Genomic DNA, 288,358 nt, shown 5'->3' on the forward strand with positions numbered 1-288,358 from the left:
CTATTGACGATGAAGCAAAATCTCTTGCTAAGCCTATTCAAAATCTATTGCTGTCAGAAGTGTTCTGGGTAAAGTGGATGGGTTTATCAAGTTATTAAAACCAATAGCCATAGCCATTGCAGCAGTTGAAGGAGATAAATTAAGTCTCTCCATTGTTGCCAAAACATTTTCAGATTTAGAAAAGTCTTTTCAGGACAATATCCTTTGCAGTCCAATTCTAAAAAGCGAGGAAAATGCTATGATGGAAATAATTGCCAAAAGAAGAAATTTCACATTCGAAACATTCATCTTGTTGCAAATTTAGTGGATCCACGTTATAAAGGATGTCATATCTCTGGAGATGAAATGGTGAGTATTTTCAGAATTTAATCCTCATTTAAATTAATTGAAAAAAAAGGAAATTATATTTAAAATGAATTAAGATGCCTTATTTAAAACATCTTCTTTAGATTGATGCCATTGAAACGCTACATAAATTAGGAAAAATGGATTCTTCTATTAAAGAATGTGATGACAAAATTTTGGGTGAGATAGCTGATTATAGATCAAACGAAGGACTTTTTGCAAAACCTTTTATATGGGCTTCAGTAAAACATTCATCTCCTGTAAGTTGGTGGAAGGGAATATGTTGCTCTTGTGCTCCAATACTATCAAATATTGCAAGTAAAATTTTATTACTTCCACCAACAAGTGCTGCAGTCGAAAGATCATTTAGTAGACAATCTTGGATCCACAATCAAAAACGGAATAGATTAACAAATGACAGAGCTTCAAAATTAGTATTTATATCACATAATTTACAACTCAAAAATCTAAAATGTAATGCAGAATCATCAACAAGTCAAAGCCAAGAATTTTTTCTGGACAATGGTACTTCACAGAGTTTAGAGTCAGAGGTATCAAGTGACTCTGAAGAATACGGATTTGACTTTACAATAGAAGACCTTAATGAACAAGAAAGCCAGAATACAGAGTCTTTTGTTAATTAAAAATAAATTTTTCAAGTGATGTACTATATGTTTATCATATATCATGTTACTATTATATATTGTATTACATTTATAATAAAAATAGAAATTAAATAAAAGTAAATAATTTTTTTTAATCTAAAAAAACAAAAAAAACTATAAAAAACAAAAAAAACACAATTAAAAAAAAACGGTTTTTTTTGCAACTCTAAGCATAAATGATATCCTTTTCAAGCTCTAATGCCCCCTCCAAGTAATTAGATAGTGTTGGTTTCTTATCAAGACAGGAATAAATGGAAGTATTGTCAGCAAACAATGCCACCTTATAGGTGACAGTTTCAGGGAAATCGTTAGTGTAAATTAAAAAAAGTATAGGGCCAAAGATAGAACTTTGAGGCATCCCTGAAGTTACAGGAAATGAAGTGTGCTGCCCATCGAGGACAACTTTTATACTACGGTTGGTAAAAAAGGACTTAATAGTCTTAAAGATGTTTTTCTTTACAAGAAAAAACAAAAAAGAAAAAAAGGATCAAAAAAAGCCACACCAAAGTTTTCAAACATTTCACTTTTTTAAGAATTAGTAAAATAGAATAAACTTAGGTACTTTTAAAATTAATAGTAATCGTTTGTTTTATTATTAATATTTTAATATTTTGCATCATTAATATTAAAAGAGTCAAGACAAGTGTTTCATATTAAAAGTAAAGAAAATATAATATAAATAAAAGTATAAAGAAGTATTTCAGTAAAAAAAAATTATAAAGTATAAAAAAAGTATAAAGAAAAAATTTCAAACTAAAGAAGTATTCAAGTGCTTCAATAAAAAATATGACTTTTTTATACAAGAAAGATAAACACACATATAAAATATACACTTTAAAAATTTTCATAACATTTAAAATGTTATGTGCAACTTTTAAGCACCATTAACCACCACCAGATAATAAAATAAACCTTTGCAAACATTTTATAAATTCTTTCATAAATTTTAAATTCATAAAAGTTGCAAAACCAGTAAAAAAAAAAACATTTATAAAATAAACAAACAATAAAGTTAATTTTTTTTTAGTTACTAACGCAACCTAAAAAGATCTAATGGTCTTGTTACAGAGCATTTGCCACAAATATGACCAAATCAGGTATCAAACCTTGAATCTCTTGAGTTTAAAGCTTTAGAATCAGGACTGACAAGAGCCACTGCTGCTCAAAAAATAGCTTAAAAATCTTTTACAACAAGTGCATAGCAAATAAAAACATTAAAAAAAAAAATCAGATAAAGCTTGGGTAGCTGAATACCTATGTATATTTACATTTTTAGTGAAACATGCATACTACATTTTATAAAATAAAAAACTAAAGTTAAAATCACAAAATACCTTGCAATATATTCTTCCACCTCTGGTATTGTTGTATCATCAGGATTTAATGCACGATGTTGGATGCACTGTTATTAAAAGCAAACAAAAAAAAATAATTTATATATTATATATAAAATAATTTACCATTAAGGTTTTTAAAATTAACCACTTTTTTAAAAATAAAATCATTACTTGAAACTGTCTTTGCATATAAGGATTTACCAAATCTTTTGGATTAAATAGTTCTCTAAAAAAAACCTGTTTTTAGTTAACTCAGTACAAAAAAAAAATTACCAAACAGCAACAATTATAAAACAACTCTTGCTTTTGTGAACTTTGATATATATTAATGATTAACTTTTATTTTCATAATCTTTAAATTTAGTGCTTTCATGGTTTCATTGTAAACTGTTTTGCATAAATAAAACAAATTAAAATTACATAAAATAACAAATTAAAAACTAAAATAAAATCTCTAAAAATAATATTCTAGTTGAATAACATGAAAACATTTTTAATATGCTTTGACAAATACCACATATTTTTGATTTTTCTTCATGAGATGTGTTTAACATTGGACAACTATTCCATGAATGAGCTTTTCTTTTATATTTATATTCATTTTCTTTGTTATTATTATTGCTATGTGTTTCAATTAAGTTTTAAATTATGAACTTTAATAATGATTATGTCAATAATCATTTAATATCTTTGTGGTTAAAGGGTAAAAAGAGGTAAACTTTCAATGTAGTCAAGAAGATCAACTTTAAAAAGTAATAAAAAAAATAAAATGACTATATAAAACTAAAGCGAAGTATGAAAAAACTACAATTTATTAAATAATAAATTTTGATGAAAACAAAAAATAAATGTATAAGTGTAATACACTTTGCGATATACAGATTTAGTCCCAGATTCTCCCCCAGATTTTTTAATAATTTTTTTAGAAACCAATATATTTAACACAGCACAATGTTCAAAAACATAAGTAGATTAGGCTGTTTAAAAGTGCCATGGAATTTAATAAAATGTTGTTGTGCAAATTTTAAATTTTATCAAAAAGTTATTAGGATAATTGAAAAATGGCTTGCAGATGCGATTATTTTAAGGTTTTATGCATAATTGTTGTGATTATTTTGTTTTCTTATATTTAGGGTTATATTTTATATTTATATATTTAATCGATTAATTATGATGAAGCATAAAAGTAATAAAGTAGTAAAACATGGGAAAAAAATTATGGAAACAAACTAAAAATTTAAAATACAATTTTTATCCCGGTCTGGTGCAGGTGAGTGTCTAAGAAAAAGCTGTTTTCCAGTTTAATAACTGTCCAGAACACAGTTTTCCTTCTTTTATTATTCTATTCTATTATTATCTTCTATTATTCTATTCAATTATTATATACATTTTAAAACTTCAGTTTTTATTAATATTCCTTATTAATATTCTTTGTTCCTTAAAATTATTTTGGGAATAAAGCAGCTATATCAATCTCAGGGTCTAGCAGACAGAGTTGATATCTTTAAGCATTATAAAGAAAAAAGCAAATTAAAATACAGATAAAATCAATAAATGAACAAAAAGTTTTTTACGTATCATTCTTTATTAGAGTCATTGAATCTATAAATGAATCCATTGCTGCAATTGCTTCTTCTACAATTAAATGAATTAAAAGTAAAACTATATGTAAGTATAAAATAGATATTATTAGAAAAAAAATTGAAATCAATTATGTACCTGATGGTTCTTTAACATTTTTAAATGAAGCAAACTGATATTGTCTGATATCTTCTTTAAATGGTAAAGCAATAAACAAAAGACTCTAAATAAATAATAATAATAAATCAACATATAGTCATTGTACATACATATATCTATAAGTATGATATGAATATGACATAAACAACTTTATTTATACAACATATAAGGTTTGCCTTATACATCAACATAAGTAAACACTACTTAATAACTGTGTGTGTGTGTGTGGGGAGGGGTTAGGGGTAGGAGGGGGGGGGGGTGGAGAGGATGAATGTGAGTGTGTGTGGGTACATGTGTGTGCATTAAACTTTAAGAATAGAGAATCAAAAAATAAAATCAATAAAATCTGTATCATTACTAAATGTTGCATAACTACAAAAAAAGTCAACAAAAAAAACTAATTTAATTGTTAGTAACTATTAGAACAAAATAAACTGAATAACACTGATGATAATGATAATAAGTTAAAAATGACTGAATAATAATAATGACTGAATAATGGAACTTTTCATTAGTCATTTATTCCAGTGATTTTTCTGTTCTTTACAAAAATGTTAAAATATGATAAGATAAAAAAAAAATTGAACAAAGAGAATAGTATCTTAAAGTGATCAGATTTAATGGTTACCAGGCTAATATTATTCATTATACTTGAAAATATATATATTTTTGATGAAAAATCAAAAACTAAAAAACATACTTCATAAGAGCTCTTTATATTAGGAGTTAAAAATCCAATTTTGGGATCATTGTTGCTCCTTGATACATAGCGAACAATTGCCACCATATTTTTTTCATCTAATGCGCGGCACAGAGCAGAGAAAGCTACAGCTGCATACTTTGCAAATTCAAAATGTTAAAAAAATAAAATGTTTAAAATATAAAACATAAATGAAGCAAATTATTACAATTTAATATAATAATAGTTATAATAATATTAACTATAATTCTAACTAATGATAAATTATAAATTTTATACATTCAAATCAAGTAATTAATAAATCAAATATAGTTAATTAAGTTATTATTTATATATTTGATACTTGTTTTTCTTTTTTCTGCCATTTTTTTAATGTGAAAAAAAAACTTAAATATAGATTGATTGAATTAAAAATAAAAACAAGATACACTGAACAAATGCAACTACTGCTGCATTAAAATCATTAAGAAAATTTTAACATCTATTAAATTTTAAAAATGAAAATCAATAAAATCTTGAACATTTTTTATTTTGTGATGATTTATTTCATGTGATGTGATTTAATTCATCAACATTTATTAATGTGATGTGATTTTATGTCATCTATGTATAACAATTTTTATTTATCTATGTATAACAATTTTTACTTATCTACATATAACGATTTTTACGCATATTAATTCAATTCATCTACGAATAATGATTTTATTCATCTATAATGAATTTTTAATTCATCAAATTTAACTTAAACTAAAAATGAAATTTTTTAATTCGAAAAATTCCATTTTTTCTGATTTTTAATGATTTTTATTCTAATTATTTTTATGATTAAATTACTAATTATAAAATTAGAATTAAAAATAAATACTTCATCATCTGGCTGGGCAACAAAAACATGACACCCATTTTGACTGAACATCCAGCGATCAATCTAAAAAAAAATGTCAAAATTTTCATAAACATTAAATACAATATAACTTTTTGAAAAATTAAAAACTGAAAAAATTATCCTAGGAGTAACAATTGTGTAATTGAGCAACAAATGCTAATTATTTGAAGCATTTAGAGTTAAGAGTTTAATCACTTTACCATATGTATTAAAACATATTTAATGTATACAACGTAAGAGCTAATAAAAATAACATTAAAAATATTGATAATTAGTAGTATTTGTAATAATAATACATATGTCTTACAGTGTATCTTTTAAATGCTTAAAGATTGGATAAGCAACCATCTATCATTTTGTCTAATTAAATGAATTAATTGGTCAAACCCTCAGATATTCAAATTTTTCAGATTTTTTATTAATTTTATTTAAATATTAGATTTGAGTTAATCATATTTAAATATTAGATTTGAGTTAATCATAGTAACAATCTCTCTGACTTTTTAGCAAAGTTTTTAGCAAAGGTGGAAAAAGCAACAAAATTTTGTACTCAAGTAAAAGTACTGCTACTTAAGTCAAAACACAAGCACAAGTTAACACAAGCACAAGTTAACACAAGCACAAGTTAACACAAACACAAGTTAACACAAGCACAAGTTAACACAAGCACAATTTAACACAAGCACAAATTAACACAAGCACAAGTTAACACAAACACAAGTTAACACAAGCACAAATTAACAGTCAAATATTTTACTTAAGTAAAAGTAAAATGGTATCAAAAATGTACTCAGAGTAAACGTTACTACATTACTTTTTGAACAGCCATTTTCAGGTAACAAATCTATCGAATAACAAAATATAAACAACATGATCTATTCCTTTCTGTATATCTTTATAATTAATATATTTAAGTAATATTTTTAAGTATGTGTTTACTAATACAAATAATACAATATTAAAATATGTCATTAGTTTATACTCATTTTATCAGTTAAACCATCTATTTTTCTTTGTTCTTGAAAAATTTGCAGGTACATAGAATTAGCAAATTTATAATTATATTTTACGAAGATATGAGAGCTAGGCATATATGTAAAAAATACTTTGAATAAATAAATTTTATCTTAATTACAAGAAGCACTGACTAAATACTAAAAGGAACATCTTCAAAATAAAGCCAATAATTGTGAAACTAGGATATATAACTAATTGAAGATAGCAAATTATTTATTTCGTTTTTTCACAGTACCTTGTATAAAATGTAAGCATAGTAAATCTTTGTTGTAAATTTCCTTTTAAAATTCTTTTAAAAACTTTCTTTTAAAATTCTAAAGGAAAGATTAAAATTCAAAATCTAAACGAGACAACTACTTTCTACCTCTGCTTTTTAGTCATAAAAATATATTTTATATATAAAAAAAATGAACCTTGTTTATCAATACATATACAGGATATACATTTAACTACTGCATATTTCAGCATAAAATACTGTTACTCTAATTAGTCCTGATATTTTTTTGTGTTCTGTTATTCTAATGTATCTTTTTATCTAGTGTATCCTGCTATTTTTCTGTTTGATGTTTTCTAAGGTACTGTTGCTGAACTTAATTATAATTTACGAAGAGCAACTTGCTACAACAATTTTCTGCAAATATTTTAAAACCTTCCTTTAATTTTTTTTTTTTTTTTACTATTCAATTAACTTATTTTCTCAAACCTATTGGCAAATTGTTGTACAGTTTGGCAACCATAAAACTAAAAGAATTTTTTTAGCAAAACCTTTACTTTTAATAGATTGATTTGAAAATTGCTATTTGTGGTATTAATTTCATAAGTTTTGAAATAGTTTATGCACTCTTACCAGTTTTTACAGGTTTTGTAACAAGCTGTATAGAAATCTTAAAACACGATGTTACTTTATAGAAAAGATTAAGAATAGGTGAACATAACATTTTAAAATTATTATTAACTTACCATTTTGAAATATAGAACTATAAACAGAAAAGAGTATTTACCAACATAGTAAATTATTTATCAGCATGACATATTTTTTGTTATTTTTTAGAATTATAGATATATTATGTTATTTTGTCATTAATAATAAAAAATGTATAGTCCCAGTGTATTAAAATAAATTTGAAATAATTTGTACTGAAAAAATGAAATGATTTTAATGAGAGGTTTAAAGTGTATTGTATATTATTAGTTGGCAAAAAACATGGTCACCATTCCTACATGTTTTTTTTTTCTAAATTATTTAAACATTATTTTCGAATGCTCAATTACTTTCATTTCTGGATTATAAGATGTATCATTTCCAAAGTATTTCAAGATATTATATGAGTAACAAGTAATGTTTTCACACTAACAAAATGTTTTTACATGGTATTTGGTTTGGTTTACAGTGGTTATATTGTTTGTTTTTCCATTGACCAATTGAATGACTTCTTCATAAACATATCTTCATTTAATTAAAATTGCATAATTTAAAAACATTTATTATGTATTTGTTATTAATATAAGTCATGTTTTGCCTTAAACCATATAACATATTTTATGATATTATGTAAACAATAAAATCTGTTTTTTTTTTTTTTTTTTTTTTTTAGATTATTCACCTCCCCAAGGCCCGAGAGGGGCCACTACAGTCGAGGAGGCTACTCATTTTTTTTTTTTGTGTTTTTATTTTATTTTTTTAAGTTGTTATTCGTGGTGCAACCCTCTCTCAACTCTTAAACTCCGAAACACGAACCTTGCCGAGCAAGGCCGCTGCGCGGAGAAACTAAGTTTTATAATATATACTTTCAAAGTCTCATTTAACATATACTCTATTAATCATATATACATTATTTCGAGAGGTGAAACCAAGTACTAAACATCCTTTTTCTGAGTTGAGTTTCATTGCTTTAAGATTTTCAGCTGACATTGGAACAAGCATTTTTCCATAACGATATGCTATAAAAAAAAATTTTAATTTATGTTAATATTTAGTTTTATATAAATAAATTTTTTTTAATACAATTTATATAATAGTAAAAATGTAAAAAAAAGCAGAAAAAGATTTATTTGATCCATTTATGAAAACTGTAATCAAACTGTGATCCCTTATAATTTTTTGTTTAGGAAACTAAAAAGTTTTGAAATGCATGCTGGCCCCAGACACTATGCAGGAATCCTGCATGGGTTTAAAACCATTTATTTTAAAAAGGCCATTTTCTGATTTAAAGTTAGTCTTTGATTAATAGTATGTTAGTATTTTGCAAAACAAAATGAAGTTTTATAATGAAAAATTTAATAATATAAAAACGATTTTTTAAGTTTCAAAAAAAAAATTAACTGAAAAATTAAATTGTTATTTTCAAATAAAATATTCCCTCAATAAAGCTATTTAGCTTGAAATTGAAATATTGCTTGTGTCCCTGACCACTAAATTATTTAACTGCCATGTAACCATGGAATTCAAAGGATACCTTGAATTGTAATTATAAGTTTGTAATATTATGTCACAGCTTTTTTATCAAGTCAAAATATTTACAAAATGTTAAAAAAAGACTTTACTAAAAAAATTTCACAGTAAAATCTTTAAATAATTATACAATTTCAATAAAGTATTTATAATGATTATCTATATTGTTCAGCTATTTATCATTGTAAAATTATTTTATAATGTTAACACAAAACATTGTTTTAACAATTAATTTTTTTTGCATTCTTAAAAATTTTCCATTAATTTTTTTACTTTCTCCAAAACAGTTGAGCTTAAATTGACATTTTTTATCATCTTATAATAATAACAAAAAATGTTATTTTTATAACATTTTTTGTTATTATTATAAGAAACCAAGTAAATGGGTAAGTACAAGAAAATTTCTTATCTTTTTCTATATTTCTAAATTTAACACTTAAAGTTTTTAAAAGTTTCCTAAGTTTCAACTTCTTTATAACATACAAATTTCATTTGCAATCAAATGTGCGTACAAATTAAATACTTATTTTAACTGTTCTCCATTGTAGATATTTTTTGAAAATGTTGAAATGTTTTTTAACTTTGTGTTATGTTGAAATAATAGGAAGTGTTTCTTTTTAGATTACAGAAGCTCAAAAAAAAACATACATGTAAAGAGACTTTATCGAATACTTTTGGTTAAAAAATTAATACTTTTGGGTTTGAGGAATAATCAATTTTGAACCTTATGTATGATGATGAGGACTCAACTTAAAAATTACAGGTACCACGTCATTAAATCTTTTGAATTTTTTTTATGGCAGATAATAAGTCACTCAACATTTTTAAAGCTCCTGAAAACCAGAAGTCTGGAAAAAATAAAAATGTAAAACTGGAGTCCTTTTGGGACTCCACATCCCTGCTTTTTAGAAAAATCCTGCATAAGCCTTTTGTATCCAGCATTCCCAAATTGAATTACACATGGAAGCATCTCTATTGTTAATGAAATGATACCATTGTGCACAGTTCTCAGTTTCTGTAGTTTTTTGTTGAATATATTTTGCACATTATATTTTACTTTTCCAGATATTTCAAATCCTTTAGCATATATTCTTGAATTTAAATTGATCTTTTATGAGCATCTAAGTGGTTAGAGTAAGTAAGGTTATGAAAATTGTATTTTTCATAACTTTACTTAGTTGTAGTTGCTTTAATTGTATTTAAATTGTCTCGGTATTTTTGAATAGCGTTATTGAATTTTTCAAAGATTTTTTTTTTTGTGTACTCTAATTGTGGTAGTGCTTATATTCCTAAATTTTACTTTATAGATTTTCTACTATACTTAATATAACTTTTCTAGATTTTTCTTTATAGATTTTCTACTATACTTAACTTTTCTACTATACTAAACTTTTCTAAGCTCAAGCCATTAGCTTCAGATAATTTTTTGACTTGATCATGGATTTTAAAATCAGATGATAAAATTATTCTTTTACATTAGTTTTTTGGTGCATGTTAAGGTCATCCATGTAGTAATTAAGTTTTAGTAAATTAGAGTTCCCTAGAATATTACTATTTGCTTTTGTTGAGTAGTACTAGCAATTTTTTTTGTCCCTTCAGTAATCATTCTGTTTTCATTCTTTAATTCAATTGACTCACTGTTTTTTGAAATTGAAATCACTCTGGAGTCGTTTTACACTTTAATGGCTCCTCCTCTATTTTTATATCACATTATCTTTAGAATTATAGAAATTTGTTTTTAAGTGTAACTTTTATTAATATGTGTAACAATTAACTTTAATTGTTTTTAATATCAATAAATCAAATTATTTACCATGTGCAATATTATCTTTTTCTACTTGTGTTTGATCTTCATCAATCCTATGGTATGATCGCCTCATGTCAACTTCCATTGAGTGACAATTAAGTTCTGATTCAGCAACTGCTGAAAGTTTCTTCCAAGAAAATGGCTTCTCCTCTGATGTCTAAAACCAAAAGTAAACTTACATTTATATTATATTAAATAACAAATGCATATTATTTATCATAGGTTTACTATTAAGAAATATAATTAGTAAAATAAAAAATATCAATATATAAATATATTAGTCTTAAAATAGCAAATTCAACAATAGACCTAAAAAACTATATTAAAAAATACAATAATAAAAGGATATAATAAAAATTCTCAAACAAAAAAAGATGGTCTCAATTCTATACATTTTAAATGTATAGAATTGAGACCAAAAACTAATAAAACAAGAAGAAAAACTTTTAATGCATAAAATATAATAAACAGCCAGGGTTGAAATTTAATTGGGGGCAGGTTTGAGTTTGTGACTGGGGCTGCATAAACATTTATACATCCTAAAGTATATTTTTTTTATTCAAAATTCATGATATATTTTGTGTATATATATATATATATATATATATATATATATATATATATATATATAAATATATAAATATATATATATATTTATGCATATATAAACATCATTATGATCAACATAATCTTCATAGTCTTCATTACCATCATCATGAACATGATCATCATTATCATCATCATCAGGCTTTAGCCTTCCTCCATTATGCTGTTTCTCTAACATAAACCATCTCGAGCATTTTCTTTCGTTAACTAAAGCTCATTAATACATTATGTAATTCATTTCACGTTTTCTTACTTTTATCACTACCATAGTCCCTGAAGCTGCTATCTTTCTATATGCTGATACCTAAATCACTTTAATCTTATCTAACAAATGTTGTTCGATACAACATTTTTTTCTTGTCTTGTTAGAGTCACACTACACATCCATCTAATCATCTTTTTTTTTTAACAAATACTGCACCATATAAATACTAAAGTTTATATAAATATGTAAAGATATTGTATGCCAAATAAATAGCAAACATATGTTTATATCCATATTATGTATGCATAAATGCGTATCTTGGAAGCTTTTATTTCTTCTGGAATAAAAGTGTTGAAGCTTTTATTCCTTCTCTTTATTTTTAAGTCAAGTCTCATTCTACTCGACATTTTTTACCATCTTAAACAGTTGTTTTATTAAACCGTAATAATTATTTATTCTTTTTTATAAGAACATCTCTCTTAAGAACAAACGCCTTTTTACCATTGCAAGAAGTCAGTGTAAAAAGGTTCTGTTTGATGTTAAGCTCTGTTATTCTCAGTTTTATAAATCTTGTATCTTATCTCAGATAATAGGTTTTAGAAACTTTTGGAAAATCTTTAACAGTGTCATTAACTAAATTCATGGGTCTGATCTTTTTACTTCTACCTAGATTGGGCAGATTTATTTGAAAAGAACTTTTTCTCTAACTTGACTCTTGAATCTAATGGCCATTTTTTTTTGTCATACCAGTTAAACAGATTAACCCACTGTTAAACATCCAAATCACTCTAGCTTTCAATGCTAAAGTTAATTCTCAATTAAAAACTTCTACAGTTTGTGCTTCAGACAGGATTTCTATCATGGTCTTAAAAAAGTGTTCTCCAGAACTATCTTTAACATTGCTAAACTATTAAAAAGTGTTGAATAAGTGGTTCCAATAAATAATATAAAATATATAAATAATATAAATAATGTAAATAATATATAAAATAATAAATAAAATAAAAACTCTAGAAACTATCTATAAAACTAACTATAAAAACTCTCCAACTATCCTATGATTAGTCTTCACTCTATTAGTTTCTTTATATAATTTTTTACGATCATTAAATTATTTCTTTCTATTTAAGTTATTCTTGAAGGCTTAAACTCATCTTCATTTTGAGTAATTTTAAGGGTAATAAGGTCTTATCTTTGCTCCTATATTGTTTCTTATTTATAATAACAATCTTCATGAAAATTTAACACCAAAAATGGCCTTATTTGCTGTTGACTCAACTTTATACTCTTGTTTTGACAAAAGGTCTTCCATTTTTGATTGCTTAGAACAAGCACCCAATTTTTAATCTGATCTCTCTTCTGTAACAGTCTAAGACTTGCTGTGGCTTATGGATTTTAAGTCTGGCCTTAAAATTCACTTTTATTAGACAACAAAAGTCATTTATTTGTTGCAAAAAATTATTGCAATACTGTTGGCATTCCTATATTGACAAATAAAAATCCTCTTACTCTCAGACAAAGTCTTAAAAGCACATTGTAAATGTATTTAGACCTGCTTTATCTTCCAAGCTTGAGCCACTCACCCATTGTCATAAGGTTGCATTTCTTTCATTTTCTACAAATAATATCATGGTCAATGCTCCAATGAGCTATCATCTCTACTACAATAAACCAAAACTCATTCTTGTTTGGCTTCTTATTCAACAAGTTGCATCCTTTTACTGTATCTGTATCTGTATCTATTCCTTGCACATCAAAAAAACCTTATAACTTTTACCCATCTTCATGTTTTTTATCTTCACATTTTCCTTTTTTATACAAACTACAACTTTTAAAGCTTTCAACTGATTCTTATATTTTTAACCTTCTATTTTAAAGTAACTTTTTAACCTTCTATTTTAAAGTAACTAAATAGTGATTGCTTGCAGCCTTGCTGGAAGTAAATTAGTTTAAAAATATATAAATATATGCCATTATTTAATAAATAGTAAATAAAGTATTATAAATTTGTTTTTCCTTTTTTTTTCCCGGCTTTCAACCCCTGCTAAATCTTAATATTTTGCTGGGGCTGGGTCAGCATGAAGTCTAATTTTTAGCTGGGGTCAAGCTTGGGATGGGGACCTAGGCACTTACTAATAGAATAGAGACCAGAAACTTATGTAACAGGAAGAAAAATTTTAAATGGGAAATTATAAAAAAAAGAAACTTATAAAACAAGAAGGAAAAGAGTTGTGACTAAAATCAACACCAAATTCGCAAAGAAAAAAAATAAACTAACATATCAAAATTTTGTTGTTTTTTAAACAACAAATGTTTTTAACTTTTTAAACTATAATAAAACTTTTAATGTATTAATATAATTTTAAATATAGTAAATACAAACTAAAAAAATACAAAACATAAGTTGTATGTTTGCTATTTATATCAAACATATTTCTTTTATTACAAAAACTTTGTTTCTAATAAAGATCAAATTGATGCAACTACTAATGTAAATAATTACTATGTATGACAACTATGTGTGTGATGAATATGTGATATATGCATATGATGCTTTTTTTCACGTACTGTTGCCTTGTAGGATAGGCTTATTTAGGCAAAGCCTAAATCTCCCTTTAGGAGATGCCAATTCTGATTTAACACACCCCTGTCTTGGAGCTCTTGGTTGAATAAAGTCTAGAGATAATGTCTCGATAAAAATACTCTTCAGCAAAAGTTAAATGCATTCAGCTACTGTGCTGTAGAAGGCCTCCTAGGCAAAGAGGTAAACATTCGATCTGATGACCAGTTTCAAAACCCTTCTTCATCTATTAGGTTGGCGTAGATGTATTTGGAACACATTGTTTTCAGTTTAGGATGTTGAATGCTGGCACTTCTTGACTCATTCGGTTTTGCTTGTGCCTTTGTTTTTATGACTAGGCAACTCATTCTAATATCTCCTAATGATTGTATAGCTCTAAAATTCAGTTTTATGGTTCTGAGACTGGCAGGTAATCAGATTTTTTGAATGTTGTGGTAGCTCTCAGAGAGTCTGATTCCATCAACAGCTATTAAATATCAGAGTACTAACATTCCCATGTTGCGGACGAACCGTGCCCCTGTTCGTACTTTTGGTGTACATTGTCGAGGTAACATTTAGAGTCCTTTTTTACGGTTTAGGGTTTATTAATAGTAATGAGGCAATTGCTTGGACTATTAGATAGTGTACTGAGTACTAACTGTGCTTTGAGTCAAGTTCTTTAACCAATTTAAAAAATGACTTAAGTATAAAAAACTATAAAATACAAAAAACCATCGCCATCACCAAGTTCTTTATATCTATCAATCACTAATATTTGTGGTCTTCGAAGTAACTTTTCTTCTGATGAGTCTTATCTCTTGCAAAATTCGCCAGACCTACTTGCTCTTTGTGAGACTACTTTGAGTTCAGCTGTCTCATCTTGTGATCTTAGTGTTGATGGTTATCTTTTTTAAACTCGTAGAGACTCCTATAGTCACATGCTTGGCCAGGGCATTTACATTCATAAGAATTCACCCATTTGTTAAGAAACTAGGTTTGAATCCACAGAATATTCTTTTATGTGCTTTTGTTTAGCACTACTTCACTCTATCACCTTACTTTTTCCTATATATCGCTCTCTTTCATCTCAAGATTGCACTCTTTTCAATGTTGTTTATGATCAAATTGACCTAGCCTTTTCTCTTTATCCTTCAGTCAAGATTGTTACCTTCTCTATTCAACGTATGTCTTATTTCTGATCCTAATCAGTGCTTAGTTTCTCCACATTCACCCTTAGGTGCTTTTGATCATGGTTTGATCTCTTTAAAACTATTATCTCAATCTTCTTCATCATCAAAATCACCCTATTATCGTACCTCTTACATCTACTTTAGAGATGACTGGGACTCTTTCTGTGATTTTCTTAGCGATTGCCCTTAGGTAGAAATCTTTCATCTTCCTGCTTACAAATGTGTTTCTTATGTAACTTCTTGGATTCAGGCTGGTATGGAATCTTTTATTCCCTCTTGGCGATTCCATGTCAAGCCTCACTCTTCTCCATGGTTTTCCTCATTATGCTGTTACAGCTTCCAACTGTAACCATTACTTCCATATCTATCGCCAAAAAATTCTTTAGAAAACAGATGTCTGTTTATTATTGCTAGAAACCATTGTAAAAAGGTTTTGACTAACATCAAAGCTCACTATTCTTAGATCACAAAATCTCATATTTCATCTCTGAAATTATGCTCTTGAGACTTCTGGAGAGCCTTTAACAGTGTTTATATTACAGGCAAATCTGATATCCCTTCTCTCTTGCATGGTTCAGATTTTGTTACCTCACCTAAAAACAAAGCTGAATTGCTTGGTAAAAACTTTTCATCAATCTAATCCCATGATTCCACTATTTACGTCCTATCTAATATAGCTAAAAAATAGGTTGATCCATTGCTTGAAATTTGTATTATTTCAGCTTCTGTATCTAAAGTGATGTCCTGGTTAGACTCTTCTACAGCTTGTGGTCCGGACAACAAACCTTTTATAGTCTTGCAGAAGTGCTTTCCGGTGCTGTTGTCTATACTTTCAAAACTATTTAACAAGCGCTTATCAGAGTTTTGTTTTCCAGCCTGCTGGAAAGCGGCATCTGTCATCCCTATTTTCAAAAATTCTGGAGAGCAAACTGACTCCTCCATCCATATATCAAATACATTGCCATATATCAAATACATTGCAGAATTAACATCTGCTAAGGTTGTTTTTCTTACTCTGGATTCTATTCATTATCTCTATAAATCTCAAACCCATTCTTATATGAAATACTGCTTTTGGGAGTTTTTGGGAGTGAATCTTTGAATGATGTCCTTTCTCTTTTAGACAAGATGCAAAAATGTATTGTAAACATAGGTGTTCCTGCTCTAGCAGCCAACTTTCAACCATTATCATATCGACATAATGTTGCTTCTCTTTTTCTTTTCTATAAATACTATAATGGGTGCTGCTCTAAAGAGCTCGCGTATCTTGTGTCAACTATTAAAATTCATTCAAGAAGCTTCTGGTAAAATGTAATACATGTCCTGCTGACTCATAGAACTGGCTACTCTAGGCAAAAGGCAGGAAAATATAACTCCTAAGTTAAGCCTTAAAATACCCTTAACCTCTTAGTTGATGTCTCAATCAACTAAGAGTTCCATGTCAGATCTTAACTGCATCTGTCTACTGTCTTGTAAACAATCTCTAAAACTAAACTAATTTAAGTTTAAGCAAAAAGTTTCTGACGACCACACCCTATCCATCTAAAAAACTAGTGCAGATTTAAAACTTTCTAATGTCACATTCTTGGCCTGGTCATATACTTGTATATTAATTTACTTATTTGCAGGGTTGGCATTAAAAAACCCACCCAAAAAAACCCAGTTAAAAAAACCCAAAAAAAACCGGGTTTTTTTGGGTTTTTTTAAAATAATATTTTATTTAAAGGATTCTCTTTGCTTAGTTTTTTTCTGTGATTTATTTATTTCAGAAAACATTTAAACATAATTATGATTAATTAAAAGGTAACTGTTATTGAAAAGAGGATATGGATATGATCAGAATATAGTATTTAATAAGAATCAAAATTTTTAAAAGACATGATTTTTTTGAAATATTTCTGAAAAAATAGTTTTAGTATTTTTTACAATATACTTTCAGTGATCTCAGTGGCTTTCATCAACCATATCAAAATCAGGCCTGTGTTCTATCTTACAAATTGCTCAAGAAACTTTTATTCAAACAGTATTATTATTTGTGTAGCATTAAGTATATTTAACTTGCATATTTCGATGCAATGTGTATTTTTCAGAAAAAAATCTTTATAAGAATGCCATTCGGAAGTGGAAGGAAGAAAGGATGGGAGTGGAAGGAGGTCAGTGAGATAGAAGCGGACACAAATAGTGTTCAGTGTGAACATTGTTCAGAGAAGATTAGTGGATAAATTGAAAGAGTTCGTATTCATTTGGAGAAGTGTAAAGAGAGAAAGAAGGACACTGATGAACAAGAACTAAGACCTGGAAGCTCAATGAGCAATATTAGCCTCTTGTCAAATGAGTCAGATACTTCAATTTCCCAAGGATCTATTATGTCCAGCTCCACACCAGCAAAAAGGTTTAAAAGTAGTAACTTAAATAACTTTGTTAACTACAAAGTTATTTAAGTTAACAAAGTTTAACTTAAGAAATTTAAGAACATGAAATGATCAGAAAGATGCCATAGACAAGCAAGTTGCCCAGTTTTTTTTCAGCTCTAAAATGTCTTTTAATTCAGTGGAAAATTGTGAGTTTCAGAAACTTTGCTCTCTTCTTCGTCCTGGGTACGTCCCACCAAGCCGAAATAAACTGGGTGGAGATCTATTAAATGAAGTCTATGATGTGTCAGCTGGGATAAAGAACGAACTGGAAAACAAAGACACGTTGGTAATTTGTCAAGATGGATGGTCTAGTATTCAGAATGACCGAATAATTGCTCACTCATTTTATGATGGAAAAAAGAGTTATCTGTACAACATAGTTGACTCAGGATCAGAAAAAAAACCTGCAGAATTATGCTTCAAAATCATCAATGAAGCTATAGTTAGCATAAAAAATGATTATAATAAGTTTGTATTTGCTGTCTGCACAGACAATGAAGCTAAGATGAAGAAAATGAAAGAGCTGATCAAACAAGAGTATCCTGATATGTTAACATATGGCTGTAATGCACACTATATGAATTTGCTACAGAAAGACATTTGCAATTCTTTTTCAACAATTCTAAAACAGGTTATGGAAGTTCAGAAATATTTTAGAAATGTGCATATGTCCCATGGTTTGTTAAAGGAAAAAGGTGGATGTATGCCTCAGCTGCCAAATGAAACACGCTGGAACTCTCAAGTTGCCTGCATTGAGACATACCAGAAAAATTATAACTTCTACCTGGAGATCTATGGAGAGAAGATGGAAGATTTTGCAGCCAATATTGGAAGAATAATTGAGAATATAGCCATCAAACATGAGGCAAGTCATCTTCTTAGTCAAATGAAAAAATTGGGGATTGCCTTCGACAAGATGCAGAGTGATTCTTGTCATCTCTCTGACGCAGTTCATATCTGGTTGATAAAGGATGAAGAGCTATCCATATACTATGATGCAATAAAGAAAAGATTTTAAGATGCTGTACAACCCTTTCATATTTTGGCCTATATAACTGACCAGCGCTATGTAGATGATTACAAAAGCGTCATTGATAATGATAATGAAAACAGTGCAGAACAATGGTTAGAGGACAGGAACCCTGATTTCTTGGGTTTACTATACAAGTTTAACTTGAAGGACAGGGAGGTGTTCCCCAAGCAAATGTTCTCAGAATCACTAAAGGTTATCTCTCCATCAGAATGGTGGAACATCATGAAAGGAAAGGTTACTAGATCTCAAATCAGGGATAAAGAGGTTTCTGCCAATTTCTGCAGCTTTCTAGCTTCTCTACACTTCTGCTTTCTAGCTTCTCTACACTCCTGTCCTGCTAGCTCAGCAAATCATTTCACAATAGCTCAGCAGCTGACAGCAGTTCCTGTGATGATATCGAATCTGATCAATAAGTAGGTAAGTAGTAGGAAAAATCCTTTTTAACTTCAGTATAACCATCTAAATTCTGAAAAAAATTCTATTTCTATTATTTAAGTGTAATTTATATTTGTTTTAGTTTATTCTTGATGATCCCAGAGGAAGTGTTTAACTGGAAATCTGTCAAAAACATCTGAAAAGCTGACAAGAATTGAAAATTATTGTAATAATCAAACAAAGTAAAATTATGTAAGGAGAATTTTGTTTACAGTTCTTCAATTTATTAAATTTTCCTTGTAAAAGCTCTTTTCAATAAATAAATATAACTATTACCATGTGTTTTTAATTATTATTTTGAAAAAATTAAATGTTTAAAGATAGTTTGAATGCAAAATAGGTATTATGTCTTTCATTTTCTAAGCAAAAAAAGCTATTTTTAAAAAAACCTAAAAAACCCAATAAAACCCAAAAAAAAAACAGTGGGCTGGGTTTTTTTCAACCCTGCTTATTTGTTGTAAAATCATTTGAGATTTCATACATATATTGTATAGGAGATTTCAAATTTTTTTTTAAATAAGTATTTACATTACTGTATTTATTTATATTTTGTCAGTACTGTTGTGGAAGTTGAAGTGATAAGTTTTGGCTGTTAAATTTTTATCTTATTTGATTTTCATTAATAAATTTTTATATACAACAAAACAAGTTTAAAAAAAATTTTCACCTTAACAAAAGCATAGCAATTAATTTTTAATGATGCTCCTATTTCAATAGGTCCTCGAAATGCTGTAACTTGCTTTTTGCTTCGTTTTTCAAAGAAACTCACCATCGGAAGAACTTCACTGCAAATTAAAGTAAAAATAAATTTAAAAACCCTTTATATTATTTTATATAAATAAATAAATTCTTCATAAATTTTTTTTTGGAGATACTTTTCTAATATTGGCATACCTTATTGACATGCCTTCCCCATCTACAGATTCTAAAATATGACGAATGCATTTAATACCTTTAACCTGTAAAAATAAATTTGAATAAGTATTTTTTTTTTTTTGTTAATTCACCTCCCCTAGGCCCAGAAGGTCACTACTTAATTGTGGTAACCCTCCTCCCAGAGGAGGCTACTTAATTGTGGTAACCCTCTCTCAACTCTATAACACCAAAACACAAATCTTGACGAACGATTCCTCTGAATTTACAATCATATAATTACAATAATATATTATTAATAATAATAAAAATAATAAAAATAATATAATTACAATAATAATAAAAATAAGAAGAATAAGAATATCAAAAATATTATAATTAATAAAATCAAAATATAATTATTAAGAATGAATATAAATAATTGATTGAGGAAGGAGTCACTCATGCAGAATCCTGATCAAAGGAGTGATAAAATAATTATATTAATAATTTTAATTTAAAAAATAATAATAATAACAAAAATAACTTTATTCATTAATAGAGCAAAAGCAACAGCAAAAATAATATTATTTATAATAACTTTAATAATAATAGTAATAATAAAATATTAATAATAGTAATTTATAAAATATTAATAATAGTAACAGTAAAATAGTAATAACAAAAAGTTTATTACTTAAAGTTTGCAGTGTTTATTACATAAATTTAGTAATAGTAATAATAAGAACAACAATAATGAAAGTAATAAATATTAATGACAAAAACAATGACAAAGTAAAAAAATAAATATTAATGACAAAGTTTCTATAGAAATAGTAAGACAAAAAAAAAAAGAAACAAAAGAAAACTAAAGGAAGTTAATAATGATAAAAAATTAAAATAAATTTTTTTTTAGAATTAGTTTAAATTTATTTTGTTTTAAATAAAGAAATGAAGACAAATTATTTTGAAACTTTAACTTTTCAAACTCATTCATAATGCACACAAGACTTTCCATTTACCGATGCACAGATGTGTAATCAATTACTTACCATACCTCAAAGTTTTATAGGGAGGTACATTTAGTTTTCCATTATTGATGTTTCTAGTTAAATGTGAATGTATAAATCGAGTTTCAACTGTAATATTAATAAATTGTTATCAGCTGAGCTGATAACAATTTATTAATATTACAGTTGCCAATTTGTCCCCTTGACAACTTGACAACAGTAAATGAGATGAGATTAAAAATTTGCAAAATACAGATTTTTAAGGGTAGTTTTGTCAACATAATGGCAAATTATTGAAAGCATGCCATTAGCTCGATTAAGTTTTTTATGGAGTGCATCTATATGAAAATTCCATGAGAGGATCGAATCTATAAAAATACCAAGATATTTAACAACATGTGTTGGATATAAACGTCTATTATTAATTTTAATTTTAGTTATATGACTGTTGTATAGAATTTTTTAAAAATTTTTCTTGGAAATATTGGAAAAAACTGTAATAAAATTTTTAAAAAATTTTAGTTCAGTTTTTTCCAAGTTCTTCTTTCCAAGTTTCCTTTTATTGTTTTTGATTTATATTATGGTTAAATAACTCTGTCCGCTTCTCATCAGTTCATCTGTTTGCTGATGATACTCATATCTTGCATATTAAATAAATGCAAACTTAATTTTGAAAACATAAGTTTTCAAAATTAAGTTTGAAAACTTAAGTTTTCAAAATTAAGTTTGCATTTAGCCAATGAACTAAACCTTTCAGGTCTAAGTTTATATTCTTACACAAGGAATGATGAGACTTAATAATATGCAAGATATGAGTATCATCAGCAAACAGATGATCTGATGAGAAGCGGACAGAGTTATTTAGACCATTATTATAAATCAAAAACAATAAAAGGCCAAGAACAGAACTCTGGGGAACACCACAAACTATATGTTTGTTATTTGATTTGTAACCATTAATGCTAACAAACTGCTTTTGATTTGAAAGATCAGATTGAAACCAGTTACAAGCAACTCCTCGGATTCCGTAATGTTCAAGTTTATAAATTAAAACGGTATAATTAACGGTATCAAACGCTATAATAGAAATAAATTAAAATAATTAAAATAAGTTACAACAAAATCAAGTTAAATAAAAATAATATTTAATCAAATTTTTCTCTTTCTGTTTTAATAGATAACTTTTCTCTTTTTCTTTTTTTACTTTTTTTTTCTTTATGATTTTTATTGATTATTTGAATGGTTTAAATCTTTTTTGAATTCGAGATTCTTTTGTTAACTAGTAAATGTTTTTTTCTATATTTTTGGTTTCTTTATCGCAAGTTGTATTTAAATTGAGTATTAATTTAAAAGTACTTTTTTCTTTTCTTTTTTTTTTTTTTTTTTTTTTTTTTCTTTCTTCTAATTTATTTTCTATTTGTTCATCAAATTATTTCTTTACTTTATTCAGTTTAAATTAAATATCGTTTCTTTTTTCCGATTTATTTTTACTGATCCGTTAGAAAAACACATCTGCCATCCCTGAAAACGTTGCATTGAACCCCGTAATAATTATTTAAAATTGTTATAACTTTTTTTTATTTTTGTTATCATAACTATTTATATGTTTTAATATTGTTTTGTTATAAGTTAAAAAAGGTTACTTGTTGAGATCCTAGAGGTTTATTGTTTAGCATTGGGGTAGGACTCTGAACTTCACTATCATCATCATCATCTATCTCAGGACCGCTATAAAGTAAAAATAATAGTTGACGTTGTACAACAAAAAAACAATAGCAACAATAAATAATAATAAAAATAATATGAAAATATAAAACTGAAAAAAGTTTCGTTTTCATAAAAAAATAATTGATTGATTAGTTAATTAAACAGAATAAGATTTTAAATTTTAAGTTTATACATAAATTGCATAAATTTATTTATACATAAATTGTATAAATTTATTTATACATAAATTTCAATAAATATTCATGTTGTAAATTAAACAAAAAACAACAATGATGTATCATGCATGATACCATAAGTTATGCATAAGTATGAATAATATGCAAAAAATAAAAAAAGGTTACATATAATATTCCAAAGTAAAAAATATTAGTAAACATAACAAACATGAATACAATCATAACAGTATTAAAATTTTAAGCTTTAGACTTGAGTCATAAACATAAGTAAGTGGCGGTGGCAAGTGCTTTAAAAGCAAGCAATACTGAGTTAGATCTCCACCGGATAACTGGTGGAGATCTAAACAGGCTCAATCTGCTTCTCTGCATAGCAACATTATTTTTAAAGAACTATGTTAGAGTTTCAGAGAGGGTTTTAACAACTATTGAAAAAAAATAATAATTAGTCTCCTTAACTGTGGTGCCCACCTTAGCATAGAGTATTGAATACAGTACAAAAAAAAACTAATTTTATTTAATCAAATGTGAACAGTATATATTTGAGTTTCTCAATAGGTTCTCAAAAGCTTGAATTTCTAGATTTGGCTCTTCTCTGTAGGTTTGATAGGTCTTCTCTGTAGGTTTCTCAAAGGTTTGATAGCAAAAACATTTCCCGGTATCTTTTTATATGTAAACTGGTTAATTTGAACATTTTAGATCTATTTAACACACACCAACTCCCATAATTTTCTTTTCTTTATTTTTTTGTATTTATATTAGCAGTTTGTAAAACCTTTTTTTTTTTATATTTTATTACTAATTAATTTTTAAATCTTTAAATAAATAAAAAAAATAATAAAAAAAAAACTTTAAATAAATTCTTATAAATTGCACTAAAATTCCAACTGCACAATGGAGATGAAGCGAAGTCTCCTAAAGTTAAAGGAATTTTAGAAAGGTAATCTGTAAAGCAGATATATACATCATTTTTTGCTATTCTAAAATGACAGCATCACTCATTATTTGAAACTGTATGCCAATGGCAGTAAAATTATTGGCATAACTAAAAATGAGTCAGACAGCATCACTCTCCAAGCTGACATTGACAGAGCAGTGGGATGGTCACATAATTTGCTCATGCATTTTAACATTGAGAAATGCAAAGTAATGCATGTTGGCCGCACATATAACAAGCCAATGCACGAGTACTTAATGGCTAACGTCGGTGACACGCGTCATCCATTCGAAAAGACTGTTGTTGAACAAGACCTTGGTGTGATGGTGTCCAATGAGCTTAATGCCAGACCACAACTCATCTGCATCAATAGCGAATAGAATGCTAGGATGACTCAAAAAACTATGCTAATCAGGGAAGCAAAGTCCCAAAAAAGGACTCCAGATTTTAAAGTCATAAAAAGATTACTTCTTCTTAGCTTTTGGTATCCAGGAGCTCTAAAAATATAAAAAAGTTTATGGACTACTGATAGGAAAAAAAAAAAAGACTTTTAGGTAAGAGAAACATTTATTTTTTTAACCCGGAGTTCTTAGTTATAATGGCGGCAAGGACTCCAGGACACCAGGACTCCAGGCTTTATATAGTTCCAAGTCATTAAATAAATGACTTGAAACTATATTAAGTCCAGAGTCCTGGAAAAAACAATAAGTTCCAAATCATTAAATCTCGTGAACTTTTTTGTTATAGCAGATCATAAGTCAACAAACATGTTTAGAGCTTCTAGATGCTACAAACCTGAAAAAAATAGAGATATAAAGCTGGAGTCCTTTTGGGACTCCGCATCTATGATCCTAATTCTAAATAATTCTTTTCATATCTAATTTTTAAATTTTAATATAGTTGATGCAATTTCCTGGTTGCAAAATAACCTCTTTTTTTTTTTTGTTAATTTAACTCTGAGACGAGGAGGCTACTTAATTGTTGTTATAACCCTCTCTCAACTCTATAACTCCAAAACACGAAACTTAATGTAAAAGGCTACTGCGCGGAGAAACAAGTTTAGTGTGTTACTACCAGGGACATGGTGGGGATCAAACTCAAAACCTCTAGCTTATGAAGCGAGCGCTCTACCACTACACCACTACCGCGCGGTAGTGGTGTAGTGGTAGAGCACTTAGTTAACTAAATAATAACTATAGTAATTATGTATTTAACTAGCTGTCAAGACCCGTAAAACACAGGGGAGTTTATTTCACAACTACTTTTATTTTTATATCTATTTAGCTATTTATTTCTTAAATTTAATTTTTTTTTAATAAATGGTAAAAAATAATTCATTTAAACATTTCTCTTAGAGCAAAAAAAAAAAAATTTATTCACATGCTTAGAGCTCCCATTTATTTATTTCAAAATAAAGTCTTAATTGAATGAAAACAACTTCCTATTTTGAAAAAAGAATATCGTCTTTTAATGTCCTAATTACGCAGATTAACTTTATTGATTGTGTAAACACTTAACATATGTATCTCTAACATAGATGGCAATAGCATGACACAGCATTCAAAATTGAAGGGTTAGATTTTAAGACGAATATTTTAAAACTATTTAACAAACAAAAAACTTTTTAAAACGAAAATAAATGCTTTAGATTAAAATTAAGGAGATGTTGCCGCAATGCAAATTTTAAGTGAAAGTAAAACTGTAAAACTTGATACATGTTTTAACATTACATAGTTTGAAGTTTACAAAAGTCAAAATTAATTAAATTAAATAAACAAAATTAAAAAAAATAATTAAATTAAATAATTAAAGTCACAACTTGCAGCAATTTATCATTTTATCAATTTATTATCAATTTATGATTTTTTAATATATTTACTACAATTTAACCCTTTGATTGTGCAATAATATTAAAAGATGTTTAGAAAAATTCAACAACAAAAAAAAAAAACAATAAAAAACAATCAGTAAAACATATAAATAATATACCAAAAGAAAGAAAAAATTATGCACTATTCAATGGTATTATTTGAATATTACTAAAAGATATTTTATCGCTAAAAGTCATAGTTTTAAAGATCACTTTAAAAGCCACAATTAAAAAAAAACTTAGGGAAATTGAGGATCGGTCACGAAGAAATAACCTTAGAATTGATGGCATCAAAGAAAATGAAAATTGCATTTCAACAGAAAAGTCACAGTTGTGGCTTGTATGTGTAATAGTAACTTTAACCAAATTGCACTCACACAAAAATAAGGTTGATCTCACATGCTTTGATTGCAGATATTATCATTTCTAATTGATCATCAGCAAACTCTGAGCACATGTTAGAAAACAAAACGATCTTTTTTGTCATCTTTCGCCCTCTAAAATTTATAGAAAAAAAGAAACATATAGATAAACAATACAATAAAATAAAAAAATAACATAAAAAAACATAAAAACATAACATAAAGAAACATAAAGAAACATAAATAAACAAACAATAAATAAAGTTAAAGGATGTAAACAATAAATAAAGATAAAGGATAAATTTTAATATAAATATAATAATAACACTTCAATATAATATATAATAGTAATAATAACATTAAAGTGTATGATAATAATGTTAAAGAAATTTTATATCTTAAAAGATATAAAATTAGATTATATTTAGATATCTTAAAACAAAATTAGAATATAAAATAAGTAATAAATAATACTTCTATGATCACCTAATAAGGGTATAGTTCTAAAACTTAGTTTATTAATTCTGAGTCTGTCTGGTAGTAAGGTTTCCAGAAAACTTTGAAAGCTCTCACAAAAGCTGACTCCATTAACAGCTGTAAAATATTGTAGTATTAACAGTGCCATGTTGTACATGGAAGATATCTTTGTCAATGTTTTTGGTGTGCATCGTTAAGGCCATATAAGGAGCACTATGTTATAAACTTGTGTTGATTAACAAGAATAAGACAACTGCATACTTTATTACTTAATGTGTCATACATCATCGATAATTGAAAAAATTGAGTCAATTTCTCTTATTAAAATTTGAACAAAGTACCTGAAAATATTTATCTTAAAAAACTACCACCAAAATGTTTTAACCTATCTTTTATAAATATTTTTGGTCTTCGCAGTAATGCGAAGTAATGCAGTAATTTGTTTGTTGAACCTTACTAGCAAATTGTACCAGACCGACTTGCTCAGTCTCTCTTCTCCATTAAGTGGTTCAATCATGCTAGAATCACAAAAACTTTTATCTTATAATTCTTTTACATCAAATTCACACTATCATTGTACTTTTTACTACTTATGGCTGACTAAAGATCTTTTTGTAACTTTCTTCATGATGGTTCTTGGGTTGATGTCATTTGTCATTCTGTCGAAAATTCCATTATAATCCCAGATTCAAGTATTGTAGCAAGATAGACAATTTTCTTGATAATTTAGTTTAAATTTCTATTTTTACATTATAGGTACATTAATTTACAGTTATTAGCTTTCTCTACTTTTTTTTGAAAATGTAGGATAAATTTTTTTTTTTCGTAAATTTTTAACAAAAATTATTATTAATGTTATTCAAAAATTACTTAAAAATCTCACTTAAAACCTCACTTAACCGATAGTTTACTCTATCTTGTTTAGTTGCAATTTTAATTTAAATTTTTTTTTCATGTTTTTCATAAAAACAACTCTCTGGAGAACACCCTTGTGCCTGATTTTCTTACCTTTCTACGCAATAACGCAGAAAGAATTTGCAAAGAATCTTTCTAAATCTTCTTTCTGAATCACCTAATCATTTTTTTTTACATTTATTAGTAAAGTCTTCAAGTTTTTTATTAACAAACTTTTAATATCTTATCTAGAGTCAAATTATTTACTCTGTGACAATCAATCCTATTCTGATGCTCTTGTTAACAGTCATAACAAAAAGGTTTTATTGTACTTCAAATGGAGTAGATGAGGCAAGGGATGTTTCTCTTATCATAAAGAATAACTTTTGATAAAGTCATTGATAAAGTCTGACATGCTGGCCTTCCCCATTAGCTAGTTTCTTATGGTTTATTTGGAAAAACTTGTGAAATCGTTTAGTTATTTCTTTCTCACTGCAGTATTAAAAATGTTCTCCATGAGCAACACTCATCTTTATTTCCAGGAATTTCCAAGGTACCCCAAGGTTCCATGCTTGTTCCTGAGTTGTTCCTTACCTATATCAATGATCTTCCTAATAAACTTACCTTTCTAACTTTTTAATTGTCTCTTTTAACTACTGCTGCCACAACAATGAAGTCCAATCATGACAAAAATTTATCACCTTTTGATCGCTTAAATCAGGCAGCCAATTTTGAATGAGATTTCTTTTTCATGACATCTTAAGGGTTGCAGTGGCAGGTAAACATTAACCCAAACAACTCAGCTATTTACTGCTAATAAATATCGCATAATTGTTAACATTTTTATATTGGGTTATTAATAAATGGCTTATTGAAAATCACTTATTAAAAGCAGATTGAAAAACATGATGTCAATAACAGAATCTAAAATGAGCACCTTGATTGTGGAAAAATTATGTAGCCAGTATTTATTGCAAAACATTTATGGAATCATTTCAAATATAATTGAATTGAAATTAAAAAATTGAAATATCAAAAGACAAACCAACAACTTTTCTGCAAAAAAGTTTTGCAAAAAGTTTAATGCTGCAAATAATTTATGCAGACAAATATAAAAGTTATCAATTTATCCACGCTTTTTTTTTTTTTTTTTTTTATATATATCTTTGCTTCCAACAAGGCTGCAAGCAGCCACTAATTAAAGTTGGAAGTTACTGAAAGAGAAAAGATGAAGATTGTAGAGCAAGATAACGATTGACGGACAACTTAAAAGATTGCAAATTATATGAATCAGGAAAGCAAGATGAAGGAAGCGAATTCCAAAGAGCTGATGTTCGAGGAAAAAAACTAGACGAATAAGCGTTTTTAGAGCACTTAGGAACAGTCACAGAAAAAAGATGAAACTTAATTGAATGACGAGTAACACGAGAATGAATTATAGTAGATGGCACAAGAGACGCTAGCTCTTTAGAGCAGTGCCCATTATAGTATTTATAAAAAAGAGAAAGAGAAGCAACATTACGACGATGTGATAATGGTTAGAGGTTGGCTGCAAGAGCAGGTCCAACTATGTTTACAATGCGTTTTTGCACCTTGTCTAAAAGAGAAAGGACATCATTAGAAGAACCGCCCCAGATATGGCAACAATATTCCATACAAGGCCGGATTTGAGATTTATAGAGATAGAGAATAGAATCCGAAGTAAGAAAGTGTCGAGCTCGATAAAGAGATGCAACCTTAGCAGATGCTTATTTTGCAACTGATTTGATATATGGTTTCCAAGAAAAATTGGAAGTAAGAGTTAATCCTAGAAGATGAAGAGTAGGTGACTCATCGAGTACATCACTGTTCATAAATATAGCAAGATCTAAATTATTTCGATAACGATTGGCTGAAAAAAAATTTTCCACCATAACTGTTGAACATGTATTAGACATAACTGCTGGCATGATTTGACACCAAAGAAATGTCAAACAAACGATTTTTTATTTGACTGCATGACTTTTCTGACGAGCCATTCCAGTTTTAACAATGTTTCTGCTTCTTATAAATTTAGCTTTAAAAAGCTTTAATTAACATACAAATAATAACATATAAAGTTATGTATTAACATATACATAACATATACATAATACATAACATATAAAGTTATATATTAGTATTATCATCACTATTTTACAAGTAGTTGAAAAGGTTTTTAGAAAACTTCAGTCATAGTAAACTTAAGTACTTTAGTAAAGAAAAATTCTTTTTCCTTCAAAAAACTTTTTAATATTTAGTATTCCTTAAGAAAGCAGTCATAACTAATTTCTAACTACTTTTTTTAAAGTAAAATAAAATAGTTTTATCATGTAAGGTAGTTTTAACTACAACTTAATTATTTGATCGGCACCACACCACACAATTGTTTATCACTAACGCAAACTGTACAAAACATTTTTAATATTCTACTTTTTTACGCAAAATCTCTACATTTTTACGCAACTAGACCTTCAACTAGACCTGACGCAACTAGACCTTCAACTAGACCTGACGCAACTAGACCTTCAACTAGACCTGACGCAACTAGACATGACGCAACTAGACCTTCAACTAGACCTGACACAACTAGACCTGACACAACTAGACCTTCAACTAGACTTTACGCAACTAGACCTTCAACTAGACTTTAAGCAAACAGACCTTCAACTAGACCTGACGTCCAAAACTTTTTTTTATCAAAGTGCAAAGCTACTACAAGTGGTAACTAATGGTAACAAAGTAGCTACTTTGTACTTGAACTTTTAAATTAGTATGTATCTTAAGTAGACAAATTTTCGAATAACATACTTTAGTCTTGATGAATAACTTACCATGCTATAAAAAATAAAAAATTTATTTTTCTGACTTTTTGTTTTTTAACTTTAAATAGTACACTCATATTTTGTTTGAACAAGATCAGAAAAAGAAATTTTTGAAATTTATCATACCATTTCGCTTTTATAGATGTTTGTTGTTGAAAAAAAAAAATTTCACTTAAATTGCATCATAACTGTTTTTTAACTATAACTTTGAAATGCAACAAAATAAAAACTTTTCCATGAATTAAAAGAAAATAAATTTGCCCAAATCGATAAATGCATAAATAATAAATAAATAAATAATACAAATCGATAAATGCTATTTAATTCGTTAATCATTACTTTAATCGTTAATGTGTTAATTATTAAAAACATTTATTTCTTGGTGTTTTGCTTTAAGCTAAAAACATAATAGTACTTATTTTGAACTGGTAGGCCAAGTGTTAAACAAGTGTTCATGTGTTGTATGTTTCTGTGATAAATAAAACTGTACAAAAATTATTGACAAAATTCGAAATCTTCGAATCTAATCATAAACTTTTATAAAACATTTTAATAACAATAAAAACTCACAAACATTTTGTTCTCAAATGATCCACAGCTACAACCAGAGCATCAATGACTTTAAACAAATTAAGTTTAATTTTCTAAAAACATTTTTATGTACCTTACTAATTTTTTTTTTTAATAAAAAAATAAAATAGTTTACTCAATAGTTACTTATTTCTTTATTAACCTGCTTTATAGTTAATATTTAATTACAAAATTAATAATAATAACTTATTGTAATTATTTCATAATAATAGTTTTTAAGTTGCAAAAATTAATAAAACTATATATACATAAATTATATTGATATAATATATGTACTTACTATGTATACATAAATTATATTATTAATTTAACATAAATTATAAACAAAAACAAAATAAATAAAATAAAAAAATAAAAATTTTAAATTAAGTTAGAATAATAAGTAACTTAGAGAACTGATAAAGTTAGTTGTGGCAGTATTTTTTTAAAAAACTTTTGAAATGCTAAAAAAAATCTATAAATGGAAGAAATATAATAAAATAAAAAAAATCTTTGAAAAGATACAATCAGCATTTGTTGTACCTACAAAATAAAGTAAAATTTTGTTCAATAACAATGAATAAGAATTTCATCACTCATCAAAAACATCATTTTTTGAAACAATTAAATGTTTATAAAAAAGGTTTACCTGGTAGAATACGATTATTAATAAATTTGAGCAAATCAAGATCTATAACACGAAGCTCTTGTACTAATGTGATATGTTTATACTGGTTGTTGTGTCCATCATTCAGAGGATTAAATGTTCCTTAAAAATTTTATCAAAATAAAAACCACAATAAAGTTGAATCAGAATGAAAATTAAAAATACCAATTATGATAATCTATTTAATTATGAAAAAACAAACTTTGAATGTTTGGACAAAATTTAAAAAACAGAAAATTAAATCAGAGAATTCTAATTTCAACTTGAATACAAAAATTATTCAATACAAAAAGTCTGAGAAAAAAACAATTTTTAGTATCAGTAATTTCCTAAATTTCATGTAACGGGCATGATTCAGATTATATACAAACTTTCAGAAGCTTGTCAATTAATTCCTTACTTATTTGATTTTTGGGGGAAAAAGGGAGGGTGGGGGAAAGGGACAGGGAGTAATTTTGATGTATTTAAAAATCTCCCAGGATTTACAGAGCATCCTTGGAGTATCTTTTAATAAAGAATTTACCTTCTAAGTTTCTTAAAAGTATTAATTATGGGATTTGATAAATTAAAATCTTATGTATCAAAATTATTAGTGATCGACCGAAATTCTGTTTCGGTATTGGCTTTGGCCGAAATTTCAATTTGAACCGATACCTAAATTTTGGTTTTGGTAATTTTTATAAATTCGGTAAAAAGCAAAATTTCGGTTGAAAAAAATCCCGAAAACCCAAAAAATTGTAAGACTTTAAATTTTTATCTAATTTAAAAAAACAGTTATTTTTGAGAATTTTCACAAAGTATTTTAAAAATTTTCACAAAAGTTCTAAGAACTTGCACAAAATATCTCAAAAAAATTTTGTTTTGCAGAGAAAATCTGCCGTTTGTTTACTTTTGCTATTAACTTATATCGCCAACTTATGTGTTAAATCTCAACTTGTGATACTCATGTAATCAATTCTAACATAATATGGGTATAAAAAAACAACAAATGTAAAATTGCTTTTTTAAATAAATTTTCCTAAGAAAATTTATTTAAAAGAGCATTATTAATTAATTTTGGCTAGCCGAAATGTTGGTATTAGTTTCAGTAAAATATTTGCCAAAATGTCGGTTTTGGTTTCGGCACCGAACTAAAGTACCCAAAATTTTGGTTTATTCGGTTTCAGCATTTTTCTGTTTGGGTCGATCACTAAATACTATTATGGAATTTGATAAAGTAAAATCTGTATGTATAATCTGTACCATTTTCAAAAATCTTTTTTTTTTGTTTTTGTTTTTGTAGTGCTTACCTAAAAAGTGAATACTTAATAAAAAAAAGGTACAAAGCTATAAAAAAAAAGTCTGTCTTTAACCAAAATTGTTAAACCACATTTTTTCAACATTAATCTATAAATATTTTCTTAACACTGAACAATAGATATTTTCTAAACTTAAACCAAGATGTTTTCTCAACACTGGACCATAGATATTTTATCAGCACTTAACCGTAGATAATTTCTCAACACTGAACCGTAGATATTTTCTCAACACAGAACCGTAGATATTTTCTCAACACTGAACTGTAGATACTTTCTCAACTTTATTTACTAACAGCTGTTTAAAAGTCATGAATCAATTTTCATAATTTATCATAAATCATACCAAAGTGTAATGAATTAGATGCATATAAAATTTACAGGTGTTTATCATGCTAATACTTTCATTACTAACTATTTTAGTCTAACATTTTGGCATTTAGATAAGTAGTGGCATAATTTAGCTTATTTAATTTAATTTATTCTCTTAGAACAGAGGTCTGGTGTCAACTAAAAATTTTAATAATTTTATGATAACATTATAACAATATAATCTTATAAAATTATAATGTGAAATGGAAAAAATTTTACAAAATTTGCTTTTTCCAACTAATATTATTTCCTATTTCTAATTAATTTTACTTAAATAATGTAAACTTTTAATAAATGTATATATAATATACAAATGTTTCTTTTATCAATTTTTCTTTGATGCATTTATAACTATTGTTTCATGTATTTATAACTGATCAAAAATTAAAATTAAGAAAAAAATTAATCTAAATATTTATTATTAATTTTAAAAATTTTGGCAAAAAAAAATATAAAGCTTACCGTTGGTTCCAAAAAGTATGAGTGTGGCTTCATCTTTATTTTTCTTAGTATCAGCAAATATCTGTACAAAATTTTTTATATTATTAAAGTAAAAAAATAAGCAAAAAATAATAATACAAAAAAAAATTTAATCAAATTGTAAAAATTCATATTGAATTGATTGAAGCAAATGAAACAGACATTTAACTTAAGTAAAAGAAAGACTTAAATAAAGATTTTGAAATGACTTTCGATAAGAATGCATGGATTTATATTTCAATCTTAAAGTTGAAGTAAAAACATTGCATTAGAAACTTTGCATAAATTTATATTTCAATCTCAGAGTTGAAACAGAAACATTGCATTAGAAACATTGCATGGATTTATATTTTAATCTAAGAGTTGAAACAGAAAAATTGCATTAGAAAAATTTCATGGATTATATTTCAATCTAAGAGTTGAAATAAAAACATTGCATGGATTTATATTTAAACTTTATTATTAAAACTTTAGAAAAAAAAAGTTTTTTGACTCACTTTTTAAAATATTTTAAAAAGAAGATTAAAAAAATGAGAAAGTTCATAAATTATATAACATCTAACATAACATCTAACAGGGTATCTAATGAATTAGTGACATTTTCAAATGTGATTAAACATGTGATGTGAGCAAATCAAAAATATTTAGAACTCTTTTCTCATTTATTGGCTTTTATGCTGTGACATTTACATGTTTCATTTACAAATTACATTTTAGAAAAAAAAACCTTTAGGTAAAAAAACTTTTAGGCTCATTTAAATGCATTACATATATTACAATGTATTATAGATGTTATATCATAAGTATGTCAAAATAAGGAAACTAACACATTTATGACAAATTGAGAAAACAAACACATCTATGACAATTTCTAAAGATCAATGTCCTCCATCAATACTACCATTTACTACAAAACTAAAAAAATACAAATTTCTAAAGAAAAATACTTTATTTACTAGCATAGCCAGGTCAGTACAAGAAACTAGAGATGTGCCTTTAGTTTCAGCTTGGTTTTCTGTATTCCGGCAGTTTTTTTGGGTTAAAGTAGGGCACCTGGCACACCTAAATATACCATTTACCTAGAAAAACTGATAGAATAACCAAATACCTGTCAAATACCTGGAACATATATATTCTAGGTACCCAGGAAAGCACTAGAATAGAAAGATGACAAATACCCAGTTTTGACCAGATACCTGGCAGATTTTCCAGCGTACCCAGAATATAAAAGTGCCAGGCATCTGGCTTGGATTATTGCTAACTTTTCCCAGTACTCATAATATATAGATGTACTGGTGCACAGATAATCATGATTGAGCTGGGTACTTGGCACGAAACCATTTTTTTTTTAATTTTTTACCACTTTTGAATTGAACCATTTTGGATCTTCCAGATATTTTTGTATCTTCTTCATATTCCTAAAATTGCGCCATTTGGAAAATCATAATTGATATTCAGTTTTTAAAAGAGCTTTTTATTTTTGTTGTTAGGATGATGAATACGAAGACCAATTAATTAAAAGCAGGAAATGAATCTTTTTTCTAATGGAACATTTTCCGTTTCTTTGTAGGTAAATTCAGAAAGATTGTGTTTAAGACTACTTATAGTCTGGAAATCGGACATTGTCTGGCACTTATCGGGTAAAAACATCATATACCAGTCATTTTGTCTAACTCATATTTTGTGTGCATTTATTTTAAAATTATTTTAAAATGAATTCTAGTATTGAATATGAACTTCATTTTTTAAACTTTTTGTTCTACGAATTGGCATTGTAATAAAATTTGTATAAAAATTTTATAAAAACTCTTAAATTATTAAAAATTCATAAGAATAAGTTTTGAGAAGACTATCAGACTCTGACCATTCAAAATACTATAGCTACAACCTGCTTCCATTTTCTGGTAACATGTGGATTTCATGCTGGAAAAAATCTTGGTCTTTTAAAGCAATCCAGTGATTAACCCATTTTTTAGTATCATCATAAGAAGAAAATCACTGCTCAGCCAGGTCATGTGTCATTGACCAGAACAAATGGTAATCAGAGGGGGCAATGCCTGGTGAACATATCGGGTGGGATATGACTTCCCATTTGAGGCTCTCCGAATACAACATGGGATCATGCTCTGTCATGTTAAAGAATAACTTTGTCATGTCTTTTGGTGTATTGAGGCCTTTTATCCTTCAGTGCTTGGTTCAACTTGATCAAATATTGTCAGTAATGATCTGCTGTATCTGTCGCACTTGGTTTAAGCAGCTCATAATATATTACTTTAATATGGTCCCACCAGATACTGAGTATGAGCTTTATCGGTTTTGCTTTCTATGATGAAGGCTCGCGCTAATATTTTTCTGTGTTTAGGGCTGTTGTAACTTATCCACTTTTAATCACCATTGAAAATGAATGCTTTGTATTATTTTTTGAATTATGAATTTCATATTATGAAACTCCAAATACAAATTATGAAACTCCAAATACAAAACAGAAAATGAATTTGAATACACAGTTTACTTGATAAAATACAACTTTTGTTGAACTAATTCATTTTTTAAAAGATTTTGAAGCACCAATTTTTTTTTTAATTAAGCAGCCTGATTTTTTTCATTATTAATAAAACATTAAAACTAATATTAATAAATTAAGTTTATAATTTAGTATTTATTTAATATTTTGTTTAATTTTATAAATTTCAATGAATATTTTAGCTTTCAGAACACCTTAAAAAATAATTTTTTCAAAAATTTTTTTTAATGCTTATTGAAAAACAGTACTTTTTATTTTTATTTATAATTTTTTTATTTTTTTTTATTTTTATGTTATGTCATGTTACGTTATGTTAGTTTTCAGGCTAGAGTTTTTTTGCTATTTAATGTTGTTTATAAAATTAACTGTAGAAAAATCTTGAAAAAATTTAAATTTATAATAAAAATACATTTATAATAGTATGTTATACTTCTTTATTTACATTTTAAAAAACATAATGAAAAATATTTTTTTTTTCAAATTTTAATTTTTTTAATTTTTAAGTTTGGCTTTTTTCATTTTCTGTTTCTTCAAGATATTCTTTTTTTAGTTATTTTTAATTTTCTTTTCTTTTTTTGTTTTTTAGTTGTTTTTTTTTCAGCACCTTTTTGAAATGCTCAAGTTGTCAAAACATGCAATCAGTCTAGTTAAAAAAATTTAAGTTTAGACTGAATTCAGGGCCTATTTTCTGAATAAATACTTGCTCATTTTATAGGCTCATTTCATAACAAAACTTTTTTTTAAATACCTTTTGTGTTAGATTATTTTATTTTATAAATCAATGTTTAAACAAAGTGAAATATTTAAAACAAATTGTCAAACAATTGACTTAATTTTTCAGGACTAACTCGTCTGAATATTTAAATATTTAAGGTAACCTTTTGTAACCGATCTTTAAATTAAAAAAATATTTTTTAAGGCACACAACAATTTAAAAACTGAACCAAAATACATTCAAAAAACATCATCAGTCAACATCAACATCATCCTGGTTTCACAGTTAATGAAAGTTGAAAAAAATTTTAATAGAATAACCTTAATTATATTAAAATGTTAGAACCATATTTTATAATTAGACTTAAAATTTCATTAAATATATTTTGGCACTCAAAAGATACAGTCTTATGAAATTTAGAAACTTTTTATTTTTAAATGATTTTCGATTATAGAGAAAGGATCAAAAAATAAATATAAAGTTGCGGTTTTTAATTCAGTTTAAATGATTTTTATTTTATGTCAACCAACTGAAAAGAATAATTTAAAAACCTGAAGAAAAAATAAAATTAACATAGGCAGGCCTAGCAAGGCTTTTATTAAAATGTTAAGTCTATCAAAAACACTTTATTTAAAATCATTATCTTGATTTTATCAAAAATCAAGATTTTGTTTGAGGTCAAATTTGATCTAAGAAAAAGAAAAATATATAAAAAGAAAGATTAAACCATAATAAGAGTAACAAAAAAACATGGTTTAAAGATATCAAAACCATCCAGGAAAATATTTTGAAAATTTTCCCTTATGCTCTTTGTTTAAATTACTGTCTTTGATTGTTCATAGTCATTTTCTTTTATTTTTGATCCAGTTAGTCAACATTTGAAAAGAACATTTTATAATTGTTTTATTTTTCAATCAAAGATTTGAAACGCTCAATAATAGTATTCTCCTTCTCTCCTGATTCTAAAAAGTCTTAAAAAGTCAAAGTTACTTTTTAGAATCAGGAGGAGAGGAGACTCTAAAAAATCTGTGTTGAAAAAAAAACATTATTACCATCAACAGTATTCGATACATTATTATCAACAGCAATAGAATTTTAAGCCATTGAGTTTCACGAATGTAACAAATCCTAATAGTTGAAATTCACTTAACACTGAGAAAACTCTGGATCTACAATAAACTCAATAACAGCTAAATTAACTCAAGTCTCTAAGACTCCTCTTCCAACAAAAATACTTTGGGGGTGGGGGTTTTAAAAAGCACTTTTGTTGGCAGAGGAACAAGGTACTTAATCAGATCTTTTTGTTGGTGGAGAAGCAAGGTACTTAATCAGATCTTTAAATGATCTGATTAAGTACCTTGTTGGCATTTTATTTCTTATCACAATGTCATTTGAGTAAGCCATTAGACAATAAATCAGTAAAAGTTGATTTCAAAATGCATAAGACTGCAAATAAAAGATTTACAAATTGTTTATAAGTGTTATATTCTTAAGAGCTATGTATTATGAACTAAATAATTGATGTCAATCACATCATTGTAATAATACGGTTAAATGAAGTTATTCTAATGATATTTAATTGATGTGCTATAAAATCCATTTTGTAGATCTTGAATTTTGTTTTAAGTTTGACTTAATATTTGATAAAAGCCAAAAATACTTATTATAGACTAATTTATTACGGTTTCCAAACAATTTTATCAAATATTAAGTCATTATGGATGCTAAAATATTTTTAAAAGTACTATGTGACAAACCAAACAATGAAGAATGTATATACTGGAAAAAAAATGCTATCAATTTATCTAGATAAAGCTAATATTGACTAAGATTCCAAACTTTGAGTTTTATTTGTTCTATCAGGAGTGAAATTTTTCACAATAAACCGAGATAGTACATCATATGATGATGCAATCAAAATACTCAATAACAAATATCAAAAACAATCAACAGCTATTATGATGCGCCACAAACTTTGCTTTTTTAAGCAACATGAAGGAGAAACAAGTGAAAGCTTCATGAGCAGCCTGAAACAATTTGCAAGAAAGCTTCAAGCTACAGAAGACAATTTAGAGGCACTTTATAAAACAGCGCTAACAATGGAATTAGTCACCGAAGATGATCTTAGTTTGACAACAACCACGACAGATAATACCACGCAATCAACTTATGCTGCAAGTCATAGTGTTATGAAATCTTCTTGTTACTGGTGGGGTAATGATCAACATCCAAAATATAAATGCCAAGCACAAAATTCCACCTGTACATATTGTCAAAGAAGGGGCCACTGGGCAACTATCTGTCTCTTAAAGAAACAAAATAAAACCTACACTAAAGCAGCAGTTGTTAAAGAATATAAGGAAGAAAGGGATAACGCAATAATATTTACGGTCATAGCAGCAATCGACTCATCTGGTAGACTAATTAACATCACCATTAACAAAAATATAACACAAGCACTGATAGATACTGGTTCGATAAAATATTTATTACATCAGAACTTCTTCAACATTGGAAGCTTTTTTACAATGCTCAATCTACCTCGAAGGTATCATTGGCAGATAATCCAACATTAAAAGTTAAAGGAATCTTCCAAGGCTCATTGTTATTAGCTTGCGAAAAACTGAAAGTGCAATTCCTCGTTGTAGACATCTTGGTAGCACCCATAATTATCGGAATGGACGTGTTAACACAACATATCTCAATTAATATTAATTTTAAAGGAAACAAAGAGCCCTTAAAATTCTGTCTGGCAAAAAAATGCTTGAAGTGTACTACTTACGCATTAATACCTGGAATTGATATTGACAAAATTAAACCAGTCACTACAACATCATGAAAGGTTCCCAAAAATAACTCCTTCATAACAGACAAGATAAACCGTATATTAAAGCAAGATATAATTTAAGTGAGCCATAGTCCTTGGTGTTCACAATGTTTTGTAGTATCATCAGGAAACAAAAATCGTCTTGTGATCAATTATTTGAATACAATCAATCTACACACTCCACTCGATTCATACCCAACACCCCAAATCAACGATTTGATACTTAAGCTGCTCATAAAGTCTTAAGTACAATTAACCTCGAATCAGCTTATCATCAGAAAAATATGACCTGAAGATTACAAGCTAACTGCATTTGAAGCTAATGGCAGACTACACGAGTTCAAATGTTTACCTTTTGATTGCACAAATGCTGTACTAATTTTCCAGCAGGTTATGGATGAATTTATTTAGACTAATAAACTAGAAAACACATATGCTTATTTCGACAATATAAATATTGGTTGAAAAAATGCACAAGAGCACGATAAAAATCCCCCAACTTCAAAGTTCCCTTAACTATTGAAACAGATGCCTCTGACAAAGCACTGGGAGGAATTGTACTTTAACTAGGCAGACCCGAGGCCTTCTTCTCAAGAACATTAACAAATGCTGAAAGAAAACACGCAGTTGTTGAGAAAGAAGCAGCTGCGTTAGTAGAATGCTGTAGAAGATGGAAACACTTAATTAATTCAGTACCATATATCATTATAATTACAGACCAAAGATCCATTTTCCTTATTTTCAATATACTTATATCAAATCAGTTGCAAAATAAGCATCTGCTAAGGTTGCATCTCTTTATCGAGCTCGTCACTTTCTTACTACGGATTCTATTCTCTATCTCTATAAATCTCAAATCCGGCCTTGTATGGAATACTGTTGCCATATCTGGGGCAGATCCTCTAATGATGCCCTTTCTCTTTGAGACAAGGTGCAAAAACGCGTTGTAAACATAGTTGGACCTGCTCTTGCAGCCAACCTCCAACCATTATCACATCGTTGTAATGTTGCTTCTTTTTCTCTTTTCTACAAATACTATAATGGGCACTGCTCTAAAGAGCTAGCGTCTCTTGTGCTATCTACTAAAATTCATTCTCGTGTTACTTGTCATTCAATTAAGTGTCATCCTTTTCTGTGACTGTTCCTAAGTGCTCCAAAAACGCTTATTCGTCTAGTTTTTTTCAGCCTTGTTGGAAGCGAAGATGTTTAAAAAAAAAAAAAAAACAGATTTCAACAAAAATTAAAAACAAAAAACTAACTCGATGGCGTTTAGAATTAGAAGATATTAATTACACAATTTCACACAGACTAGGAAACCAAAATATCGTAGCCGATGTTCTTTCTCGATGTTGATCGATTCAAAATACCAATAAAACCTTTTACGATATTCATTCCCAACTATGTCATCCTGGAGTTAAAAAAATGAGACATTATTGCAAAACCTGAAATTTACCCTGCTCTACCGCTGAAATTAAACAACTAATGGGCCAATGTGCAATCTGTAACGATCTCAAATCGCGTTTCTACAAACCTCCAACAGGTCATCTTATTCAGGCAACGAGACCTTGGGAACGCTTATCTATGGACTTTGTCTGACCTTTACAATCCACCACAGCCAATAAATACAACCTCGTGGTAGTAGACAAATACTCACACTACCCATTTGCATTTCCTTGTAAGGATATAACAGCTGACACTATGGTACAATACCTTTTCAGTCTTTTTTCATTATTTGGTGCACCATCATCTATGCATACAGATCAAGGAACACAGTTTGAAAGTATAAAACTTAAAGTATTCCTAGAAAGAAACAGTGTCATCAAAACTCGAACTACTCTGTATCACCCACAAAACAACAGTCAACATGAACAAATGAATGGAACAATACTTAAAGCTATTAGTCTGGCCCTGAAAACATTGAGTCTGGGAAAAGCTAGGTGGGAGGTAGCATTGCAGATGGCTCTATCCTATATAAGAGGACTTCTGTGTACTGCTACTAATGAAACACCCTACCAGAGGATGATGAACTTTCAGCGTTTATCAATAATAGGTACGGTTCTACCAAACTTCCTAACAGAGCAGGATTCGACAATCTTATACAGATGTCAGATATGATTAAAAGAAGATCTACTTATCAGCAGAGTTCAACTATTAGAAACACTATCGCCCCACTTCGCACATGTCAAACTTCAAAATGGAAAAATTGATACCATTTCAACGAAAGATCTTGTCCCACTACAGATGTAAATCCATTAATAAAACCAGTCCAACCACAGTGCTAATGCTCAAACAATGACAAAATTGTCTTTAGTAACAACAGCCACAATTCTGGAAATAGAAAACAAGATAATTTAAATGACACCAACACACCTACAGCATTCGTTTGGGAATTCAATAAAGGAAAGCTTCTCTTATGACCAATCAACTACAACAATACCTAACCAACAATCTAAACAAAAGGCTACTACTCCTGACATACAACCTAATAAATCTTCAAGAACAGGACATACTATTAAAAGGTCAAAGTATCTCAACGACTACTTTCTTTCATAGAGTATTATCCGAGAGTAAGCCATTACACCTCATACTAAAACTTTCTTAAAACAGAGAATACTGTTATATTCTTAAGAACTATGTATTATAAACTAAATAATTGATGTCAATCACGTCACTATAATAATAGGGTTAAATGAACTTAAGTTATTCTAATTATATTTAATTGATGTGCTATAAAATCCGTTTTGTAGATCTTAAATTGTGTTTGACTTTATATTTGATAAAGCCAAAAATACTTAATATAGACTTATTTACTTCTGTTTCACAACAATAAATATTTATACCAACTTTGCCTGAATGACATCTGCATTAAGTGACTCTTGGGTGCATAGAGTGTCAACATTCCATTTCATCAAGTTCTGTACAGTGAAACGAAATCCCCTCAACAGCTTTGTTTGTAGCATACAAATTTTCAACATTAGTTCTTATAGCTAGGTATTCAAAGTCCTGCATGGAAGTGACCACAGATTTAGTTAGCTTTCCTCTTCTGTGGAGTGATGTGTTTGTTCCTTTGTAAACATTAAAAAGCCTATAAAATTTAGAGCCCATTCTCTTCTGTATATGCTAAATACAATTTTGTGGTTTTAAAATTCATATCTATCTACTACTTATTTAAAAGGGAAGGTCTAATTATCTCTAAAATAGTATTTTCTCTTCCAAATATTTTTTTTAAGTAATTAAATATCTTGACTGCCCCAGCAGACTGCATAGCACTTATAGAACAAACAGAGTTAATATTGCACTGGTGGTTTGCAAAACATTTTGCAAATATTCTGGAGATGTTTCTTTATTTTACTAAGGGACTAAATTAAATTAAATTTAATAGTAATTGCTTGCAGTCTTGTTGGGAGTGAATAAAAATTAAAAAAAGAAAAAAAACTGTTAGTAAAACTGAAGACACTGATCAGCAAGAAAAAATCATTTCATTCAAATCCCACCCTTATTTTTTGCAAGTCAACAATACTTATTATTTGTATCTCAAACAGTTTCCTCTATGTTGTACCTTCATCTTTACTAGTACTTTTGCAAGGTTTTAAGGTAAAAAAGCTCTTTTCTAAAGCTTTTTTATATCTAAATTTCAGAAATTTTCAAAAAAAGAAAGAAGGAATTTTCAATAGTTTTTTTTCTTATGGGACTACTTTCATGTTGGTTACCCTTAAATTTTTCTGTTATATTTAAAAAAATTGCATTATGGAAATCCATCCAAACCACACAAGAACCATAGACATTAACTTAAAAATTCTAATATCCGGGACATTTCATATCCAGTAAAATCTGCATTTAACAATGTAAAATAGTAAAACTAATAATAAAAACAACGAAGATTTTGAGCGTACTTTTCTTTGCACAATCTTGTTAGCAGCCAAAATACTTTTTTGAAGAAGTGATTGGTTTTCAGAATCAGGTATTGTCATATGAGGACTAACATCAATAATTATTGCTAATGCTTCTGCCTAAATCAAAAATAAATAAATGATAAATAGATGTCAAAACAAATAATAAACAAATAAATAAAGGAATTTCCTTAATTCCAAAAATAATGGCTCTCAAACAAGCCAAGAGAGAAAAAAAAAATGCTTGAAATAACTAAACATGCTTGAGATAACAAAACATGCTTGAGATAACAAAACATTTTATAAATAAAACTAATTAAAACTAATTAAAATTCATTGAAATTAAAATTCAATGCAATCCAACTTACCGGAAAAGCCATTATTATTGTTGCCTACTATTAATTAATTAATTGCCTAAAAATAATAATTGATACTTTTAATGTTAATGGCAAAAATAGAAAGCTTAAATATTTTATAATTTTTGTACACATTTATCTTGTAGTTCAATTAGTGGAATACCTTACTAATTAATTAAACAGTTTTTTTGGCTTCAAATTAGATTTAACAAGCTAGCTGTTTTATTTTATGAAAAATTGTATTAATAATTCAAATATTAATATTCAAAGTTCTAGTTTAGAGTATTAGAATAAATGTATATTTGATTAAACTATGTTTTGTGGGCAGAATTTTTTAACACACATTTGTGATTGGTACGAAAAAAAAAGCATAACTCACATATTTATGAATTAATGATTTTCAAAAATTTATTGTTCAAGTAAGAACTTCTCTTATAAGCACTCTGCAAGCCTCAAACTTATGCATATTTATACTAATATATACATTTATACTTATATATATATATATATATATATATATATATATATATATATATATATATATATATATATATATATAAATATATATATATATACTTATATATATATACTTATATATATATATATATATATATATATATATATATATATATATATATATATATATATATATATATATATATATATATATATATATATATACTTATATATATTTATAAGATGAGTTACCTACCTCAATGAGACCTAAATATTTAAAACTGTTGCGAACAGTTATAAATATATAGGTCACATACTGTGGATATAAATCCACAGTATCTGATGACAATGATGATATTTTAAAACAAACAAGTTTTATGGTTTATGCTAACATGCAACTATGTAAATTTGGTAAATGTAATTTATCGGTCAAATGTGGCTTGTTAAAAACTATTGCACCCATTTTTATGGCATGGCTCTTTTGCAACATAATAACACAGTGTTAAAGAAACTTTAATCATTTTTTGAATAAAATTCTTTTTTTTAAATATTACGCTACAATTATGTTCTTTGCACTTGGTTTACAGACACTTGGTTTACAAAAGTTGTGTAGAAAATAGTGTCGCTTGACACTATTTTCTACACAACTTTTGATTTAGAACTTTAAACTTAATGCACAACAAGGTAGTAGTTAAGAACTGCTCTAAAATGTTTTAAATAGCTTGGTTACTTGTGGTGCCTCTTTTTTGTTTTCTATGGATCTATGTGATCTGAAGTAAATTAATAATATACTAATGTCAAATAAAGATGTTTTACCAAAAAATATATTTTTTTTTTTTTTTTAGATTCTGGAAACATACAAAATATTTCAAGTACGTTCAAATACAATAATAAACTAGAATAATAAAAAATTATTTGATTAAATTGATTAATTTACAATAAAACTTGTCCAAATATTATTAAAATTAAAAATATGAATTTAAAATTTGGAAACATCTAATTTTTACTCTGATCTTCAGGGGCCCCAGGCCATAGCTATTAGTTAATCAAGCACTCAATATTACATAATATATTGATTATATATATATTGAGTATTTCATTTAGTACAGAAAAGCAAGAAAAGCTTTAATAAATATATTAAAGAGGTTCAAAGTTTACATGAATTTAGGTTTGAGCATTTGATTTTTATCAAAAGGTGAATAATGATAACAGTAAATTTTAAAAATAATAAGCAAAGATATCTTAAGCAATGAAAGTTATTCCTAATCTATTCAACTCAAACTAACAATGAATCGCTGAAAGGAGTGATAGAGGAACTCTGGAATAAATTCTGCTTATGTATTAAAAAACATAGCAACCTCACAGTAAAAGACTAAAACTTCATAATTGTGAATATTTTCTGACTTTAAACTCATCAATATTTTTGTTGCTAATTTCAGTATTCAAATTAATTGAATAAATACAACTTACCCTTTAAATGAACTGTTTATTAGTTAAAATACTTTTTGACTCATGGTAGAAGTGACAGTTGTTCCTCGTGCAACAGGAAACTTGTTCTAAAATCTGGTTATCTCAAAAGCTTTGGAGACTTAAATAACTGTTTCCTACCGGTATGCAAATTGTTCAGAGAAACATATGTTAAATTTCAAAGTTTTCTAATTTCACATGTTTGTAATATAATGAAAAGTTTGGTTATGCAAGGCATAATTTTGTGTCTTATTAATTTTCATTCAGATTATTGCAAAGTCATATAAAGGAAGAGGAACCTAAAGAGCTAGGAATAATCGTGGTACTTTTACCGGAACTTTATATTCTTGTGGGTTTTGTAAATCGCATTTGTAATTATATAACTCACTATGAAGGTAAAAAAATAGGTTAATAGCCTTGGTATTATAAGGAAAGGTTATTATGGAGGTGCCCATGATGATAACATTTCAAAAGTAGGAGGTATATATGATGATGTTTCAAGAGCAATGTAGACAATCTTAAATAAGCAATTTGGATAGAGCTGCACCCTTAACATTAAAGAGGTTTGACAGGTACATTTAGAGAACTACTAGATTCACAGTACCACAAATTGATCTAAGACTGTCCAATCTTAGCCTAAAGTATAATAGACGAATTGCTTTTCAACATGATCATATTAAGCTGACTTTACTGAATGATTTAGTGAACTTAAATAAAATTTTATAAACTATTAAAAAAGTGTATTTTCAGGCATTTTGTAGACTGTGATTTTTTGAATGGTCATACAAAGACAAATGCTTAATAAAAATTTGCTGTGATTAAGGCAGGAGAAAACAACCTGATTTGCGCCACCTGCCTCAAATCATTTGGCATATGAGGATGTAAGCAAAATATAATTAAAATCCTAATTTCTAGAATAAAATTTATTGATCTATTTCAAATTTCATATAAAATTAATAAATACTTTAGAGGATTGGTCATAAAAAATTGAAAACCTCATTTTTGGGGTAAGAAAGGGATTTTGGGGGGAAGAGGGGACTTAATATGGTCCTAACTTTTGAACTCCAATAATTTTTATTATTATTATTATTATTGTTGTTGTTATTATTTGAATTGAACAAAAAACACATGTTCTTAACACGTATGTCCATACACTAAATGCGTGCGTGTCTCTAAACAATCTCAAAATTAATTATCACAAAAACATGACAGTTGCGAAATTTAATATAAACAAATAAGTAAAGGATATTTTAGGAATAAACAGTATTTTTTTAAAATTAAAGACAAAGTTTTGCTTTTAAACATTGAAATGATTTTTGCGTAAGACTCGAAGGGCAATTCGGTATTTTTGACAATTTAAGAAACAATATGGACAAAATATGCACAAAGTGGACTTATTTAGTTAGTTTTATTAAAGTGTTAGTAACAACTGGACAAGGGTTTAATGCGGATATGCGGAAATTTTCAAAGGCTGTATTGCTTTGCCTTGAAAAAGTCACTTAAATGTGTTGTTTTTAAATTTGAGGGTAGTTACCCCTTAAGGTTAGGAAAATGTTATTCCGGACAATACACTCCGGAATAACGTTTTCCAAATCTTAAGGGGTAACTACCCACAAATTTAAAAACAACACATTTAACTAACTTTTTCAAACAGTAAATATTATCCTAACATTAGAAATTTAAAAAATATGTAAAACATTAGCCCGTTGCTATGGTAACCAATAAAAATAGCTAAGAATACCAAGAAAACTGGGTTTAGGCTGTAAAAAGAAAAAAGAAAAAATGAGTAAAGGAGTGATAATGTAACTTTGCAAAACTGTTCTAAATGTGTAAAAATGTGATATGAGTGAAGTCAATTGTTTATTAAGTTTTTTTTTAAAATTTAAAACAAATTAAGTAATAAAAAAAAGTTTAAAACAAAATACATAAAACACAATAACTCAAAATCTAAAGTTTTATTCGAAGTTCTACTCCACTCATATATGAGTGGAGTAGAACTTCGTAATATTTATAATATATATTATAAATATTAATAAAATAAACAATCCCTAAAAATTTCTTCATACTTTTTGAGATTTTTTTTTACGGCATGCTTGGAACGTAAAACAAAAAATAAATTCATAAAAAAAGTGATATTTTAAAAAGTAAACTAAGAAAAGTATGACTTTTGAAAAAAAAATTTAAAAGCTACAAGGTTCATAGCATTTCATGCGTTTTTTTTTTTTTTTTTTTTTTTTTTTGACTTATCGCACTTTGATAAGAGTTGAAATCAAAGTAACCTTTGTTTAACCTTAAGACTTTCACTCGTCTTAAATGATATCTTTATTAGCTTCTCGTTTATAAGCCTGTAACCTGCAAAAGTAAAGTGCTTTGGTTTCATTTTAAGTTTTTTATAAATTTAAATAACAGACTCATGTCTATAACAATATTTATGCCGTTTCGAATGTACGCACATTAGCTTTTTCATATTTTTGTTTATGTTGTTATATAAATAAGCTTTGATAAAATAAAAATAAATAACTTGATAAAATCGTATTTTAGAAACAATATAAACTGGCTACATACAGAGGTGACTCAACGAACAAAATGGGGGGGGGGGGGGTGAATCCTCAAAAATATACCGACCGGCTTCTGAAAATAAATTTAAAAAAAATGGTCCTCGAAACGAAAATTTAACCGACTGAATTGTGTCAAATATCCGACAAGCTGACTAAATTTTTGAAAAAATCGACTATAACTTGAAAATCACCTTTTTGGGGGTCCATCCTTCTCACCCCACCTCCCTCCCCCTCCGTAAAATCGCCTCTGTCTACATATAAAAAAAACAGAATATTAAACAGCAAATAGGATGTAAATCTTAATCTGTATTTGAAACAGAAATACTAAAAAAGCACAAAAAAGTGTATTCTCTCCGTTGTAATGCACGTTGCTATGAATATTTTTTAAACGTAGGTTTAAAACAACAAATATTAGAGAAAAATTTATCAAGAAACATGGGTTGTTTTTTTTTCCAGATTAAAAATCTGCATAAAATTTTGAGCTATATTAGCTAAATAATAACAATTTTTTGAAAAATTTAGAGGCCCTTTAACCATATTGCTGCTGCAACCCAAACCCTTAATCTATGTAGCAGCACTCCTTTGCATGTTCTCGAAAAATCAGTCAATGTATGCATTGAAGTCCCAATTCCCTAACGCTAATTCCACACTTTAATTCTGCAATTTACCAGCTAAAAATTTTCACATTTTAACAATCCCCCGACAACGTTGTTTGCGTACTTTACAATTACAACCACGCGAGTTGTTATTGTTGCAAACCACAAACAACATAAAACTTTAAGGACAAACCTGATTGAGAAAAATTTGAAAAACATGTTGCCAATTCATAACCAAACTGAAGAAAAATATATTAAAGTTGGTCCATAATTAGTGAAAATTGGTTTATAACTAGTGAAAGTTGATCTATATTAAATTAACAATTAATTAATAAATTAGTGAAAATTGGTCTATAATCAGTGAAGACTCTAACTAGTAAACAAAAATCCCGAGTAATAATCTTCTGTTGTGAAAACGTAAGAAGGTTTAAAGTTCCACGTGATATTTGATAAATATATCTTAAAGCCATTAAATTCAGAATTAACAAAGTCATAAGAAGATGTTTTTCATCGACTGTTGGAATTTGTTTATATATACATATACAGTCGTGTGACAATTTATTATGGCCACCTATGAGTTTTGATTATTTTGATGTTTAATCTTATTTTTTTCAGATGAAGAGTAAAAATTTTTTATTGAAAAGTAATCTTTTGTTCAAAATAAGGTTTTAACTCATAAAGTCAGTGCTTTTTTTTTGCTAGTGGCAACACAGTCACTTTTGACAGCCATTTTGTATGATGTGGTCGTAATTATAATCTTTTCGCTGTACACTTGTTGAGATTTATTACCAGAGTTTTGAATTCGTTTATTAGGTTATCTTTAAAATATTTATTCAAGTCAGTAAAAATATTGTTTCTTAAATATTTCTCTATATTTTAAAGTAAAAACAATTGTATTTGATTTGATATTTTCAAAGTTATGAGTACCAAAGCTAACTCTAAACTGTAGTACTGAAATGTGATATTTTATTTTAGTTATGGGGGAAAAAAGGACTTGTTACCACAAAAAACTGCTGAAATCAGGGCACTTTTAATAAATACTAATCTTTCTCAAAGAGAAATTGCCAAAAAATGTGGTATTTCGCGGGTTTTTGTATAAAATATACACACAAAAATGGCTAATATGGAGAACTTGACGCCAAAAAGGGTTGGCAAATGTCGAAAGAAGAGAATCCTAACATCATGCAGGTAAAGAATACTAAGATTATTCTAGAAAATAGACAGGCTACCAACATTGAAATAACTAAAAAGCTCGACCAACCTGGAGTTAAATGTCAAAGAGAACGGTTCAACGTAGCCTGCACGATCTCGGCTACGTTTCACGTTGTCCTGCTAAGAAGCCTAAACTGACACCAATAATAATGCAAAATGGGTTGGAGTAGCCAAGAAAGTACAGGAATTTAACAGAATAGTAAAATTAATTTAAATGATTTTAAATTATCCACTTTCTTACATCAAACTTTAAAAATTCACTTAACAATCCTTGTATAATATTTTAAGGTATGCTTTAGCGACGAGAGTACTTTCCTAGTATTAACAAAGAAGGCTCAATACGTAAAAAGATATAAAGGGGGGGGGGGGGAATACTTATTGGACTGCATCATTCAAACTGTTAATCACCCCATCTCTGTGATGATATGGTCAGTGATATGCGGAAGGGGTATGGGGAGGCTCTATATTGTCGAGGGAATAATGAATCAGTTACAATATAAAAAAGTCCGGGAACAAAGATTGTTGCCACAATTAGCAGAATAGTTTGATCTATGTGAAAAAAAAACCTTAATGCAGAACGGGGCACTATGTCACACAGCTAAATTAATTAAAAAATATCTATCAGAACAGAATATTCCCTTACTTGATTGACCAGGAAACTCTCCTAACCGAAATCCTTTAGAAAATGTTTAGGGGCTCCTAAAGAAGCAAATATCTAAAGAAAATATTAAAAATAAAGTGTGTTTAATAGAAAGAATTATTCATCGCTGGAACCATAAAAAAAATTTGAAGGAAATGACTGAAAAATGCATCAAAAGCATGCCAAAAAGGTTCTTGTAATTATAGAGGCAAAAAGGGCAATCACCAAATATTGACCTTGAATATATTAGTAGTACTTTTTAAATAATAAAATTTTTATACCAACTTGTTAAATGCTTTTTATTTGTCAATATAATACCCAATTTTTAAATAAAAATTGCTTTTGAGTACATAAATCGCAAAAAAAAAATTAAAATAATAGACTTTGAAACTTGAGAATGTAAAAAATTGTGGGTGGCCATAATAAATTGTCACACGACTGTATATGTATATATACAATGAAATATTATTTATATATATATACAGTAAAATATTATTTGAAAGTACAAGGCCTAGAATACTGTTTTCATGAATAGATTTTTGAATAAATTGATTCAAGTTGAGACTATTTACTAAATTAGAAAATACTTTTTGTTCAGTGATACGTAGTTTAGTCAAACTTTATTTTTTTAAAGTCACCAGACTTGCACAATTTACATATAACGAAGTTATAAGCTTAAAATAAGCAATATCGATAATTTAGATATCAATATTTGGTTGAGAAATTTGAACTTGTTTGCCTCTGCAGTAAATAAACGTTTCTTCTCTATATTTTAATGCAACCCTTATGATAGATTTAGTAATCTTTTGGACAAAAAATAAAGTTAAATATACTAAATGGTGTTAGACAAACGTAACTTTGGCTGGTTTTGCTAATTCAATATATGAATAAGACTCGCAATGCAAACAAATAGAAAATTAAATTAAACTTTCCTTCTATTTTCACACAATGTTCACACATTCAACAACTTTATGATTCATTAACAGGTCGTTACAGAATTTAGATAAGTACCATAAATTATTGTTTCCTTTTTTTTTAAATATGGTTGTGGTGCAAGCATTGATTTTTATTCCTTAGATATGTTACTGGTATCAGCAACATCTATATATATATATATATATATATATATATATATATATATATATATATATATATATATATACAATATATATTATATATATATATATATATATATATATATATATATATATATATATATATATATAATATATATATATATATATATATATATATATATATATATATATATATATATATATATATATATATATATATATATATATATATATATATATATATATATAGTAAATATATATTTTTGTTCTTTTTTTTTTTGAAATTAGGTGCTCCAAGAAGACCTTTTGGTCTTGTCACAGAGCACCGCGGAAGTGAATTTAACCAGGAAATTCACGCCTCCTTCCTTACCGTGACGCGAAATTATGTCCACCAGAGCTCGTTTTGAACCTGGATCTCCTGCTTTTAAAGCAAGTCCTCTAACCACTGCGTGACGGCCGCATATTTATATACATATATATGTATAGATAAATATATATGTATAGATAAATATATATGTATAGATAAATATATATGTATAGATAAATATATATATATATATGTATATATATATATTTATATATATATATGTATATAAAATTAATAAAAACACTTAAAAAAAAAAAAGGAAAATTTTGCAGTTTGTAATCTTTGTAAGCTGTACTCAAAATGGATTATTCTTTTAAAAATTGACTCGATAAGTTTTTAACTACTATTTCAACTCTCAAGTAGTAATTACAACATAAATCATGATCTACGTAAAGTAATCGTTTTTTGATTACCTCGATACTATATATATATATATATATATATATATATATATATATATATATATATATACAGTGGCGGCGTTAGGGTAGGGCCTGGTTGGGCGATGGCCCAGGGCGCCGAATATAAAGGGGCGAAACTAATTGGTTATTTTACCCTTTGCCTTTTTTTGAATGGGGTTAAATTGAGCTAGGGGCGCCGTAGAAATCTCGCCCAGGGCGCTGGTAGTGCTAAAACCGGCACTGTATATATATATATATATATATATATATATATATATATATATATATATATATATATATATATATATATACATATGTATATATATATATATATATATATATATATATATATATATATATATATATATATATATATATATATATATATATATAAAATTAAAAAAAACACTTAAAAAAAAAACAAAGGAAAATTTTGCAGTTTGTAATCTTTGTAAGCTGTATTCAAAATGAATTATTCTTTTAAAAATTGACTCGATAAGTTTTTAACAACTGTTTCAACTCTCAAGTAGTAATTACAAAAAAAATCATTATCTACGTAAAGTAATCGTTTTTTGATTACCTCGATACTATGTATCAATGCTTTAGACAATCTCTTCTACTTGGTTGAACCTTATCTTTTGCTTCCCTGTTTGCTACGTTCTTAAATAACATTTTTAGGCAAGGAACTTGTTATATCTCTTCAGGATTTTATTTGTTTTGTAGTTTTTTTGCTGGATTTAATAACAATGTGATATTTCTTGCTGTACTTCCGATATTTAAATTTCTAAATCTTTGCGGAGATTAATCTTTGTAGCATTCAGAGGCGATTCTAGAAATAAAATGAGAGGGTTGAATTTTTTTAACTTTTTCTAATAAAAATAATAAGGTCCTCAAAGCTAAGAATTTGCCCACTAAAATGTGTCAAGTGTCGACTATATTCCAGAAAAAATCAACTTAAACTTGAATGGTAACATTTTTTTTATTTTTGTCTTGATTTGTTTGGTCAAACTTTTTTGTTAAGAGTCAATTTATAAGATCAACCTATTCTACAATCTCAGTAAGTTCAGAACGTTTTTAAAACGTTTTATTTCAGCTCAGTTTACGGCGGAACATTTAATGAACTTACACAAAAGTTTTAAAACGTTTTTTTGTAAATTTTATTTGAAGTTATATATTTAAATAACTTTTAAACGTTTATTCAGCTTATATACACAGAGGCGTCCAAAGGGAGGGGCGTCCAAAGGGAGGGGTGTCTAGCTCCCCTACTAAGTTTACATATTGGACATTGGAGTTGGCAAAATTAGATCTATTGTTGGCAGTCGGCAAATGTCAGCTAACGACAACCTTTTTTTTTTTTAATTTAGTTGGCAAAAAAAATTGTTTGGCCTCAGTCAGCAAAAAATAGATACAGTATCCTCCACCTTTAAAATCTCTTCGGGACTGCCCTGTATATACATTTACACTCTTGAACAAGCCATGCAATATTTACTTATTTAATCTTAAGAATTATCAGCAAATTTGATTTTAAAAATAGATGTAGGGTTCCAAAATAGATGAGTTCCATGTTATTGTGAATTTACGTAATGTTTTTTTTTACAATATGGTTAAACTTTTTAAAATTTAAATATTATTAAGAAATTTACATATTATACATTATTATAAACATATTATGTCATTTTAATGATTAAGTTTACCAAAAAAATTTGTAAAGAAATTCGCTAAGAAACTAACTTTTTATTAAAATATTTTTATGTCAGAAACTTCTTTATAAAGAATTCTTCAGAGAATAAAATCTTCTCAAAGAAAGGCTTAGCTAGTCTTAATGATGTCACAGCAACTGACATGAACGGGTTTCAAACTTTTAATGCTATTTATGAGTAGTGGAAGGTGGAAATAAATCACTCTTTCAAAAGGATAAACGAGATCTGAAAAGAAATTATCTTACTAAACGTAGTGGAAGTTCTACTTTTATAATCACTTTATTTTCCTTTCAGATATAGATCCTAAATGAACTCACTTTAGCTGCAGACTAATAAAAAATGCAATTTTAACGAACCTGGTTGATTTCAGCAATCAACCAGTTTCTTAAGTTACTTATAGAATGTAAATATAAAAATCTAATACTTTAGCTCTAGCCCAATAAATAATATTTAAATATTTAGGTAAGTAAGAAAGCGTGAACTGGTTAAAAGCTCCTTTGCGGTGCTTAGACAATTTTTTCTTAAAAGATATAATTAAAATTAGTTGTCACTTGGAAAAGAACAATGAATACAAAATATGTTATAAGAAGTTTTGTTGATCCTGGAAACAATTTTTTGGCAACGGACGATCGTTGAAGGCTCTTCAGAATGGCAAAGAAAATCAAAATGCTGGCATTGTTGTGGGTACAATTAACTCTTAAGCTTCTACTTTATCAGGAGTTATCCATCAAAAAACTTTCTTCGTAATTTTTAAGCATTCAATAAAAAAAAAACTTCTTGATGACAGTTTTCTTAGATTCTTTGAAATCAGATAAAAGGCTCTTTTATCTGACTGAAAAGAATGTCTACTTAAAATAAATAGTTATGATTTGTTATACATACAGTGCTTATCTTCTAAAATCTACACAGAAAGTTATTTCAAATTTATAAGAACAGAAAGTTTGAAATCTATAATTTTTTATGTTTTTATTATCTAAGCCGTTATTTAGACGATTCATTCAATGTTTGAAAAATTGAGTAGGTGTTAAATGATAGTTGAAAGAACCACACGAGGCTTGCAAGCAGCAGGTTGCCGAACTCTTGTATTAAAGTTTAAATAGTATTATGTAGACCATGTACTTACATAAATCTTTTTTGTTTGCACATCAGACTAAAACTTTGTAAATTGCAAATTTTGGTTCTTCTGCCTTAATAGGTTGCCGACCCCGGTTTATACAAATTGTTAAATGCATTTTTTGTTATACTAAACTCTATTAGAAATAATTGGCTTTTACTGTCAAATTGAATTAGGTCTAAAGTTAAAGTGAGGAGGATTGGCAAATTAAAGTGTTGCATTAATTTGAAACATGTTCATAGTTTAAACGTGTTAGGTGTATACATTTTTCTGAAGACCCTTTAATCTTTATTTTTTTGTTCGGAGTAAGTTTTTGTAGTTATAAACTGGAAATATGTTCTTAAGCTAAAAGTTTAACTTTTTTCAATACCTTTTACTTTTATTCACTTTTTGTTCAGAGCTAGCATTTGTAATTTTAAATGGTTCTCTAAATAGTTCACTTTTAATCTCTTTTTTGTTTTAGTTTTAAATTAGTTTATTCAAAATATTGTTTTGTTTCATTTAATTTTTTTATGGAGGGGGAGGGGGTAATTGAATGTTGACATAATTTTTTAGGAAGGTCTCTGGAAATTTGGAAAGTTGTTGACAAGAGGGAGGGAGGGGAGGAGATAAAAATTGCCAGAAAATTGTTGACTTAATTAATGGACAGCCCCTTATATTGAATTAGTTAGAATACATGAAGTACAAAGAGAACTTGATAAAAACTTTTATTAAGTATTCTTGTACAGTTCCGATAGAAAAATGTATATCATAACTTTTAAATATTTACTTTACTAAATAAAGTAATTAATTGGAAATATCACATAGAATTCTTAATTGGAAATATTACATAGAATTCTTGTGTAATAAAGTTGGTAAAAGTATAGGAATATTGTATAAAGCAAGAAGTGCTTTAAATAATCGTAATTTAACTCTTTACTATGTAATATAGTTAAGTTAAATTACGTTTATTTAAAGAACAAAGAATATTAAAAACTATGTTTTTAATATTCTTTGTTTTGTTTTTTTGTTTTTTTTTGTTATTCACCTCCTCAAGGCCGAGAAGGCCACTACAGATGAGGAGGCTACTTAATAGTGGTTAAAACCCTCTCTCAACTCTATAACTCCGAAACACGAACCTTGACGAACAAGGCTGCTGTGCGGAGAAACAAGTTTTATGTAAAAATGTAAAATTAACTCCAACTCAGTTTCTTTCCATAATTTATATAACTTAAAAGATAAAAATAGATATAGAAGAAATGATATAAAAATAATATATTAAGAAATCGTAGCTTAACTCGTCAACCATTCTTTCAAACTAATTTTGGAAAATCAAGCATTTCATTTCGTGGAACTTCTCTTTAAAAACTTCTCATTTAAAAAAAAGCTTAAGGAAATCATTTTGTTTATTGATGATTTATTTTGTATTTTTAAACATTGAGTAATTTACTTTTTTATTTTTTATGCAGTGATGCAACTAAATATGTATATAAATGCACTTAAATTTTTCTTGTGCTTTATACACTTGATTATGTATGCATGCATTTGATTTTTATGAGATTTTTAAATTTACTTGCGGTTCTCGAAGAAGACTTGATGGTCTTCTACGAGTTTCCGCTTTCTTTCTAAATTTAATCAAATAGTTGTATATTTTTTGTTTATTTATAATTTCTAGTTGTGAAAGAGTTTTTTAATCTTAACGATTTAATTTATTTGTATAACGACTTTTATACTTTGTATAAACTTCAAGTTTCGAGTTCTTCATCAGGGGTTTATTTATTTATTTTTACGGTATCTTTACTTATAAATTTTCTCTTGTATAATGTATTTGTATCTTAAACATTGTAATAAAGAACAAAATAAATGAGGATCTTCTACGAGTGTCCGCTTTCTTTCTAAATTTAATCAAATAGTTTCTCTTGTATAATGTATTTGTATCTTGAACATTGTAACAAAGAACAAAATAAAAAACAAATTAAAAATTGGCTGTGACTGACAGTATAATCTAATATAGTGCATTTACCGCAAACCTAATTTTTGACAGCTTACTTCTTCCCAGGCCCTTGCATGCACAGGATTTTTTTATTATATAAATAAAGCTTATTTAATTGTTATTAGTTAATTGTCATTGTTTAATTGCTTTCAAAATTGCTTTAGAAAACAATGTACGCTAGAGCAGAATCGTACACTAGAGTAGAATTTTAAACTTTGAATCCAAAATAGCAGAAAAATTATAAAGAAATATGTCTGTTAAATTCCTACTGCTAAAATTGTCTCACAAAGTACCAACTACACTCCATATAAACGCAATTAATTTCATAAATTAGCCAAAATTTGGGACATAATATCTCTGGAATAAGTACGAATTTTCAAAAAAAACTTTACCAGTGGCCGACTTTCATTTTTTTTTACAAAATATCTAAAAATGAGGACAATATAATGATACCCCTTCAAGAAATAGCCCATTTTGCTTAGATTTTTTCAGAAAATAGCTCTAACAGTGTGTATGCCAATATTTTAAAGTGGATTTCCCTGATCCACTACCTGTTTTCCCTGATTTAAATTAAAATTAATTTAAATCAACTTTAAAAAAATTAGATTTGATTTCTTTTGAAAAAATCTTCTTTAATTGTAAAAATATAAAGAATAATACACTACATTTATAAACAATATTTATAATATCAAGAGATGTTCATAAAACTACTTACTTAAGTTACAATGACAGCTTACTTAAGTTGAGTAGGTTTGATGAAGAACCATTTTCCCTGATTTTTTCAAAATTTAACCCAATTTCTCTGATTTTTTTGTAGACATCTGATTTCCCTAACTGATCTGACAGGCACCCTGTTAAAAATCGTAAAGTAAGAAATAAATAAAACAGAATTTTCAGAATAATAGATTTTCTAAAACAGCTGTTTTAGAAAATCTAAGTTAAAAGTGTTGTGTCGGTTCAGCGGTTCAGTTAAGCAGTTTAAATAAATTTACAAATTTTTTTCCATTAAATAAATTTTCCTCACCTAGCCAATGCCTCTTGCAATACAAAAATTTTCCACAAAATCAATTTTTTTTACATTGTTATTTAACATATGCTTTTTTTTCCTCTCTCCTTAACAATTTCAGGAATGGTTTTGTCACTCAAATATTTCCCGAGATCATTTAAGATAATACTTTTACATCTTGATAACCCTGAAAAATAAACTCCATAAATTGTAGACTAAAAACTCAGTAAAATAATGACAAACGCAGTACAATGATAACATTATCACTACTTTAGTAAAATTTCACCGTTTTACTGCGAGAGTGATGTTTGAAAGGTTTGAAACATCCGAGCAGTAAAATCTTAGAAGTAGAAATTTAAAAAACGCTAAGTCACGGCCATCTTTATACTACCAGGCCGTGTAAACGAACAAGTTGTGCGATAAACTGGGGGCCAGTTGAGTATTTACTCTACTTGAAAATTTAGAGTGATAAAAACTTTTTTTCTAGACAATCTTTAAACTAACAGTATATTGTACAAGATAAAAACTTATTGATTGTTCTGCATGTGTTATTTATAGTTATAGTTATTACTAAATTTATAAAATGCCAAAGAAATGTTGTGTAATGAGTTGCAATGGCAAATATTATTAATAAAATGAATGAAAAGGTGTTTCGCTTACCAACTGAAAAAGAAGAACGTGCTCGATGGATTTCTATAATACCACGGGATAATATACCTGATAGTAACAATACTGTTGTATGTGAGCGTCATTTTCAATCCAATTATATAACAATAATTAAGACACCTCGTGACCCACCTTGGCTATTTTCTTGTGTGAAACTAAGTCTTGTTCCTACAAAACCCGGCCCATCTCGAACAAGTAAAACTTTGTCTGATGTGCACATAAAGTTCCAGTTGAACTCCATCTTTTCAATCAACAAGTTAAAGTAGTCAATTTTGAACATCGTAAAAATAAGGTTGAAACTGGCAGCCTTGACTTTTAGATCTACTCTGTTTGGTACCTTACCAACACTGCATTATGCATACAGTCTACATTATGCACTGCATTATGCATATAGTCTACTGATTTTGAAGAATATATATCAATAACTAGAGTTTTGATAAAAATTAAAAATGATTTTGAAAGATTTTTTTGTGGTATAAACAATAAAATCTAAATTTTATCAAAAAACGGAGTTACCATGTTTAAATCATATTTGCAACTTGAAGAATGTTTGATATACCTTAATACTTTATTAAAAAACAAAAAAGTTAAAGTATTTCAGGAACGCTATGATGCAATGAGTTCTGTTATCATTGAAAAAAAAAGTATAATTTTTAAATAAATATTTGTGGTTTTGAGTATTTTTTTTTTCTAGTTTGCTATATGACTGGGACAAGACTACCAGCTTCCAATATTTCACTTCTTCAAAAAATTACATCAAAAATTAATTCTTTTTTTGACGATTTTGAATACATCAGTGAGATTTTTTTAAAAGGCAAAATACAGTTATGAAAAAAAATGTATTTTTTCATTTTTGTTTTTTGTAAGAGAGTAAGTTTATAATAAATAAATATTATTAATAAATAAATTACGTAAAATCTTCTTTTGCATATTGCTCTGGGTCTTTATTAGAAAAGGCTGTAAACAAACCTGATTCATTAGCATCAACCGCTTTTAGTTTTTATGTTGGTTTTAATTTGGTGGTCCATATTAAAAAAAATTTATGTTGTATGTTGCCAATATTCGACCTTAATGTTGATTTTTTATTTAAGCAGGCATATCATTTGATTGATTGTATTTATAAATCTGATTGAGATTTAGTTGCTATCATTTGTGATAAAAATCGTATCAACTCATTTTACTCTAAGTTTACTTATAGAGAGTCATGGAGAACGGAAAGTAATATATTTTTCCTTTATGCCTTTGTCCATTTAACAAAGTCAGTGCGAAACAACTGGCTAACTGAGAAAACACAAACTCTAAAGTTTGAAGATAATGGTGAAATATAATCAGGTTTGTGGTTTGATTTAAAACATTTACACGAGACTGTAAAAGGAAGCTTTGTTAAACTTTCAAAACTTAACTATGTATCGAGGGCACCAAAACCCATTGAAAGACAAAAGTATCTTCTTGTCTCCGCATATTTTGTGATGAAACATTAGCTGTGCTGAAGACACGTTCTAACGTAGGTTATTCAGATTTTTATTTATTATTCTTTTATTTCTTAATAACGATCATTTTATATATATATTTTTTATTAATATATATTTATTTTTATTAATATATATTTATATATATATTTATATATATATATATATATATATATATATATATATATATATATATATATATATATATATATATATATATATAATGATCGTTTGAAATACAAGTATATAATATATTTGTATTTTTAAATATTGTAATAAAATACTTATTTAAAATGTAATAAAAAGAACAAAACAAAACAACAACAAAAAAAATTATTGAAATTATATACAAGTTTTGGAAGATTGTAAATGTTAAAGGACCATATGCAGACTTATGTTGTTGCGATGATGATAGAGCTGTTATTTCTCCAGAAAATGATAAAACTTTTTTGAACAAAATGACCGTTAGTAAGCAAATTTTAGAAAAAATCAGAATAATAAAAACCAAATTTTGCAAGTGGGTAAAAATAAAGATGAAGATGGAGAAAACGAAGCAGGTCATGATTGTGAAGAATGTAAATTTTTATTAGATAGCGATTCATCAAGTGTTTTTTATAAATAACCTGAACCGGAAGAAAAGCTGGATACAAATGTTAAAAAGCCCTAGGATACATTTCTTGGTATGTTACAAAAAACCGAAACAGGCGAAGGAACAAAACTTTATTATAAAAAATATATTCTGCAAATGACATTGCAGAATGTCATAATTCATTGACATTGCCTGTCAATGAACCATGTTTTGTTATGTCATGTTTCATCCACTTACTGTTTAAGTAAGTCGAAAGTCATTGTGTAATATATTTATGCCAATATCTGACTTTTATGGTAGACTTTGCCAATATCTGACTTGTATGGTTACTTTTATAGACGAAAAGTAATTTTACGTAATATTTTGTTTAATAACTATAGTATTTCATATAATCCACGATCATCAAGAGAACCGAAACAAAAACTTTTTAAGTTGTCAAAGTAAATAGAATTTCATATTTTTTCATATTTGTATTTGTACCTAATCTATTGTTTTTTGTTCGCATATTGTTTATTAAGCTCATTTTATTTTTTTTCATTTTTTTCTAAAATGTCCTGCTTGACTCATATTGTTCGTCAATGAATCTGTAAAACAATTGTAAAATATTAGTAAATATTGGTTAGGATGAGCTGCTTGAGTCTTCAACATTAAATTATACCAAGTTGATTTTTGTTTGACTTAAATCAATACGTAAAATTAACACAAAAAAATATTTTTATAATATAAAATTTAATATTTTATTAGAGTTTTAAGAAATTTAAAAAAAAATGTAAACAATCGCATCAAAAGATTAGACGGAGTGGTCAGGTTTTATTGAAGTAAGAAAAAACGTAAGAAGAAATATAGGAGAATAAATATACAAAGATGTGTTGAACAGATGTTTGGAACCAAATAAAAGCACTATGTTAAAATATTGAATATGATATAAAGTAGTATAGCAATAAGGAGTGCGCACGCAATAAAACGCTAAATTCATACATCCTAGAAACACATATGCTACATACAAATTAGGTAAAACCAAATTAACAAAGATATTTTAACTGCACGAATAACAGCTGATACATATTTGGTAAAACCTAGAAAATGCTTAGATATAAAAATGTGTATATGAAACATCGCTAAAAGCTTTGAAATTATTTTTAGTAATTTATTAAGTTTTAATACTTTATTTACATCATTCTTTTATTCTTTGCATCGTTGTGTTTTAATGTTTATCATTAGATGCTTTTTATTAAGAACATTGCTAGAAGCAAACAGATTCTCAGTGAGTTGATTTTAGACATTTTAAAAAACCTCAACCAAGTAAATAGTGTTATGTCGCTAAGTAAAATGTGTTGAGTCGCCATTAATTACATCTATAGAAAATTTTGTCGAAATAGAAAACATAAACGTGTTTTAACAAAGTCAGCATTTTGAATTGAAATTGATTATATTTACAAGTGATATCACGTCGAAATCGATAACTTTAACAAACCCCCACCAAATAAGGTTTTTGTATTTACAACACTAACATTTTTTTTCGGCATCACAGGTAGCACAAAATTTTCTCTTTTCAAAATTCTGTTAATAAGTTTATTTCGTTCTTCGGGAAATTTGTACTTTGTTGCACCTTGCAATACAAGAGGAATACTATCAACGTTACATAAATTAGGTAATAAAATGGGAATATATTTTGATAAATTCTTTCGAGCAAATATATCATTTAGAATCAATTTGCTAACAAACGATATTTCTTTGGATTTTTCTACAAAAAAAGAAAATAACAAAAAAGTATAGTATATTAATATAAAGGGTTTTTTTTTAAATCAAATTTTTATAAAAAATATTCATATAATTCGATTTTTCTATAATAATATTTATAATAACTTTTATCAACTAATATCAAATGTTTATGTTTTTTTTAAAAGTTAGTAACTCCAATAAAAGCAGTGTGTAGAATAGCATTTTGTTTTGATGAATTATGTATCTTTTAGACACTTACTCCTATAAAAATTTACTTTGTACAAGTATTTAAAAATTTTATTTAAATATTTCAATGAATATATATTATGTATGCTTACATTGATCTTTGCATGGTCTATTACATTTGTTTGCATAAAAGCAAATACATGAAATATGTCAAGCAACTTAGAACACTAACACAATGTAAAAAAAAAGTAAATTATGCACAAACAGGTTCATTAAAAAAAAAATGAAATAAAAACACATCAACATTAAAATTTTTTTGTAAAATCATGCTACACCCATAACCTTTTAAATCCTAAGATTTGAAAAAAAAACCTAGAAAAACTGTTAAATAAAAAAATATCTTTAAAATTTTTGCTTAGGATTTAAAAAAATATCAAATAAAAAACAGTTGAAAGAACTTACCAGAATTGGCCACCAGCTGAAGTATTGAATTTGGGTTCTCATCAGATTTAAAGCAAAATTTTAAACCCGGACTGCAAACTAATAAAACATAATTGGCTTGATTAAATTTTTGATCAATGTATGATGCTTTATTGATATCAACATCATCAGCTGTTGAAGCATTAATTTTATATTTTTCTTGAAGAATTTGTACAAACTTGAACACATTACTTGTATGGCTTTCGTTATCAGGATAATAAACAACATATATCACAGGAGCAAGATCATCAAACTTTGATTTATTTAAAGCCTTTCTTATTGAATCTAAAAAAAAGTCTAATTATACCGATTGTACAATTTGCAATAATAAGGAATAAGATAATATATTATTTTAGATGTTTGTTTTATAACAAAAAATTATTTTTCTGACATAAAAAATTATATGTAAATTATACCCACAAACATTGTTGAAAGAACTCTTTTTAAATGAAAATTTTTCAAAGCTTGATACAAGTTAAATTATAATTGAGCAAGAATCTACATGAACGAAATACGAATGATATTTTTAAAGCAGTCTATAGTTATAGAATTTATTGCGAGTTATAAACTTGGACTCATCAAAAAATTACTCCCATCGTAACTTAATGATTGCACTAACCATTGGGTTTTAGCAACACAGTAATACATTTAAAATTTAAAAACATACAGTGGTTTCACTAGTGTAACTAAATTATTAGTTACGCAAGGTAAAATATACAGTAATATCTAACCAATAAGTGTTTTTCTTTCAAAAATAAAATATTTATTACTATTTTTTAAACTATTTAAGAAAATGTTTATTAGTGTTTGATTTGACAAAGCTATAGCAGCAATTACTGTTTGCTTCCTTCTTGGCACATTGTGATCATTATGCCAGACATTATTTAATGTCTCCATAAGACTTTTTATGTTGGTTAAAATTTCCTGCACATTTTAACAATAATTCCACAAATAAACTGATTGACATGATTGAAATTTGATTTGCAGAAATTTTTTTAGTTTTACTTAAAGCTTCAAACCATCAAAAATAATAGGATTGAAAAGATTTGGTTCAACATTTTTAGCTAACTTTTACAAGTAGATTGAGCATAAATAGACAGTGTAAAAAACAAACTAAAAACCACATCTCTTTTCGATTGTTTACTCTATAAATCTATCAAGTCTCTTTATAAACCTGTTAAAAAAATGTTAAACTTGAAAACGTGTTTATTAAATTTTTTTTTTTAGTAATACTAATAGAAAAAGAAATCAAAAAATACAACTTTTATAAAGAAATATTCACATATAACAAATATTCACATATACAAATATTTAAAGTGATTTCCTGCTTAGACTCTTCTACAGCTTATGGCCCGAACAACATATCTGTTCCTGTCTTGCCGGACCGGAGCTATTATCTATACTTTCAAAACTATTCAACAAGTGCTTATCAGAGTCTTGTTTTCCGGCCTGCTGGAAAGCGGTATCTGTTATCCCTATTTTCAAAAATTCTGGAGAGCGATCTGATTCATCTAACTACCATTCCATTAGTCTTGTTCCTATCATAAGCAAGGTTTTTGAATCTTTAATTGACAAATACTTAATCTCTTATCTTGAATTAAATAACTTACTTTCTGATCATCAATATGGATTTCGATCTTCTTGTTCTACAGCTGATTTGCTAACAGTAATAACTAATTGTTTTTATTGTGCATTAAATAAAGGTGGAGAGGTTAAGGCCATCGCTCTTAACATTTCTAAAGCTTTTGATAAAGTCTGGCGTGCTGGTCTTCTCCATAAGCTTTCTTCTTACAAAGTATCTGATAACATCTTTAAGATTATTGAAGTATAAAAGTTGCCTTTGATGGACAGTACTCTTCTTCTTACTGTCTCTTCAGGTGTTCCTCAAAGTTCAACCCTTAGCCCTATACTCTTTTTAAATTACATTAACGATCTTCCAGATATTCTCACATCCAAGGTGGCATTGCTCGCTGATGATACTACCATTTATTCTTGTCATGATAAGAAGCCAAACCTCTCTGATTGCTTGGAGGAGGCATTTGAGCTTGAAAAGAATCTCACTTCTGCTACAGCAATGAGCTCACAGTGGCTGGTGAACTTTAATTCAGATAAAACTCAGTTTTTTTCAGCCAATCATTATCGCAATGATTTAGATCTTCCTATATCGCAATGATTTAGATCTTCCTATAATTTATAAACGGTAACGTACTTGATGAGTCATGTTCCTAAAGAGCTAGCGTCTCTTGTGCCACCAATTAAAACTCATTCTCGAGTTACTCGTCATTCAATTAAGTGTGATCATTTTTCTGTGACTGTTCCTAATGCTCCAAAAACTCTTATTCCTCTAGTTTTTTTCCTCAAACATCATTTCTTTGGAATTCGCTTTCTTCATCTTGCTTTCCTGATTAATATATTTTGCAATCTTTTAAGTCGTCTCTCAATCGTTATCTTGCTCTACAATCTTCATTTTTTCTCTACACTCCATTAAGCTTAACAAATTGATATGAATAGTTAATTAAAAAATGTAAACTAATTGTTTAAACTTTTTTCCAATTAAAGAGTTTTTTTACTAGCTGCTGTAAGCCATGTTTTTTTGCATTGTTATTAAGGCTTTGTACTAAACAAAGTCATATGAATTGTTTTATTTAAACAAATTCAATTAAATGGTTCTGAGGTTAGATGGTAGTAGGGTTTCATCAAACATGTGGTAGCTTTCTGAAAGGCTGATTCCAGCTGTAAAATCTCAGTTAGTGCTTTTAGAGTGCAATCAAACACACTTTATCATTGCACTACTTACTAGCATAAAGCTGACTAGGATAATCTTTGTGATTTTCTTTGAGAAGGTCTTCGGACTGATGCCTCTTGGCTGATAACTGTGCCTCCTATATAACTCCTAAGATCCAGGCAGTTATGTAAGCTTTTAACCCTTTTTGTTGGTTTTATATAAAACGTCATTCTACCCCATGGTTCCCATAGTTTTCATCTTCTTGCACAGATGTTATTTCTAACCATAATCATTTTATTTTTATTGAGAAAACAATTTTTTATTATAGCAATGAAAAAAGTGCTGTCTTACACCTAACTCCAATACTTTCAATTTACTAAATCTCATATTTTATCTCAAAAAATAGGTTCTAGAGACTTTTGGAAAATCTTCAACAGCATCATTAACAAATGGTAAGTCTAACATTCCATCTTTAATACATGGTTTGGTCATCTTACAACTAAGGCTTCCATTGCTAAAGTTATTTCATTCTTGAAAGCTTTTATTGCTTTTGGTCCAGACAACATTCATGTCATAGTCTTACAAAAGTGATCTCCAGAACTCTTTTCGATTCTATCTAAATTAATTCTAATAAATGCTTGACTGAATCTTACTTTCCTGGCTGCTGGAAAATGGCATCTGTGGTTCAAACTTTTAAAAAACTCTGGAGAACACTTAGACCCCTCTAACTACCATCCAATCTTTTATTGTTTAAATTATTAAAAAAAAAATTTTAATTAGTCTTCTTCTACTGTTAGCAAAATCTTTGAGTTATAAATTAACAAATTTCTAAAAGCTTATGTTGAGTCTAATAACTAAATAAATTCTCTAAAAATCAATACAAATATTAAAGCTCTCGTTCTACAGCTGACTTATTAACTATTATAACAGAAAGAATCTATTGCCCATTAGAAAGAGGTAGCAAGGCAAGGGCTATTGCTCTTGATATATCAAAGGCTTTTGATAAAGCCTGGCATGCTGATCTTCTACATAGTCTATAAGTCTATAAGCTACAAGTCTATAAGCTAGTCTATAAGATTTTGAAGCTTCTACAAGTAGTGTCTTCAGAATCAGGAGGTATAAGGTTCCATGAATGCTTGGAAAACTTATTGATTGTTTATTTACAATTAAAAAAAAATTGTAATTTAAGAAAAGCAACATTAAAAACAAGGACCAGATAATTGGTTGAAAATTAATTTACCTCAAATTAGTTAAAAATAAAAATCTATAAAATAGGTCAAAAAATAAAACCGTTGAAAACAAAAACGTCATAAATTGGTTGAAAGTAAAAGACTATAATCTTTTGAAAACAATTTAGGCCTCAGTAGGTTATCTGAAAGTTAGTTCCACTTGTTTGTAGATGTTCTTTTTGTAGAACAATTTAGTAGATTTTTTGTAGGTCTAACTATCTGACAAGGTAAAGTCAAACCCTTAGAACAGACAGCCAATTTTTCTCCTCTGTAACAGTTAAGAACTTGCTGTTTTAACTGTTTTTAAGCTTGCAATTTTAACTACAACAAAACACACATATTTACTGTAAACAATTATCACAATATTGGTGATATTACTAAATTGATGAAAAATACTCTTACTGAGTCCTTTACTTTACATCTTCTCATATTATAATTCACTACCAAACCCAAATGGAAACCATAAATACAATCCATTGGAAAGTTAGCATCTGCTAAGGTTGCATTTCTTTATCATGCTTGTCATTTTTTTACTACCAATAACAGCCTCTACCTCTACAAATTTTTATTGGTCCCTGTATGGAATATTGCTGCCATATTTGGTTCTTTTTATTTTTATTTTTTTTCAAATAAAATTATTTTTTCATGCTTATTTGCCTATGCCACAATCTTTTTACTTCATATTTCAATAAAAAAAGGTTCTTCAATCTTTAAATCGAAGAGTTAACCTTAAATAAACTTTAAAATTATTATACGAAAGATTTAAATTTTAAAGTAAATAAACAGTAAAAAACATAGATAAGTAAGTGTAAAAAACTAAGACAAATAAAAATTATAAATATAAGAAAAACTAAGCTAATATAATTTTTTTTTAAATATTCCTAGCTCCTTCATCAATAGTTTTAGCATCTCTAGTTTTCAATTTAAGCAATGCAAATTTCTTGCACCACATATGTGGAGCAAACTTGAACTTTGATTTTTAAATCAAAGTTTTCTAGGCTTATAGATCTTATTTTTTTCAATTTTTGTTATACTATATTTACATATTGCAAAAATAATTCAGAACAAAAATCCAAAAAATAAGATCGAGAGGCTTAGAAAACTTTGATTTAAAAATCCACATTCATTTTGACACACAAAAAACTTACCATCATGTGTACTGTTTGAAATTAAATTTTCAGAAAAAACAGACTGTGAACTTTCTAAACTCAACAATGTAGTGTTAGATGCAAACCGTTTTAATGATTCTTGATTTGCTGCAAGTCCAACATCTCTTTCTATATTATTCTCGTGTATTGCTAAAAAAGATTTCAAAAATTATTATCAACAATAAAAGTATTTTCTTCTAACATTTTAAATACTAACATTGTTAAAAATACTAACAATAACAAATAAGAGAACTATTAAAAAAAAAAAAGAAAAAAAGCTGACCTTTAACAGCATCATCTAAAACTTCCACTGCATCTAATCTTCCCATGCCATAAATTTCATTCCTTAAGACCTGCAATGTAGCATTTTGATTTTTTCGTACCCATGACTCTAGCATATATATAAAAGGGTACGATTTTTCTGTAATATAGTCAATCTCAGAAATAGTAAAACCTAATCGCCCAGCAAGTTCTGCAACATTTTTTCCCAGAGCATTTGGAGGTGACAAAAGTACATCTAATATTATATACAAGCAAATTATCTCAATGCACATACAAATTAAATAACATTTAATATTATATACAAACAAATAACCTAAACTCAAACATACGTTTGTACAAACATACATACAAAGTACATCTAATATGAGAAGTAAGTTTTTTTTCCAGGCTTTTATTGTTGATTTTGAGAAATCAACAAAAAAAAACTGGACTACTTATGGACTAAGCATGCAACAACAGGAATTGCTACTTTTGCTATCTATTATTAGAGGTGTGCAGGAACCAGTTTATGCAGAGTCTCCGATTCTGGGTACCTAGAAGAAAAAACCAGTTCCGAGTCTGGTGCCCAGCACCGATTCCAAATTAAAAAGATGGAATAAATGCTTGAGAAATCTCTTGCATTGAATTGTTTTTTCACAAAATAACGCTGATTAATTTGCAAGTTTCTTAATATTAAATAATAACCAATAGGTTGTTAATATTTATAATAAGGGGTCATCCATAAAGTACATATGCTTTTATTTAAACCTTTCTCCTCCCCCGCATTTTGATATACACTTTTTCAAGTACCCTTCACCTCCCTAAAAGTACCTTCGCTTTTAACCTACCAACTACCCAATATTTTATGATATTTTTTTTAATTTAGCATTTCCTTAATTTTATAATTTACCCTTGGCCCCATCTCATATACACCATTTGCAGACCCTTTCTCCCCTGTCCGAGTGTACGTACTTTATAGACGATCTCTAACTTGCCGTTTAATGTTGTTAATGCCAAAATCATCAAGAGAGCTTTAAAATTAAAAATAACTCTATCAACTTCAAAAAATACTGTTCCGACTAGCTAATTTTCATTTTATAACTGTGGTATTCTATATAACTTATATTTTTTTGTAATTTATTGCCAAATAATCACTTATATGCGTTAATTAATCAAAAGTTATGTTACGAAAAATAAAAGATTAAGAGAGACAGAATTAAAAAAAATAATAATAATAATAAGTTAAATTTTTCCACTGCAGTGTAAATAAAATGAATAAAATATTTTAAGTGAGACATGTCTTTATTGAGTAAATAGGGCTTTGTTGTTATTGACTCCATAACACTCTTAGACTTATATCAAAAAGTTTTTCGACACAATTCAAAGTACCACTTAAATATATAGTTACAGGATTTAAGGTAAATGTTTATAAAAAATTTCTTTCAAGATACCTGGTGCCGGGCACTGCAAAAAAATAGTCCATTCAGGTACCCAGGAAAATGGCTGAATTACCCCTGGATCCAAACCGAGTACCCAGCACATCACTATCTATTATTTGGACTGAGAATCTATTAATAGATCTAATATTTAAATAGATAATAGATTTCAGTATATAAAATTTGGAAATGGAATAAACTCAAAAACTTTATTTTTGTGACTCAGCACCTTTTGAAAATTCACTCCTAATATTATAAAAAAACAAAACAATTTTACCACAGTTCATATCTTAATTAGATGAACTTTATTTTTTAATTCTTCCAGGAACATTACTAGAATTTAAAAAATTTAACTAACCTTGAATTATAAAGTGATTTTTTCTTTGATGATTTCATAGGAAACGAGTTAGCATTGTTAAAATGATATTGATCAATACTAATAGTCTACTATATTCTCAGTGCTATAGCAAGTGCAAAAAACTGTAGTAAGGTGGAACTAGTTAAAAATTTTCTCAGACATGAAAAAAAGTCATACATGTTTGGCTTATTGCATTTCAATTTTTTTTTTTTCCATTGATGACATACTAATTATAATTAGTGTGTCATCAATGACAAAAAAAGTCTTGTATTTTCGTAAACAGGAAATGCCATTTTGAGCCTTTTTTTTAAACATAAATTTAAACAAAATTGTTAATTTTTTTTTATGTTAAAATTGTAGGTTATATATATAATTTGAAGAATAATTTATTTTTTGCATAAGCTATCTTTAGTTAAGCTTAAGGTTTCAAAATGTATAAATGGTGAGTTTTATCGCTGTTCAAAGTTGGAGTTATGACATTTTTTTTAAAATTGTAAGTATAATATATTGTTAAAAAAATAATTTAATGCCAAGTAAAATGTTGCTCAGAAGAAATAAGAATTCTAGAAATAGAAGGTTATTATGTAGTAATTTCTATGATTTATTGAATTTATGGAGAATTTGAATACACAATATTTGTTTTTCAGCAAAACAATTTAAATTCATATCTAGAAAAAAAGACATTGCACCAAAAATTAATACTAATACTCTTATGTAGTGTTTTGATGTATTTACTTTCAGACTCAAGAGTAATGATATAATCTACTTTTTTGACTTTTTACAGTTTTACAGAAGCAATAAAGATAATTAAAATGGATTTTAAAATTCACAATGTTTTTTATTAAAAACATCGTGAAATTTAATGATAAACAACAAGTTTAACATATCATGCAACTATGTGAGAAGACAAGTAGGGCTAAGGTATGTCAACAATTACATGGTACCTACAGTAAAACATCCACTTCCTACAATTTATATTGTAGAGGGTGGGTGTTTTCATATACTTTCATTTTATTTTGAATGGCAAAACCAATAATTTTCAATTATATATTGAAAATCTAAGAGAAAAGCTGCTCCTTAGTATGATATCTAACAACAATCAATAATCTAAAAACAGTAATCTTCCAACAGGACAATGCGTCCTGACACACCTTCAAGCTAATGCAGAGCTTTTTCAAGAAGAACAAGATTTGTGCACTTGACTAGTCAAAAAACAGTCCTGACCTCAATCTGAATGTAAACCTGGACAATCTCAAACAAAAATTCAGAAGTAAAGTGGCTCAGAATATATAGGTTTGCAACAACAAAAAAATTGAAGTTAGGGTAAAAGAGATATCACCAGACTGGTGTCTAAAACTAGTCCACAGTATGCCTATTTTAAAAATTGAGGTTATATATTGTCAAGCCTCTATTTTGAAAAACCATGGATATTATACAAAATATTATTTCGCCATATTTTTTGGATAATTTTTTTAATAACTGTGTTCTTGCGCTTCTTGGTTATATATATATATATATATATATATATATATATATATATATATATATATATATATATAGAGAGAGAGAGAGAGAGAGAGAGAGAGAGAGAGAGAGAGAGAGAGAGAGAGAGATAGAGAGAGAGAGTGAGAGAGAGGGAGGGAGAGGGATAGTTAAGTCTTTCATCTTTTGATAGTATTTTGCCTAACTCAAGGATCAAATTAAAGAAACAGCTCGTTGAATGTGCCAAAAGAAATTTCACTATTGGTTCAGTTAACAGAATATTAAGACTGCCCATATGATGGGTTGTTGTAGATAGCTGTATATGCACTTTTTATTTACTCTTTATTTAAGTTTTATCTATGGGTTTTATCCCTATTAATATGTATATGATGTTAGAACTAAATATATTAATAATAATAAAAATAATTTTAATTTTGTTTTTTTTTTTCACTTTTTTTTATATATCTTTTGGTTTTCTTGACCTTAATGCATTTATATTCTGCTGTTTATGTTATTTATATATAAATATATATATATATATATATATATATATATATATATATATATATATATATATATATATATATATACTTTATGTAATTAAATGAATAAAAAAAACTAAATAGCGGGACTTAAAGTTTCATGCCCGAAGGCAATCATCAGCTGTGAATACAAACAAAAAACGTCCATTTTTATTCATTAAATTACATAAAGTATAAATTGCTCTATTATTTGATAATATTGAGCACTGTCATACGAACACGAGTTTTTGTATTTTACACCGCAATACTAACCTCACTTATATATATATATATATATATATATATATATATATATATATATATATATATATATATATATATATATATATATATATATATATATATATATATATATATAAATATATATAGATATATATATATATATATGTATATATATATATATATATATATATATATATATATACATGTATGTATGTATATATATATATATATATACATATATATATATATGTATATATATATATATGTATATATATATATATATACATATATATATATATATATATATACCTATATATATATATATATATATATATATATATATATATATATATATATATATATACATGTATGTATGTATATATATATATATATATATATATACATATATATATATATGTATATATATATATATATGTATATATATATATATATATACATATATATATATATATATATATATATATACCTATATATATATATATATATATATATATATATATATATATATATATATATATATATATATATATATATATATATATATATATATATATATACATATAGATCTATAGTTTGTTGTCTTTGAGAAGAGCGTAAGGAAAAAAGTGATTCTTACGCCAACACATACGTCACTTTTAATTACTTTTGACTTTCGTCCAACATTTGCGTGTTGGACGAAAGTCAAAACCATTAATTTAATTACAAACAATCATTTTTTTAAAAAACCACAAGAACGCAAATTTAATTGACCAGAATGTTTTTAAAAGCATTCTGAATGTTTTTAACAATATAAACAATGCTTTTATTTTTATTTTTTTTAATAAAATGTTTTTATTTTTAATTTTTTTAATAAAATGTTTTTATTTTTATTTTTTTTACTGTAAATCATGCGCGGAGTGTTGCTACATCGACTATCTTATAGCCTGACTCGCAAGGGAGTGCTGCTACATCGACTGACAAATAGCCTGATTCGCAAGGGAGTGCTGCTACATCGACTGACAAATAGCCTGACTCGCAAGGGAGTGCTGCTACATCGACTGACAAATAGCCTGACCCGCAAGGGAGTGCTGCTACATCTACTATCTTGTAGCCTGACCCACAAGGGAGTGCTGCTACATCGACTGAGGATTTGGTTGGGGCAGGCAGTCTATCAATTAATTAAAAAAAATAATTCCGGTCTTGCATTTTAATTTTTACTTTTTGTCAACAAAATACGGAAAAAACTTTCAGACAACATCTAAGGGTTCTATATATATATACATGTATGTATGTATGTATATATATATATATATATATATATATATATATATATATATATATACATATATATATATATATATATATATATATATATATATATATATGTATGTATATATATATATATATATATATATATATATATATATATATATATATATATATATATATATATATATATATATATATATATACATATAGATCTATAGTCTGTTGTCTTTGGGAACAGCGTAAGGAAAAAAGTGATTCTTACACCAACACATACGTCACTTTTAATTACTTTTGACTTTCGTCCAACATTTGCGTGTTGGACGAAAGTCAAAACCATTAATTTAATTACAAACAATCATTTTTTTTAAAAACCACAAGAACGCAAATTTAATTGACCAGAATGTTTTTAAAAACATTCTGAATGTTTTTAACAATATAAACAATGCTTTTATTTTTATTTTTTTTAATAAAATGTTTTTATTTTTAATATTTTTAATAAAATGTTTTTATTTTTAATTTTTTTAACAAAATGTTTTTATTTTTAATTTTTTTAATAAAATGTTTTTATTTTTATTTTTTTTACTGTAAATCATGCGCGGAGTGTTGCTACATCGACTATCTTATAGCCTGACTCGCAAGGGAGTGCTGCTACATCGACAGACAAATAGCCTGACTCGCAAGGGAGTGCTGCTACATCGACTGACAAATAGCCTGACCCGCAAGGGAGTGCTGCTACATCTACTATCTTTTAGCCTGACCCGCAAGGGAGTGCTGCTACATCGACTGAGGGTTTGGTTGGGGCAGGCAGTCTATCAATTAATTAAAAAAAATAATTCCGGTCTTGCATTTTAATTTTTACTTTTTGTCAACAAAATATGGAAAAAACTTTCAGACAACATCTAAGGGTTCTATATATATAAATATATATATTTATATATATATATATATATATATATATATATATATATATATATATATATATATATATATACATATATATATATATATATATATATATATATATATGCATATATATATATATGCATATATATATATATGCATATATATATATGTATATATGTATATATATATAATATATATATGTATGTATGTATATATATATATATGCATATATATACATATGTATACATATATATACATATGTATACATATATATATATATATATATATATATATATATATATATATATATACATATATACACACACACATATATATATTTATTTAGCAACTTAATGCTAGTTTAGTAACTTTTACAAAATAAATGTTCGCTTAATAAATTGATTATTCTTTAATGTTTGAAGTAGTTTTTTTTAAATTTTTCAGAGTCCAGTTGAACAAAGCCGCAAGCTATTTCCTGGTATAGTTTTAAACCGCACACAAACAGTGAATTTTGCCCTGCTCTATTATATTAGCTACTTTTATGAAAATAACTAGCTTGTCTAGTATTATCTTGATGCATCTCACTATTTTTTAAATAGAACGGTTTAAATATATCATTTTCAGTTGATGTAACATTGTGAATGAAACAGAGTGATTTAAAAATTATTCTATTTTTTACACTAATCCAACCAAGCAATTTCAACATTTCTGTTTTAGGAGTTGACCAGTCACATTTTAATAATATTCTGATTGCTATGTTTTGTAGTTTTTCTAAGATATTTAAGTTATTAGTGTTTACATCAAGAATAATAGAAGCACAGTATTCATAGTGGGGAGAAATTATAGTTTGAAGGATAATCTTTTTGGTCCATTTAGTTCAATATTTGCTTAATCTACTAAGATATCCAGTATTCCTTGCAATTTTATTTGGATATATTTTATATATTCTGTAAAATTAAGTTGGTTAAGTTAACTACGCCATCCAATATAACTTTTATGTTATTGTTTTCTTTTTTTTGAATTTACAATAAGCATGGTCATGGACTTTTGAGTATTTAATTTGTTTGTGATTACTTTAAAAAGCATTTTTAAGTCTTGATTTAATTGAAAAACAGTTTTTTTGAATCATGCACCCTCAATACCAACCAATGTATCATCAGCAAACAAATTTACAAAAGAACGCTCAATTTTTGATGCAATATCATTCATGTAAATAATAAACAAGAGGTCCAAGTACATTACCCTGTGGAGCCCCTATATCACAAACCAGTTCACTAGATTCATCACTTTTTATTTTGACTACTTGAGTTTTCATTGAAAGATAGTCTTTAATCCAATTTAAAACTGTACCTTTAATTTTGTAACCTTGTAACTTTTCTATAAAAATCTTCCTATTAACGGTTTTGAATACCCTTTTAAGATCTAGCCTTACTGTAATAACAAATTTATTGTTATTCAAAAATGTTCTCCATTTAGAAAGCAGTAGTTGAATAGCTGATTCAGTTGATCTATTTTTTCTGAAACCAAATTGACTTTTATAAAAAATATTATTACTTTCAAAATAACTTGACAACTGCTTGTGAACAGCAATTTCTAATATTTTTTCATAAGTAGGAAGCATATTAATTGGTTTTAAATCTTGTGGTGACTTTGGCGATTTTAACTTTGGAATTGGAATTATTGTTGATTTTTTCCATTTAGAAGGGACTTTCCCAGTTTTTAACGATAAATTAATAATTTTTAATAATATACTTGAAAATGATGAGTATAATTCTTTGAAGATAATAACATTTAAGCCCTTGCACATTGAACTCTTGTTTTGTAATTGTTTCACTATATCATTTAAGTCTTGCTTAGTTAAAGGAATAAATTCAAAAAAATTACCATTTATTGATAAATATTACCACTTAGTGATAAATTTTCCATAGCATTATAATTCATATTGCTTTGAATTAACGTTTCAATATTTATGATACTTATATATATCTATATCTATATCTATATATATATATACACACACACACACACACACACACACACACACACACACACACACACACACACACACACACACACACACACACACACACACACACACACATAAACAACAGAATATGAATGCTTTAAGGTCAAGAAAATCAAAAGATACATTCAAAAAGTAAAAAAAAAACCCTCGTGGTCTCTGGTTTAGAAAATTAATTTTTTACATTTTTTTAAAGAAAGTTATTGTATAAAAATTTGAGAAAAAGATCCAGGTAAATTATCAATGATGCATGATGAGATTCAACTTAATGTGTTATAGCTTTATATATATTATTTATATACTTTATTTTGAAATGATTTTGGAGAAAAAACTGAAAATATTCTTATTTTTTAAATACTAATTTTATGCATTTTCAAAAGATGCATAAAAATTTTAAATCTGACTAATTTGAATTTTTCTGACTATTTACGCATTGCCAACTACACCTTTGTATATTCAAAACATTTAATTGCCAAATTTTGCAAAATTTGAACTTAAAATAATTAGGGCTTGCCTTCTTTATTTAAAAAAAAACTGTTCGATACAAACACACAAGCACTCACTGAGCTTTTTTAAGTAGTAATTGTCAACTTTAAGCAACGAACTGGCTGAATTAAACCCCATCCAAATTTGATATTAGAATTAGACAGCTACCATATTTTTCAAATACAAAAAGATTATTACTACCGACATTAACTAAACAACTGCTTTATCTGGCTTAGGGCGGATTTTCACAAGACGAAAATATTGATAAGCATGCGCAGATTAAACATTTCTGTAAAAGTTAATAGAAATGTTCTATCTGCGCATGCTTATCGACGAAAAAATTTGCTTCCCGCGAATATTTTCGTCTGGTGGAAATCCGCCTTTAAATATATCTTTGTGTAAAATTATAAAAGGGGTCTTTGTATAAAATTATAAAAGGGGTCTCTGGAAACATGGCCTGGAAGCAAAAGCTTTAGCCGTTAATCTCAGCATTAGTACCCAGCCTACTTTATGGTGAAGAAAATGTTTTTTCTTAGAAACTGCTCGGGTGATATGGACTTAACGAAATCAAAACGGCAACTGCAACGAGTAGGGTAATTACGCCAATTAACACACTTTTACAAGAAATGCCCGTTACAGAAAATTACTCAAGTATATGTTACATTTCTATATCAACTTTTAGAGAATTAAAAGCTCTGTCATTCTAAGTAAATTTTTTTGTGATTATAATAACACAAAAATCAATTAAATTAATTATAAAATCGTTAAAGTGAATTAAGAACCTCAACAAAAAATTATTGCTGAAAATATTATTTTTTTCGTTCATCTTGGTCAATTTCTTTAAGTTTAATACACGATCTAGCTTCTTTTTAGCAGAAATTTCTTTTTTTTTCTTTCAAAACTTCTTGTTTTTTAATTTTTCTCTTTTCACTAGCTACCTTTGCAGCCCTATCCTCAATCTTTGCATTATAAGCCTCCTCTGAGGTTAGAACAAAAAAATTTAAGTTAGAGTTTTTTTGTTTTATTTAATTTGTGGAGAATGATATGCAAGAACATCTGAATCTTTGTCTGATGGACAAATGATTGTCTGATGGAAGATCTGTTAATGTTTTGCAAAAAACTATTTTTTCATCATTTAAATCAAATGTTGGTTCAATTACTTCTACTTCTTCAAGCCTTGTTTCTGTCATATGTAATATATCAATATTTAGACCAATAATGTCTTGAAGAAAAAAATCAATAAACTGATTGTCTCATTTCTTCTACTGGTTTGGTTAAAGATAGTGAGTTGATTGTATATCTGTTCTCTGATAATTCAGGCAATAATGGAAGGTTGTTTACAATTGTCATGACACATACACTTTGAACTGGACCAGTATCTGAAATATGACTATCGAAAATATTTGGGATGTATGCCTCATTAGTAATAGCATCTGGATTAAACGGATAAATTCCACAAGGTCGAAATCCTGAGCGTATTATTGCATTAGTCAAAGCATATTTCCACGCTTTTGAAAATAAACCACAAAAGTTAGAATGCGACACTACTACACCTGGGTTCATCATTGAATGCAACACTACTACACCTGGGTTCATCATTGAATGGCAGACCTCAGAATAGGCAGTTTTCAGTGACCTAAAAATTGTTCTGTCTACCATAACTTCGCAATACTTTGTTGTGTCCAGCTCTTTTTAGACACACTCCGTGTTGCTCTACTAGGAGCATTTTCGGTATTAAAACCATAAAGGGTACGTACAGTTTTTCCTTTCCCTATTATATGAGGTGGTATGACTTGATTAGTTGCATTTATGCAACATATAACAGTAATTGTCTCTTTGTTGCCACTTGTTCGACTCTGAATGTATTTTGAGCCTTTTCTGGCAACAACATGTCCTGGTTTATGCTCTAGTTGCATCCCTGTTTTGTCCATGTTCCATATAAATTTTGGTTTGTCCAGTAAATTCTTGTTTTTTATTAGAACTTTTAAAGAAGTAAAATATTTTGAAACTTTAACTCTATCCAAACACATGTATTGTATAGAAGTTGTAGCTTCTGGACGACGAAGACTCACACAACCATGTCTCTTTTTAAGTAGCTGCTACAACTTTTCACCAGGTCGACCATTTTTAAAACTTATGTTATGTTTTTTAGCAACCTTAGCAGCATAAATGATAAATGTTTTTTTCCAAAACCAATTCCCATTTGGGCAGGATTGCCAGCATAATCAATTAGTTTTTTTTCAAGATCACCAAGCATTGGTTTTTTCCCTGGTTTTGCTCCTACTTTGGACTTTCTAGAGATCATTATTTGCAGAGTTGATCGTGGAACTTTATATGATACACTTGCTCTCCGTTGAGACATACTTGTTAAAACTGCATGTACTGCTAGTTTCATGTTATTCTCAGTCCACAGCATGCGTTTTTTTGTTATCCTTGTTGAAAAAGTTGGTTTCATGGTAACATTTGATTTATTTTCCAAAAGATTTTCACTTTTTTTTTTCATTTAATATTATAATCTTCTAAAAAATAAAAAAATATATGTTCATAGGGTACTTTTAGAAAAATCATATATTTTCATTAATGAAAAAATATCTTTATTAAATCAAAGTTATCGGAACATAATTAACTGTAATTATGATTAACTATAATTTTCTAAGTTCATTCAATTTCAAGTAGAATGAACTCTAATTAATTTAAAACTAGCTGAGATCAGACTCGTAAAAATATGGGTCATTGTAAGTTTATTCCAAACCATACTTTTCTATACTTTTTACTTATATATCCTAGCTTACTGGATCCGTAAAATACAAGTCTTTACCAAACCTACAATTTCTTTACATATCTATTCCACCAATTATTTATATACCTATTCTTTATTTACTTTAATATTTTTTAGTAAGACAATTTATTCTGAAAAAAACATTCAAGAGCAAAAAACTTAACATGTGCACCTTTTCCGCATACGTAGAGCTTATAAAAGACTTATAATTAAGTTTACTTTTCTGCTAAATGCTTTTCATTGATAGCTCAGTGGTTAAGGTGACACACAACTGAAAATAAGTTTTTTGAAAAAAATCAATTTTTTGATTTTTTGGTATTTTGATTCTATAATCATTCCTTCAACATATACAAAAACAATTATTCTTATAAAAAAAATATAACAAAAAAGTTGATTTAATAGCATTTTAGTAGTTGACAGTTAAAAATAAATTTCCTGACGCCTTAGCAACCATCCAACATTCGAGTTTTTATGAATTCAAAACAGTAAAATACACTTTACACTGCCCGAGAGTTGTGTAATATTGTAATTATATTGAACTTTATTAAATTAAAAATATAAAAATATATCGAAGATATTGAAAATAAGTAAATTACTGAAAATAATTTTTTTTTTTTTAATTTGAAACATCTTAGAGATTCTTTAATATGCAGAATTTCGAGTCCTTTGTTCTTTAGTGTTTGTTAATAGAAATACTTAAGAGAGATGCTTAGACAAATAATAACACATTTTGTAATTATTTTCTTGTTAAAGTAACTTCAGAGTGCACCTCAAAGTAAAACAAATTATAATACAAAAATTAAATTTTTTGTATTGTGTAAGGTTATTAAATTCTGCTTTTGGTTTTTCAGAATTGTATTAAAAATTATTCAAAGTTGCCAAGAATTTATACCACAAGGAAGTAAGGCTAGAATTAAACCCAAGATGGCTTTTATTTAAATTTAAAATGAACAGTTTTGAGTCAGATCTTAAAGATCTCTTAGATTTTCAAAAAAGATTTACTGACAGACCACCTTGACAAAGTTTCAAAAGAATATCTTTGAATCTGTCTTTCGTGAGCAGTACCGAGTCTCTGTTTCAGTTTTGGATAGCCTTGAAGAAATGCTCAAAGATGACACTGTTCATTGAGAAGTTCATGTAGTCCTGGACAGTTTGTTTTGTCAACGAGAGGAAGTTGCTCATTGGCCTGATCCTGTTGACAGCCTACCCAGTAAGATCTACCATGTAGCACAGATTCCAAGTAAGTGTGGTTGCATTGGCGGTGGTCACATACGAATCATCCTTCCATCAAAAGATGAAGATGCATTCTTTAATCGCCACCAGTTCAATTATTTAGAACTGGTGTTGATTAATGTTCTTTGTGACCCAGATTTGTTTATTTATTACGTTTACGCTAATGGTCCTGGACGATGGTATGATTCTAGGGTAGGTTTTAATTTTACTGAATTTGTAACAAATGAATTTGAGGTAATTCATCAATTATCTAAATAACAATATTTAAAAAAATAAATATCTATGTAAAAAATTATTGTGGCATATTAAGTCATATTAAGACTTTCTTATCTAAATCTGGTCTGTTAAAATGTCAAAAAATATTTTGTTTTAAAAAATGTTAAAACTTAAGAAACAAATGTATACTCTACAAATATATTATATAATCTGCACTGCCTATTCACCTCTAGAATATTTAGTACAATAATAACTAGCTAGTCTGAAAAATTTAGATTGCTTTTTCAAACATTTTAGGTGTTATGTGAATCAACACTTTGGGACGCTTTTAAAGTTCGAAGTTTGCAAATTTTTCCAGGAGCAGTTCTCTTAGGTGACCAAGGCTATACCTGTAATAATTGGCTCATTGCACCTTACAGTGACAATCAAACAGCTTTCAAGCGTCGGTTCAACAATGCACATCGAAAAACTAGAAATGTGATCGAGCGATGTTTAGGGATTTTGAAACACAGGTTTTACTCTACAATTTCCAATTTAATTTCGTAAGGCGGCAAAACTAATCCTATGTGCTTGTATGATTCACAACATGTGCATTAAAGTAGGAGATGAGGGAGAAAATCTTCCAGAAATACCTTCCACAGCCTTGTTCTTTCAAGTCAGAGATGACACTAAAGATGAAGTTCAAACAAGTGCACGCCGCGATCAAATTTTGCAGTTGTTCAGCTAATGTAAATTAAAAAAAAGTATTTCAATGAAACTAAAATAAATTATTATGTTTTTTCCTAGTTTATTATATTTTGCTTCGTTCAAATAAATATTTTATAGTTTGCTTGAATCGAATTCTAACGTTCTTATGTGCTCTCTCCATGTCAAGTTTTCGTCAAGTATCACTCCTAAAAACTTTAATGATGACTCTCTGATTATTTTAGAGTTACCAATATAAAGATCAGGAAGTTTTAATGGAATATTTTCTTTATTGTGAATTCTATGAAAAAAAGTATACTTAGTTTTATTTAAATTTAAGGACAATTTGTTTGCCTTAAACCATTCCGCTAGATTTAAAAATTCCTTGTTTACTATTTTAAATAAAGGATTGATATCTCCATTAAAATATAATAAATTTGTGTCATCTGCAAATAAAACTGAATTTAAAATGTTTGAAAACTTATGGAAGTCATTTACATAAATAAGGAATAACAGTGGACCCAGAATTAAGCCTTGGGGAACGCTGCAAGTTATAGTCAAGTAATCAGTTTTTCCTTCTTCGTGTACTGTGTATTGTTTTCTATTGCTTAGATAACTTTTGAGCCATTTTAAATATATGCTTTTAAATCCATAACTTTCAAGTTTTTTTTATAAGAATGCTATGGTCTACTGTATCAAAGGCTTTGCTAAGATCTATAAAAACTTCGAGGGTAAACTTTCGTCAAATGCTTTAAATATATCGTGAACAATATTAATAATGGCATGGTCAGTTGAATACCCTGGCTGAAATCCAAACTGTTTATTATATAGAATATTATTTATATTTAGAAAAGTTAAAATTCAGTTATACATAGTTCGCTCTAAGATTTTCGAGAAGCAAGGAAGAATTGAAATTGGTCTGTAATTTTCAGGATTAGAAATGTCTCCTGATTTGAAAACAGGTATGACCCTCGCAATTTTGCTAAGCAAAAGCTAATTTTTATTTGTTGCATATGTTTTATTTGTGCCATGTTTTATTATGAGATCCTCGCTTTGATCCTCGCTCGTGGAAAGCAAAGCTTGTTTAAGTTTAATATGATTAACTAGTGTTATAAATCTTGCTGTTACACGTTGCTAGATAAACTTGTTTTTCTGTAAAAAAAATTATATTAAGCATTATTAATTAGTTTTTCTAATTAGCATATTTTACGAGCGTCTAGAGAATTTTATAAATTTCTTTGGGTTTATTGTTCCCATGCATTCATAATCACCAAAAATCTTTGACAATGCAAGCTACAAGTAATACAAGCTTAGCAAACAATAACTCATAAGAATTTGAAGCTGACAAAGTTCCAACTTTTCTTTTCTTTGTTTTTAATGATGATTCTTTAAATGATAATGTCGGGCTGCCGAGTTTTTTATTTTTTTCTATCCTTCATTAATGTGGTATTAAAATCATTTTCAAGCCAAGCTGAGTTCTTCCTTATAAACTTTTTGCCAGTTAGTTTACTTTGAATCCATCTCTTACCATAATCAAAACAAATAAAAGAAATTTACTCTCAAACTTCTCGCCTTGAAACTCCAAATCTTGTTCTTTAATAAAGTTGTATGTAAGTATACTGTCTTCTTTTTAATATATTGACAGATTGTTGAATCGAATAAATTAGTGAAACTTATTTCTTGTGACACTCAATTAAGCCTTAATAAAAACAGCATTTCAACATCTAAAATTAGTAACCACAACCAAACCAACCAAAATAGATTATTAAATCCATTTAATTTGACAAGCGCTAAATTAATAAGAACAAAATTTAAATTAGGATATATATATATACATATATATATATATATATATATATATATATATATATATATATATATATATATATATATATATATATATATATATATATATATATATATATATATATATATATATATATATATATATTATTGTTCAGTAATACGTTTAGTATGAGTATGACAGCATTGTATGTTTTCCGCGTTTTTAAAATTTTGTGCAAATAAAAGTTTTTGAGCGCAATCACAGATTTTTTGTTTAAAATCATTTAGTCATTAAAATTCTGACTGGTTTTTAAACTTTTTTCCAGTCACTTACCCACTGTGGTTTGTTAAGCAGTTTGTGAATGTGATGAAAGAAGCTCTTGTTTGTGACTACGGGAACAATTAACATCAAAGTATACATAAAAGAATGCCTTAAGAAACGTCTTTTGCTGTTTTTAAGAACACGCATGGGTAACGCGTTTTTTTGGCCCAATTTAGCATCAAGTCACTACTCTGGGACCACTTTGAACTGGCTTAGTGAACATAAAGTAGATTTCGTTGAAAAATACTGCAATCCACAAAATTGTCCCAAACTGCGTCTTATCGAAAGATATTGGGCTCTTGTCAAAAGAAAACTAAGGTTCAATGTAAATAAAGGCATAAAATTAAAGACTTCAAAAATAAATGAATTAGAGCTACCAAGAAAGTCTAGCCGAAAAATGTCCGCGCTGATTTTTTCTGGTATATGTCTTAATTTTTGCTTACCTTTGATTGTAGCAATTAATGTTAGGTATTTTAAAAATCACAAAGTTACACTAATATTTTGTGACTACTTGACAAAAACTAGCTAAATTATCATTTGGGTGGGCACATAGGAATAAAGAGTAATACAAAGTTATGATAGAGGTTTAACAATTCTTATAAAATAAACTTCTTACAGAACGTTGAATATAGCTTGTCGAGATAACTGGTATATTCTAGCAAATTGATTATGCAGCAAAAGACTTTAGAACTGTTTTGACAGACATTTTAGTGATGGATTTAGGCTAGGGACTGGATTAAATGGCAAAACAATGTCAGAATTCGATGTATTTGATTTTTGCCCAATTGAGATATCCATAAATTAGAGAATTTGTTTAAAATTTAAGTGAAAGCATTACAAATTTTATTTTACACAGGTTGCAATTATCATCTACTACATAATATAAACATCAATCTAATTTTTATTTAGGATATTTCTATCAATAACAGTTTTAACTAATTAAAATAAAGTTTTTAATTTCTCTAATAAACTTATGTGAAAATTAATTTTCTAATGGCAATGCAAAACTAACCGAGTTTGGAATGTCTACAAAGTCATTTAAATAATGTCTTCATTTAGATTGGCATCTCTGGTGAGTTTATTTGTTTAAACCTTCTTTCTAACTCTAATGTCATCAACTTTGGCTGGGAGAATATGTGCTGATTCTTTTCCGATGATGTCCATCACAGTGCATTCATAGTTAGAAAGTTGGCTACCATCAGCAACAGATTTCTTAAGTTTCTTGAACTTATCCACGGTTGATCTCCTCAGGTTTTACCACTCAGTTGTCCGAACATGTTCAACAGTAACAGTAGAAGAAAGACCATGAGCTACAAGAAGTTTTCTAACTTCTTGCCATTTTTCTTTACGATCTTGATTGCTACAAGTCGGAGAGAGAGAACCAATCATTTTCTCTTTGTTTTGGAAAATGAAATTAGCCATGACAGTTTTCTGTTCTTTTGTTAGCATTTGCATAAAAATATTAGTTTTCTTATTAACTTTTTTGTTTTATTTTTATGTAATTATTGTATAGAAAACAATCTGCTTTTTATAGAATTGCAAGATTGATAAATTATGTTTTTGGTTTTTTAGAATCATTTTTAAAATTATTCAAAAAGGAAGAATTTATGCAACAAGGAAGTCAAACCATAATTAAAACCAAGATATATTTTAAAATTTAAAAGTAATAATTGTAATTAAAAATGACAATACAAAGCAAATTACTCAGTAGCTATCCTTTTTCTCAACGGGTCTGAGAGTAAGTATATCAGTAAGTATAAAATCAGAACAGCATACCATTCATTCCATCCACTAATTTTAATTATGTTCCGATAGCCCCTGACGCTGCCATTGTATTATTATTGTTTATCCTAAGATTTTTATCTTATTTATCTGTAGGGTAAATAAAACTATAGTTTTTAAATTATTTAAGAACTTAAAAATATAAATTTGTAGAAAAAACCAAAATATTTAAATGTTTTTATCATTAAATAAATCATGTAAATTTATTTGGAAAATTAATTATGAAAATAGGTCATTAATTTTTTAGAAGTTTCCTTTTTCAACTTATAAGTGTCATTAAAGCGGTATCTAGTTTTAAAGTTTCTTTTCAAAATTAAATTAGCGCGCAATTTCAAATTTTGCGAGATCTATTGCGAGATTTTACAAAAAAATGCCAATTACATAAAAACGTCATTGTTTTATAGGACGCGTTAAATTTTACATTGTACCTACACAATTTTTAGTGTAGTTACACTATTTCCCGCGTCATTACATTGTAAAGTTTACAATATTGTTAAAGTTTTATAGGGTATGGACCATGATTTTAATGTGTTATATGCAGACTCTTGTTAGTTTTCCGTTTTAAAAGTCATAAATGAGCGTTTTTTGTCTGTTAATTTAGTCTCTTATACTGTAACTACTCTCTCATTTTGTAACAAATCATTTTAAAAGTGATTTCAATTTAATTGGAATAAAATTATTTTTAAATGAATAAACAAAGAATTAAAAGTAATCAAAATTTATCAAGAAGAAAAAAAACGAAAATGGAATGGTGTTTTCGGAAATAAAAAATCTTCTTCTTCCTCCATCATCTTCTCATCGTCTTCCACAAATTAAGCAGCTAGTAGCTGTTCTAGTGAAAGGAAAATCAATCTCAACTATTCGAATAAATTTGATTCTGAAAAAGACAATTATTTTGTTTTTATTAACTTTTCAATTCTTAAAGAACTGATAGCATATAGCTAGCATATAGCTAGCATATAGCTAGCATATAGCTAGCATATAGCTAGCATGTAGCTAGCATATAGCTGCACATAGATAGCTGAAACTGCATGCAACAACTGCTTTCAGCCATTACTTTTAACTAAGGTGACAAACAATTTTTTGTTCAAAAAAAATACACTATGCAAGTATTTCATAGGTGAAAAAAAAAGAAGAAAAAACGATAAAAACTTTACATTCTTTTAAAAACATATTTTTCTTCGGAGTAGATTTTTTTTGCTAAATGAGGATGTTCGTCTTATAATGTAGCCACATCCAAACAACTTTCATTTTGCATATTAAATTTGACTGTTAAGACGGCATATAATGTTTTTACAGAAAGTTGCGACTTCTCACTGCTCCAATAATTATTCCCTAGTGAAAATACCCTTTCAACAACAGCATTAGTGCCTGGATTACATAAAGAAATTTCTATTAAAACTTTTAAATTTTCATGTGAGATAGGTTCTACTCTAAAATGTCGAAAGATTTCTACCCATCTTTTGTCAAGTTCTATTTTCTCATCGTTCCATTTCTTCAATTTTTCTTCATTTAAATATAAATTTACCCTTTGAATTTTTTCAAAGAGAAAATTGTCATTCATAACAATATCTTTTACTTCCTTCATTACAAATTCGACTGCTGAAGAAACTTTCCATTTAATTTTACTATTTAGAAAGGTCCATTTGAAACAATTCAATGCTCTAAAGTTCACTATCCATTCTTCGATATATTCATAGCAAATTCTATAAAAATGTTTAACTTCTTTTAAAAATTCATTTTTTATTCCGGGATTGGAATCTTCCAAAACGGTCAGTTTATGCCTTAGAATTAGTTGGAAAAACCCATCATTAAATCTTGATTTACATTGCAGTATGAAATAGTTTAATATAATGCAAACTTCTGCTGCTGAAATTTTATCTCTTTCAATTTGTAGAGTAACTTTATGAAACAACGACGCACAGTGGTTCTTTCCGGCGATCTATGGTTGCAAAAGTATTACACCACAATATAAGGGACTGAAAATTTTACATTCTCCGAAATGTTTTTTAGGACGCCCTGTATTTCCTGTCTTTTCACCTTCCTCTAAGCACTTAAAAGTTACAAAATCACTGTCCAACCAGTCTTTGTTGTGGTGTAAAAATTTGTCAACTGAGCGACTTCGTTGTTTTATTTTTTTGGCAAATTCGCCACACAAATGTTTTAATTATTTTTCAAAACTCACTTTAGGCCCTTCTTTATTATCAATACTATTAAAGTTAATTTTAAGTTTTCTTCAATAAATTTCATCAATGTATTAAAATTTCTTTCTTTCCGCCATACTTCGAAAATGTCTCGTTTTCTCATACGACACGCCATCGAAAAATTAAAAAAATGTAGAAAGAGCACCTATGAGCACACAAGAGTAACTTTTTCTGAGAGATAAATAAATAAAGTAACAATAAAAAAATAGTTTAGCAACAATCCTGAACAATCCCAAAAGTTCTACTCTATTAAAATCTTTACAAATTCTTATTTTAGTGCTAATCTATCATCATCTTTACAATCAAATAATTTTTTTATCAACAAAGATACAACTATTGTTTTATAATATTGTAAGTATATACCTGTTCGCACGACTTCCATTTCAAAAAAATATTAAAATAACAGTTTTAGGAACACTTAAATTCACTTTGAAAGGGCGCTGATAAATTGCCTGAAACTACTGAGCCTACGCTCAGTAAAGAAGTATAACTTTCGAGCTCAATTGTTCAGGTCGAAGTGAGAGTTGAGTTCTAAGAACGATTTATTTTGTTTACCTGGTTATCTAGGTATTCAATGAGTGTCATTACAACCGATTATTTGAAGATGAATTTTATACCTTTTGCAACCATAGATTATAAAAAAGGACCACCGTGCGACGCCTGTGAATAAAATAAAGCATAGGTTCTGACATATTGTTTTAAAAGAATTTCTTCACAATTGTAGGACATTTAGTAAGGCTTAAAAAATATGAACGTAGTGGATCATATAACTGCAAAACGCGTTCTAATGCTGGAGTTAAAGCAAGCCATCTGACTTTGGAGTAACCAAGTAGTTTTTTGTATTAAACACCAGCCTCTTCACAAAATCTTTCAAACTTGCTAACCGTACTGTAAACCGATTGAAATATAAATATATATTTGTAATAATTACTTTCATATCTATTGACATTGAACTTGATGCTGTATTGATGACATTTGATATAATGTGAGCATTACAACCAAAATAGACCATGCTTGCTTTAATTGCCATGCTTTTCTCTGTTCTTTTATAAATATATACACTCTTGTGGTTATTAAGGTGCAACCAGAAGTCCTTACAATTTTATTACGGAGCACTGCGGAAAAGCATTTAACTAGGAAGTTCACGCCTCCTTTCTAACCAATATTGCTTATAACACTAGAGCCGGCGTCGAACCTCGGACCATTTGGTTCTGAGCCAGAACTCTCAACACTGCGTCACGGCTTGATACCGATATAGTTTTTGTGACATGCATGAATCATATCAAAAACATGTTTCTTTGAAACTTTTGGAATGTAAGCATCAGAATACAGCATATGTTGTTTTACAAAAGCTTGCTCAAGGACGTAAAAAAAAGTGGGTTCCTTGTTACCAGTTGTTTGAGATCCAAGATGTCACTCTATTTAAAAGAGCCGTCGATTTTAAAGGCATTTGTTAACTGCTAACTATAGATCCAATTTTTCTGAATCTAGTGTCCAATATGCCGACTAGTAAATTTAGTCGGGGAGCTAGACACTTCCTTATGCCCCCCCCCCCCCAACTGCTCTGCTGCTAAACGTAACATTTAATAACATCCTTTTTGTTTTGCAATCTGAAAAAATCTTTAAACGATCTTAAAATTGGGCTCACCAAATATTTTCGAAAACTTTGAAAGTTTTTGCCGTGTTTTGTTGCTTACTGCTCAGTTCACAACCTGTAATAAAAAATAATTATTAATTAATAGTCATTTATTAGTGGTAAATAGCTAGTGGGTAATAAAGATACTCTAGAAAAACAGCTGCTAAAATAATTGTTAATCCCGTATATGCATGCGTTAACCCCGTATATGCATGCGTTAATCCCGTATATGCATGGGTTTAAGTCGAGAAATCTGTATCAAATTTCTAAGTCAAAATAGTCACAGGGCATTTCCAATTCATGAATGCGTGACTGCCGTGCGTGACCATTCATGAATTGAAATTGCATGAAAGATTGCTGTTACTCTATAATACATAGTGAAATCTTGCAACCTTTTTCAAATCTTTACTTATATATAAAATAGTATATATATAAAAAGTATACTGCTAAAACTTATATTTTCCGAGGAATTAAAGCTTACTAAATAAATAAACTTTAATTCCTCAGAAAATAAATCGATATGAAGTGTTTGTATCAAAATAGGCTGGTTCGTTGTTAAAGTATCTGTGTTCACTACAGAGTAATGAAAATAGCACAGATGACTTAAACAATCAAGTTGAAGCAAGCAGGAAAGCCGATGAAATGAAGGTCTCAGAAGAGTTTGAATTACAATAAGGAATGCGCGTTACACGCAAAAAATCTAAAGTGCATGAAATCGATAAATTCACAGGTCTATATGTTGATTATAGCAATCCGGCTACTTGGGTGGTTTTTGATAGTGAAATGTGACAACTTTTGATAAAACATGGTCCAAAACAAGTCAATCAGTTTAACTTTTCTTAAAACAGTATACAAAGAAAATTTTCAAAAAACCATTACAACCCCCGGCTTGTCAATGGAGATAAAGTTTGCAGACAATAGCTGCAGAATTCTGTAAGTAATGATTTTGTGTATTGCTTCTGCTGCAGGAGATGTTGGGATTTGAAGTAATAGAGCAAAGAGTTCTTGGTATGCAAAATTTTGCTTTTTGTGGAAGACACGAGAAACTAAACAATGCTCATAACGGAAACTTTATCTTAGCTTTTTTTGGCTCACTTATGGAGGAGCATCTTCAAAAAATTAATGACAATAAATTACAAGTATATTACTTAGGCAAAGACATGAACTGATTCATCTTTTATTCAATGCAATCAAACAAATAATTATAACATCTGCTTTTGATGCAAAGTACTTTTCAATAATTATAGATTGCACACTTGATGCTGGTTATGTTGAATAAATGACTATGATCATCCGCTTTGTGGATGTGATTTCAAATCCAGAAAATACAAAAATTTATTGCAGCAACAGCATCTATAGAAGAACATTTCTTTGATTTTGTAAACCTAAAGGAGACAGCTTGTGCTTGCATGGCTGAAACTGTTATAAGGCAGTTAGACGAGATGTCTTTGTCTATTGAAAACTTACGCGGTCAAGGATATGACAGTGGGAGAAATATTAAGGGAAAAGATAAGACTGTCCAACAAAGAATTTTAGATGTCATTCACCGAGGATTGTTTATTTCTTACTGTGCACATACATCGAATTTGATTGTAAATAATGATGTTAAATGTTGCTTAGAAACAACAATCTTCTGTGATCTGGTGCAACGTGTATCTGTATTCTTTTCAGCATTAACTCGACGCTGGGAAGTTTTAAATCGACATGTTTCTATTCTCACTGTTAAACTACTAATTGAAACAAGATGGGAAAGCCGTATTGATGCTTTAAAACCTCTCCCTTATCAACTTGGTGATCTTTATGATGCTCTGGTAGAGATGTGCAGACGACACAAATTTAAAAGGAGCATCTTATAATTCAACAAGTAGATGCTCGGTTTATTGCAAACACTATTTCTAGTTTTATGTTTGTCGTTTCTCTGGTTGTGTGGTTTTGTTGTATGAGATTAGTATGAATAGTAGGCAACTTCAGGGAAAAGAATTAGATATGCATAGCGAAATAAATCTTGAAAAAACAAAGAAATTTGTCGTATGCCGCAGAAATGAAATGGAATTTAAGAAAATACTGGTAGATGCATTTGAAATTGCAGTCAGTTTTCAAGACGAGTGACCTAGTGTACATTGCCATTAGACTTACTAAATTTTATACTAAAAAATAATGTAACATATTGTGTCCTCAACACTGTTATAGCTCTAAGAATCCTCTTGACACTTCTACTTTCTGTGGCTTGCAGTAAGCGAAGCTATAAACTCAAACAAAACTTTAAAAACTCAATAAACTTAAATTGATATAAACATTTTTGAGAAGGTCTATGCATAAAGCATGACTTGCTGGATTAGCTACACTGTTAAGTAAACGTGATATAACTAGAAACATTGAACTGACGGAACTCCTTTTAACATTTGCAAAAAAAAAAGCGCGGAAAGTGAAGTTTTGAATTAGTTTATAAATAAATTAATTCAGAGCTTTAACTTTATAATTAATATATTCAGGGCCGCCGTGAGGGGGGGTCTACTGGGTTGTTTTGTCCCGGGCGACAGGGGCGCACGAAGCCGAATATAAATAATTTTTTTTTTCATGTTTATTTAAAAAAAAGATGAAGTACTGGGAAGCAGCGTGGAAAATAAGAAATCAAAAGCAGCCGGTCAATTTGACCAGCTGAAACATATAATAGACGGTCAATTGCTTTTTTTGGCCGGTCAATTTTTTTTAGTTTAAATTTTCAACTTTGTAATGAAGTGCTTCATAATTGGACTTTTTAAATAAAAAAAGTAATTAATGCTTTAAAACTAAGAAATTAGCATTACTTTCAAAACATTAGTTTTAAATAAAGCGATTCTTTTTATATAGCAGAAACTCGCAAATAAAGTGAATACTAATGATTAATTTAACAACCCGCTGAATTAAATGTTTAAAATAACTTTAGTGCACGGAGATTTTCATTCAATTAAAAACGGAGATTTTTTACTTTATTAAAAAAAGAGATTAGATTAAATCCAAGTAGGTGATATTGATATAAAATATTAAAACCATTTTATTAAATTTATTTCTCTAATTTTTAAAATCTCTCAAATTTGAAACAATTTTGAAACACGTGATATCGATGTGATAGTCTGATAGACCCAATCAAGAAGAAATTCAAACAGTTCTTTGCTTATGAGCGGATGCTGTTTCAAAAAGAATTAAAACATGCCTGGTTTTAAAAAGAAAGATTCTGGTTGTCAAGTAAGAAAGAATGCCCCAGTGGGCACAGGACCTAAATAAGACGTCTTTTGAACGTTCAAAAGACCTCCAAAACGTTCAATGGACGTTTAAAAGACGTCTTTTTACGTCCTGTGCCCATCGGGGCTGCTTAAAGAACTGCGAATGAGGAAAAGAACAAACGCACTCTTCAAGACTCTGGTATTACAGTTACAAAAAAAGGAGAAGATGAAAGTCCTACTGCTTCAAACTCTTTCCTGCCAAGTCAATCGATTCAAGTAGTAAATAGTTTTCCCCGTGAAAGGATATTTTCCCCATTTGATTAATTCAATGTTATATAAATTTTTAACTTATTTTTATAGGTTGGAACTGAAAACGATGTCACTGACATTTCTGAAAGCTCGGGAGAGCCCCTATCAAAATTCGGAATGGTAGCTGTGAATGAAGAGAATATTTTGGTAAGTTCTACCTCTTTAAAAGAAATGATTTTTATAAACTTTTAAGCAAATAAAAAAAGATTTTTTTAAATTTATTCTCAGGTGTTGCCAACAGAAGAACCCATCGCTACCATTCCTTCCAATGATCCTGCTTTGTGGGCAGCACATCTTTCCAAAGTGGAAAGAGATTCTGTGCTTCTACAGGGGCTTCCTCGAAATCCTTCAGCTTTCCCGAAAGATTCTAATAAGAAGAAGGTTCCTGAATCAATTTTCTACGAAACTTCTCTCAACGGGGAGACCAGAAAGGTCTTCAGCCGCTCCTCGAATCAGTCTGCATTTTGCTGCGCATCTTCAACACCATCCCTGTTTCTGTTGCGGAAGGCGAGAGATCTTTTAGTAAGCTTGCTCTAGTTAAGACAGCTTTAAGGTCTACAATGAGCCAAGAACGACTCACGAATCTTCAGGTTGTTTCCATTGAGCATCTTGCCAAAAAGTTGTGCTACGGTGAAGTGATTTCCAAATTCGCCATGAGTAAAGCTCGAAAGATCAATTTCCTCTGAAGTTGAAACAACAATAGCTGTTGTATTCTAGACAAATTTTTGCTCTTAACATCCAATAGTGTTTAATGATTGTCTTTGGTCTGTTTCTACCATGTTCTAGTGTCGACTTTATCATTTTATGTATGAGAACCAAGTCAAAAGACCATTGCAATTATCTAGAAATAAACTGTTCAAATGTTCATTAATTAAAATTAAAAAATTCTTTATTCTTTTATCCTCTTTGATTTATTATCAAATGGCTTATTATATGTATTGAATTATGGATCATTAGATCAGCTTTCACTTTCAGTAGGGCGCTTGGGAAATTTTGACCCTGGGCGCCGCAAAGGCTCACGGCGGGCCTGAATATATTATAAAGTTACACAAATATACACTTATTTTTGATTATGCATGTATATATTCGTCTGAATGTAAATACATAGTGTAATATCAAAACTTTAGCATTCTTTAGTGAAACATAATGAAGAGGGGAGGGGACAGGTTCGCCTAGGGTGCCAAATACTCTATTAACTTCGGTTAATCATCCAGATTAACCGAAAGGAACCGCCGAAAGGAATAACCGAAAGGAACCACCACCAAGTTTTTTTTATGTTTATAAAAGAGGAACCAACTGTATTATCCATTACTTATTTTTATTATAAAGTTATAAAATGTTGATTTTTTATGCGTTTTAGTTGTAAATTTTTTTAATTTGTCGTAATCTCAGTTACAGATTTTTATAGTTGGTTTCTTACCGTTGAATGTCGTTCATATGGTGACCATAATGATTATGATCTAAAGTTCCGAATTGACTTAATTCCTTAAGTGAGTTCCGAGTAGAATATAATACTTACAAAGAAGCCCTAGAAGAATGTATAGAGGCCATATGGTCATCATTATTTTGAATATGTTTCCCCAAATCAATCATCCGCTCGTGTTAAGATTTTCTGTTAAAAAACTGTTTTAAACTCACGCTACTTTTCTAAAAGTTGTTTCAAAAATTTAGTCACGTGCGAGTTAATTTGGAAATAAAATCTAATTTCAAAATTAAATACTACATATTTAAGAATTATAATATATTTTATTTATTTTATATCATATCCTTTATATTATTATAAAGTATATAGTAGCATATATTATAAATAATTATGAACAAGTTTGATAGTTATATATATATGTAAAATAAATAACAACAAAATATAATTTTTGATGTTGTTTATTTTATGTTGCATATTATTACTACTTAAGTTTTTATAGTAATTTACACTTTTTTGTATAGTGCATATCGAGTTACATGATATGCTATTTCAGTGTAAATTATATAGTGACTATAATATCGTGTGAATTACTGCCAAAATCGTGCTAAAAAATCGTGCTAAGGATACATTGCAGTACGTTAGTAATGAACTTTTCTTATCCTTTTCTCAGTTTTGTACTTTAAAATAACCAGAATTTTAAAAATCTATGTCTTGGCTACCTTTCAAGAATAATAGTTTTTTTTACCATTTGATTTAAAAAATAAAGTTAAAGAACAAGGAAACTGTTGAAAGAAGTTTTGAAAAATTGTAGGTTGTACAAATCAGGAAAACAATGAGTTCCAAATGATTGAAGTGCACGGAAAAAAACTAGACAAATAAAAGTTTTTATGCAGGGACAGATACAGTAAAAGGATGAGACTTTGCTGAATGATGAGTCAAGTGAGAATGAGCTTTGTTTGATGGAATTAGAGATGATAGCTTCTTTGGGCGGCAACTATGATATTATTTGTAGGAAAAAAAAGAAGAGATGCAACTTAAATTAATTTTATGATTAATTGGAAACAAAAGTTTGCGTCATGGTCTATATAGTGTAGTACAAATGACCCTTTTGCAATATTTAGTTATTATATATCCTATTTACTTAAATATTTTAGATATAAATTACAAGTTATTAGATAATATAGAAGCTAAATTTTAATTTATGTTTATTTTAAATTTTTAGGTTTGAAATTTTGTAGATTTATTATTATCATCATTGTCATCAATATTGCTACCATTAGAGTCATACTATAACTTTGCTTATAATTTTATTACAAATTTATATTGTTTAGGAATCGTAGCATTTAATATAAAATTGAGAACATAGAAATTAACTAAGCAAAAAGTAATAGGTATAAATATGATTATTGAAGGTTTGGATGCATTAAAACTTTGGCTTTCTAAAAAGTTGGAACCAATGTGAGAGTAATTTTTATTTTTAATCATAACTAACTGAAGAAAGAATCATAATTTGTTAATATTTTGTATCAGAATTATCCCCACCCCCTCCCCTCACCCTCACCTCACTTTAGTATGGATCGGAACTATCCTATTAAAATTCTAACTAAATAATTTCCAAAAAAAAATCTCTAACTAAATGATTTCCAGCATGTTTGTACACTATTATTAAATTTTCACCCACACATTTATTCTTTTTTCAATAAATTAAATCCAAGACAAAACTGTAAATAGCTGGTGGCATCAAAAACTCTAATATATAAAAATATAAGTGAAAAAAAAAGTATATCTAAAGTTATTTTATTTATTAATTTTATTTATTTAGTAATCTAAAGTTATTTTATTTATTTTATTTTACTAATACAAAGTGTATTTTATATTAAAATAACTTTATTTGCAACCTAAAATAATGCTATTGTATTTTATAAAAAATTTGAATTGAAAATAATGTATTTTGTAAATATAAAATGTTTTAGAAACAACTTTAATAGTATATAAGTCAATTAAAATTTAATAAAATTGTTATAATAGTTGTAATAAATAGTTGTAATAAATTATAATGAAATGATAATAATTATGATAGCAATAGTTAGAAATTTATTGGTTTTATGAAACTTTAAGGAGATAACAGCATTTTATTTAATAAACTAGTTTTCTATTACATTATAGAAGTACATTTTACTAAATAATTACACAAAAAATCGATTAAAAAGTAGGTAATTGTTTTTCCCTAAATATCTATTTAGAGAAAAATTTCTAAATGTACTAAATTTCTGTTTGGCACTGATGATGTTAAGACAGCCCAGATAGTGATTAGTTGATAAATGAACATAAAAAATGGGTTCTATTTTCTTTTCCTATTTTTTATTACTGATACGCCACTAAACATATAAATAATATATTTCTAAAGATGTTTTAAGTAAAAAAATCAAAAAGGCACAGAAACAATTGTTATTTAATTTTTTTAATTCTAAGTACTTTTTTAGTTGTCAATCTTGTTTTATTATCATCTAAAAAGATTACTTGAAATGGTTCCAATGTTATACTATATCAAGTGTCAATTGAAGTGCAAATTATTGACACAGTTTTTCAAGAAGCAAAGATAACTTATATTTACTCAATTAGAAAAAATAAAGAAAGTTCATTAGTATAAGCTTTAATTACTCTATTAATTTGATTTAACTTGATTCTACTTGCTAATGTAACCAATGCCCTACCATCTTTTTTTGTGTGGAAAAAATGATGTCTTGACATGTATCATATTTTAAAAAATTAATATTTGGGTCAAATCATTATATTTCAACCAATTTGAAGAAAACTTTGTGGGTCACCATCTCTGATTTTCATGATTTTTACATATTGTTATGTGCATTATGTAGATAGGTTAAATTTGAAATTTCAGACCTCTAAGTACAACAGTTAAGAAATTATAGCCCCAGAACATGACACAGTGGCCCCCTCGATTTACAAATGGTCAAAACAGACTACTTTAGGGCTGTATAACTTTTTTCTCACTTTCAACAAGTGTTTTATTTTTTCTAGAACTATTTTCTGGATAGTTCTCTCTTTAAAAATGTGGTTTTTATTAACATGTGTTAAATTAGAAAAAAAATTATGACCTCCTCAACTTTGGAAAAAATCTTAAAATTGCTAAAATATCCCCAAATGAAACTAACTGTAGTATTATTTTATTCATCCACAATAGGGTAATAACTATTATCATTATTTGTCGTTACGAAACTGAAACCCTTTACATCAGAGGAACAATTGTAGGTAGATGACAGCAGCAACATCAATTTTTAAAAAAATTGAAAAAAGTTCCCCCACATTTTTATTTTTTTTGTGCACACATCGCACAGTTTGACTATCGGTTTCAATTTCACTCTGACTTTTTATATGATGTTCTATACTGCTTTTAAGCACATTCCAGTCAGCTGTTTCCATTTGTTTATAAACAAGACATTTACAGATGGTTGTTAGTTTAGTAGTTTGTTAATAGATGTTGTTTAATATCTTTGTTTTGATCCCAGCTATACCGTGTTAAGTGTGAACTCGTTTGAATATTTTTGTTTTCAGTGCAAGATTGTCAATAAAATATCTTTTATTGACAATCTTGCACTGCAACAGTGTAAAGTCAAGCAGCTATATTTGGATGAAGAATCTACCCTCCTTTTCTAAACAGAAAAGGGATCCAAGTATTCCATCTGTTGAAAAGCTAACCAATCTCACACGGATGCTGACAAACCGTCAAATTCTTTGAAACTTCACTTTTCTGTTCAACAGCGAAAAACAGCAACTGGATCGAATCAAAATTATGATTACGGATATAGAATTGCTCTGGAAGGAATTTCTAGACTTTCCACTATTATCCAGCGCACTCATCAGAAAGAAGCTCAATAGTTTGATTGATCTATATGACAAAAACAAAAAGAAACCGTCTGATAAATTCACTGCAACACTTTCTCAGTTATTTGATGTCACTAACGTTAATGGAGAATGGAAAAGCACGAAGGATAAAGAGCTCTACCAGAGGCAAGTTAAGAGTGGAGGAAAGATTGGTTATTCAGTGGTCAAACAAGCCCCTTTGGAATCAATCCACCCAAGAAAACGAATCTGACTATCAACAACTCAACCTCAAGCCAGCTGTTTTCAATCCCAACCCACACAAACACATGAAAGTGACTCAATATCTTCAGATTCTGAAACCTCTGATTCTTCACCCGAGTCGCCAACCTCTTCTTTTATGTCATCTTCTCCTGAATGCAAACTGAAATACCAAAGATCAAGCACTACAACAGCGGGTTTACTAGTACTGAAAAACAACATTTCTACACATAAAGCACATCACGTTCTTGCAACCATTGCTGAACATGGTCAGGATTTGCCGGTTCCAAGTCAGACAGGTGTCTGACTTGGAACCGGCAGTGTCAGAAAATGAAAACCAAAATTGTTCAAAAACTTCAAAGCAAAGATACCTATTGTCTCCAGTTTGATGGTAAAAGAATGCAAGGGGAAGAGTATCAAGTCGTTCTGCTGAAAAATTTGACAACCGAAATCATACTCAGTATTCTTAAATGTGAGAGTGGTTCTGCCGCGGCCATTCACAAGGAACTACATCAGCTAATTGATGAATACGATGCTTGGGAAAATATTTGCATAATAATCTGCGACACGACCGCAGTAAATACTGGTCGTTTACACGGGATGTATAGCTCATACAGGATGATGTCTTGAGCAAGGGCTTTCAGAAGCCACAATATATTGGCTGTCAGCACCATGTGCTCGACCTCCTTCTGAAGCATGTCATGGATTTTCTTATTCAAGAGCCAACGACCAAACCAGAACTCAACTATTCCTTCATTAACAAATTAACAGAAAACTATGTCTCTCTTCAGGCTGATTACCACCTCCCTGTGACAGATGATGTTAACACAGGTGAGAACCCTGGATGGCGAGATGATTTTAAGTTCTTATATGAACTATGTCAGGCATATCGTCATTACAAAACAACTTCACGTTGGCCTAGAATCAGCTGGAAAAAACTCTCAAATTTACACCAGGCAAGATGGAACTCTTGTGCGATATATATGCTATTATAGCATTATTTCTGATACTAGAGTGGCACAGTATCCTCGCTCCAGCATGCAACTTCATCTGCTACGAATGGGTAAATGCTTGGTTCCATTTGCAACACTACAATGAAGCGTCCTTCAATGAATTGTTTACCTCACTCATGAAGATAAAATGCAAGAAAGCAGTTAAGTGTTTGGAGACGCATTGGTCAGTCAAAGAGTCATCAATTGACATTCCCAGATCTAACCAAATTGCTGAACGTGCTGTAAAACTGATTGAGGAACTTAATGCGAAATCAATTTGAAAAATTGAATTTTTGAACCTGAAGTTCATAGCAAAAACTATTTTTTAAACATTTCTTGTACATTTTGGACAAATTGCTAGCTGTTCTGTATCTTATTTGTTAATAAAAGTTGCTTAGTTATTACTATTACTCTTTTGAATAAAGCAAAAAACACGTCATTTTTAAAAAAAAAAAAATTTTTTCACTTTTTCTTCCGAAGAGGAAAATTTTTTTTCACTTTTTCTTCCTCAATCAGAAGGGGGACTTTTTTAAAAAAAAATCAAAAATGCAATTTATATTCTTTAATTACTCATAAACTTTCCTCGATTGCAAGTGGTTTCATAAAAAAAAAATTGTTTGTTATCACACTAATCCACAAGTATTTACAGATAAGTTTTTTGATTAGCTACTATTGTCTGCAATAAATGGGCAAAATATAGGCACCTTATTGCAGTTTAAAACTCAAATATATCTAAAAGCAAAATGTCCACTTGCCTATGAAGTCCAATTTTCAGCCATTTTGAGGCGCTTGTAAATTTTCCTGACACTTTGTTTTAATCTAAGATTAACAGCATATAAGACCATTAGACCCAACTATCTGAAAATACAAACATTATAAACTTGTCAAATCCACACCAAAAATGCCAGCATTTTTAAATAACCCTATTTTTCAATTATCAACGGATGAATGTGTTACTAGAAACCATTGGCCCTCTAATCTGCGAACTGGCCTATGTGAAGGGTGCAACTAATTATAAGTCATTTCTTAATAAAAAGAAAGATATGGTTGGTTATCCTCTCCTTGATCTGGTCTATATAGTAGATAGGGGCACAAATAAAGGGGGCAGTAACTTTTTAGAGACCTTCATTATGGTTCAAATGAAGGTCTCTAAGTTAATTTAGATATTTAGAAACCTATTATCTAAATATCTAAATTACTTTCAAAATGAAACCATTATTTTTTTAAATTCTATTTTATATTGGGTAATCAGTGGTCTGGGCCCATCCTCCCCCCCCCCCCCACACACACACACACTCACTAAGGTGAGGGTGAGGAGGGGAGGAGATTTGGGGTGGCACTAATCAAAGGAGGGGGGCAACTAATTTTTTTGTTTCTTGATGAAACCTTTACCTTTTAAATAATAAAAAAATACCATATTCAATTTTAATTAGATAATTTAAAATGTGCCAAATTCATATTGAAGTTGATAAATTTGGCACATTAAACAAGATTTTTTTTTTTAGTTGCGATGCTGATCCTGCAGCCCTTGCAAAGTATGTAATTGCTCTAATTAAGAAAGACAAGGTTCAAGTTGAACTAAAAGCTCTTTGTGAAGATCAACTTGATGTTTTTTTGGGTGACAGTAAGTTAACATCATAAACATTTAAACTTATATAAACAAATTTAAAATTTGGTTTCTACGTTATCTATAATTTATTCAACATTATCATTATATTCATATTTCCTTCAATTCATTCATTCATTTAATTAATTCATTTATTTATCTTTTAGATACAAAGAAGTTTGTTGCTGACCTGTTTTCAAGTTTAGATACAAAATCATATTTACCTGTAAATCCTGATATTGTTACTAATGACAATCGTGTTGCTAACGAAAATAGTATTATTGTGAGTAGTTTGTTCTTTGTTTATTTATAAATGATGAATGCTTTATTTGTTTTCTCTATAATAATTTTTTTTTTTTTTTGCATTTTTTTTTCTTTTAACTGTATTGTTTTTAATCTACACACATAAAATAACTTTTAAGTTTTTACAAACTTAAAAGTTATTTTTACATTTCTTGTTGTAGGCTCACAAATTTGATTTTATAATTAGGGGCTTGGCGACATATATAAAGAATGTGTACAGTATAATCACTGATTTGTAAGAGATTGTAGCAGATCATTAATCATCCAACATGTTTAGAGTTTCTGGACACCAGAGACCATAAAAAAATTAAGTTATAAAGCCAGAGTCCATTTGGGACTCCGCATCCCTGATTATTAATTTGGATTTATTTCTGGTGTTCTTCTTACTCTGAGACTAGTATTTCCAACTTTAGTTACCTCACCCCCTACTCCTCCTATCTGTTTACAGCTTCACTTTTTTCTTCTGTATTTTTGCTGCAAAGTATGGATGTAAGATTGCTTCAGAATATGCATACCATACTGATTGCCTAATTGTTGGTAATTGTTGGCATATCTAAAACATTTTTACCTTGAGTTCTAAATGGTTTTAGTTGATACATAATTGCCAAGGTCCCTAAACCCCACTTGATTTTAATTTAAACAGCTATCAAAACAATTAGGTATATGAACACTAACAATAGTTTTCACAATTATTCCTAAATTCTTTAGGTTTTCACCAGTGGTTAAATTCCCAAATTCTGCAAAATTAAAGTCCTGTTATTAGCTATCTACTTTACCAGACTGATTGCTAATCTCATCTAAGCTAAGTCAGTGCTTAAACCCTTAATAATCTTCTGACCGAGATAAATCAAAGACTTAAATTTATCTTAACACATTATTCATTGTCATATTATTACAAACAAAAGTACAAAAATTATTCTCTGTATAATTCTTTTTGCTCATGTGTTTAAACATGGCAGCTTTAGATTTGATTTCAAATGCAAACAAATGATTTCAAATACAAACTTTGCTAAGATATTTTTTATAAATAAAGTACATTTACATTACCAGGGTTGAGGTCAAATATTTGATCAAATACAAATACATTAGTTCTAGATTCCAAATACAAAATCAAACACAAATACCTGCAATTGGCATTTTCTACAAATCTTGTACAAATATTTGTACTTTAGGTTAAGAAAAATTATAAAGATTCTTTCGAGACAAGACCAATAAAACGATAGATGGTATATAAAACAATATAACGATCTACTAAATAAAATTAAGTCTTCTAGCAAATATCCCTTAAAAAAAATTTTAATCAATTTTAATGTTAAAAATGAAAAAAAATAACAAATCTTTTGGTATTTTCCATAAAAACACAAGTTAACCTAGTTTGTAGAATTGCACAAGTTAACCTAGTTTATAGAATTGCACAAGTTAACCTAGTTTATAGAATTGCAAATACATCTCAAAAAGCCCATTTTTACCAAATACTAATACGTATTTGAACCCTACTCTCTAAATTACTGAAAAAAATGTAGCTTTTTTTTAGAAAAGATTCAAAAAGATCTTGTAAATATAGTTGGACTTGCTCTAGCTGTAATGAAATGCAACTTTATTAAAATGTGGGGAAGCTCTATATTATAATAAGGTTGTAATCTGATTGTTCACATAATCTTTTTTCTACAATTACTACTATGGTTGCTGCTTAGATGAGCTATCATCAGACCTTCACAGGAAGGCTTGCAATTGCTTACCATAATATGACCATGCAAATAATAACTTTGTTTTGAAGGTTTGACCACAGCTATTTACATTTTAGATCGCGCTGAATAATTATGATTTTGTATTATATTTATACATTAGAATTAAACGTTAGAAATAAATAGCACTAAAACTTATGTCTTTACTTATGATAAATTTGTAAAAAATTATTCAAATCAATACACTCAAAAAGATTAAAAAAATTCCATAGAAAAAAAACCACAAATGTTTTTGAAAGTTACGATTAAATAACTTAAATTTTTGCTAATGTTTTTTTTTATTATTAAAAAGCTTTTAAAATCACTGCTAATAATTTTTTATTTAAAGTATTGAATATTATATATAGATAATTTTTTTATTTATATATAATTTTTTATTATAAATGTTAATCTTAAAAAAAAACATTCAAAGTAAGAAGGAAAAAAAAGGAAAACAAGTAAGTGCATTAATAAAGACTTATATTTTCCTTATTTTTTTTTAAATGCATAAAGCTAGAAGCTTGCTATTTTTAAATTAGTAAAAAAAAAACAACAATAATATAAATTAAATTTGTGTATTTGTTAAACAATCATTGAAAGAAAGTTTTTACTTTAAAATGGTTTCCCATAATATTATAAAAAATTAGTGAAGAATAAAGATTCAAAGTTTTATTTTTTGTGTTTTATTTTAGTTGAGTTTTAATTTTATTTTTTGTGTTTTAGTTTTAATTAAGTTCTTTTTATTTTCCCTTTTTTTAAGATTTTTTTTAAAGTTTTTTTTTAGTTAAGTCTATATAAGTTTTTTTCATTGTCATAAGAAATAGATTAAGAAATGGTTTTTTTTACTGATTTTGTTTTTGGCCCATTTTTAAAATGTTTAAATTCTAAAAACATGTTAACAACATGGTCAAATTGTCAAAACAAAGTTAATGTTTGTGTGGTCATATAATAGCATAAGATCCACTGTAAACCACAGTGACCGCCAGGTTTGAAGTGTCCCCACACCCATTTTTTTTTGTTATTAAGAAATAAAACTGTAGTTAAATTAAGTAAGGGTATTGAGAACCTCCATAGAAATGGTTAAAATAAAAATTTTACACATTTTGACTTTTTATTAAAATGGGAGGGACGGTACATTGGTAATATTATTGAAGTTCATGTATTTCACATAATTTTAGGAAAAAATAAAATTTATCACATGCCTTAACCTAATTTTACTCTATGCTTGTGTATACTTATATTATAAATGCATTAAAAAGTGTTTGAACATATATGCTCCAACAGCTAACATAGCAAAAAAGTTGAGGTAAAAAACAATAACAAAATATAATAAATGGATTTAATGTGAACAAATATTTAGACTAAGTTAAAATTACATGATTAACAGATTCACCTGCTTGTTCTGAGTAAAGTCCTAGTCCATTATCAGTATTGGTACTTTTTAGAAATGGTACAATATGGTTAATTGCAATATAAACTTTCTGTGTTATATTTAAAGAAATATTTTCAAAATAATGATTAATATATTCCATTAAATTAGCATAAGCCGTCTTAAATTCCATAACAGCAGATTCCATATCACCAATAATTTTTTCTCCTAAGTTAGCTTGCTTTACTGCTTTAAACTTTCTTAAACATTCAATAACTGGAAATAAATAAAGTTTTCCTTAATCAGCAAAATCATGAGCAAGAACATCTAACTTATCTAAAAATGGGTTGGCATTATTGCCATCAAACCCAATGTCATGGTAATCTCTAAAAAATATATAGTTTGAGTTTAACCATTGTTCAAAGCCAGGCCATAGTTTTGATAAAAGCTTTCCAAAAGTTGTAACTATTCCAATTAATATATGCAACTCAGGTATTGGAGCTAAATTTTCTATAATTGTATCCGGATCTTCTTCAAGATATAAAACTCTTGGATTAATTACATTTTTATAATTAGCCATCTTTGATTTTGGTTTTCCAGCTTCTACGTATTTACTGTATTTATAATCAAGAGAACCAAGAGTTCGTTTTACTCCACAATCCAAAAGACTCTCTTCTTCACACCACAAACTACTATATTTTCCAGCTTGGCTTGTAATGCCAAACATTGAGTTTGCACACTTTAAATCGAATGCAACAGAATACTTAATATTTTAAAGATTAAGAGGATCAACTAACTTTCTAAGATTTCCATTGTGTTCAGATATTCCTTCTACAATAGCAATAATAAACAGCCCTTCACCTCCAGCATCATGAAGGTCAGGTTGGCTGCTTGTTTTATCATGCGGATTAAAAACATTCATTGTGACTCATTGTGACTAGAATCCACAGCCACCCTTATAATTGTAGAAAGAGGGTCAGTTTTTCTTTCAGTAATTATAACATGTATAAGTTCATCAATATTCTTTATATAAACCATTGATTTATTTACTATATCACCAGCTTCAAAAAATTCTTCTTAACATAAAAATAATCATTCATTTCAGCTTTTAAAGTTTCTAATTTTTTAAATATATTTTCTTCAATACTACTTTGAAACCCAAGATTCTTTTTATATATAGAACACAGTTTTTTGATTTTACACTGGGATAGTTCTAAACATTTACAAGCTCCATAATTGTTCCAAAAGGCACTTGATTTAAACTTGCACAATCACTTTTTTTGTCCCATCTACAATACTCATTACAATTGCTACTCATGGTTTCCCATGAGTAGCAATTGTAAATTTTTCACCTCTAAAAATATTTTCATTTTGCATTTTAGTATTTAGGATACTTGAAGCAACACAATCTGCACTTGCTGATCCCAATGCATATGCTGCATTAACTAAATTTTTTACAGCTTGAACATCCCCACAAAGGTGAATAATTCCTTGCGTAACAATTCCACAACATATTAAACACTTACATTTTTATCTTATATTTAACCCAGAAGTAATAATTTTGTTATCTTTTGATATTTCTAAAATATCTGAAGTTCTTCTGATAACTTGGCCGTTTATCTAAGCAAAAAAATATTTCTTAATTCAGAATAATTTACTTTTTATGGTTTAGAGCAAAATTGAATTTCAATGACCTTGTAAATTAAAAAAGACTACTTAAATCCATTATTCTTTTTATATAAAACTATGCAAATTAGTAATATAAATAGTATAACACATTTAGATAAAATAAGCCTAAATAACTTTTCTTTCAAATTTATGGTGGTTCATTAAGACACAGTAAATATATATAAATAAAATCTGATGTGGGAATATATTTAAAACCTGACGGTTACTGTGGATCGCACACTGTTATATGACTTTTTTTTGTCAGTATGAAAAAAATTTTTTCATAAGCCAGTGCAATAGTTACTATTTTTAATGGAATTAAAACTCCTTGTGCAACTATTTGATTTGCAGTAGAATGGACATACCGTCATTGTCATTTTACATCTTTTTTTTTTTCAAGTCATTTTTCCATGTTTCAAGAAAATTAAAAAAAACAAAAGAAAAATTTATTTCTCACATAACAAAATAAAACAAACTAAAAAAATTATTTTCTGAGTTACTTTTATGAGTTAGCTTTAAAAAAAAAAAAATTGTAAATCAAAAAAAAATTGTAAATCGTTTTATTTTTATTTTGTTTAATTCTTTTGTTATGTTTTTTCAGTCATTTGAATTTTTTTACTTTTTTTATTTTTCTTAAACATACACTAACAGTTTTTTATTGTATGTAACTTACATAAATAATTCATATTTGAAATATTTTAAATGTAATTAGAAAGAAAACTATTATATTCCTAATTGTGATAAATTGTGATAATTGTGGAAAATCTATAAATAATTAATTTCTTTATAGTTTTGCCTTATGTATACTATTTATTTTTTAACTTCCTGTGAAGGCCTGTATCATCTACCATATTCCTGTATCATCTACCATATTCCTGTATCATCTACCATATTCCTGTATCATCTACCATATTCCACCTACCAAAACACTATTTTACTTCATATGTCATTCAATGAAGTTGTTTTTGCTTTGGTAAAATTTTTATTTCGTAAATTTAGTAAAGTTGTTTTTACTTTTAGTTGTCCTTTTTTCTTGAACTTAATTCTAATGTATTTGATCAATTCAAAATTTTTTATTCTTTTATCTAGCCTTTTCCTTTGAGCATCAGTTCTTTGGAATTCGTTCCTGTCTTCATGTTTTTTTTATTTTTTTTTATTTTCTGTTATTAGATTTACTAACAAAAAAGTTTTCTACTTTTTGAAAAGTTTTGTATAATTTATTTAAATTTGTAAACAATTCTTTTTATTACATTTTATTAATCTAAAATCTTATTTTACCTAAGTTAAAGTTATTGTTTAACCATTTCGACATGAAGAGCCATGGTTATGGCTCGACATGAAGAGCCATGGTCATGACTCAACGTGAAGAGCCATGGTCATGGCTTTTTATTAAAGAGGGCTTATGGCTTAAAAAAGTAGTTTTTAAAACTGACTTTTATTGCTAAATTATCAGTTTTCATTGTTTATTAATGGTACTAAGCACATTTTTTTGTAAACTATAATCTTATTTTTAAAATAGTTATATTTTAATTTTAAAGATTTATTTAAAATATTTTATTTTTAAGTGAGTGACAATAAACAAAGATTTTTTTACTCAGTACAAAATATGATGATAGTTCATTTGCACATTAAATTTTATTTAAAAGTTTTTCATAAATTTGTTCAATAATAATTAGTACTTATTATTATTTTTATGAACTCTGGTTAAACTCTGGTTCAAATAGTAATGTTGAAGAGGTGTCAGATTTGTAGATCACTATTTTTGGAGATAACTAAAACCCTGGTGGTCTATTCTTTACAGCTTAATCTATATAAGCATACAATTACACCCAATTTTAATACTTTTTAAAAGTACTTTTGTCTACCTACTGTTTCTAAAGTAGATTCTACTTAATTTTGTAACAGATTAGGTACCTTGGTTTTAAAAGCAAATGTTATTTCCCTCTACCATTAAACCATGGGTAGTGTTGATTTGAGTGATGCACTTGATTTAACGCTATAACAAACTATTTGTATTTGGCTGAATGTAAAACAATAAAATGGACAACAAATATGGCCTTTTTTTGTTTGGCAGGGTTGTTCTTAACAGTTACTTGTTGTATAAACTTCTTAACAGCTACTGTTGTATAAACATGAATAATTGTATGTCAGTCATAGAAGGTTAGGCATGAAGATACCATCCAATCAAAGTATGTTCAAAATGAAGAACAGCAAGAAATGCGCCTATGGTATTAAATGTTATTGTTTTATTCTGCTACCTAAATATTAAACAAATGATTACTTGTATGGTCACAACCTTGTGGAAACAAAATGAATTGTGAAATGATACAACCTATCATTGTCGTAAAAGTTAACTAACACACTAACTAACACAAAGCTAACTAACGCACTTCCCACAAGTTGGTAATATCAGTCATGTGGTATCCAAAAGTTAGTAATATCAGTCATGTGGTGTCCATTTGTGTTCTTCTTGCTATTTAAATTAAGACATTTTTTAAGACATAAATTAAGTTTATACTAGTATAATTTAACTAAATAAACCATTAATAACCAAATAAAGATTTTTGATTTCTTAATTAATTTTTCTAACCAGCTATTATATTTAATCTAGTAGTTAATTGGTTGACTATTTAAAAGTATCTTAAAGAATTTTCAAAACAATGTTTACAAAATAAGTCTTACCAATAAGATGTATGATCAATGTATGATCATGTATGTATAAAATCAATGTATGGTCATTTGTACAATATTAAGTTTATCTTCTTTTTTAATTAGGTGAAGACAATTGTTAATAATGAACAGAAGGGAAGCAAAAGAAAGTCAATTGATGAAAATGATAAAAATGAGATAGAAAAAGTTCAAAAAACTGAAAACAAAAGTGATGTTGGTAAAACTGAGATGATAGTGAACAATAGTTCTAGAGAAATATTAGAAGTTAAACAAGTTTCTAATGATTCTAAATTCCCAAATGATTCTAAATTAGACCCAAATGAAGCAAATACTGATAAAAATAAAAAGACTTTTAAAGAATCTATTGTTCTTAAACCCAGAAATGGAACTGTAAATGAAAAAGATTTGTCCAAAGAAGTTTCGCTTGATAAATCATTAAAAAGTGCTTCTCCTGGTCAAGCAAGACGTAGACATTCTTCTCGTCATGGATTATCTCCTAATAGAATAAGTCGTCATTCAAAGAGTTCACGTAGAGACCGTTCAAGGCGAGAGCATGAAAATAAAAGTAGAGAGAGAAGGCCTAGGCGTAAAGAAAAAGATAAATGTAGAGACTATGAAGGTAAAGTTTATCAAAATAAATTTTAAAAATTTAAATAAAAATTATATTTGTAATTATATTTTATTCATAATTGTGTTTAGTAAATTTTATATATTTATTAGATTTAATGTGCAAAAAATCTGTAAAGATTTGATTTTTGGTCCTTTCTTTCTTAATGTTTTTTTTTGTGTATAAAATGCAAATTTAATTAATGATTTGATTTAATTTATTTAAAACATAAGCAAGTTTTTCTTTACACTTACATACAACGATATAAATATAATGTCGCACCATTTAATTTAGGTTTTAAAAGGCACAAGCTTGTAAAGCAAATTAGAAAAGGCTTGAAGCACAAAGCTAGCTCTAAAACAAGTTTCTTTAAAATTAACTTTTTATTTTTATGTACATATTTTTTTTAATGTACAAATATTGTAATTTATAACTTTAAGGAAAATAATAACAATTTTAAAATTAAAAAAAACAAGGATTTATAATAACTAATTATAAATATAATAAAATTATATATATATTAATTTATTTAAATTTAATTAAACTGTTATATATTATCTTATAGTTCAACATTCCGCTACATTCAAGCAGAAGTTGGGACGTAATTTATGTAATTTCTGCTAGAATGTTGGTTTTCAACTTCTATAAAGTCATTGGCTAGTTGATATAGATCTTATTCTTTAGATATCTCCACAGAAAATAGTCTGGAACTGTCAGATCTGGCGATATTAGCAGTCATTTCAAGACACGGTTTGACGCAATGATACAATTTAAAATTTTTTCTTGCAGCAAAGTTTGTTTTCTCAGGAGTGGTGTGGGTTGTAGTACCATCTTGTTGACCATATATCATTGTTGCAGTTGGTTTGCAATTGGGGAAAACAGAAGTCTTAAAGCATTGTTCTGTAGCAATCTCCATTGATGGTAATATTTTACCAGTATCATCTTTTAAAAAAAATGATCCATAAATCTTCTGTGATGTTATGCCGCACTAAACAGTTACAGGAATCAGGGTGTAATAAACTTTGTTGGATATTTTTAGGATCCTCCAAATTCTGCAGTTTTGCTTGTTTACAAATCCATTCAGTTGATCCAATCATCATTAAATGATCCAAAAATTGTTGTTCATCCTCTGCGAGATTTTCGAATGCTTTGCAGTACTCCAAACGCAATTATTGCTTTATTAAACAAATGTTCATACAGGATTAGCATTTCAGTAAAAACTGTTATTAACCTGTGTCCCGAAATCAAAAATTTTATAAAAAGAAAATTTATGTGTTATAATATAAATATGAAAATAAAAGTTTAAAAACTAACTTAAAGAGTAAACAAATTTTCTACTGTTGTTGAACTCATGTTATCATCGTTAATGATATTTATTTATTAATACCAATTTATTTATTATTAACATTGCCGCAGTGGGGCTGTTAATAACCAACTGAATTTTGTAAAAATTTTTGTAACCAACTGAATTTCGTAAGTGTTAAGATGCAGATTTTTTTTCAAAATCTGAACAATTAAGCTTTGCATTATGACCAGCTGTGTTTTCTTTCTGTTGATGCTTCAGGGTTATCTGCAGGGTTATCTTACTTTGCCTGACCAGCTCAACGTTTTTAGCTGATTGTTCATTAGGAGGTCTGCCTGAATGTAGCATCTTCAATGTTGGCATATCACTCAACAGGGCGCGGCAAATCTACAAATGTGCAAACGTTTGTTTTTAAATAAACAACAGAAAAATGTTACAATTGCTTTCGTCTATAGCGTGGTTTTTTTTAAAATATCTTTTTTTCTTTTAAGTGAAGTAATGTTTGTTTGCATATTAAAAACACTTTTAAAAGATTTGAAAAGAATTTTTAAGTTTTGATAAAATATATATAATCTAATAGAATATATAGATATATTATGTTTATTATAATTATCATGTTGTGCATTTAACAACATCAGTAACACGATATTTTTATTAACTTATTATTAAATAATTAGTATAGTATTATTTTTAAAAGTTTAAAAAAAAAAAAACTTTTATTTTATTTTTAGTTCCTTTTATTTTAATTTATTCAAGTTTTTTTTATTAGTAAATAAATTTAACGAGCTAAATTGAGAAAAGTTCACTATTTAGTATTAATGGATAACAGTTTATAATTATTAGGTCATATTAATTATCATTAATTTGCCCAAATAGTTCTTTGCATATTAACTATCATCAATTTTCTCGCACTATGCAAATGCATAAAAAATTGTTAAAAAAAAAAAGATGGTTAAATTCAATAATCTTTGAAATATGATATTTTTATTAACTTATTATTAAATAATTAGTATAGTATTATTTTTAAAAGTTTAAAAAAAAAAAAACTTTTATTTTATTTTTAGTTCCTTTTATTTTAATTTATTAAAATTTATTAATTTATTAAAATCTGATCACTTTCTAAATAAATTTCTAAGTAAATTTCTTGAATCAGAAAAATACTATAGGAGCACCCTGTTTATATATAGCATATATATAGTTTTCCCAACTCTTAAAATTTACAGTTTTATAAGTCTTCTTTAAATAATTCTTTTCTTTAAATATATAAGTATATATATACATATATACTTATATATTGATTTTGACAATTTTTTTCTTGATAAGCGTCTTAATATTTATTGGCGACATAAATCATGGTAAATCACAGTTTGTAATTTACCACGAGCATTACTAGGCAGGCATGCACAATTTTATTTGCATTTTTATTGCAAAACATTTTTTTTTAATTTATTTGAAATTCTATTTCAAATAAATTAAAAAAAAATGTTTTATTTAATAAATTATAAATAGAATGTTTCAAATAAAATCAATGCTTAGTATACATATAGAAAAAAATTTTAAACATATTTTACACAATAGTAACTATATTTACATAAAAATAATTATAATTATTTTGTTTTGTTAATGTTTTTTTAGTTTAAAATATGTTTCAATTTAAAACTCAGAAAATATTAATAATTATTTTAGAAAAAGGATTTTGTATGCTCGGCGAAGTTTGTCCATATGATCATGGACATGATCCTTTAGAGGTTGATGATACTAATTTGCCACAGATGCTTACTTTAGCTGGTCTACCTTCAATCCAACCTCATCAAAATTTTACACAACAGCCTCAACCTCCTCAACACCTTCAATTTCTTCCCAATATGTTACCTTCACACCCAATGCGTCCTCTACAGTCGGCAGTTCCTGGTGCTTTATCACTTAATACTGGGTTGACAACAGTTCATATACAAAAGCAAACACCGATTCCATCACCTATTGAAATTAACAGAAATCAAGTCCCTATATTTCGGCCTCGGAATTCACTTGCTTTCATAAAAAATAATTCTCCAGGTAAAAATCTTGTTAGTCTAAAACGCAATATAAATGAAGAAAAATAAACTAACATTATTTTAAAAAAGCTTTGAATTGATTATTCTAATATAATGCTATCATTAGCACTCCTCATATTATGAAACTATGTAATCTAAATTCCAACTTTTTTGAAATTAATAGCAATAATAATTATTGTTTTTATTGAAATTAATAGCAATAATAGTTTTGTTTTTATGGTGATGATGATGATTATTGTTATTATTGTGATTAGTTTTATTATGGTTGTTGTTATTATTGATTTAATTTATTATAATATTTTATTTTTATTCAAATTTTAGTTTTTATTTATCTTTCTTATCCATCATTACTTTATTTTTATTGGTATTTTTTGTAGTTTTGATGTCTGGATCAAAACAACACTTAGTTAATGCTGGTGAAGCCTATAATCCTGAAGCTCCTGCTATTGAAGCGACAGAATCTTGTATTATGAAAAGTGATGGTTCTTTTTCTTCTAAACTTGAAAGAGCTGAATCTGATAATAAAACACACAATGAACTTATTCAAATTGCTTTGGGTAATGTACCCTTAACACCTATTGTTGGTACACAACCAAGTAACATATTTCAACTAAATAGTCAATTGAATACAATGCAACCGCAAAATCAAACATTTCAAATGTATCAAAATGTTCCTGGTTCCGATATACTTCAGCAGACGTATCTTCCTATATCATTACCAAATCAACAACAGCATCAACAGCAGCAACAGGCCTTTCATATTCAAATGCAGCTACAACAACAGCAAGCAACAACAATACTTGCACATCAACAACAGCAGCAACAACAAGCTGCTGTTCAAATACCGTTAAGACAGCCATTTCATAACAAAACTGTGTTGGAAATTCGCAAAATTCCCTCAAATTTGAATAATATTGTTAAGATTAGTGAGCATTTTCAGAAATTTGGTGTCATTACAAAAATACAGGTTCATACATTTTTAAAATTAAAAAACAACAAATACAATTTTTTTCATTTTTCATCTATATATTTGTTTACTTTGTAATTACTTTTTTGTTTATTCAATATTATTTTCATAAAATTAATTTGTATATCATAATATGTAAATATAGGCTTTTGGTATTGTAGATGTTATTTATTGTTTTATTTATTATTTTCTTAGACTCCATTTGATAATGATCAACAAGCAGCCTTAGTAGAATTTGCAACATATCAGCAGGCAAATTCTGCTTACAATTCTCCTGAAGCTATACTTGGCAATCGGTTTATCAAAATGTTTTGGCATAATCCTAACAGACAACAAAAAAATAACAATCAACAAGCAGTAAGTTAATTAGTGTATTTTGTCAGAGATTTATAAAATTTGTTGTTCCGTTTAAAAAGCATCAAAAGCATATCACTGTATTATTTCCTCTTTTTTCAGCAAAATTTGACTACGTACTATATACTAATATGTATTTTTATTTAATTATTTATATATTAATAAACATTTTATTTGAGTGAAATTAATTATACTGTAAATTTGTTTATTTAGTTATACTGTATATTAATTTTATGCATGGAAAATGATTTTTTATATTTATCGACAATAAGTTATTTATAAATTTCATAAAAGTTAAGATTTTAATTTATGGATTTTTTTATTCAATAATTTTGTTTGTAATAAATTTGTTGTTATGTTTGTGTCATTTGATGAAAATATTTTTAAATGATTTTTTGAGAGAATTTATTTAAGTTAGTCACATGTTTTGTTTTAAAGATTTTGATAGGTATAGAGAGAAGTTGCTTAAGTTAGTCACATGTTTTGTTTTAAAGATTTTGATAGGTTATAACAATAAAATTATAAGTAAAGTTATTAAATTACTTTATAATTAAAAATTTAATTTGTCAAAATTCATAATCTTGACAGTAGATTTAAATGGCTGTCATTTTTGACTTAGTAAACATCTGCTGTTTCTCAGACTTCAGGTCAAACTAAAATTAAGAAAGATTAAACTTATTAATATTAATTAATAATTTATTAATATTAAGAAAGATTAAACTTATTAATATTATTATTATTTTTCAAAAAAAAAAAACAATTATTTTTATTCAAATTATTTTCTTTGTATGAGTTTTTATGTAATTTTTTTTAAGGTAAAAAATACAAGTAGCCAAGAAGTGGCGGTAGAACAAAAAACACAAAAACCAAAAAAAGTTGCATCTTCAAATGAATTAGTTTACAGAAATCCAAAAACAGATCCTAATTTTATAAACCAAGAGAAAAAAAAGGTAAGTAAAAAAAAGTAAAAAACTTTTTTAATTTTTTAAACATTTCGAGATTAATGAGTAAGAATTTTTCTGATTTGCTGTTAAGCATATAATTATATTTTTATAAATCAATTTATATGTTTTTAATATTATGATATACTAAAGGAATTAGAAAAGCTCAAAATGGATCTTGCCAAAAAAAAGCAATTTCATTATGAAGAGTTACTTGAAAAACAAAAGGTACGCATGTATTGATTTATTATGTGTGTGCGTGTGTATGTGTGTATATATATATATATATATATATATATATATATATATATATATATATATATATATATATATGTATATATATATATATATAAAATTAGTAACTTGTAATTTAGTAAATACAATGTAATTTTAAAAAATTTTATGAAACGGTTGGTATGCCTTTTTACTTGTGTTTATTAAAACTTAATGTGCGCTTTGTGCTCATTTTTGATGCAATACTTGAATGCACTTACAAGGAATTCCTTTTTTTTTTAAAGTGTAAAAGGAAAATAAATATAATTTAAATCTTAAAAATAAATATTTTGTCTTAAAAGTAAAGTCTTTCAAGCAAAATATTTGGCAAAAAATATTATTTGTGTGTGACCATGCTATACATTTTAATTGCATAATTAGTCTATTATTTAAAAATTAAGTAATCTTTTAAGTAGTGAGAAATCAAACAAAAATTTTTTTTGTTCAAGTAAATAATAGAAAAACAGTAAAAAAAATAGTATAGAAGTAAAAATATAAATATAAATAGAAGTAAAAACATATTTTAATCAATATAGTAAATTATAGAATTTTATAATTAAGTATATTTAAATTATTCTTAAGTATTTTTTAATCTTTAAATATATATTTAAATCATTCTTTTATTATAAATTAACATTTTTAAGGAATTTTTTGTTTACTTATTGGATACTCAATAATCCATTAATTATTTAAACCTTGTGTTATTGGATACCCAACATTTATACCCCGTGTTAATAATCCTTATTTACTTTTTGTTAAATCTAAAGTCAGACAGCACAAGTTTATGTTTATAGCTTTTGCAAAGTCTTACTTTAATCTAATATTGTTCTAATGATTCCCTCTTGTTAAGCTTAATGAAAAAAATTTTTTAATGTTTTAATTATTAACTTTATATTAAAACATGTTTTTCTTTGCTGATCCTTTTGATTAAAAATCTCAGCTTAATTTAACATATTTTTAAATTTTCTTTTTCAATTTTATCTGTATTTTTTCCATTTATAAATAATATGTCTTTTTTTCATAATTGTCATTCAAACATTGGTTTAAATTAAAAACTGTTTAAACAATGGTTTAAATTAAACTAAAAACATTTTGGTTGTTGTAATCCTTCAGTTAAGTGGCGTCAAATAAAAGTATTTATTTGCTTTTTTGTGTTTGTCACAAGTACGTCTGAGCTTGGGTTGATGCATCTCTAATAAGTATGTCTGATGTGACATACTCTTCCAAAGATTTAAAAAAAGCGTTTATTTGAGGCTCAAGGTCTGGGTTGAGGTTTAGGATTAACTATTAGGCTAGAATAACCTTACTCTTGTTTTAACCATATTTGGATCAACTGTTACCTTGAATTTGACCCTAATCATTGCCCCCATCACCCTAAACCTTGCCCTCACTTGATCTATTTTTTTATTTATGGAAGGGTGCGTTGTTTCAGAGGTAATTGCAACAAGCCCAAAAAAAGGAAACAAATAATTTTAATCTATGCCACTTGAAAACCTTCAAAAAGTTTAATAAATCAAGCACACAAGCTTGAAGAATTTCCTTTCAGAAACTCTTAAGAATTTCTTATATCTAAGATAAACTAATAGTTCTAATCATTTTTCAATTATGACATCATGTATGAGTTTAATAATTCAAAATAAATTCAACCTAATATTAACAACAGCAACAAAATTAAATCAAGAAAAAATTGTTAACCATTATTTAACTAAGTTAACAGTGTAATGTTGTAATATTAATAAGTTATTAGTTCAAAATGATTAAAAACAAAAGAATTTTGAACAAGTTTATTCTTCTAATGCAATGGTTTAACTTTTTGCTTTTTTCCGGTTGCTCTTTGGGGAGCTAAAATACTTTTAATGTTTCACTTGAGTCATCCGCTATGATTATTGGTTAGTTATTATTTAATTTTTTAAAATTTTTCACTCCACTACTTAATTTATTTTTGTCCAACCAATTACAATGAAACTTTTTAAAATCAACAGGTGAAAGCTATTTAATACATAAAAAATACTATTAAATAGTATTTTTTTTTATGTATTAAAATTTGCTGCAAACAAAATACAATCAATTAAAATAATTTTCTAAAACATTAAAAAAAAAAAGCTAGTCAATATTATATATGTATATATATATATATATATATATATATATATATATATATATATATATATATATATATATATATATATATATAATCAAAAATGTATTTTTTATAATCAAAAAAACAACACCATACTTCATTTAAGCATTATTTACACCATACTTAAGAATATACCTGATTGCCTTCAAAGTTAAAAGATTGATTGATATTACGATTTTGCAATGAAAAAGATTGCTCTCAAAGATATGATGAATTCCTATAATTACGCCTTTTGATAATGTATTTCAATTTTACGAGTACAAAAAAATTACACTTGGCAATTTTTTTTTATATATTTATATGAATTTCACATATTTGTAAAACCCTACTTATCCACACAACCAAAAAAATAAGTTTGACGAAATCAAAAGAATAACTCCATAGAGATAGTACTAGTGGTCTTAAGTGCTTTAGTTGTAAGTTATTACTGAACAGTACTCCATTTATAACTCAATACTGATACATGAGGTTTTTCAAATAAGAGATTCATATATATATATATATATATATATATATATATATATATATATATATGTATATATATATATATATATATATATATATGTATACATATATATATATATGTATACATATATATATATATATATATATATATATATATATATATATATATATATATATATATATATATATATATATATATATATATATATATGCATGTATGTGTGTAAAAAGTTTATATAAATTTATTTAAAAATACTTTATACTGCTATATAATGGTAGTTATTGACACTGTGCTAGTTTTGCATTCTTGTACTGTAAATATCCCAAAGAAAAATAATGAGTCTACTCTTTCAAATACTTTAGCTATGTCGGGGTAGCTGGGGGTATTTTACCCCATCCTATCTGATACATACCTGTTGATATTTGTTTAAAAATTATTTTCTTTTTATTTCATTTTTTACGTTTGAAACATACATATAACATATTCCTATAGGGAATTTTAAAAAAATTGCAAGATGGAAAGTCTCTCACAAAAGAACAAAGAGAACGGTTACTGAAGGTAAATTTTTAATTATTTTGAAACTGATGTATTCTATATTATAATCAACTAGTTGTATATGAGAGTGATAATTACAATTGATGTTACAATATTAAATAAAATAGTTGTTTTAGTTTTCTCAGTAAGAATTAGAGACTTTGAGTTTTAAGAGTATACTTGGTGACTTTGAGTTTTAAGAGTATACTTGGTGAGACAATTGCTTGTTGCAGGTTGTTTTAAAAGTAAAAAGTAATTTTTATAAAACTTAAAGTTTTGCAAGTTCTTAAAAATTTGTGATTTGCCTAATTGATTGTTTCCTAACTTATGCTCACCTTTTATCTAGCAATTTAAGGTTACATATAAATAACTTTATATCAAGCAATTTAAGTTTACATATCATCCACTGGTTTCTTGTAGTTTTTGTCCATGTAGCCAGGAAATCTATGTTTTTGTCCATGTTGCCATGTATACTTTAAAATCTATGACAAGTACCTCATAAAAACTAAAGACATTTAAATTTTTTTGTTAAATTTTAAAAGTCAAAGATTTAAAAAATATTTTGAAAACATTTTTGAAACTAATTTTAATTTTTAATTAAAGTATATTTAATTATGTTAAAATAGTTAGTATATATTATAATAATAGTTAATAAAATTAGTATATATTATAATAATAGTTAATATAATTTAAATCTTTAATTATAATATATATTTTATAATAAAACAGGTTTTATTGTAAAATAGGTAGGAAAATAGGTTTTAGCAGTTTCAGTTTTATGCATGTTTGTAAATTCTAGTACTGTATAAGTACAAGTTACTGAAGAATATTTACTGTAACAAAATACTGTAACATTTTATGGAAGCAACTGAAAAAATAATGGAAAAAATAACAAGAAAAAAGACAAGATGTTTGTCAAGGGTTGTTTTTTAGATCTATAGGGCTGAGAGAGCGTTGCGTAACAACAACAACAAAAATAATAAATGCACAAAAAAGTTGCTCCATCATGTACTGATTCAAGTAATTATTAACTTTGGTGGATTTACCAATATCTTCCACCCTTTTTTTTTTTAATTTTGTTTGAAAATTTACCATGTTCAAAAAATTGGCGAAAAAAATTTTTATTTTTTTTATTTTGTATAAATATTTTTTTATTAAAAAAAAAAATGAAAAAAAAATTAGTTTTTAATAATAGTCTATAGTATTTTTAATAATACAGTCTGTGATTTATTAAATTATAAGTTTTCATAACATTTTATTTTTACTAATTTTATTATTTTTTTAAAGTAAAATAAAGTTTAAGTAAAACTTATTTAAGTTTCATACTTTAATTTTATATTTGTCTTTGATATACCATTGCTTCAAAATAAAACTGAAAGAGATCTGCAAGTGGTGAGACAAGTTGTGTTTATATCTTAAATAAACTTTAGAAAATAAGTTTAGAGTTCATTAAAATAGTTAAAAAAAATTATTTTAACAAAAAACTTTTTTATTTGTTGATTTTTTCTTAAAAAAATTATGGTCTGCTTAATGATTTTATTTTAGAAGTCAAAAAAAAAAAGGTATTGTTAAATTATATTTTAAGTTTTAGGTTTTCAGTTAAGTAAAAAAAAATAGATCTGTCAAGAAAATCAAAATGAAACATTGTGAAAAGCGGAATTGAGTTTTTAGATAACACTACTGTTAACATAACTTTTATTCCGTATATATATAAGAAAAATTTAGATTGTAATTAAATTGTAACCCTAATATTGAAAAAAACTTTAACAGTGAAAATAGTCATCATTTTTTTTATAACAAAAAAAAACTATATATAGTATTGTAATCCTAATAGTAGACATAGCAACAAAAACAAGATGAAGGCACAGCTGAAACATTTTTTGTTAATATCTCAATAAATAATTTGTTTCGGTAAGTTTAAAGTCAAAAGTTTTTTTTTTCTAATGTAAACTTATAAAATAAAAATAACATGTTTTGCCACTCTTTTAAAGTCATTTTAGGCAAAAATAATTTTTTGAGGGTATACTGTCTAGGGGTTGTCCGTAAAGTGTCATGTTTGGTGAAAAAAGAGACAAAGATAATTAAGACAATATTGTGAAAAATGTTTGGAGGAGTGAGTCTCACAAATTTCCATTACTTTTTGTTTCACATAAACTAGTTCTTAAACTAGTATTCTGCAAAGATTAACAGAAAGTTTGGGCAACACAACAGAAAGTTTGGGCAACGCAACAGAAAGTTTGGGCACAAAATTTGTGATAAGTTATCTTGAGAGCATACTGCTCATAACATAACTTGAACAACTGGGCAATGCAAGTAGTAGCGTGGTTATTATTGTTCTGGAAAAAAATGCTGAAGTTATAAAGTGGATAAATAAAGATGAAGTTGGTGTTTTGGAAATTGTCATTTCAGATGATTTTAATTTTTAATACAATTTGATGAAAAATGTATTTTATCACTTTGATTAAGAAATGCAAAACCTTCATGTAGGCTCAAGCAAGACTTTTTTATAATAGAGGATTTTTCTTTTTATACAAAATAGTATACATTATGCTTCTCTTTTAAAGAATGATGTCTTTTAATGATTTAAAGTTTATTTCTAAATATATGCTAAGTAATGATTACTTGTTTCATCAATAGTATTGAATATTGTTGTTAATTATGGTATTTATGATTGCTTACAGTATGATTAGAATTTAATTTGTATTAGAGTTTAATAATAATTTGTTAAAAATTGCTTTTAAAAATTGTGTTAATTAAAACCCACAATTAAAAATGAATTAACTCTGCTTATAAAATACTTAGTTCATTATTTTTTTTTAGACTTTCAAACATTGTGATGTAACAGTACAAAGGTTAAAAAAAGAGATTTTAGATGATTCTCAAATGAAACAAAAAAGTTCAGTACAATATTCAAAAGATGTAAGTTTGGAATTTCTATATGATTATTTAAAATTTGCTTACAACAAATAATTCAAATTTTAATTTTGCAGCCAAACAAAGAGATTTTAGATCGTGAGATTGATATATATAATGGGCATTTGGGCGGTGATGAATTGGAAGAGGCAAAGCATGCACTAATATTACTCAAAAAACAGGTGTTTATAATTTAAATTATCACTCATTTTTTTACTTAAAAGTTTTAATCATAATTCAAGCTTTCCTGTTCTTGTCCAGAGACTGTATTTGGTCCTTCTTTATAGTTTTTATATTTTTTCTTTATATTTTCATATATATCTTAATCAGCTCTATCTTAATCAGATGCATGTGCTGTACAGTTTTTTCTAGCGTTAAATTTCTTGTTTAAAAAAAAAATTTTGTTTCTTTTTGATTCTATAAACTTTTTACTCTTGCTATTAATTCTCCTCCTGATTGTTTTTTTGTACTCCTCCTGATTGTTTTTTTTTCAACAAGAGCTCTTTATATATCTTTCCGACACTCAGTTCTTTCTTATAGTTATCTGATTGTCTAGTCTACTTGTGCCCATGCCAAAACAAACAACATATTTTTTATATTTGCTCATGCAAAGCATGATGGTCTTTTTACTCTAAATGATGTAATTGAAAATATAAATTTTCAATTTACACATAATTTTACACATAATTTATGATAAAAAATTTATTTAAAAAATACACATTTTGAATAAAATTTAACAAGACTGCTATCACCATTTTTATAGACTTCATTTATAAAAGACTTAAGAAGTAAATAATATGAATCTGCAAAACATGGCAGGAGAGAGTTCTAAAGTTCACTGATAAAAACTAGCTGAATAAAAGTTTTTTGAACAAATTATAAGATAAAACAAATTTTTAAGCTGCCAGAGTAGGTCCTGTGTAGGTAGGCTGCCAGAGTACTACAGAGTAGGTACTGCAGAGCTTTAACTATGATTGCAATGTTTTTTTGCACTTGTCAAATTATCCTTTATTAAAAGATGCACCCCAAACATAGTTAACTATTTTTATAGACTTTCTTTTTATTTTTGTATATATTTTATGGTAACCAATAATATTATCCTAGCTTTCTTTTTCAACTTTTTAAGAAAAGGCTGCATTTACAATAGTTGAGCATGTTGAGAATTACATTAACTAATTAAATATCTTCCTCTATGAGTCAGTCAGATTTAGTTCTTAGTATAAATAATACCATGCTGTAAGATCAATAAACTAATGAATTCTTTCTATATTGAGTACAAACTTAAAGAGCATAGAATATATTTATTTTAATTATTTTTTATTGAGAATATATTTGATTTAATTATTGATGCTTCAAGCTGTATTTACAAAAGTGCTATTGCTTAATCAGAACCAATCAATTTCTTATATATGTGCTGTTTACTTAAAGGAGTTGTGTCAACATGCAGTTCCTTTTTGACTCTATTAACTACAATGGCCACCAGTGTCTAACCTGTAGAATCTAAAATTAATTGTAATCTTGCTGAACATACAACTGGGATACACCAAATTTTCGAGCACAATCTGACCACTTTAAAATAAATGTATGATCTTCCCAAAAATCTCTGGATCTAGGAAACAAAAATGTATGCAGCACATCACACTAGTGGTTCATGGATATGACATTAATTTTTTTTAATGTCATTTCTATAGTCATGACAACATTGATATAAAACAAAATAAAAAAATTAAAAGTACAAAGAATTTTTTAACTTGTTGACCAGTGTAATACCAAAGGAGAAAAATACAACAAAACAAAATAAAATAATTTATCTAATGATTTAATTTTTTAATTAAGGTTTTTTGGAGTTTGAATTTCGGTTATATCTTTTGCTTATATCTTTCGAGCACTCTTTAATACTTCTGTTTCTTAATCATATTTTTTGTCCTAGATTTTTTGGTCTTTGGATAACTCTATTAACAATTTTAAAAATACATTAGTTTAAACCAAGTACCATGTATTTAATAAAAAAATACATTAGTTTAAACCGAGTAGCATGTATTTCAAACCGAATAGCATGTAAAAAAATTACACTAGTTTAAACCAAGCAGCATGTATTTAATAAAAAAAAATACATTAGTTAAACCAAGTAGCACACATTTAATGAAAAAAAAGAAGACAAAAATCTCTACCAAAGTTTATATTTTGTATTCATCTATACATTTCCTATTTAATATCTAGACTCAATTTTGCTTAAAACTTTAAACACATTACAAAGACTACATCATTTCATTTTTTGTTTTTTATTTTAATTACTTAATTTTTATTTACTCTTAATTTTTGTAACATTCAGATTGGATTTAACCCTAGAGGAAGAGGATTTCCTAAAACAAGAGGTCGTGGAGCAAGTCTGTGGCACCGTGGTCGAGGGCGTGGTGGATTTAAAAATAATATTCTAGATAATCGGCCAAAGCAACTTTTAGTTACTGGATTTGCTGCTGACGAAAAGGAATCTGTTATATCACATTTTGCCGTATGAAATGTTTTATTTTTAACTCTTAATGCTGAGTATGAATTATTGCAATTGATACCATATTGTTTATTGGTTTTATTGATGGTTGCTAAGTGCTGAAGTTTTATATTATTCAAGGTGGGGTTTATAGTGGTGTCTATAAATTCTTCAAGCTTAGCTTAATGCAACCTTGCTTCTTTAGTGCTTTTTACTTGTATTTAGATCGTCGCCGGTTTTTTTTTTTAGTCTCTATTAAAAAAAAATTTTATTCTAGGCTTTTTCTCAAATGGATCGTATTGAAGAAACAACTCCAGATAAACTGATTCTTACTTTTCCGACTCGTCAGTCTGCAGAAACAGCTGCTACTCGCGGGATGAAATTTAATGGTAAACAATTAATATTATCATGGTTTTATAGTCAACCTAAAACTTCAATTAGCAATGATATTGAATCTGAGCGACATTCGCTGAGTCATAGTTTATCAGAAAAAGACTTTGAAGATGATTTGGTATAGTTTTATTCTGTTTTAGAATGAAAATACATAGATTTGTTAATATGAAAATACATAGATTTATTTTATAAGTTATATATATTAATTATATACATTAATATTCATGTTTTTATATTTATACTTTAAGCGTTTTTTTATTATTTTTTTTTTTTTCTTCGCTTTTACAATAACGAAAAGTTATTTATTCATTTAACTATTTATTCAGTTATTCATATTCATGATCTCAATCAAATCCATTAAATTTTCTGTTACTACTATTTACCATAATTAAAAAATTGTCCCTTAACAGTTACCATTAAAAAAATATTTTGTGTTGTCAAGGTGGACATTTTCCAAAAACATTACGCATGGAAAGTCGTAAATGTTTTGTCTGTCATTTTCTTAATTATAAATTTGGCAATTTTAGTTAAAAAAGTGGCTAGATGTAATTCAACAGGAATCATAGCATTACCAGAATTTATTTTATTGCCAGAACATCGGTAGCAACTGCAACCAGCATGCAATTTTATTACTTGTAATTGGATGAATATCTGATTTTCCAATCACTATTATAATAGAACAAACTATGAAATTTTATTAGCTGCAGTTAACTCGTACGTAAAAGCAAAAAAATCTTTTTTAAGACACTGGTGTAATCAAGAAACTGTTATAAACACTGCAAGATCCAATATTTGCGCAAAACGTGCTTTAAAAACAGTGCAAAAAATTATGGTTTAATCAAAAACTGAAAAAACAATAAAAAAAAAGCTAATTTTTTGTAATAAAATTTAAAAGTTTTACTGGTATTAATTTTTTATCATCTAGATTTTATTAGAAATACATGACATAATATTGAAAAGGCCTAAAATCATTAAAAACTTTTTTAAAATGTTTTTAAAAAATGTTTTTTTTTAATTTAAGTTTTTTAACTTTTTTTAAATTATAATCAAGATATCGTGGCCATACAATGGCCACACAATGGCCTTGTATGGCCATTGTGTGGCACCATGGCCATACAAGATTTAAAAAAATATATCATTCTACTCTTGGACATATTAGGAGTTCCTAAAATTATCAAAAAAAAAATCTTCAAAAGTGTATCAGGTTGGGTCTCAAATGAAGCAAAATTATATGAAAATTTCAAAAATGATAACTATATTATATAAAAATAAATAAGTTAGATTTAACAGCATAAGAAATGAAGTTTGTTAACTAAAAAAGAAAAAAGTGCATTTTTATTAATTTGTTTGACAATTTTTTTTTTCAGTAAGTTTTTTATAATATAAAAATACATAGGTACATACATATAACTTTAATAGTAAAAGTCGATAGTAATAATAGTAACAATAATAATAAAACAAAAAGTTTTTGACGTAATAAATGTAAAGTATTTATAAAAAAACATTTTTTTTTAAATCTACTTTTATTTTTCCTTTATTACAAGATTGAAAGATTAAAAATTTCTTTAATTGTATTTTCTTAAACAATTTTACTGTAGCTCGAGTTAGATAAAGATGACGAAGAAATGCTTCTAGCAATCGATGATGACGATGATGATGAAGATGAAGACGAAGAAAGATCCTGGAAGAGATGATTTAAATTCAACTGATGCAATTCAATATTGTTTACATGTTTATCTGTTTTTTAACTTAAAAACGAGATATTTTGCTTTTGCAACAAATTTAACTATTACCCGATTTTAAAATCAATAACATAACGTTTACATTATTCGATTTTATAATTACATTATCTGATTTTAAAATCGATAACATTACGTATTTCCGTGTATTTTTTATTCATGAAACATGTAAATACATTTTTATTGTTTTTGTAAAAAACAACAGTGTCAAAAAAAATAATTATAAATACAATTAAAAAGAAAAATGTCACCTTATAATTATATTATAACTAATCATTATAAGCTTTATTATAACCAATTATTATATCAAAATTTTATCGAAATAAATGTATTAAAAAATAATGAAGGTTAAAACGATGAAAAAAAAGATAGTGAGAAATCGGCACTTAAAGTGATGATCTTCTTAACCTTAGGGGTCGTCCATTAATTACGTCACGCAGTTTTTGATAGTTTTTTACCCTCCCTCCCCCATCCGTCATAATATCGTAACACTTAAGTAACAAGTCTTGTATATGAGTTGTCACAAAACCACTCATAAAAAATAACAACTTTTTTTAAAAAATGTTATAAAATTTCGCTTTTTTTTTGAGTACCAGGTTGACATACTTTTGAAACAATTTTTTTAAGATAATATTAGGGGCTCATTAAATATTCAAGGGTCAGTTGGGATTACTAAAAATATTTTTTATTCAAAAAGCCAATAAATACAACCAGCATCTTCTTACCGAAAAAGGATTGAAATGTTTTATTTGTCAGTTCAATGGTAGTAAGTTTAGTCAAACAACTTTTTTGAAAACCAAACTAATTTTAATATAAAAGTTTGTTTAAATTCAAGTATTTATAAGTTTGATTATAAATTATTTTTTTTATAAATTTTAGAAAATACACGTAGAAGTAAAACTGGACGGTAGGTAGACAAAACGTTGCAATTGCCATATCTATTGACTTAATATACCACGTGCAATCTAAAAAAAAAGATCCAAGCAATACGTGATAATAATGCCAGATTCAAATTTTGGATTATAAGAATTGTTTGTTATAAAATATATATAAAATAAAAAATTGCCCAGAGCAGAGGAAATGCAGGGTATTTGCCGGTCAATATAACAAGGAAATTAAAAATGACGTTCCAGTTTTATTTACAATTTCTATGCATAAGATTTCAATATGTGTAGTTATTTTTCAAAATGATTTATTTCTTCTAAATTCAAATTGCAACTCCGTCTCCAATGCCGCTAACTCGTGGCTAGTATCGATTTTTATTTTTTTTTAATTTTCTTTTTGTGATTATTAAGGGACTCTCAGAAGTCTCTACGAGCTTATAAAAAGAGCACCGTGGAAGAGCATTTAACTAGGATGTTCACGCCTCCTACCTTACAAATGACGCTTAATAAGCTAGAGCCTAGCAACACCTTCAACCTTTTGATTCTAATCACTGCGCCACTGTGCTCTACTAATGCAATTTATAAGAGGGTGGGAAGTGTTTATCCACAAATTTTAGAAACACTTTTCCTATGTTTTAACATTTCCTAACATGTTAGTGGAACAATTTTTTCCGTTTAAGGTTTTTAAACCAAAATATGTTTCTATGTTCAATATTCAGCTAATGAATACATGTTTCGAACTTTATAAGTTCGAAACACATGTATTTTAAACTAAAAAGTGTTTTTTATTTCACTAAAATAATAATATCATTTGTGCTCACCAGACCTTTCGGATATAAATATTTATATATATATATATATATATATATATATATATATATATATATATATATATATATATATAAACATAAAGTTATAAACAAAATGTTCTATAGTCATCAGTTGTGAGATGTTTATATCATATATATAATATATATTACATGTTTCTTGATATCAACACCTCTCAACAAGAAACATATATATAATATGTAATGTTAAAATTTTGTTAAAAGGAATTTTATGATTTCGTAGACATATCAAGTCTAAATATATCCGAACATATATTTAAATCTTCACATCGTGTAGATTTAAATATATGCCCAGATATATTTATTTACATATATCAAAGAAACGTTTAGGTGGTAAAGTTTTGCAAAATAGATCCAAATAATTGTGTTGGTTAAATGTACAATGACGTGTAAGTTATGAGACAAACCAACAATCGCGAGCAAACGCTGTTTTTTGTGATGTCATAAACTAGATCTACATTTGATGTCAAAAATGACGTCATTATAAAATTCATTAAAAAAACGCTCTCTAAACAACATAAACTTGACTTCGGATGATAAGCAGCATGCCGATCGTATAAGTCAACTTGTTGCTTAGATTAGTTTTGGTACAGAGAGTATTAAAAAAATGAAATCATAAGAAATTAGCAATTAACCTAACAGAGAAACAAATTTGAGCTATATGTGATATTAAATGTTTGTTGATGCTTTTTTTTTTTTTTTTATCTGTTAATTAAGGAGCTATATCAAGAACATATGATCTTGTCAAATAGCACCGCCAAAAAAAATGCTTAACTAGGAAGTTCACGCCTACTTCCTTACCGTTGATCCTATATGCCAAAAATCTGGCATTGAACTACAGACTTCTTGACTTTGAAACAAGGCTCAAACCACTGCGTCATGGCTACTTTTAATTATATGCTTATAAATGAAATGTATCATGATGGAAAAGCTATGCAACTGGTTAATAAATTTTTTCGGTGTTTTTATTAACTTTGGTAAAAAAAAAAAATTCTAAAATGGATAAATAGTTTTTACGCTATTAAAATCAGACATCTCATTTATCTGAATGAAATTCCGATAAAAGTAAGTTCCTGAAATATAAAAATGCTGATTAAACGCTATGATATTAACGCTATGATATAAATAATATTAACGAGAGATTCATAGTTGGCTATTCTCTAAGTAAGGAAATGCGCTGAAAAACTGGCGAATGAATAGTTTTGATGCCCACTTTAAATATAAAATTAATATTTTAGGTAGCAACCCAAAAAAATATTTTTAGGTTCAATACTTTAATATTTAAATACATTTATTCAAACTATTTTTTTTTACTTTACTTTATTAAAGGTAAAATTCTTTAAAACTGAAAAAATGCATGACAATTTGACGTTTGAAATTGCCGTTGCGTCATTTCTTAAACTTTATCCATAATTTGCCATTAATCATTCTTATTGAATCGGAATGATTTTGGAAATTATACTAAGGGTGTTATCTATATAAGGTATACTTATCTCTTTTTTTTTTAAGTCATACACCACAGAGTGTTTATCAGAATAAATTAATTCCAAATTTTTTTATGCGTTATGAAGGTAAAATTTATTGCGTTATGAAGGAAAAATTTCTAAAATGCTATTCTCGTTGTATAACTGCTTATTGACTAAATAAATACGCACGTGTGGTCTCGTGTTACAATCACAGACGCATGCAAACATATACACGTATACTATTCTAATTTTTTACGTATCATTTTTTATTAAATCTATTTTTTAAAATAAACACAGTTTATGTGTTTAATTATCCAATTATAGTATTATTGTTTTTGTCGACATTTCCTTTAATGAGTTTACTTTACGTACTAAACATACAAAACACGTTAAGAATGTCAAATAAGTTCCTCTCTCCTTTTGGAAAAGTTTTGTATCTGCGGAAGCCTCGATACGAAAATCATTTAATCTAAAGTGGCTGTTAGACCATGATAGAAACCTATTTTGTCTTTATGCGTGGAGAATAAGTCAAACATTTTAATATTCAATTGATATATCGTGACATCAAGAGCGCATCGAATGACGCCAATTCTATTATAGTTCAAATTCTAATATAATTTCAACTTAAAAGATGTGAAAATGCCTCTATATTGGATATTGCTTTATTCTATAGCAGTTAATTATTGTTTTTATTACTAAAAACATTAATACGCGTTTGCTAATCTATTCTGAGACAATAGCAATGCTTGTGGTGCGTCAAGTGATCGATTTCCCGTCAATTAACTCGATGTATACATGACTTTTTTTAAAAAAGAACGATGAACATCTTTTTTTTTTCAATTAATAAAATACTATTGCGTTATTTGTTTATTTTAAAACTTTTTTGTTTCTCTTAAAAAAATATAAGAGCAACTTAATTAATTAATTAAGCTTATAAACCTGTTTTAAATTGATACTTAGTTTCAAACAAATAAAAGCGCGTTTTAAGTAATTACATGTATGTTGTTTTGCGACTTATTGCAACGTACGGTGATTGAACAAGATGTCAGATTAGTTAACTTGTTAAAGTGTTTTCATTCAATTTACTATTCAGCTACGTTTTTTTTTTAGTTAAATGAAGTGATTGAGTTTCTTTGACTATTTAGAGGCATATTTTAAAGGTATGATAATTTTTATTTTAATAATGTGACATTTAATCTTCCTTTTTTAACTTTTTGTTTGTAATGTAAGATTTTTAATAATTAAAAAAAAATTAATAACTTTAATCAGTTTTATGATTTTTGTAATCATTTATTATTATTGTACATATAAATATTTTTTATTGTCAACTTTTATATACAGAAAAACAATATTTTTTATAAATTAACAAGAGTTTGTTTAAGTAAAATGTTTAATATTGTTTATATTTAAGCTAGATTTTAAGTTTTCTGAAACTAGGTTTCGAATACTTATAGGAACGTCGACGACAAGTTGCACAACAAGTTTGTTTCATAATAAAAACATTTTTTTACTTAACTTAACAACAACTATTAGAAATATTTTTTATAAAACTTTAAGCTTGACTTCCAATAGTTGTAGAGATATTGTACAACAGTTGTGTGTTATTATTGTACAACATTTGTTGCATAAATTGATTTGTTTTTCTTTCCGCAACCATTGTTTTACAACAGATTTTGTTGTACGACGTTAAGTTAAGCAACTTACGTTAAAAATAATTCTATTATAAAGCAAAGTTGTCGTGCAACTTTCGTACGACATTTCTACAATTATCGGAAACCAAGCTTCAGAAAACTTTTTACGCACTTTTTGCACATACATATTTTCATTCACTAACCCGCAATTATTTATTTAAGTGTATTAAAGTTAAGTGTTTAGGCGATGACTTCTTTTTCCTCATGTGTTTTTAAGAAAGGTATCTTTATTTCAAAGGATCGCATAGAATATACAAAAAACTCGTTGCGATAAAAATTCTTAAGTAGAAGTTCTCGCAATAAATATTTTTAAACCGTTTTTAAACAATAAAAGCTCTTCAAACAGTTGATTTCACTTTATTAAATAAGCAAATGAGTTTTAATAGCTTTTGAGCTTTTGTATGGTTTACGCATGCGCCCTAGATTTTTCTTCAAACAGTGCATTTGAAAAAGTGAATAAGTCTGCTATTAATTTTAATTAAAGACCTACGTTATAAATAATTATGGCTGGCGAAAAATTATGAGAAATAAATAACGAATGGTTCGGTTTGTGCTAAAAGGGGGAGGGGGGTCAAAGGGTACTGAAAAATTTACGAACGACCTTTATCACAAAAATCTCGAGTTGTATTTATCATTAGTTAAACTAAAATTAAATAAAAAATTTGTTCCAAAAAAATATATTTTATTTAAGTGCTTGACTGAGCTCTTCTTAGACTGGGTGGATATCTCCATAAAAATGTTCAAACTCTATTGTTATGCACAGTTGTAGCTTTATAATGTCATCTATTTTTGCTTTCTTTATAGAAACATTATCTTGAGGATAGGCTTTCTTTATAGAAACATTATCTTGAGGATAGGCTTTCTTTATAGAAACATTATCTTGAGGATAGGCTTTCTTTATAGAAACATTATCTTGAGGATAGGCTTTCTTTATAGAAACAATATCTTGAGGATAGGCTTTCTTTATAGAAACATTATCTTGAGGATAGGCTTTCTTTATAGAAACAATATCTTGAGGATAGGCTTTCTTTATAGAAACATTATCTTGAGGATAGGCTTTCTTTATAGAAACAATATCTTGAGGATAGGCTTTCTTTATAGAAACATTATCTTGAGGATAGGCTTTCTTTATAGAAACATTATCTTGAGGCTTTTTGTTCTGTTAAAAGTGAATTGCAAGAGTTTTTAACAGTATTCAAGTTGAATGAGTGATTAAAAATAGATTTATAAAAGTTCAATAGCGATTGAAGCAAAGGTAGAAAAATGAATTTTTTCCTTTTATTATATAGAAAATTAGCTTTTTTTTCAAAAAAATAGTTGACCAACTTCTAAGTTCTTAACCTTTAAAGTTTTTAACATTAAACTCGTCAACTTCTTTACCATAGCAGAACGGTTCAATAAGTCTGTATCTCTATAAATAACTAAAAACTTCATCTTTTAGTTTGATTATTAGGGAGGCAAAAAGATAACAGTTACCAAATATAGGACTAATTCTAAGTCTTCCATTTTAAATTAGATTGTTTTTTCTGTTTTAGTAAAAGACCACCTGCCTAATGATATCAATTGTATCTAAAAAAAAGAAAATATTAATTCGAATAAAAAAAATGAATTTTTTTGATGATTTTCTAATGTCATTGAGTAAAAAAAAAAGAAACAAAAAAAATTGCCAAAATTAGAATCGGTTTCCAAGTCCCTTGACTTAGGAACTAATTCTCCTCGATTTAGGAACCAAGTCTCTTTGACTTAGAAACCAAGGTCTTTTGCTAAAACAGAAGAAAAAATCTAAATTAAATAGAAAACTTACTTAGAGTTACTAAGATTTATTTCATTTATTCTAGACAGATAGTAGGTGTAATGCAATCATTTGGATTTAGTTCTCTTCTATTTAATTTAAAAACAATCTAAATTAAAATGGAAGGCTTCCCAGTGGGCAAAGGGGCCTAAATAAAAATTCTTTTGAACGTTCAAATGACGTTCAAAAGACGTTCAAAACGTTTAAAAGACAGATCTTTTAGTTCCCATTTAAAATAAGAACAAGGATCTCATTATAGGCAACCAACACCACAACTACTGAGTGACCTTATTTATTTTTACCATTTAGTAGCTAATGTTTTTGGGTTGTTATTTTTTTCAAAAAAGTTTTAGTCCCATGATGGCATCTCTATGCCAATATGTTCAACCTTTCAATGCCTGTCATAAAATAAGTTTGTCTTTTTTATTAAAACAAGCTGTGTAAAATAATTATTCCAATAAATGAACAAGACATGTAGATGAATAGCATGAAAAATTCACTTCAATAGAATTTATATTATTTATCACAACCATAAATAAAATAAAGAATTAAAACTGCAGAAACACATTCTAAAGTTAATGTTTTTAATTATAAAAACAAAATTTGTGCTGTGTTTCACCGCAAATAATGTAATACCAATATATATATGCAGGTCTAGGGTAAAGTGACCAAATTCCAGCCGCATCTTTACAAAATTGCTTTTACAGACATATTAACAAAAAGGTCTATATGAAAATTATACATTTCTAGAAAGATAAATCTTTCAGCATTTAGGACATAATTACAGCAATTATTATAAATGAAAATTGTTTGAAAAAACAACGAAAACAAAAAGTATATAAATTAGACCAAAATACGGCCACTATGACCAAATTTCAGCCAGGCGTATGCAGAATGAACATAAATACAGCCAATATAAAAAACAATCTTTTTACCAATACTTCTATAGGTTGGCATTTAAAATATTTAAAAATTAATTGTATTACTAAATATTGAATCAATAATTTTTTTAGTCCAACAAATTTAGCCGGTTGACAGATAAGCAATAAAACAGTTTTAGCAAATTTGGACTTACTTAAAGTTTATTTAGTTTAAATTTAAAATGAACATGTTCTTAAACATCTGTTAGAAAAAGATTGCTTAACTTAATACTAAGCATTCATCAATAAATAAACTTGCCTAAACTTAATAAAGATGCCTAAACCTTAAAAAAAAATGTTTTCAGGAGTTGCACCACCTTGTCCATGGGCAAGAAAAAAAACGTATAACAAATAAAAACGTGTAACAAATAAAAGTAAATTTTTTTTAATGCAAATAAAAACCAAACACTAAACTAGATTTAATATTTTAAATAAGAACCTTTTATGCGTAAATCAGAATAATTAATGTCAATGAAATAATTAATGTCAATGTAATAATGTCAATGCAATAATCTATACTACTGTTTTAAAAGATTTGCATAGAATATAATATTCATATTAAAAAAAAAAAGAATTCAGTGAGCTCTATAAAAGACTTTTTTAAACACTAAGAACAAAAATTCATAACAATATAATCAAATCACACCGTTTTTTAATACTTTTTATAGCGACGGTTTTTTTCGAGGATTATATTTTGACTATACCTTTGTTTCCTTTATTCTTAAATCTTTTTAATTTTTGCATTTCTTTTTCGGTTTCATTTTGAGCTATTTTTTTGCATCTGTTTTAATTGTGACTCATAAAAAACTTTTCTGAATTCTTAGCTTTTTTGCACTTTGTAAAATTTGGATCTATGATATGGATATATGATCTGGATAATATGAAATTTTAAAAGGAAAATTTGGGGCAAAAGATCTAGTTTTTGAAAAATCAGAAGCTAAGAGAGTTGAAACTGTAAAATCAATTTCATGCTGATCAATAGGCTGTTCAATTTCAGAGTCAAACATAATCCTAAAGCTGTCTTGAAACTTACTAGTAAATGCAGCTTTATTACTTTCAACTTTTAATTTTATAGTTTTCATACTTAGTTCCACTAAACCATCACTGCTATGTTCTGGAATGTCTACTACGGTTATTGGTTCAGCTAAATAGTCATGATCATTTGCTATAGCAAATCTTGGGTTGGTAATTAGATGTTGTTCTAACTCAATATCTGGTACTTTTGTGCTGTCTGTTGTTTGATTAATCTGCTCAATTGTTGTTGCATTATCAATTGTTTTAATTTGATCAAAAAGATTAGTCACAAACCTGTCTTCAGAATACACATAGTTTGGCAAGTAAGCTTTAGCCGGAATAATCGAAAGATTATATGGAAAGATTCCACATGATTTAAAGCCAGATTCAATATTAACTTTTGCCATACTTTTATTGCAGGCTTTGGTTAAAAGTCCTGTAAAATTGAACTTCTTTATTATAACCCCAGGGTGATTAGACATCATATCCTGGGCTGCTTTATTATATGAAACTTTGAATGGCTTAAATACAGTTCGGTCGCAAGGTTGAAGCCAATTGCTTGTATGAGCAGGTAATTCAACAATTCCAATTCAGTTTTGTATGGCCGTATCTATTAACTCTACGAAATTGTAGGAATCGTGGCCATCTTAAATTAAATTTGTGGACGTTGTGGTCCAATGTTTTTTAAAAATGTAAGCTCAAACCATATTTTTGCAATCCCTTGTTTAGTCCATCCAGATTCACTTGGACTCCAGTTGGTTCCTTCAAGGGCATCTAGAACTTGAAAACTTTGAAGGGATTTTACTGTCTTTTGGAATCACAAGATGGTAAGGCTCTTCCTGCTGCATTCACACAAACAATTCAAGTAATCATTTCTCAATTTCCACTTGTTCTCATATGTAAATATTTAGTACCTTCTGCAGCAACAATTTTGTGCGCCTTAAAGTCTAGCTGCAGCCCTGTCTCATCCATGTTCCATATTACTTCAGGCTGACTTCTTTAAGTGCGGTAAAATAATTTACCACCTTTATTGGATTCATGTATTGATGACGAACTGATGCTGTTGATTCTGGTTGTCGAAGAGTTACTTTTTTGTTATGTCAATTTATAAGTATTCACCATCATTTATTACATGGTTTGCAATTTATAAAAGAATATCCATATTTTTGGCAAGCTTGCCAGCATATACCATGAATTGTTCTTTTCCAAAACCAATGCCCATCCTAGCTCTGTTGTCTGAATCGAGTAACTTTTTTTCAAGATCAAGTGGCATTAAACTTTTTTCTTCCTGCTTTTGCACCAATCTCAACATTTTCAGTTACCCTACTCTGCAAAGTTGCTCGGGGTACTTTAAAAAATTTAGCAGCAGCTCTAACAGACATTTTAGGTGAACTGATAACACTGTTTATAGCTTAAAGTAACACTTCCTTTTTATATTTCACATATTTACCTCGAGTTGGATGACATTGTTTCTTATTATGATTTTTTTTTTTATTATCAGCCATTCTAAAATAAAAAGTTTATATTATAAATTATTAAAATTTTCAATTAAAGATTATTTTTTAATATAATTTCATTTATAAGCAATAATCTACATGAAATAATATGATATCTTTCAATTATTTAGACTTTTGCTTATATTTAAAGTCATCATCCTCATATTTTAAAAATATTATATAAATATTTAACTAAATAAATGCATATACTTAAGATTGATAACTTTTATGTACATTGTTGTACACAAAAGTTATCAATGTACAACTTTTATGTATTGACATAGATGTAACATAAAGTACTTATATTAAAATAATAATATCTAATAACATAAATATCTTACAAGTATGATTTACTTTTAGACCCTCGTGAACCTAATTTCGGCCTTGGCCGGAATAAGGTTTATACCCGGCCGGATTTTGGTCTTTCTTCCAGGTGCATTTAATTCAGAAATACAATCTATTGAAATGACTCAGCATAATTATAAAGCTAAAATTGCCTTTTTAAGAAATGTATTTATAGTTTAAAATAATTAACATTTCGTTAAGTAATAAAAATTTAATGTTTATAAGCTTCAAACTGGATGCTTAGATGATATTTTAAATCTAAAGTAGTACTTTCTTGAGATAAATATTTGTTATGATGTTTCTTCTATTATAAACAACTAAGATGTTTTTTTTTTATTGGCTGAGTTCATACCAGTCTCAAAAATATCGCAATTATAAACATAAAGCAAAAACCAACACAGAAATATTAAATTTAAAATGTGGCTGGAATTTGGTTACTGGGTCGAATTTGGTCACTTTACCCTAATTACCTCATTCATCATACCGTTATTTATATAAATACAGCCAATATTGCCTTCAAGGCCAATGTTGCGTCGAAGGAATATGCTATATTAACTCTTTTCATTAATTTTTGTTATTTTTTATATAGTAATTGCAATTTTAAATCTAAGTTTAAAATAAACATAAATTAAAAAAATCATTATGAAAATGCTGTCCTCTTATAACAGTTTGCTGTGACTGACTCTAACAGTCAGTCAATGCAGAGTCTGGACTGACTCATCGGGTCATTGGAAAGTATTTTTGAAGTTGGAGGACAATTTTATTGCGAATTGGCATAAGTACGAATCCTATGCCAATGTTTTCAAGTACTTTTGGCGCACTTATGCCAGTTTTTGGAAATTTTTTAAGCGCACATATGCCAGCTTACACGAATGCCTATTTATGCTTCGCAATTTTGCCAGTTTGCAATTTTGCCAGTTTTTGCAAATTCTTTTGGCGCCCTTATGCCGATTCGCACCTATGCAAGTCTGCACTTGTGCCAGTTTTTAAAACTGTTTTTTTTTTTAACTTATGCAGTTCGTACTTATGCAGTTTGCACTTATGCAGTTCGCACTTATGCCAATTTACACTTATGCAAATGTTTGCAAATTCTTTCAGCGCACTTATGCCGAATCGCACTTATGCTAATTTTTGCAAATTCTTTTGCACACTAATGCCAGTTCGCACTTATTCCAGGTTTTACAACTGCTTTGCACTTATGCAAGTTTGCACTTACGCCAGTTCACACTTTTGAAATTCGCACTTCTTCAGTTGCCCCTTACTTAGACACTACAATTAAATAAACACTGCCAGGTCAAAGCAATTAAAGAAACGCAATGTTGACTTTAGTGAAGATTTAAATGAAATTATAAGTGCTTTATGTATTCATCGTGCTTTACGTATTTATGACTCGAGTGACAATCTCTTTTTAGTTTGATTGAAATTACTTTTTTTTAAAAATAATTTTTTTGTAAACTCTTATTTTTGTAAAACCTTATATTGAGTGTATTAGGTAATAAATGAAATTAAAAAATATTTTGTTACGCAATAAAACAAGTTAACAAATTATAACAATACTAATTGGGATATAACTGCCTGTTTAGGTATTTTAGTTAAATGAATTTAAAAAAGAAAGTAGTTAATGAAATGTTTTAAAGAATAAAACCAGGTTTTGACATTTGATAAACAAACTATTCTAGCAATCACTACAATAATTTTTTTAAGAAATAATCTGATGCGCTTTTTTTTAATTTTTTTGAGAATTTTCCTAAAACTGTCACTTCGCAGTAGGACATTGATTTAACATGCCGCGACGCACTTGTTTCAAGTAATACATCATTAAATAATGGAAGAAAAAAACAAACGAAAATTGAACTTTAAATAAAAAGAATAGCTAAATAAATTTTTAATAATTTAGAAAAATAAAAAAGTGCGCCAACCTTTACTAATAAGAGAAGGCATTAAAAAGTTTACTCTATGGTACCGAATAAACGTGCCCGCTCTTTTGTTCAACACCAAAAATCTTTGACAATTTTTCCAAGCCCTCCAAACTTTTACAATTTTTTATTGTTAAATTCAAAATTCTTTTATAATCATCCGCTTTTATAATAAAAGAACTTTAAATTTAACACGAAAAAAATTGTAAAAATATTAATAGTTATAACAATAATATAATGATAACAACAACATGAGAAATATAAGGAACTATGAATTACAAACTATAAATAAAACAATCTTTATAAGGCATTTACACATAAAAGTAACAGTTTTACCTAAAGCCACGAAAAGTATTAAAAAATAAAGCTAGTTTTACTAGTTGCATATTATTCCAACAAAATAACTTTTTTTTAACCTTCATTGCATAATATCTACAATACAATATATTTTTCAACAACAAAACTTTCAAACACTTTCAAAACTAATAACAAATAATTTCAACAACAACAATTTTTTTAGGCTATATTTTTTTTTAAATTTACCGGGGGCATTTTACCTCACCCTACTCTGGTATGGTTGAAAATATTTTGAAACAACTTTTGTTTATTATGTTTTTATGGCTATATAATCTATTTTTATAATGTATTTTTGTCGTTTTTTTTATTACAAATTTTTACTATAAAACTATGATGTTGTCATTCAAATATGATTATACTTAAAAAAGGGTTTAAAGAATATATATATATACATCTTTGAATTTATATATATATATATATATATATATATATATATATATATATATATATATATATATATATATATATATATATACATTATTTTAATTTATGTATATATACATCTTTAAATTTATATATATATATATATATATATATATATATATATATATATATATATATATATATATATATATATATATATATATACTTCTTTGAATTTATATATATATATATATATATATATATATATATATATATATATATATATATATTATACAATATAAAAATTGTATATAAAAAAAATAATTTTTGAACTTTATTTGGGCTAACCTTTGATTTGATGTGGTTTGTGGTTAAGATAATTAGTTCAAAATTGGAAACTTAAATAATGTGTTTTAGGGACAGCTCGATTAACTTTACTTTTTAACAGGTCCCTGTTATTTTGAAAAAAGAAGTTTTTTCAAAATTATGTCATGTTGGGTCTTAAAAGTAGCAAAATTATATAAAAATTAAAAAAAATTGATTATTTCATACTACAATTATTATTTTAGATTTAATTGCACAAAAACTATGGTTTTTTAACTAGAAATAGGTTGACCTACTTTTAAGGAACTTTTTTTTTTAAATTCTAGGACCCCATTGAAAAGTAAACTTAATTGAGCTGTTACTGAATATTGGAATAATGCTTTAAAATTTTAATTATTTTTTTCATCAATTAACGACATTTAAACATCTAGTCACTTAATTATTAAAAAAGATTTTTTTTTGAACTGGTGTAATATATATATATTGAGCTGTAATATATATATATTGAGCTCTAAAAATTGATCAGAAATCCTTGTTTCATTTATGTTTTCATTCATTTGTTTCTTTTATGTATGGATCTTGTGGAACTTAAATAACAATAAAAATAAAAGATGTAGCGCTGGAGATAAAAATTCTCTAGATCAATGCTTCTTATTTTCCATTCATAGTATGAGGTAATTTTTTTGAAGGATACCCTGTCATTGATTTTGAAGGACACCGTGAAATACAAGTTTTTGTTGGTTCCCTAGCAAAAGGCAAGAAATATTGAAGTCTACTTTTCTAAAAGCAATTAATGTAAAAGTGAGTCTCCGACATATACTAACGCAGTGTTGGCAAATTTATTGCAGGTTTATTGCAAGTCTAAATAAAATTATTTGTTTATTGCAGCATTATTGATCTAAATAAAAATAGATAGATAGGGATACAATGTTGTTAGAAAGTATAATATTGAGGGAAGTGGTAAGTTTAATCAAATTTGTGTTGTTTAATGGTTGTTGTCTAAAGAGCGAGTTTTATAATGGGTATACGATTTGAGAAACAAACTTCGCTTACATGAACAATGAATAATAAACTGTGTTCTTAGGTGCAGAATAAATAATATAAAGCAGATTTGACTTTTAAGTGCCAAATAAGCAGGTGCAAACGTTTATTTGGCACTTAAAGTCTTCAACTTTTTTTTAATGTTACTTTGTTAGAAGTTAATGTTTGATTTTTTATTTATTTATATAAATTCATAGTAAAAGAAATCTAAATTTAGCAAAAAGTTACAGTAAATACCAAAGGACTTGGAAAAAAATGTTGAAGATTATTGGGCCAAATACACATGCGGGGATATTTATTCAGCACCTTGGAAAAAGTACTTTAAAGCTTCCAAAGGTTCGCGTAGTTTTTGTTTGGCTTACATATGTTCCCAGCGGGCACAAACCTCTATAAGACATCCTATGAACGTTACAAGTTCTTAAGACGTCCTCAAGACGTCCAGCTGACGTTCTGTGCCCATGGAGTTATCATTTAAAAAATAAGTTCTCCAATTAGTGCTATATTTTGAATTAACAGGAAAAAAGTGATAGCCAAGAAGTTTTTTCTTTCTTACAAATACGTAAATTCTGTAAATTTTCAAGACCAGAAATATTTTTTAAGCTTCATTAAAGTGATCACAGGTGAAAAAAATATTTTTGAAATTTTGAAAATTTTTCTTCATTAAAACTTAGTTTGATTTTAAAGATGTTTTGCATTCAAGCAAAACTTACCCTTTAAAGGTTTAATAAGTTCCAAGACCATAACAATCACTTTAGTCATCTCAAGTTGACACCTGATCTAAACATTAAGTTATAAACTAAAATACTTATTCTTTTACTTTATTTATTTTTTAAACATTAAAACTCCTAAAACCTTTCAAAACTTATAGCTTTTAAAAAAAGTTATGTTATTAATTCTTATATCATTCATTAAAAAAAACAAGAGGAGAAGATGTATACCCAAAATAAAGATGTAGATACAACAGCAATTTTAAAAACATCAGAAATGATGTTTTTAAAATTGCTGTTCTAACTACTGTTATTGCATGTTATGATGGTGCCCAAACCAAAATGATGGTGCCCAAAGACTGCTGCCAATTTTTAATCCAGCTAGTTATAGACAATTAGCACTTTTCTAAATAAGAATTTAAAAACATGACATTTAGCGGGTCAAACAATTCGAGAAAAAGTTGATCAGCTCAGTAAAACAAAGACAAAAAAACTAACAGAAAAAGTCAAAAAAATTCAAATGATAAGAATTAACTTGAGGATGGCGCTAGTATTGCATTTTAATTTGTTTTTTCAGGTTTTACGCAGATTTTTTTAAAGATTTTAAGAAGCATTTTTTTAAATTTAATAAAAACAAGGAAAACAGTGCTATTTTTATATGAAAATTTATATTTTTTTATTTAAGTTTACGAGACAACCTAGCGTGTTTGAAAATTAATTTTTTTTTCTGGCTCTCTCAGAACATAGTATTACTCATAAAAGTAGCAATTTAAAAATTTCAAGAGATTCTTATCATTTTTCATTAAGTTTACTTTTTAAGCTATCGTGTTGGAAGAAATACTTTAAGGGCAAAATCTATTCATGACTTGCATAAACATTTAATGAAGACGTCATCATTAAATGTTTATGTAAACTCATGTTGTTGTTTTTTTATTATCATATTTTAGGCATACCATTTCTCATTTTTTAGTAAAAACTGTGCGAGATTAGATAAGTATATTGTTGAGCCTTGATAAACCATTTAAAATTTGAATGATTTATGAACGCTGAACAATATCCTTATCTTTGTTTATTTTTTACTAAAATCTGATTTAAAATAAATATTTAATTTTTTTTTAAATTTAAACGTAAAATATATTTCTTTATTTCTTATATATATATATATATATATATATATATATATATATATATATATATATATATATATATATATATATATATATATATATATATATATATATATATATATATATATATATATATATATATATATATATATATATATATATATATATATATATATATATATATAATTTCCCCCTGCTTCCACCTTAAACCGTTTTGATTTTCTAGCGTCTTGAACTTTTATAAAGATCTTTCCGATTTTTCCTAAATGAGAACGCGTCGATTTGCAGACTAAACAGATTGCAGAATCTGTTCTTACCATATTATAATTATATAAATTTTGTATCTTCCCAAATACTAAATTACCACTTCAAACCGATTTTACCATACTAACTGAATTGAATAGTCGTCCCATGATAAGTTTATCTGACATGGGGGGAGCTACAGTAAAAATCGCGATTATTAATTTTTTTGTGTGTGCAGGCGCCATAATTGTTGCAATAGTGATTTTGTATGGAGTTTTTCTATTTGTTTACTTGCAGCTGTGCTTTACTGAAATTAAGGAGGTTTTATCAAATTATTGAATTGTTGTAAAACAAATTTTCCTTAAATGGTAAAAAAAGTAAAGCAAATAATCGCGTTGTTGAAAAACGAAATATTTACTTAAGCGCAAAAAATAGTTGTCAATGAAAACCTTTTTAAGAAAAATTATTATTTAAATAAAGAAATAAATTTGTGGTTTTTATCGGAAAGCAATTAAAATTATTTTAACAATTAATTAATGACAAAATGCAATTATAAATACTAACGGTAACATTTATAAATAGAAGATTGTGTTATATTATCGAATAATGATTATTTCAATAAAGTTGATTTTTTTAGCTCGTTTTAAAAAGTAGTGTTTTTCTTTTAGAGATTTTGATAATTACACCAAAGTTCCGCGTTAATTGAGGGTTTAATAGGTTTTATACATTTTACAAAATGAGATTATATGACGAAAATCCAATCATTTTAAATAAATGTTAAAAAAAATCAATGAAATATTTGGATTTGGCTTATAATATCTTGGTTATGCAAAACAATTTTTAAAGAGATTTTTGTTTTTACTAATACGTACTGACACTAAAATACGTTCTTGTACTAAAATGATGAACTATTACAATGATTGTGCTACATTTTCGACATATGACTATTTAACAGCTAAAGTATTTTAATGCTTTTTTAGAAGGCAGTCTTTTTCTCTTCTTATTTTATTTCTAGAATCGCCTCTGTATATATATATATATATATATATATATATATATATATATATATATATATATATATATATATATATATATATATATATATATATATATATATATATATATATATATATATATATATATATATATATATATATATATATATATATATATATATATATATATATTAGTAAAAACACTTTTTTAATATTTTTCTTCATCAGCTTATTTTTTTTCTTCAACAACTTGTCTCATCAACAAGTTGTTGAAGAAAAAAAACTTAATAAGTGTTTTTACTAATTTATTATTGCTCTGTTCTTTAAGAATATTGAGCACTCTATCTGCAGAATACACTAACATAATTTATATATATATATATATATATATATATATATATATATATATATATATATATATATATATATATATATATATATTAAAGGCTGATCAAAGATTTATTTAAATTTTAATTAATTTTAACATCATTGGAATTTTTCAACATAATATTTGAAAAATTCGAAGATCATTCAAGAATGATCTTCATTTAAAATTATAATTTACATTACAAATTAGGTACGAAAAAAATACATTTAGTCTGCTGAACTAAAAATATGGAAGAGAGCTTCGAAAAGCTGAAGAATATTGTTTTTCGTCGAGAAAAAGAACCAATAAGAATTGTTGTCCTTGGATCACCTGGCGTCGGAAAAACCGGTATGTTTTATTAGACTTTAATCTAAACTTATACAAAAATATTTTTAATATATATTATTTCTGAACAAAGGTTGTATTAAACTGCTCTGCAACTTTTGTATGGAACTCAGTAGCGTAATTATTGGCTCACCGCTGTCTGTTTGTAAAGATGGGGGCGAGTTAAAAAACAACAACTCATTTTCAAGTTAAAAAAAAAAATTGTACAGTAGAAACATATGTCACGAATTCTTATCACGGTATAAAAATGCACAAATATAGTTGTGATGGTTAGATCATAGATAAAGTAGAAAACTGTAATTATAATCTATTTCTTGATAAAATATACAAATGAGGCCGGTGCGAAGAGGAGGTAAGGGGTATCTCTAATCTGCAATTTTGTAAATTAGAGGAAAATATCTTTTTTTTAGTCAGCACAAACCCGTAGGGTTCCCCTACTCCCTCCCCACTTGACACCTACTCGCACCGGCCCTGTATACAAATAGAACAGAAAGACTACGTCACATACTTTCTTAATTTTTTTTGTAGCTGATGAGTATAAAAGAAAATCAAAATTCTAATATCAAAGTGATATTTTCTGTCAACAGTTACTAGCATTGTTAAAAAGCCTTAGCGCAGTGGTTAGCCCGCATGCCTTAGAAGCTAGAGATCCGTGGTTCGACGCTACCTCTGGGCAAGTTTTATAACATCGGTAAGGAAGGAGGCGTAAACTTCCTTTCAAATATTCTTTCGCTGTGCTTTGTGATAAGACCGTAAAAACTTCTTGGGGCACCTTAAATAAATAAATAAAAAACGCTCCTAAATCAGTTACTACTCCTAGATTAGAAGATAAAACAGCTTTTAACTGCACACGTTTTCCGGCTGATTAACTGCTGTATATTTTTATATTTTAACACAGGTGGCCAAAAACTTTTAGCCGCAGCCAAAACGTTATTTTTGCAACTTAAGTTTATAAAAAACTATTTTTACAATTCTATGGGTCAAGAACGCCTCAGTGATTGAGTTGATCACCGAAGCGTTGCGGCAAAAAATATGGATGTTAGCCAGGTGTTAGCCAAACACTAACTAAATATGACCTAAATAATTACTTCTTACGATTACAAATAAATTCCACTAAGAACCTAAAAGGCAGTATCATTCCTCCACGGAAAGTTAAGATGAACACGAACAAACTTTGCCTGATAATTATGATTTTTAAAAATAATAACACGTTTTTAACGAAATAAGTAAAACTAATTATATTTAATTAAAAAACAACTTTTATTTCCCTCCAAAACATGTTTTATTTCAATTTTTGAGATTGAGTTATGAAGACTCGAATGGTGTCAAAACCAGGGCCACACGGTTGAATGGTGAATGGTGTCAAAACTCGAATTGTTAGGGTTTTTAATAAAGTAATTAAAAAAAAATTGTTTTACAAATGTTACCAAATTATAAAACATCAACATTCAAATAAAAGATAATAATGCGTAATTGTGAAAATGTGAAAGTTCATTTGAAATCTTTTTTCATTGCTCCCTTATTGTAGAGTATATGGCAAATAATAAACTTCTGGCAACGTTATTCGGAAAATTAAGGTTAAATTATTTTCAAAAATGATAATCTAGTTTATCAAAGTCAATGGTAAGGGAATCCTGTTTTGATTCTTCCTTGAAACTCTAAAGTGCAGTATTAAACGAAATCGAAACAATGTGGTACTAACACAATATAACTTAAAAAAACTTATTTATTTTTGAACATTTTGAACAAGTTTTAGAGCGTTTTAGATAAGGTCAATTCATTTATAAATATATTTTTTTAAACTTATTTTCCAGATGATCATAATTATAATATTTCCAAAATTATTATTTTGTTAAAGTTAAAAAAAATAGTTTTAATCAAATATGTTGAGTTTTGTACCAAATTAAGTGTTTGTGAAGGGAATTATATTTACTTAATGTGTTTTAAATATGCTGAAGAAAGATAAAAGAACGCTTTTATCTTTCTTCAGCATTTTTCTTTTCCGTACTATAAATGGGGAAGGAAAAATTTGCATTTTTTATAATGAAACTATTGAATAAAAATGTCTAATCTTATTTCATATTTGCATTTTCACTTAGAATTGCACTACAGCACACTAAAGACGGTGTTTGATATTTGATTTATTGTTGTTTTATAAGATTTATTTTTTGAAGCAAGATGTGTATTTATTTTAGGATTAACGAATATTTAAGATTACGATTAAGAATAAAGGAATATTTTTTCAAACAATAATCTTGTCTAAAGTCTGACCTTGTTTTATATGACCGAATTTTTGATAAAAACCATGGTGTTTGTAACAGAGCTCCTAACTCTCCAGGTTCCAGGCTCCAGGTTATGCCGTGAGTCTCACAGTTAAGTTATGGTTCTCACGTTCTCAGGGTTGATTTAAAATTCTTCCGGTAAACTTTAAAAATGTTAAAAATGTTTAAAAATTATTTTTTTATTTATTCCTTATGTTTTTGCTGGTAATCAAGTATAAAATCACAAATGTTATTGCGTTAAAAAATCTAACAAACATTTTTATTTTAATGATTTATCCAAATTAAGAAAAGTACTTTTTTTTTAAATTTTGTATTTCTCCAGATTTTTGTACAAATCTCTAGTTTTGTTAATTCTCAAGGGTTTTTTTAAAAAAAGAGGTCTGTTATAATGATAACTTTTGATTTTGTTCATCCATCCAAATCAAAGAATAGCAAAATCTCTCGCATAAAAAAGAACATCTTTTTTCTAGGTATTCTGTTTCTTTTGGAATTTTCTGCAACATTTCACGCCCTCCCCAACAGTGCCAAGGCTAATGGGTCTGAGCCCCCTTCCACCCCCATTTTTTAGTAATATTTTTTTTAAAAATATTACTAAAAAAGGTATTACTAATAATAGATAAATTTGGGGAGCAGAGCCTAGCCACAGCTCTGTTCGCAAATTTACCTTTTTTTTTTTTAATTTATAAAGACCTTTATAAATATTTTGTAAAAATGTATAGTCTTTAATAGGTTTAGTTCTGAAAAGGTTCTTTACAAAAACAGCATATAAAAACAAGTGCTTACACAGCAACAAAAACGGCTTGTAGCTATTATATCCTCAATTAACAATTAGATCACGGTTTTCAAAAATTGAAATATTTTTCGGTTTTCAAAAATTCAAAAATTGCATTTTTCCAGTTAAAGGTTTACAATTTGCTGTTTTCATTGTATTTAATATCATTTCAAAGTTACTAATCAAACGTGTTAAAATTTTGTTATATATATAAGTTATTTATTGTTGCTATTGTTATATCACAGCTATATTGTTGTTAATTGTTTAATATACTGCTTTTTCGTTATTATTGTTTTTTGTCTTGGCTAAATTATTCCCTTGACTTTTTCAATAAATCTAGAATGACATTATTTACTGCTTCTTGTTAAGAGGTTTTTAAATAAATTTAGAATAACAGTATTTACTGCTTCTTGTTAAGAGGTTTTTCAATAAATCTAGAATGACAGTATTTACTGCTTTTTGTTAAGAGGTTTTTCATTAAAGTTACTTTTACTTCAGATTTTTTTAAAATCATCTTTTCCACCAGTAGGTTGATTTGAGAAACAGTTAAAAACATCAAAAAACCGCATCTTTTTTTATTTTTCAAACTTTTTGTTTGATTGTTAAACAATGTTTTAAATTGTTTTTATCACTTTTTGGAATTTCAAAATATTGTTTATGTAGATGGGAGAAACTTGACCAAAATTCTACTTCATTTTAAAAGACATGAATATGATAATAACAGCACTATTATTTTCAGCAAGATGATATTACATTACCATATCAGTGTATATAAGTACTGCTTTGGATGAAGCTGTATGTATCATACGAAGAGAAATTAGATAATTTTGCGGAGATGCTTCACTTAAAACCGTTTTGGGTAAAATCAAATATATATGGTTAAAAAGTCTAGGCTGTTTTTTAAATAAGTTTATTGTCTTAAATATTGAGAACGCAGCTTTTCTTATTCATTAAAACAATAATTGCATTTTTTTTAAGTAGAACTTCTGAATGAAGTATAGTAAGTACGTAAAATGAATGTTTATTTAAAAAGATACAAGTTAACACGTTCTTTTAGGTAGTTAAATAATTCTTCTTTGATTCCAATTTTAAATTAGTTTATTTGGTAATATTTATCTTTTTGATGCTGTTGTTTTTTCTCACCAATAAATGACTTAATCATGCCATGTCAACATATTCTTAGCCATGAAGTTCATTTTTTGTAATATAAATTAATTAAAAATAAAACCAGCTGTTTCAGTTTTATCTTTCAAATATATTATATATTTTAATGTTCAATTAATTTTTTAAATAAAGGTATCTTCCACTAAAAAAAAAAGTGGAAAACATAGAAAAAAATTTTGCGAAGAGGTGTTATAGGTTTAAAGGCGTTAAAGCAGTCGAAAAATAATGTCTGACGAAGTTCCTTTATGTACTTTACAAAATCATCTTAACGAAAAAATCCCAATGAGTGTATGTGGTGGGTGTATGCCCAGATCAATCTACAAATTTTGAAAGTAAAGATTCTAGATTTTTTAAGTGTTAGTTTATAAAGTATGCTAGAGGTATAGCGATGAATCAAGGTATTTAGTTCAAGAATGGTCTGTCATCAAAAAAATGGAGGTTTTTACTGAAATAAGGTATTCAACTCTTTGACTAAGAGTTTCTGAGGCTGCAGCTGACATTTGCCATTGGTGCATAGACAAGGACAAGCTTCTATTTTCATGCGCTGAAATAATGGATGAAGTTGGCTGTTATTGTGAATCACGTAAAACAATAACCACTACTACTACAATTTTTGAAGTCATTGCACCTCTAAAAAGAAGTACCTTAAGTGTGTCTAATTCTGGATGGATCTTTTCTACCAAACACTGGACTTAAGCAACCTAAAATTTGATATTTTAATAATCATAAACCTCATGATATTCAGGGAGCTGATTGGTTCAACTATAAAGAATAACATCACCATAACTAAACTTGCTGTACACATATCAAACTGACTTTACCCATCACTACAATGTTGCTTTTCAAAATATGAAAAATCTACGTGTTTTAGTTTCACATTAGAAAATTTATCATTTGTTTTAAATGTATTGGAGAAAGTAAAAAAGAACAATAAAGATTTGATGTTTTTTCATTTAATCCCAATGAAATTCCACTAATCCTACCAAGCAACATTTACAACCATTACAATTTGCTGAGGCTAAAATACACACACAAATTAAAAAAAAATAATTAAAAAGGCTCTTAGTTTTGACCAAGATTAAGGATATTAATAATCTTTACGTTACGTTATCACGAATAAGGATATTAATAATTTTTACGTTACGTTATCACGAATAAGGACATTAATAATTTTTGATACATATAAGTAATGTGTTTTTAAAAAAAATAAGTTTAAAAAACTAAAAAAAAACACATTAAAATTATATCAAACTGATAAATATTCTGTGGTAAATAATATAAAAATAAATCTCTGTGTTAAATTCAATTATGTAAATGAGTAGAATTAAGTGGCCATTCATAGTTTTACATAAGATAAAAATTTTACATGTTTTAATCTCATAAAGCAGAAGATTCTTTTATAAATTGCATCATAGCAAAATTTCTAACGCAGTGTATAAAAACCGAAAACAAAACGCTTAAAAGGTTTGTTGTGTTTGAGAAAATGTCCATTTTGATAAGATATTAGAAGCCATGGTTGTTAAATTTAGTTTAATAAGACTTTAAAGAGGTTTTTAAAAATATATTATGACATATTATAATTTTTATAAACGCATTGAATGAGGAAAATTTTTAAATTTTTATTTTTTTAAATCAAATCATAAATGACAAATGAAATTTAAATTTCATCAAAGTATATTTTGGTGCTTCAAAATTACGGTCATACAAAGTTTAAAAGACCTAGTTTTTAAGCAAGGCCGACGACACGGGTTTCGAAGCAAGGAGGGGGGGGGGGAGAGATAATTTTCAAAAAAATTCTGCAGCCCTGTTTACATTGTTTTACAGTTTTAGGGTCCATAAAAGTTGTTAAAATTAAAAAAATAAATTTAATCTTAATTTGTTTTCAACAGTTTTTATTTTTTGCTTTCATCGCCTTAGAAACAAAAATATTAAATACTAATTTTAGAATGTTGACTCATTTGTTTTTAAAGATTCTTTTGAAAAAAAACCTTGAGGCGAAACAATTGTTATAGTGAAAATAAACTTCATAAACCCTTTCCTTCCCAATGTTGCCATTTGGCAACACAAAATTTAAATTCAAAATTCAAAGCTTTTACTTTCTGAAACTCGTTGTCTAAATGCTGTCTAAATTACTAAAGTAGATAAGAATTAACTTAAAATTACTTGGATGTTCACCGCTTGAGACACAATCATGTTTTTTAAATATTTATAATTTTGTGTTTAATTTGTTTGTGTATTATTGTATATGTAAAGTTTATGGTTCAATTTGTTTTTAATTTACCATTATCTATTCAATTATTATTTAATTTAGCATTAATTATTCGATGCCTCACAAACCAGTTTTTCAATCATTATGTTCCAGGGAAGGAGGAGGCGTACAAATACACTGTTAATGTTGGAGCCAACAAGGCTCAACTTGATATCATGGATTCAAAGGGAAAAGTAAGTTGTTTTTATCTTTCGTTTTAATTTTAATTTCTGGCAAAAAGATCAAATAACTAAAAACATTTTGACTCATTTTAGAATACCGCTTTGATCTCTCACGCAGACGCTGTTATTCTCGTTTATTCAGTTATTGATAAAGACAGCTTTGAAAACATAAAAACTCTTATAAAAAATGTGCGAGACTTAAATTTAAACAGCATTCCAATTATAGTTGTAGGAAACAAAAACGATCTTCCTAAAAAGCGTCAAGTTAGTAAAACTGATGCTGGATTATTATCAGCATCGTATAATGTTAAAGTATTTGAAAGTTCTGCTGCAGTTCCGGTTCACGACGTAAGGAACATCTTCGCTGAAGTTTGCCGTCTTGTTTTTGAGGAGAAAAAAGAAAGAAGAGAGAGTGATCCTACCGACCCGCTTCGCAGAATGACATTAAATGACATTGCAAGAAAAAACTCTTTATCGCTTGATTCTACTGATTTTATTAAACTTGTATTGTGACCAATATTTACTATGTTTTAAGTTAATTTTCATAACGTTTAACAGATCCTGATAAAGAAAGCGATTTGCAAACGAGATTTTTTTCATCTAATAAAGTTGATAAACAAATAAATCGTTGTTTAAGAGCTGTTGAAATCAGGATGATTTGAACTCTAAATATTTACTGATGAACAAAAGTTAAATTAAAAGCATGGATGACGGGTTTTAAATTTTCTATTGTGTATATAAAAATTGTAAATAGCTTTTTATCAAAATAGAAATTAGAGGATTAGTTTTTACTAACAATTCACACTTTGTCTCTTGTTTTTTTAAATCTAATTTACTCCCCAAAAAAAACTCCCAAGCAACCATTTTTAAGTGGGGAGTTACTAGAAAACAAAAAATAGAGTTAAAGATCAAAGAAACGGTTGACAGCTGGCTTGAATAACTGTAGTCTATAAGAGTCAGGAAACATAAAGATGGAAGAGAGTTTCACAGGATTAAAGTACGGGGAAAACAATGATGATAGCTCTTTTGAACAGCGACTATGATGAAAGAACTTTACGACGATGGGAGAGAGGTTCAAGCTTAGCAGAAAAAGCAGTAGTTAGACACTATGCTTACAATCAGTTTTTGGACCTTGTCTTAAAGAAAAAGAGCATCATTAGAAAAACCAGCCCATTTATGACAACAGTATTCCATACAAGGACGAATAAGAGATTTTTAGATGTAAAGAATTGAATCAGGAATAAGATAACGGAAAGCATGATAAAAAGAAGCAACCTTAGCAGATGTTAACTTTGCAATCAATTGTTTCCATCAGAGGTCAGTAGTGATAATTCTTTACGTCTTCTTACCTCCAAGAAGACGTAAAGAAGAGGACTCAGTTAGAAGGTTGCCATTCATTCATATAGAATTGTCGAAAGTATTGCAATAGTTGTGTGCAATAAATAACTGAGTTTTGTTAGAGTTGAAATTAAAGCCACTACAAGCCCCAAGTTGTTACAAAAGTAAGATTAGGTTTAAGATTGATAATCTCAAAAACTTTCCCAGATACTAAATATAAAGCAAGTTTATGGAAAAAATCAGCATGCCAAACTTTATCAAAAGCTTCAGATATGCTGCATGCCATATGCCTTTGCCTCACCACCTCCATCTAGTGCACGATAGAATCTTTTAGTCATATCAGTTAGCAAGTCAGCCGTAGAACAAAATGATCAAAAAACATTTCGATTATCAGAGAGTAAGTTCTTAGAATCAAAATGGAATGTTAAAAATATTAACATATTTGTATCAAAGACTATAAGACCTTGCTAATTATAAAGAAAAGACTAATTGGACAATAGCTAGTAGGGTTAGATTGTTCTTTAGAGTTATTAACAATTGTCACTTTTTAGAGTTTACTTTAGAGTTAATAACAAGTGTCAAACAGATGTCATACACCACCAGGCAGGAAAGCAAGATTCAGTCAAGCACTTTTTCATGAGTTTTTAAAGAACTGTGGAGAGTTTTAGAGAACACTTTTGCAAAACTTTGACAGGAATGTTGCTTTGACCACAAGCCGTAGAAACATATAATTAAACATATGAAAGCGCAATGCGCATGGTTGACGTGTTTGTTTTTTTGCGGGAAAATTTTTTTTTTCTTTTATGACTGGAAAAAATTTTTTTTTACGGCTTATAAAAGTTTTTTTATAACAATTTATATTTACAGTTAACTAAAGGAAGTCGAACTCCGGTTAACTCGAACTTTTGTTACCTCGAACTGCTTTATTTGGATTCTTAAAACAGATAAATATTAAAAGTTAAACTTCGGATAACTCAAACTTTGTTAAGTTGAATAACATTTTCGTCCCCTCTCAGCAAATTTATACGGATAGCTCAAACTTTTTGTATGGGAGTTAAAGAAATTAAAATAACTTAATTGAGGTTTAAAGAAAAAAAGTTTTTTCATATAAAACATAAATCACAATAGCCTAATATTTTCTTTGTTTTTTCGTTATATTTAGATCTGAATAGAACCAACCGCAATAATCAGACGTAAAATAATGCTGTAATAAATGTTACAAAGTAAATCATAACCTTAACTGTTTAAAAAGCAATTGTTTTATAGTTTTAAAAACTTTTTCATTTTTAAAAGATCGCTAGGTTTTAGAGACAATTTTATCAAGTATTATAGTATTCATTGGGTTGCTAAACTTTTTTGAATGTTATCTTTTAAGAGTACAGTGTGAATACAATACGTATATCTTACTCATTACAATATTTTTCACGTACAATGAATTGTACGCCATTGCAATGGCGTAAATTTCAACCGTAGCAAAAAGTTTTATTAAACAAAACTAAACAAGATAATATATAAATACAGCCGCGTAGGAAGGATTTTAAATGTTTGAAATAACTAACTTTTAAACAAAAAGAATACTCCAGAATTTTTTAAGCTCATATGCGTGACGAAAAGATTCTTCACAAAAAAAAATTACTGTGATAGGAGAATAGGAACAAGAAACCCAAAAATCTTAGCCCCCTCCCCTTACCCTAAACGCGAGGGCAATGAGTTGAATTATTTATTTTTTCATAAATATAAACTAGATATGTATTCATCAACAGATTTTAAATTTTATGTTTAAATCATTCAGAGTTCAGTTTTTATGACCATGTAAAGAATACCCCCCGCCCTCCCTCAATTTGAGGCGGCCACAAACTTTACATGGTTATAAAAACTGAACACTGAATAATTAAAACATAAAATTTCAAATCTGTCGATGAATGCATAACTAGTTTTTATTTATGAAAAAATAAATAATTCAACTCATTGCCTTCACGTTAAGGGTACGGGAGTGGGGTGGGGGGGGGCTATGATTTTAGGGTTTCTTGTTCCCATTCTCCTATCACAGTAATTTTTTTTGTTTAGAACTTTTTCGTCATACATATGAACGTAAAAAAATTTGGTGTATTCTTTTTGTTTAAAGGTTGATTTTTTAAACATTTTAAAATCTTTCTACGCCACTATTTATATATATATATATATATATATATATATATATATATATATATATATATATATATATATATATATATATATATATATATATATATATATATATATATATATATATATATATATATATATATATATATATATATATATATATATATATATATTTAAACAACTTTAAAAAGTATTCTACACAATAGAGTGCTCAATGTTCTTAAAAGAACAGAGCAATTGAACCTGTCATTTCGAAAAGGGCACAAGTTCATTTACTAAAACTTTTCAAAATCAACCAAAATATGATTTTTATTAAAATAATGTCTAGGTTGCTAAAGAAATTAAACATAGAAGTAGATAAATAAAGAACGTATATAACTTATGTATTTTTTATAAAAAAAACATAAATCATACAGAAATTTTTAATTCAAACTTATAAACTAACTGCTAAAAGTTTTAGACTTATGTCCTTTTCGAAATGACAGGTTCAATTATATATTAGTTGAAAAACACTTAACTAAATTTTTTTCCATTTGACACCGTGTTTCATCAACAAAGATTCATCAGAAATGAATGATCAAATTAATAAAACTTCAATTTATACCAAAAATTAAATTACAGGAAGTTGCAAATGTCTTAACTACTGTAAATTTTCACACATTTGTGGAATTTGTTGACACTATTATAAAAAGAATTCTTTAGAAATGATTACTTATGCTATATTTTTAAAATGTTTTTTTAAAAAGGGTAGTTAATGTAAATATTATTTGAACTCATTTATTTTTATAGTTTTTTAGTAGAAACTTGTTTTCGTGCCTACATTTAGAAATTAATTCCGATCTTTTGTTTAATAAGCATTCTTGATTTGCATGTGTAATTATTTCAAATTTTTCTTGTAGGCATAGTATGCATTTTTTGGAAATATTGTTATATGCAGGCGCTGTTTTAAGGATAGACCAATTCACTATAAAATCATCAATATTTTTTTCTTTTAATTCCCATATATATTTTGACAGTATGGTGTCTTTTGAATACTTTTTATTTTTGAAAGATTGCTTATGATTGGCAAAACGTTTTTTCCATTCACCCTTTGTTATGCCAATATATTATTTATCAGGTACATTCTTAGAGGAAACAACACATTTATATACCACATTTTTTGATAAACAACTTCCACTCATTGGACAATTGATTTTTTGTTTACAATTACAATTTTCTGTAGTTTTTTCATTTAGGATTTCTTTTTTGTTTAACAAAGCCTTATTGAGACCTTTTATAATTCTTTCCATATTTTTTGTGCAACTGTAGCTAACTTTAATTGTATTTCGATTAAAAATTTTATGTAATTTATTAGATCGCGGGAAATGCTTATCGACCAATTTTAAAAACACTTTTTCTATGTTAGTAGAAACATTTTTGCTATATGGGGGGTTGAACCAAATTACATTTCTAGTTCTATTTCGTTTTTTTGTATTCTTTTTTTCAGGGTCAAATTTTAGTTCAAAATTTTCAAAACCCCTTTTTTTAAGGGCATCTTCAAATATTTGTTTAGAGGAATTAAATACATTTTCATTTGAGGAGTTTTGGTTTAGTCTGTTATTAATTGAAATCGGGATTTGTTTTAGAATTTTATAATAGCGTCAGCAAATTCCACAAATGTGTGAAAATTTACAGTAGTTAAGACATTTGCAACTTCCTGTAATTTAATTTTTGGTATAAATTGAAGTTTTATTAATTTGATCATTCATTTCTGATGAATCTTTGTTGATGAAACACAGTGTCAATTGGAAAAAAATTTAGTTAAGTGATTTTCTACTAATATATATATATATATACATATATATACACATATATGTATATTGGTGAATCAAAACTACATAGTGTTTTGACTGTATAGTCTTTTAACCTTTGAATGTACGACTTTGTCATAAAAAAATACATTTGTCTGTGTATGTATATATGTGATTTTGTCCTTACGGACTTATCACAGAGCACCGCGTAAGAACGGAAAGAAAGTTCACGTCTTATTCATAACTGATGTTATAAAACTTGCCCAGAGGTGGCGTTGATCCACGGATCTCATCATGACCACGGATCTCTCTAACATCTGAGACAAACGCGCTAACCGCTGCTCTTAATTTTGATAATTCATCATAGTTCACAAATATAGTTTAGTATCAAAAGTTCTGAATTTTGTCAATACTTTTTTTAAAGAAAAATATTTTTGTGATATATGGCACCAACCATGTCGTTGAGTGTATTGGTGCGTAACATTTCTTTCGAATGCTACAAATTCTCTCTCTCTTTTTTTTAAAGTAATAGTAAAGACTCATCCATAAAATCCATATATATATGTTGGTTAAGTTAGTGTATTCTACAAATAAAGAGCTAAATTTTCTTAAAGAACAAAGCAATAATAAATTAGTAAAAACATTCATCTAATTTTTAGTTGTCTTCAACAGCATGTTTCTCTATCAGTACGTTTATCAGGAAGAATGTCTAAACACCAAAAAGTTCAAAGTAAAGAAAAATTATTTCACAGGAAGTTGGGAATTGTATTGTAACTGTAGTATTTTGCAACCAGGAAGTTGCATTAACTACATTACAATTTTTAGAATTAGGGTTTATTTATTTTAGACAGGGTTTAAAATTAGGGTTTATTTATTTTAGACTGGTCATTTGTTTTTATAATTTTTTAAAATAAACTTATTTTCATGTCTGCATTTAGAAATTTAAAATCTGAGCTTTTATATATATATATATATATATATATATATATATATATATATATATATATAAATATATATATATATATATACATATATATATATATATATACATACACACACACACACACACACACGTACATACAAATGTATCTAAATAGATGTATATAAATTCATGTGTTAATCATAGGATTTTACATGTATTGATATGGATGTACTGTTATATATTAATTACTATGCTGCTTTATTACGTTATTTATGTATGAAATCAAATAAAAACATATTTATTTTTTTCTGAGTACAATTTCCTCATTAAACTAAATTTAAACAATTTGAGGTAACAAATTAACTGCAAACAAAAATCTAACAATGTTAATTAAAAGATTCCCAATTTTGTAAATGATCAAAGACCCCCTTAGACTTACCCTTACGTCCTATATTATGTTTTATTGTATATGCCTATATTATATGTTTTTGACCTTTACAATTTGTCCAGATTTTAAAATCTTATTTTTCTTAACCTACAAGTTAAATACTTTTGTGTTTAAAAGGATTTATATGAGTACCACGACATAACACCTGGCGGTCTCTTTGGTTTACGGTGATATATATCACGCACATTGTTTTATATATATTTTTTCGTTTTCATCAATTCACCGTCTTTTTATAATATATATTACACATACCGTCCATCAAAATCGTCTTTTGTTTTTATTTTTAAATTATAAGTTTACATTTCTTATATATATACATATAAAAAAAACTTTATAAACTTTGGAAAAAATCAAGTTCACTTTTGAAAAACTCATAAGTTGGCTGACATAAAGTGAATGTTTAAACTACTGAGCTCTTCGGTAAATTTAAAGGATTTAGATCTAGCACAAAACCTACTAGGGCATTCCAACTTTTATCGTTTTGATTACAGATTTTTGGAAAACTAAACTGTGAGCGACCCACAAATTCAGTAGGAGTCTCTTCAGTTCTAACTCCGTCAAGTAAAACAGCAAGCTGAGATGAACGCTGACAATTTTTATACAACAACTTTCTAATTGAATCAATCTCTGCGTTGACCTTGAGAAATTCATTTTCAGTTGGTGCACGTGATGCTATAGCCTAAAATAAAATAAAAAAATAAACATGTACGCTATACGCAAAATGTTAATTAGTATTACCAAGCTCAATGGAGTTTTAATATATTACGCCGATACTAAACGACGCATTGAACTGCCTAAGAAACATTAACTTATAAAAATTAATTAACCAATTAATTTTTATGATATGAATATCCCGAAATCAACACTAACTGTTATATTAAAACAAATTGACTCGATGTAATGTAACTCGATTGTAACCGTGGCAAATATTCCAGAGCGATTGAAATAAGGTAAGAAGTTATTTTACGCTACCAAATTTGATTCCTAATATAAATACTTAAAACAATATTTTAAATAAAAACATCACAAAACTTTTAAATAAAAACATCACAAAACTTTTAAATAAAAACATCACAAAACAATATTTTAAATAAAAACACAACAAAATTGAAGAGCAGTCGCTATGATTTTTTTTTTTTTTAATTTCATTTAAAATTGGATTCAAATGCAATCGACTTTTAGAGAATGGAAAGAGATCCAAGATCCAGAGATATTATTGTTAAAACTTATATATTTTTTTACAAACACTTTAACGTCCTTAACTTCAAAGTACAAAAAGATTACAAAAAAAAAATGTTAATAAAAAAACTCCTAATATTAGTCCTTAATTAAGTTGAGGCTACCGAAAATAGGGAAGCAAAAATGGTGACTCATTCATTGATATTTAAGTTCTAAATATAATTTCAATTTCCAATTTTACTTAGTTCTTGAAGCATTGATATAATTTCTAATTTTAATTTTACTTCTTTTGAATCAGTTCTGATTAAATTAATTTCAGTTCAGTTCTTATGATTTCAATCATTTTAATTCTTATTTCAGTTTCTAAATCAGTTCATATTTTACTTCTATCAAATTTCACAGCAATTAGTAGTCCTAACGACACATTTTTTTGAAAAAATTAAAGTGCAATCTTGAACTTTATGAATTTGGGTAACTTGTACTTGTTGCATTCATTAAAAAAAAAATCTTATGGCTCCTTCCGGGGCCTTAAAAAAAAAAAAAATTACCCCACCCCGGGGTAAGTTGGCGCAAACTATAATAAAGATTACAAACGTATTAGTGAGTAAAAATTTATAAAAATTTTTTAATATTTCTATGAGCTAGAAGCAGTTAGTAGTTCGAATATGAAGCCAAAACAAAATCCCATAAAAATTTTTTTTTGTAAAAAATAAATTAAAATTTTTTTTTTTTGTAAAAATAAATTTTTTCAATATTGTTACAAATAATAATTTAAAAAAAAAATTGATTTTATAAAGATGTTTTTGTTTTTCAGCTTCCCCTGTGAAAATTTTGCCAATAAACCCCAAAAGCTTTTCAATAAACTGCCTAAAGATCCTGAAAAACGACAACTACTAAAAAAACCTGACTGATAATAGTAAATCAGTTGTGACTGGAATATTTATAGTAGTTTTATTCATAGGACCCAAGATGAAATGATCAATTAGGAAAGTTCCCTAAGATTTCTGATACTTTTTGATAAAAGCACATAAACGCAATTCGTCAACTTACCCCTGCTGACAACTAGCCCAGGTCTCCCCTATCATTATTTCAAGAAATAATGTAATACATAAGTTTCAAGAAAGAAATTTAAAAAATTTTTTAACTTAGTAATAAACATCTAAATAACCATACAAATAGTCATAAAATAGTCATTCAATGATTCAATTGAGTTATAATAAGATTTTTTTTTGAAATTGAAAGAAAATATCTGGTTGAATTATAATTACAAGTTTTTGTTCAGTTTCATAAAAACTCTCATCTCTAATGATTTTTTCATTCGATTGCGGCGACCAACAGTTAAAATTCCACAAAGTGAAAAAATCCTTTCTACAAACGCCTGTGCTGGGGCGGACAGTAAATCTTCAGCCAAAATTGCAATCTTGCTATACTTGCTTTTGTTTTGTTTCCAAAAGAGCAGGCCGTTACTTGGCAGCGCTTCATCACCGCTTATGTCAACTAAATACCTTGACAGCTGACTTGCAACAGTGATATTGTCTTGGTTATAAATCTTTCCTTCTTTTGTAAAGATTTTATTTGACAAGAACTTAAAGTGCTTTATGGCAGCAAATTCACATTCAGATCCATTTGACTCAGCAGCAGCTTGTAATTCTTGTTCTACTCCACAAACTTTTATTATATACATCTTTGCTGCATGGAGCAAGGTGTCCATTTCCGGTGTGAGTATAAAGACAGCAAAGGTTGGATCTAACAAACATGCAGCAGACGGAAGAGGATTAAACGTATCTGAGTCCGGCTGCAGAATTGATTGAAACCGTTGACGTAGATCTCCAAGAAGATTCGCTGTCAAAGACTTGTTGGTAGGATATTCTTGTAAATGGCATTCCAAATTGAGTATAGATGGTAGAACCTGTGAAAGAGACTGGGCATCGGTCTGAAGTATATCTGTTTGTACTGCAAATGGTCCCAAAAGTGAAGAAATGTTTTGAAGACGAACACATTCACTTGCTTTGAATGTGTCGATTCCTAAATTTAAGTAAACTATCTGTAATTAAAGTTTACTAATAACAATTGTAATAACTAATAATTGTCATTGATATACGTCTCTTTTTTCCATGCTGTTGTGATGTGATTTAAAAGGCAGGGTAAAGTCTTTCCGTGTTATTAGTAAACCTAATTTAAAGACTATATGCCCTGTCTTGTTTTTTAATGATAATGACTAATGAACTTACAATTTATTAACATTTTCGTTTTTTTAGTTTAAATAAGGTAAGACACAACTTTGTAGATTTAATAAAATTCCGAAAACAATTTATGTACACTAATAACATAAATAATAAAATAATATGTACCAATTTCTGTAAGAACTTCATTCACCGATGTCTTTATTTTCAACAGCCGGTCAATCATCTGATATGTACTGTTCCATCTTGAGGTGCAGTCAGTTATCACAGACTTCCCACACTTGTCAATAAGTTTCTCAATTGCCACACTCGATTTCCTAATTCTTGATACAACTTGTCTCGTTTCTAAGATGGTTGCACTATAATGTTCATAAACTGGTTTTATGAGAAGCTGGAGTGTGTGAGCCATACAGGGCATTCAACGATATGGAATATGATCTGGTAGGAATAAATCAGTTTGTTCTGACTGAGACTGGATCTCTTCCTCATCAGTTTCATGTTCAGACTCGTCAGATTCAAACTCATAAGATTCAGATTCGTCAGATTCAAACTCATAAGATTCAGATTCGTCAGATTTCTTAGCTGCATGCACTTCCTGTAAGAGCCTGATGGCTTTAACCATATTAGACCCGTTGTCTGAAACAATCAACATAACTTGATTTTCTCTAATACCCCACTGGTCAAGACATTTCTTTAAACATTCGGCAAGCATCTCACCCGTGTGGGGATGTTGGAGTTCCATCAAATTTAGGAAAGCATGTCGTGTTTTATCAATGGTGGTGTCATAGAAACAAGCAGATACTCCAAGGAACGATGCTGTGAGACCCTTCTTTGTCCAACCATCAAGACAAATTGTTACTTTGCGTGTATGATTTATCAAGTCTTTCAGTTGTGCAGATTGTCGAAGAAAACGCTCGTTTATCCGCTTGTTCAGTGTTGCAGACCCTGCAATATAAAATTTAAATCAGTTAAAATTTAATGCACATCAGTTTGTGTAATTAGTTACTATAGTGTTACACTAATGATACGATAATTACAGGTAAACATTTAAAAATTGTTTAGCATTGAATGAATCTAAAACAATAATTTAAAAATTTAGTTGTGTTAATTATTACCTGGCAATTTAAATTTTGGGTCAAGCGTTTTTATCATCTTTCGAAACGACGGCTGATCTAGCAATACCATTGGATAGCTGGTATTAACAATCATTTCAATCACGCTATCCTAACGCACTTAATATTCACTTGATTCCGTTGGCCACGCGGTGATTCGGTGTTCAAAGCTCTCTCTTATTGTCTGGGTTTTTGTCTTTCCACTATTTTGGGAAGATGTAGAATTGATTTCATCAATTTTACGTTTCAAAAACATTTTTCTGCATTTTGTTTTTTCTTTTCATCCGTGTAACATTTGTGTGTCTCTTTATGTATTCTCTGAATGTGCGCTACTAAGTTACTGGAATTTTTTCTGGCAAGAAATGCGCCACACGCGCCCTCACTATTTATGTCCTGTACTAGACACTTGGATTTGTCAGTTTTTTGATCGTAAACAAAGAATTTCCATACAGTCACGCTTCCTACCAGCCAACAACCTTGATAAACTCATTATTCTGTTATTGATTGATTTGCAACTCTTAAGAATCTATAGATTGTTATTTTATTTTACAACAAAAGATTGGACGCATTGAATTTATACTTAACGTAATGACAAGCACGTGACCAGTTTTGTGGTCCATTAATACATTCTATAATCATTTCAAATATCATCGTTATGGTCAAACATGTGCGCCAATTTCAAACCGCCAATTTCAAACGCCAATTTCAAAAAGTATGTAAAATTTGTAAACTAATTGTCAAAAAAAAACTAATTATTATATCAAAACTTTTTTAATATTCAATAATTTTCGTTTGTTAATAATTCTTAATTCTATTCCTATTTTCGTTTTTTGATGCTTATATTCAATTCTATTTCAGTTTTCGTTCCTCAGATATATCCTAATTTTAAGTTTTTATTCGCATTAACGAAATCAATTATTTTTACTTCAAATTTTACTTCACGTTAATGAAAATATCACTGGGCTCATTAATTGCACATATAACTGTAATACTGAATGGAAGCGGTAATATAAAGTATTTGTTGCCAAAAAAAAAAATCTAATAACAAAAATATCAAATCTGAAATCTTCAAAAGGAGATCAAATATACTAAATCATCTAAAATCAAAAGCGTTAACATCGCTAATTGTTAATGTTAAAGCGTTAAACTCGTTTATGTTAAAAGCGTTAACATCGTTAATCGTTGATGTTAAAGCGTTAACATCGTTAATCGTTAAATGCAATTTCCTTTAAAAAAATTTTGTTTTATTAAACTGTCAACAGTTTAAATAGTATGATATCTTTTCATCATTACCCATACAGTCCTTTAAAACCGAAACCGGTTATCACAGAATTCACTTTCTTCATACTTTTCGTACTTTTCATACAATTCGTATTTACTTTTTTTTATTTGCACAGGGGTGTGCAAGTGCTATAGCCAAACGCTTAAAAAATCAAATCAAACAATTAATGCTACTTTTTTGAAAAACACCAGCACTCTTAAATAGTCTGCTGAAGAACAAATGGAACCATTTATTATAAACTTTACAGAAATTTAATGTTATTAAAAACTTTGAAGAAATTTAGTCTTTCAAAAAGTTTTACAATTATTTTGGATCTTTTTGATGGCGTTAGAAATGTTGCTTTTGTTTTCATTTTTGATGCTGGTAAAAATGGCGCTTTATTGTTAAAGTTAATAATAAATTAAAGTTAATAATAATAATGAAGCTTATTGTTAAGCAGTTCACTGCTTACAGTAGCAGTTCACAGTAGCAGTTCACTGGTTACAGTAGCAGTTCACTGGTTACAGTAGCAGTTCACAGTAGCAGTTCACTGTTTACAGTAGCAGTTCACTGTTTACAGTAGCAGTTCACTGGTTACAGTAGCAGTTCACTGGTTACAGTAGCAGTTCACTGGTTACAGTAGCAGCTCACAGAATTTCTTCACATATTTTTATATTCGATTTAGGGCTGTTTCAAGTAACTTAAGTACTTAAGTAATTGTTTAAACTAATCAAGTAACTTAAGTAAATTTGTATTACTTTAGTAAAATTAAGTATTTTGTTTTTCCGAATTAAATCAACAGAAAATTGATATTTTATAAAAATTTATATAAAAGTTGTTCGATTTTCAATTTTAAACCCTAAAATTATTATAACTTTTTTAGTTTTAACTTTGATTATTTCTTGTTTTATTTTCCAAAAAAAGATTATAGTTTAGACTATTGAAAAAAATATATAAGTTATAAATTATAAGAAATTATAGCAGGAGATATGTATTGACGTCTTTCTTATGATTTTATAAATCCTAAAGCATTTTATTACAAATTTGAGAACATCTTTGAGTGATAAATTGATAGAAATTTTAAGTTTTCAACGTTCCATCTTGAAAGTTTAGTTAGGTCATGATTTGTTATACCTATATAGTACTATATCACACAAAAATGTAATACTAGATGTAATTTTTCATTGCTTAGAAAATAACTAAAATTACTTAAGTTACTGAAGTAGTTTGAAAAAAATTACTTAAAATTACTTAAGTAATTTTTTTCCATTACTTGAACACCCCTAATTCGATTCAAATCAACAAACTTTTTGTTAATTTAAAACTTTGGTAAACAACTTGTTGTTTGGTTTTTATGCTTTATGGATTTTTTTTATAGATCTTAGATTTATATAATTTGTAAATTATAAATTTTAAACGAGTTTCCATGCAATTGAATACAGTATTACTTAATGAAAAAAGATTATAAGAATACTAAATTTCATTTTGAACTTGTCTACAGAATTTTCATTTACAAATCTCATTTTCAATTTGTCTACCAAAAGGCTTATTCCGGTTTAGAAAATATTCTGAACTAATTTTATTGTATTGCTGTATATTCCTTATAATTTAAAAATAAAAACTTAAAATTTGTGTTAAACTTTCTATACAGTTTTTGACCACAAGTTCCATTAGTCAACATATTAAAAAAAGTTTAAATAGTTTTCGCATAACAACTGAAACAGCTCTCTAATGTGTAATAAATTATTAACAATGAAAAGAGAAAAAAAAAAAAGAAAAGGGTAAAAATTTTTAAAACATTACGTATGAATAATTTAATAATAGATTTTATGTACTTTTTAATTTACAAAATATGATAGAAAATATGCAATAACTAATAAAAGAAGCTTAATTTTTCCATCATTTGAAGAACTTCATTTTTTCTTTCTCAATAAGCAATACAATAAAGCTGAACAGTAATTTACTTTATTGAGTGGTTTTGAAAGAACTTTTTTATATATTGTTTTAGAAAAAAATTGTTTATATGGAGGAGGACAGGGAATATTCAACCATGGGCAACATTTGCGCTTTTCAAACATTTTCCAACATGCTTAAAACTACTGTTTGTGATTTTTATAGATGTTTTGCCAAACTATTGTGTGAAAAGATAGTTTTGTCAAACTATCACAAGAACAATTGTTATGAACATTCTAACTTATTTAGAAATCTGATGATTTATATAAAAACTTTTAATATGCTTTAATATATCCATAGAGAATCTTGCAATCTGAGATGCTCAAACCTTTGCATTGCTTATTACTTAATGATATCAGGTGTAAAAAACTTTTGTACAATGTTAGTTTTTAAAAATTCATTTTGACTTTTAATACTGTTTGTTTAAATTTAACAAACATTATTAAAATAGGGAAAAGGAAGAGGGAGGGGGAGGCTCATTAAATCTACATGGGAAAATGTTCAAACTACCACGTTAATTAGCTACTAGTGTTTAAACTACCACGTTAACTTATTTACTATCTTTCTTAGATGCCTAGTAAATATATAATAAAAATAGATAGAAATATAATAAACCAAAACATAATAAAGAAAACACTATTAGTAATTTCAATAATTCACTGTCTGACCAACAAATCGCTTTATGTTTTAATGTGAGAAGATCTGTGCTGAAGAGTGTGCTGTTTTATGTTTTAATGTGAGAAGATCTGTGCTGAAGAGTTTTAATGTGAGAAGATCTGTGCTGAAGAGTAGAACAAAAAATATCATGAAAACTTGAAAAATTATATTGTAAATTCCCAACCAGAAGAAGTTCCCTGAAGAAGTCCAAATACGACAACAGTATTCCATACAGCAGCCCTCGGAATTAAGGTCTGCATTGGGCAATGCTAATCCAAAAGTGTTCGAGGTCAGCAAAAATTTGCTGATCTTGTTTCTATGTTTTATGGTAACCCCTTTGTGTCAAATTTTTTTGCCGACCTGATGCCGACATTTAACAGTTTGAGGTCGGCATTTTATTGCCGAATTCATTTTTCCTAATTCCGAGGGTTTATAAAGGGACAAATAGGAGGTTTATAGTGGTAAAGAATGGAATAAGGAGAAAGAAAGAGGTTTATAGTGGTAAAGAACAGAATAAAGAGTAAGAAATTGAAAGCCTTATAAAAAAAGACAAATGCTAACTATGTATATTTAATTTTTACGAGTGAATAATAATAGTGAAGGATAATCCTAAAAGAAAAGTATTTAAAAGTATTATAATTCATAAATATTTTAAGAGTGTTCCCATTCATTAATATAGAAATATAAACACTATTGTGATGATTATGAACAGGAAACAACATAGTTTTGCTTGGATTAAAATTCACCATTCACTGTAAGCCTCAAGCTGTCACTGAAAAGAAAACATATTTTAGATAGGTTGCCTTTTCGAAGCTTTTTCTTTTCAAAAAAATATGACTTTTTGACAAGACTGTTGCATCGTCAGTAAATAGACGCATTTTAGAGATTGTTAGGAAGATCATTAATATAGATGGGGAACAACATAAGACAAATGATGTGGTACCCCTGAAGTTACTGAAATTGAAAAAGATTGTTGTCCAACAAGAATGACTTGAATACTGCAGTTAGTAATGGAAAATTAAATAATTTTAAAAACTTTCCTAGATACTCTATATAAAGCGGGCTTATGGACAAGACTAGCATGCTAGACTTTATAGTCAGATTCAGGCTAGTAGTAAGTAGCGCAATGACAGGATCTAGAAAGGTGGTATGAGATGAAAAACTTATAACAATCATTGCATGGTCAGAACCACTTAAATGAGAACAAAGAGAAAACGAGAAGCTGGGGTCAGATACACAAATCAAGTGAGTTACAATGTTATCTAAGTAAGAGATTGAGAAAGAGCCAGCCAGCGGTACTAGAGCCAAACCAAACTTAACCTATTCAATGCGATTATCATTAAAGTCACCAAATGACAACAATATTGAATGAGGGATAATAAGTAAGAGCTTGGTCGATTTAAATAGAAACAACATCAAAAAGAGAGCAGTCATAGAAACAAGGGCAATAAAAAAATATAAAGAAAAGTTGAAGAAATGAAAGTACATTAAAAGAATAGCCAGAGAATTCAAACTTTCACAACCTAACCTCACAATAATAGATCTAATCTCACAACAATAGACTTTATCTAAATGAAGTTGTACAATAGTCAAGCAAACTGTAAAACTCCTATAAACGTGTGGCAAAAAGCAAGTTTCAACACCTAATATTTCTCTTTGTTATAAGAGCTGATAACATCAAAACTCTTTACTTTTGTGATTTAACACATAGTTAATAACGCCAACTGAAAATTAAGTAAATCAATACTACTTTTACTAGATAATCATGAATCTCATTAAATTAGAAAATGGAGTACAAATGGACCTAAACGCCCCTGTCCATACTACTCACCATATAGATTCTTTTAATGTTGGTATCTTCTCTCCATTTAAATTTAAAAAATATACCATTGTTTATAAAGTCTAGCTTTTAGCAAATCAAGAATACTTCAAAATGTATTTGAAAATTGAATAAACTTGAATTTCTGGACTCTTTTACCACTTGTAATGTAACTAAGATGTTTAAAATAACAGCTTAGCTTGGCATTTTCAGAAGTGGATTTTGTGTCTAGGTACATCAGATAAAAAAAAAGATATAAAAATGCAGTAAAAACCTATAGAATAAAAGCACACCACTACAAAACAACATTTATTTGCCTCATAAGCACTCTCCTTATACCAGCGCTTGAATAATTCCAACAATAAAACACTGACTTTAAAACATGTGTGGCCATGGCCTAAATCTTCTTAAAAGTATATCAGAAAAGTCAAAGATTTACAGTGAGAAAAAATATTAAAGAATTTAATTAAAAAAATGATCATAATAAAAAAAAGAGAAAAAACCAATTGAAAAATAAAACTCTTGCAAAGAAAACTACCCAACAAAAAATAATAACTTAACTGTAACAAAGGTTTCTTACCTATTCAAAAAAAAAAAAAAAATTAAGGAAGTCCGTCAGAAGATATATGCAATGAAAATATAGAATTTAATGAGGATTTAAATTATAATTTATCTGAGATCAAATTATAATATATCTGAAATCTTTTACTGAAGATTTTTGTTGGCAAAAAAAAAGTAAAATATGCAATTAAGCGAATAAAACTACTGAGTAATATAAAGGTTTTGAGAAGAAATAAAAACATTTTTTTTTGATGCTGAAACATTGAAACATTTATTTTTCATGATGCTGATAACATTTCTAGAACTAACACTTTAGAAGTTGTAGCAAGTTGTTGTTGTAATTGTAAAGCCTGTGATTCCAGCAAAGATGGACAGAAGAGTATTGTTGTTTTTACATATTTTGTGGGACAATATATATAAAAACATATATATTGTATATATTCATACAATAAAACATTTAGAATGTAAAAAGTTTAAATATAAAAATATATTATAATTAAAGATATAAATTTACAATTAGAGATATGGTCATAAAAACCTGGTAGCTTGGTAGCTGAAACTTTAAAAAAACATTTAAACTTTTGAGACAAAAATCAAAAGATTTTTTTTAGATTTGTCTGTTTAAGTTCATTTTACAGACTAATTAACTCAAATTTATCGTAATACAAAAACTTTTGGAAAAAACAAACAATAAATTTAATAAATTTGTTAAACTTGCAACAAAAGTAATTGATTTCACATGATTTAAATATTTGATAACTTAAAAATATATAACAATATTAAAATAGAAAAAGAAAATAATTCCGAAACACGGTCTTTGAAATACATTATGCAATCCACATTCTGTTTAATTTAAAAAATTTCTTCAGAAATTTTTTTGATTTCATTTTAAGTTTGATAACAATCTGAACAAAACAGATTGAAATATCACAAGAGAAAAATAGCTCCTATGCCACTGTATTTTATGTTTTACCTAATTAATTAAAAGGTGCTAATTAATCAATTTATTTAATTAATTAAAAAGCTTAATACACAGGAGACGTTTATGAATTTTGGAATTTTTCCACCCAACCCAAGCTTTGAGGACCCCCATTTATTAATTTTTACTTGTTACCAACAAAAAAAATCTCAAAACTAAAAAAAATAAATTAAATATACATATACCCCTCCCCCGTTTATTTCTACCCCCTCCCCTTGTATTAGGCACCCGAGAGTACAACAACAAAAAAAAATGACTTAACAACAAAATAAAAAAGTTTTAATTTTTCAATGTGTTCAAAGTGAATCCAAATTGTAATGCCCATTTACAATATAAGAACAGACTTTTTAGCAATGATTGTGTTACAATACATGTGTAATATTGTGCAACAATTACTTTTCTTCTAACTAAGTTCTTCCAGTTGAAAATTTTGCATGTGATTAATATTGTTGGAACTTAAAGTTTAAAAACAATTACTTAAAGAAAATAACAAAAGAATTATAAAGAGGAGTTATTTAATTGAAGAAACTATTTGATTTTATGAGAAACATTTTTACCATGAATATTTTTACAGGATTATAAAAATCAGCAATTGTATTTTTTTCAAATAGTAAAATTTTAAGATCACGAAATACATTTGTTACATCACAATTTGTAACTACTTGATTATCTCTTTGCATTACTTGATTTACTACAAAATCTATTTGCTTGTAGCTTCTTAACCTTTTACAAATAAATAAAAACTTACTAAGGGGCTGTCCATTAATTACGTCAACAAAATAAGGGGGGATGGGGGGAGGGGGGGGGGGTCTGGAGATTTTTGACAAAGAGGAAGGAGGAGGGGGGGGGGGGGGAAGGAGGAGGAGGGGTAGAAGGACAAGAAAAGTTGACGCCAACAATGTTACTTTTTTAAATAAATTTAGTTACTTTGTTACTAGTCATGCATACTTACTCGGTGTAGTTAAAGCAATTTTAGAATATCATAGCGTCTGAATGATAGTTTGTTGACTATGACATATTTCTGTTAAATGATCAGGTCTGTGAATTATGAAAGGACGAAAAAAATTAAAATTATAAATTTTGCGGTATCATAAAATATAAATGTTTGTAGCTAAAAAACCCAGATCGAAGATTCTTTTTTTTTAAAAAAATCTTTTTAAAATCACAATCGCTTGTCCAAATTTGAATAAGATTTTAAATAAATACATTGTTCAGGTAAAATGAACATCATAGTTTAATAATATCGCACCCTTTTTAGAAAAGGGTTGTAACTCCAAAATGCAAAAAATAAATAAATCGTATTGTCCAATACATCTCTTTTCTATAATGATTTTCGACACGATGGCATATACACCTTTTTTTAAATTGTTAATAACTCATCTTAGTATAATTGCTACAGAAACATTTAACGTTTAACGTTGTTTCATTAGTTACTAGGCTTTGAAAGAGCGCGTTCTCAAAATGCACGCGGTCATTGGAGAAAGATCTCTTAAGCAAGTTAAAACTTTTTTACTTTTGAAATTTAATTATTAGTTTAGATATATTACATAAAGAATCATATTAAGATAAATAATCATCGTTAAGATCATATTATAATTGAAGTAAGTATATAAAATAGTTATATATACATTTTTATTAGATAAAGTAGAAAGGATTTAAAGTAGAAACAATTTTAATTTTTAAATCGTTTATATTTTGTTTGTTTTAGTTTTTCTTTTAGCAATTTTATTTTTATTATTTTATTTTTTAGAAGGAAAATAGGGGTATGGATGTTATTTAAAGTTATACTAATGCTATTTCCATAAAATGGATATTACTACTTTGAAATTTCTGTGATGCTATTAACTAATTATATTCTATTTTAGAAAATTTAGAAAAATAGATTAAAATTTTGTGCCAACACTGACATGGCATGTCACATGTTATTGTATGTAAAGATTAAATTTTGTTATAAGGATTACAGTTCTTATGAAAAAAAAAAAAAGGTAAAGAGTATTGTTTGTTTTGTATATATTTTGTTTACTTTGAATCTTTTTAAATTTTCTCGCGTCATTTTTAAAATTTTTGTTTGCACACGTTTGTTTTGTATATATGCTTTTTTGATATACATGTGTATGTGGTAATAAGTGCTTTATAGTTGTTTTATTAATGTGTTTTTATAATAATGTAAAGTGTTTTTTTATTGTTTGTGTATGTGTTAATATGTGTTATATAATTGTTTTAAAAATGTGTTTAAATATGTATATATTTAACCTTATATACATATTTAAACACATTTATTGTGTTTGTAGTTGGTACATATTTTTATATTGTTGTTTCCGTGTTTTCAAAGTGCTGTGACTTGGTAAACGTTTAGAGCAAGATTTGTCAACTTTGCCAGCCAAGTGATGTACTTATAACAGAGGGTTACATGATAGTGTTTAGTGTCAAACTGTTACTGCTTTAGGTCTAGCTGTTTTCAAGCCTTTATTATTAATTATTCTAAAAATACATAATAATGTATTTTAATAACATTTTGCATAATGTTGTTACTTATGTTCTGTTATATATGAATGTTATTTTACTTAAGTTATGTTATAAACATATTATATTAACTTATGATGTGTGCTATTGTTGTGTGTTGTTGCTGTGATGTTTTTTTGTTATCTTTTGAGTTGATTGACATTTGGCTTATCTTAATGTTGGTATCTATTGTTAAAAATGGTAAATAGGTCATTTTATTAAAAATCACTGCTTTTAATCATTCACTAAAAGCCAATACAAATTATTTTGCCATATATACAATTTGTTTTATCTCAATGTGATTTTTTGTCTTTAGCGCTGTTTACTACATGATTTTGTCATAAATATTTTGGAATCATGATGCTCCAGCATAAATTATTTATAAAATCTAACATGAAATAGTAATATTTTACAACTACTACTCTGGTAAATCACAACACTTTTCTCTATAAGGTACATTGATTTTAATTTTTGTATGTAATTATTTTCTTATTTATTTACTTATTCATTAAATTTTTTATTTTAGATTTATCAGATGATGTATTATGTGGCTTAGAAGAACAAAATATTGTTAAGTTTTGTGAATTTTTTAAAAACGTTTACTAATAATTTTTTTGAAGAAATAATATTTAAGTTTGCAATAAAGGGTTTACAAGGTAATAGTAAAATAATTAGTCTTTATTGGCTTATTCTTGATGGTTAAATTTATGTAATTTTTTGTGTGTTTTATTTAATTTATCTTAAGGCACATGAAATATAATTTTGACAAAAAAAAAAAAAAAAAAAAAGTTAAAGAAAAAAAGTGAAAAGTTGTTTCTGGACAACAGATGTTTTTCCTTTAAACGTTGAGGGGACACCAGACACTTTATATTGACCTAACTTTGTTTCACATTGTCGTAGGACAACAGTCTTTATACCTCTGTAGATACTGAAAAAGCATAACTCATTTTCACAAAAGACTGGACAACCGACCTTTGTCTTCTTAGGTACAGATATTAAGATTTAAAATTTATTTTAGTTTATAGTTTTGGTTTAGTTTATTTTTAGTTTATTTTAAGTTAGTTTTAGCTTCAGTTATCTTTTTTCTTTAGACAATTTTATGGAGGAAATGAGGGGAATAGGTAAAAAAAAAAATATAATTATATATTTATTTATATGTAAATATTATTTTATCAATTATTCTGAGGTATATTTTTGTCTTTAGTGTCTGGTAGAAGCATAACTGGTAGGGCTGTGTTTTAAATTTTATATATTTTTTATGGAGAAATATGTGCAAAAGGTGAAAGAATTATTTAATATAAATATAACATTTTTAAACTGTTTGCATTTTACTCATATTTTTATTAAAATTAATTTTTTTACAAGTTTAACCTTTTTTAATTTTCTCTCATTTCTTTTTTTTTATTTATTAATATTTTTAGCGTCCTCTTCATCCTGTGAAAATGGTGAGGTTACGCTTTATATTTTGATTAAATAAAATTGCAAATATTTTTAATTTTTATTATATCCTTCTATTTGTAATTTTAGATTCGTTAACATTTGAGCAATACAGAAGTTATCGCTCCTAACACCCAGAGCCTCTCTTGGAGAGGTCCTTTAATAAGTGGTGTAGTGATGGCACCGAAGAAAAAACAGTAACCAAAAGGTTGTAAATGTCTTCTATCAGTGAAGATATTTATAACTTTTTTGTTGCTGCTTTTTCTTCAGTGATTTATTTTTTTTAATATTGTAATTTTTTTTTTTTTAATTTAATTTTTTTTTAATAATATATGTTGTATATTTGGTTTGTTTTTGCCTTTGTTTGATTCATTACCCAATTATCATAATATGATGCTACATTCTATTGCTAAAAATAATTAATTGGTAGTTGAATTTATTGAACTCACTGCTTTTATAATTTACTATAAGCCAAGACAATATACTTAGCTATATAAATGCAATTTATTTATATCAAAATTTGATTTTTTATCTTTAATGTTTATAGTTTGGCTCCTTAAAGCATTTGTTATTTTGCTTTTTAATTAAAATATTTTAAATATACTTTAATGTCTTTTAAATTAAACTAAAGTTTACTAAAAGCCAACATGAAATAACATCATAAAACAACACTGACAAGCTGCATCATGACAGCAGTTAAAGTATGACAACAGGTTACTGAAAAGCAGGTAAATTGTTTTCTTTTTTTTTTTCTTTTTTTTTTATATCTACTTATCTGTTACAATTTTTATTTTAGGTTTGTCATATGACGCATAAATGCAATATAAAAGATCCAAGTTTACATATTTTTTTAAATTTGTTATACACATGTTTGATTGTAAATTAACTTTTTTTGTTTGAAACGTATTTGTACTCAATTGCTTAGTTATTTTAATCAATTTATTTAGTTGTGTGCATTTAACATTTTAAAGACACATGCATCAAGGGGATACCAAAAAATTAATAACTCATGTATAATTTACGTTCACTTTATATTAATCTTATTACTTAAAATTCATGTCATAAAAAATATAACAAGAATTTAGCTTTACTTCTTTGTCAATTTAAAGCATGATGAAGTGTTATTATTTTGTGTCAGTAACTAAAAATGTATTGTGTTAAACTTAGTAATGTCGAGGAAAATGGTTCTGCCTTACACTGATATGACCTATGTCAGTTGTAAGTTACTCAAATAATGTTAAATAATTGGTAAACTATTTTACCTCCTCATACTTTTTATGTTAATTTGACAAATGGTTTAATTTTTTCAGTTTGAAGGTATTTTTCTAAAAGGGTATTAGTTAAGGTTCTGCAACTTTAAATTGTGGAAAACAGCCACTATAAATTAAGTAAAAGACCAACCATAACCCGTATTACGGTTTACTTTCTGCTAGTTAATTATAAATAATCGAACCATAATACTTTAAGATAACATGGACAATCTTCCATAATTTTTACTGTTGAAATTTCTCATTTCTGGCAAAAATGGTCATACACCCCTTTTCTATAATGAGTGCGATATGATCTGTTCTGATCATTTATTGGCAATTTTTCCTAATTATAAGCTCTTTCTTGGTCGGAATTCTAGTATTTTTTGTAAAAATTGATAGAAATGTTGTATTTTGACAACTATATATAGTTAATATACGTCAGAACCAATTAGAACTAGGATCTATAGTAAATTAAGGCACTTTTTCGAAAGATTTTAACTAATTTCATGTTAACGCCGATGAGCAAAAGTGATCTAAAGACTCCAAAATGGTGTTCTTTAGATTCACTATTAGGGGTAGTAAAAAGGTTTTGAAAATTATATATAAAAAAAGAAAAATTATACTATCTAAAGCTCTTGTTTGGACATAATACGCTGATAAAATCATGCTAATTTCAAATAAAAGAATTCCAATATTTGTAAATCGCCTTAACTACACAGAGTACTTAGTTACTAGTCATGCATACTGGCCGATATCAAAAGTATCAAAACAAGACTATTTCATGCCAGGATCAGACGGCCTGCCACTTGAAAAGAGTTCTTATCTCAGATAATCTTAAACTTAATGCTCAAGTTTAAGCAGCTGCGGTGAATGCTAACCGCTCCTTAGAGGGACTGAAAAAAACTTTTCGCAGCTGTAGTTTTTCACTGTGGAAAGAAGTGTACACCACATATGTTCATCCTCACCTAGAGTATGCTATCCAAGCACATAGTCACTGTACCAGCAGGCAGACATAGAAGTGCTAGAAAAAGTTCAAAACTGTTCTACAAAAACCATTTCTGAGATTAAGCATCGCACCGCCGAGCAGCAAAGTGTCATGTTAGGTTTTACAACACTTGAAGAATGAGGTGATTTAATTCTTTAATTCTTAATTCAAATGCGTGAAAGCTACTTCCTTCAACATGCTCAAAAATCGAATAGATGAACATTTAAATCAGTTAGAAGAAAATTTTTAAACAATAACTGCAAATAAACTCTCTCCACATATGTTTCCAGCATTATATTACGTTCTTAAGTATGGTAATTGTGTCACAGATATACACCAGTATCTTAAGACTGTTAGTATAAAGATGCCTGATGCAGCACATCTTTGTTAGTAATTTATACATAGCAAACATTTATGATTTTTCAAAAATCCATAAATTTATTACGAATTTTGTAAATATTTTAAATTCTTGACACTTTGCTGCTCGAAATTTGAAATTCGAATTTTGTAAATATTTTAAATTTGCTTTCAATGTGAAACTGGATTCTAAAGTTAAAGTAAGGAGGATTAGGTCTAAAGTTAAAGTAAGGAGGATTGACACATTCAAGTTTTGTGACTCTGCGGTGTACATAAATTATGATAAAAATATTATAATAAATATTTAACATTATCTAGGACTAGGTCTGTTGATGGTTATGTTGGTTACTAACGTTATCCCAAAAACCCAAATGCTAACTTCTTTAATTATAAATGGTTATATATATATTTAAAAAATGTTCTTTTCTTTTTCTAAACATTTTGCTCTTAAACACTTTTTCTTGAAGTTGTAAACTATAACTATTACTACTATTTAAAAATGTTTTTTTTTTTCATTTTTATTCAATTTTACTTAAGAAAGGAGGAGGGAGGAAGGGGGGGGGTAAATTATTTGTTGACATAATTTTATAGAGGGGGTCTCTGAAAGTTTGACAAGTTGTTGACAAGGGGGAGGTAAAACTTGCCAAAAAATTGTTGATGTAATTAATGGACAGCCCCTAAGCAGTCAAATGTTCCCTGTCTTCCTCTACCATTTGTACACATCTAAATCTTTGAAACAATTCTAACTAAAAGAATGTGTGTATTACTAAGAATGCATATTACTTCATTCAAAAATTTTTCAAAAAATGCAGTGTAAAACTTTTAAACTGATAATTTTGTTTAATACTTTAAATGAACTTTTATTCGTTTTTAATATTTGTTCACAAGACAAACAACAGATGAATTTGTTTTATCTGAAGTTTTACTATCCTGTATAAATATTTTAAATAAAATGTTTAAAAAATTTCTTGTTAATTTTATATTACAGATTAATTGAAACCAGGGTTGATTGAAATCTACATTTGATCCCTGGTTGGAACTCCTAAACTAAGTTATTTAAAACTGAAAAAAAAACAAAAACAAAAAACAAATTAGAAAATAAAACTGAAAATAAAAACTATATTTTCACCAAAAAAAAAGTTAATGGATTTAATAAACATAAACAAACCTCTAAATATAAAGGAGTTAAAACCAATATAATTTTGTCAGCTTTTTCTAGATTATCTGGAATCCAATTATATAAACCTCCACAATTATGAATTTCATTTTGATTACATAAATCAATACAAATGCGAACATTTGAAATTAAATTAAGTTGCGCAACCAAACCCACTACTTTTTTAATGTCTTTTTCGGCTAATGAGCAGTGAGAAATGTAAACCAACCTTTCTTTTACCTCTATATAAATAACATAAACATATATCAAATAAAAATAAGCATACAACCTTTTGACTAAATATAAATATTTAAGAGGTATGAAATAAAAAAAATGCGATTGAACACAACAATACACCAACCATTATAAGGAATTTGGTTCTTCCAAGCATATTGACTTCTGATTTTTAAAACAACCCAAATAATTGCTCCAAATGTTATTAGAATTAAAAAAATTAATAAAGTAATTTGAACTTCATTGCTAAATAGAAATGTTCGTGGTGAGACTATTGTTGTAAAAATCTTTGTTGATTTAACATCATTGCAATCTCCAATGTTACCTAAAAATTATGCAATGTTGTAGTCTTTAAAATAAACAACGAAACTTTCACAGTTGATATCAAGATAATACTAAGCATATGGATATATATAATAAGGGGAGAAGAGAGAGAGAGGGGGGGGGGGAGATTTTTTTTAGAAATTCAAATTAATTATATATATATATAATATATATACATATATATATAAACTTGTAATTAATTAAGCTTCATTTCACAAAGTAAGTAAATAATTATTTAATTACAAATATATAATAAATTATATATTTGTAATTAAATAAAGACGCATTGGGTGCCCCTAAATTTAATATTTTTAAAGGATGTCTAATATATAAGTTTCTTTCGATTCCTCAGCTTTAAAAGAAATAAAATTTCTTTCTTTTACAATTGAGAAATCAAAAGAATTTGAAAAGCTCTAAAAGAAATAAAATTTATACAGGTAAATAATCACTGAAATGGCACCCCTGAATTTATTATTTATTAGGCATTAGCTTATATATTTTTCTAGTTTCTTCTGCTACACTTCAATTTCCAAAAAAAATACAAACTATTTATGTAAATGGTTGCTAAAAACTGGCCCATGGACGCCCATGAATTTACTAGTATATAAATAAATTTATATATAAATTTTTTTGAGACTGATTTTGTCGCTGGTATACCAGTTTGAGCAGTTGTGTATGAAATTTGGACGCTCAAACTGGTATACCAGTTTGAGCGTCCAAATTTCATACACAAATTCTAGTACTCAATAACTTATATAACTTTTGCATTAGTTGTCAGCATTCTAGAGACTTAAAGGAAAATATAAAATATAGGGTAAACTTTTTTAAATATACTTAATATACTTCTATACATTTAATACACTTCTGTGTTGACAAATAATTCTAATGTGTGTGTGTGTATATATATACATATATATATATATATATATATATATATATATATATATATATATATATATATATATATATATATATATATATATATATATATGTATATACACACACACATAAAGAGAGAGTTAGTTTCCAGAATTCTTTTCTATATTTCTTTTCTTCTCTTTTTCTATAGTCCCTTGAAAGCAAGAACACTTTCCAGTTGGTATTGCCAAATGCTGACCCTAATTCCAAGGTTTGAATATATATATATATATATATATATATATATATATATATATATATATATATATATATATATATATATATATATATATATATAAAAATTAGTAGAAAATCGCTTGCCAAACTTTTTTCATTTTACACTGAGTTTCATGAAACACAGTGTAAAGCTGTGTTGGAGCAGTTAATGATCTGTAATTAATTACTTTGAAAAAAAAAGGAAAAAACAATTATAATATATAGGGAAGAGAAAAGTTTTCAAATCATGGAAAAAAAACTTCTTACAATAAATGAGGCTAAACCAGCAATTATAAGTAATATCCTATTTAAAATATACTGCTTTGCTATTGCTTTGAATTTTTTTAAAATCTTGAAAAAAAGGTGTGAAGTATAAGATATGTGAATACATTTTAGGCTTTGTTAAAACACCATGGGTTAAGTAAAGTGTTCAAGAAATGTCAGATAAGAAAATTATCAAAAACCAAATGAAGATGGACAAGAAGTTGACTTCAGTAGAAATAAATACAGAGGAACAGCTAAAGGCAAAGTTAATTGAATGAAGGTTATTTAATATTAGAGAAACGCTTTTTTGGAATGGCTCTACAGATTTGAATAACCAAATTAGGAAGGACAAGAAACGCTCAGATAAGCACAAAGATTTGATAGCACAAAGATTTAAAAGCAAAAAAATTTAATAGCACAAAGATTTAAAGATAAGCACAAAGATTTAACTTTCTTGAAAGATTAAGAAAGATTGAGACATTACACTTTTGGGATCAGAAAATAGAAAGTTCAGCAAAAAAAAAAAAGAATGAGAAAAAGGACAAGGCCACAAGATGAATCTGTCATGACACTACCTCAGGACTACCTCGGGGCTACCTCAGCACTAGATTTTAGTTTCACTGACACTACTGCTGATTCAGATTATGAATAGGAAATTTGACATCAGAGAAGATAAGATAATTTTATACTTACTACAAAAGTCCCTAAGAATATTTTAGATGGAAATGTACCTATCAGAGATACAGCAAATGATATGCCCCCCACCCCACTCCCCATTGTACATTGTAATGAATATATATGTAATAAATATTACGAAAGAGTGATGGGTGCAATTCTTCAAGAATGTAGATTTAACATCACAAAATGCAAATTCAATGCCTCGACAGCATTAAGAAAAATGAAAACAACTGCTGAGGAGACAGCAGAAATTGCTAAATCAGATAAAAATAAGAGGATGAAAGAATCCTGTTACCCCTGTTTAATTTATTTTGAGAGTAAGACTTTGCCTGAATGAATCAAAGAAAAAGACTGAAAAATGAAAGATCAGCTGTGTTTGTGAATATTGAATATTATCACATATTTAGCATCTTCTTCAGGTGAGAATATGCATATAGGAATCACAAAAATACTAGAAGAATATGACCTTAAAAAGTATGTGGAGTATATTTTGATACAACTTCAAGTAATACTGTTTCCAAGAAAGGACCACTTAAGGGTCATCCATAAATTATGACTTGCAATTTTTGAATATTTTAGATCCCTCCCCCCTTCATCAAAACATTGGACGATCCCTTATTAGGATTGCAAAAGAGGTAGATAAATACCTTCTTCTACTAGCCTGTAAGTATCATATCACTAAGCTTAGAGTAGTTTATTTTTGCAAAGCAATGACAAAAGAAAGAAGCATAAGGCCTAAAAACCCCTCTTTCATAAACCTCTGACTTCTTAGATTGGAAGACTAAGGAAGAAACAGTTTTGAAAAAAGACAAAATTTGGATTATTGTCAGACCTGCATTAATAAAAAAAAAAAAAACACAATATGTGACAGAAAAGAGTTGGCTGAATTAACCAGGCAGTATTTATTCCCTTCTGCACATTTTAAATTAAAGAAAACTTGAGCTGTTCATCATGGAAGGTTTTTAGGCAAGAATTTACACTTCTTTAAACAGCATTTATCAAAGCAATTAAAAAGCGCAGGAAAACAATAATTTACAAGAAGGTTTGAAGCTCAGATTAAGATGCTTTGCTTTCCTTTCAAATGCCAAAACTATTTTTTTTAAGCTTAAAAGCAAAAATCCAATTAAATGAATTTAAAGTCTTTAAAGACTTTAAAGTCATTTAATTCATTGACTTAAAAGTCACCCTTTTTTTTTAAAGACTTTAAATTTTGTTTACACATTTTTTTTCAATCAAAAATCAGAAAAAATTGCCTAACCTAATTCAAATACAAAGTACACATTTTTATAACTTTTAAAATGCTATAAAATGATTAAATTTAATACCATTATCTGTTAGTCAGCTTTCTATGATATCATTATAGTGGTTTGCTTGCCTTTTATAATTTTATGTGGTGTCTAGATCCCCTCAATTCCATTACACAATAAACAAGTTTTCATCATATGATAAATACTTATGTTTTTAACACATTATTTTAGAGTTTGCATTCCTCACTCGCGACAGCTAAAGTCTTTCACTGTTTATATTGGGGAATTTGACAATCTCAGGTATTTGTAGTTACTTGGTACTATCTCTGAGTCTTATCACTAAACTATTTTGATCCTTAAAAAACAAGTAATGTATCTTATCTATAATTGTATTGACAACAACTGTGATTTATACTGTTTGCTGCAGTTTTGTAAATTTTTACAAAGTTTTTCATCAAACTAGTGGTTTTGTGAAAAATAATTAAATAATTATTTCAAAATTAAATAATCATTTCAAAACTAATTGCAAAAGAAATTTAAAACATAGTGGAGTTAACATATTGTCTAACTTTTTTTTATTTTCAGGGGTAATAACTTGGTACAATTTTTATTAGTGTAAGATTTTTTTTATATGTAAAAAAAAAGGCTATGTATCTATAAACTCAAAAAGTAAATAATAATTGTAGATAATTAGATATAATTTACTTTTTTATGAGGTCTATAATTAAAATAATAGTTACTGGACCATAACAAAGGTTATATGATCATCCATCATAACCTTTAACCATCCATCTAACCATAACAAACATGTTTTTTATAACACGGTAAAAAAAAATGAGAAAGATGATTTTCAGCTGAAGTTGCCGTAGTATTAAAAGATTTGAAAGACCAGATAAAATCTAGAAAAGAAGAAAAATTTCTACCTTTTATGGTAAGACAGTATTTGCAAGTTACCGAAGAAAGTAGTCATCATTTGAAAAACCAGTTTCTGAAAGAAGCAGACATTTTTTACAGTAGTCTGTCTAGAGTATATAGATGAGTGGACGCGTCACTTTAATCAGGTTTAAGTTTTTAAATGGTCTTTACTTAACTGTAAGTTGAATGGATTGAAATTATTGAAACTATAACTTTTTTGAAAAAATTAATAGAAATCACATTCGATGACAATGAATTGTTCGACGAAATTCGGAGAACTAATTTATATTGCACAAAGGAAAAGTTTTTTTCTTGGAACTCACAATCTGTTGAGAGTGACAACGATGGGTTGAAATTTTTTTTCATTCCGAAAATAATAAATGTTTCCCAGGTACAAACGCTTCCGTAGGGCGATTGTTTTCGATTGCCAATGATATTTGGACGGAAGAGAAATCCCAACTTACAATGAAAACTTTGGCAGCTATTTTGTTCGTTAAATTTAATTTAAGAAAATATAGCTGCTCAGAATTTGCAGAAAAATCGAAAAAGATGACATGCTGCTGAAAACAATTCATTCTTATGAAAAATATTTGTGATTTAAAAATGCAAATATTGTTTAATATTTTTCCATACTTTAGTTTATTCACATGCTATTTTAAAATAAACGAGTTTTTAGTAAAACCCACTTAAACCAGCCCCGTAGGCAGGGCTGGAGCGAAGGGGGCACCTGCTCCCTTGCGCTTTGTCCTGTCTGGCCACTAAAAAATTAAAGTTAAACATATATTTTATTTTATTTTTGGCGTCTCTTAAAAAAGTGCTCCCTCTTTAAAGAAATGGTATTTATACCATTTGTATTTATACATACCAAATTTATTCCTTGTACGCGTCTGGTATATTTCAAATATGGCCACCTTATATATATATATATATATATATATATATATATATATATATATATATATATATACATATATATATATATATATATATATATATATATATATATATATATATATATAAATATATAAATATATATATATATATATATAATATATATATGTCTAATACAAATACAACAATGGTGTCATCATAAAATAAAATTAAAAACTCTAACAAATATCAAAACTTATATATGAATGGATAAAAGTAAAATATGTGTACTTACTAGCGTAACGGTTTTATTAAAAGGAGAGGGAGAGTTTGAGTTTAAAAGTTTAATTAAAAAGTAAAAAAGCGTTTGAAAGAAAAAGAATGATAAATTGCTTCAAGTCAAACTTCTCACTTAGACCACGCGACATTTACATTAAATATAATTATAAGTACATTTATAAAACTCACGTGAAACTTTTACGATTCAAAAACACGCGGTATACAGTCGGTTAATGGTTAGAATGCCAACAGTTAGCCAACTATAGACAATACTGGCCCGTCAGTTGGACTAACTAAAGCGTGTTTACTGGGGTAGCAACTTCTATTAGAAAAAGTATAGAAACTTAAGAGCGAAAAAAATCTACTGATGTTATTTGTGGTAGCAGGCGGTTGAGTAGCGACGAGGCACTAGTTTATAATGTAGATTCCAAGTGTACTAGTCACTCTTATAAACAAACAAGAAAGTGGTCAATGAAAGCAGGGCATTTCCATTTCCAAGTCTTTCCATCTTACTATAATTTATGTAAACCTAAAAGGTTGTGTTGCCCTCCAGAAGAATTTATTTCTATCTCAGAGACACAAGCTGAAATTAAACTTCAAGCCATATTGAATAAAACAACTAAACGTTTAATTGAAACACTAAGTCAATTTCCCAGAAACGCATCCTCTAATTTGTCGCTTACATTAATAAGCAAATGGGGATGTGACGGAAGTTCTGGCAAAAGTACCTATAAACAAAGATTTAAGAACTCCGATGCTAATGATAAGTTTTTGTTTGTATTTGCGTTCGGCCCGTTGAGATTGAGTGATGACTCTAATACTATTATTCAGCAAAATCCTCGGCCATTGTCAACACTTTATTGCCGACCAATTAAATTCATATTTTCAAAAGAAACACAGGAGTTTACTGTAATAGAAACTGACAAAGTTTTAAAAGAAATATCTGAATTTCTTCCAACACTGTCAACTATTGGTGAATTTAAATTTATTGTGAAACACAATCTGTTACTTACAATGACACAAAAATTTTATATTTGTGGTGCTACTCCAAAAATGACGAATGGTGAATTGAAAGGTATGGTTGATAAAAAAGAAAATTACAATTTTGGTCTGTTTACCTTGCATGCTTGGATACATACTTTGAATACTTGCTACACATTAGCTACCGTTTAGACATTAAAAAGTAGCAAGTTGGAGGCAATGAGGATAAATGTTGTATGAGAGAATGTTCGGAAGAGACTAGGCAAAAGTTTAGAAAACAAATGGGACTTATTGTGGATAAACAAAATTTATACAATAAAAAACAGAATGCTGAAACTCAACATTTATATGTATCATCTAAAAATATTGTAGATTCCAGATTCCAAAGTTAAAAAAGTTTTTAAAAGAACATTGTCTTTAAACCACCAAAAAATTTACAGCATATATATACTACAAAAAATAAACCACTTCTTATAAAGTCTTCTCATGTGTATACAAACATAAACGCTCCTGAAAAAAAAGTTTTATATTGGCAAAACAAAATTAAAGATCAATTCTTTATTTACCAACAACAGAGAAATACACAAAAATTAAGAAAACTCAGCCATGGCAGAACATTTAAAGAATTGGCAAGGCATTATTTCCTGGAATAACAAAAATACTCTCAAAGTAAAAGTTAATGATTTCAACAGAGAAGTGAAAGAGGCTTTAGAGATGAATGTGCACTTTCACCAGATGGTCTGAATCAGGATGACAGTGGGTAAGCCAAAACTTTGTTTTGTAAAAAACTATGTTTTGATTTTGGTGTCAAAGGAAACTACTGCATTGATTTGAATTAGTAGCTGGTCCTTGAATTAGTCCTGGTTAAACCCTTAATCATAACCTCTACTAAAAAACAAAATTTTAGGGTTTTAAACAAAAGGGTCTAAAGCTGATATTATCATAATGCTAAAGTTTTATATGCATTTGTATGTTTTTTTGCATCATTTTTATAAAAATTTTATTGTTTCTTTGTAAAAGTTTACTCATGAAAGAAAGTTACCTAAAAATGGAAAAAACTTTGAGCAAAAGATAATACTGATGTTGCTTTAAAATTTAATTTTACCTTGCAGAATAAAACTATATGTTCTATTTTTTGTTGTTTGTCAAAGTTTTCATTTAAATGATTGCAATACAAATGTATACATATACATTTGTATACAAAGAAGAATTATATTTATTTAAAAAATATAAAACAAATAAAGTATAAAGAATATTAAAATAAAAATAAACACCCAAACGCCATGAAGAGCACTACAGTCAAGGAGCCTACCTTTAATTGTGGTTACAACCCTCTCTCAACTCTATAACTCCGAAACATGAACCTTGACGAACAAGGCCACTGCACAAAGAAACAATTTGAGCGCGATAATACCAGGGCTCTGGTGGGGATCGAACCTGGAACTTCTTGCTTATGAGGTGAGGCTCTACTACTAGATCACTAGCGCTACACCATTAACACTACACCACTACCACTACATCACTAACACTAATACAACATGCAGTAAACAGAAAATAAACCTAAATATGTTGAAGCCTATCCCCCTATTTTGGAATGATTGAAATAAACAAAATAAAAACTAAAACTTGATTTCTTCAATAGTACCTACTAAAAAATGAAACAATTTTTATTTTTAATAGAGCAGCACCTCTTTTTCATTTATATTCTGTAAATTTTAGATTTTATAGTAGAAGAAAAATTTAAATAGTTATTCTGTATATATATTGATCTCATAATTTTATGTAATTGCAAACAATCATTTATAATTATATATAAATGTATATAATTATGTAATTATATACAATTATATGAAACTACATATATGTAAATAATATATGTAATCATACATAGATACACACAATCATATATAAATATATGGGACTATATGTAATTACATATATATATATAAGGCTGGCTGGTAGTAAGGCTTCCCGAACTCTGTGGTAGCTCTCAGAGTGGCTGACTCCATCAACAGCTGCAAAATATCAGAATATTAACAGTGCTATTTTGTGCATGGATGGTGTCCCTGTTAATGCTTTTGGTGTGCTTTGTTGAGGCCACATAAGGAACCCTATGTTACAACTTAGAGCTAATAAACAGGACTGAGAAAATTGCATAGATCATTGCTTGGCAGGCTGTGCTCAATCTATGAATGAGTCAAGTTCTCTTTAAACTCAAATCATGCCAAAAGTAAATCAAATTATTATATGTAAAAAATCATCCCCACCACCACTGTTTTAATATATCTTTTACTAATATTAGTGGTCTGCGAAACAACCTTCCATCAGTTGAGTCTTACCTCTCGCAAAATTCACCAGACTTGCTTTCTCTGAGTGAGACTAATCTAAATTCTGCTATTCCTTCTTCTGATCTCAGTGTTGATGGGTACAATCCTTTAATGTGCAAAGACTCCAATAGTCACATGCTTGGCTAAGGGGTATACATACGCATCAATTCACCTATTTGTCATGAAATCAGGTTCGAATCCTTTGACCATTCCTTTAGGTGCTTCCACTTAACACCTCTTCACTTTATCACCTTTTTCTTTGTTCTTTATTGTTCTCCTTCTTCCCAAGACTGCGTTTTTCAGAAATAATTTCTGATCAAATTGACCATGCTCTCTTTTTACCCCTCTGCCAATATTGTTGTTATTGGTAACTTTAATGCTTATCACACTGAATGGCTTGACTCTAATGCCACTGACCCTGCTGGCACCAAAGCCAATAACTTCTGCATTTCTCAATCTCTTACTCAGATAGTTAACTTTGTGACTTATTTTGCTGACAACCCTATTCATTTACCTTCACTCCTTGATTTATGTCTGGTCTCTGATCCTAGCTTGTGTTCAATTTCTCCTTCAAGTTCTGACCATACAATGATCTCTTTAAATCTTTTATCTCGTACTTCATTTTCGGACTCACCCTACCACTGCACTACTTACTACTATCCTAAAGCTGACTGTGACCCTTTTTGTTATTTTTTTCATGACCTTGGGCTGATCTCTTTTCCCTCTCAGCTGATAAAAGCATCTCCTATGTAAACTACTGGATTCAGGCAGGAATAAATGCTTTTATTTCTTCTTGTTGGTTTCAAGTCAAGCCCCATTCTACTCCATGGTTTTCACCCTCATGAACAGCTGCTATATCTAACCGTAATCATTTTTTTCATCTTTTTCAAAAGAACAACTCTCTTGAGAAAAAACAGCTATTTACTATTGCAAGAAATCGATGTAAAAAGGTGCTGTCATAGGCGTCCTATGATTCAACAGAATCGTAAATTTCAATTTAGAACAGAATACGAGAAATTTATTACACAATCGAAAATATTCACGAAAAAAATTAAAACCGAAATAATTTCAATCGAATTTTCGATCGAAAGTCATAATTGTATTTAGAACCGAAAAAATTTCGATCGAATTATCAATCGAAATGTCATAAATAATTTTAGAACCGAAAAAATTTCGATCAAAAAACGTGAAATAAAGTTTTTAAATTAAATTAAAATAAAAATAGAAAGGATTTTGTAATTAAATCCAAATTTTTTCGCTTGTAAAATTCGGTTCTAAAACTTTCTGCGCAAGAAAGGATTTTGTAATTCGATCCTGCAATGAAAGTATACTTTTCGGTTCTAAATTTTTTGGTTGTGAAATACTTCGGTGATATTTCCAGAAATAAATATTTTCGGCTCTATCATGTGACACGCTGTCATATGCTAAGCTCCATTATTCTCAGTTCACTAAGTTTTGTATCTTATCTCAGAAGTTATGCTCTAGAGACTTTTGGAAAATTTTCAACAGGGTTGTTAACAAAGGAAGGTCTAACATGCTATCTCTCATTCATGAGACTGATCTTATTACCTCTCCCAAGGATAAGGCTAAACTATTTGCAAAGAACTTTTCTTCTAATTCAACTCTTGAATCTTATGGCCATTCTCTTCCTTCCATTCCAATCAAACAGGTTAACCCATTGTTACACATTCAAATCACTCCAGCTTCCAATTCTAAAGTCATATCTCGATTAAACTCTTCTACGGTTTGTGATCCAGACAACATTCCTGTCACAGTCTTACAAAATTGTTCTCCAAAACTTCTTCAATTTTCTCTAAACTATTTAATAAGTGCTTGACTGAGTCTTGTTTTCCTGCCTACTGGAAAATGGCATCTGTTGTCCGATTTTCAAAAACTCCAGTGAACATTCTGACCCTCTCAATGATTGTCTAATCAGTCTTCTTTCTGTTATTAGCAAAGTCTTTGAGTCTTTGATAAACAAATTTCTCATGTCCCATCTAGAGCCAAACAACTTCCTGTCAGACAATCAGCTGTGACTGAATAAATTTATTGTGCATTAGATGGAGGCAGAGAGGCTAGGGCTATTGCTTTTGACATATCTAAGGTTTTCAACAAAGTTTGGCATATTAGTCTTCTCCATAAGCTTGTTTCATATGGTGTATCTGGGAAAGTTCTTGAGATTATCAAATTGTTTTTTTCTAACCGCTTTATTAAAGTCATCCTTGAAGGCCAACACTCTTCTTTATTTCCAGTAACTTCTGGGGTACCTCCTTGGTCCTATTTTGTTTCTTATCTACAAGATCTTCCCGACAACCTTACACTGAAGTAGCTCTTTTTGCTTTTTTTTTTGTGACAAAAAGTCTTCTCTTTTCAATCGCTTAAAACAGTCAGCTGATCTTGAATCTGATCTCACTTCTGTAACAGATTGGGGCTCACAGTGGCTTGTAAATTTTAACTCCAACAAAACTCATTTATTTACTGCAAAAAACTATCACAGTACTGTCAACATTCCTATATTAATGAATGACAACCCTCTCACTGAGTCGTCTTCTTTATGTCTTCTTGGATTATCATTTACTACTGACTTTTCATGGAAACCATATATACAATCGATTAAATTTAAAAAAGCTAAATTAGCATCTGTTAAGGTTGCTTTTCTTTATCATGCTAGCCATTTTTTCTCACCTAATTCCAATCTCTTCCCCTACAAATTTTTTATCTGCTCCTGTATGAAATACTGTTGCCATATTTAGGCTGGTTCTTCTAATGATGCTCTTTCTCTTCTAAACAAGGTCCAAAAAGACATTGTAAATGTAGTTAGACCCAGTCTATCTGCTAAGCTTGAGCCTCTTTCCTATCATCGTAAAGTTGCATCTCTTTCTCTTTTCTACAAATACTTTTCTACATCACGGTCGTTGTTCAAAGGAGCTATTATCTCTAGTTCCATCAACTAAAACTTATTCATTCAACCTTCAACTTTTGAAGTCTTCTGTCAACTGTTGCCTTGCTCTATAACTCTATTTTTTTCTTCTTCTAGTAACTCCCAACTCAATAGTGGTTGCTTGCAGCCTTGTTGGGAGTGAATCAGAATTAAAATATATATATATATATATATATATATATATATATATATATATATATATATATATATATATATATATATATATATATATATATATAAGTTAAATGAAATATAGAAGTCTAGTTTTGGAATAAAATTTATAATAAGTCTTAATTTAGAACAAAATCAAACAAGGAAGGTTAAAGCGTTTTCAGTCAAAAGACAAAGCAACCTTTAGCAATGGTCAAAAGACAAAGCAACCTTTAGCAATGGTCAAAAGAAAAAGCAACCTTTAGCAATGGTCAAAAGACAAAGCAACCTTTAGCAATGGTCAAAAGACAAAGCAACCTTTAGCAATGGTCAAAAGAAAAAGCAACCTTTAGCAATGGTCGAAAGACAAAGCAACCTTTAGCTATGGTCAAAAGACAAAGCAACCTTTAGCAATGGTCAAAAGACAAAGCAACCTTTAGCTATGGTCAAAAGACAAAGCAACCTTTAGCTATGGTCAAAAGACAAAGCAACCTTTAGCAATGGTCAAAAGACAAAGCAACCTTTAGCAATGGTCAAAAGACAAAGCAACCTTTAGCAATGGTCAAAAGACAAAGCAACCTTTAGCAATGGTCAAAAACATTTTTAAGTTAACTATTTTGGCTAATCACTCCTTTAAAATCCTTTTAAATCTAAAAAATTACCTTTCTAAAATATTATTAAAACTTTTTAAAAAAGTATATTTTTAGTTAATAACTAAAAATAAATAAATAAGTTAAATTATAATAAAATATTATTAAATATTTAACTTATTTGACTTTTATAATTTTTTTATAATTTCTAACTTTTTTAAACTTAAAAAGTTTTTCTTGCTTTTTTTGGATTTTTGATAGTTTAACAAATAAGAATTAAATTTAAAAACAGAAAAAAGATTTACAAAACCAACCTACTTGGTCCACAAAGTTGGTTTTGAATCAGAAGTGAATAAATTGGTAATTCAGTTCCATGCGCAATTGGCTCAGTAAAAATCTACAAATGCAAAAAAAAAAAAAAAAAAAAAAATTAAAACAATAATAATAAAAAAATATATATATATATATATATATATATAAATATATATACAACTAGGTGCAGTTGCTAGTGAAACAATTTAAAACAATTTAAAAATTTTAATATTTGCTCACACATGTTTAGTATTTGCTCACAAGCTTGTTTAGCTCCATATTTTTGATGCAGATGATGAAGCTAAACAAGAAGAACAGAAAAGGGAAAAATAACCAAAAGCTGAGAAACCACGAGAGAGAAAATTAGAAGTAATTAAGTTGCAGACACAAACTACCATAAATAATTTTGTTCCTAAAAAAGATTGGAATATAAAGAAATTATTTTCCTCCAAAGTTAATCAAAGAGTTATAATTTTTATTGCAATGGACAATCAACCTTTTTCTGTAGTTGAAGATCAGAGATTCATTGAATTGATTGATCACTTGCAACCACAATACCTTATTCCAAATTGAAAGTTTTTTAAGAAAATAATGCTACCATAATCACATGAAAAATTAAAAACCGTAGTATTTTATGACATTTTTGCAGCTGGTTATATTTCATTTACAACTGATATTCAGACAAATAACAATAGTAATGATGCATTTATATCATTTACTGTGTATTGAATAATTTTATTAGAAAGGATTGTGTTTTGCATACAAAGCATTTTCCAGGGTCCCACACTTCAATAAATATTTCAAATTTGTTTGATGCAATGATAGTTGATTGGGATAAATCCAAAATTCATATAGTCCTTCAACTTGTAACTGGCCTGACAGAATCTTCAGGCATCTCACATTTTATTTATCAACTTTAGCTAGTTATCAAAAATATCCTTTTTGATCAGGTTGCATTACCACATGATAAAGAACTCGTTTTAATCATATGAGTTTGGCTTGCACCAAATTTAAAAAAATACAGAAAGATTTAGATTCTGAAATTTCAATACCTTTATTACCAATGCAAGATGTTCCAACAAAGTAGCACATATTTAATGTTGGATCAAATAGAAACTTTTAAAAGATCTATACAACTTTACAGAGCAGACCACCCTCATTTATCAGCCATCTACATCAGGTTGTCAGCCATCTACATAAATTTAAAAATGACAATTACAAAAAGTTTCCTTACTTGCTATGAGTCAAAAGTAGAAAGTAACCCTAAAGGAAAAAAGAATCCAAAAGGAAGAAAGATTCTTGCAATAGCAGATGAAGATATTCAAAAAGAAATTGTTTTATGACTGGGAAAGAAATATGTAAATTATAAAATGAAGAAGCAGTGTTGTACTATTTAAAAATTAATAATAAATACCAATTTTTAAATGGGAATATATATATATATATATATATATATATATATATATATATATATATATATATATATATATATATATATATATATATATATATATAGACACACACACACAGTCGATTCCTTGTGAGTCAAACACCAGTTAACTTGAGCATTTGTTTAGTCAAACAGTTTTCCTTGTTTCCTTGGTATATTGGAGGTTTGAGTTAACAGGAACTTTCTCTCTTTCTCTCTTTCTTTCTTTCTTTCTTTCTCTCTCTTTATATATATATATACATATATATATATATATATATACATATATATATATATATATATACATATATATATATATATATATATATATATATATATATATATATATATATATATATATATATATATATATATATATATATATATATACACACACACAGTCGAATCCTTGTGAGTCAAACACCAGTTAACTTGAGCATTTGTTTAGTCAAACAGTTTTCCTTGTTTCCTTGGTATATTGGAGGTTTGAGTTAACAGGAACTTTCTCTCTTTCTCTCTTTCTTTCTTTCTCTCTCTTTATATATATATATATATATATATATATATATATATATATATATATATATATATATATATATATATATATATATATATATATATATATATATATATATATATATATATATATATATATATACACACACACAGTCGATTCCTTGTGAGTCAAACACCAGTTAACTTGAGCATTTGTTTAGTCAAACAGTTTTCCTTGTTTCCTTGGTATATTGGAGGTTTGAGTTAACAGGAACTTTCTCTCTCTCTCTCTTTCTTTCTTTCTTTCTTTCTTTCTTTCTCTCTCTTTATATATATATATATATACATATATATATATATATATATATATATACATATATATATATATATATATATATATATATATATATATATATATATATATATATATATATATATATACATACAACATGAAAAATAATGAATGGTCAACATTTAACGACGATTGACTAAAATTGATATTTTGACATCCCAATATGAATTCTTGCCAGTCAAGCATGACCAGTTGAAAAAAAATCAGAGTTTTAAAAAACAAGATTTTACAAATAATCATGATGTAATTTGGAAAATACATATACTAAAATTTTATAAAATTATTTGAATTTTAAAAAAGTGTTTGAAATAGTTTTATTGTTTATGACATGCTACTTTAATTTGCTTCCTTGACAAATATATGACATTAACTATATCTTTTTGATTTACTTATTTAGATTACTATGCAACATATACTATATATACAGCTACTATATATAAGTAACATATACTATATATACAGTTACTATATATGCCGACCTCACACAGATTAAGGTCAGCAATAATTTGCCGGCCTTAATATGTGTGAGGACGGCAACAGGTCGACAGAAAAAATGTAAAACAAAGATTTGACTATAAAACATAGTAACAAGGTTAGTAATTTTTTGCCGACCTCAAACATTTCTAGGTTGTCAGTTAAGTCGGCATTGCCGAATGAACATTAGTAATTTTATAGTAGTGTTTCATAAAACGATTATGTAACAATTATAAAATAAATTAGTACTAAGTATCATGCTTAAATGTGTTAATGACTTTATTAGTAACTAATTACTATTAGCAGTTTTTAAAATGATTTTAATAAGCAGAGATAAAAAATTATTTTCTCTGCTAATTGAAATCAAAAATATAAACTATTGAAAATTTTTTTTTTTTTCATTTAACTTTTTTTTAACTTATTTTGAAGCTTTTTCTTGCCAATTAACTTTTTTTTATAAATTCAATTTTTTAATTTATTTTTTTCGTAGCTTTTTCTTGCCAAAATTTGTCATTGCAATGAACTTGTTTTCAAATAAATTTAAAATTATCAATTGTGCGTTGGCACATCTTTTTTTTTCTTCTATGTTGAATTGTAATTAAATCATCAAACATCAACTTGTCTAAATGGAAGCGAATAAAAAGAGACAAGCATCACTTTCATTACTCAGTAGCATTTCATAAAACAATTTCTTTTAGTATTAAGTTATCAGTTTAGAATTTTTTAATATTTTTCGTTTTGATATTAAAAAAAACAACAACATTAAATTACTTGGATATTAGCAAACTATTTTTTTTAATCGAATAAAAACCTGTACGTGCAAGAGTTATTTTAAACTATTACCATTTGCAGGTTATTTGAACATTAGTTACATGCAAGTTTAAATTTAAAAAATTCATAAATTTTATCTAAAATTATTATTTTTAAAGTTCATTAACTTTCAAACATTAAGTTATTTTTGTATGCACAAGATTCAGTCATGAAGAACTATTACTAAGATTTAAACAATATTTAAACAAAGAAAAAATAAAATTTTGACAGTCCAAAAAGAAAAACAATTGACTGTCAATTCTATGTGTAACTGGTCGAATTGACAGCTTGCTTTTTATTTCTTTTTTTCTACGCTGTGTGTGTGTGTATATATATATATATATATATATATATATATATATATATATATATATATATATATATATATATATATATATGAAAATGGTTAGATTAACCCCTGCATATATATATGCAGGGGTTAATCTAGACCATTTTCGACAGCGCTGCCTAAATTCAGAAATTGAATCGTTTTTTTTAATATAGCAAATTGTTTTTTTTCGCAAAAAAATGCCTATATACGGTAGTGCTTCCGTCAAATTTCCTTATGGCAGATGCCGGCACGGGGTACCATAGCCCAAATTATTTTCCTAGTATAGCCCCCTGATATATGTATATTATGATATCATATTACCAAAAACATAACTTCAAAGTGGTGCCTAAGAAACTAAGTCTTTTTTTAAACTTGAAAAAACATTTTTTTAAATACTGCTTATGCAGAAAAATAATACGATCAGCTTATTAATACAATATTATGAATCCTCTGATGGAGAATTCTGCATATCAGCTTCTACTGCACCAGTAGAGCACCTCTTTAGTCGGGGAGGTTTGATTACACAGGCCAACAAATAATTTTCATCAGAAATAATTAGGATAAAATTGTTAAAGCAGATTTCAAAACTGCAATCAGATTTTTTGTATAGTTTTTGTAAATTATCTAATTATATGGCTTTATGCTTATTTATTAACGTTATGATTGGGTAAAAATATTGTCATAATCTTTTCTCTAGTCTTTGTATACAATTTTTACTGGATTTTCTAGATAGTTTTTAGTTTGAACTTTATGTGAAGTTTTATACTAATATAAAATAAGAAATATAATGTAATTCACATTATTCATTACTGTCTTATAATAATTATAGTACTATTTACAGTTTTTATCAGTAAAACATAAATTCAAACATACAGGTTTATTTTGGTTGCCACCTAGGTGACCAAGATAAACCATGGGCGCCACATCAAATATGCTATGCTCGTTCAAACAGATCATGCGATTAGATGAATAAAATGAAATCTTTAATGCCATGATATCAAGGGTGCTGAGAAATCATCATGCAGATTGTTATTTTTGTAATTTCAATACTAGAGGTTTTTTTGCAAAGAACAAACACAATATTGCTTAACTAGAAATGGATTCAGCACATAGACCAGTGCAACATTTTGAAGAATTGCCCATTCTTCCAGACAATGTTATAGATTCCCTTGAAGATGAAGTAGATAGTGATGAAGGTGCAACTAGTTGCACTCACAGACCATTTGTAGATCCTGATTACATTGATAATCCTACCACCTCTCCACATCAAACTTGGTTTAATAAAGAATATTTTTTTATATAATTTGGTATTAAGGTGCTCTGAGAAGTTCTAACAGTCTTATCACAGAGCATTTAAGTAGAACATTTAGCACCATTAAAGAGCATTTAACACCACCAAAGCAGCAAATAGAAAATTTAACACCACCAGAGCAGCAGACAGACAACAACAGAGAGCAGAACTCGACAACAGAGCATTTAACTAGAACATTTAACACCATCAAAGAGCATTTAGCTAGAAAGTTCACACCACCTTCCTTATCAATGTTGATTATCTGGCCAGAGCCTGCATCGAGCCACACATTTTTAAATTCAGAACTCTAGCCACAGTGCCACAGTTCCAATACTTTTTACACAATTTCCAAAAGTTAGTGCTGTAAATTTGAAGTCAGACATTTTTGTTGGGCCACAAATCCGGGAGCTTTTATTGGATACTGAATTTGAGCTTTTATTGGATACTGAGCTTTTATTGGATACTGGCTTTTAAATGGAATTTTTAAAAGGATAGAGTTGCAAAACTCATTGATTCTTATAAAGAAATGGATTGTCCAATGTTTTTAAAATGCACTTGCTGCATTCCCATCTAGACTTTTTTCACCAAGATATTAGAGTTATTGAAGTTCAATACCAAAGATTTTATAAAAGCATGATGGCTGACTATTGTTAGATGCTGTATTGTAAAATTCCAGATCAAAAGTTTAAACATATTGTACTCTTAATGCTTTTAATAGCTTGTAATGTGTACTCTTATTTTACAATAATATTAAAAGCTCCTTTTTAAGTAAATAACTATTTGCAGGTTATTGAAAAATAATTATATCTTAAAATTTTTATATCCAGCGTTATTTTAATATATAGAATGTATTTAGAGGTAATGGAAGGCAATTTTTAAAAATTGTTGTTTGTCAGCCCACTCTAATCTATATGCTACTTTTCCCAAGTAAATGGTTTGCATAAAAAGTGATTTATTAAACATACCATTTTCATATAATTATGTACATTTTCATAATACTCAATAATGTAAATAATTAAAAAACTTTACTGGCTAGTACAAAACTGATGACCAGATGTGGAGTAACCAGATTGTGATGTAACCAGATTTGTATTTAGTATTGAATATACATTTAGAAATGCTTATTTTTGTTTGTGATGAGAAAAAAAAAGTTAATTTTGTTGAGCTGTGTTATACAAAAAAATTGTGTCAGATTGAGTGATAAAAAGTCCTCTCTTGTATATTTAAAATTCAACATTGAGGTATGAAGCGTAATTACTGAAAATGTGTAATATGTTACAACTAGGATTAACAAGTTATATAACTCGTGAAATCAAGTGATACAAAGTTGTCTGTGTTATTTCTTACATAAATTATTTGAATAGAATATGTAAACTTTACCTTGAGTTGTTTTTGTTTTTTTGTAGTATAGTATATGACTACTAGTCTGGCACGTCTACTATATGTGAGCTACTCTTAGTTTCATAGTGTAATGGCCTTGCATCATTTTTTAATGTTACACTTTGTTTCTAACAATATAAGAAACTGTTAGTTTCCAATATTTGTTAATGTTACCTTTAAAAGAGTGCAATGGCACACTGCACAATATATATATGATAAAATAATTATTTTATACATGTGTAATTAAATTTTACTACAGAGTATTGTGTATAAATAGTAAAATAGTATATCAAAGGCAAAATAACATACATGTGTGAGCAAGAGTCTTAGTTTTAGGACTCGAGAATCTAAGTCTTGATTTTGGTATTGTTAAAGCTTTCGAACTCTTGGCCTTGGTCTTACTTTTTGATGGGCTTGCTCTTAGTCTTGGCCCAAACATCTTGGTTTTTACCTACTACATATCTGGCTAAATAATAAATGAATATAAAACAAAATGCCAGATCAAAATAGAAAATCTGCAATCCTATATTATGTTAAACAATTGAGTTATTCAGATATTCTGGGCCTTAAATGTTCATCAAAAACCTCAACTAAAAAACTATTAAAAAATGTTTAAAGATATCATTTAATTAAATGGCTACAAATCAAATGTTTCTATTATAAAAAAATAGTCAGGTATAATAAAATTTTATTAAGATTATATTTAAAAATGAAAGCATGTGAATCAAAAAATTTTGACTGAGATTTATAAACTTTATTGTAAACCTCTTCGTGTTAAAAAATAAAATAAAAATTTACTAAAAACTTTGCCATAAAGAAATTATACCAACAGAACTTCATGTATGGTACAAGTTGCTACCTTAAACTATTTATAAACCTAAGTTGCTACCTACAATAACTATTTTATTTTATTTCATTAAAAACAAAAAGTTATTATAAATTTTGAAAATTTTAAAACTTACAGTAAATTGAAAATTGTTTTCACTATTATATCCAATTATTCTTGTAAACTCAAACTCTGTTGCATTCTAAAGTAATTAATTAAACTTAAACTAATTAATAACTTTACCAGTAGAAAAACTACAAAAAATAGAAGTAATATAATAAATAAAATGGCAAATGAAAAAAAAATGGTAAAAATAGCACATTTCAGAACAGAAATTCCTCACATTTTGTTTTTTAAATTTGCACTTTTCTTTTTTGTTTTTTTTAATTATATTTCTGGTTCTGAAATGTCAAATATTCAATTTAAAAAAGTAGTGAACGTGTAAAGGTGTACTGTACATTTACTAAGTTTTATATAAAACACATATATTTTAATGTTTTATACTGATGTCAATTAGGTCTTAAAATATATCTTTGATCCATGGGGTAACCTTCCCCTAACACTAATCTTAACAGCCCCTACTTACTCAACATTTAAGCTTTTGAAAATTCCGAAATTTGATTATTTAAAATTGTATAACCTTTGCATCAAAAGATCTAGAGACAAGTTAACTCAATCTAAAAAGTTTAATGGTCGTACTGTTGATATATATATATATATATATATATATATATATATATATATATATATATATATATATATATATATATATATATGCATATATATATATATATATATGCATATATATATATATATATATATATATATATATATATATATGCATATATATATATATATATATATATATATATATATATATATATGCATATATATATGCATATATATATATGCATATATATATATATATGCATATATCTTTTGTATTGACATCATGTATAAGAGTATATGTTATATTAGTAAGAAAACATCAATTAATACAAATTCTCTTAATACATTCAATAATTTGTTATTAGAAATTTTCGCTGGATTATGGTTACCAGCATCATCAGCTAGTAAAAAATTTTATACAAAGTAATAAATGTATAAAATTTTTTATGAGCTGATGATGCTGGTAACCATAATCTAGAGAAAATTTCTAATAACAAATTATTAATTGTACTAAGAGAACTTGCATTAACTGATGTTTTCTTACTATATATATATATATATATATATATATATATATATATATATATATATATATATATATATATATATATATATATATATATATGTATATATATATACACACATATATATACAAAACATATAAATATATGTATATTATATAAAAATTATTAGATGAACAGTACACCTTTGCATATTACATTATCAGGGGCTATTCTAGACCATTTTTGACAGTGTCGACTGTATTTGGATGCCATCCAAATTAAAATTTGAGGACATTTTTTTTAAGAAGTAAAAAATATTACAAATATTGCTTTTTTTGCGAATAAAATGCTGATATTCCGCTAAAGTTCACCGGAACAAGGGGGTATCGCCGCCCAAATTTCTTTCCTAGAATAGGCGCTGATTATATATATATATATATATATATATATATATATATATATATATATATATATATATATATATATATATATATATATATATATATATTTATATATTCATATATTAGGGTTATGACTTTTTTTCAACCCTATACTCCTGTACTGTAGTTTGATGAACTTTTACCTAAAAAGCATGAAATGAACTATTATTTGCATATCTTTTGAAAAAAGTTCACCCCACCATTAAAAAATCAATTTTTAACTATGCAAACCGGCTTTTATTGTTGTCATCATTGAAATTTATTTAAATTCAGTTAGATATTTTAATGAGTATATATTTTTCAGTCAATGTATGTGCATCTTAAAAACTACCTCAAAGATATTTTAATTAAAAAAATATATATATTTATTAAAATATTTAACTAAATTTCAATGATGACGACAATAAAAACCGGTTTGCATAGTTAAAAATCGATTTTTCAATGGCGGGATAAACTTTTTTCAAAAGATATGCAAATAATAGTTCATTTGGTGCTTTTTAGGTAAAAGTTCATCAAACTACAGTGCAGGAGCATGGGGTTGAAAAAAAGTCATAACCCTAATATATATATATATATATATATATATATATATATATATATATATATATATATATATATTTATATATATATATATATATGTAAAATAATAATAATAATAATAAAAATTATAATTAAAATAAATTTTAAAGAACATTATTTTCATTTACTTTGAGTAGTTTGAAACATCCACTTTCACTTGGACTGTAAAAGCCAACAACTAAATTTTTCACTGTTTTATTGTCAACTGAAAGTAAAATATTACAACAATTTAAAATTTTGAGAACGAATTTAGCAAATGAGAGTTTTTACAAAAAAATTTTTTACAGTTTAAAAATTTTATGTTTAAGAACTACTTAAAATTTTTCCACATAAATTAAGATATAGAAAATAAAATTTATTTAAAAAGTAATTGAGCTGAATTTAGTTTTATCCATATTATTGTTACTTTTGTTAATATTATTTTTGATAAGTTGTTTTAACTGTATCTTTATGCTACATATACATTTATTTGCTTACTAAAAATTTGTGACCAGAAATATAAAAGCTATCCCAATTTTTTTATGACCTTTAAAAACAGCCATATTTAGAACTTAAATTTTAATTTAATTACTTTAGAGCTTTTGGTCTCTTTATAAAAGTAATACAAAATGCGAAAAATAAATTGGATGCCCTCACATATTTCCCCCATGTTGTACAACTTTAAAACTGGCAATCAATTTCCATTATTATAGTATGACTGAAATCAGTTATACAATAATACTGGAAAATCTAGTGTTATATCAAAAAACTATTTGTTGTGATTTAACCTGCTATTTGCCATAACCAAAACTAATTATATTTGTTTTGTAAGCATCGATAAATAATTATTAGGCAAATCTTTGCCTAAAAAATTATTTGTCTAAAATAACTGAAAAAAACTTATGTGTTGACAAGTGACAACAAGATCAACTTTTGCTTAAGTATTTGTAAAGAAGATTTACCAAACACTGATATTTGTATACATGCAGAGAAGTTGGAGATGACAATAAACTGTAGGTTTGTGATAACATATGCCAGCTGGAGGCATAAAGCATACACAAGAGCAGATAATACAAATCAATACATTTATAATTTTTGTAATTTGAATTTTTGATCTTTTTGTAAATTAAATATTATCATATATAATGTCATTTAATGACATTAATAATGTCATTATCTTGTTATATACATATATAAAATATGTCAATATTATATGGTCATTATGCAATTTTATTTGGCCTCTTTTTCATTAGGTAACAAAACTCTTTTTAAAAGAAAACAGATATAATAGCCACAATTCTAGTAAAAAATTGCTAAGAAAATATATAAATAATTGTAATTTCTAGATATTAGGTTTATTTTGTCTTATATCTTTGAAAATCTTTTTATTAAAAAGATAAGCAAAAACTTTATTTGTAGTCATCAGTACAACTTGAAAACTAACAACAACAAAAATCCACCATCGTTATATTTTAATAAGTTTTATAATACAGTGTCTTCTATTACCTTTTTCTTCATCTTATAGTATAAGATGAATATATAATAATATATATTCATCATAATCATCATAATAATAGTAATAATATTCATCATAATAATAGTATAAGATGATCTTACAGTATAAGATGAAGAAGAGGGTATTAGAAGAGATTTGGGTGTGTGTTTGTATTTGAGGTGTCAGTGTTGTGTATAAGTAATACATCATGAACACCCCAAATAAATAACAGATCAACACCCCAAATAAATAACAGATACATTCTTATTGTTTTCTTTCTATAAAAAAAAAAATACTGTTTTTACCTAGATTTACCTAGATATCCTCTACAAGATTTATTATATTGACTTGTAAACATTTATATTTTGTAAGCATCAGGCAAATATATAAAGTTATATATTTAAAGGAGAAAGTTAAGTCTTCCTGACCTGCTGCTGGTATTTTTTTTTATGGATCTATTTTGCTCTGTTAAAGTTTTAAACATTGAATTTTAGAATTTTTTTAGAAGTTAAACTGTTTTCAAAATGATATTAAAAGAAAGCCCTTGAATTAAGGGTTTTCTTTCAGTACCATTTTGAAGACAGTTTATGTTCTAAAAAATACTAAAATTCACATTTAGTACAAGAGTAATATTTTTCAATTTTAGTAAAAGAGTACAAAGACTTAGAAAACTATGACCAATTTAAAATTGGTCATAGTTTTCTAAAAAGGTCTTCGTACTCAAATTTAGTCACTTAAATGTTAATAACATTTTATCGAATCATCCAATTTTGATATTTCCACCTTTTTAATGCTACTTAGAAGCTCATTCAGAAGATGCACAACATCTAAGTTTTTCACAGTCGACTTCATACGAATTAACGGTAGCGGGTCGTTAAAGCAAAAAGCTTAAAAGTGAAAAGATATTAATTAAGGTGACCATTAGGGTTATGACATTTTTTTAATTCTGTTGTGGCCATACTTCTATAACATGAGAAATGTTGAGTAATTGATAAAAAAACTGGTTTAATGGTAGTCTAGTTGCAAAAATATTCCCCCCCCCCCCCCTTTGATAATAGCTGATTTTTCATAGATTACATGAGGAAACATAAAACTTATTATGTTAACGCATTTATGAACAGCCACAAAAATAAATAAAACTAATTTTAAATTATATTTAGTATTTATAAACTACATATCATTGAAGTGGATCAATAAAAGTAATTATTTTCAGCAAGTTAGTTTTAACGCTTCACAGGTCATTCTTTCCAATAAATTTCACATTTGCATATTCCCATTTTTTTGAATTTTGAAGGAGATCTTCCATCAATTTAACGCCTCGTTCAGCAATGATGTTTGCTCTTGGAATATGAACTACACTATCTTCATTGCTCCAGTGTTTCATAAAGCACTTTAAAGCAGCTGTACATTTAATTTCAGTCAATGCATCAAGCATATAGTCGTATAATTTATCATCAAATAGTTGTTTGCTGAATCAAAGTTTTTTCCATTGATTTGCAATAAAAGTTGCTGCACTTTCAAGTTCACACTTCCATGTTGGTATAAGAAAATAGGCAAGAAAAACCTATGATGCTCTAAAGTTCCATCTAGCACTTTGCAATGGAGGATGCTTGTGCCACTTAATTTTTGTTAATTTTTTATGATTCTTGAAGTAACTAAAAGCTTCACATAACTCATAAAGGAATTTAAAGTCATTTCGCCATCCCAAGTTTATGTAATGATTAGGCTCAGCTTCATATGTATAATTTTTTTTAAGATTTTCATAATTTTTTTGCAAATTTATAATCAAAACCAGGACTTGTTGATTTACAATTTACAAAATGATCCAAAACGTGTTTTAAAAAGAGATCCAGTATATGATGCTGACATCCTAAATATTGTGGTTTAGTAAAGCTTCTGGTTTCTATTTCATTTTGTATTTTTACAACTATACCATTTAATCTTCCTGTGTTTACTGCTGTTGTGTCACATATAATCATTGAATTACATTTCCATGCATCAAAATCATTTAGCAATTTTTTAAAAGCTTCAAAAATATCATTAGATTTTTCACTTTCACATTTAATAATTCCTAAGTTAATTTTCCTTTTCTCATTTAGAATTAGTACAACTTGGTATTCAGTCTTGTTTATTTTCTTTCCATCAAAATGTAGGCAGAGTTGTTCTTCTTGTACCATTTTATTCTTCATGTTTTCCCCTTGGTTTATAGTTGATCTCCATATTCCTGTCTGACTTGGAGTTTCTATTTCAATACCTTTTTCAAATAACTGTTTACAGATTCTTGCTGATTTATTTGTACTTAAAGATTCAGTTATCACAAGATTAGATGCTAACTTTGTTCTATTATATACTCTCTTTCTTGATTTTTTTAATTCCACTGGTTCATAATTGTCTTGTGAATCTAAATCTAAACCACTTTCTTCTGATGCAGTTGAACTGCTAACTGGACAATTATTTACTTTGCTTGTAGAAGTTGTATCTTTTGCATTACAAACTTTGACTTTTGAAGGATGTAATGACACTTGTGTGTTAGTACTGTGACCAACTTCTCCTGAATTTAATAATTGTATGTTATAAAATTTTTTATCTTCCAGACTAAGCCTTTTAATATTGGTGATATCAAAAAAGTCTCCAAAAACAGAGCATTCTTTCTTTTTGCCAGGCTTTTTAGGATACTTGTCATGTTTTTCTATAACCTTTTCAATTTTTCTTCCAACTGATTTTTTAGAAATACTTGGAAAGTTGAGTTTGTTCCTTAATTTAGTTATTTCGACAGCAATTAACTTTACTCTTACTTTTCTGCTTTTTTTAATTGATGCCAGGTAGTTGTAAAGTCCAATAATAAAAGTTTTTTTTAGCATTCTATTAAATGAATCCAATGGTTTTCCAATAAAGGGTAGACCAATTCTTGATGTTATACGTTTTTCAAACGAAACTAAATTTTTTGTCCATACTATTGAATATTTGTCAACAACAGTTTTGCTATATTTATTTGACATATTAGAAAAATCTAAAATGCATGGATAATATATATTAGTAATGTTCTATGTTTTAATATTATTTTAATAAAAATACTTTTCTTTAAAAATTTACTGTATAAATATAAAATTAATTAAAAAAGACATTGAAATGGGTAAAGACAAAAAAAATGAGTAAAACATAAAACGCATTAGTATTAACTATTTTCTGTGTAATATTTCTGTGTATTTGTGTAATATTTCAGTTCAGACCAACATATTACACAAGCACATAAAATAGTTTTTACTTAGGTTTTTTTTATGCTTTGTAGCGAATTTAAAAATCAAATACTTCCATAATAGTCATAAAAACAACAATATTTTTAGAGCATAACTTAATTGTGGGTGGGTGGGGGACATTTTTTAACTATATTCAATATTACTATGAAATTTTAATATTAACTATCAATTTCTAAGGTTTTAAAACTATGGCCAATTAAAACTGTGACAAAAGTTAAAAAAATCATAACCCTAGTGACCATATTTGTAAAAAATATCAGACGCGTACAAGGAATAAATTTGGTATGTATAAATACAAATGGTATAAATACCATTTCTTTAAAGAGGGAGCACTTTTTTAAGAGACGCCAAAAATAAAATAAAATATATGTTTAACTTTAATTTTTTAGTGGCCAAACAGGACAAAGCGCAATGGAGCACGTGCCCCTTTCGCTCCAGCCCTGCCTACGGGCCTGGTTTAAATGGGTTTTACTAAAAACTCGTTTATTTTAAAATAGCATTTGAATAAACTAAAATATCGAAAAATATTAAACAATATTTGCATTTTTAAATCACAAATATTTTTCATAAGAATGAATTGTGTTTAGCAACATGTCATCTTTTTCAATTTTTTCTGCAAATTCTGAGCAGCTATATTCTCTTAAATAAAATTTAACGAACAAGAAAGCTTCCAAAGTTTTCATTGAAAGTTGGGATTTCTCTTCCGTCCAAATATCAATGGCAATTGAAAACAATCGCTCTACTGAAGCGTTTGTACCTGGTAAACATTATTTTCGAAATGAGAAAAAATTTCAACCCATTGCTTGTCACATTCAACAGATTGTGAGTTCCAAGAAAAAAACTTTTTCTTTGTGCAATATAAATTAGTTCTCCAAATTTCGTCAAACAATTCATTGTCATTGAATGTGACTTCTATTGATTTTTTCAAAAAAGTTATAGTTTCAATAATTTCAATCCATTCAACTTTACAGTTAAGTAAAGACCATTTAAAAACTTCAACCTGATTAAAGTGACGCGTCCACTCATCTATATACTCTAGACAGACACTGTAAAAAATGTTTACTTCTTTCAGAAACTGGTTTTTCAAATGATGACTACTTTCTTCGGTAACTTGCAAATGCTGTCTTACCATTAAAGGTAGAAATTTTTCTTCTTTTCTAGATTTTATCTGGTCTTTCAAATCCTTTAATACTACGGCAACTTCAGCCGCAGAAATATCATCTTTCTCAACTTTTTTTACCGTGTTATAAAAAAACATTGGCTTGACTGCGAACAAAAAACAATACTGTTTCACCCATTTCGTTATTGAAAAAGTCAAATAAAAATTTCGGACAATTTTCTAAGCTTAAAAAGTATGATCTTAGTGGCTGATATAACTTAAGTACTCTTTCGATAGCTGGAAGTAAGGCCAACCAGCGAACTTTTGAGAATCCAAGCAATTTTTGATATTCCATTTTGTGTTTGATAGACTTGCAATGATCTTCAATTGCAGACCGTCCACGATTACTAATGTCAAATAGGCTTTGACAAACAGTACATTTGAGGAGCTTATCATTGATCTGCGTTAAGAAAGGAAACACTTTCTTTAAATTATCATTAAACGTGTTTGATCTTCTCTTCTTACAATTTATTTTTTAAATTCGATGTATAAATAGTTATAAAAACGTTAAATTACTTTTTTATGAAAACTTATTTTTATAAACTTCTTATCAAAATAAATTGCAAAGCGTTATTTACAATAATTAAGGAAAAAAGACATTGCAAAGCAAACAAAATTTGCAAAAACGAGCGCATTTTTTTGTGTTTTAATAAAAAATCTTTCAAAGTAATTTTGTTCTTGTCTAATGGTAATTTTAAAAACTTTTTTTTTTAAATGTTTACGGGAACTTAATTCATTTAGTTTCGTGTTTTAAAGTTAAGTTTATTAAAATTTTATTCATTTTGTTTTTTAACTATATTTTAGAAAATTCATTTATTAAAAGCCTTTCAAATAATATATTTTTTGAAAGAATTTTATTTGCTTTTTTTTTTATATATATAAACGCGTACACAAATGCGTACAAACCCCAAACGTGCAAAGCTACCATCAAACACTTAATGTGCATGCTAAACGCGTAAGTATGGTCACCTTATGTTAAAGCGAATTTTTCTTTTGTTCTTTTTTTTTTCAATAATACAGCGTGGTTTTTATCTTTATTTTTTAAACTTTGCATTTAAATAACTTTTCATTAATAACTTAAAAAAATATTTTATCAACAACTTTATATTATTTATTTACATTATTTAATACTCTGAAACATTCTGTAGATTCACTAGCCGACGCAAACGTACGCAATAGCCCGTCATGCAAAAGAACATTCGGTGTATAAATGCGAGCAAAAAGACTGTTGGTTGTTCAAGAGCTTATTAAAGTTTATTTACATCTTTTTTGAGTTAAAATTTATTACGTTGGATTTCGTAAATTTCTTTGCGGAGCTTTTTGCATTGGAGTTTGTTATTTCTTTTATATATGTATTTGCCAGTTAGTAAAAAAACATTTTACAATTGTAATTAATAAAAGAAAAATTTACATGACTGGGGCTAGAAGAAGACAAAATTAGTCTTATCATTAAGCCCCGAAAAATGCATCATTATAAAATAACATTTTCCAAGAAAATGCAAAAAATAAATAAAATATTGTAAAGTTATTGTAAAGTTCATTTATATATACTTGTATTGAAGCATTTTTTTTGTAATTGAAGAATTTTCAACATAATCTCCACATCGTTGTAATTTTATTTCGTGAAAAATCAACAGTTATGTTACAATCATTGTGTGTGCATATATATGTCTGAGAAAGTACTTTAGTCTAAATTACTTTCTCGGGCATATACATGCGCACTCACGCTATGTATGTAACATAACTCTAAAGTTTAGAGGAGCAAAGGTGCGGGAGAATATAGCCCTCATCACAAACACCAAACCTCACTTATCAATACCTTTATACTGTTTCGGCAATTACTATTTTTAGTAATAATAATAATGATAATTATAAGTCATTACCCTTTTTTAGTTATAACCCGTCATATATATTTACGGGTGTTCTTCCTAAATTAGTATGATATCTAGTCTGCATTTATTTGAAAACTTAAAACTTATTATGAGCAATACTATTTTCTGAGATAGTGATCGTCCGTAAATTACGATAAATTTATTTAAAAAATAGAAGTACTCAGAGTACTTAAGGAGAGATCCGAACAATTTCCATTTCTTAAAAACAAAAACTTACGTTTTTAAACTTCATTTTTTTGTGTTTTCCGCCTATTTTTGACTATTGCTGTTATATATTTTTAAAAAGTAGAATTTAAGCTTTTCTTATTTAATTTATTATTTTTTTTATAAACCTTTTTTTAACCAAAGTGTCAAACAAAACAAAACTACCGCTAAAATAACACTGTACAACAACGAAAAAAAAACGGAAATGTCATTGACACTACCTTATGTATTTTGATTTAGAGATTACGAAAATGATGTCCGTTTTGTTGCGTGACCCACCAATTTTGGTTAAATTCACATTTTCAAATTTTCGATTTTCACTATGAAAGTTGTCAATGTAATTTTTAATGCATTTATTAGCAGTTGTTTATGATTTATTTATTAGCATTTCTTTATCATATACCTATTTGCATTTGTTTAACTTTGTATTAGACTAAATGTAAGTCTGTTTTATTTTAGATAAACTACAGTTAGCCAAGTAATATATAGATATAATACAGTGTATATTGAAACAAGAAATGCCCAGAACTTGTAAAAATCAAGCCGACAACTTTTGCTACATTTGTGGCGAACTGACTTTAAAGAGATGCAGACGAAGATTGACACCACATGTGAAAAAACTGTATGAACTATACTTTGGTTGCAAAGTCGGGGACCAGGATAAGAACTGGGCGCCTCATGCATGCTGTGTGAGGTGCGCTAGCTCAGTAACGTCGTGGGCGAACAGGACTGGTGGAGGACCAGCATTTGGGGTGCCAATGGTGTGGCGTGAACCCCAAAATCATTGCTCAGATTGCTATTTCTGTTCTGTTAACATATCAGGTCGCAATTCTTAGGGTAAGAAAGCTATAGTGTACCCAAATCTACCTTTAGCTATTTGTTCTGTTCCTCATTCGGCTGAACTCCCTGTTCCTGAACCTCCATCGAAAATCCCAAACACGGACAGTTCTGATTCAGACGAGGATACTGATGACAATGATAGTTACGAGTTGCCAGAAGATACAGAGCGTAAACCCCACTTCAAAACAGGATCTGACCTGAAAGATCTCGTTCGAGATTTGTATTTAACAAAGCAACAGAGTGAATCGCTGGCTTCACGTCTCCAGGAGTGGCATCTGTTGGCTGGTGATGCAAGAGTGTCGTCATTTAGAAAGCGATCACGGGAACTGCAGCAATACTTCTCTATGGATGAAGAACTTTGCTTCTGTAATGACATCAGTGGATTGCTTGATGATCTAGGAATACAATACGATTCATCTATGTGGAATTTGTTTATTGACGCATCGCTTTATAGTATTAAGGCAGTATTACTGCATACTGGAAATGTGCTGCCTTCCATTCCCATAGCACATTTGGTAACCCTGAGGGAAAGCTATGTGAATATATTACTTATTCTGGACAGAATTAAATACAGAGATCACAGATGGTCCATATGTGCAGATTTGAAAGTTGTTGCTATACTGAATGGATTGCAGGCTGGTTTTACTAAGTATATTTGTTTCCTCTGCAAATGGGATAGCAGGATGATATCAGAACATTATATGAGGAAATGTTGGCCACAACGAAAAACATTTGAGGTTGGTTCCCATAACGTTATTTATGAACCTCTTGAGGATAAAGAGAAGATCATCTTGCCCAATCTTCACATCAAGCTTGGAATCATGAAACAGTTTGTAAAGGCGTTAGATCACGACAAACCAGCATTTCAGTATTTGCCGACCAAATTTCCTAAAATCAGTGACGCCAAAATTAAAGAGGGCATTTTCGTGGGGCCCCAAATACGAGAACTGATGCTGGATGAAACGCTTTCGGGAACGATGGATCAATATGAACTTGCAGCATGGGATGCATTCAAACGGCTGTGCCAGGGATTTCTTGGAAAACATATTGCACCAAATTACGCTGATTTGGTAGACAGATTAATTGCATCCTATCAACAACTGGGTTGTAACATGTCGCTGAAGCTCCACTTTCTTCAGTCCCATCTTTCCTTCTTCTCTGTCAATGGAGATGTATATGATGAAAATGGCGAGCGCTTTCATCAGAGTATTGCCACAATGGAAAGCAGATACAAGGGAAAGTGGAGCCCCGCCATGCTTGCAGATTACTGCTGGAATTTGCAGCGCGATGAACCCGATGCAGCATTTAAACGCCAGGCTAAATACAATTAAATACAAGTAAACAATTTGTGTTAAAAAGTGATAATAAACATGTTCATACACTTATTCATATGTATAAAAAAATGCATCTTACGTTACATCTTTAAATCGTTATTACAAAATATTGTGACGTGCTACAGCATAACTGATTACATATTTGGAATCAGCACGTCTGAATTAATAAAGATAACCTAATTTGGTTCTTGTTTTTTTCAAAAAGTTAAAAGTTGTTGTACAGTGTAATTAAAACGCATCGGGCTATAAAAACAGTTGAAACAAATGTGTTATTTACTTACACTTTAAAAATGTCTTTATTAGAAAGTAAACAGTCTTGTTTATAGCATTAAAATATTAAATAAATGGCTAAAAAGCTCATATTTTATCTTATCCGTAAACAGTAAAAATGTTAAAAGCGAAGTTTTTACATTAGTTTTCACTTTTAGCAATTTACTTCCATAATCTCTTTATAGCCGTTTGAATAAATTACCAAAAAAGAAACGTTTCAGCTTTTACATAACTTCTGCCCTATAGTATTAAGCTTTTCATTAAACTTTTTGCACTATTTTGATTTTTATTTAACTTACGGACCTGCGAGGGAAAATATTTGATCTTTTTTGTTTTTGTATAGTATTGAAATTTAGCATTGCGTATTTTGTGGACGATACCTTAACCAAGTGTTAAAAAATAGATACATGAAAAATAATAATATGACTTCAGAGTAGTTACTTAAGCACAAACGTTATTTAAGCTTTAAAAGTTTCTTTTTTGTTAGAAACTTAAATGGACTTGCATAATTTTAAAATTATTTTTGAAAGGTGTTTCATATATTTAGGTTTCGATATCCAGCAAGCGTACCCCGTACTGTTTTTGTCTGGGTTTACAGGGACAGGATTCATATGGGTTTGTGTTCTGGTTTCCAGACGGGTTCTGTGTGGTTAATTAAATGAAACAAAAACTTACGTATGGGCTTCATCTGGTTATTAAATGAGATTAGGAATCTGGGATTTTAACGGGTTTCCTATTCGGGGCCCATTTGGTAGAAACTTTCTATAAGTATATTCTCTCTATCGGTATAACTCTATATATAGCATTATGGAGTATAGCATTTCATATATGCAATGCTATGCTTCACATATTTATTAAATTTCTGCGGCAGTTATATAAGTTTTTTATTATAATTAATTTATTTTAGTTTTTTTTATTATAGTTAATTATTATATTAATTACTTATATGTCTAAATTAATAGTTTTCATTCGTATTTATTTTAAAGTAAAGTTAATCTGAAATTAATGCTAAAATCAAGCTGATGTTAATGTTATGTCAAAAAGAGTCTACGACCATCTCAAATCACGTGATAACCTCACTTAAACAAACATCAAAGTTTGTGATTATGGTGATAATTATATTCCATTGGTTCGAACAACTAAGATGATGTGTTACTAGAAAAATTGTAAAAAGATGGTAAAATTCTATGCAGCAAAAACAAAAAGTAAAATTGTTCTTAGTTTACAAACCTCTTCAAGACATGCAAGTTATTAAACAACTAAACAAAGTAACAACTGAAGACAACACAACAAGAGAAGTTGATAAGTACTGAAACCAAAGAAAAAAAAATCTAAACAAAGTTAAATGGATTAAAAAAAAACGAGAAAAAGAGTTAAAATAAAAAATGCTAAATATGTATTCGTATTTATTCAATGGATTTGGGGTTATTGGACATGAATATCATATCTCAATATGTGTCACTTGAGAGGAAAATTAAAAAATAATTGGGCAAAATGAAAAAAACTGGAGTAATAACAAAAAATGATGGACCAACCGAATGGATAGACTCTTTAGTTGTTATAGAAAAGTAACATGGGCAATTAGTACTTAATCCAATAGACTTAAATAAAACTATAAAAAGAGAACATTACCAATTTCCTACTTTCAAAAAACTAGAATTTGTGACGCAAACATTTTTAAAAAGCTAGTTGCAAACGAAAGTTATTGACAGATTCCATCAGATAAAGATAGCTCTATGTTAACCACAAAATATTTATCACTATTTGGAAGATTTAGGTTTACATGCTTACTTTACGGTATGCATTCGGCACAAAAAGTATTTCATAAATGAACCAATCAAAGTTTTGATGATCTTTGTTTTGTGAAATCAGATATTGATCATGTTCTAATATTGGGCACAAAAGATGTTAAATCAAGATCATCAATCAAGATGAAAATTTGATGAAAAACTTAGATTGGGCTGAAAAAATGGCAATTACCCTAAATACTAAAAAATGCAAATTTAAAACAACGCAGCTGATATACTTTGACCACAAACTATTTATGAACAAAATAAAACCAGGTGAACCAAAAATTAATGCTATTAATGAAATGCCAAAATCTAAAGCTAAATAAGGAGTGCAAAGGTTTCTAGACATAGTAAACTATGTTGGTAAATTCCAACCTAACTTATTGAAAATAACGGAACCATTTTAAAAGGATACACATGCAATGGGGAAAAGCACTTGATCAATTATTCTAAAAACTTAAAAAACTACTATATTCTGCCTAACAATGTCTCGTATTCTATGATATCAAAAAACCAATGACAATACAAGTAAATGCATGGAAAACTAGTGTTTGAGAAGTACTGCTTTAAAATGAAAAACCAATTGCAATCGCATCAAGATTAATGTACCAGCACAATTAAACTAAACATTATTCAAAAAAAAGTTTCTTGCTGTACTTTTTGATTTTTTCATTTAATATATATTCATTTAATATGTATATATTGCAAAAATGTGATTTCGGTTTACTTTATTAAGCTGATAAAGAAATGATTTCGGAAGATACATTATTTAGGTCTCGAAAGATGAAGTAGTTGATCAAATACCTATGGTTTACACAATCTGTTTATTATTAAAAAAGAACGGACAATAATAATTAACACAATAACCTTTAAAGGAATCATAATTCAAGCATCAATGTGAAAAGCTATATTACAAAAACTACATCTACCACAAGTTAGGATTGGAAAAAAACGAAAGCAAGAGACTCTTTCTTTTAGTCCGGCATTTACAAAAAAATAGAAAATTTAGTCCAAAAACAAACTACGGAAATAATGATATCAACAAAATATTATAACAGTATTATAACTTATTATAACAGTTTTATAACCTATTATAACAGTATTATTATAACAGTATTATAACAGAATTTTATAGCAGTGGTCGACTATTCGAGAAATCATTTGATTATATAGTCGTTATCGAGAAATCATTATATTATACAACATCCAATCACAGACAGTGATAAAGATGATGACAGTGATAACTTAAAATGGTTTTTTCCAGACTTGGTATATCGCAGATAGTGAGAAGAAACAATGACACACAATTTACAACTTTAGAATTCTGAAAACTTATTTTTTATATTTTTCGTAAACTTTTAGTTATAACGGGTTATAACTAAAAAACGGTAATGGCTTTGAAGACAAAGTTATGTAGCATACTTTATATTAATTATGGTTACCTAGTTTGTTGCATTTTCAATTCTTTACTAAGCTTGTTTTATTTGGAATAAAATAATTTATTGTTGCAGAGAAAAATGACAGAAAAACAAAAAGCTAATCGAGAACGTTTAGTACAGCTCTCTTTGAAAAATCAGTCTGAAGGGAAAAAGTTTACAGTTGATCACTTTCTTGCTAAAAAAGTTCCTTTTAACACCATCTAAACCATTATTCAACGCGTTGAAAATAATTCTGGGCAACAGAGAGCCCCTGGAAGTGGTAGGATTGCCAAAATAATGACAAAATAGAAAATTGAAGGACTTAAAACAATATTTGACCACAAAGACGGCATATCGTAAACACAAACAGATCGGAAATTTGAGTGCACCCAAGTATATATCAACAAAATAATAAAAACAAAGTCCTTAATAAGGGCAAAGAAGAAGATTGCATTAAGAAATTGTGACCAAATAGAGACAGTTCGAATGAAGGTCGGTTGGATGTATCAAATTTCCGCCAATAAACTGTTAATCCTTGACAACGAATTGTACTTCACATATAAACACTCTTCGATTAATGGAAATGATATTTATCATTCAAGTAATGAGATAAAATATACTTTTCTCATAAATGAGAAAAAGATTATTTTTGTCGAAAAAGAAGATAACCCTGCAAAAGTGCCTGAATGTTATCCGATTGAGGATTTTTGGAGTATTCTTAATAGAAAAGTGTTTAAGAATAATCGGAAAACTGATAAACTTGAGAAATAGCGCAACAGAATAAAGTATTGCTTTTCTAAAATGGAAAAATCTCTTGTACATCGCCATTCTGAGTCAACTCGGCGCCGATTAGATTAAGTAAGACGCAATGATTTGATTGAAAAAAATTAATATGTAAATAAATTGCCCACCTAAAATACTTTTTTTTTTCTTTTTTAATTTTTTATCTCATGAACCAAGGGAGTTATGCCCTTTTAAAGTTATTACCGTTTTTTAGTTATAACCCGTTAGCCTCAACTTATCACTAGTAGCCTAAAATATCAACAATCAAATGGAATAGCCTGAAGACGTGTACAAACATTAATAAAAAGTCCAATTAAAGAAAGAGACAAAAGCAAAAAGGTCCTATCAAGATGATTAGACATTTTTTTTTGGTTAAGTTAACAAAAGAGACGTTGCAAGTATTAAATTAGTTATTAACAAAAAGATGTTGCAAGTATTAGGCAGGTGATGCGAAACCATCAACAGGAGCGTTTTTCACCTTTTGTATAGCCATGTGTACATAGCTATACTAGACTATTACTTTTAGTTACACAACAGTTTGTGTTCAAAGTTATCTTTTTGACAAAAATAACTTTTTTTGAAACAGTTTGTAACTATTTACTTGTTGTATCATTTTTAAATATCACAATAACTTTTAAATTAACTTTGTTAAGCTTAGAATTGATTTTATTTAGGATTGATTTTATTGATTTTATTAGACCTAATTTAGCTTTAAGAAATAACATGTAAGTATAGTTCTTTTTACAAAATGATTTACGTTCTGCGTATTTTCGCAGTTTGTATTTTTTTTATATTAAAGTTTAATTTGAGTTTTTTATGGAATTCGGAAACGTGGTCATTCTAAACAGCTTTGTCACGTGGTCATTCTAATAGTATAACAGTTCTTGAGCTTTTAAAATTTTCTCACAACATCCAAATTGTTTCATGCAATAAACCAAAATTGTGATCTAAATTAATCGTATTGTAAATAAATGGTTTGTGTAAGGTTAAAGTTTATTTTAAAAAATAGAGAAAAAGCGGTTCTTTAAAAAGACAAATATACAATCTTTTTAAAACAATACTCAAACTTTTTTAGGTTTACGGCATGCATTTATTTTTGCTTAACTATGTTGGTAAGTTTTATAAAACCAAAAGTTTATCAGATCTGCAAAATTAGATTTCCAAGTATGGAGTATTTTGATTTCACCCATTTTAAATTAGTAAGCAATAATTAATATTTAATTTAAACAAAAAAAATTTTTCAATTCTATTATAATAACTTTTCATTATGATAGCGTTGTTATAACAACGTCCTTATAATTTTCTATAATAAAAGTATCACCTCATAGGAGGTAAGCCCCTTCTTTCGATTGATATATGACAATGTCATTTTCAAACAATTGGAAAAAAATTATACACACTTCTAATATATATATATATATATATATATATATATATATATATATATATATATATATATATATATATATATATATATATATATATAATATTATAAAGTATTGTTTGATTAACAATTGGTTGAAAAAAAAACATTTTGCATCTAGTAATAAACTAATTTAAACTTACAAGAGGGATTTGACCATTGTATAACAAGATGATATTCATGGTTGCTGTAACTACAGCACACTCTTATATTTTTTATTTCAATATTGCTATTAAATTCACTGGAGTTTTCAGTGCTGCCAGGACAATCTACAAGAAAAAAAAAATTTTATTATGTTTTTACTTAACACAATATAAGTAAGCACTCATGCTCAACACAATGCAACATGCACGCATACAAAAATAAACACAATATCTTGCATTAAAATATATATTTTATATTATACACATTATTTTGATGTTTGTGCTAACTCAGATTCAGTAGGAACAAATTAACTGTGGCACCAAACAAATTAGTTAACTGTGGCACCAAACAAATTAGTTAACTGTGGCACCAAACAAATTAGTTAACAAGAACAAATTAGTTAACAGTGGCACCAAATAGAAATCATATATTTTCAGGTGTTATAAATTTAAATTTAATAATTAAATGTTATATTATTAATAATTTGAATAAATTCTATTATTGTTAACAGCTGTGAAACTTTATTTATTAAATATTAAGTTAAACAACATATTATATATTTTAATGCAAAGCTCTAACCACCGCCACGACTGCAATATATATATATATATATATATATATATATATATATATATATATATATATATATATATATATATATATATATATATTTTGCAAACACATTAATATATACACAATAATCAAATTTTTTTTACGATACTTCATATATAAAATACTTACCAACAGCTGAGCTTGTATCCTATAATAAAGTTTAAAAAAATGAAAGGTGAGATAATGCATTTTAGTTATTTATATTTATTATATATATATATATATATATATATATATATATATATATATATATATATATATATACATATATATATATATATTATTATTATTATTATTATCGTTATTAATATTGTATATATATATATTTATCATATAAATTATTATATATATTATTTGTATATACAATTTTAATTTATAATATTATAGCTATCAAAGTAAGTAATAAAATAATTCAATAAAATTCTAGAAAAATTCTAGAAAGAGGGAATTTCAAAAGAATTGAAAGTTGTGAAAATATAATTCAATTTAAGTTTTCAAACATATTTAAGTGAGACATAGTGTTCTAAAATACTCAATATCGCTGTCAACCTAACATGCTATAAATATCGCTGTCAACATGCTAAAAATCTTCATTATGAACATATATTCATTAACAGAAATTATTGAAATGAACATTAACATTATATCAACTAAAACGTTATTTTATCTGGTTATTTACACAAGAAATTGACGAGTGTTTCGTAATTTTTTTATTTTTGAAACATTAACTTTTTTACGCTACTTTTTTTTTTTAACTTTTTATATTGAGTATCATTATAAGATGAATGGCTTTATTAATATTATGATATTTGGTTTATTTTGTTTATATCCTCTGAAACAGTTTAACGTAAGTGCAGTCAATTGTTTTTATGTATCAGAGTTAAGCAGTTTTTTATATACTTCACTATTACTTTTAGGCATCAGATTACTTTAATGTTCACCTAAATTTTGCTTACTAGGTAGGCACACTACGTTGGGCCAATGTCAAAACAGTGTAAAAAACAACTTTTGTTTACGTTAGAACAACTTTTGATGTTTTAACTGGGTTGTTGTGAAATATTTGTGTTTACATATTGTTATAATTGTGTTTAATTGCGTAAGTTTTAGGTTTGTGTTTAAAAAAGTTTCTGCGTTTTTAATTTCTGTACTTTATCAAAATCATTGAAAGTATCTTCACATGTCGGACAAAACTGATTTTATTTTGTTCTAGTTAATGTATTTAAAATATTGCCATCAATTAACGTCATAAATAAAATTCATTTGCATTTTTTATTATTAGACAAAAAAACTGGTGATGTTTCTTACTTATTTATTATTCTCTCAATATCATTTTTTTCATTTAAAATGTGCTCTTTGGATTCTTTTATGCATTCAACTTAAGTAGTCTAAAAAACTGCACAGGTTGAGGAGAGCAATTGTTCCATAAGATCATAATATTCTTCCAAGTTCAAACGGACTGGTATAACAGACTGGTCACAAATAAATTTGAATCAGAATCACCACCAGCAGTATTAAATATTTGTTTATGGTCTAAATAGCAGGAACTGTCTTAAAAATCATAGCTAAATATTATCTCTGCACTAATTTCATTAGTATTAAGTGATTGTATGTGATGAAAAATCACTTCTTCTTTTAAATGTGAAATACGTTTGATCGTATGTTCTAATAAACATTTGAAAGGTACTTGCACAACTATATAAAAAATGAAGATAGCATTTAGGTCTTCAAGCCACTTTACATTTCCAAATTGCCCTAATCTGGGTACAAAAAAAAGTTTTTATAATAGTTCCTAGTCTAATATTTTGATTACTTAAATTGGAATCCAAAATTAACTTTAATCCTTCTTCGAATGTATAAAATATTCCTACTTTTTTAAAGAAAAATAAAGCTTTTTTTTTATCTAAGGTGGTCCATTATGGACTACTTTTATAATAAGCCACCTTAATTAAAAGCTTCTTTTCTTTAAAAAACAACGCTAAATCGCGTTTTTTTTTATTGCTGCTTGCAATATCATTAATTTTTTGTGAGAGTTATCCCAACATATTTCTGTTGCTTCCAATCTTTTTGTCAGATCCGACTTTTTGTCAGTTAATTCCATCAAGACAGAAGGTCTCGATGGAAATAACTATAGGACATTAGAACGGAATTAATTATAAGATTTGTATAGATGTCCCGCGGACGTCTGTGCCCGTTGGGACAAAACAAATAAATTTCTACCTTTATGGTAGATCACATATTCTACCTCTTTAAGGTAGAAAATTATACCTTTAAGGTTAAAAAATCGTACCAAAAACGGTCATTTGTAGTGTAATTTTCTATCTTGAGGGTATAATGTTCTACTATAAAATGTATAGTTTTCTACATTCAGGGGTAGGATTTGTGATTACCATAAGGGTATGTGAAAACCCTTAAGCGTATTTCTACCTCTTTTTTTTTTGCGTATTTTTTTTTACTTTTTTTCTCCTCAAATTCTTCATTACTAGAATATGTTGTAAAACTTTTTTCTTCTCTAATCAAAATACAACATTGTAACTAGTTTTACCATTTTTCTTATATTTCCTAATTTTGTTCTTATCTTTTTCTTTGTTTAATTTCATACTTAAACTTGACAAACCATTACTTCCAAACATTCACTGTATAAACTTTTATTTTGACAAAATAGTTCATACCCTCTAAAAAATGAAGCGTTGATTTGATGTTGATCAACGTTGATTTTGCGTTGACATAAGCGATCAACGGCGATCAACTATAAATGGATGTTGTAGCAACAGCAATGTTATCAACAGCAAATCAACGTTTATTTAAAAAACACTGAGCGTTCGTTGATTTACTGTTGACACAAAACAAATTTATTGAGCTGTTTTCTAACAACAATTTGCTGAGCAAACAGCATGTTCTGCTGGGATTTTTTTGTTATTTTTGGTGGTAATAAAACGTTTGTTCAAATTTTAATTATATTACGGTACCGTAATATAAATAAAACCTTTATAGATGGATAGAATAAATGGATAGATAAAACCTATGAAATGAATATAAACTTTATTGAAAAACATATATTTTGCTAAGTAATTATATTTTCAGTTCTTGAATAAAGATTATCGTAATGAAATTAGGGTAGTTCTTTAACTATTTGAGGATAATAGAACATCTTAATATAAAAATTTTAACAATTTAAAATGAAAAAGTCACAACTTGGCAGCAATTTGGCTTATTAATGCTTATTATAATAACATTGCTATTATCATAGCAAATTAGTAATATTTACGACTGCAAGTATTTGCCTGATAAATTCTGACTGCAAACTTAAATCATATAGTACAAAATGCAATTTAAATTGGTTTTTTCTGTATAAGAATAATAATTCCTTAATTTTTTTTTTCTTTTGTGATGTAATAAAATAAAAATAATAATGCCTAAATGTGACAGAAGCCTATACATGAGAGAATTTATAAAAGAAAAACGAGATACTGAAAAAAGAATAAAATATCTTCTTGAAGAGTGCAATATTGTTGGTAGATGGAATTGCTTTCATCTAGATTTAGACATTCAAAAGATTTTTGAAGTTTCTGAAGATGTGCACAGCGATATATTTATGATTTCAATCACTTTGCCTGAAAATAAATTTTGTTTAAGTAAAGTTGAATCTTATTATGGTGATGTTGACAACATTGCAGTTAAAAATAGTTTATACAGTAGTGTTGATATTCTAACTTCAACAAAAAATTTTTTATATGAGTGGTCATTAAAATACTGTATAAAATATGATGCTTTAAATGCACTTTTATTTCACTTAAATAAATTTACTCCCTCTATACCAAAATGCAGGCAGACATTACAAAAATCTCTTCAAAAAGTTAATGTTTTATATGTCAGTGGAGGCGATTATATATATCTTAGAGTTGAAAGTGCAATTGATTATTATATATCAACAGTTGGAAATAAGGAAAAGCTTGATCTAATTGTAAGTATTGATGGTGCACCTATGTACAATAGTAAAAAGACTTCCATTTGGCCTATACTATTTACAATAAACAGATAAGGGCCATATGCTGTTGAGTACTTTGAAGATTTTATTCTTGAAATGAAAAAATTTCAAACTAATGGGTATAAACAGCTGCATGTGACTATTAAACTTCGCACTGGCATGGCTTTTAAAAATAATTTGTATAAAGAAGAAGGTCACCAACTTGACAAGAGTCTTTCTCTGCTTGTTCAGTTAAATTTCCCAATGGTAACTGGATTCCCATTGGACTATATGCACCTTATATGTCTTGGGGTAATTAAAAAACTTCTAATAAACTGGTGTAAAGGTCCCCGATGTATTAGAATAAGTCAATCTGTTAAAGACAGTATTTCAAATGAACTCATAAATTTACAAAGTTATACACCATCCAATTTTCAATGTAGACCACACTCTTTAAATGAACTTGAGAAGTGAAAAGCAACCGAGTTTTGATTCTTTCTGCTTTATGCTGGACCTGTTGTTTCAAAAAGGAAAAATAAATAAAACTAACTATGACTTTTTTATTTCTCTTTCAATTGCTATGCACATACTGCTTTCTGATAAAATGGTGAAAAATGAATTGTTGCATTTGCTAAATAGTTGCTTATATGGTTTAATTAGAGAAGTACAAATTTTGTATGGGGAGATCTTGGTAACATACAATGTTCATAGCATGATTCATTTAGCTGATGATTGTGTTAACTTTGGGGAGAGTCTTGATCATCTATCAGCTTTTCCTTTTGAAAACTTTTTGGGTTGAATTAAAAAAATGGTGCGAAAAATCACATCAGACTGTTGCCCAAAAAGTGAATCAACTAGATGAGAGAAAAAAGTTGGATATTTTTCTTAGAGAAAGGAATGGTAAAGAAATTTCTGTCCAAGTGGTAAATAAAAAGATCACATCAAATCTACGAGACAGAGTTTATTTCATTCAAGACAAAGGGTTTATTTTAGTAGAAGAGGTTTTGGTAGATCTTGCAAAATGCAACACTCTAAATTGTCATTCAGTTCGAAAGTTTTTTCCTGATTGTTTTGAAACATCTTATTTAGACATTTGTTATGTAAATTCATTAGCCAACCTAAAAACAATTTTTCTGAAAAAAGAACTTTTGAAAAAAGGCTTGATGATACCTCTTCAAAAAGGTGGTTATGCTTTTTTTTTCTGCTTAGACATTGTGATATTGCTTATGATCACTGATTTCTTGAATTAAAACACAAATTTTGATTATACTTGCAGACCATCAATTTTTAAAGAATGTCTGTGCATGTGTCATTATGTAAAATTTGTTATAAATTAGTCAAATATATAGTTCATTGAATAATTTTATAGTGAGTTTAATGCATTTTAATTTATAAATTTTTTGTGTGAAACAAATAGCTGGTATGTTTATAGAAATAATAAAATATTTACGCTGGTGTTTTACATTAATAAATATAAAAAGCGTTTTACAAAGTTCATTGTTTTTAATCTCTAATGTATTTTGAATTTTATTTTGTAACTTATATAAGATTGTTTAGAATTAAATTCCACCAGAATATTGAAATGTCATTTGCCATTGTTGAATTTTTAAATGGAAAAATTAAAGTAGTGGTAGTGATTACTAAAAGTTGGATGAAAAATGATGGGAAAACGCTTCTGGAATTTATTTAAAATATCCGCTGCAATTCGTAAAGCTGTCACAACCTTGCAGGCACCAACCTCTGATTGGAAGATATACCCAGCTAAGATTTTATACACTACAGGTTTGCATATTACTATAAAAAAATGTAAAAAAATTGAATTAGATACTGAACTGTATGTTTTGACCAGGGCACTGGAGAGGATAAACGTGCTGGTGCAAATTTATTTTGGGCCCCCCTTCACAATATGACTATTCTCTCATTTAATATCACTTATTTTAAATCCAATATTCCAACGGGCATTTGTTTAAATTATATGTTCTGAATGTCATTAGAATGTTTAAAGAAGATTCTTAACAATTTTTTTAATCGTTGACAAAAACATTTTTATTTTAGAGTCTTTATAAAAAAAAGTTTTTTTAACAATGTTTTTAGTTTTTTTTTTAAACTTTTAGTGTTTTTTAAAAACTAAAAAATTCATTAATTTTCATGGGTTTTTCATTAAAATTCATTAATTTTTATGCGGTGCACCAACTGCACCCCATTCTCTCATTTTATTAGATATTGATAAATGATTTTACGTACATAGATTTGTGTTTAGATTTTTTTGAAAAAGCTCAGTCACGCTTAGAGAAAACAGCAGATACTTTAAATATTGAAACTGACACCAAAGAGAAAAAAGGGACAAAGCAAAAGTAAATTTTACTAAAATTAGTTTTAAATAAATAAATAATTTTCTAATAAAGAATTACACAAATCATGCACTTTTTTTGTTTAAAAAGTAAAGTTTATATTAAAGGAGAAAGACAGCAATGACATTCTCTGAAAGTGATGAAGATATTGTGGTTGGTGATGAAGAACTATACAGAAGATATTATTTTGATAGCTCAAATAGCCAAAGAACATCTAACGTGATTCTAAATATAGCAGGTTAACTATTTTTGTAAAAGTAACATAATGGTTTGTTAAAATAAACATGCTTATTTTTTTACTGAATTATAAATGTTTTTAAATCGATATCAACTCCCCATTTACACAGTGAAATAGCAAGCTTTTCAGTTGCTGAAAATAACATTGACTTCTCGAAAGAAACTAATCTATCTCAAGGGAAAATGATAATGTCTTCAAATATATTGGTAAAAAAAAAGTCCTAATGTTGCTTTTGTTCTAATTAAAATCTGTGTGCGTGTGGAGTAAAAAAATTAATAGAAATCAGAACTATATGTTATAGAATATAATTTTGTTGTCAACAAACAAATATTTTATAAATATATGTTTGTTGACAAGTTTAAATAAAAATCACTATATAATGTTTAAAAATTTTGTTTAATTTTTGTAGGTATAATTTATCTATACCTAGGTAGAAAATGGCTCTAAAAATTTAAGACATTTGTCTTGCCAGGGTAAATAAAATTTTTAAGAATGTACATTTCAATGTGTTAATCAAAGTTTTATTTATTTTTTCCGTTCAGGTAATTTTTCATGGTTAATTTTTTACAAAATATTTTACATAAATAATAATAATATTATTTATTTTACTACATTTTTTTTTAAGATTTTCAAAACGTTGCGTTGAGTTGGATGGCAAAAATAGATAAAAAGGTACTACTGTTGCTTTTTATTTTAATATCAAGGATTGCATAAGACCCCCACAAATTTTCAAAATTTTGAATCAAATCAGAAAAGTGATTCAAGAGTCAATTTTAAAAATCCATGTATTGAAATTAAGATTAATATTTAATGAAAATTAATATAAATTTCATTCATATAGAATGAACATAATATGAATTCTGACCCTTAAGTAATTTTTATTTTTGTAATAATAGATGAGTTCTCTTAGTTGTTGTGGAGGTAATACTCCATATAAATGGGTTTTTGCTTTTGGAAAGTTGTTGATGAGCGAGGATGCTGGGGCCTGTTTTAATGTCTCTGGTGGTTCATTGAAGATAAATTTTAAAACATAAACCCTGTATCATATGATAGTGGGTTAGAATGGTTTTATGCATTTTTTTAGATTTTTTTTTTTACAGGAAATATATTTTGTTTGCCCTAGTCAGTCATTTATGTAACTATATGCTATAATTTCTGCAGTTTGATTTTTTTTTAATTTGATTTGAATTTTTGATTTAGATGCGATTACACGACAGCATCATGATGCAAAAATTTGCGAATGTTGATCAGGCATTTCGAAATTTTTAAGACAATCAGGAACACGACTCAATCAAAAAGTTTTAAAAATGAACAATGCTGCAAACGCTAAATAAATTGTTTGAAAATGTAAATTTTGTGTTAAATTCAATAAAAAACTTTCTTACTTAACGCAGTGCCTACTTTATTTCATTATTCTTTTGAGTTAGCTTTGAATTGCTCTATCAATAAATTTTTTGCTAAATCCTTTATTTACAGCCTGTTTTTTACAAAACAAATTAAGGTATGAGCAATATGTATAAATTTTATATATAAATATTTTATATATGTACATATATACATACATAATATATATATATATATATCAATTATTAGAAAATCACTTAACAAACATTTTTTTCAATTAACACAGTGTTTCATTAATAAAAAGACTCATCAGAAATAATGAGTTTTTTTTATTGATGACAGCATCTCTGATGAGTCTTTTTATTGATGAAACACTGTGTTAAATGAAAAAAAAATTTTGTTTAGTGATTTCCTACTAATTTATAATTGCTCTGTTCTTCTAAGAACATTGAGCACTCTATTTTGTAGAATACATTTTAAAGTTGTTTAGATATATATATATATATATATATATATATATATATATATATATATATATATATATATATATATATATATATATATATATATATATATATATATATATATATATATATATATATAAACTTATAAACATATATAAATATATATGTTTATATATATAAAAAAAATATATATCAACTATTTACGAAATATATATATGTTTATATATAAATATATAAACATATATATATTTCGTAAATATTTGATATTTTTTTTTTTGATATATGCATCAAAAAGCGATATCAAAATGCCGTCGACTATTATAAAAATCAGTGTTAAATCACCAGAAAAAATGTTTGTTGATTAAACGTTGAAAAGCAACATTCGATCAACGTTTTTTGTAAACACCAAATCAACGTTGATAAGTGGCTAACATTTTGGACAAAAAATCAATATGGAATCAATGTTGACGAGAAACATTGAATCAACATCAAATCAACGCCTCATTTTTTAGCGGGTAAATATCCAACAAAATTTTCAAGTAACAACTTTGTTGTCCCAAAATATAATTCAAAACTAACTTCATATTCAGTTCTTTATCGTGGACCTTACTTGTGGAAAATGTTTCCTAAAATTGTAAATACACATAAAACTAGTATAAAGCAGTTTAAAAATGGTTCAAAACAGACATTCTTACGTATGGATTTTAATATATCAGATTCTAAATGTTTTTTTTAATTAAAACTCAAATACAAAAATAATTAATACAAAAGTTATGTCACTGAGTGTATCAACATTTTTTTTAATTTATTTTTTTATTTTTATTTTTATTACCTTAATTATGGATTACCTCTTTGGCGTTTGCTAATTTATTTACGTTATTTCTATGAAGTAGACTAATTTATTTATGTTATTTCTTTTTATTTTTAAATCTTACTTTAAATTTTTAAGTTTTAAGCAAATGATAATATCTTATTTATTTTTTCTTATTCACTTGATTTTACTCTTTCCTTAAATTTTTATTCTTTAAGTTTTTCTTTAAAAGACAACGAATTGTTATCTATTTTACTTTTATATTTTTATTTTTTTTTAAATAAATAGTTTGTTAACTATAGATATTTAAATATAACGGTTTTTGTAAATACGTGAGAATAGGGCTCGGTGATAAAGCTAAATTTTTATTTATGTGCTTTGAAACTGTATATATTATATAACTGCAAAAAAAAAAAAAGAAAAAAAAAAACTCTTCAAAATCCAATCCCAACAAATTGTATTAGAAATAAGTTATGTATGTTTTATACACCCTTACCCGGCCAGCGTATCTCAAGATCTACACAACTTTAACAAATTCTTTTTTGGATAACTGTTCTTGCAAGGCTGTTCTGTGATATGAGTGGAACAGATTTTGACATGATTTTTTTAATAGGCTAAAGAGTGGGACCAAAATTGGGCTAAAAAATTACCCGAATTTTGTGACTTCGTTGACCTATTCCAGGACTGGAATAAATTTTATAAAAAATCTGTCGCACTTAAATCACAGAAGGCAATAAAATGTATTCATGCTAAAAATTTTATCTTTACACCACTTGTGGTTTTTTAGATATGTTGGCCGGCGTCTTTAAAAACCTCTATCTGAGAAAAACAGCTTTAAAAATGCTTACACAAAAAATTTCTAAATAATATACATATATATGCAAATCTTAATAAAATAAATGAGATAAATCTCAGAATGCACCAGTTTGATATGGGTTTCCCTTTTTTTCAAGAGTTTTATTATATCTATTCTTCTTTTTTGCTCGAATTTTTTACATCTTTTTACATTTTTTTACGCGGTTTAATTTTTTATATCTGGCTAAGTATAATCGTATTTTATTTATTTGCCTACATCCTTCTAACAAGTACATTCCAAGTCTCAAATCTATTTTTTCTAAAATTAACACACTAGCTTGTTTACCAATGTTAAAATGGGCAACTGCATCAAAAGCACCAAATTGAAGATGTGTAAGCGAAACATAATGACCTTTTGGAATACGCTCCCATATTGTCATGTTAAATGATTCATTGTTATTTTGGGTAGGGCCATGAAGACATTTTTTTAAAAGAATGTCATTACTTAACTCATAATAAATTGGTTTAAGTTTCCAAGCAATCGATATAGGTAAACTAGGGTCATGCCTATATGTTGAGGTATGATTTGCTTTGTCGCGATTGTACCGACACCAACTATCTGCACCTTCAGGACAGTGAGGAAAATGTAAATTTTCATTTTTTGATGAGGCAACATGATAAAGCATAGCTCTTATAGCAGATTTCTTACCATTTAAATCATTTTTGTTTTGGCAAATTGCTATGCCGTAATAATTTTGGAGACAATCAATAGTTGCATCAGTAAATTTTCCGCGACCACCAAGACCTTTTTTCTTTTTTTTAATATTACGTAAGCGCGTTCCAACTCTTTTTTGAACATGTCCAACACATTCAAGTTTGTTTACTTGTGCACCTTCATAAACATTTTTAACAGCATCATAACCTTTGCTATCTCCATCACCATAAGATTCAGTAATCGCAGACTATGTTTTGCAATAGACCTATTCCATATTCTGCGGGCTCCCTCTGGCTCCATACCACCAGATAGTCCTTGATAATTATAAGTACATTTGTGTTTATTGTGGCATTTTTCATAAGCAAATGGGTTTTCTTTCTTTAAGTGTTCTTTAAGAAATCTAAAACTTCCTTTCATTAAAATAACATAAACAACTTCATTATTTGAGGAGTAGCCTCGCCGCTGCCAAGCTCCATCACATGATACTCCAACATCAATTGGATTGAGCAAACGGTCAGTAATGGAGTTTAAAACAAAATGATCATTTTTCAAATCTTTTAATTCTTGAGCAGCATCCATCATTGTGACTTCAGCTACACATTTTACTGCATTAGTTAATTTTAAAACAATTTTATTATAATTGTTAATAGTCGTTGGTTTAGGCATATCCATCAATGTAACAAATCTGGACCGCATGATTTCATGGCATATACAGCCCTAATATTTATATCAAAACTTTTTTGTTTGTTGAATGTCGATGAGTAAAATTCTTTTGAGTAACTACAAATAAAACAGTTAATATAGAGACAAGAAGCTAGACCTTTTCTCTTATTTTCGTTTTCTGAAAGAAATAGCTCTAATGACATGCATTCTGGACATCTAAGGGTAGAAACTACAAAGTTAAGTATTTCTAAACCAATGAAACGGTATCCTGTAATTAAGCTACTCGATATTGTGGGTCTTGATGATGAAATGTTTTTAATTTTTTTAGCAGAAGCACTAATTTGATCAGAACCAATTATATTAAAATCAACAGTTCTCATCATATTTACATTTATATCTTCAACACTTTTAGTAATATTTACATTCATATCTACTCAATTTGATTCTATGTTTACATTACTATTATTTACATCCATATCCACACTATTTACAACTAATTTCTTCGTTCCATATAACATTTGTTTCCTTTTATTTCCTTTAGTTCTTTGTTTAACTCTACAAGCTTTAACCATTTTAAAAGATTAAAAATGGACATTCCAGTGATTGCTTTTATTCTAAAGTGGTTTTAAACAATAAAAAATAAACTTCCATTTTTAAGTATGTTTTCCAAACAGAAAAATAAGATTTTTATTGGATTTTTTAGTTATAATAAAAAAAAGTGCCGTTGCTATGGCGGTTGTTATGGAAGTTAAAATTTTTAGGGTTCAATAAATTTTAGTTTAATAAAGCTCTATAACAAATTTTTTAAAATGGTTTTGAGATTGTGAATCTCTGATAAATTTTGCACAAAATAAGAAAATAATATTTTTTTCCAAAATTTTCATATTTCAAAATTTTCATATTTTACCTTAAATAATTAAGCTCTATAAAATAACTATTTCTTTTTTATGATTTATTTTGCGTAAGTTTGTTTTAGGGTTTTTCGTAGGTATTGTTTGTTTATACTTTTGTATAATCGATGTTAAGTTTTGATATGGGCAATTTGAGGAATAATTGCTAATTGGTTTTATTTTTATGCTATTGTGTTTGTATGCGAGTACTTATTTATATAAATATATTTATAACTATCAAAATTGAACATTGACAACTAAGTAAAACATAAACCTCGCTTTTTGTCTTCATGAATTGCAAGTAAAGTATTGATGTTAAAAGTGACGTCAATATCATTATATAACATTACGATTCAAAATTAATATATTTAACAGTTATAATATTTTCACATTTTACATTTAATTTACATTTTAATTAAACAAGCATATTTGAAACTTTGAAAAAATTTGATATCTCTTGTGTAAACTTTAAAAATAAACATGAAACATGAGTAAGTATAACAACGCGCCAAAAATCATCATCACGCATGCGTTACGTCATATGATCAGTACAAGTTATTTACTGTTGAGAAGAATAAAAGATTTCAAAAAAAGATTTAAACTTTAATTCAATAATAAAAGTCTTCTTTTAAGTGTATTGAAAATACTCGCAAGTGTAAAAATTAATAAAAATTATTATTTATTTACTATACTATCCTATACCGTATCCTACAATATAATTTAATTTAATGCTGTTGCCGTTACTCATTCGTGCTTGTTTGACACGGAACTCACGGCAGCCATTTCACCCGAGTTAATAACGAAAAAGAGCACTTTTTTGAATATAAAAGTGTGAACGAAATGTATGCAAATATCTAACTTTTGTAAACTTTAAATTATGTAATGTTAAAAATTATATCGAGCTTTACAGATTCGCATTTAATTAAAATTTGCATTGCCATTGCCTATTTTGCCATTTTATAATTTCTTTTTCTTTTTAAATAATGTTAAAACTTTTATCGAACAATACACCTTACTGGCCTTAGTGGTAAATTCGCAGCATTTCTGAGCTGAATTGCCGTGGTTTAAATCCTCACGCTTGCACATTATGTATACTTTTAATCTTTTTTAATTTTTTTAAAATACAAACTAAAACATTTTTTAAGTTTTATAGATATTATATACATTTATAAAAACATATATAGATATTATATACATATATAACATATATAAAGACAATAACAAACGAAAGGGAGAGAACTTTTAAAAAAAGCCTAAGTTTCTAAAAACATCAAAACACCGACAGAAAGTTATTGTATATGTCGCGATAGAGATACTTATGTTATTAATGTGCTCAGCTAATTCAAACTTAATAAAGATTAAATTTAGTGAGCCCGTCTGCTACTTCAAAAAGTGCTGATGTGGAGGAAAAATAAAAGAGAAAGTTCCCCGTAACTAGCAAAAACTTTAAAATTTTGTTTTACCAATTAAAAGTATTTATCTATATATTATTGCAGAACTTAATAGTGCTGTTAGTAGTAGTGTCTTTTCGAGCGTGTTTGACACAGGACTCTTGACAACCATTGCAACCAAGGTAATGCGAGATCCCAGTGAAAAATAAATCCGCGTCCCACATGGGTCCCACATGGGTTCCGTGAGGGATTGATGGGATTTACGTGGGACGGATTTCCCCATGTGGTATCCGTATGGAAATTTGTCTCTGAAAACCCATGTGGGAATTATATGGTATTTAGTCACATGGGAAATCCCACGTGGGTTTCTTGTGGGATTTACATGGGAATTTATTAGAAGGCTGGAAACTAAAACAACCTTAAATTTTAAAATCGATATTGAATTGCGGCGAGGCTAGATTTATATTGTTTAAATATATTATATATTATTTTAGAGAATGGCAAGCAAGTATGTAAGTACCACGAATAATGTTTATCTTTCTTTATAGAAATAAGATTAAGATTTGTGCAAATAGATATATTATGATAATATAATAGTACTTTAAATATATTGAGTATATTATCTGCAAATAATTAACTGATGCAAGTTCAAATGTTGTCAAAAACCAAGCATGCATACATGGGACACTACAGTGTCCCACAAAGAAATGCAGGTTTGAAAGTCAAAGAATTCCCAATTTTCTTTATTAAAAAAGAAAAAAGTAGGGGGGTCGGTGGTGGGGGAGATAAGTTTCTGTAACTTTTTTTAGGCTCCAAAACTTTTAACTTTAGATATAATAAGGTCCTTAAGACTTAAGGGAATTACAAACTACATTGAGAAACAAAAACAGGATGTTTACAGAAACTTTTCAACTTTTAATCTGGAGTACCGCAGTGTTATTGGGAATAAAGCCTTTGGGTCCAGTTTTCAAAGTAATATGATCTAAAGTAATGTTTAAATAAAATAATATGCTTTAAAATGCATTTAGTCATAGATATAACTCCTGATAGTTAACTATATGTATAACTAGTTATACACATAATTTGTTATAAAAACTTATTTTTTAAGGTTATGCTTGAACAAATTAATTTAAATTCTAGATTTAGTTAAAGTTCAAATTAAAGTTCTTATTTATTCATTGTTTTTGTTAATTTTATATTTATTTGTTCAAATTTGTTAAGTAGTACTATTTCTTACTACAGTAAGAATATTTATCATTGTTGGTCAAAAACTAAATATTGTAGATAAAATAAAATATCTAGGCATATTATTAGATGAAAATCTTTTGTTCATTCAACAATTTAAGTCCATATCAAACAAATTAAGTCGAGCAAATGGAATGCTTACCAAAATAAGGCATTTTGTGAATTATGAAACCCTTGTGAATATTTGGCATGCTATTTTTAACTCCCACCTACACTATGGTTGTCAGATATGGGGGCAAAGTCCAACCATTTATAAAAAAAATCTTACAAATCTCCAGAATAAATCTTTAAGAATAATTCACTTTCAACCTAACAGTTTTTGTTCTGACATACTGTATAATCTTTCTAAAATTTTAATGCTTGACGAACTTATCTACTTATCAAACTGTGTTCTTGTATGGGACATTGTCCACCATAATACGCCCAGCTGCTTCACTAGCTATTTTAAATTCACAAATGATGTTCATAGTTATAAACTTAGGTCTGTATCTTATTGTAGTCTTTCTATGCCTTTAAAACAAACACACAAGTATGGCATAAAGTCAATCAAGTATCAATCAATTCTATGTTGGAACTCTCTTCCTGTTGAAACTAAAAAAATATTCTCCAAAATATCAAATAGAAATGCCTTTATAAGCCATGTAAAAAAATTTATCTTTAGTAAAAATTATCAATGAACTATCAGTTATGCAATCACCCCCTAGTTATTCTCTATAGCTAAATTTTTAATATAATAAAAGTAACATAGAAATAAATAAAAATAACTCATAAATAAAAATAAGAATAAAAATATAAAACCAAAAATAGAAATAAAAATATAAAACCCAAAAAATAGAAATAAAAATATAAAACTCATAAAATAAAAATAAAATAGAAATAAAAACATAAAACTAAAAATAAAACATAAAAATATATAAATGTTCATTTAGTCACAATCAAGTACCCTCATTTTCATCATCCTGTAAAGTTATATGGCTCTAAAATTTGTGGCACTACTAAACCATATAACATGTAATAAATAAACAAACTATTTTCTACGCAATCGTCCCGCTTAATTCTCTATAACAATTTTTTTTTTTTTTTTTTTTCTTTTTTTTTAATTCATATTCAATTTTTCTATGCTTGAAAAATGCTGGATCACAACAAAACTCCTTTGACTTCTACTTCTTTGACTCTTCTTCCTTTCTTTCCTTCTTTTTACTGTTATATTTTTTGTTATTGATATTGTTATGATGTTTATATTTTTTATTTATTTATTTATTTTTGCATTATCCTTATGATAATCACTATAATATATATAGATAAATATATAGTAAAATATATACCTATATATAGTAAAATATATAGATAGTACTTATTATATTACTGTATTTAATATTATTATTACTATGTATTACTATTATTATTACTATTTATTTTTATTTATTTTTTATTACTTATTATTATTATCATTATTATTATGCTATATTTATACCATCATAGGTCTTTACGCGTCATCAGTTTATAACTGTTTGTAAATGTCCCGCACGATTGTATATATACAGTTATTATTAAAGTGAAAATATATTGATTTGATTTGATTTGTTGAACGTGATTTTATTAGTAACTTAATTTTATTTTCAACATATTTTGACAACACCCTTTACATTTTAAATGATGACAGCTTTACTTTTCTATTGGTGTTAAATTTATTACGTTTCAATTACTCAGATTGAATCTTAACTGAATTATTGTAAGCTTTGTAAGGTTTTGTTGTATTTCAAAAGGTGTTGTAAATAAAGTAAAAATAATATATATATATATATATATATATATATATATATATATATATATATATATATATATATATATATATATATATATATATGTATATATATAACATTAGAACAATAAAATTGATAAAAAATTTCACTTTAAAATGAATACCATTAACATTGTGATGATAATAGCATTAGGAAACTAGTATTTATGTATTATTGTTATACTATAAATAAATAGTTTTTTAATTCATTTTATAAAATAGAGACTGACAACTGATAATTAATGGAAATAAATAGAAATTATAAAAATCATGTAAACTTTATTTATTATTTCTAAATACTATATTAATGTTAGTCTACAAAGTTAAAATCAATTTAAAGCATTGTTATTAGTTCTTTTGCGATACCAACGTCCACTTCTGTCTCTCAAAGTTAAAAAATAGGCGGTCAAAGCTTGCTCAATAGGTAGGTTCTTAGCATAACAATGCTTTTTTCTTACACTTTTCAAAGAGAAATATGGCAAATTGATTACTTTTTTACCTAAATCATAGGGTCATCTATGCAAAATGATGTCAGATGATGACTCGGTTTATTGAGCACTATCACCCTTTATCAAACTCAGTCAATTTTTTGCCATCTCCCATTGAAAATGATGTCAGTTTTTGTTATCACATTATGATGGTATATCTGAATTGTTAATATAATATAAAAAATGCATATATCATCAATTTTTTTCTGGTTCAATTATACATTTATTCTTAACAGTACTTAAAGTAAAAAAACGAGCATAAATTATTCTTTCAGATAAGCAAGTTAATTTCTGAATTTAAATTGTTTTTCCTTTGATCTTCTACAGTTTTAAGCAACAAAAGCAAGAAGTTTTTAGACCACATTGTTGGTGTAAATACCTCTAAAACCTGCTCATAGCTAGTATAAATTGTTTTACTTTTTTTTAAAATAAAATATTTTCCTTTTTTTTAATTCAATTTTTTAATTGACTTTATTTTGGTCTCAACATCCCCTCCCCATTGTCAGTTATTGTTAAACTTTTCGGCTCACACTGCCCCTCTATCTACTGGCATCATTTATGGATGACCCCATAGCCTAAATACTATATATATATGTATATATATATATATATATATATATATATATATATATATATATATATATATATATATATATATATATATATATATATATTATTTTTACTTTATTTACAACACCATTTGATATACAACAAAACCTTACAAAGCTTACAATAATTCAGTTAAAGTTCAATCTGAGTTATTGAAACGTAATAAATTTAATATCAATAGAAAAGTAAAGCTGTCATCATTTAAAATATAAAGGGTGTTGTCAAAATATGTTGAAAATAAAATTAAGTTACTAATAAAATCACGTTCAACAATGGTAAATATTCTTAATGGAGTAAGAAATATTACTAATTAACAAATTTGAACAAATAAATATAAAATTAGCAAAAACAATGAACAAATAAGAAATTTAATTTGAAATTTAACTAAATCTTGAATTTGAATGAATTGGTACTAATTTGTTCAAGCATAACCTTAAAAAATAAGTTTTTATAATAAATTATATGTATAATTAGTTATACATATAGTTAATTATCAGGAGTTATGTATAACTATATGCATTTTAAAGCATATTATTTTATTTAAACATTACTTTAGATCATATTACTTTGAAAACTGGACCCAAAGGCTTTATTCCCAATAACACTGTGGTACTCCAGATTAAAAGTTGAAAAGTTTCTGTAAACATCCTGTTTTTGTTCCTCAATATAGTTCGGAAGTCCCTAAAGTCTTTAGTCCCATGTATGCATGCTTGGTTTTTGACAACTTGCATCAGTTAATTGTTTGCAGATAATATACTCAAGAACTGTATTCAAATATCATATGAACATGTTAGAGAATGTTCGTATGATATTTGAACATCACAAATAATAATAGCTAGTGTTGTGATGTGTTATGTAAATAATACCATAGTAGATTATGATATGAAAATAAGATAGTACATGAAGATAATTATCAAAGAATAAATTTACTTATAGAAATTTAGATGTTTGTCTATTAGTTTCAGAATATCATATTATGTGTGACGAAAAAGTAAAGATACTTTTGCATCCAGTGTCTATTGCACCCAATGTCCACATCATTGTAAAGTAGGTTTTTACATTTTTTTGTTTTTGTTTTTTTGTTTAACTACTTATCCTAATTGATCACTTTTTTTCAGGATTCTCTTCGTGGGTTCAAGCTCATTACCCATAATATGGGTTCAGTTACCCATAATACAAGTTAGAAGATACTAAAAACCTTGTTATTATGCAAGCCGAAGCGATTTAATTAATTCAATCGACAAAAAATGGCGTGTTAATTGCAAAAGAAAAAATAATATTTTTTAAATTCATTTTGGATGTAATTATTAATAGCATTTATTTTAAGATAAATTCATTTTGCAACACTTTTTTTAATTTTATAAAATTTCGTCATAATAGTTTATGGTAAATCCCACATAGGTTATAGGTGGAAAACATCACATGTAAAAGATCAAAAATGCTACACATTTTGAATACCAAATGGGATAAAGTAGCAAATACCAGATTAAGTTAGGCTTCTGAAAGCTTTGATGATTAATTATAAATTACTATTTAAGTAATTTTTAAATTAAAAGAATTTTAAAAATTATCATAGAAGCATTCGGACTTTCATTTGTCTAATATTGACTACTTTTATACCATTTGGATTAAAATATGTGGCGTTTAATATCTATAACATGTAGTATTTTCCACCTATATCCCATGTAGGATTTGCCATATAAAACCCGTGTGGGATTTAACATACGAAACCCACATGGGACAAAATAATAATCCCCATATGGGTTACGTATGGTAAAGACCCACGCGTATCCCATATACGATTTACCATATGGAATCCATGTGGAATTTACCATGTGAAACCCACAAGTGACAAAATAATAATCCCCACATGGGTTACATATGGAAAAATCCACATCTATCCCATGTGCGCTTTTTCACTGGGATAGAGTCGAAGATTTTTTTTATAAGAAAAACGTGAACGAAAGTGTATGCAAGTATCTAACGTATGTAAACTTCAAATCATGCAATATTAAAACATACTAAAACATATATCAAGTTTTACAGTTTTACTTTTACTTAAAAATTGCACTGCGGCAGCATCTCCTTAATTTTGATCTATAGCATTTGTTTCCGTTAAAAAAATATTATATACTTTAAAATTTTCGTAAGTAAGTCGATGTGCCAGCAAGGCCGAGTGGTTTGCACGCAGAGCATCTGAACAAAAAGTTGTGGTTCTAGACCTACCGCAGCGACTTTTTTTTTATATTTTTTTCGATTACCTTAAAATACAAAACACCTCTAAAGTTTTATAGAGATTGTATACAAACATATTTAACGATATTATACACTTTAAAAAAATAAAAGATTTTTAAATAAGCTAAAATTCTAAACAATATCAAAAAACGGGGGGAAATTTGTTGCATATGTGTCATGATTGAGATAATTATGTTATTAATGTGCAAACGCAGTTAATCCTAGTAAGCTGCAGATAGTCTGAAAAAAAATTATGATCTGAAACTTAAAAAAGAAAAATTTAATAAGACAGCCCCTCTACTCCAGAAGGTGCTAGTAAGGAGGCGAAAAAAAAAAAAAAAAAGAATATACCGGAGCTAGAAAAAAAAATTAAATTTTATTTTAGAATTAAAAGTCTTTTTCTGCTATACTTACTTTTTTGCTACAAATGTATATAAACAAATATGTTATATGCAAATATAAAAAAAATATATAAACAAATATGTCATATGCAAATATATATAAACAAATGCAATATATATATATATATATATATATATATATATATATATATATATATATATATATATATATATATATATATATATATATATATATATATATATATATATGTATATATATATATAAACATATATGTTATATGCAAATGTAAAAAATCCACATATATAACGCTTTATTCAGGATCGTATGTATTTATGTTTAATAATGTATTATTGTATTCAAAAAAATTGACAAGATTGAAAAAACACAAAACATATTGTCTCATCCAAGTGGAAAGTTTGAAATTTCAATTTTTGATTTTCCTGTCTCTTGATAATTTCTAGTTGCTAAAATTACGTCATCTTCAAAGACCATTAAAAATGATGGATGCGGCTTTTCGAAAATCGTTGATGATAAAAGTTAAATCTTTTAGATAAGCGTTTAAAAGCTAAGGCTAAGTTTTTAATCATAATTATAAGAATGAACTTTCTTTTTATGACTGTTTTAATGGTCTAGGATCTTCTTAGTTCTGCCATTTGAATAGCATTACGTACAAACGTCTGTAAGTGCAAACGTCTTTAACACATGTTGAGTTTCCACACATTATATGGAACAATCGTGTATAATATATATCTATAAAATGTGAAAACTTTAAAATTTTGTTTTAAATTTTAGAAATACTTTTTGCTATATTATTATGATTTTTGCTATAAATATATAAGCAAGATTGAAAAAGTTTCAAAATCTATTACGCTGTGGGAAGGTCTTATATCCCCCGGAAACAACACTGATGACAGCGCACTAAACCACTGAGCTATCAATGAAAAATGCATTTATGAAAAAATAAACCTACTTATAAATCTCTTTTTTACGCTCTACGCATTTATAAATTAGTCATTAGCATAAGTTGATTTTGCAGGGCGTATATTAAACGATCGTGTATGATATATGAATCATATAAGAAAACTTTAAAACTTTATTTTATCAATTAGAAGTCTTTTTTATTATATAGATTTTTTTACTATAAATATATACGACAAGATAGAAAAAATTTATTATGCTATTGGGAGGACCTGAACCCCCCGAAACGAAACTAATAACAGCGCACTAAATCGCTGAGCTTTCGATGATATGCGTTTAGAAGAAAAACGAATCATTTTATAAATCTCTTATGAACTCTTCGTATGCGGAAAAGGTGAGCATGTTAACTTTTTTTGCTCTTAAAGCCATTTTTAGAATGAACTATTTAACTTAAAATATTGAATTTAATAACGATTATGTATGTATAGAAATGATCGGCGTGGAGTAGATAAGCATAGAAACGATCGGCGTGGAGTAGATAAGTATAGAAACGATCGGCGTGGAGTAGATAAGTATAGAAACGATCGGCGTGGAGTAGATAAGTATAGAAATGATCGGCGTGGAGTAGATAAGTATAGAAACGATCGGCGTGGAGTAGATAAGTATAGAAACGATCGGCGTGGAGTAGATAAGTATAGAAACGATCGGCGTGGAGTAGATAAGTATAGAAACGATCGGCGTGGAGTAGATAAGTATAGAAACGATCGGCGTGGAGTAGATAAGTATAGAAACGATCGGCGTGGAGTAGATAAGTATAGAAACGATCGGCGTGGAGTAGATAAGTATAGAAACGATCGGCGTGGAGTAGATAAGTATAGAAACGATCGGCGTGGAATAGATAAGTATAGAAACGATCGGCGTGGAGTAGATAAGTATAGAAACGATCGGCGTGGAGTAGATAAGTATAGAAACGATCGGCGTGGAGTAGATAAGTATAGAAACGATCGGCGTGGAGTAGATAAGTATAGAAACGATCGGCGTGGAGTAGATAAGTATAGAAACGATCGGCGTGGAGTAGATAAGTATAGAAACGATCGGCGTGGAGTAGATAAGTATAGAAACGATCGGCGTGGAGTAGATAAGTATAGAAATGATCGGCGTGGAGTAGATAAGTATAGAAACGATCGGCGTGGAGTAGATAAGTATAGAAACGATCGGCGTGGAGTAGATAAGTAGAGAAACGATGTGGAACAATAAGTATAGAAATGATCGGTTTGATAAAGGTCCGTATTTTACGAGTCCGGAAAACTAGGATATATTATGTAAAGAAAAGTATAAAAAAGGTCTATGTGGAATAGACTTACAAAGACCTGTATTTTTACAGGTCCGATCAGCTGGGATTTTTTTTATTTGCCGTTAACTAAAACTTAAATACTAAAAAAAAAAAAAAAACAACATTAAAAAACATAATATAATTCAAAACAAATTACATGTTTAATTCAATATCGTAGACCTTATTTGAGGAAAAATGTTTCCTAAGGTTCCAAATACGAAAAAAGTTAGTATACAAGTTTAAAAATGAATTGAAACAGGTGTTATTATGGATTGCTAACCGATTTTAACATATCAAATTTTTAATGCTTCTTTTAAACTAATATTCAATTATATAGATTATGTTACAGAATGTATCAACTTCTTTTCATTAGTTTTGCTATGGTGTTACACCTCTAATCTTAAATGTTATTGTTGAAATCTAATCTGAATTCTTGATTTTTTTTTAATTCTTAATGAATTTGTTATTTATTTTACTTTTATAAAAATTGGTTTTAAAATATTGGTTTTTGCAAATAACGTACTTGTTTTTTGTTTTTCGTTCCTTACTTGAATATTACTTTATACATGAATATTGTTTTTAAAACTTTTCCTTAACCAACCACAAACTGCTTTATATTTTACTTGTATATTTTTCAATAAATAAGTTGTAAAGTATACGTATATATTACGGCTCTTGTAAATACGTGCTCTTTAATTTATTTATTTTTTTTAATTTTTTTTTGACTTTTCTTGTTAACTGATTCTTACTCTTAACATGAATATTGTTTCTTGAAGTTTTCTTAAACTAATTGGTATTTATTTTACATTTATAGTTTCCAATAAATAATTTGCAAAGTATACATATATAATACGGTTATTGCAAATACAATTGGGACTTACAAAGTACTTACTTAGTGATAATACAAAATAATGTCTTCTACTTGTCCCGACAATGTTTTTATTTATAAATAAACATCTTAAATAGAAAACAAAAAGACACACGCATTCAAGAAGACACAATCAATTTGTTGATTGCTGAGTTCCATATTCACTTTTGCATTTTGTAATAAAATTTTCAAATTTTTAAATATTCTTTTTATATTTTGGTTCTGGTTTCATTTTTATAATTTTTTTTTATAATCTTGTTTTATTTCTAAAGAGTTTATAACACAACTTTTTTTTGACAATTTAAATAAATTTTGACGAGATTGACGCAACTGCACTGGATTTGCAATTGGGTTAATCCTTATTTGCGTTAACAATACAAAATGGAAATAATGTTCAGTTTAGAAGATAGCATGTTAGCCTGTTAGTTTGCGCAATTGTATTAGGTTTGCTGACCGAACACAATATTTGCATTAAATTTGCAGACCGAACACAATATATGCATTAAATTTGCTGACCGAACACAACATTTGCATTAAATGACTAAAAGAAGTGATGGAATAAAGCAAACAAAAAGCCTCAACAAGTCAAAATAGTCAATGATATCTGTGCGAAAATTCAAATTGCAAAGTTTGGCTTTGTCAAAAATGCATTCAAAAACGATATGTAAAAAACCCAAGTTTTATTGCACTTATGACAAGTGCAGTTAGTGCTGCACAAATGACAAATCAACACCCAGAACCTTTCAACAACTCAAAATCATCACAAGAATATAAAACTTTGAATAATTTGTTAGCTTTTTTAATTGTTATCATTGGTTGTTCTGTTAATTATGTGATCTATTAATTACCTATTGGTTTACATATATCATTTTCCTTCCCAGTGAGCACGCGTTGTCAGGAAAATGTCCGTTGGACGTCTTACGTACGTCCAGTCATCCATAAAACATCCAAAAGACGTCCTGCGGACGACGCATGCCCACTTGGTTAAATGCGGGGTAAAAGAAACTGTTTTTTTTAATTAATAAAAAGTTTTTTATTTACTTAAATGTACATTAAAAGTTCTCTTCAACTTAAAAAATAAAATTGAGAAAACTTTTTCTTAAAAAACTTAAAACTTTATTTCATTTCACTTCATTTTATTCAAACTTTAAAGGATTTTTTTGTTTTAGCTTCCAAATAGTACAAAAGAAACGAAGTTATTAACCTGTTTTCTTATCCATCCTTCAAATATTGTTCAACGAAAAAGATGCTTTAGTAAATCGATTCATTCACACAACTCATATATAAGCTTATAAAAAACCTTGAATAGTCTGTAAAAAATACGCAACAAACATATTTTTAAAAAACAATGCACCATTTGTAAGTAATTACTAAACAAAATGTTATGTTTAAACACTTTTAAATATTATTTATACTTATTTCCCTTGTAAATATAAAAATACTATAAAACAGTATAGATTCGTAAAAATGACCAAAGTAAAAAAAGACATTATAATAATTGTCAATAAAACATATTTGATTGGCTAGATTGCCTGCAAAAATAAAATATAAAAACTCAATGGTAATATTAACTTGTATATTTTTGAATCAATTTTTTATTATCTTTTTGGATTTCTCCTTTTTCTGCATTATAACTAGATAAAATTTGTAAGTAACTAAAGAGTCATTTACTTTTCGAAAAAGGTCACCCAGCATAACCATTAATTTCACATTTTCATATATCAGTGAATTTTTTTTTCTCCAAAAGTATACCAAGCTGGCTTTCACAAGAATCAGAATTTTTTAGAGATTTCAAAATTTTCAAAACCTTTCTAATTATAACCCTTTAAAAAAAATAATCCTTAAAAATGTCATAAAAATAGCCTTCTCATTTACTTGTTAAAAAGTTTGTATTAATGTGTATTAAATTTAAATAATAGATTTTTATTTAAAATCAATAAAATTTCTGATTTCATTATAAAATTCTGGTTCTTTTGAGATTCAGGTTTATGTATTTCATAGAAAAAAAATTTGGCAAAAAAATGGTGGTAATGTTTGACATTTTTTAAAAGGTATATAAAATCACTAACATTTTAGTTAGTTTCAAACCAAAGTTTATTTGTTTTTTTTCAGGGAACTGGGGTTATCAAAAAGCACCCCTAACGAACATACTTAAGTTTGGAGTTTGCTTAATGCCTGAAAGTTACATATTTGAAACACCAAAAAATCCTGCCAACAATTATAAAGATAACTCTCTGGAATAATTTTTTTCATATTATTTTTTTGATGACAAAATAAAAGTTACACAAGAAATTTTTTTTTCCAGGCAAAAGAAAGTTATTGCAAGCTTCTGATGTCAAAAAAAGTTTTCAGTTATCCTCCATGTTCATGCAACGTAAATGGAAAAATATTAAGAATATTAATAAATTATTAATAAATATTAATAATAAAGTTATTAATAAATATTAATAAATAAATATTAATAAATAAGTATAATAAAATATATCAAGTACCAGAATAAAGCTGACGATCTAGATAAGTTGACATTTTTAATGCAAGAAAAGTTGAAAACAGCAAACAGAAGGAAAAAAATTCAAATTTTGAACTTCATACATTAATCCTGGTTCCAGTAGGCTTTTATTGCAATGATCAGTTCTGCAGGCTATAGCCAGGTAGAAAGGTGTAAAGGCATGCAAAAATAAATATGTATTAACCATGAAGCAATTACTTCCTTTCAACTTAAAATAATTGTTTGTTGAATTTAGACAAAACACCCTCAGTTCAAAGTAAGATTTTCCAAATTTTCTTAGTTAAAATCAACATGTTGTATCTATGCATGTCAAATAGAAACCTATGATGTATTTACCTGCTTAATACACCAAAACCTAAAAACCTTATGCTTCTAGCAGTTTAACTGGAAAAGAATCTCCATGAACAGAAATATCTTGAAGAACAGAAATATATAAAACAACTGATTACAACAGTGGAGTACAACAGATAAGAAAAGCTTTCCAGTTACATATCTACCGTAGAATACATAAAAAAAATTTGTGAGAAGCCTAATATCACCTTATCCCACACTTATAATACTAAAACACAAAGTAAAATTTTAAACAAATTAAGTTATCCATACCCCCAAATGAATTAATTGTTTTGGTTTGATTTTGTAGAAAACTTCAAATCTGCCATAAATGACGTAATCCAGAGCTACCATTGTAACAAAAAACAAAGCACACAAAGTTCTGTAAATATTTATGGAAAACATAATTAGGTTGCTATAGAAAGCATCATGTGATGGTATATTGGGAAAATTAAAGATTTGTTTCCAGTGTTTTTAACGCCTAACTGGCGAACAAGTTCAATATCCTGAAAAAATTTTCAATTTTTCTATAGATAAAATATTTGGCATTCACTTTTTGTTTTTAAAAGGCAAAAATATTTTTTCTGTCCGTAAATCTTTGACTTCCTAATTAATTAATCTAAAATCCTTACCTGCTACAAAGGTTTCCATTAATTTTATACAACTTGAAGCAACTTACATAAATGTCAAAAGGAATTTAATCTAAATTTAACTTTACTGACTCAATAAAAAAATAAATCATGGCAGGAAATTATTATTTTTTGCTGCCCTTGCAATATTAAACAAACAATGATAGGTTTATTTTAGTGGGTAGAAAAAGTAAGTCAATTCAAAAAACGCAAAATTTGCCTATAATGAAAAAACATAGGGTGTCAGAGGCCGTTTTTGGCATAAAAATTTCGGAAAACAAAACAATTGCTGGCGAAAGAATTGTTCGTAAATTTGAAATTTTTGTTGGAGGCATAAGCAACCATATTAATGAAGAGCTTTTTAAAATCTATATGGAGACAGAAATAGGAATTACCCCGTTTTCGGTATGTTTAAATAAAGAAAACGAGTATAACAGATCGTATATAGTTACCATAAATAACACAGAAAAAAATAAAGTATTTAACCCTTCTCTATGGGATAACAATATAATAGTCAAACCATTTCGAAAAAAGCGCTTAAGTTCTAACTTAGCCCAAAATCTGGAAAACAACGGCAACCAGGAAAATTTCTATAAATCAAAATGGCTTCCGACAGCGTAGTAAAGAAAAATAAATTTCCCATAAAATTATGTACTTTTAATTGTCATGGGCTTAAATCAAACATTGAATACACTGAATCCTTGATAACTACCCACATGATATTACTTTTATATGCGAACATTGGATATCAAAACTTGTACATTCAATAATCAAAAATATTTGCAAAAACACCCACTCTTCGTACTTCCACCAGGCAAATAAACGCGAGCAAGGTCGGCCGTTTGGCGGAAATGCGTTTCTGGTTCGGAAACATATGTTTCAAAATGTCATTATTTTATATGAAGATGATCATATTCTTGCTATAAATCTTGTTAAAAATAATACTAGCATTGTTATAATTGGTATTTATCTAACTTCATCGCGGAATAATCGAACATCATTAGATGAATACACAAATCAATTAGATATAATTAAAGGCCTTGTTAATAATTATGAGGGTGTCGGCGAAGTAATTGTTTTTGGTGATTTTCAATCTTTTCCTCTCGAAATATACGATTTACTAGAAAGATCAAGTCCCACAAAAAATAATTACTCCGCGGCTCTATCAGAATTTATAAAATCGAGTGAACTTGAACTAGTGGACGTAATTAAAGGTTCAGGCCCTAAGATAACATATCAATATAATACACTACCAAATGCATCATATATTAATCACATAGCTATCTCAAAAAACACTTCTCTTAGGTATTACAACTGTTTTGTTGCCCCCTTTTCACCTCAGAATATGAGTGATCATTTGCCAGTATCAATTGTAATTGAACTCATCGGAAGATCTCTCAAAGAGAATATTCACAAAACGACAGACAAAATTAGCATTCCAAATTATGCTTGGAATAATCAACGTTTTATACAATTATATAATGATTTCGTAAATAATAATATTAAAAGTCTTAGCCTTACAAATAACAATTACGATAAAGAACTTATCAAAATCTATAATTTGATTACAAAAAGTGCATCTGAGGCTCTTAGTCAACACTTATCTGAGAAAAAACAATCATTATATTCGAAATCTTGGTGGACTCCCGAGTTAAATAGGAGTAAAAAAGTTCTTACATTTCATTTTAAGAAATGGCGTGACACGGGTTTCGTAAAAGATTTAAGTTCGCACATTTTTAACCAATACCTAATTGCACGAAAAAGTTTCCGAAACGCTGTTAAGAAAGCACAAAACTGTAACCTTTACAAAAAATACATAAAAATCGAGATGTTAAAAAATACCAATCCAAAAAACTTCTGGAAACTTTTAGAAATATACAGACTGATGCAAACTCAAAATTAATGACAATAAATAATAAAAAGGACAAGGAGTCAATCACAAGAGAATTCGTCGATAGTTTCGAAAAACGGTTGAACACTAAATTTATAACGCATACCGCGACGAGTTTTCAAGTTCCACCTTCTACAAAATTTGACTTTGTAATAATATCAGATGAAATTATAAGAACGGCTATCTCTTGCCTAAAATTAAACAAAACCAAAGATGCATTTGGAATCTCTGCAGAACATTTAAAATATTAGAATTGTGAAGCCCTAATAGAATGGCTAAAATAATTCTTCACATTTTCTCTTAATCATGGTCAAACGCCAAAGTCGATGTCTACATCACTTATAATACCACTTGCTAAATCTTATAAAAAATCATTAACTGATCCAAATAACTACCGTGGTATCAGCATCATTCCAATCTTCACAAAACTAATCGAATATATAATCCTAATAATCTGTCCAGATCTAAAAGAAGCTCATCCTCTTCAATTCGGTTTCACCAAAAATAGCTCAACCCTACACGCCGAATTTGTTATTAGTGAAACAATTAAATACTACAACAACAACAACTCACCTGTTTACCTCTGTTCCCTCGATGCTGAAAAAGCTTTTGACAGCTGCAACTGGGACATTCTTTTTAAGAAACTGTACAATAATAAAAAATTACCACTGTATATTGTTAATACAATATCGTCATTATACAGGGAAAGTAGTGCTTCTATGTCTTATCTAGGTTGCAAATCATCTCCATTCTATCTAACGCAAGGAGTGAGACAGGGATCGATTCTCTCGCCTCATTTGTACAATCTTTACACTCAAAACCTACTAGAAACCTTACAAAATGAAAGTGTCGTAGGAACATCAATAAATGGAAACTACACGGGTGTTGTAGCATATGCTGATGACATTATACTTCTTCGTTCCACCCTCTCTGGCCTACAAAAGCTAATTAATATCTGTAACATTTACACAAAAGAAAATTGCATAAAATTGAATGCTGACAAAACCGAGTTTTTGGTCACCGGAAAACATCAAATTAAAAAATGCACGATAACACTCAACCACCAAAAAATAAAACTAAACAATAAACTTACTCATCTAGGCTTTATATGGGACACAAAATATTCACCAATTGCCTCACTTAATCGTTTAAACATTGATAACCGAATATCCCATTTCCGGGCAGTAATACAGTCTTTAAATCAAGCTGGAATTCGTTTTGTTCACCCAAACTCTATTGTCCAGTTATATAAAACTTTAGCTGTTCCAACACTAACGTATGGTCTTGAGCTTTGCGACCATAAAGAAATGTTATTGCAAAAGCTTGATATAGTAGGAAGAATTGCACTGAAGTCACTACTAAACGTTTCAAAACATAGTAAAAATTATATACATCCCCTATCTTGTATTGAAGATATATCTATAATTACGCAACAAAATAAGATAAACTTATTTATTCGCCTGTTGAAAAATAAAATGACATTTGATATTCTTAAGTCGCAGTTGAACAACGAATCAGGTCCACGACCTTTTGTAGATAGCGTCAAGGCTCTGTGCAATAGTCATAAATTAAATATAGAGAAACTAATGCAACACAAAGAAAAAATAAAAATTACTGGTTTAAAAAATATAATTCCTGAAACGGATCTTAAAATCTTAAAATGTGCAGTTGAGTACTGGAACTCAAAAGAACAAAGAACAATCTTCAAGGATGTTCTTGAAAATAAAATTCCTAGATCCTAGAGATTTTTTTTTGAAACTTTTTATTTACCTTACTTGTAATATATAGTGGGTGTTTAACAAATATATAAATTAAATTAAAAATTAATGCATCATTTAATTACTTAACTCTTTATTAAAATAGCCAGGTAAAGATAAGGGTTGCTGGGTTCCTAAACCTCATATCCGAATTATGTAAAAAACACACACACATACACAAAATATTATTCTGCTATAGTTGATTTTGGATTGAGCCAGTAAGGTTAAATGTTAAATTAAATTCCTCCAGCTTAGAGACTTTTGACATTTATGTTAATTGCACCATGTGGTAAAAATTAAAGAAAACTTTTTGCAGCAGTTAAGGATTTTAGATTATACAATTAGAAAGTCAAAGATTCACGGACTGAAAAATTTTTTTTTTTTGAAAAACAATTAGGCGTTAAAACAATCACTCGAAACAAATCTTACATTTTCCCAATAGCGCCATATTGTACTACTGATGAACATGAATATAATAAATAACATGTACACAAAACAATTTTATATAGGAATTGCAACTGATTGATTTTTAGCTTCATTCAAAAACTGATCAGCTTAAAACTGAAGCTGCAATAACTAATATAAGGATTTCCTTAAGACATACTTTTTACTTTAGAGTTGACTTAAAGAGCTCTATATTATAACTTATTACTACAAGTTGACTCAAAGAGCTAAATATTCACCAAGAGCTACGCAATGATAACAATTTAACTCTTCCGCACTTTGAGTTGAAAAAAAAAAAAAAAAAATATTCGAGACACCCTGTTGCAAGTGCAAGTCTATGCAATTGAAAACACGTTAAAACTTGCTTTTGCAAAAGTGCAAAGCTGTTGCAAAAACTTGCGTAAGTACAATTCTGCATAAGTGCAAAATAATAAACTACTATTAAACAAGAATACGTTTCTCTAAATACACGCTTTGTACTACCGTATCATTTAATTGAAGTACGTACTTTATAAAAAAGATTGCTGTTTGCATAAACGCAGATTTGCACTACAATTGTAAAATAACTCTGTAAATTAATTTAGAATCACACATATGAAAGTTTAGCAAAGTGTTCAAACCTAATGTTTGCAAAATCTTTAAGCGTTCACCGGACTCTTTTCGGGCTCGAACGGTGTAGATACATACATAATCAAGTTTTTGTAAGCGTTTCGTAATTCCGAAACGCTTACAAATTGTTTAAGCATGTAAAAATGTATACTGCATCTTACATGAAACTTTTTTTGCACAAAAGTACATAGTTATCATTTTAAAAAAGGAAAGATTTTCCTCTATAAAAGGCTATTATCTTAAATTTCCAAATCAAATCCTAAAATTTCATAAATCGAGTCCCTTAATTCGCATATCACTAAATTTCAAAATCAAACTGATTTATTGTCAAATAAAAGATCAAAAGCATCAATTTACAGATTCTAAATGAAGAATTTTGTCTCTGCATAGCCATCATCGATTTCTCTCTCCAATATATTCTGAAATTTCATTGGTCGATTCATTTAAAGTCATACTAAGAGTGCTTAATTCATTTTTTAATTGAGAAACTTTTGTACTTTCATCTGATGTTTCAGTTTTTTGTTTTCTTTCTTTGTTTTTTTTAAGAGAATCGCGAGTCGAAGAGTTTTTATTAATTACGTTGTCAAAGGGAGGATAATATCCTTTTTCACCGATATATGGACGAATCACTTTTACGACTAGTGCTTCTAAGCGCATGTAGTTTTCGCTAGCAGGTGTTGACTCGTGAATGCCAACTAAGACTAAAAACATTTGTCTTAGGTGCGGTGAAATGCTTTGCCCGTTTTCAAGCACTTGTTCGATTCCTATTTTAAGCAAAACTAAGTCTCGGAAAGCAAGCAATGTAATGTCTCTGACTTCAAAAACTGAGGTTCCCAAAGGAATAAAAATCGCCATTATCTCATGAAGAGTTATTGAATAGAAATAATCCCAAGCATAAGATAAACATAGCAGAATATCCTTAAGTTTTTTTCGTTTCTCCTCTATTGAAAATCGCAGGACAATCATTCCTAAGAATATTTAAAAAAAAATAAAAAAAATAACAAGTGAATAAATCTAAAGAAAAATCATATGGAAGATCATATTATAGAGCGTAGTATTTCAAAAAAATATACCAAACCTTTTACCTAAATTAAGAATCGTGTTTTGATAATAATCCAGTATCTGTTTAGGTCGATCTAATTTTAAAAGATTTCGAACTTTTTCATTGGCCACATCAAGTTGAAGAACTTGGATTCTTTTGTCATTGTTGTTTTCGTCGTTGTTGACTAATACGTTTATATACTCTTGTATATATTTCCAACTCTCGTTTCTGATCAAAGAGGAGGATTTCATTTTAGAGGCAGCAGTTTTTTTTCCATCTGACATTTCGCTAAATTTAAAAATTAAAATCGTATTCTATTTCTAATTTTCGTTAAAATTTTTTATTTTTTAACTATAAGAAAGGTTAACACCTGTTAAAGTTGACTACCACATGAAGAGGTCAACTACTGCGTGATAAAGTTAGCAATTTTTTCAGACATACGCCTCGCATTCTTGTAATAGTTATCTAAAAGTAAATTAATAATTTTTTATTAATGAAAGCATTATTTTGATTAGACTTTCTTCAAGACTAAATCCAAGTTTCTAAACTTTTTTGCAGGGTAAAATAGTACAAGAAAATAAATATATTTTTTTGGAAATTTTTGTTTTAAAAAAAGCGGTTTAAAAAAAATAAATTAAATATTAACACCATATCAGCAACATTTAGATTTAACAATTTTTTTCTTTTAATATGATTAAATTCATTATTAATAAAACAATAGTCATTAAACTAATTTAATAAAATCAAAGTTAAATTATCAAGGGCGTCAACACCTGTTGAGATCAGGGGCATCGACACTGTTTTTTTTTGTTCGAGACAGCTGACATCCAGATTTGAAGCAAATTGTAATCATTTATTTATTCATGTTTGAACTAATTAACTATGTTTTGTAAAAGATTACAATTAGCGAAGCCTAGGAACAAAAGTAAAATTTTAGCCCCTCTTAACCCAAATTGTGAGAACAATGAGTTTATAAGTGCTCGTAGAGTCTACGCGCAACTTCTATAAGTTCCAAGACTCCGCAATTTTTTGCAATTGATTCTCGTTTCATATAAGATAAATATACTTAAGTTCAGATTAATCGCAATGTCCGATGTCATATCTTAAAAACATCATAAGTCCTGCGGACGCCCATGCAAAAAATTTGAGTGACTTAAAAAAAACATTTTCTTGTAAGATCTATTGAGCCTGACGGTGGGATAAATCGTTAGATAAACGGTTGCGCTTTTTTTTGAGTCAGTACAGATTTTCTAAACAAATAGTATGAACGATTTAAAAAAAAACACCAAATATAAAATCACATCAATTTATGATAGTAAATAAAATAATATTTCTGGTGAAAAACAATTAACTCGTATTTTAATCTTCTTTATAATTGCTGATTTTTATTATTTTATTTTGTTTGCATATCTACAACCACGTTATATTAAACAGTTATATTTAAAAACTCTAGTAAGATAGAATAAGCAACTAAAAACGTCGTTATAAAATGTCAAGCTAAACATTTTTACAAAAATACAAATCAAGAGAAAAATAAATTAGGAAAGTGTCATCAAAAAAGCTTTCTTACGTATATTATTTCCGCAGCTTTAATTTAAATGCAGTTTACAATACTACTAAAAAATTTAATTGCTGTTAGTCATGCAATGTTTTTTCAAGAAATTAATATGAGAGATTAACTTACTTTAATAAGATATATTTTTGAATACTTAAATCTTAAATTATACTTGAATAAAAACATATTATAAACAGAACAAAATATATATTGTTTTTATTATATTTTTTATTCATTTTAACTATTTCATTAAAATATATTATTATTGTTATTTAAATGTATTAATTGTTAACACATTTTAAACAGATTTCGTTTGCATTCTGCAGTACAATACAATAATTATCTGAAGGTAATCTAAAATTTAACCTCTAATAAACGTGTTTTACATTTTGATTAATTAACTTAAGGCGGTAGACCACTAAATAGATCAAATCCTTCAAAAATTACATTTTGGATATTATTTACATCTAAATTGATTAAAAGTTACTTTTGAATGACAAAATAAATTTAAAAAAGTTAAAACTTTTTTGGTTTCAGAAATTTGGTCTCAGAAACCTAAAAATATCATCATTTTGTTGCGGTGATTATTTCAAAAATTATTGAAGCTACTAACTTGAAATTTTCTAAATTTACTTTTAATACAATAAAGAGGATCCTGTACCAAAATCAAAAAAATCTACTGAACAGATTTTTTTAAAAAGAAAAATACTTCAAAATCAAATAATAAGGCGTTTTTGACCAAATTTGAGCTAAAAAATCTTCGAATTGGATTATCATATTGTCATAAAAGTGGTAGAGGACATCCATAACAAAAGAAATAACTCCCAAAAATTTTATGGAAATTGATCAAGAAAATCTTGAGATATTTACCGCAAAGTCGTGAATTTTATAGAACTGAGAAAAATACATTCAAAACAACTCTCCAACAAAACTCTTCAAATAAAAAACTCACATAAAAAGCCTATTGACGAATGTCAACTTATATTAAAAGTGTTGTGGGGTAAAAGTAAAGAAAATTATAAAAAAAATTGTTTTAAAAAATAGGTTTTATTAACAGACTTGGTTGTAATTGCTAAATCTATCAGCAAGACAGGCAGAAAAACATGGTTATTGAAAATTACTAAACGTTAGTTCATGCAAGCATCAAATTAAAATGATGGTAGAAGTTTAACCATTCGCTAACCTTAAACTTCTATATGTATTTGGTAATATAAAACGTATTGCTAAAATGACTGTATATTTATATTTTAAATTATCCCAAATTCCATTTTATATCACCCATGCAATTTTTTTAGGTAGGCAAACATCCTCCCGCTTCACCTTTTTCTTCCTGACTTATTTTACTTTAAAATCTTCAAGTTAAAATCTTGCATTTGTCTCCCAAAAGTCTCTGAGTTAAAATCTCGCGTTTATTAAAATTATTGGTTATTTATAAAAATAGCAATAAATGTTATAAACAAAAAAAAATGAACCAAAAGTAGCATAAAAGAAGGCATTGGCAAAGCATCGGCTAAACGCCGTTCGAAAAACGGCTGCCATGCATGGACCATGCCTTATATATATATATATATATATATATATATATATATATATATATATATATATATATATATATATATATATATATATATATATATATATATACATACATATATATATATATATATATATATATATATATATATATATATACATATATATATATATATATATACTATATATATATATATATATATATATATATATATATATATATATACATATATATATATATATATATATATATATATATATATATATATATATATATATATATATATATATATATATATAAATATTATCAACGGTAAAATGAGACTTCTGCAACAACGATACCTGGGTATAACCTTAATAGTAGAGACCGCAAAAGTAGTAGAGACGGCTGAGTCTGTATTTATATAAACGACCAGGTTGATTTGTGTGAAGTCAATAATGAAGTCTATTACATTTCTGCTCCACATTTTTTTGTAAAAATGTGGAGCAGAAATGGTGTACAATTAAAATGAGCAATGAATGCATATTATGTGGTTATATTAATAGACCAGGAAGTGATGATTTGGTATACTGTCAAAACATAATCAAAAAAAAAAAAAGTTACAAGCATTTCTGAAGAACTAAAAAATATTTAAAAAATTTTATTTGCGGTGATTTCAATTTTCTATTCTTAAATAGTTTATGAAATTCTAGCTATGAAAGTGTCTGCATTAAAGAGAGAGCTTCTGGAATGTGTTGAAGAATGCTATCTTACACAGCATGTAACAGAACCAATGATTCAACACAAAAGTAACAAATATATTAGATTTAGTGTTTATAACCTCTTCTTTTTGTATTTCTAGCTTGGTAAATATAGATCTCTTATGAAAAACAAAATGAGATCATCATGTTTTAAGTTTTAATTTTAATTATCAAACACGCAATAATTTCAAAAATGAAAGTATCACTACAAAACGAGTATACATGAAAGGAATGATGACTTTTTAAAATATCTAACTAGATTTAACTGGAGTCACAAGTTTATTGAACTTGATGTTGATCAGTATAATAAAGATTTATCTACATTTATGAAAATGGATGTAATGACTTTATACCATTATTTAATCAAAAATAACCTTAATACGTAATTTTTACGTAAAAATTACGTAAATCATAATTTAAGCAAAGTTGCTCAAATTTTTATTTACGTAAAATTTTAAGTGAATAAAAATTCACGTAAAGATGTTTAATTGTTTAAACCCGTTGTTTAAATGAGGAAAATATAAAAAGAACGATTATTAAATTTAAATGTTATCAAGTTTGTAAGGTAATGGAAAGTAATCTTAAAGACACAAAATTAAATTATTTTACTAAAAATAAATAATTACTACCAGAACAACACGGATTCATTAAATCAAAAAAGAGTGTGACAAATCTTCTTGTGACCTTAGATATAATAACAAAAGCAATAAATAGTAAAAAAATTTTTGATGTTGCCTTTTTGGATTTTTCTAAAGCATTCGATTCAGTTTTGCATTCCAGGCTGCTCGTGAAACTGAAATCATTTGGTATTGTTGAAAAATTGTTGCTATGGTGAAAAGGTTATTTAGAAAATCGAAAACAGAGAGTTGTTTAAAAAGTATTTGAATCGGAATGGGAATCAGTTCGTTATGGGGCACCACAAGAATCGGTTTTAAGACCTTTGCTAAAAATGAATTATTAAACAAAACAAAAAAAAAACAATAACCAAAGATGTCCAAAGAAACCAAAGCTTTATGCCGATGATAAAAAAAAATAATTGCAATTATAGAAAAAAATAAAACGAATCACTCACTACAGTTTGTTATTGACATCTTATTTAACAGGACAAAAAAATGACTGATCAATTTTGATAAATATAGTCATACAATTTGGTCGTGATAATCCAAAAAGAAAATATACTTTAAAATACTACAAAAACAGATATCATTCAACATGAACTAGTACTAACTTCATTCAAAAGAGACCTTGGTGTTATGTTTCGGACACTTTATAATAGGAATAACACATTGAAAAAATGATAAGTATGGCGAATCAAAAATTGGTTTGATAAAACACGCAATTCTCAAGCCAGATGAAACATCAACGAAATTGTTATATTTGTCAGTCGTTCAGCCGCACTTAGGATATGCTTCTCAAATATGAAAATATCTCATTAAAGTTATAAATTTGATCAAAAAAGTTCAATGAAAAGCCACAAAACTCGATTACAAGTGACATCATTCGGACAGTGAAGTTGCCAATGCCATTTTGGTAATTAATTTTAAAAATAAACTAAAAAAATTTAGCGAAAAACAACAGTTAAAATTTATTATCTACAGTTGTTGGATTCTTTCTTTATATATATATATATATATATATATATATATATATATATATATATATATATATATATATATATATATATATATATATATATATATATATATATATATATATATATATATATATATCTTATGTTAGTGTATTCAAAAAGACGAACACAGAGTTTTTATTGGTGATTTTTCTACAGGCCTATTTTTTGGAAGTAAAAAGGTGAGGAGAGGGAGAAGGGAATTATAGGATGGGTTAATGCAATCTCTTCCAGCTAATGGGACAAAGGAATCTGTCTGCTTACTACTTATTGATTTTAGTTACCTATCTGAAAAAAACTTATTAAAAATGATTCATTGGATTTCATTTTTTTTATTTTTCTTTTTAAAATGAATATTGAATGTAAATCAAGAACAACTGATCTCAGTCTTTATACACTATTTATAACGAGATTTTTAATATACATTAAATTATAACATAAAATATAATAAAGCAGTTATAATATAGTAGAGTCAATAATCAAAAAGTATTAAATATTCAGAAAAAACCAATTTCTTGAAATTGAAAAATTATTTAAACTTGTTATGTTAATTTTGATATGTATTCATAAGTTTTCTTGATGAATACATATCAAAGTTAAAGAATTAAATTATTACTTTAGCATGCATTAACTGTAACATTGGTGCAACCTCAGATTCCAAAAATGTTTACTACAAATGCGATGTATATAAAAAAAAAAGTTTCAAAAAATCTATCATGTTCAAACCTTTTTTTACAACTGTTTTTACAAACCTTTTTTTAGAACAGGAAATTCATTAAATCCAAATTCTAATTCATTAAATTAATGATTTTCAAGAAGAGAAGTAATGCAATGTTTAAATCTAAAATATAGTTATTTTTACTTTATAAACATATTTATGGAGGGTGGATAATAAAATCATAATTGTAAATTTACAGTTTAATACTTCAAAAAAAGAAAAAGGGCTAGGTATTGGTTTAAATACTCTTTGCAATGGTTGTTAATGAGAAACTGTTAATGAGAATTGTTAATGAGAATTGTTAATGAGAAATGGATTATTTTTTAACTACTTTAAGTACTTTTTTAATTGTAAAAATGAAGTATGATAAAGACCAGTATTTGTTTTTAAATCTGAAATCTAGAATACACTGACATAATATATATATATATATATATATATATATATATATATATATATATATATATATATATATATATATATATATATATATATATATAAATTATGTCGGTGTATTCTAGAAATAGAGTGCTCAATGTTCTTAAAGAACAGAGCAATAATAAATTAGTAAAAACATTTATCTAACTTTTATCTTCAACATTATGTTTCACCATCAGTAGGTTCATCAGTAGGTTCATCAGGAAGAATCTTCTAGATGATTCTTCCTGATGAACCTACAGCCTACGGATGGTGAAACATAATGTTGAAGATAAAAGTTAAATAAGTGTTTTTACTAACTTATTTATATATATATATATATATATATATTATATATATAATATATATATATATATATATACATATATACAGACAAATGTATATGTATGCATATATATATATATGTATATATATATGTATGCATATATATATATATGTATATATAAATATATATACATATATATATATACACACATATATATATATATATATATATATATATATATATATATATATATATATATATATATATATATATATATATATATGTATGTATATATAAATATATATGTATGCATATATATATGTATATGTATGCATATATATACATATATATGTATATATAAATATATATGTATGCATATATGTATACATACATACATACATACATATATATATATATATATATATATATATATATATATATATATATATATATATATATATATAAAGAGAGAGAGAGAGAGAGAGAGAGAGAGAGAGAGAGAGAGAGAGAGAGAGAGAGAGAGAGAAAGAGAGATATATACAGATGTAAATTTATATATATACATATAGATCTATATATATCTGCATATATATGTATATATACATACATATATATATATGTATATACATATATATATATATATATATATATATATATATATATATATATATATATATATATATATATATATATATATATATATATATATATATATATATATATATATATATATATACAGAGAGAGAGAAATTCTGACAAGTGCTTGGCTTGATCAAACGTTCCTGCAAATTTTATTTGCCGTTAAATGGAAACAATGGGGATTTCTTCGGCTTTATTTACTGTAAACAAAACAAAGTATTTTTTGTTTTAAAATAACCATCCTAAAAATATTTGATTTAAAGAATTCTTTCAGTTCCGTTTACATCAAAAAATGAATTCTGAAAAGTGCATATCAAAGCGCGTAGAGGAGAGAAGCTATTTTTTGATTGTTCTGCTTAAATTCCTCATAAAATCGAAGCCGTAGATAATTTTTCTTACATATTTTTCTATATATATATACTTAAAAACTATAAATTTACTTTTTTTAAGTTATTAAGGAAATTTTATTCTAAATTATTAAAGTATTATGGGTGAATCCTGGGAATCGTTGGATCCTAAAAATAGAGTGCTGGTAAAATATATTGATGTTGTTGTTGTTGTTAATGAAAATCCACATGTGTCTGCCATTTGATATAAGAAAACTGTTTTCGTACAAGCAATTTAGTTTATCAATAGATGAATCTCAACACCTTTAACAAAAGTTAAACCCAATTACAAATTATATAGTACTTTTCAATTATAAACAAGTTTGGAATGATCTAGAACTAAAAGTAAAAACTCACTAAAGCACTTATTACATTTTTTGGAAAAATTCATTTTCTGAATTTGCCAAAAACATTACTAATAAACATAGAATTGGGAAAGTCAACTTGCATGACCCAATTGCTGCAATGTGAAATTAAGAAAACAAGTGAAAGAAATTAACATAATTATTTTGTTGAACATCAAAAGCTATTTTCTTAGCCACACATGCTTTTTAAAACATTAATGGCTTCGCACCTACTTAAGCTTGTTTGAAAAATTTATGATAAAGTTTCATTATTTATAAAGGTAGCCTTTAATAAACCTTTTACTAAGATTTTTATATCATGACGTTGTAATATGACGTTGTAACGTGACGTTGTAATATGACGTTGTAGTTTTATAGTAATCAACTAGTGCGTTACTAAAAACTCCTCACGCTTTGTAATAGATTGCGCACTTCACTGCAATAAATTACTTTATTAAGGAGATGATGATTACTCTATTTAGGAGATTAAGAGTAGGTATTGCAGAGTTATTTGAGATGAATATTCTCAAAATTAATCTTCGGAATAATAAAGCTAGCAAATTCAAAGAATAAAGTAATCAGTTTTTTTAAAGAACCATCAATAAGTAACTAACAATCAACTAACAATTACGTATTTATAAGATCATTAAACAATTTTTTCATTTTCATCATTAGAAAAAACAACTTTGTCAGTTTTAAAAATGCTGTTACTTCTGTTACCACTGTAACTTGAATAATTACTTATTGATAACTTGCAGGATGGGTAACTTTCAGGATGTTTGCCAGTTGACAACTGCCAGTAAAAATAAAAATAAAAATAATTGTTTTAATTTTTAATCTGTTCTAAAGAACACTAAAGACTCATTTTTGTAAAATACACTGAAATTATCCATGGTGCTAGTGTAGTTAACGTGTTAATATAGTTAACATCGTGTATTAATTTTTAAAAAAAATAAAGCTCTGCAAACACTAATCTATGCAACTCTTTAATTTTTTTTTAATCAAGGTTAAAATCGACAATTCCTGATTGCTTTCTTTTAAAGTATTTTTTATAAAACAATAAAAGACTTTAAAAACAATGATTTTTTGTCACCAATCCACAGTGGGCCAGAACTCACTTTAAATAGACAAAACTTATAATTAATTAAATATTTGGTCTTTTTTTACTAAACTTGGTATGAATACTATAAGAGGTCTGCGCATCTTATGAAAGTGATAATTTTATATTTGGTTGCTATGGATACCTAATTTTGCGTAACAATGACCTGTTTTTGGTATGTGTGCTATATACACTATAGTTAGTTTGTGCATAAATACGGCCAGAAAACCATATATATACATATATATATATATATATATATATATATATATATATATATATATATATATATATATATATATATATATATATATTATATATATATATCTACTATATATATAAAAGGCAATGTGTGTGTGTGTGTTTGTTCTCTATAGAAATCCAAACCGCCGGACCGATCTCGATGAAATTTGGCATGGGGGTAGTCCTCGAGGGGGAGAAGGTTCTTAGCTGGGTTTTGACCCCGTACCCCGATCCCGGGGTCAAGGGGGCCCAAAAATGGGCCCCCCTGACCCCGGGGTCAGGGGGACCATTTTTTGGGACCATTTTTTAGGCCCATTTTTGGGCCCATTTTTGTGTACAGATATCAGGTAAGCCAGTTTAAATATTGGCCCGGGCAACGCCGGGTAACTCCAGCTATATATATAAAGGGCAATGTGTGTTTGTGTGTGTTTGTTTGTTTGTTCTGTATAGAAATCCAAACCACCCGACCGATCTCGATGAAGTTTGGCATGGGGGTAGTCCTCGAGGAGGAGAAGGTTCTTAGCTAGGTTTTGACCCCGTACCCCTACCCCCGGGGTTAAGGGGGCCCAAAAATGGGCCCCCCTGACCCCGGGATCAGAGGGGACCATTTTTTGGGCCCATTTTTGTGTACAGATATCAGGTAAGCCAGTTTAAATATTGGCCCGGGCAACGCCGGGTAACTCATGCTAGTATATATATATTATGTCAGTGTGTTCTACCAATAATTATAAATATATATATATAAATACATATATATATATATATATATATATATATATATATATATATATATATATATATATATATATATATATATATATATATATATATATATATATATATATATATATATATATACATATATATAATATATATATATATATATATATATATATATATATATATATATTATATATATGTATATATATATAATATATATATATACATATATATAATATATATATATATATATATTATATATATATATATAATATATATATTTATATATATTATATATACATATATATAATATATATATTTATATATATATATAACTTTTAATTGATTTTGAAAATCTTTAAAAGTCGTTAAAACTTAATTAAAACAATATATATATATATATATATATATATATATATATATATATATATATATATATATATATATATATATATATATATATATATATATATATATATATATATATATTATATATATATATATATATATATATATTATATATATATATATATATATATATATATAAATATATATATACACACACACATATATATATATACATACATATATATATATATTGGGTAGATTAGGGTAATATGAGCACCTTAAGCGGAAATTGGAATATTTTCAAAAGTAGTTATGCTAAATCCAAAATTTTTCCGAATAAACAATTTTTAGGGATCACTACCCATGATTCACTTAGATATTTGTGCACCCGAAATATTTTCTTAAAACCACAAAGTTTTAAAAAATTAGCAAAAGTTCTATTATTACCCAGAGCACTTGGTAATATGAACACTTTAAAATAAAGATAAAACAATCGAGTTACGGTTTTCGAAAACGTATATTTTTTATTCGACTTTGGAAGCCTTCAGTTAGGCGAAGTTTCTTAAAGTAAATGAAGTTGATATCCGTTAAACTTCAAAAAAAAAGTTAATTAAACGCAGGGATGCGGAATCCCAAAAGGACTCCGGATTTGAAAGTCACAAAAAGATTACTTTATCCTAGTTTTTAGTATCCATGAACCCTAAAAATATCCATGTTTTTAGTATCCATGAGCCCTAAAAATATAAATAAAACTATGGACTATTAATAGGAAAAAAATTAGACTTTTAGGTTAGAGGAACAATCATTTTTTGAGCCTGGAGTCGTTAAGTATAATGGCGGCAAGGACTCCAGGCTTAAAAACAACAAATTTCAAATCATTAAATATTATGAATTTTTTTATTATATCAGATCGTGAGTCGACAAACATGTTTAGAGTTTCTGGTTACTACAGACTTGGAAAAAGTAGAGATATAAAAGAGTGCTTTTGGGACTCCGTATCCCTGATTAAACGGTTATGAAAGCCGTAAAAAGTTGTAGCTTTAACTTTTAATTGATTTTGAAAATCTTTAAAAGTCGTTAAAACTTAATTAAAACAATTTTGAAAGCCTTAAAAAGTCGTAATTTTAGTTTTAATCGACTTTGAAAACATTTAAAAGTTGTTAAAACTAAGTTAAAACAATGTTTAAAGCCGCAAAAAGTTGTAAATCAAAATTTTACGGTTATGAAAATCGTATAAATTTCTTTACGTTATATTTAACAAATTTGAAAACCTTATAACTTTGTGTATGTTATTTAACACGATTTAAACATTCTTAAACATCAAACGAATTTGCCAAAGACCCACCGCTCGCTGGTTTGGTAGTACTTCCTAAAGGAATACAGAGGAGATAAGGCCTATGGTGTGTGCAATATCTGCAAAAAAGACCTAAAAATGAATTGTGGGTCAACATCGACCCTGAATGGTCACCTGCGATCCAATCATAATGATGAGTATATCGAAATGTGACGGAATCAAAAAATACGAGATAAGACAGAAGCTGCCAAGGAGGACAAAGTTGAAGAGGCAGAAGATAAATTGGAAACAGTTGGTAAGTTTGTTAAATAATTGATGTTACGATGCAATGTAGCGAAGTTATACAACTTCATGTCAAATTTATATGTTTTTTTATTGATGTAAACAACGGTATCCGAAGTTAATTCAATGTTAACAAATGTATACGATTTTTTTTAGGTCGTAGGAAAAGAAAAAGGGTTTTAAAAGCCAGAAAGAATCTGTACTATCCAACACAGAGCACCACTCAACTTTGTGGTGACATGGAGCTCATGATATGTGACTCTATCCCGTTCCAAAGACTGCTTACCCACTTTGACTCGAGATTTAAGGTTAAAAATGGTGCCTGCATGGCTCGCTTCAAGTTACCTCTCCTCTATAGGAATCTGCAGATGACCATAAAGAGCATGTTTGAAAAGGAGCTTCCACATTGCGACCGAGTTGCAATCAGTACTGACATTTGGACCTCATGCAACAACAATCCATTCATGGCGGTGACTCTTTATTACATCACCAAGGAGTTTGTTCTACGAAAGGTAACTGTTGGAGTTGTTCCATTCCCAGGAAAACACACTGGTCAGAACATTGCAACTCAGTTGGACAACTTGGTTAAAAGTTTTGAGTCACTCAAAATGGTCAAAAAGCGGGTTGTTGTATGTGATCAAGCTTCAAATATGAAAGCTGCACTGAGGAAGTCAGAGACTATTGTTGATCTTGAAAGTGGGGTAACCACGTGCATTAACTACAAGCTTAACGTGGCCCTGGAAAGGACTGTCAACAAACAGCCTGATATCAAGGCTGCTATCGATGCATGCAGGACAACCTTCACCCGAGTCCATCACTCTCATCTTGCTGAAGGGGTGTTGAAAGAGAAGTGCTTTGAGATGAATGGTAATATTTTTAACTTTTTAAGTAGATACGAATACCAAGTTTTACAACTTAATGTCAAATTTTTACAAATATTTTCAAATTTTAAACAAAGTTTTCTAAGAGTTTACGATTTCATGCAAAGTTTTTGGCAAATTTTTATTTTAGTTTTTGTTTCAGTACCCTACAGAAAGATCACTGCTCCTTGTGCTACCAGATGGAACTCTGTCCAGATGATACTCCTAGACATCGACTAGCTCCGAAGTGTGCTTTGTGCTCTTCGAGCTTACAAAAAGGAATGGACCACACCCGTTGCAACCAGCTTAAATTGTTCATCCGACCACACCGGATGAACAATTTAAGCTGGTTGCAACCATTCTGCCACTCCTGACCACATGACGAATCGTCTCTAAGTCAATGTCAAGTGATAAGAAAAAGAACACTGACAGCTATTGTTCATCTTATGGATAGGTGTGCTTCTCTGAGGATCAAAGAAATTAGAAAGAACAGTGTCACTAGAGTAGGTCCTTTCATGGTTGAGCTCATTGTAGAACTCGAGAAACAATTCCCAAGAGGAGGATGTGACATCATGCCTTACGCTGTAGGCTGCCTGCTACATCACTTCTTGAAAGGCCAACAACCCCATGCTTATAGTGTAAGAGATGAAATTTTTGACAAGTTGAAAGCCAGTCATCCTACAACAGCAGACTGGATGTCAAACCAGCAAGGTACAATCAATGTCTCAGATGAGATTACCCATGACCAATTTTCAGATAAATATTGTTTTTGAAAATAATATATCTCAAAAAATCCGCAGAGTTCCACCCTGAAATGACTTTTTATCCTAGGGAATGTTATCATGGATAACTAAAAAAAAAATCAGCTGCCCCACATTGCCCGACAAGGATTTATGGGCATAAGTATAAAAAAAAAAAATTTGTGTAAAATATTTTTATCCCACCAAAATGAGGGGGTTGTAAACTGTACGTGGTCATTACTTCTAAACGCCAAAAGAATTTTTTATGAAATTTGAATTCTATTGATAAAATTAAATTTTATTTTGTAAAACATCCTCATTTGACAATATTACTAAAATAAAAACATTGGAAGTTCACATCATGCCTGGAAAAGTGTTTCGTTCGTATTTCTTGAATCTTGAATACAGATGTTGTTAACATGATGTGATTATATTATGTTAAATGTTACACGACGTGTAGTGGTTTATAACTAAAGTGGATAATTGTTGTTAATGTGTTTGTACAATTTTGTGCGTAATTGCTAATTTGTTTATATTTAAGCATGTTTATGTGGGTTTTAATAGTAATTTTGGCGGTATGTAGTTTAATATAAACCATGATTAGAATTTGTAAGAGACAAGTTCGCGTTGAGTTAAAAAAAGAAAAATTTTATTCATAACATTATTGTGTTTATGTGAAAAACTACACATGAGGAGGATTGATGTTTTGTATAAAATCAAGGAAGTTGGAATTAATAACCCCAACTTGTGCTCTGTGGTTGAGGAAGAAGTGAAGATTAATATCAATGTTCATAACTTTCAAGATTTAAAAGGAAAGATTAAAACATTTCTTGCCAAGCTCAAGATCAAATATGAAAAGCACGGAAGAACCTTCTTTCGACATAAAGAACGCGTGAAAGAATGACTGGCGTTTGAACTGTATCCAAGACCTGCTCCTCTCACATTCAGACCAGGAAAACCAGCTACACCATGGACTGATAATTCGGTGAGAACTAAAAGGAGAAAGGTATCCAGGTATATTAAAATTTATATGCTACATTTTTCAGGTATATTAAAATTTATATGCTACATTTTTCTAAAAATATTTTATATTTTTAGAAAAATGTACTTGAGTACATTTTTCTAAAAATATAAAATATTTTTTTAGTTTGATTAGTGACCATTGTACCAAAGAACTTGCCTGTGCTGCTGCATTGATGGCTAAATCAAGTCCAGTAAAGATAGACTTTTTAAAAGTTTTTAAACATTCTGTTTAAATTCCAGCTCAAGCTAGGAAAATTATTGAAAATACAAAAACGAATCCAATAATGATGAAAGCAGAAGGGGCTCTTGCATTAAAGATAATTTGCGATCTCAGTGATTCACAATATCAAGTTATTAGAAACTCTTCACTAATACAGAATGCAGATATACCCTTCAGTCAAAGTAATATTTGATGCAAAATCCAAATATAATCCACAAAATTTGGAAAATTTTAGAAGCATCTGCCAAATGTTATGTTCAGTCAATAGTGATCCACACTTTATCAAGAAACATAAACATATCTAATACAGAGTGTCTAGATGGATCGGAAACAACTGGAAAATTCTAAATGAAAGTTGGAATGGATGGAGCCTCATCTCAAAGTGTATACAATCAAAGGTTTGATGACACAGATCTTTCAATAGGAGTTGAAAACAAAAAATCCTTGTTCCAAACTGCAATTGTTCTTCTGTTCAAACTGGAAATAGGGGCCATCACTGAATGGTCAAACCCAATGCCTTCAGCCCCCACTTTTGCAGGCCTCTTCAACTGCAATACAAAAAGAAACAAAAGAGTCAACAAGAGCTGAAGAATTAGATGTTAGGAAGCAAATAAAAAGTCTTCAAGATTTTTAACTTGAAATCTCCTTCTCTAACCAGAAAGCAAAAATAAAAATAAAAATTGAGATGACCATGTTGGACGGCAAGGCAGTGAATGCTATAACAGATATAAAATCAACTCAATCTTGCAATGTTTGTTCTACCAAGCCTACTGAAATGAACAAGCTAGGTATAATTAGAGAAAAAAGTTTGCAATAAGCAAGCCATAGCTTTAGGATTATTTAAACTGCACTGTTGGATACGAATTTTTGAATTCATTCTACACTTGGGATATAAAATGGATATTAAAATATACCAGTCCCGATCTCCAGAAGATAAATTATCTGTAAAATCTCGAAACAAGAAATCAAAAGAAAGTTCAGAGAGGTGTTTAGCTTAATGGTTGATACTCCTAAGCAGAGATTTGGAAATACTAATATAGGAAACACTGCAAGGAGGGCATTTCTAGCAGCAGAATCTTTCTCTGAAATAACAGGAGTTAGCTTGGACATCATTTTAAGACTAAGAAACATATTAAATCCGTTTGCAGTGGATTCCACCTGAAGTTGGATGCTTTTAAAGCATACTGTTGTAAAACTTCAGAGCTGATAGTGGAAACCTATCCTTGACACATTTTGCCACCTACACTTCATAAGGTTCTGGAACATGGATTTTTAATTGCTGAGCATTTGGATCTTCCCATTGGAGCGTATTCAGAGGAGGCTCAGAAAGCACAAAATAAGGCCATACGAAATGCAAGACTTAATCACACATGTAAAATATCTAGAATTAATGTGATACAGAATCAATTCCATTATTTACTAATAAGAAGTGACCCTGTCATCTCTTCGATTGCTTTCAGGATCCCCAAGACATTTTCTGGTCCTAACCTTGATCCTGACGTACAACACCTCCTCAGAGGAGATGAATAGCTATTTTTTTTCTTAATAAATTTTATCTTTTCAAATTTAAACTTTTTCATGTAAAAATTCACTTATTAGTATATATAATCAGGAATTACATATTAATGCTTAATAAGTAAGGTAAATATTTTTTTCACTTGAAGAATATTTTTAGAATAATTTCTAGAATCTAAAAATTTAAAAAAATTGCATTGAAAACTCAAGGGAGGAGGGGGAGGGAAGAGGGGTAAGGGGAGGGATCTATAACTTGAAAAGTTTTTAATTACTCACTCTTTAAGTTTGTTTTTTAATTGGAACAATAGCTTCGACTTCGAAACACGTCAACCTCGATTGTTTTATCTCTGCCTTAATCTCAGTTCAAAAAAAAACAACATTAATTACGTAAACAAATACCAACTTGACAATTATAACTAATTTTTGGAACATAATGATTCGTTATTAACAAAACTAATCATTAAAAGATCAAATTTTAAACCACTTTTTATTGAAACACTACTTTTATTTCCAAGGAACAATTTTATTGATTCAATTTTATCAATTCAATTTTATCAATTCAATTTCATCAATTCAATTTTATCAATTCAATTTTATCAATTCAAATCTTTGAGCGATAAAAGTTCAAACTTTTTGAAATTAAATAACAGAAAAATATTTAGTATTGTTAAAAAATTAACATTTTTTACTATGTTTTGTTTTAATTCAAAAATCAATTAAAACCGCTGCGATTTTAAGACTTTAAACAAGGTAATTTCAATGAAAAACACTGTAATATGTGTTTTTCATTGAAATTACCATTTTGTGTAATATGCACTGTTGTAAAAAATGACCAAAAACTACTTTGAGCTGACCCGAGAAAACCGCTTTGACAGGGTGAAACTACAATGTTTCCTGACTCCAAAAATTTAAAATTTGAAATCTAACTATTTCGTCCGAGAAAATAATTTTGATTTTTAGTTTTTAGTACTTTGCACAATAGGGCAAAATGACAGCTTTTCAAATTTTGCATTTTTACAGCATTCAAAAACTCTTCAAAATAAGCATTTATTACTCCAAAACATAACTGTCTAATATTCACTTGAATAATCGTTTATTCTGACACAACTGATATAGTTTTTCATTAACAAGATGGAAATAATAAACACTTTCTTAAATAATTCTTTTAGTTATTCTAAGCCAAAACACAAAAACAACCTCTTGATTCTAAACACATAAAGAGCAAATGGTACATAAAATAAATTCTTCTCAATATTTGATTCTTCACAAATGCTTGCTGTTGTAGTCCACAACACATGAAAGAAGCCTCTTTGCATACTCAGGATGATTGCGGTCTCTTTTGTATCTCTGCCAATGTGAGCTGAAATTATGATGCATTGATTCTGTTGCCTGCTCACTAAAGATCCTTAAGGGAGCCCTTTTGATCTCAATGAATTGCTTCACATGGAAGAAAACAGCATGAACTTTTGGAGTCACACTGATGTTCATGATTGCCAAATATGAGTCTCTGAAGCGATCAATTTTTTCAGAAAAGTCATCCTCCAGAACCATACCAAACATGCTGTCACCACAGACTTAAACTTTCGAAGGGCATCAATGATTCCAAAGACTTGAAAAGCAGACTCAGTCTCTGCAATTCTTTGAAGGAGGTCAAGATTGCTGAGAAGCTTGTGACAGGCATTCCCTGCAAACTGCCCACCATGGTATGGTTCTTGTTGAATGTGGAGAGCTGAGGGCCACTTGACAACATTGGGCCAAACATCTGTCATGGCTTTGTACATGTGATTGACTACACCAAGGAGAAGATGGAGTTCCATTGGTGGTATGAGCTCCAAGATAAGTTTGTTTTTAGAACCAGATAGCAAAGGCTCATGCACTACATTGCCAAAAGATCTTGCCTTTTTGATATCACCACCAGACTTAGCAAACTCTTGATAACAGGCAACAAGTGAGCCTAGTGACCTCAAAGATCCTGATTGAGAAAGATGCTTTGATTCTGTGTTGCACCAACTTGCCAACATCCTTTGTGGCTCTGAAGGCCACAAAGGAAGTTGGCAAGTTTCATGTCGCATGAGACAACAAAGTTGACTTTGTCTAACTAGATTAAAGACAAGATCTGCCTCACATTTTCAAAGTTTTCTGGTAGTCCTTCTGATAAAGTCACAAGCATTTGACGCTTTACACTACTGTCTTTGGCAGTCCTCTGAGTTAAAAGTTTTTTCCGTGGTGGTGACCTTGAATCACAGTGAGAATCCAACTCCATGATGCCAAGAGAAACTTTCAGAAATCCTCCACCTCCATCAATTCCCAACTTGACAATTAGATTCTGGAAAACTCTTCGAGAAAGCAGAACTTCATTCAAAAGCTCGGCAAGATCCTTGCAATGCACAACCACAAAGTCAGTGGAGTTACTCTCTGATAAAACATGGATGCTGGTTTGAGTAAAAAACTCAGACAACTGTTTGCCAATGGCTCTAAACTTAGCAAGAAAACTAGTCTCCACAATCTTGGTGTCACTGACTCTGTTGATGGTTGATGCCAATTTCTTCATGCCAAGGTTAGACAGTCCTGTGTTTAGCTGAACTTGTACAAGATCTTCAGTTTTGATGCTGGGTTCAGGAAAAAGAGCTCTTGCACTTGAGCTTCCTAAAAATGAAATTATATTAACACTTTTTGTAATTTTAAGTTTTAAAATTAAAGGTATTCCCTCTGAACCTGCCATCTTTATATGTATATATAAAAGTATCACCTGTTTTAACTCTAAGTGGTGGGCCGCCTTTAGGATACGATATTTTGACAGTACCACCAGGTGTGGAAGGTTTAGTAGAGATGACTTGAGTAGCTATTTGTTCTGCAGCGAGTGGATCAGCTGTAGCTAGCTGCTTGAGATTCTCTCTAAAAGTGAATGGAGTGCACTGATGTGGCAGACCTCTTCCAACTAGACTCAAACAATCACCACATCTTTGAGGGGTACAATCTTCCACAGGTTTAGAATAGTCCTCTGGGCTCTTCTCATTCAACTTCAAATGTCCAACTTGACAAATAAAACAGTTGCAACCTTGATCTCTTGTTGGTGGTCTAACTTTTATAGATGAGAAAGGAAACAAAGGTGGCAGGTTAACATCTTTTCCTTCGTCTTTTCTCCGAAGAATTGTTCGACATGAGTCACAAATGCCTCTTGGCACTCTGGTATCAGTCAAATCAAGACTTGTATGGTAATGGTTGAGGATCTTTTCAACAAGGAACTGTGTCAACTCTCGAGAGCACTTCTTCAGACACAAGACACAGACAGATTTCCGACAATCTTCATGATTTTTTGAAAAATTTGGCATTTTGAAATTTTTCTCACACAACTGATAAGTGAAACACTTTAAATAAACATGTTCACTGCCAATTCCCGGAATTTTTAGCTTGTTTACAATTTTGATGCAAAACTTAAAATAAACATGTTCACTGCCTATTCCCGGAATTTTTAGCTTATTTACAATTTTGATGCAACAAAATGTTTATAATATAGTTCAACCATGAAATTGTAGGTAAAATTTTATCTTCTGAGTTAAAATAAACACAAATTATACTTGCTATATAGACTGTTATGTTTTAGAGTAATAAATGCTAATTTTGGAGAGTTTTTGAATGCTGTAAAAATGCAAAATTTGAAAAGCTGTCATTTTGCCCTATTGTGCAAAGTATACTTTGCACAATAGGGCACTTTTTTTATTTTTAGTTTTTAGTATACTAAAAACTAAAAATAAAAATTATTTTCTTGGACGAAATAGTTAGATTTCAAATTTTACATTTTTGGAGTCAGGAAACATTGTAGTTTCACCCTGTCAAAGCGGTTTTCTCGGGTCAGCCCAAAGTAGTTTTTGGTCATTTTTTACAACAGTGTATGAGCATGCTCATATTACACAAAAATGGCACCTTTAAATAAAGTCAAAACTAAATGTTTCTATGGATTGTTTTTCAAACAAAAATGAAATGGATTTTTAGCTAACATTTTTTTTTTATGAAAAAAAAAATTTCATTACTTTAGCACCGAAACTTCGCGCCACAGATTTATTCATTCGTGATGATATTATTATAACCACGCAAAAAATTTAATAGCGTTTTAATCAGATGATAGCCGTTAATTACTGCATATAAATATACGCTAATTATACTGATTTCTGTTATCACCATATAAATTCTATTCCAAAAATACAAAGCAACATATATATGTATGCATATATATATGTATACATACATATATATAATATGTATATATGCATACATATATATACATATATATAGAATTTCCTCATTTTTTAGAAAATTTTGAAAATCCTCTAAAATCAAACAGAAACTATATATAAAATATTTAAAAACAAAATTAGATGAAACCAACAAAAATCTAAACCAAAATTTATTTGAAAAAATTCGTAAAAAACTAAAAAAAAAGTTATTATTTAAATTTAATTAGTAAATTTAAAAACGACTCAAAAAGTACTTGGAGAACGTTGAAAGAAATAATAGGAAATCAAAAAACAAATTCAAATTAAAGTAATCCTAAAATAATTAAAATAAATATACTATAAATATATAAATATACTAACTATATATGAACAAAACGAAATTGCAAACGAGTTTAATAAATATTTCATTGATATAGGAACTAAATTGGCAAATAAGATTCCTATTACGGAAAAAACTTTTAGTGACTTCCTAGAGCCTATAAATAATTCACTTTTTATAGATAATTTATATTTTGACTTATCCTTTGATGAGTTTGAGAGAGCATATAAACCTCTCAAAAGAAACAAAGCTACGGGTGCGGACGAAATAAATGGCAACATAGATTGCTTTAAAAATTCAAAATGTATTCTTTAGAAAATCTTCAGGGCATCTATACAGCAAGGCGTATTCGCCGACCAATTAAAAATAGCTAAAGTTATTCCAATTTACCAAGATGGAAAAAAATCAAATATTAGTAATTATCGCCCTACCTAGTTCTTTCAACCTTCTTGAAAGTTTTAGAAACAATTTTATACAATAGAACATACAATTACCTGAATCTAAATAAACTTCTATATAAAAATTAATTTGGTTTTAAAAAAAAATGTTTAACTGAACAAGCCATTACACAGTTCATTCGTGAAATCTCCAATTCATTTGGGAGATCACAATATACGCTAGGTATTTTCATTGACCTATCAAAGGCATTTGACACGGTCGATCACAAAATTCTACTTAAATAACGGAATTTTACGGAATCAATGGCAAATTAATAAAGTGGTACAAAAGTTACTTCACAAATAGAAAACAATTTGTTTTCTATGGAGATTATTTTCAAACTGAAAAATTAATTGACATAAAATGTGGCGTTCCACAAGGTTCTATTTTAGGCCCACTTTCATTTTTAGTCTATATAAATGATTTAAATAAAGCTTCTAACCTTATGAGTATCTTTTTTGCAGACGTTACTAATTTATTTCTGTCAAACAGTGACATTTATGAGCTTTTTTCAAATATGAATAAAGAACTCAATCACATCTCTAACTGGTTTAAGTGCAACAAGTTAACTTTAAACATTGACAAAGCAAAATGGATCCTTTTCCTCTCCCTCGCAAAAAACCGTTTTTTAGCAAATAATTTACCTAAACATTTTATTGATAAAATTAAAATAATCGGTCACATGATATTTAGGCATTTACATTGGTAAAAATATTACATGGAAGCATCATATCGACTTTATTTCTACTAAATTGACCAAAAGTATTGGAATTCTATATAAGGTCAGATACTATCTAAATAAACAAAACTTAATTTAACTCTACTACTCATATATTCATAGCTATATAAGTTATGCAAATAGTGCAACCAAATAATGCTAATTTAGTTTCTTTATATAAAAGTGCTGCATTTTTTCAATTTAGAGAAATAACTATGTAACTGTTTAGAGACAACGTTCTTCAAGTTTTATTCATCACAAAGTTCATTATTTGTACACGAAAATTAATAAATTAATCAAAAGTATTAAAAAAAGTTGATTTTTTTTTGGACAAAACAAGTGCAACTCGACAAAATGTCGACCAAGCTGTATTTCGCTATCAATATTTTGTGGCAAATCCTTTGTTGTCGATCACAGCCTTTCATCTTCGAGGCATAGATTCGATCAGGTGATCAATAAAACTTTGTGGAATCGCTGCCCATGCCTTTTGGATTTGTTCAAACAGTTGATCCTTATTACGAACACCTTCATGATTAATTCTGCGGTAGACGATCTCCTACAGGTTCTCCATAGGGTTGAGATCCGGAGATTAAGGCGGCCAATCCATCACCGATAGATGGTTGTCTTGAAACCACTGCTTGACTACTTTTGCAGTGTGTTTCGGATCGTTGTCTTGCTGAAAAACCCATTTTATTGGCATATTCCCATTCAGCATGAGGTAACATAACATCTTTCACGGTCTTATGGCAGTAACGTAAATCGAGGCGTTTTCCGGCCGGTCGACGTACACGGCAAATGCCATCGCTCCCAATGATGTTGAACTTCGATTCATCACTGAACAGGACAGTTCGCTATTTCTGCACATTCCAGTCAATATGAGATGTAGCAAACAGGAGTCTTTTCTTCTGGTTTTTTAGTAAAATCAGCGGTTTCTTTGCAGGGCGTCGAGAAAACAATCCAGCTTCAACAGCACGTCGTCTGATTGTTCGGTCCAATACAGGCAGCTCTAATTGCTTTTGTATCTCAACTGATGATATCCAGGGATCCTTCTTGACGGATCTGACAATCATAGAATCCTCTCTAGAAGTGGTGGAACGCGGTCTTTCACCTTTGTTATCTGCTGCCAACTTCCCCGTAGAACGATATTTGGAACATAGTCTTGATACGGTCCATTTTTTCACGCGATATTTATCACAAATACTTTTTTGTGACATTCCACTTACGTAATCACCAATAATTTTCTTTCTTAGTTCCAATCCAAGACTGTAGGGAGCCATTTTTGCACTTGAAGTCATAAAAATAATAAAAATAAATGATCATGCTTCTCAAGGCTTACCGTGTTACATTTACCTTGTGATGATACAATAATGCTTTGTGGAACACGTCTTGGTTGGATGTTGACTGTATTGATGTAATGAAAAACTTGTTATATTTCACTTCTTGTATTGATGTTCTTCGATAAAACACTTTGATAAAACTCACTTCAATAAACTGTCTTGATAATACTGACTGATTGACTTCCATATACTGACTGAATTACATGTCGATTTACATGTCTCTTATATAGTAAAATGAACCTGTGTGAACCTGTTCTGAAAGATTCTAGATGCTTCTTTTCGATGCTTCTGGAAGCTTCTGGATGCGTCTGGATGCTTCTGAATGTTTCTGGATATTTCTGGATGCTACTGGATGCTTCCAGATGCTTCTTCTGGAAACTTCTGGAAGCTTCTGCGTGCTTCTGGAAACTTCTGGATACTTCCTTTAATTATTAAAAAACTTACATGACGTTGACACGGACCAGACTTAAGAAAATGAAACAAACCAAAAAAGTTGCACTTGTTTTGTCCGCTGCAAAATGACACTTGTCAACAAAATTCTGCCTGTGTGCTGTCACCTGTCAGCTGATTGCTCATGTCATGGCATGCTATGATTCCAGACTCCTGAACTGTTTGCTGTGGTAGTATAGTTCGTTTCCATTTTAAGACATGTAAAACTAGGAACACTTTTTAGCATTGTTTGATGTTGGTTGCAAATGTTTCGTCCAATACTGTATATATATATATATATATATATATATATATATATATATATATATATATATATATATATATATATATATATATATATATATATATATATACATACATACATTGATTGAGATACATGATTGATTTTTAGTTGATGAAACAAGAGTTGATAGCTTGTTTATTTATAATGCAACCATTGTAGTATTTGCTAAAAAAATACAATCTGCAAAGACCTAAAGTAGAAGATTCAGTAAAAGTGTTGTTATTTATCAAAATAGAAATATCAACAAACTGCTATATTGCAATATTTATCAGCAGTGAACAACTGAGTTTTGTTTGGTTTTAATTTTTCAGCCATTTGAAGCACCAAGCTGTTACATAAACAAGATTAGCTCCCTGTTCCAAGCAATTTAAAAGCGATTTTTTGTCAAACTGTAAACTGGAAAAAAAATTATTTCATACTTTAAAACAAGTCTGAATACAAATTTCCAAAAAACAAACAGAAATGTTAAATAAACGATGCAACTTTGACAGTTTTATAAATTTTCTAATAAATTGGATATCAAGTAACACGTTTCGAAATAACAACATTTCTTTGCAAGTCTTATTCTGGGCAACATCAGGCCATGATGTTGTAGCACAATTTTCTCATGCATGATGTTGTCACAATATTCCCCTGCAAGCAACAACTTACGATATTAGCTCTTTATGCACATACAGTTTTTAAAATGCAATACTAATATATATATATATATATATATATATATATATATATATATATATATATATATATATATATATATATATATATATATATATATATATATATGTATATATATATATATATATATATATATATATATATATATATATATATATATATATATATATGTATATATATATACATATGTATATATATATATATATATATATATATATATATATATATATATATATATATATGTATATATATATACATATGTATATATATATATATATATATATATATATATATATATATATATATATATATATATATATATATATATATATATATATATATATATGATTTCTTCTCTCTTTTATGCTGCTTCTCTAATATAAAATCTCGAGCATCTACTTTCTCAAGCTGAAGTTTGTTCATACCATATGTAATGCTCTCTCTCCAAGTTTCTTACTTCTACCACTGCATTTTACTCCTGAAGCTGCTAGCTCTCTACATGCTGCATCATCAAAGTTGAAACAAAAAAATTTGACCGTAAAGTACGAGAAGCACTCGAAATACAGAGGCACCAGTGTTTCCCATCGAATGGCGGAACAAATCTCGATAATGTGCAATTTGTTAAAACTAAATTTTGGACTCCATTTTTTATATTCTTGCGTAACGAAAAAAAAAGCCATTCAACTGCTGACGTCAGTTAAAAAAAATTTTTTAACTGACGTCAGCATATATATATATATATATATATATATATATATATATATATATATATATATATATATATATATATATATATATATATATATATATATATATATATATATATATATATATATATATATATATATATATATATATATATATATGGTAAGAAGGAAGCAAAAAAGTTTTACAATAAAATTTCTATAGCAGGAGAAAATTCAACATCGCCGATTGATAATAATTTAACAACATTTATAATTACGAATTATAGTAAGATAAAATATCTAATTTTTTTTTACATTTGATTTTATAAAATAAAAACAATACATATAAAACAATTCACTATTTTAATGACACAACACAAATAACACAATATCATCTAAAGAAGCCGAATGAAAAAAAATTTGCACATTACCTTGTCGATTATTTAGGCAAATTTGTACTAAACCGTTTTTTCACGGGAACGGGAAAAGGAAGGAAAAAATAATCACGTGGGCATGCGCATTATAAATTTTAATTTGTCCGAAGTAAAACTGCGCATGCTCACGTGATTATTCTTTCCTTTCCCATCCCGTTCAAGAAGAAAAACGGATGAGTGGAAACTCACCTTTTGGCGAAATTGGTAAGGAAGGAAAAATGAACTTCCTGATTAAGTGCTCATCCGCGGTACTCTGTGATAAAATATTAGATCTTCTAGGAGCATCTCAATAAATAAAGGAAAAAAAAAATCTTTTGACGTCATTAGAGATATTGTGTTGATATTTTCTTGTTTTAAAAAAATAGGAAATTTGTTTTCAATATTAGTTTATATGTCTTTCTGAAATATCGTTTAAAAAAACAAACATATTTTTTATGATATAAAATATTAAAAATACCGCAATAACTTAAATGGTGAAACAAAATATATAACTAAACCTTGAATAGTCCGCGGATTACCAAAATTAATCCAGTTTAGACAACAAAACTTAAAAATAACAGGATAACGGAAAACAAGTTTATATTACTTTATTAAGATAACAATTCTGAAGGTAGCCGCAAACAAATTCAATAAAAATTTCACAAATATTGTTACAAAACTGGCTAATAAGATTACAATCACAAAAGGTTTTTTAAGGATTTTTTAGAAACTATAAACAATGCGTATTATGTGGATGTGTTGTTCTGATTTCTCGCTTTGTGAGCTTTTAAAATCCAAGGATCAAAACTACTGGCGCGAAGAAAAGAAAAACAAAATAATTATAAAAAAATATGAAAAACTTAAACATGCTTTAAATTGGGTCATCAGAACATCTAAACAACAAGAGGTAACAAGAGGTCTGGTGACCAAATAAAATTTTTAATAGTTTTACAATTTAAAAAGACGAAAATTAAAAACAAGTTATAAATACAAAATAAAAGTAATTTGTGAAGTTTTCAGAAGTTATTTACAATAAAACATAAGTATATAAATTACAATACAATATAATACATATAGGGTGGGGCAAAAGTCCCGCTACCATTTTGATTGCGCGCCATCTTGGTTATGTGACGTTTAGATCAGTTTCGTTTTAAGCATTGTGTTGTGTAGACGCTCTAGTTTTATAATGTATACGCCACAAGAACGAGCAGAAATAGTGACAATAATTATCGAAAATGATCTTTCCATTATTGCCATTCAGCGGAAATGGCGTAAAAAATATCCTAATCGTCCAGTGTCCCATAAAACCACAATTTATCGATTACATGCCAATTTTTGACAGTACGGTATGACAGCAGACAAACCTCGTTCTGGAAGACAACGGACGTCTTGTAACACTGAAAATATGGCTCTGGTGCGCGATAGTGTTGCAGAGTCTCCAGAAACATCAATTCGGAGACGTGGTTCCCAGTTACACATTTCTGCACGCAGTTTGAGGCGAATTTTGAAAACTGATTTGAAAATGTTCCCGTACAAAATTCAATTAGTCCAAAAATTGCTACCGAGAGATATTGATCAACGAGTTCAGTACAGTAATGCAATCATAAGGCTGTCTGGTAAAATTGAAGATTTTTTGTCTAAATTGAGAATGAGCGATGAAGCCCATTTTCTTCTCAATGGTCATGTCAATAAACAGAACAGTCGGTTTTGGGGAACAACAAACTTTCATATAATTTATGATACATTATTGCATCCACAAAAAACAACTGTATGGTGTGGTATTCATCCTGGAAACATCATTGGTCCTTATTTTTTTGAAAATGAACAAAGTGTTCAAGTGACTGTTACTGCTGAACGGTACTAAAACATTCGAAATTTTCTTGTGCCTGAAATGTAATAGCAAGGACTAGAGGACATGTGGTTTCAGCAAGATGGGGCCACAGCACACACAGCCCGTTCAACAACTCAATTATTGAATAACGTTTTTCTACGAAGAATAATTTCGCGGATTTAACAGCACCAGACTTTTTCTTATGGTTTTTTTAAATCAAAAGTTTATGTGAATAAGTCCCAAACGATTCAACATCTTAAAGACAATATTCGTCATGAAATTGAAGAAATTTACCCTGAAATGTTACAGGATATTACGAAAAATGCCGTAAAAAGAGCCGAGAGTTGCATAACGAATAACGGTTACCATTTAACCGATATAATTTTCCAATCATAACGAAAAGAAAAGACTAAATAAACTTTTTATGAAAACCAAACTTACTTATCTTTTCTTTGAACAAAGTTATGGGCAATCAAAACGGTAGCGGGACTTTTGCCCCACCCTGTATAATTTTAATGACTTTAAACAGAAAATTTATTTGTTACGGGCAATAAACCTTTTTTTTTTTTACAAAAAAATACTGAATTAGAAAACCTCCACCAAAATAATTTAATTTTTTTTGTCGATATTTAAATTATATTTACTAAGGTTTACATTATTATTTTTCAGAAAAAAACTCTCCAAAAAAACATGCAATGACGTATTAGAAAGTTTCTTTAGAGATTTGCATGAACTAAGACAGTTTATTTGCTTTTACCAACATCTTACAAGCCTTCATTAAGACAAACCATAGTGGAACCAGACTGTTTCCTTTTCTTTTTAGGTGCCCCAAGAAGATTTTACGGTCACAGAGCACCGTAGAAAAGCTTTTAACTAGGAAATCACAAAGTGTGTGTGTAAAACCAAGCGTGTGTGCGAGAAACCAAGCAAAGTGTGTATGAAAACCAAGCAGTGTATGTTTGTGTGAAACCAATCAAAAAACACACACACAAAGATTGACAGACACACAAAGGTATTTGTGTGTGCGTGAAACCAGGCAAAAAAAAAACGCACACATTTAGGTATTGATATTTATAAAAATACTAATTTTCGACTAGAGACACATTATGTTGACAACAGATTCTTCGACTTTTAAAATAATTTTAAAGAAAAAGTTTTAATAACAGACAGGTAAAATAAAAAAAGCGAAATTTCAACTATTGAAAAAAAAAAATAGAATCAAATCGATTCTAATCAAGAAATATTTACAAGTGCTCAATTATTTACAGTAATATATGGGCAATTCCACGAGAGTAGCGGTCGTAGCATTTGACACTCTTTAAGCTATTAAAAATGAAGCGATAATGGAAATAGTTTGAAACTTTCCAGAAATGTGAAATACTATCATAAAATTTACCATGTAAAAGTTACAGCATTAAAGTCTTTAACTTTTTTCAAAAACTCATTCTACGTCGCGCGTCAGTCGTAACGCTTACTTTTTACTACTTCTAAACAATGCAACTTTGACAGACTTAATGCAGCGAACGGGAAAAAAAACCATTTGGTGTGTGTATTTAACATACATTGATGTTATTATATGTTGAGTTTCAGAGTTTTTATTTTGAAGTTTTACAAGCATTTTTATGTTTTTTTTTATCGTGACGGTCTCAAGCGTGACGGTCGTAGCAAAAAATCCAGTGCTTAAAAACAACGAATAAAACGACGCAATCAATGATGTAAGAATATATATATATATATATATATATGATTATTAAAAACTATGTATATTATGCTTAAAAAATGCAATATAACATTATCGAAGTTCTCAATTATGGATATACGATACGATTTTTAACGCTACATAACATGACTGTAAAAAAGCGTCTAAACACGTTTGTAGAACCTTTACATCATTAAAACCATGCAATAGTATGATAAACCGGCTTTTTTAAATAACTTTTTTGCTTGAAAGTAATTTTGAATAGTTATGGAGTTTAGTATGTATTTTCGTAACTTTTTTGCTTTTCTTTCCTTCCTTTTTCTCGCAGAATTGCCCATATACTATAATATTTAAATTTTCTTTTAAATACAAAAAGTACTATTAAATCAAGTTACACTTTAAATTACAAAATCTTATATAAATATTTTCTACTTTAATTTTGGAGAGAACTCTACAGGATTCATATCTAGCACGTAACCGAGCAACGCAATCCAATTTTGGTCAAGATTATCATATCTATTTGGAAAACTAAACTGAGCACGCCCGTTAAATTCAGCTGGGGTATCTTCTTTTTTCACACCATCGAGTACAACGGCAAGTTGAGAGGAACGCTGACAACTGTTGTATAAAAGCTTTCTTATTAAATCTGCTTCCATGTTAACTTTACAAATTATTTCCTCTGTTGCTATCCGAGATGTTATCGCCTAGTGTATAAAAACTTAATTTAAAAGTTGAAGATGGTTACTTTACTGCACTACATTGAAAGCATAGACAAAACGACAAGTCAAATAAATTGTTATTTTTAAAAAACAATAAAAAAACAAAACAAAAAAAAGATGCAATAGTTAATTTATTTACACCATCTTATCAAAAAAACTTTCCAGCAATCTTATGCATTTCTGGATCTGTAAAGTACTAGATTTTACTATATTGAAGTCTAGTAAAGACGTTTTTATTAAGACGTCTAAACGATGTCCAATTTTTAAGACCTTTGCGGATGTATACAGGTTGATAAAAAGATAAAGCACCTTTTTACGTCCCTGTATAAATGATGCCATTCTCACATTGCTTTATTTTTTCAATTTTTATTTGACTTAATGCAACATCTAGTTTTTCCAGAAACATGATTTTCATACACAATAATTTAACTTATATTTTATTTATCCATTTCATTTTTATAATAATAACTATTGGGGCTAACATTTAACAGAAAAGTATTTCATTAGCTTTTCAAAATCACCCCTTACTTTCTAATTCACATAATTCGAATCCTTTAAGTCTAATATTTCTAAAAAAATATCCTCTACGCCTATACGAAAAGATTGCACATAACTGCGTCTATATGAAAAGATTAAACATACCTAAATGCAGTATGACTTTAATACTCAATTAGATATAAATAACTTACTTTATTAGATATTTTTACTAAACTCTAAAATGTCAACGGAGTAACTGCGTCGGCAGTAACTCTATAAAGTATACGGATTAAATTGTTACGAAATGAAAGGAATAGAAAAGCGAATTACTTCGTTTGCTATAATACAACAAAATTTTGATTGTGTACTTTTCAGAGTACACGCGTGTACAAAAAGTACAACTTACTGTCATAGATTTCTTCGAGCACTAGAAGTAGCTGAGTATATATTTATATGTTAAATTATGATTTAAATAATTTAAGTTAAAACTTTTTTAATTTTTTAAAATACACCTTTTAAAAAATGTCAATTAGTGATTATTATTATTATTATTATTATAATTATGTGTGTCTTACATAGCAATTTTTAACTATGTGTATATAACATAATAATTATATGTTTTAACTAATTCTTTTAGCTTATAATGGAAAGTCGGGCCTACTCAATGACGTTAGTACTTATGAATCACAGACAATAGAGTGTTTAGCTGTTAAGTTAGAATTGGGTCAAAGTAATGATTTTGTTTTAGATGCAATAAAGGATGTTCAAACTATGTTTAGTATTTTGCAAACACTGCACCGTGGGCCAGAATTGTCTAAAAATGGAAAAACTATTATTGCTTGAATAAAGAAATATAATACACGTTTATAAAAATTTTTGAGGCCAAGGATATTTTTTTTTGGTGCAATTTTAAGTTTGGAGTGGTCATGACTACACAAGTGGTCATTTTAGGAGGGGGGGGGGGGGGGTTAAGGGCTGTCCCTTGACCACACTTGAAATGTGCGTTCATGAGATACCCCTATGGTTTTTATTGCATGTCTTGTTGAATGTCTAAGTATAGGTAATTGAGGTCAGGGAATTCAAGTTTGGACATATTTGGTCTTTAGTAGTCGTCATGATTGTACAGATGGTCGTTTTAGGGGTGGTCAAGGATGGTCCTGGATATCCCGATGGTTTTTTAACTAGATGGTACATGGTGGATGTTTAAATATAGGTAATTAAGGTCGAGGAATTTAAATCTGGGCAAATTTGAAGTGGTCATGATCGCACAGGTGGTCATTTTAGATGTGTTCATAGGTTGTCAAGACGGTATATTCTTTATTTTTATGTGTTTTATAAACCTAATTTTTTTATAGATAAGAATCTAGGCGATGACATTATAAATTAGTACATCAAAGCTTGGCCTCCTCAGATAAAATGGATTCTACCTTTCACTGACTCACTAACTTTGAACACCTTAGGATTGGAGCGGCAAATATTCTCATCATAAGATAGTGATGAAAACCATAGTTTTCTTGGGGCCTAGAAAATTTCTTTGTGTAATGCTCACTGTCGTGCTTGAACACCTTGTTAGAGGACTCCTGTGAATGATACCATATGTCACAAGTATATATATGCAGTCTCCAGGTGATAAAGCTTGTTAAGGTCCCCCTCCTCATTGCTGGATACAGAGGTAATGTAAGACCATTTCATCAGCTCACACCTAAAATCTCTGCTAAAAAATCTCCTGGCAGTATTCCCATTATTGGAGTTTCCAGATCCTCCTGACTTTGGATTATTAACATTGATAACGAGGTCAGCCCTCAAAAAATACTTTAATTTGTTTTTGTTTTGAGTTTTAGTCACTTTGCTAGCCACTTTTTAAAACCCAACCTGTAGACTATGTAAAGGAAGCAAACCATGCTCTTTATCCACAAATGAAGGGTAGACAGACCATGTTTAAATCTAATATCTGAAATACTCCATAAACCTTCTGCAGGTCATTCAGGTTAGAGCTAGTCAGGCCGCATATGCTACAACAAGTAGTTTCATCAGTCACTTCACTAGTAGCAAGGTTTCAATCAAATATGATCTCCTCTAGCACGTAAATTATGGATCCATCCAACAATGTAGGGACAACCTGAAACTCCTTGAAAAGTTACTTGGCTCCACCACGACATCTTTGCTCTCTTTGATGTATTTAAACCTGATTTTGCGGTAAAGTGTCGAGAAGGGTTTTAGTTTGTCTAAACAACCTCTTCTGCCTCTTAGCTTCGGTTATGTAAAAAATGAGGCAGTTGAGAGAAAAAGACTCTTCTACTGCTATGCAGGTTAGCTCAACATCTTCAGATACCTTCTGTTTATAAACAGACTGTCCGATGCAACCATCATGCCCTTCTTTAGAGACCATTATGAAATATTGAACTCCAATCTCTGAGCTAACAGACTTAGTTACCCATTTGCAGTATGATTAAGATTATTTATGTTTATTTATTTTAATTATGCTTTTGTAAGTCAAAGGAATCATTAAAAATCATTTAAAAAATTGAAACATTTATATATTTTTTTCTGCACCCTAATGCTAATGCTTGTCACTAAATAATTAGGCCAACCATGTCCAAATGCTTGAATAGTCTTTTTAATAGCTGGCATGATGTTATTAAAAGTCGTCAACATTTTCAATGGAGGGTTCCATCAAGTTCTGACACTGAGAACCAGAAATTTGAATTTGATGCCAAGAGATTAGGCATTTTCTTTAAGCTGTCAGTCTAATTTAAGATTATACTTGAATTTTTTTTGTTATAATTTACACACCCTTGAAAGTTTTAGTACTAAACAATGCACAACCGTACTCAAGTGCTTCCTTGTCATCATTTTCTACATCAGAATTTACGTCAATATTATTTTCGTCTTCATATTCTTCATTTGTTGTTGAACTAAGCACATTTGGTGCGCTGAAAGAACTCTAAGATGAGCATGCTGACATATAACTTTCTGCAACTGATTCTTCTTCACTCTTGTCTGATGATGAATCCTCATTTGTTCGATTGATGCCTGTAATTTTCTTTTTTCATGAGTTTAGTAGTTGTTTTACACAAAAGTGGATTCCACGATTATAGCAAATGTAATTAAGTTGAGACGAGAGACAAACGTTTTTAGTGCAAACACTTCCCCCATCTGCAGTTTGACCAATGCAATCTCGGTCAGGATCAAAGCTTAAGGTGATTTATTTTGCAAACTGATGACTTTGCTCATACCAAGATTTTGATTGTAATCGTTGGGTCCAAAAATATGGATTTCATAACATTAATTTGTTTAAATGTTGTTTCATCACTGACATCACAAAACTTGTCTCTATTGGATTTTATCAGCCTTATTTCATTTATCACTTTGTTCTTTATATACGATGCTGAGCTTAAAAATTATATGATAAACTTTTTCAATGTTTTTTAAACCTTGGTGTAACTTTCAATTTACTGTTGTAAAAAAAAAGAAATATTGCTTGATGTCATGACCCAGAAAAATCCCTTGGGGGTATGATAGTACTATCATTGGTGGTTACTGGGATATGAGTCCCTAAATCTGGTTACACCATCTGTGGAAGAAAATCCATTTTTAAATTTTGCATAAAATCGCATTAAATACATAGTTGATAAGCAACTAACAAAGTTGGTTTCAAGAATTTTTATTCATGCCAAAAATATGACACAAATATTTATGCAGCAAATTCACTGGTAAATAACAATTTTCTTCAATTTTGAAAACATAAAGTTTGAATTCCAATTGTTTTTTCTTGAGATAAATGTCTAAACTGATTTGTAATATTCTTAACCAATTCTTTGCTTTTTTTGTTTTGTTTTGTTAATTCAACTCCTTAAGGCTGTGAAGGCCACTACAGACGGGGAGGCTACTTAATTGTGATTATAACCCTTTCTCAACTCTATATCTCCAACTCGATTTATTCAGAGCAAGCAACGGAAGCACTCCATCATCTTTTCAGTACCCATTGGCAAAGATACAAGACTATCACAGACTTACATTGTAGTGGTGTATTATCCAACTCAAAACTTCTAGCGAAGTTCTGAGTTCGATCCCCACCATAAAGTGAGCGCTCTAACAATACACCACTACCCCATGTAAGTCTGTGATAGTCTTGTATCTTTGCCAATGGGTATTGAAAAGATGATGGAGTGCTTCCGTTGGTTGTTCTGAATAAATTAACAAAGCTTTTGTAATGTTAGATAAATTGTGGATTATGGTGGATGAAAGTATGAACCTTGGGAGTGATGGTGATGTCCTGAGGTTGTAAATAAGAGACTCTGACTCTTGCTAAATTTTTTTCTAAGAGGCTGTAGAAGATGATTCCTGACACCAAACAACAGATAAAGCTTTATTGGTTGAAGTACAATTTAATGCCTGATTTGATTGGTTTAAAATTTCTTAGAGATCCACACTTTGCATACTCTTCTGATAAATTATCAAACCAAGAGCATGGGTGTGCACTAGAATGTGCTTGTAAGTCCCAAATAATATTTGTTAGGAAAAAAACCAAGGGAATATCACCAGATCAAAAATCTGCATGACATTGCTAGCAATGTCAAGAAAAACTATAGCATGCTATAGTTTTCCTGGATATCTTCAGAAATGGCAATCAATAATTGACGCTTAACACTAGAATCTTTGGCCAGAAAATTATTGAGAAGATGTTTTGATGGCGAAGATTGTGAAACTGAATCCTTTTCCATGATTCCAAAGCTTACTTTTAAAAAACCATCACCACCATCCACTCCCAGCATTACAATGTAGTCATCAGAGAGGTTTCTAGTTTCAAGAACTTGCTTACAAAGAACTTTCAAGTCTTTGCAGTGAACAACAAATTTATCCACCTGATTTGTCAGTTGCAACTTTTATCCAAATTTCGGTAAAATGACTATCAAATGTTTTGCTCAACTGATCAAACTTGGAGAGGAAGTTCTTCTCAACAATCCAACTTGGAACAACCTGATTTAGTGTTGACATCAGCTTTTTCACACCAGAATTAGATAGTCCTGTGTTGTGTTGCACATAAACAAGATCATTTGGAGTCAGTTCTGGTCTTTCATTGAAAAGTCTTCTTTCTTTTGAAGATGAACCTTGGAAATAATTAAGAGAGATTTTTCATTATTATGCATTACATAAACAAAAAATATGAAGCTAAAAACTTAAATATCTAATAAAATGTTACCCGAAAGAACTGGAACAGGGTGGCCTCCTATTCCTTTAGATCTACTGAGGTGAACTGTTCCATGGGGTGAAGTATCCTTGTTAGCAATGACTGATGCTGTAACTCTTTCAGCTGCCACAGAGTCCTTTGAATCGACTTCTGTTAAATTCTTTTGCATGGTAGACTTTGAGCACTTGTGTGGGAGACCCTTGCCAACAATCGAAAAGCATTGAGAACATCATCTTTCAACTGAGTTCTGGTTTACTTCATGTTTGTGTTTTGCCAAGACTGGATGCGGAAAATTGCGCTTTGCTTCGCCAACTGAGCAAATCAAACAATCTCAAACTAAATCTCTTATAACAGGACAGACTTTGATAGTGGAAAAATCAAACAGTTCAAGCTTTCCCTCCTCAAGCCTCCTAAGGTTAGAGCGGGAAAATTCTGTCATGAAGCTGATTAAAAAGCGACTAGCCTTGTCAAGACACAAGAAGTGAACAGTCTTCCTGTTCTCCTCATGGTTTTTTGCTTGATTTGGTATATTTTTTGTTAATTCAGATGCCAAATCTGTGAAAAAAAATGAATTGAATAACTAATGCTCAAGCTTTTTTCCATAATTTTATCATAATACTTTATTAAAAAGCAATTTCAATTAAAAAATTTTTTTTTGTACAAATAACTTGTATATTCTTTTTTAAAGCAAAAAAATGCAACCAATTTTTTTTATTTTCTTCCTTAGACATTTTATTTAACACCACCTATCAAAATTTATTAAGCGGATGATAGTAAAAGTTATAAAAAATTAAGTTTTATTGTTTATTAGTTAAATATATTGTAGTTTTTTTAATACTTTTACTCAAATTTGAAAATGGATTTTCTTCCACAGACGGTGTAACCAGATTTAGGGATTTATATCCCAATAACCACCAATGATAGTACAATCATACCCCTAAAGGATTTTTCTGGGTCATGATATCAAGCAATATTTCATTTTTTTCTAACAGTGAATCAGCTTTTGCACCAATGGATTCACAATTTGGTTGAAAAGTTCAAGATTTGATGCTCGCTTGACAACAAGTTCATAAGTCAAGTCAAGTTTCACTTTAAAAAACAAATCAATCATTTTGTAAGTGTTAAAAAGATATACAAAGCTTAGAAATTATAGTTGGGAAAAAAAATAAAACTAGTTTAAGATTGCTAGATGTCTCTAGATTATAAAAAACTAAAAAGAATTTACCCCAATATGAAAGTTGATTTTAGGAGGTTTTGCCCACCTCCGGCCCACTGTGCACTGTATACAAAAGAAATAAATGGCTAAATTTGTTTTTGTTTGACAACAGCAGTATCAAACTGTTTGTGTACAATTTTAAATGTGGACAATTGCGACGAAATATATATGGCTCAACCAGTTAGATTTGGCTACTATGAAATCATACCAGGCTGTGTATTATGCTATGACACTGTGTATTATGTTATGACATTGAAAAGTTATTAAAAAAAATTTCTTTGTTTTTTCTTATGTTATCACATTTGTGAATAACGCAAAAATCAAATTTAATTGTCTTGCAAACTTTTTTACATAATGGTCATTCAACTTTCATAAGTTTTTATAGCGTTAACTACTTCTTTTATCTAACCGTTTAAATGATTTCTTCAGACTTGTTTATATATTAAAAATAATAAAAAATGACTTATGTTAAATGGCTTTAGCGCGTACATAAACGGCATGCCAGTTTAAAACAAGGCTTGATATCCTGACAGTGCGATTTATTTTTTGCAAGTAAAAATATGCATTTGTAGAAAAAAATTTTATGAAAGTATTTTTTTTCTTAATGTAATTTATAAAAAAAAATTAAAAAAAAATACTTTAAAATTTTTTATATAATTTTGGTTCTTTTGAGATTTAAAATGATATATTTTTGAAGAACTTTTGTTTTGATAGTTATAGGGACCCGTTTGATGTTTAAGGGGCTTGAGCAACCCCTAAAAATAATTTTTTTCAAAAACTTTTAAACTCCAGTATTATTTTATTTTATAGAACACATTTAGAGGGTGAGAGCAGACATTTAAAAAAAAAGT

At 27.9% G+C, this 288,358-nt stretch overlaps 10 protein-coding genes and 2 long non-coding RNA genes across 20 annotated transcripts in view; 6 read left to right on the top strand and 6 right to left on the bottom strand.

Moving 5' to 3' along the window:
• The window catches only part of LOC100208923 (X-ray repair cross-complementing protein 5), a 70,863-nt gene extending 26,555 nt beyond the window's left edge, over nucleotides 1-44,308 (bottom strand). For both annotated transcript variants that reach the window (XM_065790327.1, XM_065790329.1), the window contains exons 1-18: nucleotides 44,250-44,308; nucleotides 43,885-44,001; nucleotides 33,908-33,968; nucleotides 31,761-31,880; nucleotides 31,637-31,654; nucleotides 31,112-31,160; nucleotides 26,343-26,462; nucleotides 22,901-22,985; nucleotides 20,290-20,354; nucleotides 20,063-20,180; nucleotides 10,959-11,109; nucleotides 8,525-8,634; nucleotides 5,656-5,718; nucleotides 4,788-4,925; nucleotides 4,067-4,151; nucleotides 3,922-3,982; nucleotides 2,519-2,573; nucleotides 2,345-2,412 (exon numbers count right to left, since the gene is read on the bottom strand). In XM_065790327.1, coding sequence (XP_065646399.1) covers nucleotides 2,345-2,412; nucleotides 2,519-2,573; nucleotides 3,922-3,982; nucleotides 4,067-4,151; nucleotides 4,788-4,925; nucleotides 5,656-5,718; nucleotides 8,525-8,634; nucleotides 10,959-11,109; nucleotides 20,063-20,180; nucleotides 20,290-20,354; nucleotides 22,901-22,985; nucleotides 26,343-26,462; nucleotides 31,112-31,160; nucleotides 31,637-31,654; nucleotides 31,761-31,880; nucleotides 33,908-33,968; nucleotides 43,885-44,001; nucleotides 44,250-44,261 — 1,496 coding nt within the window. In that variant the 5' untranslated portion in view covers nucleotides 44,262-44,308. The remainder of the gene's footprint in view (nucleotides 1-2,344; nucleotides 2,413-2,518; nucleotides 2,574-3,921; nucleotides 3,983-4,066; nucleotides 4,152-4,787; nucleotides 4,926-5,655; nucleotides 5,719-8,524; nucleotides 8,635-10,958; nucleotides 11,110-20,062; nucleotides 20,181-20,289; nucleotides 20,355-22,900; nucleotides 22,986-26,342; nucleotides 26,463-31,111; nucleotides 31,161-31,636; nucleotides 31,655-31,760; nucleotides 31,881-33,907; nucleotides 33,969-43,884; nucleotides 44,002-44,249) is intronic.
• Nucleotides 240-1,003, top strand: LOC136076449 (uncharacterized). Its single transcript, XM_065789832.1, has 2 exons — nucleotides 240-348; nucleotides 450-1,003. Exons 1-2 carry the CDS (start codon nucleotides 346-348, stop codon nucleotides 987-989), a joined length of 543 nt encoding a protein of 180 aa, XP_065645904.1. The 5' UTR covers nucleotides 240-345; the 3' UTR covers nucleotides 990-1,003.
• An 18,351-nt stretch (nucleotides 44,309-62,659) lies between the features above and the next one.
• Nucleotides 62,660-78,252, bottom strand: LOC100205192 (uncharacterized). The gene is made up of 5 exons (XM_065790330.1): nucleotides 78,076-78,252; nucleotides 69,300-69,533; nucleotides 69,017-69,166; nucleotides 63,897-64,199; nucleotides 62,660-63,270 (listed from the first exon to the last, which is right to left on the bottom strand). Exons 1-5 carry the CDS (start codon nucleotides 78,134-78,136, stop codon nucleotides 62,972-62,974), a joined length of 1,047 nt encoding a protein of 348 aa, XP_065646402.1. The 5' UTR covers nucleotides 78,137-78,252; the 3' UTR covers nucleotides 62,660-62,971.
• A 2,471-nt stretch (nucleotides 78,253-80,723) lies between these two features.
• Nucleotides 80,724-82,953, top strand: LOC136075941 (putative nuclease HARBI1). Its single transcript, XM_065789390.1, has 4 exons — nucleotides 80,724-80,733; nucleotides 81,919-82,244; nucleotides 82,524-82,703; nucleotides 82,774-82,953. The coding sequence occupies exons 1-4, from the start codon at nucleotides 80,724-80,726 to the stop codon at nucleotides 82,951-82,953; spliced, it is 696 nt and encodes a 231-aa protein (XP_065645462.1).
• A 13,943-nt stretch (nucleotides 82,954-96,896) lies between these two features.
• Nucleotides 96,897-127,424, top strand: LOC100212246 (RNA-binding protein 26). The gene is made up of 15 exons (XM_065790331.1): nucleotides 96,897-97,032; nucleotides 102,173-102,291; nucleotides 102,441-102,556; nucleotides 110,113-110,626; nucleotides 113,604-113,972; nucleotides 114,349-114,938; nucleotides 115,134-115,295; nucleotides 116,108-116,242; nucleotides 116,387-116,461; nucleotides 119,605-119,670; nucleotides 122,467-122,565; nucleotides 122,637-122,741; nucleotides 124,892-125,071; nucleotides 125,325-125,558; nucleotides 127,039-127,424. The coding sequence occupies exons 1-15, from the start codon at nucleotides 96,974-96,976 to the stop codon at nucleotides 127,132-127,134; spliced, it is 2,919 nt and encodes a 972-aa protein (XP_065646403.1). The 5' UTR covers nucleotides 96,897-96,973; the 3' UTR covers nucleotides 127,135-127,424.
• Nucleotides 127,425-131,384: 3,960 nt separating this feature from the next.
• LOC100209669 (ras-related protein Rap-2a) lies at nucleotides 131,385-152,875 on the top strand. Its single transcript, XM_065790332.1, has 4 exons — nucleotides 131,385-131,537; nucleotides 145,286-145,423; nucleotides 151,950-152,080; nucleotides 152,162-152,875. The coding sequence occupies exons 2-4, from the start codon at nucleotides 145,324-145,326 to the stop codon at nucleotides 152,579-152,581; spliced, it is 651 nt and encodes a 216-aa protein (XP_065646404.1). The 5' UTR covers nucleotides 131,385-131,537; nucleotides 145,286-145,323; the 3' UTR covers nucleotides 152,582-152,875.
• Nucleotides 152,876-158,965: 6,090 nt separating this feature from the next.
• On the bottom strand, nucleotides 158,966-230,232 carry LOC100202417 (uncharacterized). Of its 2 annotated transcripts, XM_065790335.1 has the most exons (9): nucleotides 230,037-230,232; nucleotides 217,657-217,675; nucleotides 216,915-217,040; nucleotides 201,056-201,132; nucleotides 198,873-198,938; nucleotides 191,355-191,433; nucleotides 178,464-178,661; nucleotides 178,115-178,344; nucleotides 158,966-159,390 (listed from the first exon to the last, which is right to left on the bottom strand). In XM_065790335.1, the coding sequence occupies exons 1-9, from the start codon at nucleotides 230,097-230,099 to the stop codon at nucleotides 159,112-159,114; spliced, it is 1,137 nt and encodes a 378-aa protein (XP_065646407.1). In that variant the 5' UTR covers nucleotides 230,100-230,232; the 3' UTR covers nucleotides 158,966-159,111. The 2 variants fall into 2 exon arrangements, with proteins under 2 accessions (XP_065646407.1, XP_065646408.1); XM_065790336.1 differs by lacking the exon at nucleotides 216,915-217,040 and having other exon boundaries at nucleotides 230,037-230,206.
• On the bottom strand, nucleotides 209,122-211,322 carry LOC136076820 (uncharacterized). The gene is made up of 2 exons (XR_010636616.1): nucleotides 211,167-211,322; nucleotides 209,122-211,070 (listed from the first exon to the last, which is right to left on the bottom strand). It is a non-coding gene; the product is annotated as an uncharacterized LOC136076820 (long non-coding RNA).
• On the top strand, nucleotides 220,268-225,469 carry LOC136076819 (uncharacterized). 3 transcript variants are annotated; one of them, XR_010636615.1, is made up of 6 exons: nucleotides 220,332-223,273; nucleotides 223,752-223,845; nucleotides 223,950-224,080; nucleotides 224,490-224,553; nucleotides 224,706-224,752; nucleotides 225,281-225,469. XR_010636615.1 is itself a non-coding variant. In XM_065790333.1 (5 exons), exons 1-5 carry the CDS (start codon nucleotides 223,150-223,152, stop codon nucleotides 225,347-225,349), a joined length of 465 nt encoding a protein of 154 aa, XP_065646405.1. In that variant the 5' UTR covers nucleotides 220,268-223,149; the 3' UTR covers nucleotides 225,350-225,469. The 3 variants fall into 3 exon arrangements, 2 of the variants coding, with proteins under 2 accessions (XP_065646405.1, XP_065646406.1); XM_065790333.1 differs by lacking the exon at nucleotides 224,490-224,553 and having other exon boundaries at nucleotides 220,268-223,273; XM_065790334.1 differs by lacking the exons at nucleotides 224,490-224,553; nucleotides 224,706-224,752 and having other exon boundaries at nucleotides 220,338-223,273.
• A 1,335-nt stretch (nucleotides 230,233-231,567) lies between the features above and the next one.
• LOC136076821 (uncharacterized) lies at nucleotides 231,568-236,606 on the top strand. The gene is made up of 3 exons (XR_010636617.1): nucleotides 231,568-231,665; nucleotides 236,256-236,343; nucleotides 236,415-236,606. It is a non-coding gene; the product is annotated as an uncharacterized LOC136076821 (long non-coding RNA).
• A 12,879-nt stretch (nucleotides 236,607-249,485) lies between these two features.
• Nucleotides 249,486-250,689, bottom strand: LOC100206050 (proline-rich protein 5-like). Its single transcript, XM_065790338.1, has 3 exons — nucleotides 250,595-250,689; nucleotides 250,268-250,512; nucleotides 249,486-250,150 (listed from the first exon to the last, which is right to left on the bottom strand). Exons 2-3 carry the CDS (start codon nucleotides 250,506-250,508, stop codon nucleotides 249,576-249,578), a joined length of 816 nt encoding a protein of 271 aa, XP_065646410.1. The 5' UTR covers nucleotides 250,509-250,512; nucleotides 250,595-250,689; the 3' UTR covers nucleotides 249,486-249,575.
• Nucleotides 250,690-280,053: 29,364 nt separating this feature from the next.
• Nucleotides 280,054-288,358, bottom strand: part of LOC100198846 (uncharacterized) — a 97,683-nt gene continuing 89,378 nt past the window's right edge. For 3 of the 5 annotated variants that reach the window (XM_065790340.1, XM_065790339.1, XM_065790342.1), the window contains exons 12-13: nucleotides 280,337-280,608; nucleotides 280,054-280,245 (exon numbers count right to left, since the gene is read on the bottom strand). In XM_065790340.1, coding sequence (XP_065646412.1) covers nucleotides 280,179-280,245; nucleotides 280,337-280,608 — 339 coding nt within the window. In that variant the 3' untranslated portion in view covers nucleotides 280,054-280,178. The other 2 variants (XM_065790343.1, XM_065790341.1) reach the window with 2 other exon arrangements.

This window comes from Hydra vulgaris, chromosome 02, assembly GCF_038396675.1.
Source record: "Hydra vulgaris chromosome 02, alternate assembly HydraT2T_AEP".
Classification (NCBI taxonomy): domain Eukaryota; kingdom Metazoa; phylum Cnidaria; class Hydrozoa; order Anthoathecata; family Hydridae; genus Hydra; species Hydra vulgaris.

Excerpts from the sequence above, each read along its gene's own strand:
- LOC100209669 (XM_065790332.1), top strand. The coding sequence starts at position 145,324 with ATGGAAGAGAGCTTCGAAAAGCTGAAGAATATTGTTTTTCGTCGAGAA. Across the intron at positions 145,424-151,949 it reads ACCTGGCGTCGGAAAAACCG|CATTAATTATTCGATGCCTC; the intron begins GTATGTTTTATT and ends TATTTAATTTAG. Across the intron at positions 152,081-152,161 it reads TCATGGATTCAAAGGGAAAA|AATACCGCTTTGATCTCTCA; the intron begins GTAAGTTGTTTT and ends GACTCATTTTAG.
- LOC100205192 (XM_065790330.1), bottom strand. The coding sequence starts at position 78,136 with ATGGGGTTTAATTCAGCCAGTTCGTTGCTTAAAGTTGACAATTACTAC. Across the intron at positions 69,167-69,299 it reads TTTAGATGATGCTGTTAAAG|CAATACACGAGAATAATATA; the intron begins GTCAGCTTTTTT and ends AATCTTTTTTAG. Across the intron at positions 64,200-69,016 it reads TTCAAACAGTACACATGATG|ATTCAATAAGAAAGGCTTTA; the intron begins GTAAGTTTTTTG and ends ACTTTTTTTTAG.
- LOC136076819 (XM_065790333.1), top strand. The coding sequence starts at position 223,150 with ATGATGGGAAAACGCTTCTGGAATTTATTTAAAATATCCGCTGCAATT. Across the intron at positions 223,274-223,751 it reads TAAGATTTTATACACTACAG|ATTTTTTTGAAAAAGCTCAG; the intron begins GTTTGCATATTA and ends ATTTGTGTTTAG. Across the intron at positions 223,846-223,949 it reads AAAAAAGGGACAAAGCAAAA|GAGAAAGACAGCAATGACAT; the intron begins GTAAATTTTACT and ends TTTATATTAAAG.
- LOC136075941 (XM_065789390.1), top strand. Across the intron at positions 82,245-82,523 it reads TTGTAACAAATGAATTTGAG|GTGTTATGTGAATCAACACT; the intron begins GTAATTCATCAA and ends CAAACATTTTAG. Across the intron at positions 82,704-82,773 it reads CACATCGAAAAACTAGAAAT|GCGGCAAAACTAATCCTATG; the intron begins GTGATCGAGCGA and ends TAATTTCGTAAG.
- LOC100212246 (XM_065790331.1), top strand. The coding sequence starts at position 96,974 with ATGATTATTGAAGGTTTGGATGCATTAAAACTTTGGCTTTCTAAAAAG. Across the intron at positions 102,557-110,112 it reads CTAACGAAAATAGTATTATT|GTGAAGACAATTGTTAATAA; the intron begins GTGAGTAGTTTG and ends TTTTTTAATTAG. Across the intron at positions 119,671-122,466 it reads AAAGAGAACGGTTACTGAAG|ACTTTCAAACATTGTGATGT; the intron begins GTAAATTTTTAA and ends ATTTTTTTTTAG.
- LOC100202417 (XM_065790335.1), bottom strand. The coding sequence starts at position 230,099 with ATGATATTGACGTCACTTTTAACATCAATACTTTACTTGCAATTCATG. Across the intron at positions 178,662-191,354 it reads AAACCAACTTTGTGGACCAA|GTAACATTGGAGATTGCAAT; the intron begins GTAGGTTGGTTT and ends CATAATTTTTAG. Across the intron at positions 159,391-178,114 it reads TAACTCCTTTATATTTAGAG|GCTATAGCATCACGTGCACC; the intron begins GTTTGTTTATGT and ends ATTTTATTTTAG.
- LOC100206050 (XM_065790338.1), bottom strand. The coding sequence starts at position 250,508 with ATGTCAGATGGAAAAAAAACTGCTGCCTCTAAAATGAAATCCTCCTCT. Across the intron at positions 250,151-250,267 it reads AAACACGATTCTTAATTTAG|GAATGATTGTCCTGCGATTT; the intron begins GTAAAAGGTTTG and ends AAATATTCTTAG.